At 37.9% G+C, this 256,998-nt stretch overlaps 3 protein-coding genes and 2 long non-coding RNA genes across 8 annotated transcripts; 4 read left to right on the top strand and 1 right to left on the bottom strand.

Moving 5' to 3' along the window:
* Positions 1–328: 328 nt before the first annotated feature.
* Positions 329–54,688, top strand: KLHL2 (kelch like family member 2). 4 transcript variants are annotated; one of them, XM_071432008.1, is made up of 15 exons: positions 329–541; positions 3,492–3,617; positions 7,809–7,915; positions 12,497–12,618; positions 34,641–34,803; positions 41,721–41,830; positions 43,217–43,333; positions 44,338–44,487; positions 45,399–45,516; positions 46,150–46,347; positions 47,093–47,194; positions 48,117–48,245; positions 52,527–52,667; positions 52,815–52,958; positions 53,572–54,688. In XM_071432008.1, exons 1-15 carry the CDS (start codon positions 519–521, stop codon positions 53,598–53,600), a joined length of 1,779 nt encoding a protein of 592 aa, XP_071288109.1. In that variant the 5' UTR covers positions 329–518; the 3' UTR covers positions 53,601–54,688. The 4 variants fall into 4 exon arrangements, with proteins under 4 accessions (XP_071288109.1, XP_071288110.1, XP_071288108.1 ...); XM_071432007.1 differs by lacking the exon at positions 329–541 and adding an exon at positions 1,152–1,269; XM_071432009.1 differs by lacking the exons at positions 329–541; positions 52,527–52,667; positions 52,815–52,958; positions 53,572–54,688 and adding exons at positions 1,147–1,269; positions 49,132–50,269.
* Positions 54,689–55,717: 1,029 nt separating this feature from the next.
* MSMO1 (methylsterol monooxygenase 1) lies at positions 55,718–64,763 on the top strand. Its single transcript, XM_071432019.1, has 6 exons — positions 55,718–55,852; positions 57,873–58,182; positions 59,251–59,399; positions 60,280–60,406; positions 62,128–62,282; positions 63,817–64,763. Exons 2-6 carry the CDS (start codon positions 57,928–57,930, stop codon positions 64,022–64,024), a joined length of 894 nt encoding a protein of 297 aa, XP_071288120.1. The 5' UTR covers positions 55,718–55,852; positions 57,873–57,927; the 3' UTR covers positions 64,025–64,763.
* LOC139592330 (uncharacterized) lies at positions 55,784–63,884 on the bottom strand. The gene is made up of 3 exons (XR_011679963.1): positions 63,784–63,884; positions 56,417–56,588; positions 55,784–56,169 (listed from the first exon to the last, which is right to left on the bottom strand). It is a non-coding gene; the product is annotated as an uncharacterized lncRNA (long non-coding RNA).
* A 1,416-nt stretch (positions 64,764–66,179) lies between the features above and the next one.
* LOC139592619 (uncharacterized) lies at positions 66,180–69,055 on the top strand. The gene is made up of 3 exons (XR_011680062.1): positions 66,180–66,431; positions 67,461–67,486; positions 68,539–69,055. It is a non-coding gene; the product is annotated as an uncharacterized lncRNA (long non-coding RNA).
* A 2,706-nt stretch (positions 69,056–71,761) lies between these two features.
* Positions 71,762–129,387, top strand: CPE (carboxypeptidase E). Its single transcript, XM_071432013.1, is given in 10 exon segments — positions 71,762–71,876; positions 71,879–72,403; positions 110,175–110,371; positions 112,161–112,328; positions 113,233–113,350; positions 114,372–114,554; positions 120,665–120,804; positions 122,837–122,936; positions 125,226–125,344; positions 126,654–129,387. Coding segments are annotated over 10 exon segments (1,764 nt in total). The 3' UTR covers positions 126,753–129,387.
* The last annotated feature ends 127,611 nt before the right edge of the window (positions 129,388–256,998 follow it).

Below are 256,998 nucleotides of genomic sequence, written 5' to 3' on the forward strand. Positions count from 1 at the left end.
GCGGGACGTGTGGCTGCGCAGGGCAGCTCCGGGTGTCGCTCTCCGGCCTGCCCTGAGCCACCGCTTTCCTGGGAAGCGGGAGACGCGCACTTGGGCTCTGAACCCGACTCATCCCACTCGGAGGCCAGGCTTCTTTCAGCAAGGGCAGCGGCGCCTCAGCCTCCTCTTCCTAAAGCCCCTGGGCCGAGGCTTTCCCAGCTCCAGGGCGGAAGACTCCGGCGAGGCGCCCCTGCCCAACCGCGGTACCGGAGCTCCGGCAGGCGGCACCGCACAGGCCTGGCCGGGCCGGGTCCCGCCGCCGCCGCGCCTGCGCAGAGAGGCCCGTCCCCGCCGCGCCCTCCCGCGGGCGGGCACCCGGAAGCCGCAGCGCCGGCGGCTCCCGGCGGCGGCGGGGCTCGGCCGGGCGGGCGCAGCCGCTCCCCGCACCCCGCACCAGCGGCGGGGCAGCGCAGCTGGCATGGTGCTGGCGGCAGCTCGCCGCGCCCGCGTTGCACGGAGGAAGCCCGAGCGGAGCCGCGATGGAGATGCTGCTGCCGCCCGTGTGAGTGCGGCGGCGGCGGCGGCGGCGGGGCGGGCGGGGAGGCAGCCGGGCGCCCGGAGCCCGCCGGGACGGCGGTGCGGAGCGGAGCGCTGAGCGGTCCGTGGGCTGGGGCGGCGGGGCGGGCCCGGCCGCGCTGCAGCGAGCTGAGGTGCCGCGGCTCTCCGCACCCGGCCGGCCCCGCCGGGGCCCTCGGCACCGGGGGAGCGGTGCCTGCGGACGGGGCACGCTCGGAACCGGCCGCGGGGCAGCGCCGGCGGGAGGGTCGTGTCGGCGACCTGGTGGCGGAACGGGTGCCCGCCCGGGCGGCTGGCTCTCCCGCGGCCAGCGCGGCGCTCGGAGATGCCCGGTCGTGCCGCTGCGGGCGCCGGCCGCGGGCACCGTGCGGCGGGGGCAGCGGGCGCGGGGCTCCCGCGGGCGGGCAGCGCTGCCGGCACCCCCGCCCCGCCGCCTTCCCGTGTGCCTTCCAGCCTGTGGGGACAGGCGGGCTTTTTCTCCCTCCTCCCCCTCACTCCTTCTGCTTCCTCCATATGTGGTCCCAAATTACTCCTTGTTTGACTCAGCAGTCGTGCTTATCTCACTCCCGGTTTTCTGGTTATTTAGTTAAGCATCTTTTTTAGTGGCAGTGCCCAGGCGATGCACTCCAGGCAACCATCTCCAGCTGCACCTCAGCTGGCCTCCTCAGTCCTTTCACGGGCTCCGGTTCAGTGCTACTTCATCCTGTGCCTTCGGTAGGTAGATTTCAGGCGTGATGTGCGTGAGGTTCTTGAGAACAAACTGAAAGAAACCAGTTGCAGACAGCTCTGGCCATGCTGGTGAAATGGTAAGAGAGACCTTAGTACTTCAGGCAGACTGGCACTTACCAAAACAGAAAGCGTATGACTGATGGTTTTGTAGGGTTCATTACCTTAAAACAAAGTCCCCCTTTGTGACAAACAAATGAAACTTCAGCAAATTAATTTACGCTTCATGTGAACTCCTCCATCTAACCCAGATTGCTTGGCAGCTCTTTATGGACAGCTCGATCACTTTTGTTTTCCTTGCATAGCTGTATTTGATGTGTATACAGCCTGTATATGTACGCAGATAAATAGACATCAGTATCTGATGCATTGCTTTGGGATGTAGAAAGTTGCAATGAAAGTGTTCTATCTTGGACTTGATAGGTCAGTGGTATAATTAAAAGCTGGGTCTCTTGGTTATAGGTCTTTGGTGTTTTGAATGTTTTCTGCAGTCATTGATTTCTGTCTATTAATTTTTGGAATTCTGATCACAACGTATGTCACATCATGTAGAAAAGTAACCTTCAGTCTAAAGGAGTTTGCTAGATAGAAAGTATTTTTTTTTTACCTCTATGAACTAGCATATTTCTGTGCTGGATAGCATGTAACTTGTTTGGGGTTTTTTTCGATTGATGCAGAATTCCTGTCATTTGTCCTTTTTCAGTAATGAATTGTATAATTTTTAAAATTGAACATGAAACTTTTAATTCGTATCAGTTTTGTGGTACACTGTAGTAAGTTGGTTGTAGTTAGAGTTCTGTGGATGGATGTTACTTGGTTAGTTTTATGGAAACTTTTTACATTCCTTTGTTGCTTGATGCAATTTTGTATTGCTTTGCTCCAAAATTTTGTAGCCAGTGTTGGGATAATGAAAAACAGAGCCAGTTACTTGGCTTTGCACAATTGTAGTGCATAGAACTTAGAGTTCTAGGTTAAAATCTTAATTATTGTTGTTTTTTCTTTTAAATTCATTAGACGTGCCCAATTAAAAAGTTTCAGGTATAGTAGAGGAGAGGTTGCAATTATGTGAGTCACTGAATATGCTCAATTTGACTGTGCTTACCTAATGCTGGTAAGGCTGAATTTTCACTTGCAGTCAGATCGTTGATGTACCAGGGTTTGTGGCCCACCAAATGACTTCTCAGTGCCTTTGCTTACTTCCAGCTTAGAGGTTGAGGAATACAGTTACAACACTGTAGAATAAAGCATCACTGATGCTAAGCATTTTCTAAGTGCTACAGCAACACAGTTTGCTTTGTAAGAACAACATTGTGACTGTAAACAGGAAACTCATTGATTTGGTTTGGCATGAGAAGTCTGCTTGCTGTTTGGACACTCCAAGTGACTGAGGAGTGTATATAATGATTTTTCTACAGAAGTTAGTGTCTGTAGAACTTGGGTATGTCTTACAGAAAGAATTAATTGTAGCTAGAGGTAATGATTTTTCACACTGCCTAGTTCTTCTCTTGTTATTTGGAGTGGGGTTTTGAGAGTAACAAAAATTAAAAGGCTGGTCACTTATGTACATTATGGTTTTCAGAACACTGAGTGAATCTACAAAAGCACACAATTTTTCTGTCCACAATTTTTCTGCCCACTTCTTGTGCTGTGGCTAGGGAAAGCCTGGATAATTGCAGTAGTCATTGTGTGGTCTTCCTGTCAGAGGAGCTGTGTGAAACAGTAACTGAGGTCCTGGTAGAAGGGCAGAGAGGAGCTCTTACCTGACAGGCAGTGAAGGCAGTAAGAGACTGGGGTGATGGTTGCTGCATTCTGCCATTGATCTGTAGGGCACTAGGTGAAAAGTGCCCAAAACTCTGATTCTGCCCTCACTTCAGAGCTTATTGGAAATATTCTAGACTATTTCTCCACTAAATAAAATAATATTCACAAAACCAGAAAACATCTTCATGTTTTCTTTAATATAGATTATTGTTAGCCTCTGACAATGTCACTACTATTAGTCACCAACTTACTACTTCCACTTCCATGGGAATTCTACCTATTCCCCTACACCTTTGGTAATAGGGAAACTAAAATTGCTTGGAGTAAAGAAGAAGTTTCAAGTGCAAATCTTCTTCTTCTCCCCAAGATGAAGGTGGATGAAGTAAGAAGCAACAGCACTGGAGATTAGACGGAAGTTTTAACTTTATTTTTTTCCTCTTTCTTTCCAGATGTACCAAACTTTGCCATCAGAAGCCCTTGGATCTGAAAGATGATAACACCGAAATTCACTGTCCTATTACAGTAAATCCATGGCACATGAAGAAAGCTTTTAAAGTTATGAATGAATTAAGAAGGTATGACTTCACTGTATACACCTGCCTGGAGTCCAAAGTTCATTTTTGCTTTCATTTACATTTGTTAAGTTAATAATAATAGTTAGTTTATTAAGAACATGGAATTTCAGAAGTATAGCTGAGGAGAAGGATTAAATATACAATGAAGTGATAACTGAATGATAGCCATGTGATGATAACTGTAACGTATGCAGTATGTTTTTGCACTTCATAAGTTGGTCAAAACTAGTTTTGTGAGACTTGAAAAATACTTACAGGTTGTACTTAAGGAGTTACAGCTACTGATCCTTTCTTGTATGTATTTGATCTGTGACAAAAAGTGAGTCTGGTTGAGCCTTAGGCTCTTTGTGTGCCTGTTGCTGATTTTTGTGGTAGGCTGTGAACCAGAAAAATATTAAAATTTTCTAGTCTGGAGACATAGGTCACAGTATAAACCAACTGACTGCACATTTTCTTAGTTATCTTTTGCTCGTGCCCTAGGAGAAATTGATGGCCTCCCAAATCAAATATTGAAAGTAACTTTTCTCAATAAAGTTTTGTAAGCTTTTGAGGGATAATACCATCAGTTTCAGTGAAACTGGGAGGCTGGTGCTGATGATGTTCTTAGCATCCATATTGATTTATGTTTTACATGTATATGAGTAGGTGAAGTGATGTTGAAAACTGTGACAGCTGGTAATTAGAGCTCACAACTGAGCTCTGGAAATCAGCACTCACAGCTATCACTGATAGTAATTTAGTGCTACAACTTACAGCAACATTGAGAAATTAAATAAATAAAAATACTTCTCTAGCAGAGACAGTACTGGAGGCTGTGAAAATCCTGTAGTTCTTTGTTATTTCCCATATAAAATTAAAAATTGGAGAGGCTTCACCAGAAAGAAACACAGCTGATACCCTTTTAAAGTACGCCTCTGCCTTTGGCCTTTGCTGTTTCATATAGATAAATCTTTAAGAGTGTGTGCTGGATAGACTGACACTTGTTGCTTCACCTAATTTATGACCTTGGCTTTTTCAAGTGTCCCAGTAACCAGATGCAGTGTCTCAAGGAGTGTAACAGAGCCTGGCTAGAGCCAGTAGCAATGACTTCCTAAGGATGAGCAAGAGTTTACATGGAGGAAGTTTCCCAGAATTAATTTTAACAATAGTTTTGGAAGTTATAAACCTACCTGCATTTTGCTGTGTTTCAAGTAAAAGATTCACAGTCTTCCAGCAGAGTGAATTTTTGAAGCCCATGGATTATTTTCAGAATATACTTTAGTTTCCATGGTTACCTAAATTCAAATTGCTGTAGAAGCAATTTGAGCAATTTTGCCTTGCATGTATAAATACTTAAAGTTTGAACAGGAGCTGTGCCATATAACCTCAACTAGTTGCCATTTAATAAGGTAAAGTAACAATATTTACAATTTAAGCTGAATACAGCTTTTAAGATGGTAAGTAGTAATTAAATAAAATTATAAACTTTTCTAGTTGCATTCATTTGTTTGAAATAATAAACAGAAAATCTTAAAAATGTTTCAGACTTCATTGCTCTAAACAAAGATCTAATATTAATCCATTAAATTATTTTTTTGATTTAGATTCTACTTTAAAAATGTAGTGAATCTCAGTGCTTTTCATTAATGTAGCACAAACAGGTATTTGCCTGAGGTATACTCTCCAGGAAGTGAATAGCTAGTGAAAAAATAATTTGCTTAAGCATCTAAATACATTTGGTTTTGAATGCTTAAGTCTCTGTGCTTATGTTAAATTTTTGGCTGCTGTCAGGTTGTCTGGCTCTAGTAGCTTGTTAATGCGTTTTTATGTGCCTTCAAATTTTGACAAATTTTAGCAATTTTGTCCTTTGTATTTTTTGACATTTCATTGCTCAGCATCACCTCAACACTGAATAGAAAGCTCATTAGGAAAACTAATTAGTTCTTGACATGTGACAAAATTACACTCTGATGCCTATCTTTTCACTTTATTATAATTTGCTTTTATCACAAAGGAATTTGATGTTACCTATATTTATCAAAATTCTCGTTCTTACAAACAAGACTTTACTAAAACCTTTTGAAGATGGGGTAATGAAAACTTTCTCTGTATGAACCAGTGAAGAATAGCCTGCAAGCTGGTAAACAGTTGCTCAGTTATTCTTAAATGCATACTTGCTTAACCCCCTTTTTATCATTTTCCATACCATGATGGTTTATCCCCCACAATTCTGTTCATTCAGTCACTCTATATAAGCAAATTGGTACAATACCACTTCAGAACACAGCCTTTTCTAAAATAAATTGATGTGCCCTCATGAGATGAAGGTGCTGAATTGCTGTGGAAGCCACAAGATGCTTGCAGCAGAGTACATGATTAAGTTTTTAAGCTCATTTCTGCAGTAGTTTCTCTAGCTTGTCAGCTCTGTAGTAGCTCAGAGCATATTCATTCACCTGATGCAGTTCCAGACTAGAGGCATTACTCTGTCTGTGTATGTGCAATGTAATTAGTAACCCTCGTTGTGCATTGATGTAATCTGTTGCTTCTGGCTTCATTGTTATCTTTAGTATTTCTGTGCAACTAAGTATAAATTTTTGTTCCTGTTGTCAGGTTAAGTGCAGGTGTCTGATAAAGCTGGGTATCTGATGCCCTTGTATGTGTAGCTTTCTGTTTGCATTTTTTTATAATAAATGTAATGGTTGTTTCAAGATCCTCTGAATTGTGTGTTTCATCTGGTACAGTCATTACATTGTACATATTGTTTGATAATAACTATATTGCAAGCTAAATTTATGAGATTTACATAGTTGCTGTAGGTATTAAGAGTTGAAAGCAGAAAGATAATTGCCAGGATTGCAATATGGCCCCAAAGATTACTTGTAGCCACCAAAAGTTTTGGTGTGTGACCTCTGCAAAGCCACCTTACTTGAGTCTGGGCTCATAAGTTTGGATAATTGCAGAACTGAGAGATCACAGAGTTTACTTTTAGACTGAGGTGAATATCTGAGCAGTTTGGCTGAGAGCTCTAGTTCTGCCCAAGCAAAATGCAACTGCTCACCTGACTTTGCTACAACTCAGTGTGGTAGTTGCAAACTATCTAAAAATCTTCATTATGTATTCAGGAAGGGTAAAAAATTATCTTTTTGACGGTACTGAGAATAGAAATCACTAGATTGGTGTACAGCTCTAGGAATCCCTAAGGAATTCCACCCCTAAGGAATATGTTCTGTTGAGTTGTACTTTTCCCTCTTTCCTCTGTTGCCATGGGTCTGAGTTTTGTGGATTCCATACTACCTCCACAGAACAGTGCTAGCATGAACAGGAAAGAAGAGGTGACTGTAACCTTTAGTTAGAAGCTGTAAAGTTGCAGGCTTTTTGTGTTGTGGTGTGTTTTGCTTTTTTTTTTCCCTCTCCTTTTTCAGTCTAGAAAATTGGATTATAAGGGTTTAAGCGGAAGAGGTATAGCCAATAGCTGTAAACTGTGTAAGAAACACCTGTGTTTCTTATAAATGAGATGTTACTTTATTGCAACTGAACAGGGAGGAAATATGTTACAGTCACAAAGGACAAGAATACAAATTCATATAATGAAGATACAAAGTCAGTCAAGATACAAAGTTAACCATAATAAATTCTAAACTGTTCAGACTGGAAAAAATAATTGCTATTGTGTGCATGGGCTGAATATGAAAAATGCTTGGAAAACAGTGAATATAGAGAAGATTGAGTAATGGATTTGTACAATTAAGTAGGCATAAGTTTCAAGTGTTATGTAATACAGGCACCTCAGTTGAAATTTGGAGTCTTTGTTGTCTGTAAAGCCTTGTTTCTTACGTAATTTTTTTTTAGTGCTTGTATATATTAAATTCTGTTTTTTCTATCGTAGTTGTTCAAAGGGGCCCAGACTTCCAGAGAGAATGTTTATAAATTGGGCTGATAAAAATTATGGTTATTCAATGCAGAAAACTTCTGTGCAATGAATCACAATTCAGTTGTTTGATTTTTAAACAGTTTTGTGTACCCAAGCCCCATCTGTAATCTGATTGAGTAACAGCCATGTGGTTGTGTAACACATTTAAAAACAATGCTTCATCAACATTGTCTGCCTGCCTCTTTTGATGGCATGGGAAAAGAAATTGTGTGTGATATCATATATACTTTTCTGTTGTAGTTCACTTATGTGAAATTGCCTTCTCTGATATTTCTAAATAGTCAAAACTTGCTGTGTGATGTGACGATAGTAGCTGAAGACATGGAAATTGCAGCGCATAGAGTTGTGTTAGCCGCCTGCAGCCCCTACTTCCATGCCATGTTTACAGGTACCAAATGTTTCAATACTTACTATGTTGTAATCCAGTCTAACTGTATAAAGAATAAATTTTCATGACTTTTGCTTTTTAGGATCTAATTTGATTTTTAGATAAGGCAATAGGAACATTTGGGATTCTTAATGATTTTTTTTTTTTTTGCAATCTAAGGACATACTGTCAACATAGCCTTTGTTAGCATGATGAATGCTTTAAAAAGTCTCCTTAATTAAAAAACAAATTAGATGTTAAGTAAGCCAGCGATAGTCAAGTTGTTATACCCTTTAAGCCTCTAGTAATCTCACTTGCCCAAAAGAAGGTTAAAATAACTTTCATGTGAATTTTGGAGTAAATTATGTCCTTTAAAAACTAGTGCGTCTACATTCTTCAGCCCATGAGCGCTCTAGGCTGTTAGTAGATATGAAAGCTTTCTGTGGCTTTGGCAGCCTATAGCTGGAGTGCATGTTTCAGTATTTTTAGGGTAATTCTCCATGACATATGTACTCTGCATCATTGCCACTACTTTTCTGTACAGGCTTGATTCGACTTCTGCTCACTCCATGCTGGCCAAGTTACTGCTTTACTGAGTTACTGCATACTGCTAGAGCGGGAATGCTGATGGCTTGCAAGGCTAAGATAGATTCAGGTTCATAGGAGCCTCCAGCTGAAATTCCTGTGCTTGGGCTTAATTCCATCACGGTTATAAATCACATTGAAATAATGTGAAATTCAGTGCCAGAGTAAGAATGCTACTAAATGCACGTTAAAATTAACTTCTGAGGTTTGTCTGTTCATCCTGAAATCTTGTGCCAGCTTTGTAGTTAATGTCAACTGTCTGAAATTAAAAGACTTTTCTGTAATCCATTGCTTCTGACCCCAGCTCAGATGGAGGTAGAAATGTGACTCTTGGCCTGCCCAGATGCAAACAGATTGGTGTTCTAATAATTTTAATTGTATGCAACAAGATGGATGAAATTTGAAATAGTGTTGTGTTCTGGCGAAGCAGCTGATCATTCTTGATTTTATAGGCAAATATTTTGACATATTCAAGGCCAGAAGTGGAGTAACTTCTACAAGAATGCTTTAAAATTGCTTGTAAAATTAAATATCTCTTTCTCAAGCAGTTTTTTAAGTTTGCATTTGTGGTTGAGGCAAACATTGTGGGTGACTGATAAATTCTTTCTTCATTTTTACTGCTGTCTATAAAATTAGAATAAAAAAGGCTGCTTCTACAGTTCCTTTTTATCACCTTAGTAGCAGAGAAATGCAAGCCTCTTATGTTAGTTCTGTATTAAAGACTAACTGTTGTTGACTATCACATTGCAAATACTCTTTGCTCAGCATATAGCATTTTATTATGTCTTCTGTGATTAAGACATTTCTGCTTGCCCTGACTGCCCTTTTTGTGAAGAAGTTTATTACCCATTCAGAGTGCCAATGCAGCAGTGTCTGTAGCTACTCTCCAGATGGAATTACTGAAATCTTCCCTTTTAAGTTTTTTTACTTGTTTTATGTTTTTAAATGTAGGTGTTCTTTAGCCTCAGTGGTGCAGGAGGTGGGAACACTCACTTGAGTAATGGGTGTGAAGTGTTTAACTAATATATCTGTGGTGAGGTTTGTGTAGTTAGTGAGCCAAATAGGTGGGAGCTTAAGTAGAATTCAGCTGTGGCTTTAAGAGTTATCAGCAGATTGTTTTACTAGGCTTATCTGTTTCTTACAGCATGGCCCAGCTGTGGTATTGGTGCATTTCAGCCATTCCCCACACAAAAATTCTTGAATTTCATTGTGATTGTTCTCTCCATGAAGCCTGGAATCCACACTTCCTAGGTGGATTTTTATTCTTATTCAGTAATCTGCAAGTTCAAATAAGCAAATTTGATCCCTTAACCAGCCACAACCAAAGGGAGAAGTATCTTCTTCTATCCAGAATAAAACACGGACTGAAAAGACAGTGGAAAAAATTGCACTCTTACGCTTTAGGGTTACTTCTTGATTAGAAATTAGAAGCTTATATTTAAACATGTGTTTGCAGGTTGATTCCATCATTCTCTGAGTCATTAAATATTACTGCAGTGCAGGCTGGGATATGGCATTAACTGGGTTCAAACTCTCTGCCTGTTTGGTTTTTTTGGTTTTTTTTTCCTTTTCCTCATTTGTACCTGTAATGGTAGCCCTAATAATTATCAGGAAAGAAAAATTTACTGTCTTTTAAAGTTACAAAATGTAGTAAGTTAGTAACAATTATCCAATGAGGAGATGGGGAAGAGAGTCCCTGCTATTTAATCTATGTTAATAGGAATACTTCTTTTGTCTTATACAGTGGAATTATTTAGAAATATAATTTAAATCTACTTAAATGTTTAGAGGAATTGATTATAAAGCATCAGAGAAGGGACTCATCAGTGGCTATGGGGGCTGACTTCAGATAAGGGTGACGATGGCAGTTATCCTTAGGGATTTATCTGCTCTCTTCACTTCCATTCTCCGTTTCTAAAATTCTTGGGTAAAAAAAAAATAAAAAAGAAGAAAAAGGCCTTCTTTGCATTACTTTGTGAGGAACCATGTAAGCTTTTTAGATAGCCCCTTTGTATCTTTGTAGCCCTTTAGTATCTTCAACTCAGCTGGTGCTTTGCTGCTGCTGCTTGGGAGGTTGGATCAGCTCAGTGCTTTCTTTCAGTTCATGATATGCTTTCCTGTCACTAAGAACTCTGTGGAGACATGATGGTGCTGCTTCCCAGTCATAAACTGAGTTCTTCAGCAGGTTGAATTCTAGACTGAGCCTGCCTGCTGAGTGCATCTCTGGTTTCCTCTATATGATCTAGCAAACAGATATGGGTTGATCTAGAATTGTAGTAAGGTTGCATGTGTGGTTCACATGAAAGTTGGAAGCAAGTATTTTTGGGATTATTTTGGTTGGGTGTTTTTTTATTGTTGTTGTTTGGGTGTGGGGTGTTTTGTTTTGGTTTGATTTTCTTTTTTTTTTTTTTTTTTTTGTTCAGGGTTTTTTATTTTTATATTCTGGGCTTGGTTTTTAAATAGAGAAGGTGCCTATCCATGACTCTAAAAGCCTTGACACAAAATCTGAAAACAAATCTAATGTGCTTGCAGAATATCAAAATCTGCTCTCCCACACACACAATTTTCCCAGAGGACCACCTCCACAGCAGCTTGCATAATAAATAAGTTGCAGCTTACATGCTCTGAAGATCAATAGGTTTAATCTGTGTCAAACTAGAAGCAGGAACTTGGAATACAGGGCCCTGCAGGGTTCTGCAGTCATCCTTCAAAGATGTAGGGGAATGTTTCAGAAGTGCGGGTGAAAGGAGAAAGTTCTGTGGGAGCTGGATTTTGCTGGTTTTTATGTCTTTTGAACTTCCTGCCACTTAAAGGGTTGATTTGTAATGCCATTCTTTACCGTTCAGCTCAAAAAAAGGTATGGTACCATGAATAGTGGTGACAGATTTGTCAGTGACGATCTCTTTGCTGAAAGCCCTGGGTAAAATGCATTGTTTGACACTAACCCTGGAGACCAGAGGGTAACAAGCAATGAAAATGTGTATGACTTCATAAAAAATATCAGCAATGGTTAGCATGTTTTTGTTCACTTCTCCATCCTATCTGCTTTTCTTGTTGTATACATTAAATTTATTATATCACCAATACCCTTATCTCTAGATGTCTACGCCCAAGGGAAAGAAATTATATCCTATATAGAAGAATAAAAAACTCATATATTCAGAGATTGGGATATACTCTTCCAAAGTGAAATTTTATATATCTTCCAACATCACTTTTGTAGTTCATGTTTTGTTTCTCAGTGAAAGTCATTGCAAGAGGGTTTAAAGGTCTGAGATTACCTGATCTGGAAGTCATATAGAAGATTATAGTCATTACTTCAAAATATATATTTGGATAATTATTTCAGCCATAAAGAAAATATTGCACTTTGAGAAACATCGTATTTTAGAAGGTGGAAGATATTTTGCAGGCCTTTCTATGAAGATGGGTTGTGGCATATGGCCAACATGTCAGCCTCCACAAAATGAGATCCAACAAATTTTCCCTTGCTTACCGTTTTATCTTAGCTTGAGCTGTTAGATTGGAGCTGCAAAAGAGGTGAAATCACCAAGGGAATAATAGGTAGGCAAGCAAAGAAATATGTATGTTAATTCTTCTGTGGGGATATAACTTTTCTTATTTAAATAAATTTACTCTGGACCTTGTTTGGTATGCTCCTTCAGTTAAGACGTTAATAATGCTAGAGTATTTTAATATCTTGCTTTCCCAGCAAAATGTTTTTGTATGCATTTGAAGTGTCATATTTAGGTCTGATAACAATATTTTCCTGATACTTTACACTGGAAAAAATAGGTCACCTGCACTAAAAGTACTAACCCAGGTAGCATTTGCATGATGACAACAAAACCTTCCTTCCTCATTGGAGGAAGGAAGGAAAGGAAGAAATTATATTATTAGTGTTGAAGTTTTGCTACTATCATAACTGTTCATACACAAAATTTCTGCTGCTGTTAAACTTCTACATTCATGCTGTATTTCTATCTTATTTACTTGATTAATAAACTGTGTTTGTAGGTGAGATGAGTGAAAGCCGAGCAAAAAAAGTTCGAATAAAGGAAGTTGATGGCTGGACTCTAAGGATGCTTATTGATTATATTTACACTGCTGAAATTCAAGTTACAGAAGAAAATGTACAGGTAAGAGTGAGAATATTTTCTGCAACAAATGAGATGCAATGTGCAGAGTCATTTATTTTGTCATTGTGGTTCGACTCCAACATGGGAAATCTCATCTGTAAACTGGAATATTTTCAGACCTTGTGCTTACATAGTAAGTAGTGATGCTGTTTAAATTCTGGGTCAAATTCAAAGACAATTCAAGTAAATGAAGAGTTAGTTGACTTTAGTGGTCTTTGCAACCAAACCTTATGTCATGCAATAAAATAGATGGTCTACTCTGCCTAAAATAAATGCTGTCAGCCACCTCTGTACCACCTCTTCTCTAATATTTAAGTGAAATTTACATAAGCAAAGTAGATTTATTCCTTAATGTGAAACCATGTTGTCCAATTAAGCTGTCCTGTTTATTTTTTTCACTGTTAGCCTGCACAATAAAGTACTTTTCCCTGCTCAATCTCTGTAACTTGCCAGTGACCAGCTGTGCAGAAATGTTTAGCTACTGATATTTTAAAATTAAATCAACTAATATCTATCATGAAGGTTTTGTCCATCCCACACAGAACTAATAAGTTTTTCCAATTGGCTGTACTTGAACATGAATCTTCAATTAGAATAAAACAAATACCAGTTTAGAAAACATAGCCTCCTGCATTTAATATTTTCTAAGTGGAGGTGGACTTAAGATGGACAGAGTAGATTTTCCTTCCTGTATCTTTTGAGATTTTTTCTAGACGTTTGATAAGTTTAAAACTAGTTGCATAAGGGGTGATATATTTAATTCTCATGTTTTCCTTGTACTGCTGGACTGCTACTCCTTCTTTCTATTCTTGCCCAATGCCAAATGGTTATTAGCAGTTATTTTGCTGCTTTAGCAGGGTGAAAAACTATGTTGCTGTGTTTGTCATTGAAAATTTCTGTTGCAATTATGTATTCTGAAATTAATTGCTTTTACTGGACATTAGGCTGAAATTAATAGCATTTTATTGGCTGCTGAATCCAGTGGGGACACTGCTTGTTTTAGCCATGCTTGACTGAATACTTCCTGAAATGAGAAATGCTGCCAACAAAATATCTTGCTACTAAGACTTCCATATCTTAGGTCATATCATAAGTCATTTAATTCTGCAAGACTAATTTCTTGTCTTTCTTAATGACTTGTTTCTTAAAAATCTTCCTTTTTAAGGAATTGTTCTGGTCTGATGATGAATGTACATAGAGAAAAAAAAAGGGGTGAAATTCTGTTGTATTTTACCAATGTGGTGGTTGCCCAAATCTCTGCTGTGGAAGACCTTGAGCGAATCCAGAGCTGTCAGAGATTCCCTAACAAACCTTTTGCTGCTTGATCATTCTGGCTTTTCATCCTTAAAGCAGAATATTCTGTCTTGCTGACAGAGCTTGATGGCCCTAATCTTGTACATTCGATCCATAATATTGGAGGGGACTTAACAGGTGTGCTACTGTATTTTGGCTGTAGGTGCTGTCTAGGAGGAGGCATTATCACCTGTTCTTGGCAATGCTGACTCTTCCATGTTAATAGGGAGGAAAAGCATTACATTTCTTCCTCATACAGGAGTCTTTGTAGGCCAGAAATCCACGGATTTAACGCTCATGAGTCTGATAGGGCTTTAATTTTCATGGCTTCGGGTTATCTGTCTAAAGATAGATATCTGTTGATGCTGGGGATGTTAGTATAAATAATATGGCTTGGTGAGTGATATTACAAGTTTGTGGTTACTTGAGTACTGAGAAGAGAGTCAGACTTCTAAGTTGGGTTTTGATTTTTTTCCAATATAGTTGCACTTTAATGTTGATGGTGAATATACTTGTAATATGACTGTATTGTATGTAAACTTACTCTTACTTTGTCACTTTCATCCTTTTTACATTCTTATTAGTACATATGTAGCGTTTATTTGCATTACAGCAGAAATAAACGCTGTGGATAAAAATAAATATGCTGATGCAAATTCTTTTCTTTATGCCTGAAAGCCAAGATGGGAAAATTGTTGCTGTGACTTTCTGGAAACCTAGAAACCTAGTGCAGATTGTCAGCCTTAGTTAAAAATGTGTTCTCTCCATAAGCGTGTTGCATGCTATTGAGATTAGTTCTAGCTCTCAATTTCTTGTCTATATGACCTAGAATATATCATGAAATTTTGGTAGTTGTTAGGAATTTATTTTGTAGGAATACAGAAGTTATTAAGTGAAAACCTAAGATGCAATTTTATGTTTGGATTAATGTGTTGAACTGGAGCGTCAGCTTCTAGTTAGCTCCTTATGATTCTTATTCTGATACCCTTGATGGGATTTCAAGTGTATTATTCCATCTCTCCAGTTATACATAGTAAGAATAGGTATTGAATTAATTTCTAATATGTGATACAATGTTTGAAGAGGGTGTGCAAGCTTCATGTTTAAGTAATGTAGAATTGCTAAGTAGTTCTTGGTACTAAAATAGCTGCATTGTATATTTATGAAAACTAATTATAAAGGAATACATAATCATAGCCCAGCTCATTGGTCTTTCTCAAGGGGCAGGTTAACTCTGAGCTTCTTTCCTTAGAATCTTACTTGATCTAGATGTGGACAGGAGAGTGCTTCCTGACTGTGCCTTTGCAGCTTGTCGGTGAGAGCTGTCCATTTTTTTCTCCCCACTGTCCTGTTCTAACTTATGTATGTTTTTGAGCAGGTGTGGAGTAGACAAATTAGGTGTAAGTCTGTGATTGAGGAGAAAACCGCATTCGTTTAGCCCATAAACTGTCAGCACGGGAGGCCCTCATCACTGGATGTTATCGCTACATTAGTTAAACACAAAAGAACATTTGTTCTTTTCTTCAGTTCTTGGTTCAATAGGTTCCCCCCAGCGTGCAACAATAAGACAGCTGGTATATGAATGTGTACATTCTTTTAGTGTTTGTCCTTCATTTAGAACAAGTTATTTTATAATTCATCTCTAGTGGCACTAACTTTGCATAATGCCATACCAGTGCTTCTGCTGTATTTACATATCAAGTCACATTTTTCTGCATTTTTAACTCTTTGCTTTTCCCTTTTTTTGTTTAAGGAATGAAATTAAATGTCAGACTTAGTGCAATATCTCATTCTTCATATTTTTAAGAAAGGGAATATCCGAGTTAATGTTTTCAGAAGGCAAATCAACTTTCTTCCATATCAAATTTTTTTGATATCCATATAGGTATTAACTACGTGCAGTGCACAATGTGGGAGAGTTGGTTACTATAAGGAGCTCATGCGTGAGTAACTCTCCCACACTATGCGAATGCACTGCAGCCCCTTTTTAGTCAGCTGTACACCTCGGGCCTCTCCTGAGCACAAATATATTGGAGGAGAAATTCCTGCAGTTGTTGGTGGGCTGTGGATTTGTTATGGGCTTTAGAGGCCAGCCTGATACAGGCTGAGTAGAATGTGATTTGAATAAACACAAGTTACATGATTGGGTTCCTTTTGATTCCCTCCTGCAGGTCTCTGTTCCTTTAATTGTGCTTATACAACTATTTGCTGGACTGTTTTATAAAGCAGGTCACTGAACTCTAAAAAAACATCTGACAGCATAACACTCTGTATCTCCACTTCCACCCCACATGGGTTTTTGGGGGACTTTTGAGTTATCCTTAACTTGGATCACAGCCCTGTCAGTTGTTTTCACCCAACTGATGAAAACAGGAATCCCAATTGGGATTACTGCATTAAAGTGTAGGAACATACACCAGTGTTGGAAGTAGATGTTTCTCTGCAGCCTGGGGCAAGCAGGTAATTTCACTTTGCTGCTACTGCTGTCTTGCTTTTGGATAAGGTGAGTGCATGAGAGATAGAAGAGAAAATCACAAAAGAATTGTATTTTTACAATTGTATAACTCTGTCCTGGCATATTTTTTCCTTTTAAAATTTTGTTAGGTACCACAAACATGAAGTCCAGAATCTTCAATAGGGTCATACCAGAAGTATCATTTTTTCTGCTGATTTTCTGAAATTATTCAAGAACAATGTTTGCATAGTAATAAGCATATTATGAACAGTAATACGTATGCATTTTTTCTTTGTAACTCTTACTGTTCACGCAGATTGCCATAAAAAGTACAACAGAGATGCTTCTATTTGTATGGTGTCATTGGGTGTGGGCATAAGACTTGACAGCAGATTTGATTTAAGGTGCTGTCAAAACAAGGTCCAAAAAAGCAGCTGATTTCCCCAAGAAATCCTCAAAAAAGAAGATCCTAATGTTGTCCCAGCTATTTACTAAGGTAGACGTTCTACAGTACCATGTTTGGTAGTATAAGATTTGACTATTCTTGCTAGATATAATCACCTCTAGCTGATCAGTGTTGCAGGGTTGTTGAAACCCTGAAAAATTCCTAAGGTTGAAAATGAGCCTGTGCCTCCCACCCAAACCCAGAGAAGTTTAAGAAAACAGATGTGTTCTTTTTAAGATGGTCAGCTTCTGAATTATATTTGTGGTATGACCCACAGGATTGGGTCATGCCATAAGTTGGACTGAGGGCATGTTAAAGGAGCACAAAGAAGGAATGTGGTGTTACAGGGAATAGCATAAAAGATAATTGCTGCTGAGCTCAGTGAAGTGAAACAGTGACTGAATGTATCTAGACTTGGCAGAACATATTCAATCTAACAATGGAAACTGGATAATAATCCTTAGGTGGTTTATTCCAGTTGATTTAATAGTTTTCCTAGTTCAAAAGGTAGGTAGTACCTGACTTAAATGTTCCTGGTCTATATTATATTAATAGTACTTCCTTCTGTCGTCTTGTAAAGCAACTTGTTGCTGTTTTGCTGCAATGATCTCATGTACTGAATGACTGTTCTTATTCATATACTTTAATTTTTTTCTTTAGGCTAAACATCATAGACTGTTCTTTGGAGACAGTAGTTTCTAAATCTTTTACCATTCTTCTTGCTCTTCTAGACTCTTTCCATTTTACCTATATCTACATATTTAACATGCATTGGGAAAATTGGTCCATTAAGGCCTTGTTACTACAGACAAGAGTGAAACTTTTATCTTGTGAATAAAAAATATAGTGTTTGATTCTTTATGTCATTGATTTTCTGATAACAAGGCATTGATTTTAGTAGTCACTATATGTTTGTGATGGTAGAGAGAGTAAGAATGAGAACATGAAAGTAGTCATACAGTGGGAGAAAGAAATTGTGGCCATTTTGAGGGATTTGTTGTTTTAAGCATTTATGTTTATTAGCATAATACTTCTAATGAACCAAAACTGCAACCAGTGGAAGTCATTATCTGATTTAATAGTAGTAGCATATCTTTCGGTAAGTTTAGTGGGCAAGACTTCAGGTTCACACCAGGAACCTGTTAGGAAGAGATGCTAATTTGCAAGTCTGTTTCCAGAGTACAACCACATGTTAAAATTGCTTTTAATAAAAAAAAAGTAAAAAAATTAACTATTTTCATTTTGGTAAATGTTTAATTATATTTTAAAATTTGCCAATAACAGAAAAAAATATGACTGAAAATCTTGTAAAATTATATCTGGTTTCGGGGTGGAAGGGCAGGAGAGAAGCAAGACATGTACAAGTTGTTTTAAAACTGAAAGAAAAATGTAGAAGAGAGCATTGCACAAAATAGAATGCAAAATAATGAACAGTACAGACTTGTATTTGTTGAGGAGGACAAAAACCCCCAACAAATCAGCAAGGAGTAGGTATTAATTTCAATAAAATGTAGTAGAACTATGTATGATCAATAAGATGAAGTCCATGCAAACATAAGGTCTGCGTTTACTGTGCCTGATCTTCACTGGATACTAATTTAAAGACAAAAATAAAATTCTGTGCAGCATGAAACATTCCTTATTTGCTTTTCTGCTAAGCATTAGAATAAAATCAGATAAAAATATTCAGAATAAACTGTTGTATTGTACTTTGAATTGGTGTGCTTATGATGAACCCCATGCAGTTTTATGTGGGTAGGATGTGAAATAATCTGTTTAGGGGCTACGAGTCTGTTGTGAAACTTGTATTACCAGAATGTCAGATTTAGTAATGGAGTTGTTCTTTTTCCCCACATCTGTGTCTCATGATAGTCTCAGATTCTTTCCTTCAGTACCCTTTCTACTAAGGGTCAGGTACACCAGTTCACAGGAGTTTAATTTAAAAGAGAGTTCACATCAGCTGAACAACAGCAGCTAGTTGTGTGTGCTTTTAGCTTGAAGAAAATGCAGAATGACTTTATAAAAGCCAGTTTATAAGACTGATCTCTTTACTTAATATTTGCCACAGTCTTTGAACGCATACATGATCAAATTAATAGAGTTTATATTCTGGTAATCTTAAGAGCCATAGTAATCTCAGCTGAGAGTCAAAATGCTAGTAATATTGTGATACTTTTCAAGCTTTATCCTTGAAAACAAGTGTTTTGTGTATATAAACAGGTGACTAAACTGTCTTTATATGAGTTAACTCATATACTGTGATGTGTGAAGAGCATAAAGCACGTGTTTTGGAACTAGTTGCACTTTAGATATCTAACTTGGAATGTTTTTCAGGAGTTTGTGAGCCTGCCAATAAAGTATACCTTCAAACACTACAGAACTTCTCTTTTCCCTTATTGGATCAAGAAGATGTCCCTCCCTTTCAAAGGGATCTATCCAAAGGGGTATATTTTCTTTATGAATATTGGAAGTTTTCTGTGTTAATTGGGGTAGATTTTTCCTTTTTAGAATCCAAGGCTGACTTTGCAAAGGTTCTTTACAAATGTGTGATTAGGCATTGTAAGAGGAGGGAGTTGAATTCAGTGCTTGAACAGAGACATGCATTCTGTGTCCTGGAAGTGTGCCTGCTGCTGTGTTAGTGGGTGGAAGAGATAAAAGAAATATTTATTCAACTGAACTGAATCCTGTGAAGCTTTCACTGAATCTTATAATGCAGTAGGTTCTGTTTCAAATGTAAAATACATATTTTATGTAAGAAACTGGTTTGAGAGAAGGTAATGCTGAAATTGCTTCTATGGGAATTGGCTATTTTCCTTCAGAGAAGCTAAGAAATAGATGTGTGGAAAAAAATGCCACACTTAGAAACCTAAAAGGGGCAGGAAGGGAATGTCTGATCTTGATGCATTGACAGATGTGCTTCTAGTCACCTCTTGCTTAAAAAGCTTTTGGTAATCAGGGAAAGTGAAACAGCTTAAACAGAAGTATATCTTGAGAAGAGTAGGTGCTGGCAGGCTGGATCTAGGCAATTACATCCCTACTGGTCATGATTAACACCTTGCATGTCACCAAGAGACCACTTGCTACAGGTCCAGTACATCCCCAGTTGTGCACTCTACTGAAATGCAGGGCTCCTAAAGAAGAGTTTATTCTAAATTAGCAGCAATTTCAAATAGATGATGATGTTCTAGACAGTGCAGTTTGGTGATGACAGCATGGGTTGTGATAGCAGTTTTTCTAGCTAGAAGCAGACACAGCACTCTAGCAGATGCAAGTAACTTAATAAAACTGTTGCTGCAGTACCACAGGCTAATCAGGTTGGCATCTCTGAAGTTTGCTGCCTGGTTTCATAAAGGCCTTTAATTTGCTTGCATTTGCCTCTATTTACTAACCACACTTTCCTGATAAAGCATTTAAAAAAATCATCCCTATAGTATTTATTAATTGAATAGAATTTTGAGGCATGTTTTAAGCTAGTTGGTTGTCATTGTGGCTGTCCCTGTCCTGTCCCCACTGGTTCTTTGTACAGATTTCCTCTTGCATCTCCACAGTGCCGAGACAGTCACTCCATCTTGGTTTAACTTCCAAAGTCTTTCCTGCAGTACATGCCTGCTTACATCTTAGGGGCTGGAGCAGGGTATTGGACCATGTGAGTATTCCTCTGAGCTGATTTATTGCTAAAGTCTGCATGCTTCTAAAGAAGAATGCAGTTAGGTCAGATAGTACCAATCCTGTTGAAGTTAACAGCGATATTTATTTTGTTGTGTTTTGTTTTGTTTTTTTTTTTTCCTTTCTAGAGATTTTTTTTTTTAAATAAATCAGTATAAGTTGTTTCTTTTACTGCTCCTAAAAAAGTGTATGGTGTCATTGGAAATCATTGCACTGATTTCCCTGTCAATAGCCATGATAGATTCTTTCAAAAAATGAAAATAGCTTTGACTTTACATTAAAGTTTGTTGATAGCATCTTTAAAGGTGAAATCTGTAAATTTGTTTCCTGTGACTTAAATTTAACTTGCCAGCAACTCTCAGCAAAATATCCCAGTGTTCTTTTAGACAGACTAGTAGGCCAAATCTTCATTAAAACTGTACAGCTGTCTTTTAAGCTGTTCATATAGTTTTATTTTTCTGAGCTGATACCAAATTCTGATTCCCAAATAATCTCCTATAAAATTTTGGACAGATTTGGCTTCCTGCCTTCAATATATCGCTAATTATTGAGCCCTGAGTTGACAGGTTACAATCCTGCTTGTTTCTGAGATAATTAAAATATTTGTCATGGGCTTTGGTTCCCTTGTCTTCCATATCCTGGCTTTTTCCAGAATCAGATTAATCTTGAAAACACCATATTTCCACCATCATATTTCATTTTACCATCACTTTTTGCTTTGCCTTCATGAAAACCTAAAATGTTCTGTCCATAAACTCACTTCTTTCTTTCTTAAGAGGTTTCAGGCAACTGCACAAGTTCTTGAAAGTATTTTCTTTTTCAAAATATGTTTTATGAAATCGAGCTATTAGTGTGTCAAAAACTATTTGATGGTTGGTGGTCTTATTTCCCTGACACAGATATTATTAAAGCTTTAGGAGGAGATGGAGTTCTTTATTGGATCATCTTATAGAGCCTTAAAAATAAACAAGCCTTTGGCCTTTCTGCTCATCTCCACTTTGGCTGCTGTGGTATAGATACTAAATTATGAAAGCTTTGGCAAAGTCTGAAGTTGTATTCAGAGTTATTCAGGTTAAAATACTTTATGAAACTGGCTCATCCTAATGAGTTTATGATTAAAACAGGATTAACTGATTTTTTAAATTCTGATGTGTGTTGAAACTACATGGTAATCCAAACTTTCACTTTTATTCTTTTATGACAGTACAGTTCTAATAATATTAGGGGCTTGCTGACACTGCAGAGAGGTACTTAAATCCCAGCTGACATGAGTTTCATTGCAAACCCTATTCACAGAAACATGTGAATGAACATTAGGTCTTACTGGGCAAGAATTTAATGCTGGACTAAACAGCCTTATAGTGTGCTCTTTGGTTGTGTGCTGAAAGACTACCACTGTGTTTTGCTATTGTATGTATTTTATACTTAAGGCTTCAAGCAACCATCTGGTTGCCTCCTTTTGACCTATTTTTGTATTTATGACAACAGCTTTGAGGATTTTAATAATATGAGGGCATAACTAATATGTGGCATAGCTGGAGGAGAGACAGTGGCACACTCCTTGAATTTATATGCATTGTAAGACATGTCAGGCAACAGTAAATGATCTCATTTTTTCCACTGAAATAATCCTAGTAGGCATTCTTCATTTGCTTATATGTGCCTGCTTGTCAGGAGAATGAGTGTAGGAGGGAAGGCAAAAGAGGAGCATGATGTCTTTACAGGCCTATTTTATTACAAATATAAGCTTCATTAATTTGCACTTTAAATGAATAAGCTTCACCTAAGAGCTGCTGACCAAAATACTAAGCAAACAGCTTTGCTGGAAAATTTAATATTTTGTTCTCTGACAATTTTTAAATGCATTTAAATTGTATTTTTTTTTAAACTCTATTTTTTATAGCATATCTTTTGTGATTTTAGCTATTATATATGTGCAAAGTAGAACTGCCTGTTTTTGGGGGCACATTATTATTCTGTGCACTGCAGAATCACTGCAGTTGCTATATTGTCACTCCCCTATGTTTGTTTTTAACTGAGGAACTGGGTTTTTGATGTGGCTGAAGATGTGTTCCAAAGCCTCACTCTTATTTGATAGATGTTTGATGCTCTCTTAAAGGATTTCCGCTTCTGATCTGGCTTGCTTGGTGGTATGTGACAGGAGGAAATCACACTGTGTGCTCAGTGTGAGGAAAGCATTAAGGGTTGCTGAAGCTGGTAGCCTGATAACAACTAGGTGGCTGCAGCTCTGTATCTGCAAGCTCCAGCCTGGCAGTGAGGCTGAGCATGCCTTTGCAGTAGGTGCGTGCACAATCACATGTGTGCAGTGCACTCTGCCAGCCCCACGGATCAGTGCAGGCAGAAACACTCATCTGCTGTCTCTGTTCTCTCTTGAGCTCAGCTGTCTTCCTAAAGAGTCTCTTGGACTTGTCTCTTCAATATCTTTTGTATTGTTAAGACAAACTGAATAAATACAATTCATACTACTTCATTTAGGGATAAATTCTTTCCTGTGTCCTCCCCCGGATTATACAAGTTAGTGAAGTTAATGAGGTAAGTAGCAAAAGGGGTCTGCAGAGAAAGCAATTGCTGTGTCTGTACAGCTGTAGCTGTGGTCAAGGCAGAGGGAAAAATGGTGGCAGGACCACCAGAACCAGATGTTGCACAGATATGGCAAATACTCTCTCCTGAGGTATTCACTTTTTTATTTTCCTGCCTTTTTTTTCTTTCCTTTCTGCAGATATCTTACTGCTATTTCTCTCTGTCCTCCAAATGATGCTTTTTTTTTTTTTTTTTTTTGGCCATCTGAATGGGGATCCAAGAACTTTTTTCATAAAGCAAATTGAGTAGGCAGAAGGATATGAGCCTTGTAAGAATGAAAAGATGAACCTGAATTGGCATTTGAGCTGTTGTACACTGGCTTTAGTTGCCAAAGAGAAATAGACAAGGGAGAAACAGAACTGAGAATGAGCACCAGAGAGAAAATTAATCTAAAATGTGGATCAAAAGGTATGAGGAGTGAATTAAAATTGTCCCAAGACTGTAAAAGACTGTCTTGGACTATCAAGTGCCAGTGTGTAGGAGGCAGAGAGAGTCATACTTTTTCCAGAGAGAGATTGTTGTCTTGTGGACTGAATCACAGATTTCCCCTGTCTCAAAATCTCTGTACCTTCAGAAGATGTTTGGGTGTTCTGTTTTTTTGTGTTTTGGTTTTGTTTTTTGGGTTTCTTTTTTTTTTTTTTTTTTTTTTGTGGGAGGGAGAATGTGGGTTGAGGTTTATGAAACCACTTGTTTCTGCTTATTTGGAAGAGACTTGTGGGCAAAGGCAGTGAAGAGGCTTGCAGCTTGGCTATGTCAGCATGGTCTAAGCAGGAGCCAAGGAATGAATCAGAAACTCTTGGAGGAGGTGATGGGGTGAGAGAGAAGTGGGGTTGAGGCAGGAGTGTGTTACAGAAGAGATACTGATCTGTAATCCTGCACTTCAGAAGCATGTGATTCTGATTACTGTGGGAGGTGAATGGGAAGTCACCGAGGGATTTAAACAGGCATGTTTAATTTAAATGATAAAAAGAATAAAACACTTTTACTCAGCACTTCAGCTCTAAATATAACATCTATTCATTTCCTGCATATTGTTTCTTAAATGAGTGATTTAGGAGAGCATGTGGGCTTTCAGAGCCATGCACGAGAAAGGTGCCAAAAACTAATTAAGGTAGAAAGTCCCAGTTACGCCAACAGACTGTGCAAGGTGCGTCCTCTTACACATCAAGGATAGGCTTAGAGAGAGGGTCAAAAGGTGAAGTGCAAAACCAAATGAATAAAAACATCCAATCACTAGAGCAAATAGGATTTTATAGACATATTTGTAAAAATAATCCTTGCGTACCCACAGAAAAGAAACTTTTGAAGCGAGGTGGCTGAGACTGTATGAAAATGTTATGGTCTGTAACTGGCTATTCTTTGGAATTTCAGCTCATGTTTTAGTAAATCACAATGTCATTAGTGATCCTGAGCCTTATAGAGATTATCAAGGATTTGTTTTTTCGTTAGTGGCAGGTGAGATAAGGAAAGTTCAAACTTTTCATATGTTTCAGAATTCTATTCATGAGTTGTGCATAGCTAAAAACCTTCTGTAATTCTTAGAGTGGTCCAGAAATAACCATATCAAAGGCTTTTGAAAGTCAAGTTAGTTATAGTCCCTCCTAAATTGTCACATGATGAGCAATAAATAGATCAAAAATCCCTAGGGAGGAAAGGATTCAAATAGGAATAAATAGTCGGGTTTTGCTATCAAAGTGATTGTAATGTGTCACAGGCTTCCAAAGGACCTATTTCCTTTAGTCTTGGAAAGCAGGTAGCAAAACATGTAGGTAATGAACTGGTTTAAGTATTTTTTCAAGATCAGACAAAAATAGAAAATCTCACTGCTTTCTAGCTAAGCTAGATGTCAGGCTATCATGATCACAGACCAAAATTAATGTTGGAAAGTGTAAAGTAATGCATGGAGAGAAAAAAATTGAATTACTCCTACATATTGCTATGTTTTACATTAACAGCTTTTCCTAGTATAGAATAACATACTGAAGTCACCTTAGAAAAACTTCTGCTATTGTAAAATAGTATCTTTAAATCTGAGCATAAAAAATGGCACAGCACTATCTGTATGTCACTGTAGAAATCTGCATTATCACCTGGAACACTGTTGGATGGTCTAAAATATGACAGGAATAGCATGCTTTGGGGAAAGGCTTAAAGCCATTAAAGACATGGAAAAGCTGTCATTTGAGAGAGGAAGGGAATCCAGGCCTTTTCTAGGTTGACTGTGAGTTGACTAAAATAGGACTCTTATTTTTCTTCCAGTGTCTATTTGTTTCAAAGACTCTACATACACTTGTAAAGGGTAAAAGGGTGAGTTACTAATTTATGCTGAAAGATAACAAGCTTTTCTTTAGAATACCTAAAGAGAAGTGCACAAAACCATATATGTACATCGATGGAGTTGTTGGTATGTTTAAGGTGAGTGAGTGCAATTCTAAATGAATAGAACATTGCTGCAAAATGCGTAAGTGCAGCTGCTTAGGGTACCAAGGTGAGCAGTGCTGCTTTCTATCTGTGCTGGTTGGTTTGAAAATAATTACCTGTGAACCCTGGAAATGATACCTGTGTTACCATTAGATAGACAGTGTTTCAATCAAAGCAAAGATTAGATAGTGTTTCAAAGCAGGTATTTTCACCTCTTAAGGTTTACCTCCCTAGTTAGGTGAGACTATATGAGGTCCAGATCTGGGTTGAGTTGACCTGTTCTAATCTTCTCCATCCTAGGTTTCCTTTTCCCCTTTTCCTCAGAAGAGGGGAAGACAGGGGAAGGGATGGTGCTGGTGGAAGCAGAGCAGTGCTGTGAAGCTTCATTTCAGTAAATACTGGGTTTAACCACATACTGGGGAAGGATGGAGGACATAACAGATTCTGTCTCAAACCAGATGCCAAAATTGCTTCCAGTGTGACCCAGAGTGGAGGAGATCCTTAGCTGGTTGTTGCAGAGCTAGACAAAGGCAAAAATGTTGCCATTTCCTTCTGTAGAAGGAAACTGAGATTTCTCTTTTTTCTCGTGCAGTTGATTAGGGAGAAGTGTTGTTTTTTCTTTTTAGAAGGTCTGGATTTTACCTATTACATAAATATTCTTCTGGAAAACTGTGAAGTTTTAGACTAGCCTAGAAGATATTTTTAACTCTTTGTTTTATGGTCCACCTGGGATTGGGATTCCATTGAGCAGAATTACAGCAACAAGCTCTAAGTATGGTGTGGCCTAAAAGAGTTTACAGACTTGAATAGACTCTTTGTCCAGAGAATTTGTGGCTGCCCTATCCCTGGAAGTGTTTAAGGCTGGGTTGGATGGGGCTCTGTGCAACAGGGTCTAATAGAAGGTGTCCCTGTCTGTAGCAGGGGATTGGAACTAGGTGATCTTAAAGGTCCCTTTCAACCCAGGCCATTCTATAATTTTTAAAAAAAGGAAGAAAAAAAGAGTATCAGATATGATGACCATTGGGTAAATCAGAAGTCATTTAGTATTGACATCACAAGTTTTGTGATCCCAAAACCTGATGCCTTCATCTTTCTTTGCTAGGATGTGGTTGCCCTTTAGCTAAACATTAATAATGGAGGAGTATAAACTGCCTTCTCAGACTGACAGTTTGTACGACTTTTCTGAGTCTTGAAAATCATCCCACTGCTAGGCAATGCTAGAGGTGCTTCTAGTCAAGTTGGATGAAAGCAGCTACTTTTGTCTCAGCCACAACTTTTGCTGTAGGCATCCATGTCTCTATTTCTTTGTATGACCATAAAGCTACCTGTGGCAAAATCTGAAAAGTAGCCCTTGCCAACTTAAAGTGCAGAGGTCATTTGCTGAAATGAATGCATGTGTGCTTGTCCACCTCCCTGTAAAATTCAAGGTGCTTATTATGAGTAAATGAAGTCACTTAAAGAGACTGCACAGTTGACCTCTCTTACCTGCAGGTAGGTTCAGGACGTGCTGCAACATGTAAGGTGGAAGATGCATAAAGGCTTCCTTGAAAATGTTTCTGTTTTCTTGATATTGGTTGTGCTTTAAATCGTGAAATGTATGTACTAAACGTGCATCTGCAAAGAAAAATCAAATGGGAAGCTGTAGATGCTATTTACTTTGGGAATTTTGGCTCTACGTACCTGAATTTTTAAAGTACAACATCTAGATTAAAGCATTTATGAAATTTGTCACTAAGCCTAATGCTTTTTTTCGAGGAAATCCTCCGTGACATTTCTAGAATGTAATTATGGTCTGTTGTAGGAAACTGAGTGATAAGTAAAAGATTATCTTAATAAATTACAAAAACATAATTATGGTAAAAGCTTGAAGTAATCAAATGTGTTTTGAGTCCACTGAAGGACCATTTACTGCATATTAGATGTTAATCTTGACATAATTTTTGTATTGAAGATAAGCACCATGCACAGAAATAATTTCTACTTCATGCTATTTCTGTTGTCCTTAGTTCTTGGTTTTGTATTACTTTAAGACTTGGTAGTATATATCTTCTGTACCAGAGAATGAAATAATAGAGCAAGCAAAATTCACAATCTACTATCCCAGTTATGCTGCTGTTTGCTTCCTGCCCAGGTTTTTGCAAATGGCCTTTCAAGCCCTCTCTTTTAAATTGCCAGAAAATGCTTATACTAGAACAAACCTTGTTTGTCACAAGTCATCCTGTAGCATACAAAAACCCCCAGCAAACCAACAATTCCTTCCTTCCCCTCTCCCCAGCTCATCAAAGATTTTTTGTATACTTCAGGAAACAGCAAATGAACAGTTTTAGTTTTTTGTCAACCCTTTGCATCTTCAGTTTTCGGCAATCCTTTGACGACGTTTCTATTGTAGCAATCTTTGGCATAGCTGAAGTGATTGTGTGTGTCAGTGGGGTGTGGGCTGAGGCTGGTGTGGTGCTGGAGGCTGAGTTGCTGCAGCTCAGTGCCATGGCAGAAGCTCCCTGAAAGCTCCGAGCGCCAGCTGATGCAGCGATTCTGTATGTGGGTCAGCCTTTACAGGAAGAAAGCAAACCATGCAGTGTGAGTTATGTTATCCTGCCTACTTAATCTTTTCAGCTTCTCCTAATCCTTCTGCAGGGTAGCTATGTATATGATTTGACTGCATAGCACTTCTGGTGCTGTAATTAAAGAAGAAATTGTCCAGTTCCTGAATGACACAATATCAGAAGTAGCTTTGTTCAGACTCGACTTAGTCTTGTTTAAATTATGCTGTCCCTAAGAAAATATGATGGTGTTTTTATGCAGCTGTGTAATCTTCTAAACACTGAGTTAATTAAAGTATGATGAAGGATTCTGAGCTTTCATTTTAGATTACTTACTATACACATACTTAAATTCAGTGGCCAAACTTCAAATCAAGAACTTTGCTCCTATAAAATCAAAATGTCTGCAATTTTTTTCACTGAAAGAAAAATGTAAAACTTTAAAATTTTTTTAGGTTCATTATGTTTTACTCCAAGTGAGAGAATGTTTAATTTCTATTACCAGTATGTGTTAAGAGAAGAAGGTGAAGCTTCTGCTTATTAACAAAAATATCCATCAGACTAGGAAATCAATCTGTCTCTCTTGTGTGAAAGCTTATGCCAAAATGTACTTTCATGTGGTGATTAAGGCACTGTTCTGGTAGAGAAGAAGTAGGAGAACCCTGAAGCCAAGCAAGACTGCATGGTTCTCCCTTGTAGACTAGATGGATATCCCTCATTATAGTGTATTACTTAAATAAGTGACTCTTCTATAATTTCTTTTGCTTCATAAATCTTGTTTCTGCACTTCAGCAACCACTAACTGCATCCCAAATCACTCCCAAAACTTCCACAACTACCCCTTTCAAAAAAACCCCAAGAAAACAACAGAAAACCCACCTCTGTACCTAATGTTTTTATTAATAACTAGTAGTTCGTTCAGACTAATCTTTTAAGGTGCTCTCTCTTCAAAAGCTGCTTTTTGAGCAAATTACTTCCTATCAATTGCATGTCATTAACTGAAGTGGACTCTTAAGTGCAGATTATGATGCAAGTTAAAAAGCAGATATGTAAAACACTTACTTCTTCCTTATCCTTCATTTGAATCTGTCACAGTGATTTCCAAGCTGGGAGCTGCTTAGTATTTTTTAGATCATGTCAATAATTTAAAATACTATATTTTCATGATTATTCAATCATTTTCTACTGAAGTGGTGCTCTACCAATTTGTGTCTAGTACAAGGGGAATGTGAGGGAATGGGACTATTTTGTGATCTGATTCCCTCCTGTGATGCTATGAAACTGCCACCTGCACCTGATTTTTATTTGCATAGGGCTCATTAAGCTAAAGGAAAAATTAATACATCCATGTCTTCATTGTGCAATAGCCTTGAGGATGTTAAGATATCCAGAAGGTATACTTCATAGGCTTCATGACATCATGTTCTAAACTTGCAGCTCATGCATGTCTTTAATTCCAGTGCAACCTCTTATTTTTGTATTTTAACACTGGAACACCGTGCTTAACATGCACATGTTGTTCAGACAGAAATTCAAGCAGGGCTGAATTTTCCAAAATTGAAACTTCCACATTTTGTCCCACTGATGCCTTAAAATATTTGTGTCTATTTTAGTGTTTTTGTATGCATACTCCCAAATAGCATAATTTCAATGCTGTGCTGAATGATTTCACTAGAATTTAGATTACACTTCAGTTACAAACCACAGTTTTAATTACGGCACAGATGCATGTAGATGAGAATAAAAAAAATAAGATCATTTGGGTTATATTTAACCACTATGTTAATTTCCTTCTTCCCCGTGCTATGATAATGTAAACAGCAAATGAAGGAGCTTGGTTTGCTGAAATGGTTATTTAAAACTTAAAAATAAATGTTAAACCTTAATCTACTTCCTGAAGATTTCTTTATTACAGGCATTAACATAACTGCTGTTCTCTGAAATTTATCTCATTTTAATATTGTAACTGAAAATACACAATATGTGTGATTAGAGAGGAGCTAACTTGCTCTTCTGTGAGCTTCTATGTTGTATTGTAGTGTGTTTGGATTCTCATGCATCTGCTTTCCTCGATTAGTATCTTTCCTAATGTCTCAGATCTGTTTTCTTTCCTCTCCATGCAATAAAGTATGGAATTTCTGTTTTAGACAGCACATTATTCATTTCTCTTGGCATACACTGCTCTGATTTTTATTGGCTTATTTGCTTGAAAAATGCTTCAGTGTTCTGAGAAATTTTGGGTTTGTTTATATTGTGGGATCTTGTTTTCAAAACCTGCAATGTGATCTGTCACTATTTTCCTATTGACATTATATTGATCTTAATGTGGTTTTGGTGGGTATCAATTTGAATTTCAGCAAATATTCCTGGCAGAAATTTTAAGATGATTACAAGAAATTTGAAAGCAGTATTGAAGAAAATATTGTCTTCAGCATCTTCATATGTCAGGTATCACAACATGGTCTGTCTTGGAGAACCTCACAGTACAAAAAGGAATGCAAAGAGGACAGCTTGGATGGATATAAAATTACTGGACCAAATTGATTTAAATTAACCAGCAGAAAGCTTTAATCAATTTAAATTTTACTTTTTATTGAGCTTTTTAAAAGCATGTTGAGAGGCCTGTTCCCTGAATTTTTAATATCTCCCAGGAATGGAGATTCTGCCGCTGGTTGGGACAACCTGTTCTGGGGCTTAATCAGCCTCACTTAAAAAATACCCAGCAAAACACAACACAAAACAGAAAAAGCAACCTAACTCCTTTTTTTTTTCCAGTCAGATTTTCCTATGTTCATACTTTTCCTTGTTCTGTGGCTATGCATCTTCAGGAACACTCTGGCTCACTCTTCTATACCCTCACAATAAGTAGCTGTGGACTGTAATAAGGTCTCCCTTTTTTTCTTTTATGGCTGCACAAACTCAATTTTCTTAGCTTTTCCTTGTAATATCACATGCTCCAGCCCTCTGATCATCCTGGTGGCTCCTTCCACTGGACTTGTTCCCCCATTCTCAACCAGCAGGGCAGCCACTGAAACCTTGTGTGTTGAAGAAGTGGTACCAATCAAGGGGCTGTGCCTGTCAGGTCATCTAGCAGCCCTCAGGTGGGATGAATACCCTTGTCTGGTATGGAGGCACTCCAGGGCAGCTGCTCTGACCAGCTTCTTCTGGATAGTCCTTGGGGGACATTTAATGATTGCCATGAAATTTACTGTTTTGAAGATACTTGGTACTACATAGCGTTATGTTTTGATTTAGTAGAGACATACTGCAATGTGCTGAAATCACAACACAAGCATGACACAGCACTTGAAATATACATTTGGATCACTATGCAAAAGTGATTCCCATTACTGATCTACACATGCCCACTGCCAGGATGGAGGGCATCTCCAGTTCACCAGGAAGGAATGTGTGGGCTAAAGCCCTCTCAAGCCTATGGCTCTCTTGAGAGCTCCTTCTGTTGCTTTTTTGGTTTTACACTTTTTGTGAGACTGAGCTGTGTCACATACGAACTTCTCCCCGTGCTGGCCTGACTAGCAGGGGGACACCTTACCTGCTAGTAATTATTTTAGAAAAGACTGTTTGCATAACCTGATGACTTACTGGTACAGCCATATACCTAAAGGAAAAGTCACCCTCCAGTCCCTTTTATATGGACATAAATTTGCCTTTATGCCACTAGATGCTCATTCTTGTATTTCTTCCTCGAGTTCACCACCCATGCCCATCTCCTCTGAGCCTTCTTTCCTTGTGGAGGTTTGTTCATCACTCAGGCAGGCTGTATCTCTTTGGGACTGTTGTAAGTGTGTTCCTGCTGAGCTGGTGGGCTTGTGAGCACCTGGAGAGGTGCCTGCCTGTTCCAGCTGCTCCTCACTTTCAAGCTCAACACAGGTTTCAGCCACATGAGGTGAATGTCTCCAGCTGCACAAAGATGAACAGAGTCATAATGCTGTTAGGAAAAAACAGGAGGGAGAAAAGCTGCAAGCATCATTAGTACCCTTAGCCCTTGACATACTCCTGGCAGGTACCTGAAGGACCACAAGAAAGGGCAGCAGCCTCATTTACAGGTTGATGATTTAATTGAGTTGTGAAGGGCTTGAATTTACTCCAGTGAAAACGTGGACCCACATTCCAGGCTTAAGTAGATCCCTCCTGACTGTGCAGGTGACATTGCAGGTGGATTTTAAAACAAATACTTGCACCTGGTCACAGTCCTTTTTTTCTCAGTGGGGTTGGAAAGATGTATTTGGCATGATGGGTGCACAGAGCTTTGGGAATAGGCATGTCACTGCAGGAAGGAGAAGCAAAAGAAAATAACCAGGGAAGAGTCTTCACAGGCTCATAAGGGTTAAATAATTTGCTCTAGGAAATCTAGCAGTCATTCTGAGATTCATCACCACGATTTTGACACAAAGAAAGAGAATACCTAATTTCTTATTTGCCATCAGTAGTAATAATGTGTTCAGTTTTCTTTGATTATAAAAAAATTAGCCATGTTGAGAATATATTTTCATAGAACATATTTTCAAGAAATCGGAGATTTTTTTCCACCTCTGCATTTCTTGCAGTACAAAGCAGTATGCGCATTACAGTATTTTTGATCTTTAAAGGAAAGTTATGATACCCTCTGCTGGCTATTTTTGGAACAGATCTGAGCTATAACTGACCGGTTTAGAGTCAGCAGCAATTAAACTTAATCTGTACCGCAGTTTTAATATAGTATTTTTTTTTCTGTTCTTTTTTTCTGAAGGATTTGTGAGGAGTTTGGGTTGCTTTGGTGTTTCGTCCCTCTTTAGTTCTGTCCCTGGCTTCAGCAGAGTAAATCTGACTATGATGGAACTGTATTTTTGAATGCAGGTTGTTATGGCTTTCAGACCAACACTTCTATAGGTACAAATGAAAATAGCTAGATGTTATCACAGCTCTTGTTGCCTAGTAACCAAAGCCCAATGTGTAATTCAACGAGATAAATTTGATGCACTTTGCTTCTCTTTTCCTTTTTAGCAGCAGAATGTAAAATACATTTAGACTTGAATGTTTTGTTTTCTGATAATTAAAATGTATTGAAATCTCTAACTTTGCAAGCTCAGTTACAGTGATCTCAGAACTGAAGTAAATTCCCATAATGAAGAGTAATCTGGTTCTTGTAACATTCCTTTACTGTTCATATAGGTATGCCAGGGTAACTGTGAATACAAATTATTTTCTCCATGCCATTCTCAAATTTCATGTTTCCATTTTGTATTCTGATTTGATGATGGTTTTACAAATTTTTCTACTGGATCCATTTATGCAGTCAAGGATTGTTCTCAGAATTATTTGCTCAACTATACTGATAATGTGCCTAAAATTATCTAAGACTGTCCTTGAATTAGTTACCAAATTTGTGATCAGGTATGAAATGTTTGCTTCATTGGGGCAAGCTGTGTAAATAAATACTTGTAGTAGATTTCTGGAATTGATTTTTTCTATGTAAGTTAATGATTATATCTTATCATAGAATTAACTAGCAAATGAATTTATCTATTCACTGTTATAACTAATCATACTGTGTTCTGATAATATAAATTGTATTAGTGATATTATCTTAACATTATATATATATAATAACATTATATATATATCTTAACATTATATATATATAACATTATATATATATAATGTTAAGAGATATATATATCTTAACATTAGTGATATTATCTTAACATTTATATAAACATATGCTAAAATAAAACTATTTCATTGTACTCTTTCAACCTTGTAATTAATAACCTTTAAGCTTACTAGAGTTGTTTGGAATTGCATGACACTGACTTTTATCATTATTACATCTTTTCCACTTACTTTGTTAGACTTACTAAATATTTTCAAGAATTATCTAAGATTTAAACTAATTTTTAAGTATTTTCCTTAGTAATAGTCTGTGTATCTGAGTGCAATCACGTTTGTGTCTTTTTTTTTCATTTCTCCTTCATTAACAGTTGATATTCAAAGCAAACTCTTCTTAAATGTATGATCCTTTATTTTTCCTGTCTATATTGATTGCCAGACAGTCTCGAATTATTATTCTTCCGAGATGGTCACAGACTTCTGGGGAAGTCTGAATTCTGTCCTTACTGGAATCTCTTGCATAAATATGCTTATATTTGATGGTGACAAAAAAATGGTACAGTGTCCACTGCTTGCATGCAAATAAGATTACATATTCTGTCATGGTCTAGAAAACTTTCTTTTAAAAATATCCAACACTGAAGGCTTGGAAATGAGATGTAATTATGAAATGCTGGGAAATGCAAGAAGGGAACTTGTGAATGAATATTGGGAAGAGTTTAAATAAAACGTGAGTTACAGTTTGTGGAACGAGTTCCCCAGTGAACACAATGGTAGAGATGTTGCTTGTTATTCTAAATGGTATCTGTAGGGAGGTAAAATCATGCTCCTGCTGGGTTTTAACTTCCTCAGTTACAGAATGCTGAAATCTTCCTCTTTATTTTGGTCTTGGTTTTTTAATGGTTTATTTTGTTTTCTTAATATTCTCAATACTCTTGTATAACATCAGAATTGAATTGGGACGTTAACCAGCTCTTGCTTCTCCTTTCAGGTACTGCTCCCAGCAGCTGGTCTCTTGCAACTGCAGGATGTGAAGAGGACTTGCTGTGAATTTTTGGAATCTCAGCTTCATCCTATCAACTGCCTGGGGATTCGTGCTTTTGCTGACATGCATGCATGCACAGATCTCCTGAGCAAGGCCAACACATATGCAGGCAAGTTCTCATTGCTGGAGCACACATTGATGTGTGTCAGTGTGGGTGGGATTCAGAGGAACCCGAGTTTTATCCAGGGTATTGCAGACATGTATCTCCTGATGAAAACTGCATTTTATCTGAATGCCTTCAAGAGAAAGAAAATGTGCTGGCTGGCCCACAGTTATATTTAAGCTGAATGGGGCAGCATCTTCACAAACTATTCTAACTCTGCAGGGTCCAAGCCATTTCCAATGCAGAAAGAAGCTAGCTTTCTGTTTAAAATCTTGCAGCGTCACTTAGGGGAGGAAATCGGGAAAGAAGAATTAAAATCCTGACAACTACCATAAGTCAATGTAGGAATTACATGGGGGAAGAAAAAAGAAAAAGGCATTGAAAAGAGGGGGAGACCCTGCACTGCACCAGTGAAGAAGCAAGAAATGTAATGTTGGGTATTATGTAATCAACTTATCTTCTGAAAATCTTGCTCATCTAGCCAAAGACCTGAAATTTCTTACTCTAAAGGGTACCTATAGTCTCATCCACTTGAATCTTTCTCTCCAGCTCTCCTATTTTCATGCTTGGTACTAACCTTATATTTCCTGTAACCAAACCACCTTCCATTTCCGTCAAATTCCCCCCAAAAGCTTCCCTTATTGTCATCATATTCTTGGAGTACTGCTGGCCTGTATGACAAGCTGCCAGCTTAACTCCTACTGTGTATTTGCTGTGTCTGTGGGGTGGATTTTAAAGCAATGCACAGTCTGTTCTCACTCTTGAGATAAATATGCTGTGTGTAGTCAGAATGCATAGTCAGGTCCATTCTTTGCTCTGCCTTCTTCCTCCTAGCACTGTCAGGCTTAGATCAAGAGAAATAAAAAAAAGAGAATTAAAAATTAAATGTCCTGATAAGGCTGTAGAAAAAAACACGTACGACTGCATTGCTTTTCATAACTTTCCTTAAATGTACAGTGACCAATTAGCATAATTAACAATTAGTACAGAGTTAAAATTGAATATTTTCCTGAAATAGAGCACTAAGTGCTTCAAATCAGGTTGAAATAATAGGCTTTTTATTGCCTTGAATAAATTTAGAGCTCAGAAAGGCAAGGACTTTGATGAATGCTTTCAATTGTCTTCATTCCTAGAAATGCTGATTTGTGGTATAGATTTTTTTAACTCACAGGAGATTATAGTATTTCCATCAAGAATGATTGATATATCAATTAAAAAATTCAAAAGCTTTTCAGGTTGTTTTTGAAAGTACAAGCTTTTGTAATGCCTACCTTACTCATGAAGTTGTGGTGTGCACATGACTGAATGACTTTGTGGTATTTCTATTTAGACATCTATGCAAAAGGTTTTAATTAAATCCTTTTGTCTTTGAGTAATACACTATTAAATCCAAAAAGCTATTACAGTTTTTGAAATAGAAAGCAAGACATACACTTATTAACTAGAGTTAATGTTCAGATATTTAATGTTTTTGGGAACACATTTTGATACAGCTGTTGCTTGAGTTTTAAATTATTTTTTCCAGCTTCTGTTCTGACTGGGCCTTAGTTATTTCTAAACTGAACCTCTAAACTCCTTAAGTTACTTCTGAACAATCTTTGTTCTGTTTAGTAGTTGAAGCTAATATTTGTATAGATTACTTTCTAGAAATAAAGATTCTAAGACCCTGGCAAGACCTTGAGTGCAGTATTGGTTAAATGTGTTTTGAGAGCACAGGAATTATGTCTACCTGTTAGCTCTCTCCTTCCCTGGGTCACTTTGTTCAGGCATCCTTTGCTGTGCACAGCGAGTGTCTGCAAGCAGAGCACAGACAAGTGAAAAGAGGAGGGAAGCTATTTGTTGGTCCTAGTTGGGACATGCAAGATACTACACTGAGCACCAGAATGCTCAGTACTCCTGATAAAAGGATCCAAGAAGGAAGCATTGGCCTTCATTTCTCCTTGGAATTGGCTCATCATCAGTCTTGCTGAATTTCTGTCTGCTGACTCCCTGATTTCATTTCATACAGTTCTATACCTTTTCAGGTCAATGTTTTTGCTCTTGAATTTTCAGGCTACTTACTGCCTTTATCTCAGCCATCATAGCTTCTTTTTTCCCCTGTTCTTATCTCAAATGGCTCTTTGTACTTTGTCACAGCTTTCTTACATATGAAAAAAAATTCTCAAAGTCTAAGCCAAAAATACATGGCTGTGCCATTTCAGAGTTAAGCTTTGTATCACAGGCAGCTTAATTCCCAGAGCACACATTTTGGGATTAAGGCTCCAGAAATTAGAATGAGTACAGAAAAGGACTATTAGATTGAAAAAGGTAGTGAAAATATTTTCCTGCCAGAGAAAATGAAAAGTATTTTGTTTTGTAACTTCTCCCAGTCTTTATTTTGTTACATTTGCTACTTTGGGTTTAGAAAAAAGAGGCAGTGAGATAGTTCTGCTAATACACAATGATAATAAAAAAACAAATGGGTGCCAATGGATCAGAAGTTATTAGAAAAGTGAAACTCTAGAACTTCCTTCCAGTGGGAATGAAAATACAACTTCCATCAAATTTGGAGCTTCATATTCCTGTGGTGGGTTGGTCCTTTGCAGCAGAGAGCAAGATCTCTAGGAGAGTCATTTATATGCACCTGTGATCTGAAAATAGTGGACAATTGATACAGGTTACTTGGAATGAGCTTCTGTTGCAATTTAACTTGGAGATGCCACATGTCCTCATGATGTTCCAGCAAGCAGTCCTGCTCTGGGTCTTGTTACACTTGCACAGTCACAGACTGTGTACAGCTGAGGCCTCTTCTCCTTTTGTGAGGATTCCTAGGAAGAGCATGTGGCATCAGCACTGCTAGTCTGTCCTCAGTTTTGGTCTGGGATATGTCTTACGTAGTGTTAAAGGATGTTCACAAAATAACAACTTTTCCTGAGAAGGAGGTGCATTATATAGGTGTTGTAATGTTGTGTACAACCTGAAGATAAATTGGTAAAACCTTTTAATGAGAAGGGGTGCACCACCTTGGACTAGAGAGACCCCAGGTCTTATGTCTTGACACATTTCTTAGTTTTAACCAAAGAATTATAAGGTATTTCACCCACTGCATACAGGCATTGGGAGACCTGTGGCAGTGGCACAGTGAACTTTTTTGACTTTTAGCGCTGTGCTGAGATGTTAAAGATTCTTTTGTTAGGGAACTCTAGCGTGTTTTGTGATGCAGGGATTTGCTGCATTGTATTTGGGATAACAGCATTCTTGATTCTGGTGCTCTTAGTCTGAAACTTGAGCCCTGGCAAGCCTTGGAAGTGCATGTCTTCTGTGGACTGTTCTTGTGTACATCTATATGCCTGGCATGCAAAGGATGGAGTTGTCAGAATCATTCCTATGATTCTATTCTGAGTAGCAATGTCTGTTGCTATGCTGCTGTTGCCTTGGCTGTTGTGAATTTCATGATGTTCTTAAAAACAGTTATTTAAGTATAAAATTTGCAAATAAATCAGCTTTTTTGGAAAAAAATGTGATTCTGCAGTTTTAGCTTCTGCTGGTTCTCCAATTGGCAGAACTTGTGTCTATACCTCTGCAGCAAAGCTGGGGTTCCTGTTTGACCAGTGCCTTAAAATAGGCCAATAGCAAAGGCCTTTTGTCCCAAGCCAAAAAAATCTCAGTGTGACTTTGTGAATTAATCCATAAATGTTTAAAGCATAAAATATCCTGGGAAGGTTTCAGACGTAGCTTTCCTTCCTATGTAATTGAAAAATATAAAGTTAATGCCGCTATCTGTATAGCCAGACTTGTGTGCCTTTTGGATAGGAGAGGTGTCAAGTGCTTTTTGCTGAATGTGCATGTATAGCTCCAGACTCAACAACAAATACCAAAAAGTGGTAAATTTGCAGCTCCTATTTTCTTTCTATGCTTTCCATGCTGGCATTGTTTATTGTACTTCCAGACATTTTTGTTACTAGCCCTTTTCCTGTTGTTAATGACTTCTTTTCATTTGTCCCACCCTACTGGCACAGGGCAGACAAGGACAGATCTTTAGCTATTCAGACAGAAACTGACTCAGTTGCAAAAATGTGAAAATCTGTTTTTCATATGCAATTGGAACAGATATTTTAGAATCGTCCTAAAATTGATTTTTTTTTTTGTAAGTCAGAGATTAGTCTTGATAATAAAGAAGTAGGACTCTATTTGCTTAAGAAGTGGGAATTTAGAAGCCAAGCCTCTGCAGGTCCTAAGCCAGCTTGTTTTCAGGCTGCCAGACTCTAGAGCCAGCTGGCTTCAATTTCTGGGTAAAGAGGCAAGAAATGGGGCAGGATTCCAGTACAAATTTGTCAAAGTTGCATACTGTGTGGAAAATTCTGATTTGGGAAAAAAAAATTATTTTGTTCTCTCATGGAAACTTCCATATGGGTAGTTCTCTCTTTGCTTCTCTAAGAGATGTTCATAAAGAAAAAAGTATGTTCTGTAATGCACTAAATAAAAACCAAGATAATGTGAGATTTTACAGGGTACAGTTACATGAAATATTTAATCATTTAAGCATAACTTTCATCATATTTGATGTTAATATCTTCAGATTATCAAAGCTCTCAGGATGGGAACTGTAATATGAGATAATAAAAATCCTAACCCCGAAGGCAAAAAAATCCACACACCTCCAGTACTATTTTTCATCGTTATTGGGAAAAGAGGATACAAGTGTGATTTCTGGAAATTTTAGTACTGAGTCATGTTATTTCGAAGATGCTGATATCCTTCTCGCTAAAAGGATGCAAAAAGTTTGAATTTCATAAGTGTGTTTTTTATATATAATGAAGCCTTCTGTCTTCAACACTTGAACCAGCATTACATAAATTGCCATTGGTGGATTTAATTGATTATTACATTTCCTTATTATTTTTCCATTTTTAATTACATTAAATAATCCATGTAGGTATAATTGCAACTGGCTTCTGCCAAATGTTATCTATCAATCAGTTATGATGGTCTGCTAGACAACAAGGGATCTGATTCTTACAAGACAAGTTATTTCACCTTACCTCTTTTTTTGATGACTAAAATTTATGTAGAAATCCCCTCTATTTCTCTTTTGTCCATAATTCATTCACCTGAGGATCTATAGCTGTTGATTGAGTAGTTTGGTTTAGTGTTTCTCCTTTTTTCACTCCTTCCCTTGACCATGTGCCATGTTTTATGTTTTAAGAGGCTGACATCCAGTAAAACAGTTTTTGTTCAAGCACTGGAGTTTTTTTTATTCTCTTCCATAGTTCTTATGTCTAGCATGAAAACTGGAGACAGCCTCACTCACATTCATTGTATTACTTTGAAAATTCTCAACTTTCGCTTCTCCTGGTTTAGAGGGTGGATCTTCCTACTTAATGCTTAATCCTACTTAATTTAGACATAAATTGAAATAAACTTTTAAAAAGCAAGGCTTTTGTATGTGAGTCTATAAAATCAACCAGGTATTTCTGATTTATGAAATATATCCTGCTGGATGTGTTCCACTGTTGCATTGTATTTCTCAAGAAAAGATGAACAGTGCTTCAGAGCCTCAGATTTGTTTGAGATTTGGATGCATGTTGCTTCCCCTTTCTGCTTGCCTCCAAACTCAGCTTCTCAGTACAGCCAGGCATACTGGTTTGTGACACTGTCACCTAAAATTTGGAGTTTATTGTAAAGGTAATCTATACAAATTATCTTTCTCAATTTCTATTTGCAAACAATAAAACTCATCAGATACTTAGCTTGAGAAACTGCATATTTTTCTGAAAAGCAAACAGATACTAGAAGATTTGTAGAGTGGAAAAGTAATGGGGATGTTATAAAAATCAATAGTACTTATTTTCATCCTTTCTTTCCCATTGCCTGAAGTACTGCAGAAAATACTACCTGTCCATCATGAGAGAATGCTGCAGAATTAGAGGGTCTTGTACTGATGATCATTGCATTTAAAACAGCTGTTTTCTTGTACCCTGCAATGTTGAACTGAAGAATTAGACTTCTTGAGCTTAAGCATTTAGCATTCTTTAACTTTTTTAAACAACTTAGGCAACTTTCTCAAGTGTGGAGTCTTAGTTACAGTAATACTAATACAGGAATTGAAAAGACTATAAAATGTTCTTTGGTTTGAGTATGTTTGCTGGCCTCTTTTTATTTATTCTAATTTTGAGACAGTTCTTAAGTTCTTAGTAACAGTTGTCCCTTCTGACTTCTGTTAAGAATAGCAGAAGAAGGGGAGAAATAATTTTACTGAATGGAATGACTTTTTAAGCAAAATAATGCCATAAAAAGCAATTTTAAGGAAGGGAGGGGACAACTGAATAACTGAATGACAACTTGGAAACTCTAATTTTTTTCAGTTTTATTCAAGTTTTAAAGGTTTAAAAAAATAAGGTTTAAAAAAATTAGGAAAATCTACAGACCTTCTGCACTTTGTAGAGATTGCAATTTGCAATATTTTATGACCTTGGACAAGCTCTGAGAGATGCACCAGGACTTGTTGTATGACATTGCTGGTTGGTTCTAAAGAATCAACCATTGTTCATGTCAAACTTCAAATTTAAAATGTTTGTCAACAACATACAGAGTCTAAAGACTCTGGAGTCTTTTTTCTGTATTTTTGTGTACAAATTTAGTAAAATGAGACTTAGGTAATTCTCAAAGACAAGTACTGAGATGAAGCAAGCATCTGAAAATTGCTACAATACTTTTAGTATAATGTGCTTTAATATTTCAGTTAAGGAATATTTAAATATAAAAGCTATTTGTGAGACCAAGCTTTAACTTATAGAAGAGGTTTTAAGTCAATATATTACTTCTAGATAGAATAAAATAGCTTGCATATTCATTTTCCTCTGTTTTCCCCTGCTGTGTTGATGCTTGTTAAACATGTGGAGACCTGTTGCTGTATGTTAGTGTATTTCTTTTCCCCCAAACAGAACAGCACTTTTCTGATGTTGTGCTTAGTGAAGAATACCTCAATCTTGGTGTAGAGCAGGTGTGCAGTCTGATATCCAGTGACAAACTCACAATTGCCTCAGAGGAGAAGGTAAGACAATCTGTATCTCAGTATTCTTTTTATCCTTTCATGTGAAAGAGTGAGCTTGCTCCTTCTGATCTTGTGCCCTTTTTCAGATGTGTTCTGTGTTTCATTAGCGAAATTAGGCAGGTATTGTGCTCAAGTTTAAAGGATGCTTCCCAAAAGTGTTGTCAGTCTGATGTTGACAACTAGTCTCAACTCTTAAAAATTCTACAACTATATTAAATCACATTACCTTCTTTGGGAAAAAAAAACCCAAAAGCAAAACTACATTAAATGGAAATTCCTTCTCATCTTCAAGCAGAACAACCAGAACACATGCTGAGTCATATCCACAGGAGTTTGGTTTACCAAGGAATAAATAATTTCAAATTTGAAGAGCTATTATATGCCATTTACTAACTTTAACATCAGCAGTCCCACAAAGGTATTAAAGCTCTGTGTGTATATGTGAGCTGTTTAACCTAACTGAACATATGTGGGTTGCACAAGAGATGACATGGCAGCTTGTTATTACCAAACCAGAGTTTAATGTGTGTTGGCTCACCTTTAGCCTAGATCTCAATCTTTTAAAGCCATTTTTGAAACACTGTGCTCTTCAGTGAGCCCAAGCTGTCTCTGTAAACCTCTAATGATTTTCAGGTTGTGGATGTATTAATTTTGAGATTTTTAAATTCAGTTATGATCTATTTGGATTTCTTTTTTCCGAGAAGTTTATAGTTGTACTCAAATGAGGCTAAATTGTGTACAAAAGCGTGTTTGAATACTCATTTGTAGAGTTAGACAGTGTTTCACGTTTGAAACTTTGAATCTAAGAGCTATCTGCTTAAACAGCAACTAGCAAAGCTATGTTGTTGTTCCTGTAATAGCCCAAAGGTCTGGATCTATCACCTAAATACATGTGATGCTGCTTTTGTAGAGTATAATTAAGGTTTTAATGCTCTAGTGAATGATGAGCTACTGTGCAATGCAGGCAAAACGAGGCTTGGGATCACTTGTCCTGCTAAGATTCAGTGATGATAGGTCATTTGAACGGGGATGTGGCCGGTCAGTTCTCCAAGAAAGGAAGAAAAGCATGAGGACTGTAATATTCCTGCTGCTGTGTTGTTTGTTTGCCTAGTTTTCAGTATCAGTGAAGTCACTGTGTGCATTTTGTCAATGTAGCACAGCTATCCTTGAAACACCAGTAGAGGAGTAGATATAAAAAGAGACCAGATAATGCACCTTCATAATTTTATAGTTGATAAATATGGAAATAATGGGACCTGTAACCACTGTCATCTGTTCTTACATTAGGAGTTTTAGAATAAGCAAAACTATTTTTGGAGGCACACTAATGTTTTCATGCTTATGAACCTGTAAGTCAAAGAACTAGATTTGTTTGTTTTCTGGAAGGTATTTGAAGCAGTGATAGCCTGGGTAAACCATGACAAAGATGTAAGGCAGGAGTTAATGGCACGTCTGATGGAACATGTTCGGCTGCCTTTGCTTTCCCGGGAGTATTTAGTCCAGGTAAGCAAAAAGGAATACTAATTATTCTGCATGTGAATATTTCTGTTCATTATTTTAATGCCAGATCAATAACTTTAAATTTCAACAACAGTGTCAATAGTATGTTAGTGATAGAAAAAGTAAACAAACAGCCACTACCACATACTCATGTGCACATCCACCCACTGAGGTGAGGGATTGCCACGTAGAGAATGACTTATGTAAGTAATTTATCTGTTTGGCTGAGTGCATGTCATACCACACCAGGAATCTGAACAATGTAATTTGCTGAGATCAGGTTGGGTTTCGTTTGTAATGCCATCTTTTGATAAAGGATTTGTTCTCATAAGTGAATTTTCCGCTTCAGAATTATATCTGTTGTTTAAGCTGATTAGGAATTAATGACAAAGGAAGCTTTCTATTACCTGGTTCAGATAAAATAATTTCTTTCAAATTTTATAAGCTCATTTGGATATTTTGGTGTCAGGTCAAATATTTAAGATTGACAATACGAGTTCAGTATTAACACTGGTTAGTAGGTATAAGTAGGTTGGTATGTATTTATTTTAAAAATTCTGGTTTTGTGATATAAATCTCCAATTTGTGTGGGTTGTTTTGGGTGGGATTTGGGGTTTTTTGTTGTTGTGTTCTGTTGTGGTTTTTCTTGTTGTGGGGTGGTGTACTAATTTGTTAAATTATTCTCTGCTACTTCCGCCTCAAAATATTCTGTACTGTCTGTATTTAAAAAATCAAGAAATGTGCCCAATTGTAAGAAAAGTGATTTACCTTGCCTATCACTGATTCTTCCACTTGCTAATTAACAATCAGCATATTTTAACTTTTTTTTTTTAGTGACTACATATTTCCAACACAAATTTGTGTCCTACTGGTTAAATTACAGTCTTAACAAGTAGGTTAATCTGCATTTGTTTGATAGATCATCGGCTTTAATACACTTTGGACTCTGATTTCTGCTTTACTTCCTTAACATGCTCAGACCTTGTTAAACTTCTATTAATAAACAGAGAGTTGAAGAGGAAATACTGGTTAAGAACAGCAGTGCTTGCAAAGATTACCTCATTGAAGCTATGAAGTATCACTTGCTACCAACTGAGCAACGGGCATTGATGAAAAGCACACGGACAAAACTGAGAACACCTGCCAGCCTTCCAAAGGTAAGGCCCCTGTTTTTCCAATGTATCTACTATTTCAAACTGCATTTTAAAAACTTTCATGAGAGCATGACTGTGTTTTGGGGTATTTGTGTAAAAAAATTGTATCAGAATTACTTATCATAAAAATGTAACAAGTGATTACCTTTACACTCCATGCTACTTATGATATAGATGTTTTAGCCTCCCACCTACACAGAGAATCACCACTACTTGCCCTCCCAGAAAACATTTTTTAGTAAGTGCTTCAGCTATTTTGAGAAATATACAATTATGGAGAAGTAAGCCTGTTTAAAGAAACAAAAATAAACAAAACAAACAAAAAAATCAAAAAACCCCAAACCAAAACAAAGAATGTGTATGACTGAAGTTTCTGTGTTGAGATTTTTTATTTTATCTTTAGTTCATCTTAGCAAAAAACAAACATTAGATACTTTCTTCTTTACAATGAAGTAAAGTTTTCTCGTAGTACTGTTGTGAAAATGGTAATAATGGAATAGGAGATTCAATTCATTTTTCTTAGAAGAACAAGGTAAGGCTGTTACGTGATGGATGGTCACAGCTTCATTACACATCACAGATGGTGAATATACCTGAGATCATAGTAGGATGTGAAGATAAAGCAGGGTCTCCCTCTGTTGTTGGAGCTTTACCAAGATTCTGATTGCTTGCTGCTTTTCTACCCTTGGTATTTCCTCCAGACAAAATAACTACAAATTACATTTGTTTAAAAAAAACACCTAGCAATTAATTTGGCCTGGTTCACAAGACTCAAATTTCTATAGGAGAGCCATCCTTTAATTATTTCTTGTACAGAAGCTTGCTTTATTTTTAAACATTCTTTTCATCTTTCAGGTGCTCTCATATATGCAGATAACTAACAGTTATTATTATTTTTATTATCTCCCTGTTAGTTGATGATGGTAGTTGGGGGCCAGGCTCCAAAGGCAATTCGCAGTGTTGAATGCTATGATTTTAAAGAAGAACGCTGGCATCAGGTTGCTGAATTGCCTTCCAGAAGATGTAGAGCAGGTAAGGAAGCCTAATTTTTTGTTGTGGTTGGTAATGCTTCAGGATTTAGGCATTGTAAGTTCTCTGGAACAGTACTTGAGATATTTATCTAAGAAGGGCTAAACCTTGACTTCACTGATCATTTAATTACTTGCTAATCTGGAACGATACAACTTTGATCAATTGTGCTTAATTTGAGCTTCAGTTTGCAATCTGTAGGATGAAATGCTTTATTACCTCCTACAGAAACAAGGGATAAATAAATTTAAATATTAATGCATTGTAATAAGGATTAATTTTGCTATTAAATACCCTAATCTCATTAAATTATATAAAGAATTTAAAACAGTGATAATCCACTACTGAAAACATGAACATGTGATCTTAAAGCAGCTGAGCAATTTAAGCAAGAAGAAATTCAGCAAGCATGGTATTCAGGAATGTGCACTATTAGGAAAAAGTGTTAGAAATTCTAGGGCTTAATCTGAATGAAGTGTGGTTCTAGGGGACTGTCAAAAGCACGACAAATGTAGTGAATACTGTAGTTTGTGTCAAGTATCTGCATACTAGAACAGTACAGAACACAGTTACAGAATACAGTTAATTGGCAGAGAGACTGAAACACTCATCTTTCCTCCCATGTCCCTGCTCTAGGAATGGTGTACATGGGAGGCATGGTTTATGCTGTTGGTGGTTTCAATGGCTCTTTGAGAGTTCGTACAGTAGATTCCTATGATCCAGTGAAGGACCAGTGGACAAGTGTTGCTAACATGCAAGACAGGAGAAGCACACTGGGAGCAGCTGTATTAAATGGCCTTCTTTATGCTGTGGGAGGATTTGATGGGAGTACAGGTATGTTTGCCTGAGACACTTATGAATAGCTTTGACTACTCTTAACATTATTGTTTCAAATTTTAATGCCTCTTTTTGCTGGTACTTGTGGTGAAACCAAGCATGAGGGTAGCCTGGCATCTTGTGGTGTGGAATGTGCTTAAGCGGTCACATCCCCCTACCTGAGAAGTGGACTGTTTGCTCCTAAGTGTTCAGGCTTAAAGACTAGTGAACTTTTGGCAGGTTCCTTTCCAGTATTCCTTCTATAGTCAGAGTCCTTAACTTGTGGAAGATACGAGAGAAAAATTAGTCCTGTTTGCAAAGGAAATTGATTTCTGCATTTTCATGTAGTGTAAATAAGATTATAAACAGCTTTTTCTGACCTGTGAGAAGGCTTTAGACATTCACTGTTCATTCTCTACTTAGATGCATTAAACAATTAGTGCAGAAGTGATCTTTTTGCTTAATAACTATTATAGAAGCATATGTAGGAGAAAGCATGTGTCTTAATTAAAAAGAAAGGAAATTAACCCGGGAAGAAGTTTTCACAGCTCCACAGAAGTTTTCAGTAATTTGCCCATTTTCAGACATAAAGTTGGGTTGACAGTAATTGCCTTCTAAAGGACAAAAAGGTTGTGCTTTTTGTTCAGTATTTAACAATCCTTAGAATGAAATAATTTGAGTTTTCAGATATGAAGAGTTTCCTGAAAACTAGACAGTATGTTGCACCTAGATTTATAGAGAAAATGTTATATTGTCTTCATAGGTTTGTCATCAGTTGAAGTTTACAACTTAAAGACTAACGAGTGGTTTCATGTAGCTCCAATGAACACAAGAAGAAGTAGTGTTGGTGTAGGTGTTGTTGGAGGTAAGTTGACAAATAATATAAAAAAGAACAGAGGGAAAGGCAATCATTTACCCTACTAGTTTTTCTTACTTCTGAAAACATACTTCGGATTTATGTTTTTGCTCAACCTTGTAATTGAAATGGTGTGAAGAATATGTAATCATTCTGCTTGGGTTTGACTAGTTTTTAGCATAGTAGTTTTAAATTTTTTTTTCAGAGCTTCAGCTGTGGCTGAGGCTAACTGAGGAAAACCTTGCTAAGCTCTAGGTTATGTATGTCAGCAAAGTCGGAGAGCTGACGTGATGACCTTATCATTTGGTCTTTAGTGATGCAGCACTGCTGTATTGTCAGCTCTGTTATCTGTGGCTGACCTTGCTGGCTGCACGTTGGGGACAATCCCAAGGGCAGTGTCGGGAAAACTGCTGACTTTTCAGTCAGCTTGGTAGTGAATAGCCCAGATGTCACTTGCATAATGGAGGCCTGGCCTGGCTCTTGGATCTTAAAACAGTTTTAGGGGTGGGTGTGTGCTTTAACTGCATAGGAACAACTGCTGTTTCTAATCTGAAAATGCAGACTGTATGAGTGATTTTCATTCTAAATTTCTGATATTCCTAGAAAGCCTATTTGTGAGCTTCCAGTATTAAAAATACTTGAAATAGCTTGCTTTTGAGCAATGCCTAATAAACACCTTACCTTTGTATTTCAGCTAGGCAATTTAAAATCTTTTGACTTGCATTATTGTTGTTAGATACTGCGTGCCTTTTACATCCTAAAAACGACAAGATCTGTGGCATGCTAACCTCAAGTGTTTACAGTGTAGAATCTCAGTAAGTGATTGACAGGTGCTGATTAGTAGCTAATTGGAGAGCAATGCCTTCCTCTTTGTGGTGTGGCAGTCCCGGCATGTCCATTAGCAGCTGGCAGACTCCTTTGGTCCCCCCAGGGAAGCTGTATGCTGTTGGTGGCTATGATGGAGCGTCACGGCAGTGCCTTAGTTCAGTGGAATGCTACGATGCCAATTCCAACGAGTGGAGCTACGTCGCAGAAATGAGCACCAGGCGGAGCGGAGCAGGTTAGTGGACAAGGATCAGCTGTCCTTGCAAAGATGAAAATTCGTGGGTTTAAAATGTATCTAAAACCATGAAAGGTAAGCTAAAGTCTGAATCTAATGGAATGTGCTAGTTCTAGATGCACAGCACAACTGTTCCACTGAGTAAGATTCAGTCTGTTAAGAGTAAATATCCCTCTTTTTTTTTTCATACTTTCATATTCCTCTTCTTCCCACAACTTCTGATGGTTTTTAACATACAGACTAATATTCATGGATTGTAATAATCACTGTCACCTCAATTCTTAAGTATCAAAATCTATACAGCAAGAATGAAAAAATGTCTTTTCTACAGGGATCTCTTTGCCAGTTAGGGCTGATTATTCTAACAGCGTTTTCAGGTTGACTTTACGAGTGAACTATGACTAGGTTTCCACCTCTTTGGAGGACTTGTTCTGCATTCTGATTCACTGCAGGAAATTTTGTCCTTGTTCATTCCTAAGTTTGTATTAATGGTTTCATCCTATTACTTCCACTTATGTACCCTTTATTTCACCTTCAGTAATTCTTCTCATCACCTGGTGTTTGCATCCCCTGTACATGTACAGCCTACTACATGTTATCCTTCCTTATCATTTAGCCAAGGTATATCCATTTATTTCTCTATAATCTTAAAAATCCCTTCTCTTTTTTTTTTTTTTGTGGATTTCTTTTTTCCTTCTTGCAATTCTGAGTGTGTATATTCTCTTTAAAGACATCTTTAAAAGTGCCTATGGTATTCCACTTTTGTTTAGTGAAATGGTGCTTCCACAGCTCCAAATTGACTTTAGCATTTTCAGTATCTATTAATATTATGGACTTGAATCTCATTTACTGTTCACTGTCCTCTATTTGTCTTTTGGTATTTCAGGTTTTTTCAACTCGCAGAAGTTGTTTTATTTCTCTAGATGCGTTCCCATGGACTTTTTCAAGTCAAATTCCATGATATTATTTTCTACATTTATTTTTTAGTAGTTAAGTCACTTTTTTTGCCAAGTACTTAATGGTGGTTTTTAGCAACACCCTTCAAGTATCTACTGGTGATTGCAATAATGTGCTTCATAACGGGAAGAGATATTGCTACAAATAAATCTGAATGGACTTCTAGTATGCTCAGTATATGATTAATAATTACCCCAACTTTTAATCTTACCTTCCATTATTCTTTGTTAACTCTGAACAGTTTTTACCTATGTAATAATGTAATAATGTTTAACTTAAATTCAAATAATTTCAAAAGAAATCTATCAAAGTACTAAATTCGTTACTAAAATTAAGATAGTCTGTGATACTTCCATCATATCCTTACAAGATCAGCAACCTGATAACTCTTATTACTAGAAGTCACATTTCAATTGTATTTCTAAACTAAAACTTTGATGATAATGAAGGAAACATGATACACTATACCTCAAGAAAACACAGTTGCCTTGTGAAACTTCTAGTAACTCAGTCTGTGCTTCTTGGAAGTAAATTCTGGATTAAAAACTGGACAGAGTTGCAGTAAGGGTACTGGAAAATATTTCTGTCTAATATTGGCAAGTTTTGAGGAATATATTTATATAAAATGGGCAACTGACAAGAATAGTTTTAAAGACAAATAGTGTTGGTGGGTTGTGACAAAGTTTCATTTTGCAGTCTGCCTGCGCACACATTTTGTTTCAGCATTTGGGGTTTATTTTTTGATACTCTGTTTTTGCAAACTGTTGTTGTGCATGTAGCCTATTTATATAGCAGATGTTTTCAGATTTTTTTTTAATGTTGAATTTCTTCTACAACTCTGAAATTTAGTTCCTTAAATATACTAACTACTGGGATCTTCCTACCCCTCTCCTCTCTTCCCTTGTCCCTGTGTTGCTGATTCAACTCTCTTCTGCCTTTTACCTGGTCCACAGATAAAAAAAATGGAGAGGAAAACTAAATGTAGACCCTTATTCCAGTTTCATATAATTGAGTAAAATTATCAACATTCTTCTGTGCCACTCTGTTAAATACATGAAAAAATTATATTTTTGCATGGCAGAGGAGTGGGTGGTAATGTGAAAATCGTGACTGTTGATTGAGCTTGGCTGTAGAGGCCAAATAGCCAAACCCATCAGAACTGTTTCAACTGGAAATCAGTCCTGGTGGTGTTATGGGGGCTAACTAAAGAAAATTTTGTTCCTGCATTCAACTTTTGGATGTCTGGTCATCTCAAAGAACTTAAGCTCATCTCTTCTGTTCCTACTGCTTCAGCTTCACTCAAAAGCAACTTTTCAGAGGTTAACCCTCAGTTACTCTTCTTTAGTACCCACTGCTTCTCAGTTGATCAATACGGGGACAGATCTGTTTCCAGCAACATATTGGGAGGAGGAACTTCAGATCCAGATATAGGCCATTTGGGAGGGCTGAGAGATATAAGACAGGGTCCTGAAAAATGGGCAGGAAAGAAAAATAACAAAGAAAGGAGAACTCAGAAGACGGCAACAAGAGGATACAGACGGAAGGAGCAAGAAATAAGGTAGGACCTGGAAACTGGGTGTGGGATTAAGGGAAAATGAAGCACCATGGAGGAAGGGAGGACATTATTAAAAATAAGGAGCTATGAAAGAAAAAAGTGGCAATGTGGCAGAGGGAAAGCTCTACACACTGAATAGGAAGGCCACTAACTCTTTTGAAGGCATGGGGGGGGGGATTTATGTCACATCCCATATTTAAACTGAAAATATTAGCTCTCCTTCTGTAATGTTTAATTCTACAAAAGATGAATGTTGTACTTTCCTTTCTAATAAAGTGTGATCAGAGTGGGAGAAAGAAAAGCTGTCATACTATACTGTGGCATGATAGCTAGAAATAATAGCAATAAAAGAGGAATTAAATTAACTGGGAAGGATATGGGGAAATGCTAGTGGTGAATATCATTGGTAAAGCCCTAAATAGCATGATTTAAAAGTGTCCTATCAATAAGCTATTTTTCAGATTTACAGTACCAATTAGCTTCCATGTTTCCTTCCTCTCTTCTTTTAGTTATTAAAATCAGTCTCTTTAATAAGAAAATTTAGTCATTTCAGCAGGAGTAGTTTCTCTTCACATATAGAAATGGCTCTTAAAAACAAAATTAGTGATATGTTTTTAAAGATATTTCAGCTCATTATTAAGGTCTTGGGGTTCTCTTCTTTTTTTCCTTTTATTCTCCTTTTTTTTTCTACTTCCAATATTTTTTTTTCTTTGAGGGACTTACCTGATTTTTTGCATTCATATTCGTTGTTTCCTTTCAAAAAGATTTTAAGTGGTTCCATGGAATACTTTATGAGCTATATTTGCAAATCTGTATCTCTGCTTTGAGTTTCATAGTCTTAAATGTGGCATTTATTAAATTTCCCAGTATACTTTCATAGAAGTGCTTTTTTAGTTGTCTTTATGGTCCATCACTCAGAAATTTTAATACAAAAAAACCCCTACGTTTCTGGAATTTATTATGTTTTGGTTCTAATAATACATTATAAAGGGAGTAATAAATAAACAGGCCTTTCTTTCTGCTTCTCCCATTTCCATTTTTTCAATATGTGCAGCCCAAATAGCAAGTAGATAGATCTAGCTTTACTCACGCCTTCATTCCAAGCTCACAGATTGATAAACTTTTGTTGTAAAGTAAAGGAGACCTTAGGATTAAAGGACACCCTTTAATATCCTTTTGGATATTTTGATAACTGAAGCTTGGTTGAAAGAAGCTTGGTGTTCTTCAAATCCCAGAGAAGGTACTCACTGCTAACTGTTTAATTCTGTTCCATCTGTTTACAAGGTATTCCAACACTTCAGTGGAAACACCCCTATTGTATAATGTCTATCCATTCAGCTTTTATCCTCTGTACTGCGCAGCTTTTACTTTCTAAAAGTTCACTTACACTTTATCATCCTGTCAGATTTCTGTTATCCTGGCTGAGCACATTGTCTCATTTACTGTCACTTCTAATTAGTCCTAAATTTCAACAAGCCTCATTTTCCTGCACGTCATTTTTCATCCAAAATTTTCTAAATCTTCTGTTGCAGAACAGCTCTGGTCTTTGTATGCTGCAATATGGTAGATGGGCATGCAAGGCATTTTATCAGTGTCTTGCTGTAGTTACTGTCTCTCTGCTTTAATGCATCCTGACCCAAATGTTTTCTGAAATAGTTTTCAACATTGACTTAACGAAGGATTTATGTTAGCTGACATATTTGTTGTTTCTCCTTTGTATCGTTCAAATAATTCTCTGGTTAATTCTGCGTATTTTCATATGTTTGCAGGTGTTGGTGTGTTAAACAATTTATTGTATGCAGTAGGTGGTCATGATGGTCCTTTGGTAAGAAAAAGTGTGGAAGTGTTTGACCCCATTGCCAGTACCTGGAAGCAGGTTGCAGACATGAACATGTGCAGAAGGAATGCAGGTATGTGCAACAATGACTAAAATTGTTCCAATGTCAATTGTGAATGGCATGTAACTGGATTTCTGCTGCTTTCATTAAAAAACATGCTTTTGAGGGGGTGTAGAAGTCAATTATTAATTTTCATTCTGGTTTCCTGCCCTTTTTCAGGTGTTTGTGCTGTAAATGGTCTCTTGTATGTAGTTGGAGGAGATGACGGTTCCTGTAATTTATCAACAGTGGAGTATTATAATCCAACAACTGATAAATGGACAGTTGTGTCATCTTGTATGAGTACAGGAAGGAGCTATGCAGGTAAGGCATATAGATATTGTTAATGCACTTTTTAAAGTATAACATTTGATAAAGCATCCAAACAAAGTCTTGTCTAAGGTAAAATCTAAGATAACAAAATGGACAGGAAGAATCTGATGGTACATTTTGAATGATGACTTCAAATAATTACTCACTACAAGGAAGAAAAAAGGATTAAAGTGTAATCAAGAAGGATTTGGCTCATACTTGATGAGTCAGAAAGATGATTCTGGTATGACTAGTTTTTTTAACAAGAAATGTGTGTCTCAATCTAAGGGGTCCAATTCCAAAGTTCTTTGGGATTTGATATTTAGAAAATGAGCTGTTTCAGGAATCTTTTCCTTCAATAACTACAGTTTTTTAAATGAGTTATTTAAGTGAATGTTAAGGATGTATTTCACTGATAGCAAAATTAAATTTGATTAGTCACAGAAACTTTCATAACCTGGCACTGAATCAGAGAGCTTTGTGTCAAAGAGAAATTAGGGAAAAATATGTGCATTGTTGCTGCTGCACAGTTAAATGCTATTTGCAATGTATTATATTAATTTTTTCTTGATTTTAAAAACAATACTGCCTAAAGATTTATCCCTTTTTCTCTCCCTCCCTCGAGGTGTTACAGTTATTGACAAACCATTATGATCAGTAAAAGGATTTTCAACTTGATTATGCACTAGAAGCAGTCTTCAACAAGTGTATTTGAAGTGACTGAGTATCTAAGCACTTCTCTACTTGTAGCTGCACCTTGAGTCACAGTGGAAGATGTGACTGTCTACAATTACAGATGACAGATGATGAAGATTACTCTAGGTAGAAGCAATTTGTAGGATTATTCTGCAGTTGAGCAGAAGCTGATTGAACTTTTGAAGTCTGGTAGACCAATTTTTTTATTGCAAGGTCTTCAGAAAAAACCCAACACTTTCAAAAGGACCGGCTTCTGTCAGTCATGACTGAGAAACGGATTGTGAGTGAAGAATGGTGTGTATTCTGGTGAAAGTAAATTTTTGTCTTATTTTTTCCAGAGACTAATAAATATATTTAAGGAAATGAACTGTCAGTCTTCATTGTAGGTACTGAATCCCACCTCAGTAATTCAAACTGGCATGGGGTACATTTGTTTCCTTTTATAAAACTTTTGTTACGTAACGATACTACGTGCATATGTTTGTGTGAGCCTAAGTTGCTCTCTATTGAAACTCTTCAAAACCTGATTTTACTATTTATAATTTGGCACAGTACTTTGAATATGTCAGTACTATGTTGTAAAACAGAGATGTATTTTTTGATATGTAACAATGCTTAACACTAATTCCCGCTGAAGGAGATCAGAGATGGTTTGACACTTCTTGAGCAGGTGTAATTTCAGTATCTTTTTAATAAAAATGTTGTCTGTACTTACAAGGTTTTTTTTTTCCTGTTCAATTTTGGTCACGTTTAGATGTTACTTCTTTTTTACCTTTTTATCCAAAAGGTGATTTGGCATGAAAATAACTGAAAATTTATAGTGAATGTATGCAATTGCGTTGAACTTGCATGGTACAAAGGCCTCTTTATGCGTGTAATCTCAGCTTCTATTAGCCAATATCTGAATACCCTGTATATGGCCATGCTTATACAGCAGCACATTTTTATTTGTTCTTGGATGGCCTCCTTTTAACATGACCAAAGCTACTGTCATATTTGAGACATTTTCTTCAAATAAAAGTTTGTACATTGTTTCCTAATGCCAACAGGTCGCTTAAAACTTGTGTTTCTCAATACAAGTCTCAAACCAAATAATCAGTGAAATAAACTGGGGTAGTGGGTCGGGGGGCGGGGAATGGGGAGAAGCTGGGGCTCTAAAGGTCTGAATGCCACTGAATTGTGAATTATTAAGGTTTAGAAGCCAGTCATGCGAACATTGCTGTTTTGCCGCAGGTCAGTTTCTGGAAGCTGTGGTTGTTCATGAGTGCAGGAATGAGTGCAGGCTTCCATGAAAGCGTCCGAGCTGGGACACTGCAGGTGGCAGGGCTGGGAGTCACGTAGTGCCCAAATTCCATGAGCGGTGTGACGCACGCTGGGGCGAGGCGGGGGCTGTGAGCGGGCACCTTGTATCGGAATTGTACACTTTCACCCGGGGAACCTTGTATCGGAATTGTACACTTCCACCCGGGGAACCTTGTATAGGAATTGTACACTTTCACCCGGGGTACCTTGTATCGGAATTGTACACTTTCACCCGGGGAACCTTGTATAGGAATTGTACACTTTCACCCGGGGAACCTTGTATCGGAATTGTACACTTTCACCCGCATGACACCACCCGGGAATGTTGTATCGGAATTGTACACTTTCACCCGCATGACACCAACCCGGGAACGCGGCTAGGGCCGCTGCTGCCATGACGACACGGCCGCCTGGGCACTTCCATCTTTTCATTAACGCAGGAGCAGGCAACGGGCACCAGCAGGGGTGGCACCGCGTCCGTCTGCAGCTGCGGTGCTCCTGCAGGAGAACGCGGCGGGAGGCGGCGGGTCCCGGTGCCGGTCCCGGTCATGGTCCCGGCCGCTGCACGGAGCCGCTCTCGGGGCCGATCCCGCAGCCGCTGCCGCGCCCGGGAGGGCCCCGCCCCATGGCGTCGTGCGCGTCACCTGCTGTCCTCCCTCCCCATTGGCCGCGCCCCGGGGTCTCACTATCCTCACTCCACCCCTCCAGCCAATGGCCGCGCGGGAGCCGCCGCGGCGGCCCCGCCCTCCGCCCGCCTGACCCTGCGCCGCTGCCGCCAGCCGGCCAATGGGGTAGCGGGGGGCGGGGCCGCGGCGGCGGCCAATGGGCGGCGCGCGGTGGCGCGGGCGGCCCGGCGGGTGTTGTTGCGCATACGGAGCCGTCGCCGCCGCCGCCGCTGCCGCCGACAGGTGAGGGGCCAGGGGGGCGCGGCCCGGCTCGGGGTGCGGGGCTGCGGGTGCCGGGGTGCGGGCTCCCCCAGGGTCCCCATCTCTCCTCGGCGTTCCCCGCGCGTGGGTGGCGTGTGCCGGTACGTGTCCGGACGGAGGAGCCCCGGTGCCGCCCGGCCGCTGGCTCCTCGGCTTCCCGGCGGCGTGCTCGGGGGTGGCGGCCGTGGTTAAGTTACCTTGCGTGTCCGTCCGCCCGGGAGCTCGGGCTGTGCGCTGCCTCGGCGCCTGCTGCGATGCTTTTGCTGTCAATAAGAAGCGGCAGCATCGCGATGCTGTTGCTAAGGAAGGAAAACGATAACTGATGTTGTTGGGTACTGGCCTGGTATGCTGGTTAGTATGTGCGAGTTAATGATGCGTTGGAATGGGCTGCCCAGGGAGGTGAGGGAGTCACCCTCCCCGGAGGTGCTAAAGGAAGGACAGGATATATCCTTCCTTGGTGCCGTGGTCTAGTTGATAGAGTGGTGGTGGGCCAGGGGTTACAGGTGGGTCATGGGATCTCAGAGCTCTTTTCCATCCTGCAGTTACCTGATTTGTGTCAGATTGAGGAACGGCTGAGGGAGCTGGGGTTGTTTTCTCCAGGCTAAACCAGAGGCGACATTATCACTCTCCACAACTTCCTGAAGGGTAGTTCTAGTCAGGTGGGGTTGATCTCTTTCTCCAGGCAGCAACTGACAGAATGAGAGATCACAGTCTCAAGCTACATTAAGGGAAAGATAGGTTAGATATAATGAAAAAGTTTTCCACGGAAAGGGCAATAAAATACTGGAATGGTCTGCCTGGGGAGGTGGTGGAGTCACCATCCCTGAGTGTGTTTAAAAAAAGACTGGATGTAGCACTCGGTGCCATGGTTTAGTTGAGGGGAACGGGTTGGACTCAAAGATCTTGAAGGTCTCTTCCAACCTTGTGATTCTGTGGGTTTAGCCTAGGTGTACCAGCTCGGGGTGGACCTGTGTCCTCTGGCCTGTGAGTTGCATACCTGTGTGAGAGTGGAAGATGGACCTGTTAAAGGGGTCCAGAGGAGGGCACTGGAAGTGATCAGAGGACACATCATCAGTGGGGAGAGGCTGGAAGAGTTGGGGTTGTGCAGCCTGGAGAAGAGACAGTTCAAGGGACACCATACTGTGGTACATAAAGGGGGCTTTCTGCTGAGGCTTGCAGTGACAAAGCACAGGGCAGTGTTGTTAAACTAAAAATGGATAGGTTTAGATTTGGCATAAGAATGATATTTTTTACAATGAGAGTGCTAAGACACTGGAACAGGCTGAGCAGAAAAGTTCTGTATGCCCTATCCCTGGAAGTGTTTGAAGGCCAGGTGTTATGGTGCTTTGAGCCATTTGATGTCCTGAAAAATGTCCCTGCCCATCCCAAGAGGGTTTGACTGTAAATGATGTTTAAAGGTCCCTACCATGCCAAACCAGAAAGGAGTCTAGTCTGTGGAAATAGCATGAGTTCAGGGCACCTGCAGAAATGCAGCCTTTGTGGTTTTGGGAGCTTTGAGGAAAAGTCCATTACTGAGGGAAAGGTGGATTGCCTCAAGCCAGCTGGAGTGTTGATGTAATTTGCAGGGATTTTTTCTCATGGTTCACAGCCATGAGAAAAATGGGACTAGATAATCAAGAGATCACAGCTAATTACAAATTAAAACTAAATATTTTTCGAACCTTCCCATTGCTCTTTTAGTACAGAATACAATTATCCTGCAAAAGCATTGAAATAAAAATTTGGCTAGTAATTAGTATTTCTTTATCCTTTTGCTCCCTTGATATAATCTCAAAACCTAGGAGCTGATTGCCTTTCAAATTGGCTTGCCTCTCAAACCATCTAAAGCTTTGCTCTTTTAGGCTATTCTGTATGAAGAGAATCTGTCTTTCCTGTCCTCTCTCAGCTTTTACTTTAAGACTAGGTAATGACTCTATCATGTAATTTTTTTTTTTCTCTGAAGATTAACTTCTGTTTATTGTATTTTTCTCAAAATTTGCAGGTTACTTACAGAAAACTACAGAAGAACTGTAATTGTGATGTTTTAAGATTGAACCATGGCCATGAATGACAGCGTTAATATCTTGAACTCTGCTTATCTGGCAGTGGAATATATAGACTCCTTCTTACCTGACAATCCCCTGCAGCAACCATTTAAAAATGCCTGGAATTACATGCTGGATAACTACACAAAGTTCCAGATTGCAACCTGGGGATCACTTATAGTTCATGAAGTTTCATACTTTTTGCTCTGTGTACCAGGATTTGTCTTTCAGTTTATACCATACATGCAAAAGTATAAAATTCAACAGGTAAGAAAAAGTTGTGAAGCATACACTGACTTGTCTTTGAACCTCTCAGGCAGAGCATGCAGTCACAGTATAATGTGATATCATCATGATATTATATTATCACCTATAATGTGATAATCATCACATTATCATCAGTGTATATGGTTCCATTTCATATGTCACTTGGACATCCTGAAAACAACAAAATAGAATTACTCTGTGTATGAGGAGAGAAAGAGAAGTGGATTTTAGGGAGGAAAAGGAGGTTTTTTTTCTCCTGAGGAAGGGTTATGGTTTCCCCCATGGTGTTGTTAGAGAGGAAAGGGTATGTCAGTCTTACTGTTACTAAAGTTTCATATATGTAGTTCTTATATCAGCAAGGGAAGGTGAATATAATTCTGGCATCTGGTGTTACGCATGAAATAATTACATGATGTGATTTTTTTAATGACAGTGCTCTTCTTCAAAGTACCTCTATGCACATGCTCTTGAAAGGATTTTGAAATATTTTTACAATGAAGAAAGCCTTGGATGGATTACACACTCCTAATTGGAGGCAAAGGCATATCCAGTATATAAAGATAATTGGTTTCCCCATGTTCATTAGAATTTGAATTAGAAATTAATAACACCAGCTTGTGAAGTTATTGCAGTAATTGATAGAATGTCTCCCTGCAAAAACTGAATGTTTTCAAGACAATTATTTCTTCAAAAGCTTGTCTCTTCAGCCTTTGTATTATTTTAGCAATGGAAATGCATTCTGTGGTGTGAAGAAGGAAAGAAAACTTGGATTGTGTTAAACTGTTGAGTATGAAATGTTCCTGCTAACTATAAACACTGAAAAAACAAAAATAGTTTGGAGGTGTCTGACAAGACAGTTTATCTTAAAACACTAGCCTAGAAAAATGAGGTTTTGATAAAACTGAATGCAATCCCATGTTATTTGTGTTGCCTGAGTTAATATGTATTACTGGAAGGCATCTGTCTTCCAAGGTGAAATTAAACTGACTCCAAATGAATTTTTGGAGCGCTTCACTTGTGTACAACAGAAACATGTAACACAATCAATTCTTTTTTGCTTCATTTTAGGATAAACCAGAAACATGGGAAAAACAATGGAAATGTTTCAAAACCCTCCTCTTCAATCACTTCTTCATTCAGCTGCCCCTGATTTGTGGTACCTATTACTTCACAGAGTTTTTTAACATCCCATATGGGTGGGAAGAGATGCCAAGATGGTATGTAGATTTTTCTGGTATGGTGATGCTGAGTTGCCTACAGCTGGAGGCAGAATTTTTAACAATTAGTGTTGTCACTCTAATAGGAAATAATTTTTTTGGCAATGTAAACTGTGTTTGTTAATCGTCCTTCATTTGCTGCTTAGCTGCTGTAAGAGCTAATTAGAATTTTCTAAATTTTTTTAAATGGCCCCAAGCTGTTCTAATCTTTGGGAGAGAAGGGGGATTAGGAAGGAGTTTATGGAAGCAAAGCAAGATTCCTGGCAGGGTGGGTTAAATGTTAGACTTTCTGGGGGTAAGTATCTTTACCATCCACCTTGTTCTATGTCATAGCAGAAGGGTGTTCCTCAAAGGAGAATGTACCACCTTCACAGTGTTCTTTTCTTGCACTGAACTGGTGGGCTTTTGAACAAAGCTGGATTAGCTATAAGTGCCCCCTTCTCTCCCACCCCACCCCAGCAACAGTAGTTTTTCATCACAGAAGGTCATTTTTCTTGGAGAGCTGTTTGCTCTCTGGTGTAGATGGCTGATGCCGCTCTAAGTTTTTTATCAAGGTCTCAGGGAGTCTGTTGGTTGTTCTCTGTAGACTGTGTTTGTAATATTGAAATGACAGCTTGTTACACTAACTGTGAGTTAACACTAGCTGAAGTGAGTTAATGTGTGCTAAGTCATTTCAGCTATCACCTGATGAGCTGATAAGCACCACGGCCTTTTTACCAAGTAATTAGTATTTTTTATGTTAAAAAAGTAGTGCAATGCTATTCAATCAGTAATAGGTATAAACATTCCTGACCATTATTAGCATATAAACTATATTCTTTTTCAGGAATAGATGTCTGCTAGTATTTCCTATAACTAATAGATCTTCTCCTTTTTAAAGGTATGTTCTGGTTGGCCAGTGTTTTGGATGTGCAGTGATTGAGGATGCCTGGCACTATTTTCTGCATAGATTGCTGCATCACAAGAGAATATACAAGTATATCCATAAGGTTCACCATGAGTTTGTTGTACGTATTACTTGATTTTTTTCTTTAATAATAGCTTTTAGTACATGTTTCATAGAAGTTACTTAAGCATCTTATGTGAAAGACCTGAGAATTTTGCATTCCTTTGACAGTGTGGTTAGATGCCTTTTCTTGGGCACTTTGTCAAGAGCAGGCATCCATTTTGTTTCTGAAAACACCTCCTGTAATTTGATTTCATTGCAGTGAAATGAAAGATCACACTCTTGCTAAAGTTTGAAGGTGAAATGGACTTTTAAAAATACACATATAGGTCCCATTGCTAGGGGAAGGGAAGCAGCAGATGTCTGGATTTGGTTGTTCATCAGTTCCCTACCGCACGGGCTGTTGCCCAGAGCATATGAATGCCCAGAATGTGATCAGACAGGCAGCTCTTGCACAACCCCGGTGTGTGCATCATGTACTTGGTTCAAGGAAGGGATTACAGCTCTGGATGAGGGCCTCTGGAATTAGTATAGCTCATTGTGCAATTCAAAAACACAGATATATCAAGAGCATGCATTTTTTGGGTGGTTCTGTATTCAGTGAGTGGCGTTGGAGCTGGCATTGAGCGCCAGGCAATGAACCACACTTGGCTGGAGCCAGGTGGGATGCAGCAGTGCTTGCACTTTGTAAATGATGCTGCTGTGTTTAGGAGGCATTGCCTGTGGAGCCCAGGAGTCAGTGCTGTGTGTGTCTGTGCTGCTGTGTATAACCTAGGCTGTGCCAAAAGGAAACTGCAAGCTGCTGGGTCATGGGTGCTTTATGCATGCTGCCAGCAATAGAGGAGCCTGGTATGGATTGATGCATGCATATGTACAGACATCTGCAGCAGCAGCTGCTCTCTTCCTCTTGCACTTGGCAGCCCCTCAGGTCTCTAGCTGGAGCAGCTTTTGGCCATTATTCTTGAGAGTGGTTAGCAGTTCTTACAGAGGTGATCTGTAGCCTAATGGCTGTTTAACTAAAAACTTTTCCTGACAGTAAAAAGAGATGTTTTTAAAGTATCCCTTAAGACAAAGTGGATTTAATTTTTTTTCTGATGATCTTATTTATGACCTTCTGCCTTAGGTTAAAAATTTTTAAACTGTTTTCTGTGTATGGTGTTCTGTGATTGAAAACTCTTTAGAATGTCTTTTTTTGCTAAACCAAGTAGATATGACTGGTGTGTGTGTGTGTGTATATATATATATATATATATATATCTTTTATATCAATCTCAAAATCACATTTGAGGGGTACAAATTTATTTTAAAAAGTAGTCAAAGATGAGGGATTTTTCATTTTTATTTTGATAATAAATTTCTGAGTGAGTCCTGCTTCTGAGAATATTTTGGCTTCCTTCTTTCTTCTGCTTCCAAGATTGGATGTATAGCAAAGCTGATAGGAGTTTGCCATACACTTTTAATATTCCTGAAATAATGCTTTGACCTGGGGTAAGCCTAAACAAAAGTTTTCAGTTTTTCAACTAGTAGTGAAGTGTTTTGAATCACTAATAGAGTGATAATCCTTATGACCTTGGAATACTGTTTTTCCAAAGAGGAGCTAAATATGTGTGTTATGGCCCCGCTCAATCATACCATTCCCTTTGCCCACAACACTGTTCTGTTTGTCCTGCTGTAGTCTTGTGGGGTAATGGGAAAGGGAGGGCCTTACAAAATGGTGCTTCTGATTTGGGAGTACATAAAACTGAAAATGGTGACTGTTCCCTGTCTGTTATCTCTTTCTAGTCTCCATTTGGAATGCAAGCAGAATATGCACATCCTCTGGAAACACTCATCCTTGGAGCTGGCTTTTTTATTGGAATTGTTGTTTTCTGTAACCATGTGGTTCTTCTGTGGGCATGGGTGATCTGTCGCTTGATGGAAACCATTGATGTACACAGGTGAGATGCTCATTGCTTCTTAAGAATTGTTTTTGCTCTTGTCCCTACATCAAACTCACCTGTATCTGTCACTGAGATGTACTTTTGATTTTGCACTAAAATATGTTTCTGTGTCATACAAAGAATGAGCCTACCTGGGGAGTTAGCACTCTTTTCTGTTCTGAGGTAGTGTTAGCAGCAGATCTTGCTGATTAGAGGAGTGTCGACTATCAGCTAGAGCATCTCAGAGGGTTAGAGAAGCTAGGCACCTGATTATGATGTCTGGCTACAGCTGTTTGGTGTGCAAGTGATCTTATGCATATTGGAACACCAAAAATCAATCACCAAAGGTCATATTCCAGCCAAGAGTTCTTTCTGCTTAATATTTTGTTAGGCTGTTTTATTGCTCAAGAGAAACTTCATGCTCTGTGACCAGTGACTCTCTTTAAAACAAATGCATCCATTTCTTTTGTTTATTTAAAACAAATGCATGCATTTATTTTGTTTATTTGTTTGTTTATTTATTGTAAATAAAAAGGACAAGACTTCTTGTCGCTGTAGTAGAACTGACAAATTTGGTTCCAAAATCTTAGGGCAAATCCCAGTAGGCTTAGTTTAGTTCATCTACACATGAATGAGATTTTCTTTCCTGTTTTCAAGAGGCAGGGGACACTAATAGTTTATTTTTTAAATGATAGTATTAACACTTGACCTTGTATTTGTAAATATATTATGAAGCACATAGTGTCTTATTGCAAGTTGAGTATCAGGTGTTTCAATGGAACATAAGCTGCCAGTAAATTCATGGTATAAAGCATTCCAGGTTTAGTCATGTTTTGCTTGTAGAGTTCCCAATGTATATGTTGTGATATACCATAAACTCATTGAGAAAAAATATTAATTTCCTATTACAATTATAATTTTAGCTTGTTCTTCACATGAGGGGTTTATAATGAATTGCCTTGCACTCTGCCCACTAGGTGGTGGTAAGAGGCTTTCCAGCCCTACCAAGCAAAGGAGTTGGAATCCCTCTAGAGCACACTGTTCTGCTTTTAATCTTACTTTAATCATGTATCTGGATTTTAAATATTTGAAGAACTTGCAGTAAGCTGAAAATAAGAGTAGGCATACAATGATTGTTGATTAGAGATGCTCTCTGGTGAGCTGCTGTGCTGATGGCCATAGCTTGCACTTAATGTTACTTCTTGTTCCTCCTTCCTAAAGTCACTCTAAGTTAAAACTGCTAAGCCAGCAGGAAAGCAGCCACTGTGATTTTTTTTAAGTTACCTGCTTAATTTTTTTTTGTATTGCCTAGTAAACTGAGCTAAAAAGCAAGTGCCAAAGCCATTGTGGGATAATTTACAGAGTCATTTGGCTAGGAGTGGAGGTAACTCATTTTCATGTTAAGCCACTATCACAGTGATTACCTTAGGACTTAAGAATACTATAAAATATATTTCTTTCATAAAAATGACAAGTTAATGTCTATATTTTGTAGTTTATGTCTCAGAAAAATCCTTACCCTAGTTGCTTTTCTTTTTTTCCTGCCCTGCAGTGGCTACGACGTGCCGCTGAACCCTCTCCATTTGGTGCCTTTCTACGCCGGGGCCCGATTCCATGATTTCCACCACATGAACTTCATCGGCAACTACGCCTCGACCTTCACGTGGTGGGACAGACTCTTTGGCACAGACTCTCAGTTCATTGCCTATCAAGAAAAAGAGAAGAAGAAACAATGCTTAACAAAGAAGAAGGCTAACTAAATTTCCAGTGTAAAAGTCAACTTTTGCTTTTCTGTAAAGCAAAATAGTGATTGGGTGTTTAGCATAAATCTTGTTCCCTGGCTACTATGAGGTAGGGGAAAACAGCTAATTGAACTGCAGTATCTTTCTAATGGGAATGTTTTCTATTTTATACATAAGTACTGCATATATTTTAACTACAGATTTAAAGATGATGGAAAAAACCAGAGACGATTTGTGTCTATCTTTTTTTTTTGACAAGAAAAAAATCAGTTTTATCTATAATGTTGCCCATTTTTGGATCTGGGTAGAATTATGTACGTACACTGAAGTTGGTCTTAGTTTTTTTAAATATATATTCTTGAATTTATAATATCAAATAGCAGAAGTTATTAACTAGCATCAGCACTGTATTATTTAAATATTGGGTAAAAATTGCTTAAAACCAAAACGTCTGTTACTAGGAAGCTTGGACAGGTCTTTTGCACACTGGATAATGTGAACTGCTAATAACAGAATACCTGGCTAAACATGAGTTATCAGAGACATTCCTGATCTAGATTTATTATGTTAATTTAGATTACAGGTAAAAAGAATAGAAATTTTTATTTGAAGACACTGTTTTTTGCTGCTCTCTTGAAGTTGGTCTGTCAGTGTACTTAGCATTTACATTACATTCTTCTCTGTGTTGTAATTTGCTGATCTGACTTGTTGCTATATTTGCACTTGTGACTGATGAAATAAACGTGGTTTGGTTTGATGTGTGTATTATACTTTTCATATGCTTTTAAAAACAAGTTGAGATAAAAGCATGAAGGATACAGAGTCTTACTCTTCATCTCTTTAATGAAGACGCATTATTTGTTATGATGGTTTGCAGCAATGCCATCTGTTAAACTACTTACAGAAGCAGCAGTGAGAAATGGAAACAACATGTAAATTCTGCTGGTTTTTGATTGAAGGACTTGGATACATATCTGATCAACGTAGCAGCATCTTTTGGGATGAGTGAATTCTCAGGCTGCAGCTTGATCACAAGCTAGAATCTCAAAATCTGCTGCTTGAGTTGCACTAGCCACAGAAGCAGTAGTCTAATATTTTGGAATCTACTCTGTTTATCTGTTGCACAGGAAATAACAGTGAAGTATTTCAGAAGGGCTTAAACCCTTAAAAGATCTACTTTATACTGTGATATCAGCTGCTCTTCAGACTTCAACTACCACTTCATCTACTCAACATGTTCCTTACACGACTTTTACAGTGTTTTGCTTACTCAAGAACACACCTGAATTTTAGTGCTGCTTCACATGCAATCTGGTATAACTGTCAAAACAGACAATCCAGTGAAAGTGCAGATGAGATCAGGCTTCTAACAAAAAGTAGGGTGTTAATGACACGCAGAATGACTCAAATATTTCTTGAGATGTGGAAGTAGTTCAGATTCTTTTACAGTATGTATTTTGTAGGAGCCTTTACTTCTTTATCTGTATCCCTGTTGAAATTCAGTATTTCTCCTCTTCCCTCTAAAAAGAGGTAAAAGAAAATATATTTGACTATGGGAGGTGAACAGAATTGTAAATCCCTGTACTGTTCAGTTTTTAGTAGGGACTGGTACTTAAGCCTTGCTGAATCCATCTGCACTGCCTGCCTGAACTCTCCATGGTGGAAGCAGCCTCTTTAATCAGATTTCAAAGATGGCCATTATCCTCTGCTTTGTCAACTTCCACTCCCATCCTGCAGCTGCAGCTATACTTTGCTTCATTTGACTGAAGCATTAGCCTAAAAACAGAAGGAGCTTTCAGAGCTTTTCCCTGTGAACATCATTCTACTCATTTGTTCTCAGCTTGCTGGCTTATGCCTCCGCTCACACTGCTGCAAATTATGCACAACTGGGAGCCACTTGCTTAAGTATTCCAGTAAAGGTATTTGTTAAAGCTTGGTGTCTGCTCAGCTATTGGAAAGCTGAAGCAGAGTGCTAAAAACACGATGGGATTGACTTACAAAGTTATAATGTATATTCTATTCTTCAAGAGGTATAGAAATAAAGAATGCAGTTTAAACACGCATCTAGGGAAGCGTGCATGGGGTTTTTTGGACTTTTTAAAATTAGTTGAATCCATGTTTTTCTGACACCCACTGCTATTTTAGTTTTTTGGGTTATTTTATGTACATCCTTAGCGTACAGTGTGATCACATCATTGCTTTTGATCTTCTTTCTTTAACAAATCCCTAGAGAATTATGCAAGCTGTGCTTTATAAATTTATTTTTTGTGGAAAAAAATGTGCCTGCTGGACCTCTCAACACAGGAACTTGCATTTGAAAACCACAGGCTTGTTTTCTTCAGGACTCAGTTGGACCTGCATTTTACCACCACCCCACTGCTTTTTCAAATGTAGGAGCCTGTATTTATTGCTGAATGTGATGCTGGTGAGTAAATGACCTACCTCATTACTTTGTATCTTTTATGCAAATGAAGAATTGTGTGAGGAAATTTCATTTTTTAGATTTTAGGCCCTTATTAAATGAGACGTTACTGATTCCCCCCCCCCCCCCCCAAATTTTGTGAGAGAGTCTACAGAGTATGTGCAGATCTGCAAACAAAGATGTTTTTGTGCAATAGTAAGAAAAGATAAACATATGGGTTAACAGTTTTGGGTCTTCACAATGCATAACAAAACCTTACACAATCAGTTGTCCTTTATCTTCTTCAACAAGGAGGCAGATTTAAATAAGGTAGGACAGGGGAATCAGTGGGGGAGGAACACTCTCCACTACTTTATCTTTTCCTGAAAGTCTGGTTTAGTTTAATTAAAGCTCATCTGTGGGAAATAACAGTTTGTGCTGTGCCTTAGGATATGACAATAATTAAGTCCTATATAAACCACGAATTAATTTCTTGGAGTCAATGTCAAAAAAACCCCATGGAAACTGGGAAAGTATTATAAACTATAATGATTAGGATTGCAAAATAATAACTCCTTTTGGCAGTTGATATATGAAACACAAAATAAGGTGCTTTATTTTACACTACAGCACAGTGTGCCAGAAAATATTATTATTGATTGATATTATGATTATAAGATTATATTACTTCATTTATTTTCCTCACAGTGTTATGTCGCATGTTTTATGATAATTTTTTAAACTGTGATATGTTTCTAGATTTTTAATGTTCATTTTTGTTGAAAAATTACCTTATGGAAACTTTCATTATGGCTACTGATGGTTATTGTTAACCACAGTGTCTGGTTAATTGCCTCCAAATTTCTGCCCCAGTTATGGCTGCCTCTCTTGCTCTGGCAGCTACACCCCTCTGGCACATCTTGTTCATTGGAACTTGTAACTGGCAGGTCCAGGTACAAGGCAACCTTGTGTCATTAGTTCTTGCTATAATTTTCTGTCTGTGAAGGTAGTAAACACAGTAGTCAAATCACGTTTCAATTTATTTTTCACCAGCTCACCAGATGGTATCCTCCTGCAGGGTAAGGCATTGCCTCTGTTTCTCAAATCACTGCTGTGGCTTGTCTCTGAATTTGCAGTCTTGTTTCAGCTGTAGATATCAGAACTGTGTGTCCACGTTGTTCTCTCTAAGACCACCTCGTGATATAATCACATACTCCTGCTTAACCATTATCTTTCTGTCTAAGCATTGCACTGGAACACACAGTCATTGCCCAGCTTTAGTGATCTCTCAGTGCTTCTGGCAATTCTGCTTGCCAGACTGTCATCTGTGTTTTACATTTCTTGCTCTTAAGTGTAATTCACAATTTGCTGCTCTGAGATATTTAAATGTGCTTGACTTACCAAGTAAATCACATTCCAGAGCTGCTATATTCTTATTATTCACCATTCTTTGTCATCCACACATTTTAATCAGTTATGATTCACATTTATGTAATCACTGAATAAATTAACCCTTGGACTTGAAATACCAGTCCCTGGGGAAGACCAGAAGAATGCTCCTCTAAGATCATGATTCACCACTTTTAAAAAGCCCTATCAGGCAGTTTTTCAAACCCTCACACTGATCCTGCATGGCAGTTTCTCTGTGTGAGTACTTGGCACCATAGCCAGGCTGTAGCATCTCTCAGAAGCAGCATTCCAATCCAATATCCAGGACCTAGCATCATCCCAGGAGCAGTTAGTACTCCTGCAAGCTTGAACAAGAAGCAGGAATAAGTCACTGCTATTTGTATAGGTGCAAATGTCAAATACATTTTGTATGAAATTGAAGTTGAAGCCTATAGAGTATCCATGCAGAATTGTTACATGTACAGCATGGTCACCCCACAGCAAGGGAACAGTTCTAAATACCTGTTAGGGCTGGGTTTCAGTAACATGGGTGAGTAATCTACCAGCTGGAGGCAATAAAAGATTTGGTCTTGCAGTAAAAAATTTGGAAGGTGGATGGGTTTTTTTCCCCTCTCCTTTTCTGTAACCTCCTGCATAAGTGACTTGTCTGTATTTTTATTATTAATTTTTTGTTGGTGGTGGTATTTCTTTTGCCCTGCCTTACATTAATCACCTTCTCAAGGTACTGGAAAAGCCTCAACTTCCTATATCTCAACCCTGTTTTGCAAGTCTCTCCAAGACACAGAGCCACTGGGACATTTTGGCATTTTGAAGGTTGGAAATAGATGCTTCTGTCTTGAAGACACAGCTTCAAGTGACCACAGCTGTCAGGTGCAGTACATGGGAATATAATCAGCACTCTGGTAAGTTTTGTAAAATCTTCTTACACTTATAGGTATCTCCATCTCCTTGCCTGGTTTGTCAACATTGAGATCAACTGTTCTCTCTTTTAAATTGATGGGGTAATTTTATTCCTAGCATTAAAACTTCTTTCCCAATACAAACCAGAGAAGTTTACTGTTTCCATACTGTATGTATTAGCAGTAGTTTGTTGTTAATAATGTAAATATCTGCTATCAATCATAGAGTGCTTTTAGGATTTCTAATGTTCCATATGTTTTAGGAGTTTTAGGAGTTCTGATGTTCTTCAGTTGTTTGTAATGGACATAGATTTAGGTTTATCTTTCTGAATAATAAAAGAAAATAGTTGCATTAGCCTTTTTGTCTTGTCACAAAAATAAAAAAATGTTCAAAGGCTTGTAAGTCCTGTTAACAAAATTCTGTGAGTGAGTTTATTTTGGAAAATATATGCTTTCTGGTGAATAATGATTTGCTGAAAAAGACAGATTCAGGCAAGTCAAAAGTATTGGAAAATTTGATTCAGCAAATTCTATTTGGCCAAAGGAATGAAGTAATCTGTAAATTGTTCTATGTATGTTTTGTGTTCCATGCATGTTTTTTGTTCTACGTATGAGTGTTATATGTATGAGTGTTATATGTATGTTTTGTGTTATATGTATGAGTGTTATGTTTTGTGTACATGTAGATTTGTCTATAAGTACTTTTGGAAATGCTAATTAGTTTGGTTTTGTAATTACCAAATTTAGGCTGTTGGCAAAATATAACATACTATTTGCTGCACTGAATTCAGATATAATGGACAGGTAAAGCAGATTTAAAACCTGTTGATCAGTAGGTTTCCTGGAGCACTTGTGCTTACTCACTGCTCTTGTTACTATCAGCTTACAAGGCCATGCCCAGGTGCCTGGTTATGCTTACAGGCTGGGAATGCCCTTGGGGTTGGAGCATTCCTCTGAGACTGAGGCAAGTGCCAAAACTTTTTACATATTACAAAGAAATTTGGCCTTTGAAGATAATCATCCCTGAAAATAATAGGGAAAATAGGAGGAAGGATTAGATACAAAGGAAGCCATCAATTTATTCCTCCTACTCAATTCTGCATATGCTCCTATGCTGTCCGAGAATTTAAACATTGCTTTTTAATCCCTTATTAAAAATAAATTAGTATCTGTGAGCTCAAATATTTGATAGTATATAAACCACCCTGCTTTACACAAGATACTCATGTGTTTTTATACATACACATTGTCTTAAGTTTTTTAAGAGTGGGGGGTGAATAAATATGAAAACAGAAGTAAATCCATTCAGATCTAGGTGTGAGACTATTATGTAGTGGAACAATAATTCACTGCTTGAGGAGATGAAAATAAATAGATTATTTCCCAGCCTACTTGTATCTTTTAGTGATGTATTTTGGTAAATTAAATTAGAAGAGAAGCCAATGACAGTTGCTACAAAGAACAAAAGGGAGGCTTTTGGATCAGAAAGTTCTCCCAGAAAATGATAATGTAACCAGCATCAGCAGATTTATTTACTTTGTATATTGAGAGCAAGGAAAAGTGATGAAGAAAACAAGGAATATTTAGCCTGTGATGTGTGTAGCCAGTACTGCTAAAGAAGGTGAATCTTTTGAATGTTAGGTCAGCTGCCATTACTTGCAGTTCCTGTTTGGAGCACTGAAAGGCTGCACATGTTGTTGCACATTGTTTAAAGCAGTGTGATGTCATAAACAATTTTTTTTTAATGTAGTCCAATTAATGCTGTTAGGAAGGGGAGAAGTCAGAGAGAGAGCCCTTTTGTGATCCTAAATTCAGTGATCTTGGTCAGACAAAACACCATATCAAGGAGTCTCTCCACGTCCAAGTCTTGCAAAAGAGTGCAAATTAGTGTTGTAATAATCTCAGAGCTAATGGAACATACTATGACAGGCATCTCCAAAATTTTCTAGCAGTAAGGATGAAGAGTTGAAGGCTACAAAGAGTGCTCTGAAGGTGCCTTTGTACATGGTTGCCTGGAATTAAAGTGGGCAGGGCAGCTTCTGAACCCAGTTGGCTTTGAAAGATGGTGAGAAGTGGAAGGGCTGAACTTTGGTTCTTGCTATGAAGAAACACATCAAATAATTCAGGACTGACATTCAGGGCCCTGGAAGGTAACAAGTATAGGCAATGAGTATAGGTAAATAGAGACAGATATTCAAGTATTTATGTATAGTAGTTGTACATTTAGGTCTGTGTTTCAGATGTGGGATCACTTTCTGAGCTAGTACATCACCAAAGGTCAGTGCAAACATTCTCTTAGAAGAGATTGTGTCCATTATCACCTTATTTGAAGTAGACACCCACAATTTAGGAAAATATCCATAATATCACCAAAGATTATTAAAAAAAAATCTTCTTGAAAATTGATTCAGTATTAATTGGTGATAGAATGAGATGTTATACAGGCTCACCCTTATAAATTAGGAGATCAGAATAAACATACATTATAATATTGTGGACAAAATTCTGTTTGTAGAAGGATGAATCGGATGTGCACTTTTCAAAATTTTGAACCTCAAAATATTCCAGCAAGTCCTTGTGTCCTTAAAAAAAAAAGAAAAAAAATCAATCAAGCAAAAAAAAAACAAAACCCCAAAGCCCAAATCATCAACCAGATATGGAAGTTGCTCTTTAGCATTTAGCCTTTTGCTTTCAGAACTTGTCCTTTGCAGGCTGTTTTAACACAATCTAAACAGCTGTGCCTATGAAGACAAGTTGAAAAGAACAAGGCTTCAGAAGTCCTGTAGTATCTGTGGTCTAGAAGAAACGGATTTATTAATATTTGGTGAATGGTTCTTCACGTGAGCATTTGCTTTGAACAGACTGGAGTGTGCTTTCTAAGTACTGTCAGTATCAGAAAATAAGTCTTGCTTTATCCTCTCCTTTCTGTAATGCAGCAAAGACGCTTTATACAGGGGGAGCAAAGCGACCCTGCAGATGACAGTTTATAGTTTTCCTTGTCAATCAAATGCATTTGTGTTGCCCTGCGATAGCACTGAATCATTCATGGAGCACGCTGTTACTTTACCTTCGTGGCAGCGCGTTAACCCGCTGGGACCGCATACACTGATGAGGCGGTGCGGAAAGCGCCCACCCGGATTCTCGCAGCGCTTTTATCGTAGCAGCTCGATGGCAGCAGCTTGAGCGGCTTTCCCCCGCACCGTGCGGCCGCGGGGCTCGCCCGCCCGTCCGCCCTCCGCGGGAGCGCTCGGGCCGCGGATCGGGGCGGAGCGGCCGCTCCGGTCCCGCCCCGCCCCGCCCATCTCCCTCCCGCTCCCTCCCGTTCCCTCCCGTTCCCTGCTTCCCTCCCTCGCTCCCTCGCTCGCTGGGTGCCGCCGGCGCTGGCGGAGCGGCAGGCGGGCGGGATGGCGGCGCGGGTGCTGCTGCTGGCGCTGTGCTGTGCGGTGCTCGCTGCCTGCCGGGCCGCGGCAGAGCCGGCGGCGGGGGCCGCCAGCCGGCGGCGGCGGCTGAGCGCCGAGGAGGGCATCTCCTTCGAGTACCACCGCTACGCCGAGCTGCGGGAGGCGCTGGTGGCCGTGTGGCTGCAGTGCCCCGCCATCAGCAGGATCTACACGGTGGGGCGCAGCGCCGAGGGCCGGGAGCTCCTGGTCATCGAGATCTCGGACCGCCCCGGCGAGCACGAGCCCGGTAAGGGGGGCGCGGCCGGTGCCGCCCGCACCTGTGCGCCGGTAACGGCGGCGGGCGCTGTCCCCGGAGCGCTCGCTGCGGCACCGGCACCGGCCGTCAGCCGCCGTCCGCAGGCGGCGCGGAGCGGCTTTGTGCCGCTGCCTTTAGCGCCCGTTGCGGCGAGAAACGCCCGCATTGCCCAAAATGCCCGGCGCGGGTTAGCTGGCAGGGCAGGCGCTGGCCGCCCTTCCCCGCACGAACCGCAGCGCCCGTGGGAGCGGCGGTGGCGGCCAGGCTGTGCCCGGGGATGTGTCACCCACCGCGGCACGCTGCGGGAGCCGGCACGGGTGCCTCGGGATACGTGGGTGCGCGTACTTAGAGTTTGGGACACCTTGATCAAAGGGAATGGGATTGATGCCGTGCGCTTGTGTTCCACCTAAGATTGTGTCAGTTCCATTGTTTCCGCTTTTAGAATCGGCAGTGTCGCTGATGTCAGTCTGTGAAGGGCTTATCCGTGAGGGCTGCTCGGTACCTTTGGCTCAGCCACCAGCCTTCTGCAGTCATGTCCTCACATTTCCCTCTCTGGGTTACAGCACAGGTCTGGAAGTCCGTGACTTTTAGGCGGAGGTGTGGCTTCTCTGGGGATTTAGCCAATACAATTAGTGCTTAATATTCTGCTTTATGGCCTGAATATAACCTTGCTTTGTGTCCTCAAGAGACTTAATGTTAGGGTTACAGTTAGAGGTTATAGGATATTGGACGTAAGGGGGTTGAAAGAGGAAGGCGGAATAGGAAAGCATTGTCTTGGAATGAGAAATGTAGGGAACGCAGTGAAATTTGAAAAATTTCTTTGTGGTGTGTTGCCATCTTGATAAGAGGGGGTGAGGATCCCAAAGCTAAGAATGAATCTATTGCTGCTGTGTAATTTGTACACTAGAATGATAACAGTAATTCTGGGATTTTGCATTGCTGCCAGGGAACAGCAGCTCTAGCTCATTTATGTGACTGTTGTGCAAACCAGCTGAAAGGGACAAAAAGAACGGCACACCGTGCAGCTGAGATGGGGCTATGCCTCTTCCTGGAGACACACTTCTCTTGGTGTCAGTGATGTGAGAAAGGGCTTGTCATTGGGCCCAAGCTAAAGGGAATCCAGCAGTATATGAACAACAAACTGCAAAAAAGAAAAATTCCTATGGATTGCATACAAGCAGTGTCAAACATTTCCTGGAACATGCTCGGCACCTTACTAAGAGAGCCCTATAGAAAAAAATGCCACATGTTGCAACGTCCAAATCACATGTCAGGGAATGTGATGAGGCCTGGCAATCTTTAGTGGTGGATGCTGAAAATGCTGGTTATTTAAGGGGATTAACTAGGGTTTGAACAACAGCAAATTCATTGTTTTATGTCAAGCCTCACTTTTATTCTGTGAGGTTCTGAACATTTCTCAAAAAGTGGAGTGCTACTCCTCTCTGCAGTGGTGCATGGGAGAAACTTGGGATCTTTTTGGGAAGGGCAGCAGGACAGAACTCATGCATAGTTACCCTTGCACTCCTTAGAAAGAATTGTAAAAGCATTGATACCACCCCTGCTTCTTTATTACAGAACCTAAGCACCTATATGTTGTGCCAATGGTTACATTAGAGGTGTTTTCTTCTTAAAAATGTGCCCTTTCTTCTACTGTGTAGTAAAAGGCAGCTCTGTTTATTTTTCTATGGGAGCTTTTTTAAGCTATGCAGTAAAAGAAGTGGAGCCTTGTACCAGCCTTGGCAGGAAATGTGAGACTGATTCTGCTCATACCTGAAGGGGGGACCCTGCTCACTCTCAGCATCCATGCCTGATACCCAGGACAACAACCAGAGTAAGGATATTTTGTGTGGCAAAGCTTGCAGGATCAGAATCTGATTTATCATCATCTATTATTATTAAAAAATGATGGAATCAAAGACACACATATACATACATATAGTTACTTTTCATTTTTCCCAGACAGCCAAAAAGTTGTAAGTTCTGAACATAATCTATTCCTGCAGGGCATCCTGAGTGCCACAGGATTTATTTTTTAAATATAGGGAAGTATGAACAAAATATATGCTGTGGTTCATAGATTTATAGTCTATAGAGAGCTCATGCTTCTAGAAGGCTGATGAGTACACAGGGATGATACCTGAATCACCTAGTGAACAGCTGTGAAACAAAAAATGTTTGTGTTCACTTAGTGAGCAAGTTGATGACAAAATAGATCAGGAAAGTGTCAGCAGAGCATCAGTAAAGACTCTTTGTACTGAGTAAAGAGGCTTTGTACTGAGTAAATCAAATACTGCCTATACATGCAACCATTGCATAATCACATGTATTGCATGGCTGTGTAGCCTTGTGTGAATGCATTTGGTCCTATGCAAGCGTATAAATCAACTTCCATTTTTGAGTATCAGCTATTTTTGAAAATTAATTTGTAATATGTGTGCAATGTTTGAAAAAAATTGCTGGAGAGAAATAGGAAAACTTCAGAAATGTGCTTTAGACCTCCAAGGCAACTGGAAAAAAACCTCAGTGAATGAAGAAACTGCAACAAATCATAAAGGCCTCATTTTTTTCCTGGGGTAAATATTCATTAGAAGGTTTTTTTTTAAACTCCTGATACTGCACTGGAAGTCAGAATGACTCCATGTGAGCCAGTCTGGTTTCTTGCACAGTCATACCACTTGTCTTTGCAAATTCTGGAAACCTGAATTAGTCACTTGCACACCATGAGCTGAGCCTTCACTGAGCTCTTCCCAGGGATACGATAAATGCCAGAAGCGTGAGACTGCCTGAAGGTTCTGATGCTACATGAAACCCTGAGAGAATGTGCTGTGTCTTTCTGCAAACTTGAGCACCACACTACCTGTGCTTTGTGCCAAACAGTATTTGGACTAATATTTGTAATTTTGTGCATTTTGTGGGTGGTTTTTTTTTTTTTTAATTGTTGTTGTTGTTGGGGTTTTTTTTTTTTGTTGTTGTTTTTTGGGTTTTGTTGTTGTTTTGTTTTGGTTTTTTTCTGTTTTTATAAAATGTTTTTTTGGGCGTTTATTGTGGCAACGATTTCTTTAGGGTGATACTGCATTTGTATGGGAGATTAGAGCCTGCAGTCACTGATGGAAAAGAAGCCCTTGAATAAGGAAAAGCACAACCCAGAGATGAAGGTGTTTGAACTTTATCAAGTTTTATACCAAGGCAGAAAACATCACTTTAAGTCACTGAGGACAAGGCATGAAGGCAGAGAAGACTTGAATGAGTCTGTGTCAGTGGTTATGTGTAGAAGGTGTTTCATGAATGTAGACTGGAAGGAATCAAAATATTTTGGAGTAGCTTTGATTGCATGAGAAAATACAGTTTCATCCCTGTGCCCACCAAAAGTTGGCAAAGTTGACAGAAGCCTGTGGACAGCAAGGTCAGATAAAATGAGGAGAAAGAAATTGTGAGAAGTTGATGGTGGATCAGGGGAAAACAGGACATTTGATGGTAAAGCACAGATTTATTTTTGTTTTTTCTGGGACAATACTTTGTCTTAGTTCACATGCAGGAGAATACCGACTACTCCTGAGGAAATAGGCTCTTGCTGTGGATGTCTGATGTTCTGTTGAACAGAATGTTAATGATTTTATTGTTCATCCTTTTCCCCACAAGCATCTTTAAAAATACTTCAAATGGAAGGAAACTACTACTAATTTGTAGTAGAGTGAGGCAACTGGTTTTCTAGAAAATGACATAGTTTGCAGTTTCAAACAATGCATTATGAAGTGGTGAGGCAGGAGCACACCATGTGTGAATTGAGCAGCGCAGCTGTGACTTGGAACATTCACAGGGCCCTGTGGGTGTGACTTCAGTCAATTTTATGAGGTGTAACTCAGCTACAATAATTCTTGGACCCATCACTTTATCAAAGACTCCACTTGGCAGGGTGAGGAAATGAGCTGGGTTGGTCACTGCTGGCACTGAGCCTAAATAAGCTTCTAGGCTTCCCAAATTGCAGCTCCTGTACTAGCCCCTCCAGAGCCCCCAGATGAGAGGCGCTCGCTTTTCTCACACCCCAGCCATGCAGTGCTAGAACCATTTCCTCTGGCAAAAAAATAATTAGAGGGTGACTAAGAGAGAAGTGAAAATCATGGCTCTATATTGATGAATGGAGAAATCCGGGATCTGTCTGCTAATACAAACAGGTTTTCATTCTGTCACTGAAGTGCTCCTGTATTCAGCTGTGGCACCAGCCATGCAAACTGGTGCTTTCAGTGGTAAGAAGTTACAAAAAGTAAAGCTGATGAATTTACAGGGAGAAAATTTGTTTCTCATAATGCCTTTGTCACTGTTGCACAAAACCTATTTTAAAATATTTCTTGATTTATTGTAATCGAAATGACTCTGCAGCCATTTAAGAGAACCATAAGCAAGTGCTGCTCTTTTTCAAAAGAGAGAGCAGGAAGAACGAGCACACGTGTAGGAGGCTGCTGAAGTTTCAGGCCAGCATGGGCAGGAACCAGCTGTGCCACTGTAGGTGGCAGCCAGAGTGGGGAGGCCACTGGATGTCACCTGTGGGTATTATGGGCTGTCCTGCTTCAGAGTGGGTGCAGTGCTGGGGTTGGTGGCAGGGTGTTGCATCCCTGGTGATGTCAGAAAGCACACAGCCTGTCTCTTGGTTATGGAGGTGTCACCAGACACAGCTGTCCTAACCTCATTATCTACATTAATTGCACTTGATTTTCTAAATCTTTCTTTTCCTTGTGCCCCAAATCTGCACATAAAAATCTTATGAGCTCTTTGATTGGACCTGTTGATCTTTCCCGTATTTGAAAAGCATTAATACAAATTGCACATGGCAAGAGCTTGCTATTAAATCTAGATATTAGAGAGCAAGCTCAATTTGTGTGCCCGAGGTTTAAGCAAACATCAGTTTTTATCAAGGGCCACTCATGTAGTGTTCCCTTTTTGAAGGGAGATGTTGAAGGCTACAGGGTGGTTGCTGGTAGATGTGTGTGCACTTTGCTCATACTCACCCAGCTGCACTGCATAAAGGTCGGGGCTGTAAATAGGTCGGTGTCAGCAGAGCACTTTGTATCAGGAACACGGGAGATGCTGTGCTGACCGTGTTGTGCTTTCACCCTTTCTGTCAGCTGTGGTTTAGCTGCTCTCCTGGCTTAGGTTTGCAATCCTCTTAAAGGTGAGCTGCTGCCTGGGCACCTGCAGCACCAGGCAAGCGGGAGCGGGGCAGCTGCTGGTGTCTCTATAGGGATGGATAGAAAATGCAGAGTAAAACATGGTTGAACTTATTCCTCGTGTAGCCTTCTGCATTTGGAATTTTTCTTTCCTTTGAGCCTCAGGGAACAGATTTTCTTTCAGAGCTTGTGAGGATGTTCTGGCTTTCTCATCAAAACCTGTCAGGGATATGCTACTGACTCGTCTGCTGGGAGTGCAGATCTGGGGCGGGCTGTACCTCCTGCATTCTACAGAAGGCTGGGAAGCTGTAATTACCTTTCCAGCAAAATCCCTTATGGGTTTTTGTGCCGGTTAGGGTATCCCTCTGAAGTCACCCAGCCAGGATTTGGCCTGGGGTAATTCCTCGCAGGACGATTTTAATGCTGCCTGCATTCAGAGTGGGATGTTCCATGTCCTTCACAGACTGTAGGTTGTGCAGGTCTTGGGAGGGCTGTAGAGCAGCATGAAGAAGAACATGGCTGCATTTGCGTGCTGAGTGAATTCTTTAGACTTTTAGATTCTTCTTCCTTAATTTTATCTTTCTTAAATAATATTTCCTTAATAGTTCTGATTTCATCCTATCTCAGTACTCGTGTTCAGCCAAAAATAGAGGTGTAGAATACAAAGCGAAAAACGTCTCACAGAACTGGTGCAAATCAAGGAGAGGCAGACACATTTACAGATCTCATTCGCAGCTCGTTGTTAATGCCATTCACGTTCCCATTGAAGTCAATGGAAATTCCCAGTGAGTGTGGTTAGGCGGTTGTGCTAGGCAGCCTGCAGTGTTCCCGACAGATACAATGCCCTCACTCCAAATCGCTTCACTGACAGGTATTTAAAGGCTTCCCTTTTTTGTTAGAACATTTAAGAAAGGGTTAATAGAGGCTGTGTGCTACCTGCGGAAACACAGTGCATCCCAGCTACTGCATCTCAGCGGTTCATCTTTTATTTACTGGGATAGCACAAATGGCAAACAAGCCGGGGTAAAAAGGTCTGTAATCATTAAGAATAAACATGGCTCTACAGAAGGCAGTTGTTTTACTTCTCAGACTTGAAATGAGTGTGAGTGTGCAGACTATTCACGGCTTGTTGATCTGACCCTGACTGCTTTTGACAGTCCCACTCCTTTTGAAAGAGTTAATTACTTTAATTTCTTTCAAAGAGAAGAGTTGTCATCACCTCCCACACCTTCAGATTGCCTTATCAGTTCCCAAAGAAAACAGAAGGGGGGCCTGTTTTGTTATTGTCTCGGCTTAAAGTGATGTTTTATTAGGGTGGCAATAATGTAAACTCCAGGGAATTCGTGAGAAGTCTATAAAGCATAGGTATTTCCCAAGATTTTGTGACGTGTATTGTCAAAGCCAGTAAGTTGGAGTTGTGTGATTTATCAAAAGTGATCTCGTTATTAAAATATGTTAAATTTTTTTTCAGGAAAAACTGTTTATTATTCTGTAGTTTAGTAATCAATATCTCAAGCCTTTAAATAAATTGGAGGGTGAAAAACAGAGGACAGGTGTTCTGATTTCAGAATAAACATAAATTTTTGGTTGTAACAGTGGAATTGCTGCTAGACACAGCTGATAATTTAGTATTCAAACTTGTTTGGAATTAGTTCTGTGCTCATTACATCTAATTTCTGTTTTCAAAGATGGCATGTGATTTAGAAGCCTACATCCTGGCATGCATATTCATGCTGTAATCTCCCTTTTCCTGGTCGGCAGGAACACCTCTTGGCTAGACTGCAGTCCCTCTGAAAGCATCTGTTTTCTCTACTGACTCTAAGGGGAGCTAACTTTGGGTAGGATTCTGACTTAGGAATGTGTGCAAGAGCTTATGGTTAAGTTCTGGTGAATCCCAGCCTTCATGTATCATCATCTAATGTACCTTGTTGTGCTTCATGTGCTATTTTTGCAAAACATGCATAATAGTGTATGAACCCTGTCTGAGCTTTTTTCAGCAGATCAGTTTATTTTTTTAAGTCCTCATATCTATTTTAATTCGTGTTCCCCCTAAGAGGAAAAAAACCCAAAACATCATGTCACATAATTTTTTGGTCTACACTTACACTTCAAACTAAAGTCTCATGCATGTATTACCATAGAGTCTTGCTGTTTTGTTTTCTTGTTTTTTTTTTTTTTCCCCTCCAATTGGATAGGGAATTAAACTGTGAGGACTAGTAACTCAATCCTCTTAAAATTTTGTGGAACTAAAAAAAGTGAAAATCATAGCACGTACTTTAAGGCTTCTGGGCAAGGTAATAGAAATGATTGCTAGGGTTACAGGGAGCAGAGTAAAGGGTGTAAACATCATTTTGGAGTAAGGTCCACATCAAAAGCCAGCATTCAGTGAATTCAGTGGGAATGGGGTGTTATATATTATTATTTTCTAGTGTGCTGGAGCTAAATGAAGACATCAAGGGTCTCTGTAGTAAAAAGGTTGGGAAAAAAATCCTTATCAGCAAAACAGAGTACGCAGGTTCGATCTGCTGTGGGACAGAAAATGGAGCTCTTTTGTCTGCCATACATCAGCTTGTATCACCTCAGGATAAGGGTGAAAGCTGGTGGTGTTCTGGGAGTTCTGCAGAACAACAGTGCTGAAACTGAGCTAGTCCCAATTTCACATGCTGGGGTTTTGGAACAGAAGTTCTGCCATACTGTGAAGAAATGACTGTATGTGTCAAGGTGCAGTAGCTGCCCTGGCAATGAAGTTGTTGGCTCTCTTACTGCTTTCAGGGGCACTGCTGGGGAAAAGGACACTGGACTAAAAGTGAGGTGTTGGTCCATGGTGCCCTTCCCTTTGCAATGGAGGTTTCCTGCAGGGTGACAGCTCTGTGCTAGCTGAATTGGCATTGGTCACATCTTCCTGTCACAGCAGCAGGTATTGTCAAAGAGCTGTGAGGTTTGGGTCAATATGAGGCCATATGTTAGAGATGTGTCTATGTACCCTGTACAATGGCCAGGTAAGAGAGGATCTTGAATCGTAAACCTGTGGCTGGCAGTTCAAAGGCAGTAAACATTTGTTTTTAATTAATGTCCAAAGAGAGACAATCATAACTGCATAAGGTAGTAGCTGCTTCCTGGTAGTTGTTCATACTGAATTGTGAGGAGAACCTCACATCCTTGTTTGCGTGCAAGTGAAATCCCATGGAGACAGGTGTTCTTTGCATGGAGCTGCATGTGGCCTTTGAGTGTGAGCTGCCTGATTTATGATCAAAGATACTGTTCTGGCTGTAGAGTCTGCCCAAAGCAAGAACAACCTGATATAAAATTTTGGTAGCCAAACTGAATTTCATTTTTATATCTTTTATTTTAAAGCAAGCAGTGCTGGGTGGCTGGGGAATCACTGCTCTACTCACGGCACACACCACTACAAGTTCACCAGAGCATATATACTGTTTTTAAGCCTACAAAGCATTTTCCAGTGTGCTTGTGTTAGTCCGAATCAGCAAGTATCAACAAGCTGGGATCAGCAATTTCATAATCTTTCCAGGTGGTCATTGGTTTCCTGTCCCTCTTGTGGTCATCTGGAGGGAGGCCTTTCACCAGTGTCTGCTACATCTTGTACAAGTTCATCAAGCTCTTTATTACACATAAGCATTTTATTACACATTAGTTGCTTTGTTGCAATATCCCTTAGCTTTACCTCAACTTCCTCTATTTTATTCTAAGCATCAGTTGTTTTTGCCACCTCATCTCTTTTACTTTACTATACTTCTATTTTTTTTTGTTCAATGCTTTATTTGGCAATTTGGTCAAAAAGTTTCAGAACTGTTATTTGTAGTTATCCGATGGAACGGATCCACTTTCGACACAGCAGATGCAAGCATTTGCTGATGCCATTGCTGATTGACTCGAATCACAAAAGCATTTTTCACACAATCTGAATGCCTTTTGAGTACTTATGCTTAGGGATGCACTTGCCTTAAAGCCAAATGAAAAGAGTTGTTTGATCAGGGGAGACTGTCAGACTGGCCAAAGTTTATTGAACTGTTCTCTTGGCATCCTTGCTGGGCTAATGATCTGGTAGGTGTCTAGAAAGTATGGCACAGACATTTGCCTTATTAGCTCTCCAAACAAAAGCAAAGTCATATAGTACATTGCTATGAGAAATACAACTAAGAGTTCAAAGATACAGAGAAAGTGGAAGGAGAGTGAGACATTTCAAAGGTTAAAACTTTCTGCATAGTTGTGTTTCCCGTACCATCACATTAGAGGTATCTGGATAATACATGTGTGAATTACCACGTGCTCGTCTCCTGACATTTTTGGCTGCAAAACATTCATTTGAATTTTATTTTTGGGTCCTTCAAACTCAGCATCACTGTCCTTCAGTTACACATTGTTTTCCTTCAGTGTTATGAGCGGTGCATTCCTTGCACATTGATCATTCAAAATAAAACTTTTTTTCCCGTGCTAAACCAAATATTTTGTGGTTTTGGCAGCATTTTGGCTTATTGCACAAAACCACAGTTCTAGAACTATAAGCAAAATTGGGGTGAGTCTAAGACATAAATAGACAGTTTTTACCCACCTGAAAAATAAAAATGGTGCTTCAAAGGAAGCCTTGTGACTATGGTAAGCTGACTCTCCATGTCAGATCTGCCCCTGGTAAGACTAGGCCATGCTTAAATTTTTCCTCCCACCCAGCTGCTGACCATCCTCAAATCAATCTGAAGTCAGTGGGAGCTATTCATCTGAATTTAAGCAGGAGGCTTATAAATCTGGTAATAGTGAATCCTAAATGTTTAAGCCAACTTGCATGTGTATTCTACAAAAAGAAAGCTAAATGTGACTCTAATTCTGTAATAGCCTGCACTTAAGGAATGAGTGGCCCAAGTTTATGCTGCTCTTGATGAAATGTCTTCCTTCTCTTTGGTGACATCAGTACATAGAGGGATGGAGAGGAAAAAAAGCTGTGTAGTTGGGAGCTGGGCTTTCACATGCTTAAATTTTAAACATTGCCATTGTAGGATGTTGTTTGACAGAGAGGAAAATCTGTTTTGAGGTAAAGGATGGCTGGCTGCTTTCCTGGCTCTGCTGGGAATTTTTTGTGGTTTTGGGTAAGAGCACCCTCTCCCTGTGACTCAGGTTCTCCTCTCCATGCCTAGGTTCTCAGCCTCCATGCTGTGTTTAGGTGTGGCTGTGCAATGTCCCAGGTGTAGAGGTACTTGAGAGGCAGCATGTGGTTCAGCGTTTGATCTGCCTTTAACAGGCAGTTCCTACCTGCTTCCTGTCAGATTTTTCCTAGGTAGCAAGTAGCCCCAATATTTGTGTTGACTCAGCTATGCTAATGGACATATGGTGAGGAGTCTCTCCAAGAGCTTCTCTCCCTATTTGCCTGCTGCAGATCCACAGTTTTTTGTTTTGTTTAAAAATCTGCCTTCATAGCAGATAAATATAAAGAAGGAACCAAATCCTTTTCTTCTGGTGATGGTAGGGAGAGTCACAACAGAGACATCAATATTTGCAGGGTTTCCACGTGTTGCAGATATGGGAAAAAATCCATAGTCAAAATAAATATTGCTACCCTTCAGTGAAAATCTTTCAGTACAAATCTTTAGTGGAAAAGCCTATAAATAAACAGAAACAGAGGAACATCTGTTCCTGATACTCTATGAAGCAGCTGATAAAAATAAAATCTGTATTATAACAGTAGCCAAAACAAGATGAAAAAGTACCTGACAATGGCACACCTCCTGAATAGAGAAGTTTTGGAGCCAAGAAGCTCATCTGACTTGAAAATTGAAGAATTGTCTGAAATAGATGTTGCCATGGAGACAGATAGGATTAGCAGCCTGAGACTGATTTCATTGGTCTGCTGCTAGCACAAGTTGCTTGTTTGAGTAGCATTAATATGTTGTCTCATGCTGCTTTATATGCTGAGACCATCTGGCATTAGTGGTATTTAAAGGTGCAGCCCTATTACAGAAGGAGTTGGCCAACATAGTTTGATTTATGTTTGTAAGACAAGCTAAAAGAGTTACAGGGTCTTTGGAAAGCTGTCTTGTGCACAAAAATATTCTGAAAAGTCACAGCTTGTGCAGAGATGAAGTGGGGCTTTGGGAAGCAGCATGAGGAATTTCAGAAGTTTCTTTATACTCAGTCAGCACATATTTGAAATATTCTCTGCACAAATACACACTTCTGCATGTTTCTTCAGGTGTGAATGTGAAGGCAGCCATATGTTTTCAAAAATAAGCCTTTTCACTGCAAAGCTGCTCAGGAACTACAGCTCCACCACCTTGAACCAACACAAGATCATATTGTGTATTGAGGAAAAGTATGTTGTAATGTTGCAGTGTTAAATGAAGAAATTAAGGTCTAACCAGAGTCCCTTTAGCTTCCTTCAGATTCCATGATTTCAAGAAAAGCATATCTTCTTTTAGTTTGACTGTATACCTCAAAAATGTATTTTTTAGCAAAGGATTTGATAAGAAAGGCAGTTTGTAGAGACTAAGATAAACCTTATCTTTGATCTATTTATATCAATGAGTCTTCATCTGCTTTCCTTAATACCACTCTGGAGTGGGAGTTATCTTCCAAAGGAGCTTATATGTCAGTGCTGACATGCCTCAGATGCTTATAAATTTTCACTATTTTTTCTTTGATAATAATTATCTTGGTACTTAATTATTCTCAGGGCTTTTCACCCAGACAGAGATGAATGGTTAGAATGACCAAATAAGAGCCAGAAGATATTGCTGTCTGAGGTCAAGTTCCAGTGTGGAGGTTTTTCTGAAGGCTGGGCATGGTAAGGAAAGTGGCTAGAAGGAAAACCAGCTGGAGGCTTTGTTCTCCTGGGTACACTTAAAACTGGATGGAATTTGAAGTCAAGTCTTGATAATTATCCCGAAGCTTGATAGGCATTTTTACATTTACATGACATTTTTAGAGCTTACTGATGTTCTGAAAGTACTGATGGAAAGCATTTCTAGCAGTGCTGTGCAGCAGGTATGTCAAATGTCAGTATCTGGAGAACTGAAACAAAATAAAATAATGTGAAGGAATGAACATTTGTCCTCAGGTATTGATGTGATTGATATTTCTTGGGTATTAGTGTGAAGTGTGTAGTACAGTAATAAAATGAAACAAGAACATGGGGTCTGTCCCACAAATCTTTAGGTTTTAAGCTTTTATTCTGGAGCTCTGGCTTTGGTGCCAAAACAAATTCTTTTTATAATTTTGCTTCAAGTGCAGGACCCAAGAAATACATAGCTGTGAATGTCCTCACTCCTTCAAATAGCTTTAGAATGATTATGTTTGGTGCCTAATGTTTTTACAGCTTAGTTCTGTTTTAACAAAATGAATATAGGGCACAGGAAGAAAGCCAAATAACTTGTATTCCCAGCCTGCTCCCAACCCCCAATTCCTAGCTTGCAAATCATTTGCTCCCTGTTTTGTTTGCTTGTTTTTAATGCTGCCATTCAGTTCTGTCTGAAACAAAGCTTGGGTGCAGTTTTGGGTGTCAGTGCCCCCAAGACCATGGTGATACAGATGTTACTGCCATAGAGCTGTTTGCTGCTGTTACCCCTGAGCAGTCTTCCAGCATTACCTTGTCATGTCTTGTAGCCTCCCATGCATCTTCCTCCTCTCACAACACATCACACTTCCACAGTGTGCAAAAATATTAAAATCACCCTGAGAGGCTGTGATGCTACCCCTGCATGATTGTGGGCCCTTTGGTTTAGATAAACCCACAAAGTAACTATTTCCTAAAGACCCTGTGGGGCCAGGAGTATCCTCCTCCATCTGTGGGGCAGGATCAGGAGGGATCCTGGCCTGAGGAGCTGGGGTGTAAGCCACCTACACTGCTTGGTCTGCTGGGTGCTTGTTGGTTTTCAGTTTTATTATTCGTACTTAAACACTTAATTTCTGAAGCTGCTGGTTTTGGCCAGATGCTGCTTCATTCCTTCACATTATCTTATTTGTTTGAGTTCTCCAGATACTGACATTTGACATACCAGTATTTATAGTCTAGGAATGAACTTTTGTTTTTTCTCCATTCCATTCATTTCCAGGGATAGAATGCTGCATCAATTCTTGCTGCATTTCCATAGCATTTAGATGAGCTGACTGCAGCTGATTAAGCTATTCACTGAATATTTCAGTGTGAGAAAAGGTGATAGAATTGAGAAACAATAGCATCTGAAATAGCACCAGTTGTGCTACATAACATTCTGCTGAGTTGCAAAGTCTGGTGACTTGACTGTCTGAAATTGAAATAGTTGCAGTCAGGCTTTCTTGTCTGGAGCATCCAACACAATTCTTTAAATTTACTATTAATGTGAAGTGGAATGAATACAGATTAATGTTTCTAAAGTTTTGTGATATATTTTACACAGTAAAATATATCCAGTAGCCTGAAAACAAATGGCCTGAAAACAAATCCAGTGGCCTGATACCAGTAGCCCTGAAAACAAATGATATGGCAATGTACTTTTGAAATAACCAGCCACAGATGGCTAATGACACATTGTTCTCAAAATATCACTGCAATAGCACAGATACAGTAGATTTATTTTAACAATAGATTTTCTATATTCAGTGGATTACTAAAATATGATTCCATATGATGGGGGCAATTTCAGAAACTTGTAGTTAAAAGCAGCTGAATCATCAGAAGGTGGAATGTGTCTTGTATGAAAAATCAACAAAAGGCTCCAAAAATGCTTTGTTTGACAGAGCTGTTATTAGATTTATGCTTCTTAAGGTTTTTCCCAGGAAAATTGCTCCTTTGGATATCATTCCAGTGCTGCTCCAGTAATCCCAGTGAAATCACAATATAAGGTCAATCTGGAGTGCTCAGTTATTTGATGTGAAGGCTAGAAGAAGATTTAGTGCCCATGTATACCTCTGACTTCCCCCACAGAGCTGCAGACTATTTGTTGTGCCTGTGCTGCAGCTCACCCTCTGGGACCCTGGGGCAGCAGGGCTTGCACAGCTTGTGGCAACCTGTGGTAGGGAATAGTTTGGTATCTGAGATGGCCAGACACCACAGAAACTGAAGGTACTGTCTGGTGCAGTCCAGTCCATTCTCCATTTTCTCTTCCCTAGGAGCTGAAAGGATTAGGATGATCTAAACAAGAAAAAAAGGTTCTTTAGTGTCCTCTCTAATGACTTAGTGGCATTGTCTTTTGCTCATACTCATCCACTCTGTACAGACTTGCTAGCACTGCATATGGTGTCTCTAGGAGTTCCTTATTCACTTGGTATCAAAATTTACTTTATGTAGCTTTAAATATAAATTACAGATCTCATGTTTGCTTTATTTTTTTTTTCCTCCAGTATAAAACACGTTGGTGTGAGGCAGGACATTGAGCATCATGCTACTAACTAAAGTCAGGAAGAGTGCTGCATGTTGCAAGGGAAAAATCATCCACAGCTGAACAGATTAGAATTTACTTATTGTTAGTGCCTGCATCTGGGAGCACTTCCCAGATTATTTGTATTAAATATATGGACATTGAGCTAGATAGATTGTACCCTATTGCTGGTATAAAAAATGGAGGTCAAAGCCTCTGCAAGCTTCCAGTCATGATTTAGACTCATTGCACCCTAGAAAGTGAGGAATGGCATGCATATTTTTCTATACAAAGATTCATTTAAAACGTTTTTTCTTTCTTTCTTTTTGCTGATATTTCTATCCTTTTTACCGTTTGTTTTTTTTTTTTTTTTTTTTTTAGTCACTGCCGTTGTCTTTTAAAAGCAGGCTCTCAAAATACAGCAAGGGTGAAATAGAGGTGAGGAAGCAGAGAAGACTACAAAAATGTGGCTTTGCTGCCGATTCTGTAGACTTTCTGTTTTCTCCACCCTTAAAGGCTTCATTATAGGGTGTATCAAGATTGTACTGTCTAGAAGGAAGCTGTAGTTGTAATGTACAATAAGAGCATGGCACATTAGTCAGCAATCCGTTTCTAGCATTGTGGTTTAGAGCAGAAACCCTTTCTGCAGGAGATTCTCCAGCAGAATCTCAGGAAAATTGAAGCAGCTGCAGCTGTAAAAGGAAATGTACATTAAAAAGGCCAGGGAGAAACCACAGATAGAGATCCTCCTCTGTTATTTATAGCTGTTTCATTAAACGTCCCTTTCAAAGCTTTGAACAGAGATAGAAATCACATTTACATTTAGATACATAAAAGGAATACACAAATGATGACATCAGTGGCTCAGCAGATGGCGAGATGATTGCTGCAGTCCCTTATGAGCTGGGATCTGTCATTGTAGTTATTGTCCCAATGGAAACCTCTGAGCAAAAGAGCATGGGGTTACTAGAGATAGTAAGTGTACAGGGTCTAACCTAGTGTCTAGGAATAGAAGCAAGCAAAAAGAATATTGTAATAATTTCACCATTCAGAAAACAGGACTGTGGGTCAAAACTCTTCCCTGTGATTGCTTTAAACTAAGATATAAGTCAAATTCAGTTCAGACATCCTGCTTTTCTGTTATTTTCCCTTTGGTAACCATTATTACTCTTTGTTGTTTAAAAATACATTGAAATTATTGCAGAACAATTTCTCATTGTGTTTACTTGGCAAATTGGGTAGGCCTTGTTTAATTTTTGAAGCAGTTTACAAGGCATGCATAAGTGCATTTCAAGAAATGTACGTCAGGAGTTGCTTCTTCCAGCTTTCCCATTAACTGGTTCACACTGTATCTTCCAGGAAAGCAGTCAAAATTATAAAGTATGAAAATCTGTACGGCATTCAGTTCTGCATGCAATGAAGTCAGTTGAAGCTTTGCCAGTGACATTAAGGGATCCAGAGTTCGATATATTGCTTAAACTATTAAGTACTATAAAAGCAAGACTCAAGAGTGAGCTATATGTGTCTTCATAAGCCATTATTAATAATATGAAATAACACACCATAAATTAGAATAATGTGATTGTGAGTACATATTCATGTGTATGTGCACAGTTTGTATCAGAAATCTTCCAAAAGGTCCTCATAGAAAGGGAAAATCCAATCCCTCAGCTATTGGCTGTAGAGAATCTGGTTTTTGGGCTCTGTAACAGAAATTTATCAATCTGGACGTGAAGATCCACCAATCTGTGGGCTAATTGCTCAGCTGATCTTTAAAGCTCCTGGAATACTCAGTAAGAAAAAGTGAAATTTAAAGACTGGAAATACTTAACTCTAGTCCTTAGATAGGAGGCTACATATAAACAGGTACCTGGTAAACTTTCCAGCCCTTCATATTCATGCTGCAAATACCTTTTCATAAAGCAGTGGTATGAAAATCTGAAAAGAAGCACAACACCAATGGCTGTGAGATTTTGTCAATTCTTCTGTTTGATAAGCAAATGAATCCCAGATCACCTGAATATTATATGGAGATACAAATTAGCACATCATTATACCCGATCTCGTTTTGAAAGCTGCTTTGTATTAAGTGTGCACAGTGAAAGCTTTAATGGCAGATACAGTATGTGAAGCCCATGCTTTCCCCATTTCTAGTCATCCAGAGACAATTGTGACCATTGTGACATACGCAATAAGTTGGGACATTTTGCTTTTACTGATGTTATTAGCAAAGCTTTCATGATCTTCAGCATGTGCAAAATCGATCCTTTGGTTGTTTTTCTCTCCTATTTGCTTGGCTATCACTAGCAGCAATTAAAATTTCAGACTACTTCAAAGACCAGGCTTTTTTGCTAAGCTCTTGGGGAAATCAAAAAAAACCCAACAACTGAAAACCAAGCACCAAAATCAAATGAGAAACTCTTTCAAAACTGCTTTTGATTTTTTAATGCTTTGAAAAGCAGAAATGTGTTTTTACAATTTATTTGGATATTGTTCTGTGTAAAATTACCAAAACGGAAAAGAGGAAAAATATCCATCTGAAAAACATTACAGTCCTAGTGGTTTAAAAAAAAATAATTTTTTTGACTTTTGAATTGTCAAAAATCAAAAGTCTGCTGCTTTGTATTTGTATTCCTTGTCTTCCTGGTTCAGTCAAGATGCTGTGGAGTGATCTTTCCTGCAATGGTCAGAATTCTCCAGTGGCAATGTTTCACTTGAACAAAGATTTTTATTTTTTCCCCAAATACAATTTGATTAAATAAGTTTTAATAAAAATGAATGAACTCATAAAATTACCCAATTATGAATCAGTTTGAAACGTGAAGCTATAGTTGAAATTCAAGTTTCAATTTGCCATTCTTACGTGGTGCATCGAAATTCACCAATTTTTTTACCAAGTCTTTTCAGGTGATTTCCTGGCATATATTGACCCATTTTTCCAAACTTGAAACACTATTACATATTATAGAAAAAGATCTTTTGAAATTTTTATCAGCTGTAAGAAGGTTACAGTGCACTCAGGGAAGGTTTCTCAGGCCAGCCTGTTTGCTTGACTTGCAAGAGTGAGGTCAGTATCTGTAACACTGTGGACACAGTGATCCTGTCTCACCAGAGGATCAAGGCAAACCAGAATGCCATTGGTAGGCAGCCAAATGAAAGATACCCCAGAAAACAGTGTTTCAAATGTTCACATTAGGCTCAAAGGCTTCAAAGGTCTGCTACGCTTAAACTATGTTCAAGTCAAGAGCTTGCTTTGTCTGCAATTCAGTAATTTCAAAGGGGAAAAACATAAATAACTTTAAAAAGGAAGTGGTCTTAGAGAATGGGAACAAAAATACCAAAGGTAACTTTCTAAAACTTTCTCATGTATTGAAGGGGTAAGAGCAGATAGGTTAGAGGGATATGGTGCATCTTGAATAACTGTTTCATTTAGTTCTCTGCAAATACAGAAAAGACATGAAAGAATCTAGCTAATGTTAAAGTCTGTGAAAGTTCTTTAGATAAAAAGAAACAGAATTCTCCCAAGAGTGCTGATGTGTTGCTATGTGAACAATTATAGTGTGGTAGCAGAAAATGTTTACTGAGTGCCCACTATTCTAGGAAGGATTTTCTGTAGGCTATATCAAAAGAGAAAGAAGTGTTTTGATGCCAGTTAAAAAGATCTGTCTGTTTTGAGATCTTTTCAGTTGTATTTACTCTGAAGAATCATGGCAAGCCTATTTACCAAGACTCAAAGGGACTCTGAAACTGCACAAGAGTTAACAAGATGTTCAAGGAAAGTTTCATTCTTTTAAGTGACTGATATGTGGATAATTGTATCTGTGGAGGACAAAGTTATTCAGAAGAGAGAGGCACAAACCCATCCCTTCATAGGGTCTCCACTAAATAACTAAAACTGCAGTTGTACCAGAAAGTAGAAATGAAAATATGTTACCAGAGGTCTGCCTCTCTGTTAAAAGAGCCTGAGGGTGTTGTAGCTGGAATTTTTTGGTGTTTATTTGTAATGCTAGCCTGTGCTTAAACCTGCATCTTCATCACTGTTGTCACCCACTTAAGTAGTTGTACCCACTTGTCCATGCTGCTTTCACACTTCCATCAACAAGATTTTCTTGTGCAGTGGGGCTCTTCAAATCAAAAGTTAAAGGAAGGACCAGAATAAACAACCCACTCATTAAAGGAAACATGATAGAATTTTTCATGAGGATAGATACGAATTTATTATATTTCCTAATAATCTGGAGGTTGGCACCCTCAGGAAGAAATGATTTTCAGCAGTGTGAGACATTAATTCCCAATGGGATTTGAGGTATTGTAATATCAGGTATTCTGTGAAAAGAGGCAAGAAAAGAAATATATGTTGAAATGATTATGACATTATTATTATTAGTTTTTCCTTGATATTTTTGTGTGAAATAGTGTCTCCAGCTGATGTCACAAAGATGAAGTTGATTGTTCTCATTCTTTTTGATACCACTGTGTTAATAAACTTCTTAAAATGGATTCTTTTTCTTCACATTTCCCTAGCAAAATAAATATAATTTTTTTAAAGTAGTCAAATTGAATAAAGCTATTATGATTTCTTTAAAAAAAATTCTCTCTTTGAGGAACACTTTGGAAATTATAAAACTTAATTATGATTTTAAAATTCTTTTTCTGTTCTTTACTTATTTACATTGTTTTTATGTTGGTTTTTGTTTTGTTTATTTTTTAATCACAACTCTGGAGGGAAATTCCTGACCTTTTTGATTTTTCCCATGGAAATGCTGGACTGTGTTTGACACGTCTACTCATAAAGTTGTCATAATGTCATAATTATAGTTTCAGACCTGTGTCTCTGTGAAATTTCCTCAGGAACCATGAATCATAAGCAATGTTTGTAGAAAGACTCTGGAATTACATTTCACTGATAAGTAGAATGCAAACAATGAATTAAGAAGTGTCCTTAGTTAATTATCAAGTGTTAACCATTTTTAGAATGATCAGAAGAGAAAGAACTGGGCAAAACTCTTCATAATTCTAGTAAAAGTAAAATCACAGTATATATACTTTTTGTATTAATTTGACTTTTGAGAATAATCTGTAGTTGAAATGTAATTTTGGTCCGTATCATGGACCAAAACATCACTGTTAAGGATACTTTTTACTTAATTCAAGTTTATTTCACTTACAAGATGAATGTTTTCTTCCTGGATAGCAAAGTCAACGCAGCAGTGGAAGCAATGAGCTGGCTTTTCTATGAACAGTTACGCAGTGCACTGCTTTTCACTGATCTAAGTGAGGGTAGAAATTGGTTACAAGATGTTTTCCAGAGGTAAGAATACTGTGATGATGGATATAATGGAAAAAAGTAAGAGAGGAAGGCTGAAAAATAGCTCAGAGAGAGCACCAAGTTTTGAAGCACTGAGCCTGTAGAGGCAGCAGCTAAAATAATGTCACCTTTTGACACAAAAACTGGGACAGTGCGTGTCCCAGCACTGCTCCAATGCATGTGATGTTCCATCAGTTCCAGTCACTTGAATAAACTACCCCAGTGTTATGGTGGGGGCTCTAGGAGGCCAAGCACTGGTTTTACTTGAGTGCTTGTCAAGGCTATAAAGAATATAAATGCAAATACATTAATTTGTCAGTAGCCCAGGACACATAGCTGCTGCTGCTGCTGCTTTGGGTGTCCAACAGGTCTCCAGTGAATTGGTGCTATTACTGTGCCAAATGGAATATTTTTCAGGATGGATGGACAGAAAGCAAAGGATAAGGATTAAGCAGTGGTGAGGTCACATATGGAAACACTATTCAGTGTGGAATACTTGATCAGAGAGAAAGTAATTAATTGTTTAAACTTAGTAGTGAGGAGATGGTTTAAAAGAAAAAGGTGAGTGAAGACATGAAGTAAGAAAACTGTCATATTAAAAAAAAAAAACAAAACCCACAGGAAAAAATCTAATAGGATTGAAACAAGAAAGTTAAATTAAGAAAAAAGTATGAGCAGATACCCAGAAGTGTTCATTCTCTGCTTGTTCTTAGTCCAGTGCTAGGTGGTGTTGTCAGTGGCATGAGAAGTCAATGAAGATGTCCCACCTCCTCTCCTTTTTGTCCTTCTTATTGCCAGCGTGGCAACTCTTTGCAGTTTTGGATGGTGTGAAAAGAGCAGGATGCTGTGGCTGATTGGTCCGTGCTCTTGGTCTCACAGGATGGATGATGATGAAAAGCTGGTTGTTACCTTTTGGCAAGGCCATGGAAACATGAAGGTGGTGTCCCAGTGCTGCCTGTCTCTGTGTGGGCGTGAGCCCAGCAGCTGGGGGGAGCTGGTCTGTGTTCCATCTCTAGGACCACGCAGCACTGAGGCACTGCCTGGCTGAGGGCTGTGGGCTGGGTGGCTCCACATCTGGCACCTCTGTTTCTCAGGCTTCAGGGAATAGCACTGATTGAGCTCAGGCTGCCAGTTTGCACCTTTTTCCTGTTGTCCCCTTTCTTTCTGGGTCCCTTGTAATGAAAATTTCTTCTCCCTCACCCTTTACTATAGAGGACCTTCAATTTCTTCAAAGTATTTCTCTGCTGCTCTCAAAAACATTACCTTGAATCATGGAATAGCCTTCTGGGCAAGTGACTGAATTTCCAAGTGCTGTTTTCCAGTCACTGCAATGCTGTGAGGCTGCTGCCTTTGTTCACTTACAAGCCTTGCAGCAGAGCTGAACTTGTTCCTTTCAGAGGCTGACATGGTATGTTATTTCATATTTCATCTTATTGTCCGCATAGAGTAGCTTACACTGGTCTTGTATTCTTCTCTATAATTGCCTTTATTGTTTGACCTCTTACGGCAGCTTAGCTCTTAACTCACCCTAAAATCCACAATAACTTTGGAAATATTTTGATTTGGTGGAAAAACTCAACAGTGATTATCTTCTGTATTGAATTTTAACCTCAGGAAATCCTGGCCTCCTGTTCCCCAGAATGAAGGATATGTAAGTGCTACAGGAGCACAGCATCATTTGTATTTCCACAGTGATTTGCAGAGGAAATCTTAGCACATACTAAGTATTTTCTTCATTTTTAAAAATAAACTTCTCTTCTGAGTAAGTAGTTTTAATAAGCCTCTCTGTCTTTCATTTCTAACGTTCTGTAAAAGGTAAGGTAAATTAAAAATGCATAAGTGTTTCTGAATGAAGATAAGTTCTTGGAAAAAAGACACTTTGTCTTAATGCTATACCTTATGAAAATAATTACAATGCCATAGCCTTAAAATTTTTAAAGGAGATAAAGTGTAGTTTTTTATCCCCTCTTCAAGCTTGTATGATGAGAAATGAAGTTTTTGTGCATTGTGATGTAAAGTAGGATTTATAGCTCTGCTATGTAAACATTGATTGGATGCTTTTGGCTTGCTTCATTGCTTTTTTGGATAATTTTTGCAATGTGCCGATCTAGTGGAGAGACTTGAACTTAGAAAGATGTGGGGTTTAACTTGGTCTGCTACCCAGGATTCTGCTTCCAGAATAATTCTTTGAAATTACCTACATCAGAGTTTCTGTGAGAAAAAAGTAACACTAGGAATTTGTGCCAGTGAAATGTGTCAAGTTCAGTATTCAGTATCTCTGGGCAGAGAGTATTGATGCCAAAGTAAAATCTCAATTTCCTATATTTGGCAGAAAAAATACATCTAATGGAAAATATGCTCTGAGGGGGATCTGCCATGTCTTTCCAGACCTCTGAAATGCACAGTGTCACTGAAAGCAGTGTATCTTCAGAGTGCATTATTCATGGAATGCACATGTGTTTTACCTGGTGCTCATTAGAGCAGGCAGTGGGCTGCTTCTGTGGTTTGCTGCCACCCAAACTTGGCTGTGCCCATCTCTTTACATCTGTTATTCCTTTAGAACTAATCACAGTCAAATCTAGGAGAGAGAGAGCAATCCCATACCACAGAACTGAATGAGGAAACCCACCAAACTAAACAATAACAATAAGTCCAACACAGAATAATTTTAAAGATCAAAACTCTTTCTGTATGAAATAATATATATAGCTATGATCATGTGTAATGGAAAATAATAAACAGAAAATATTACTTATCCAAATCTTAACACTTGTTTCTTTGAGATGTCCTTATGCATTTGAAGTATGGAAATTTTGTACTTTCAAACATCTGGGTTTTAACCTTTTATTAAAATGTGGGTACTGAAGTTAGAATAAATGGACAAATAAATAAATCATGTTATGAATGGGTATGGTGATCTGTCACAGACATCTTTTCACTAAAAATCCTTTCTTTAGGATTTTTCCTTCTGAGAAGCTAAGAGAGCTCAGAGACAGAATGTAAACAATGGTTACCTGCTGCTGTGGAATACAACAGATCCACCTGTGATTGGCCCATCTTGGATGTGTATAATTAATGGCCAATCAAGGACCAAGCTGTCTCGGACAGAGTCCGAGAGAGCTGCCTTTGTTATCATTCTTTTCTTTTCTATTCTTAGCTAGCCTGCTGAGGAAGCCTGTCCTTTTTCTTTTTAGTATAGTGATAATGTAATATATACATATATAAAATAAAATAATAAATCAAGCCTTCTGAACATGGAGTCAACATCCTCGTCTCTTCCCTCATCCAAGAACCCCTGTGAACACGGTCACAGTGATCTTTATGCCAGCTCTTCAAACTTACTTCAGGCTACTTTTCTGCTCACCAGTGACCTGTTTAAATGCAGTATTGTAGTCTGATCACTTCAGACATTAATCCTTCTTCAACTGGTAGGCAATTTGGCACAGGATTTGGAGCAATGTGGTTTGACATTGTTTTATCAAAAGTGCTACAATATTTCTGTGTTCTGTAGAGCTTTAGATTTTTATGAATGAATGTTTCCAGCCCTTCACAAAAGCCAGAAGTGCTTTTTGAGTTGGCATGCTCACAGAGGAACCGTAATACTCTGATCTCTGTGTCAATAAAGGTGAGAATCCGAACTGCCACAATACATTTGAATATCAACATTTACTCCCTTACTGATGAATTTAACAGCTAGGTTCACTTTAAAAATAAAATTATGGTGTCATGGACCATTGCCTTTGACAGGTGCTTGGATGCTGGTTCTCCAGGATGCTTGCAGTCTCTGGCATCATTCACTTGGGGGGGAAAAAAAAAAATTGTCTAGTTCTACTTCAGAGCAAAATCTTCTGGCAGAAGGAGGAGACAAAATTTCCATGCAGACATTGTCAGCTTCTTTGACTTTCTCATTTAACTGGTTAAAAAATAGCTGTCTTTCACTCTTGTAAATTGATTTAGAACATTCATGGGATTTAAATGGGCCTACACAGGAAGGGCACAATAAAAATGCTTCTCTAGTTTTGTGTAATTTACCTGAAAAATGTTACATTCACCAGTTGTGACATCATTTTCACAAACTTTGTGTTCTTCTTTGTAGGTGTGTTTGTGTGACTGTAATCCCAATTCAGCAAGCCTAAAATAAAGCCATAAGATAGGACATTTCCTTCCTTCATGTAAATAGAAACATGTAGCTATAAAGCCAAATGATAAGCAAATAGCAGCTGAACATCTCGTGTCATCCTGCTTTCCCTTGTGTGCATCGATGTGATACCAAAATTGCAGCTGTTAGGATATTTCTGTAGTGAAAATCCATGAAGAAAAAGCTCTGCTGTACTGCTGCCTAGACCTTCAAAAATATCATAAGGCTCTTATTTTGGTGGGGTTTTTTTTAGTGGAACCGTATTAACAATATATTCAAGAAAAATTTCAGTGTAATGAGAAGCGAGTGCTGTGTATTTTTTCTCTGCCATTATTCACTTGCTTTTACACTAACTGTTCAGTGAAGCAATTTCATTTTGCTCACTCTTGCTTTTCTTACACCATCCTGTCTGCTTCTTCATTTTGAGCTGTTCCTATAAAAAAATTGCACTCATATTCAGTTGTCTGAATTTGAGATAATATTGCTTCTTCTGCCTGTTTTGGGAGTTTCTCTGAGTCCAAAGGCTTGGAGTGTAATTTAGGATTGGTACTTGATTTTGTTGCTGTTGAAACATTAACAAAGTATTAATAGATGTTAAAACCTCAGTGTAAGGTAATACAATTAGTAGATGTTAAAACCTCAGTGTTAAAATATTAATGTGTACTTCTGATCTGTTAATGATCACTTCTGTTGTCCACTGAGCAAATTTTCAAACCACCTTTCTTGCACTCACTCTTGTGACAGGTAGCAAACAAATTCCCCCCAGCAGGGTCAGAGGCCATGCTTGATATCCTTCCTCAGATCTCTCCTTAATGCTTACTTTTGTCACTGCAGTTCTTAAAGGTAAGGGAGGAAAAGGGGTTAATGGGGTCTGTGGTAAGATCATGACCTGCCCTGTGCTGGCCATATGGTTCTATTCTCTTTTTTTTTTCTTTTTTTTTTTTTTTGCCCAGATGCTCCCAGAGCAGGTACATTCATTGTTCAGTGGTGGCACAGAGGTGCCTGTCCTTTCCTGAGAGTGGTACAGGCTTTGTGACAATGGCATTAATGCTTGTTTGGGAAGTGTTGCTCTGCTGCAGTGGCAGCTTAGAGTACACCATGGTTAAAATCCCAGAATGGCTTTCTGCACTGTGACCATCCCTTATAATTATGCTTGTGTGCATGTTGGGAAGGAGGGACTATCAGCTCTGATTGATGTGTTGGTTGTTTTGGTGTGTGTTTTTGGGAGGTTTTTTTTTTAATGTCTATTGTTTAGTGATCAGTATAGTAAAGTGATTTTTTTGTATTTCTTTATCAGACTCAAGCCACTTTCCATTAACAAGCAATCTTAAATAGGAACCTTTCTTTTTCTGGGGAAAAACATCATTTTTGCCTCTTTGAAAAAGCTGAAAGCTAAAGCATGAGATTCCCATAGAAGGTGTGTGCAATGCATAGGTCAGAACCCCTGATAAAGTCTGGCTTCCTATGTTACAGTGTTATCTTTTAGCTTGGTAGTTTGTAAGTTATGAAGCCGTGGAAGAACAGCATTTCCTAGTCAGGAAACTCACAGTTCCTGAAATTATCTCTTGGACTCTTTTTTTTTTTTTCTTTCTTAGATTTGCCCTCATATCCTGCTTCCTTTGACATGTTGAGTTGATTATTTAGATCTAATGGGGCCTTCTGAGTAGTGTAAGATGTGAAAACAGCATTGTTCCCAGTGTGAAATCTTTTATGAGCACACCTTGGTTTTGAGTTTGTCATTTTCATGGGGTTGCAGTACTGGACTTCCAGGTCCAGTGGGGGACAAAAAGCTTATCCTGGGATCAATCCTGGAATGTATTTGGTCCCAGCATAGCCTGCTATGTGCTGCTTTGGTTTCCCTCTGTGAAAAAAAGGGTAATTCTCTAACAGGGGAGAGTTTGTAGTAGTTGTCTTAGCATAGCAATAGTGGAACAGGGATGTGATTTTACCTTCTGTCTTCCTGTTTAAGCAAAATCAGGTAGTTAGGCATTGACACCCTAGTACACCTGTGTGCCCTTCTGTGCACTTTTTCTCTAGCAGCTTTTCAAATAGTGTCAAGATTCTAAATCTCATCTTCAACATGGTGTAGTCAAGCTTAGTATGATCTTTTGGTTCATACCTGGTTTGAAGAGAAGGTTTCAGTAAAAACAAGCCACCTGGAGAATCCTAGTGTAAAAAATTAATTTTTCTACGTACATAACTGGAAAGAAATCATCTTTGAAAATAAAAGAGTTGTTGAATTTGGCCTATATTTTTCTACCCTCAGAGGACTTATAAATAGGTGAAAAGCTTTTGTTTAAAAAAAATTAAATGTGGATAGAAGCCAAATGTGGATAGAAAAATTGCATCTAGAGAGGAACTTTTCAGAAATAAAAACTTGATTGAGAATTTACAGGAGTCAGTGGAAAATCTTTTCTCAAAGTTGCTTTTGCTTGAGTCTAATACCTTGTTCTGTCAAAAGTATTATACTCCTGAGTATATGCTTGACTTGACATTCCAGATGAACTCTTCCTGCGCTAATATGCTGAAGGTACGTATATGCTTAATGGTTCAAGTCCTACATAAAGGAAAAAAATACAAAACTGAGCTCTCAGTGCAATTTCAGTGGTAGTTTTGGCTACAGGTAAAAGGGAAAAGGTCCTTGTTGTATACATAGAAGAAGAATGATTCTATGGTTAGAATCAGGTCAAATATCACTGCGCTGTTTGGGGGGAAAAGCACAGTCCCTTCATGTAGGGTTAGTAGTTGTCTTAGTAAGTTATGGGTTGGCTGCTCTTTGCCAAATTTGTTGCCTTTTATTAGGTTCAGTTTTTAGTGTTCAGTGCCATAATCTTCAGTCCCTTTGCCTTCCTGTGTTCCTAAAATCCGAACACATTTTTTAGATTACTTACATTTTGTAACAATTTCTTTTTTCTTTATGGTTTAGCAAACTGCTGGGAAAAAATATCCTGAAGAATGCTTTTGGCAGTCATCACAGTGTGATCATGAAAGTTAAGACCAGGTTGAAAGAAAATGTGACATACATATAAAAAAAAGTAGAAAATGTGTCAAATCCTGGAACGCTAATATTTTATGAAACAATCCAAGCAACTTTGTCTTTTAGCACAAAAATATAATAATTTCATTTAAAATATTTTCTTTCAGATCATTTAGTTAAATAAGAATGATCTACTGAATTGTAAGGTGTAACAGGGTTAATAAAAACAGGGAATACTGGATCACTTCCCAAAAGGTTTTTTCTCTGTCTTGTAATCATGTGGTTTTGATTTTGTTTGTGAACTGTGCCAAATATGTCTTTTCATATGATTTTGAGTACCTGCAAATGCAATTTCTTTAGTTAAAATTAGAAATGTGCTTTGGATCAAAGACGATGTTAGCAAAAAGAAACACAAAAATAATTTTCATGACCTGGGGATGACCTCCTTGTTGCTGGAGTCTCTCAGTGAGGGACGTTCCTGCTTCTTTATGAGATGCATGTATCCACAGACAAACACAAAGGTAGAGAAATGCTTGTATAGTTAGAAAAGATTTTGCAGCCACACTACTCAGTACTGTTCCTCTGTTTGTTGTATTACTGTTCTTGAATTAAGAGCTTGATAGATGTGTTTTGGATCAGGCATCACATCATCTTCCTATTTGATTGGCATTATTATTTCCTAGGTTCCCTTTTTTCTTCATTTAGAGAAGTCTTCCTTCTCAAAGTAGCCCAAATGCCTCAAGTGAGAATGTTGCTCTAGGGCTTCTCAGGAGATGCTTTTTGGTTCTATTATGCTGTCTTCTGTGGGCTGGCTAACCATATTTCAAACACTTTTCATGGCTAACTTGATGCCATGAATAATGGCAGTATGTGTGAGAAAAGTAATTTCACAAATCTCAGAATATTTTGAATAAAAGTACAAAATGTATGAATCCAGCTTTTAAACATGCCAGATTTAATTATGCCTCTTTGCTATACTTTGCCAGCTTTCTACACCTGCATAAAATGGAAATAAAATGCAATAAATCTGAAAGGTAGGTCGTTGTTTTCCTCTTGGTTTCAGTGCTTTAATATTGTTCTGAATTTCAGAAGCGTGGCAAAATCTCAGCTCCCAGTATTTTATTACACTTACTAAAAAATGTAAGTGACAACACAGGAATTGTGGTGAAAATGCTCAGACTGATGTCAGATACCACTGGCAAAAGTAACAAAAGCCCTTGGACTTTTACTAGTGAACAAAATTGTCCTTGGATAAGATGTACTTTTTCACTAACATGATGTTTCCTCTGCATTGTCAAAAAGGAGCTTGTCTGATCTATTGCTAGTAACATAAAAGAGAAAGGAAGTTTCAAGTGAGATGAAAGGGACCACAAAAGATGGATTTTCTGTAGCTGCTTTGTATTGCTCAGAGGAAACAGTAATTGGACAGTGCTAGGAATTACTCCTTGGTTACTGACCTGCTGGTCATTGCCCTTTAATGTCCTTGGCATATTGGAGGCATATTGGGCATAATGGTAGAACATGGCTATTCTTTGCCCTTTTGAGAGGAATGTGCCTTGTTACTTTGAAGTAGCCTTTCTATGTGTAATTAGAATAAACCCTATTTTCATTTTATACCAAATCTCGCAGAGCTCCATTGCCATACACAGAGTTCATTATGAAGTAGGTGGGTGCTCAGCTGCTGGTTGACTTTCTGCACTTACAGAGTGCTCTTCAAGGTCAGGATTGCAATTTCTGTTGTTCTTGACTAAGACCATGTGCACAATGCATATTGTAAATGTAAATGCAGAAATATCTTACTGCTCTTTGGAGGGAAAACCCAGTGGAAGATCTGATGAAAACTGAGAAAACAGAAAGCATTACGTTTGTTCCCTGTATGAGGAAAAACACCTGGTTTTAGGACGCTGCAGTGTGTGCTCTGAGCAGACCTAAAAGCCATTACAGGTTTTTTTTGTTAACCATTTCTATCTTATGAAGACTGTTCTGTGTCTCAGCTATACAGCTGTACTGTGCTTTGCAGTGTCAGGGTCCATGTCCATATGCGATTTTTTTGTCTGGAGCTCCCTTATTTAAAGGCAAAACATCTCCTGAAAGCCTTCTGGATCCACTCACATCTGCTGTGGAGACATAGGATTTGTCTGGTTCAGTTATCTCCATCATTACTATTGAGTCATGAATCTGTTGTATGATTCACTTCTTCCTCTTACGCACAAAGGTTGATTTTATTAGCCGCTGCACCAGTTTAGCTTCCTCTCCTTAAACTATTATACTGTCTTGCTAGGAGTAATAATAGCTTGTTTGCTTTGCTTTTTATTGTGGAAGATGATGTGAGGGGCATTTTTTAAAGAGTATCCATATTTCAAAAATATGTGAGTGTGAACAGACAGACCTTCTCCAAGCATACAGGTCTGCATTTCTACTGACTGACTATAAATAAATTATTAAAGTACAATACCAATTTTTCTTTAAAATTTTCACATAACATTGAAAATTTCTGGAGCCAATATTGCTATGTTTGGATATGTAGTGTTGCTCTACCAGTGTTGATCACTCTCTACCCATTTAACCTTCATTTTCTTCTGCTTTATACTAACATGATTTAAACACTCCTGTCTGAAGCACAAGTACAATTGTGATTTACTGCTGGTTATCACATAGGCTTCATACCTTAAATGCAGAAACTTGAGAGAGCATTAGCTGCTAAAATCAGGCACTTTCCCATCAGGGTTTCACAGAATTTGCCAGGTTTTTAAGGCTACAATGCAGATGTATTTTTTCTGGAATCCACTCCCCCCCCTACCCTTCCCAGCATTTGAAATGACAGAACTCTGTTAGAAATTATTTCTATCAAAAGCATAATAATAAAATAATTTTTACAACTAAAAGAAGCTACCTGGGTATCTGTTGGTTTCTGAGAATATTGACATAAATCAGGTTGGCTGCGTTCTGGTGTAAATGGTGTCCCTGTTAGTCAAAGACTTCTCACAAGTCAATTTTTCATATTTTTTTTCCCACAAAGGAGCACATTAACACCATAATTAACTTCTGCACTTTGCCTCTGTCCTTCTGTCATTTTTATAAAAGGTCGCTTTATAACACTTTCTGTAACTTCCATGGCCAATAATCAAAGAAGGTAAGATCAGTAAATATTCAGGCTCATCTGAAAAAGGGAAGCTGAATAAATATGCCAGTGCAAAAGGAACTATTATTCTGTAACATGGTGTCTACACAAGAGACTTGTTGCCGGGGTACATTTTTGGGGAAATTTTATCCCTTTCCCTCTGTTAGCAATGACCAATGCACTTCAGCATCATCAGCCTGAATCACAGCTCTGCAGCCCACAGGTTTTTTCACACAGTGTCAGATTGTGACAAAATAGCAGTGAAATAAAAGAATGTTCCAGTTAGCAATCAAGAAGGAACGTCCAGTACCAGGAGCCTTGGTGGACTAACAAGTGCCACTGTGATGCCTCAGGAAGGCTTCTGGAAATCCAGGAAACAAGTCTGGAGGCTTACCACTAGTTATTTCTTATTCCTCTCAAGCAGAGAAAATATATTTCCCAAGGACCCAGAACATCCTTGTGACAGAAATTGTGGTACTTTTCAGTCAGAAATAGCTCTCGTCTATGGAGAGAGCAATGCAAGGAGTTTTGCTGGGTGAAAATGAACTCTGTGCTTCCCTCTCACATGCTGGTGCAGCCCAGGGCCCAAGGCAGTGCAGCCCTGAATGCTGCCCAAGCTTGCTTTCCTCCTGGAAAATGGCCTTGCAGTGAGTTCTGGGGAATGATGCTACAGAGGAGGAGCCCTGGCCTGACTTTACTCCCTCAGTTCTTTCAGATTTGCTGTATGCTCTGGGCACTGCTGGGAAAATCACAATGTGCATCATTTCCAGCTTGGAAGTTGCTGCTGCACAAGCTCTTGGCTGCCCTTCTGTGTTTTTGGGCACCTGTATGGCAGGAGAATCACAGGATGGTTTGGGTTTCAAGGAGGCTTAAAGATTATCTAGTTCCAGCTCCCCTGATGTGGGCATAGATCCTTGCACTGGACAGGTTGCTCAGAGCTCCATCCAACCTGTCCTTGAGCACTTCCAGGGATTGGGCATCCACAGCATCTCTGGGCGACCTGTGCCAGTGCCTCACCACCCTCATAGTAAATAATTTCTTCTAATCTAAACCTACATAACAATGTTTAATTTGGCCTGTATAATTTACTGAAAAAGAATTATCGACATGTTTTCATTGACTTTTCCCTTGATGGTTTCCAGTAATAAGGGAGACTTTACTTTCGTTTTTTTGATTATTTGTCCAGCATTCTTGCCCAGCTCTTTAACTTTAGAGTCTGGAATCTAGGTATAAATGTTGTGGGTTTTTTCTGATTTTTATTTCTTCTCTTTATTTCTCATGAAATGAGGATGAGGAAAAACAGAGCCCAAATGTGTCTCCTGCTGGCAGCAGGCGTTTGAACTAGTTTAGCTTTGAAATTCCCCACATAGTTGTTACATGCAAAAGGAATGAGATAGTTGAGCTTGGTCCTTTTGAAGTGCTGTGATAACTGGCAAGTACCTTTGTAGCTGAAGTGAAAAAGCTGATTCTAGAGTTTGCTGAAGAGAGAAAGCTTGTTAAAGTGAACTTGATGAGGAACCATCCTGAATACATGTCTAAATTATGCGTCAACTTGCTCATAACTGGGTTTATTTCAATGATAAAATGATAGATTGAAAATAAGAAAAATCTTTGCCCTATCTTGAGGAATATAGTGAGTGCTTTTGAAATGAAAATTCACTTGTTATAAATGGATCCTCCTCTCCTACTGAGCACAGTGGAAGAGATGAATCTATTGCATCCCAGAGACAGCATCACTGCGGACAGTTACTCATGACATCTTTGTAGCGCAAGTGTCCTTTGCAAAGAATGCCAGGGTATGTTTTGGTCTGTGTTTTTTTCCTAGCAGTGAGAGCTAGGAAAACTGGTAGGCAAAACCCCCTGTTTTGTGCTGTGCCACAGACTGGTAAGGGTGGTTCACAGATTGGTAAAGGTGAAAACCAATTTCATGTTTGGTTTCTTAGGAACTTCGTCGTCAGAGCTGAGCTAACAATACTTGCTGCTGTAACGCTAAGGAATTCTGTAAATGCAAACTCCTATTTAGTTTTCTTAGGGCAGAAGAAATGCCATCTGTTATAAAACAAACTTGGTTAATCCAGATGTATATGTAGAAGGTTATTTATTGCTTCTAAAGTTCTGATGATTTTTAAAATCTGCTTTGAACTTGAGAGGCCTTTTTAACACATTTACACAAAATGAGGGGGTTTTGCATATCACATTTCAGTGTTGCTTACTAAGTTAAAAGTGTTTGATTAAATAAACAAACTTGTTTTCCTTTACAAGCAGTTTGTTATGATTTAAAGAATCATTGCCACCTGTATTGGATGGAACCATCAGTTTGTAAGCAGTAACACCAACCTAGTTGGCAAAAATTGTTGTATTCTGTGGTAAAACAGGTGGGCTTTTCCCACAAGGCTGGATGCAGTGCTACATTGTGCAACACTTCAGTGCAAGTGCAGCATATTGTGGAAAGATCACAGGGATGTGCCAGCAAAGAGCTGTAGGTGGGGACTGCAGGAGCTGAGCAGATGCTTTGCCCACTTTTTTGTGGGAGGCTGTGCCAAGTCCTGTAGCTGCCGGGGTGAGAGTGGGATGTTGGAAACCTGGAGAAAGCACTGAGTCATCCAGAACTTTTGTGGTGGAAATAGCTGTCTTTGGCATGAGGTAATCTGTCTGGAGAATTTAATTTCCAATGCAAGGACACGTAGGATCCTAGTTTGAAGCCCTGCTCACAAGCTTTGTACTCAGTAGAATGGAGATCGCATCTTAATTTTTGTGTCAAGGCCAGCAGAAACAGCTGCTGCTTGTGAGCTTTCACTCCAAGTTTAATCTGTTGTACAGAATTTATTGTTAGCTTTGATTTTAAGCAGTAGTGTTCAAGTAATTATGAAAATTTCCAGAAAGAGCTTGAAACTGATTTTAAATCATAGCTGTTAAAAGTACATGTGGTTTTTTTAAAACAAGAGGTTGCCAAAAGATCCTTCTTTTCATCTTGTTTTCTTCCAGTGTGTTTTCCAGCAGCTAGTGGCAAGAAAGGGAAATACTATTTTTTTCAAAACTCTTTGGTGTTGACTGTTGACCTGTTTCTGCTTTCATGTAAGCCACCCGTGAAACTTCCAGTAGTTTCTTGGTCAGCAAGGTTAGGCTGATGCTACCATCTTAATAAATGTTGTCCTAAATTTATGTAAGGCCTATCCAGTGATTTAGAAACTAATACTGCGTTGTGGCTCTGTCTTTCAATGCCATTTTCTCCACAAACTGAGGAGACCAACATTTACATTTAAATGCTGTTACGAGGCAAATTCAAGACATTTGTTTTACAGGGTATTAGAAATCTAAATTTTCTAATTTGTTCACTTTTCTATCTTGCATCTTCATTTATTTGCTCACTTTTTTCATATTTGAAGGAGAAACTCATTTTATAATCTTTGGTTTTCCATGTAGTTGATCTCCAGATAATTTCTTTCTCTATGAAATGCTAATAAAAAATTGGAGTGTAAAAAAGTCTTCAATAACATTTAATGAATAAATTTCTTGCCGATGAGGTTCTGAGATTTCTTCTGCCAGTTATCTACAAGAGAAGTTTGCTGGTTTCCATATTAAAAATGACAAGCAACTGTAAGTAATCAGAAACACTAAATTTGTTATTTCAGGAATGTTTTTGGCTTTTCCATAAGAAATACAGGACAGCAGAAGGACTCAGATTTTTAAGGATATTTGAGGCTGGTTTGCAAAAGAATTCCTTAAGCACTTAAACTTCCTGGGACTTAATTGTTTTTCTCCCATATGGCTTTCAGTTCCACAAGTGAAATACTGTACATTTTAAAGGCTAACTGCTTGACATTAGACCATGGCTGGTAGCATGATATTGCCTTCACTCATAGGGTATATAATTAGTAGGTGGTAAACTTTTTGTCCCTATGTTTTAGAAAATTACTGTCTTTACTGTACAAATACAGCCTGACCTGAAAATGGCAGTGGTTAGTCACCGTTAATTGGATGGGATGACCTGTCTAGCATTAATGATGTACAAGCTGTTCCTAGGAAACTGTGGAAGACCTTTGCTGACAGTAACTGCAGAAGGGAATGGTGACATTCCCAATGTTTGCCAGGCGCCAGAAAAGCATGATATTTTAAAATACTTTTTTCCTCAATTGTTCATCAGGTTGTAATGAGTATACCACATATAGTCTAAGAAGGATGTAAAAGCCTTCTAAGAGCCATAATGGTGTGATGGCTTAGGTTTCACCAGAATTACTAAGATATTTACAAACCTGATTGCTGCATTTCATTTCTTATGTTAGAATTCACTCGTTATCACAAATCTCCGTATCTGAAATTATCTCTGAGCTGAAATTAGGTGTAAGCATTTATAAATGCCATACATTGTTTGCAAGACATACTTTTTCTGCTGGGAATTACAGGCTATCATTTGTGAAGATATATCATCAGAAAATTAATAAAATTCATTAAAGAATAATTTTAAATATTTGGACAATGTAAATGTTCCTTTGGGTTTATTTTATCTTAGACCCTGGGAATCCATGAAAACATTCTCTTTTCTGTGGGGGTCAAAGAAATGAGAAAAGGCAGTTATTATTTCTTCAAGCTTCTTCTTTAAAGCCACTTCCAGTTCTGCAGTGGCAGAGAAGTTTTTCTACTGGTTGAAGACACCGTTGAAAAGTTCTTCGTCAAATTGGCACTTACAGAATCTTTTAATTAAAAAAAAAAAATCTTTGAGGCAATTGCAGTTATGGAACCTTACAAGGGGTGATTAAGGTCTGCATTAAATGGCTCACGAAGGATTAATGGGAAGAGCAGCTCTTCCTCTGGCTAAGCAGCGTGGTGGCAACAGGTGACCCAGAGGCTGTTTTCTTCATGGGCTGGGCTGTTTTCCAGAGAAGACTGAACCTTGTGGAAATGGTGTGGCAGGACATATTCTATGACTGGACCAGGGAAACCATGAAGTGCTAAGGTTCAATGAGCTGATTGCTGGCACCCTTGGCTTTTGAGGTGTCTGTAAACACATGCAGTGGAGGAGCAGCAGCAGCAGCAGCTGGTTCTTTCTGGTGCAGTAGTGGGTGTGGAATGCTGGCTGCATTGCACTGATCAAACGAATGAGTTTTCCTAAGATTTTTGGATACAATATGACATTCAGTACTTATATTGAGAAGAAACACAATGTTTATTTGGTTGCTGTGCCTAGAATTAAGAAAGTGCTTGGGCTGGGAGCTGACAGAGGTGTGGACAGGTATGGACCAGGCATCCTTGTCTTCTGCAGCCAGAGGATGGATGGGAGATGGGTTTCTTGGCTTCAGAGACAGGGATAAGAAAATGCCTAAGGGAGATAAAATATAAATACAGAATTTACATTTTGAAGCAGGGCTGTTATTCAGTTTTCTGTTATCTTTCCCTTTCCTTCTTTTTACATTTGCTTTTTGGTACTTTAACCTTTAACTCTTGATTTGCCAGCAAAACTTATGAATTGTGCTGACACCTCATTGCTTAGAGGATTCTTTAAATACTGGTTTCACATTTTGCGTTATGAGTTGTGTAATTTTTCTTTATCACCCCAGAAACTGTCATTGCTTCCTTTCACTGAAAATCAGTCCCTTGTTTGTGGTGTTGGGAAGTACTGTTCTCCTGACCGAGCCCTCTGTGACATGATGTTTGGTATATTTGACCTAAGGAAAATGGGGCTGATCTCTTCAATCACTTTTCATAGGAAACACTTTCTCTATTTCCAGTGACTCAGTATCTCTTCCTGGCTTATTTGGGATGGGTCATTACTACTGAAGATCCAAAGCTGTACTCTTGGCTCACTGTGGACCCCGTGTGACTGTTTCCATGAACCCTTACAAACACTGTTAATGATTGTTTTGGGGGAAGGCCAAGTAATACCCTATGGGAAACATATGTTTCTCTTTACTCATTTGAACCAGGCCTGTAAAATTCAAGGGGGTGAGAAAGTGGGAGATTAATGCACAGGTCTGGGAATCAGAAGAAAAAGTTTCTCCTTCAGGCTTCCTTAGGTATGTCCTAGGGAAAAGCACAGGTGTAAAATGCAGTTTTGTTGGTATTTATGGGAGTAACAATTTTGCCTGTTAGCTTGTGAAGCATTTTCCCCATAAGTAACATGCCAGTGTACATGTGTGTGAGTATTCTGAGTACATGTGATGTGCAGTGCATATTTCATTATACAGTATCCGTCTGTTTTATGGGATCAGGTTGATTGCATGGTCTGATTACTCTTGTTGATTAAACCTCTTGCATTCCCTGGTATTAGCAGATAGAAAGAAACAGTAAATAGGATCTCAATGCCAAAAGAGGAAATGGAGGGGTTTAGTCACAATAATGGCATTCTGTCGGATAAAGTGAAACTGTTTCACACAAATTAGGAAACTTTTAAACCTGTCTAGCAAAGCATTTCAGAGATGAATCCATATTCATAAAACCAACTTAGCTGGAAGGAAAGCCATGGTATTAATAGCACTGTATGTGCTAGCATCTCATCACTGGATTAAGGTTAACAAGCACAGACTGAAAGGTTGTAAGTAGATATGGCTGCATGCTTGATTAGCAATTACTTAGGTGTTGTTTGTGTAACATTTTTCCTGGCTTGAATTTGCCCCTTTAATAGTGCTAAAGGCTATCACAAAGTGTGGTTGAAGACTATCCAGAGTCTACAATTAACTGAATATTTGATTAAAGCAGTTACAACAGAACTACATTTCCAAATGAAAAGCATAAGGGAAAAGGAGCTTCAGTCTAGAAAATAGCATATTCCTCATTTTAGTTCCTCTTGATCTTGTTTAGTTATTTATACATACACTAAAACCTCTCTGGAATGAGAGCCCAAAATGTAGTCTTTTAATAGGCAAATTCCTCACTGCTCCAAAGACATATGTTTTGTGGTTTTCATGTCCATGGTCATGAGAATGAGACTGTTTAGCAGTTGGGAATATTGGATGGCTTTTTAATACAGAGAATATCTATTTGTTACACATTCTATATGTTCTACAACATATATATATATATATATTACACATTTAATATGTGCATTGCATGGTTATGTAATATGTATAAAATTTACATTAAATATACACATAAGCATTAAATATAGATTATTTGTATGGAATATTTAAGCATGGTATTTAATTCTGTTTATTAGAATGTTAAATGGAAGTTGTTGATTTTATGAGTTAGGTTTTGCACTTGGCCCATAAAGTCTGAGTGAATATCCAAAACACCTGCTGAGTAAGATTTTTTCAATCACTGTGATCAACAGCTGGTTGTGGCCTTGCTTTCATGAAAGAATTGCAGTTTAATGCATGTGTAGTAGAATAAGCTTTACCTAATCTTGGAGAGAACAGTTCAGATAAGAAGCCCTGTTACTGTCAGTTTATATATTTTAAAACTAAGTAATCAAGACACGCTTTTGTAGTATTGATGCATCAACTGCATTAGATCTTCACAGTAGTAGTATTAATGTTGGTGCTTAGCATTTATTTTGGCACACTCTGTTGTCCTCTGTTCCTCTCACTCTGTCTTTGGCAAACAGCTGAATATTAATTAGCATTTGTTAAGCCAGAGTTTAGAAGGAGTTTTGAAGCTTCCTGGGGATGCCATGCCCAGTTGTAGTAATAGTCATACCCACATCTCAGGGATGCTGCGTGATCCGGTCCATGGGTGATTTTTATATGTTGCTCTAAGACATGTTCTTCTTTTTCTTGCAGGAGAGCCGGAATTTAAATATGTTGGGAATATGCATGGGAATGAAGCTGTTGGAAGGGAGTTGCTCATCTTCTTGGCACAATACCTGTGTAATGAATACCAGAAAGGAAATGATACTATTATCAACTTGATCCATAGCACACGTATCCATATCATGCCATCTTTGAACCCAGATGGCTTTGAGAAGGCAGCATCCCAGGTTTGTAAGGCTCTGTGTGTAAGAATATCTATCAGTGTCTGTCAGCTTTATCATAATGGCTCTTGGACTAACAGTTTTACACATACATGGACTCCTGGTGGCAATTGTTGGATGGCACAACAAAACTGAAGTATTTCTGAATAGTACAGTAGGCTTCTTATGTTTAACAAGGAGGATTTTATGCTTGACTTTTCAACAACTAGCCTTCTCTCCTGTGATTTAAAAATATAATTATGCTTATGTTTCATGCATATTCTTTCACTAAGTTCACTGATTGAACTGCTTCTTAAAGACATAACTTCCTAAATAACAAATATATGATTCCTAGTAATAAATGATGTTTCAAAAGTCCTAGAAAAGTGAAAGTTTGTTTTCTTTTAGGATACTCTCATGCAAATACACCTAAAAAAATTATTCACGTTCACCAGAGCTTGGTCCCAAAACAACAAGCCTTATGAGCCATCTTATTAACATTAATTACTTTTGATTCTTAATTTCATGCATGAAATACTTTAATTAAGGTATTAGTCAAGAAAATTTAGTATGCATTTTAGGGCGATGACTCAGTCAAGAAACATATAATGTATTAATGCATAATTAGCAAATGAAAGTCAAATACTAACCCTGTTATACAGATTCTGGTCAAAATACAGATTCTGTGTTTTGTTATAAACAAAAATAAGAATTTCCTTGCTTACAAGGTATATTTATTTTTTAAATTAATATTGAAATGTTGAAAGTTCTCAAGTTCTCTGTTTATGATTAAATAAGTCAAACCTTATTGAGATCTTTATTAAACTGATTCTCATGAAGTCTTTAAAAATATACACAGACTCTATATTCGGTCGTACATCTCCCTCTCGTGGCAGTGAAGCAGAAGCTGTCCTCAGATTGATGTGGCATTTTACTACTTTGAAATATCTCTCTCTCTAGAGGTTCACAATATTTTTTGAAACTTTTTCTCCTTAGCCAAAGTACACCTGCTTTATATGGTTGTCTAAAATTTAAATATGATAAGACTCGATTTAGAACTGCTGTTCTAATTTAGAATATCTTGATCCTGTACACAGAGTGTGACAGTATATTCAGTATACCCCAAATTAAAATCAGTAACCAAACTTAATCTACATTAAAGAGTACTGACAGCTTACCGAGAGAAGCTAGGGAAAACTATGCATTCTGAAGGCATCTCCTTAATGAAATCCAAAACTTATTTTAGAGAATCAGTTTAAAGAAATAATTTTGCAAAAATTCTCATGGCTGCCATTTCAGTGAACAAGGCTGCCAGACACAATAAAAGATTCAGGTAAAGATTAAGGTCCTTCTTTACCCTGTAAGTTATTTAGAGGAGTTTGAAACAAATGCAAACATTCCTGTGGCTTCCAGATAAGCCTACAGGTGTTGTGACTCTTGCTACAATGAGATCTGTAATTCACAGTCAGGGCATGAGGCAATGGGGAAAACCCAAGTCTTGGGGGGAGACACCCCTGGCACGGAAAAATCTGATACTGCTGGTAATTTTATTCATCCTTAGTCCATGAGTGCCATATGAGAATAAGCCTGTCCTACAAGACCCTCATTGAAATAGGGGTTGGTTTTGTCCCCGCAGAGTTCTAGGAAGGAATAGGGGTGGTTAACTCAGCTCTTGGTGCCTCAGGAGTTTTTTTCTCCCACATGATCCCTTCTTATTCTCAAGCACATGGGAAGAAACATACCCATATAAAGCTTGATATGTAATCTCCTGAATCTACTCATCTCCCTTCTCTTTGTGTTCCCTTTCCTCATTTAGCCTGGTGAGCTTAAAGACTGGTTTGTTGGTCGAAGCAATGCCCAGGGGATAGATCTGAACCGAAATTTCCCCGATCTTGATAGAATAGTTTACATTAATGAGAAAGAAGGTGGCCCAAACAACCATCTTCTGAAGAACATGAAAAAAGCTGTGGACCAGAATCCCAAGGTAAGTAGGGGCTGAATGTTGGATCACTGACATGCCCATCTCTTCCCTTTTATGTAAGAGCTCTGTGTATGGTCTTTATTGTTCATGTTGTTCTGAATATTTTGTTCATTTTGTTAAATTTATCCATCTGATGCTTCTTGATTTGTTTCCTCAAATGGATTGCTGTAGTAAACTCTTGATCCATCTTAATCCTTAGACAATTCCTCAGTCAAAAGGTAGCTCATAATTTTTTTTGCATAGCCTTCTCTCTTGATTTTAAGCAGATTTTCCAAGTACTCTGCATTTTCACCATTGCCAGAAATTCACTTGTGTATTGTGCTTAATTATATTGCTAGCCAGATAGCTATTCTCACATATAACATATGAATTTTTGTTAAGTTTAAGCCTTTAATATGCAGCTGCATATCTGGAGGGATTTTTATCTCTTGTGTTTACCCCCAGAGGAAGTTCTAGAAAATCAAATGTTGTGACTGCAGTCCCATAGGACTGTGGCCTTAATAGCTGTGTTCTGGCTTCAAATTCAAAATATTAATAAAGTCATTTTACCTTCCATGCAGAGAAAAGACTGCACCAACATTTTAAAAAAATTATTTTATATTCCTTTGTTTAAAATTGGGTAGGCTTTTTTATCCATAATGGGAAGAAGTAAAAGATTGAGATTGCTTTTTTTGTAGTCTTATTCTGAGATAGCTGACACCAGTTTTGGACTTACATTAAGCCACTTAATAAAATTATAAATCTAATGTGAGGACTGATTTAATTTTCTCTGAAGCCAGAATAAAATTGCTGTTCACTTAACTGTTTTGCACAGTTTATGTGGTAATAATTAAGCTCACTGTATTTAATTGAATGTTTCTAATTGGATTATCGATTTGTAACTGCTGGTAATGCTATTCTGTTGTAGCTTGCTCCTGAAACGAAGGGTGTCATTCACTGGATTATGGATATTCCCTTTGTGCTCTCTGCCAATCTTCATGGAGGAGACCTTGTTGCAAACTATCCTTATGACGAGACTCGGAGTGGTATGTAAATAGAAGTTAACATGAAATAGTAGGAGATAGAAATTTCATTCTGTACTTATTTCACTGGTAGCTAAGATCCTCTTTATAAACCGTGCAAGCAAAACCATAAAACACTGCAAAACCTATAAAAATTGAAAAAAAAAAAAGTTATTTGTAGTCATTGCATTATGATGACTTATTTTATCATGCTAATCATGTGATTAAAGCTAGTCACCGTATGACCATATTTTCTAGTTTTGAAGATGATAGTTTGTTTCAGTACAAAAGTGATGTAATGCCTGAGGGAATAATAGTCCCTCAGATATATTAATCAAGGCAACTTAGCTCTTAAATTAGCTGGGGCTGTTTGTACCCTGTTTAAATGAAGTGAGAAAGATGTATCTAGGTTAAGGTTTCTTGCACCTGTAAAAAATGAATTTCTGAAACAGTAGTGTGCTGACAGAAACAGTTATCACTGTTGCTGTTTTCAGTATTGGTCCCTTATAAAAAGGATCACATTGTGGCATAGATGTAATCATAAAGTATACAGCAATATTAGTTTGTTTTTTTATGCTGCTATGGGATGAACACATGACCGAAGTTTCATGAAATTATATTGTTTGTGATTCTCTTCTTTCAGTTGACTTTATCGCGTTTTAATTGCAAATTCTTCTAATATCCAACTATAAAACTCTTCAGGGAGAAATCTGTGGTTTTGAACTATGTGTTCTTCTAAAAAAAATCTAAAGCCTAGAATAGCTTAGGTTTTGCAGTGCATTTTTAAAGTAATATTTTCATAAATATTGAGACTCTTGTGATGAGCCATTTTAACGATAGGGCAACAATTGCTGAAGTAATGGGGAAATGTTAGCGTTAAATAGATAATGCAGTATTGACTTGTGATGCTGTAGGACACTTACCTGTGTACGTAGTATTTTCAGGCACAATCCTGCTGTGCAGTGCTGATGATCTAAATTGTGAGCCTAGTCACTATGATTGCCCTTTTAATAATTCTTGTTCCTGGGATTTTTTTCCTCCCTAGGCAGTGCTCATGAGTACAGCTCCTGCCCTGATGATGCTATTTTTCAAAGCCTGGCTCGCAGTTATTCTTCTTTTAACCCTGCTATGTCTGACCCAAACAGACCACCGTGCCGTAAAAATGATGATGACAGCAGCTTCGTGGATGGAACAACTAATGGTGGTGCGTGGTACAGTGTCCCAGGAGGTGAGCCCACCCCACAGGAGTCTGTGTCACTGCTTCTTCTGGCCTTGAGTTATGTTATCCACAACTTTTGGTCTGGTTGAGGCTAAATCAAAGGCTGATCGCTCACCACAGTACATCTCTAAAATCTGATAAAGCTCACTGTGATAACTATTAAAATACTCCTTTTTATGGCTTTTTCTACAGCATTTCTTCAGGCTCCAGGTCATTGCAAATTTAATAGTTCTACAGTGGGCAAGTGATAGCTCTGCTACCATGAAGTATTAAGAGAGTTTTTTTGGCAGGGAGGGGTTAAGAAAAGAGTGAAAAATCCCCTGACAGACCCTCAATAGAGCAGCCTATTGGCTCATTTGAACCTCAATAATGAAGGCATCCAAGCTGAAGGAAGCAGGGGAGCCTGGTTGCCTGATTCTGCAGTGTTATAGGAAATGGGAGTTTGGCCTTGGATTTTAATGGGAACAAAACCAGCCAGGAAGATACTTATTTGTGTTTGTATCTCCATGCTTTGTGGCTTGGTTAGTGCCTGATTCCTGCCCAGGTACTGTTTCCCAAGACTTTGGTAGAGCCTTCTGTGCTCAGAGGAGCAGCAGAGCTACTGCAGGCATGTCCAGACTAATTTTCCAGAAGTCCAGAAGAGGAGCATGAAATGAGACATTTCATTCAAATGAGACATTTCATTCGTTTCTATTAAGAATTTTGATATCTTTGTAAACTGAGCCAAATAGGTCTTGGGATATCTCAATCTTGGAGTGCTCTGCCTCTGCTCAACTTGGAATGAAAACTGAGCTGAAGATTTCTGAGCCAGCTTGTGTTGGAGTGATTTGCCTGTGCTTTGGCTTTGTTGATTTATGCTGAATAACTTTGAACACACATAGCTGTTTTATTCTTTGCTTTTCTCTTGATATTCAATTACAGTCTCTGAATGAATTTTAAATTTTTACCTGAAATGAATAGGAATCTCTCAAACCATTAGACAGCCTAAGTGGTAGCCTAACTCTGCTTCTCTTACAGTAAGGTGGTACTAAAAGAAGAAAATATTTAAGCTCCTGTGAAGAAATTAGAAACAGAACAACTGCTAGTGCTCACACAGCCAGTGATCACCAGGGGCTGAGTATGAAATAAAATATTGACATTTCTGAATGTAACTAAAACCCCAAAATATCTCTTCGCGTGAGGCTTTTCAGACTTTGAATTGGAACCATTAAAATTCTTGAAAAAATTCTTGGAACCATTAAAACTGGAGTTTGCAAAAGCTGAAAAATATTAATATAAACAGTTAAATATAAAGTATAAAAATAGTTAAAATTTGTTTAAATTCAGTTAAAATTTAGCTTAATGAAATATTACATATTAGCTATAAAAATGTAGATATCTTTAACTTCAGCTTATTTTTCCTTACGAAAATGCTATGAAAAGCAGTTTTTCCATTGTTTTGATGAAATGCTTTGATTCTGATTAAACAGCACATGGCAAAGACACATTTTTCCATTGGAAAAGTCTTTGGAAAGCTTGATTTCCTCTTTTTGGATCTTATTTTAAGTTAGACTGCTAATTCCCTGAGTGAGGCCTTTTTCTCATATTTGTATAGACAGGCATTTGTTAATAGGCAGGAATCCTAGTGCTAAGCAGGATCTCTTATCCTAATATGGTGCAGCTTATAAAAAAATAGAGAGACAACAATATACTTTGGACCATTCAGATTGAATCTGTTATTGGTTTGGGTTTTTTTTAAAGTGCAGAAATCAGCTGGCAAGCTGTGACTTTTGAGCACAACCTCTGTGGTGGTGTTTGGTGACTTAAAAAAACAAACATAATTCAGTGAGAGCAGTTCTGCTCTTTCTATGTCTAGTGCTAAGAAAAATAACTAAATACTGCTCAGTTCAAGTGAAAATTTTCTGGGAAGTTTTAATATGAAAAGTTCCATCCAAAAACCAAAATGTGGCAATTCAGTTATTGATGGTATCAGTGATCTTTTGCTGTCCATATGGCAATGAACTCCAAGTTCAGCAGCAGCATAAACTGTTGAAAAGCCATTTATGTGGCTTTAGGGAAAGTATTCCACTGTACATCCTTACCAGAGTTAGGAATATATCAAAAGAAACACTGAAGGCCTTGTCTCCATTGCATCTGCTCCTGTTGGAGCTAAGGTGGTACATCTCTACCTTTGCACCTTTGGGCTTTTGTACCCCACTTTCCCCTTTTCCCTTCCTTTCTCAGTCTTCTACTAAAGATTCCTTTCTGCACTGAACACAGCTCCAGTATCCACTCCAGTATCCACTGCCCATTTTCTATCTCTGTCCCTGGCCATCTCCTAGGTTCCACCTTTGACAGCAGGAAAGGATGATTTTTCATTCTAATGGATTACTATAGAATTACTATAGGTGCTGTTGCCCTACAGAGCTTATTATGGTGCCCCAGTTGTGCAACATCACTTCTTTGCCCATATAATTGGTCCTCCAGGGCCCTGTACCTTCTGTAAAAGACAGGTGGGCCAGCAGCCATCTTCACTAGTTCTTCAGTCTGCAGGGGTGGTGTATGGATGGCTCTCATGTCACTGTGGGTTGCTTTTCATGGCTTCCTGAATACCTGGATTCTTTTAGTAGGAAGGCTGAACATCTATGGCAGGGACATCTGGTGATAGTCCTTTGCTCTAACTGGAAGTAAGGAGGAACCCTCCATTGCATTCATCCTCTGTCCTTCCCTTTTGTCTGACCTCAGGATTTCCTCACAAACCTCATGCAAGGTGACAATTCCCCTTTCTGGCTTTCTGGGTGGAGAGAGTGGATGACGTAGAGGAATATTCGACTTTTTCTTCTCTCTCTTAATTACACTTTTTGTTAGGCTTTTCTCAACATAACTGTTTGGCAGTTACTTCCTTCTGCAGAGCAGGAGTACAGAGAAAAATTTTCCCCAAGAGCACCTTTGTGCCAGGTCTGAGGCCATGATGCTGTTACACTTGTAGTAGTTGTCATCTGTAATCAGCTGACCCCTGTAGGTTTTTCAGAGACAGCAGGCCAAGGCAAAGAGGTCATTCTTCTGTGTTCAGGAATGGCTCCTTTAGCCATCAGACTCTGGGGAGAAACAAGTTTGTACATAAATCCATGATGTTTTTAATGGAGGCCTTCTCTCTATCAGCATGTAATTCACTCATGCATAAGGAAGCCAAACTAAATTTGCACAAACAGCTTTAATTTTTGGCATTTCCTTAGCTGCTGACTGTATGACTTTTCAACATCCTTAATGACTTTTTAACGTACCTTTTGTGTGGAGTACCTATCTGGAAGCAAAAATGAGAAGAACAGATAGTAATCAATTACTGCCTAGCCACATGCCTGCTCTGCTTTTTCTGTCATTACAGAGTCACCTGAGTCTAATCAGATTCATGTCATTACAAAAATAGCTTTTCAAAGCAGCTTACTTTGCTGTACCATTAGGCTATTGTTTAAGTGTCTTTTTTTAATTTTCAGATACTCTCAAATCACCCTTGGCACTCAACTAATTCCTAACTTGGATTACCAGTTTTGCCAGCAGTGTTAGGGTTTTTTAGGATTTTGCTAAATACTAATGTAGGAAGCATTCATGTTCTCCTCATTCAAGTGCATCCTGCTAAAGGTTACTGTCTTTTCTATGTGAAGAAGCTGAGCTAACTTAGTGCTCTAGCTTGCAGCTCAAAGTCTTAAGTAATTCTGATGCCTGGATGCCAGGGGCACAGCCTGCATTCCACTTTATTTACGAAGCTTGGTGTTCCTTTATTAAAACCTGAAGAAATTATTTTTTTCCCCATATTCTAAGCTTACTTTTGTAAGCAGTAACATAAAGACACTATAGTCCCTCAGCCACTGGAGCAGTGCAACAGAGAAGTTTTTGTGTTCTCAGTTTCAAAGTCCAACTCATGGTCAGCAATAAAGGGCATTCATTGCTGCATCTCAGTTATATCTGAGGTATCTGAGCCTTTCTGATCTTCAGAGGGCAGTTCCTGTTAAAGTGTGAGAAAGTCAGTGCTGCACTTTGTCACAGTGAGAGGCTTTGGGAGCGTGAAGATGTGCATGCATGTGATACATGCCACAAATAGGGCACTTCAAGGATTTGACCAGGGGCAGTGAAGTTGTTGCAATATTTGATAAATCTTTAGAAATGTTTTGGTTTCTTGTGTATTGCACCTAATCACCATTGTGAACCAGGAGGTAAAGAGTGAACAGCCCAATGCACTCCAGATTGCACATGTGGCAGGCTGTAGTTTAGGTCTTGGCCAGCTTCATCCCATTCTCTGTCCCAGAGATACAAAAGATGAATTTTTTCAGGAACAGCACATAAACCTTGGACAAGGCCAGGCCCTGGGAAACAAACTATAGGATATGGACATTGTGCACAGAAGGGGAAAATATATTGCTTCTTTTTTCTGTTCTTGAGAAACTAGGGCATCTCTGAGTAATACTTTGGGAGGAAAGAGAAATTTTCTGAGAATTGGAACAGTAATGGTCTAGAATTACTGTCGCTACCGTAAAATTACATTGTGTCCTTCGGCTCCCTGTTTTCCTCTTCATGCATTCTTTCCTTCTTTTAGAAGACGTACAAAAATCAACAAAAGCAGCATTATCTAGTGTCCAGAACAGATGTATGATAGTCAGCACTGCTATCAGGATTTTACTCATGACTCCACTGGTCCCTTGCTGTGTTTTGCTGAATGGTCCATCTAAGAGTTCTGCCTGATGGAACATCAGAGCCATCCCTCCTAGGAGCCTTTGCCTCCTGTGTCCTCATTCTTCTAAAAAAAAAAAAAAAAAAAAGAGTCTCTTCACCTTAGTGTGTTGGTAATATCCCACCTGACTCAGTCTGTTTGCCATCCTTGGGGTTCTCTTTGGGATGTGACACCAGCTCTCTGGGCAGTTATGGGCCCATGAATAATACTGGTGCTCAGTAAAATGCCTCAGGTCTCATATGCAGCTGGCATGGGGGAGCACAGATCTGCATGAACTAGCTGTCCTAGAAACACTTCTGAATCCCTCAGTGACCTCCATGGGGCTGCTCAAAAGGCATGATTGCTGCTTTGTTTTCAGGCCTCCATTTGAGAACCCACTGACTCTGTTAGCTAGACAGAATGGGGAAGGGAGGGATGGTCCTTCATCAGCTTCTGCACAACATATATTTATAACCCTCCTGGGGACAGCCACTGTCCCTCTCCAGTTGGTTGATCCAGTTACAAAACTGGAAACCTCCTTCAATTTTGGTTGAGCAATTTAAGCAAATAGCCAATATACCCATGTAGTTAGGGGGGGGGCTCAGAAATGTAAAAGAATGAATATTCTCCATCAAGTTTTTATTCTTAGTGATGATGCCACTATGCTATTTATGTTTTAAAATTTCAGTTATTAAAGTTGAATTTATGTGATGCTTCTCCTCTCTTTCAAAGGCTATCTAATATTGATTTTGCAGAGGCATTGAGTTGGAGAAGCCCTATTCATAGAAAAATTTTCATATAAATAAATTTTATAGGAAGTTTTATTTTGTATTTTTTTGGTGGAGAATATTTGAAATCTATGCAGAAAATCTTGACAAGGAAATGTTTTCCATGTAAAATGTTACTAATGTGAAACATTTTCAGAAAAAAACCACACTTTTCATCCATCTTTATAAATCTCTTTTTCAATGTCACTTTATTAGGTTTAATTTGCTTTATAATTAATTGTCATTCTTCTTGGCTTACAAGGTGAGTGTCTTTTTTGGTTGGTTTTTTCATATGGATATATTTTAGCCAGAATCTAAAATAATTTTATTTCTCAAAAAGAAAATATGTAATTTATATGTCAGCTATCCAAAAAATGTGTGAACTAAAAGTATACAGGTCTCATGCAGTATCAAGTAAAACTATACAGCCTATTTATCAAGGCTTTTCTAAACTTTCCCTGGGAAGAAAATGTATTTTGGAATTATTTGTCCTATTGGTTTCTCTGATTTAAAGCTTCTGGATTCAAAATTAAGCAAATGGAGTGGAGCTGCATCAATTGTATTTATAACTGTTCTTTTCTTAATAGTCTCAGCATTTCATGAGTCCCTCCTTATTTACTTGAGAGTAGCACAAAATGCATCACTGCCTCTCCTTTCTGGCATTACAGGAATGCAGGATTTCAATTACCTCAGCAGCAACTGCTTTGAAATCACAGTGGAGCTTAGCTGTGAAAAATTCCCACCTGAAGAAACTCTGAAGGGCTACTGGGAGGACAACAAGAACTCTCTTATAAATTACATTGAGCAGGTAACAGAGAAGAGGATGGCAAAACCAACTATTGTGCATAAAGCTTCTAAACTTTGTGCTTTGTGAACATCTAATTCAAAATATCATATTAATCCAGATGTTGCTTTAATTCTTACTTGTCTCTGTGGTGGTAAATCCTGTGATATTTTTAAATAAGTGGAAGAAGAGTGGAAAAGAAGGATGAATTTACAGTATAGAATCCTCTCAGCCTACTTAAGCTGTTGCTGACATTTAATTTAAATTATTTGTTTTGTGTTCCTCAATGAGCAAAAATACAAATCTCCATAGTCTATGACTGACTCCCCCAGTGCTGGTGTGTGTGCTCAGAGAGATGGATTGCCCTCTGCAGATATTCCAGTGTGTTTGCAGATGTGGGAAGGATCATTCTGTGGATGCACAGGAACCTGGGCAGCTGGATTAGACCATAGAGAATTTCTGAAACCTGAATATTGTAGTTAAAAATTACAAATAAATATAATATCATTATTGGTTGCACACCCAAAATTGTGAAATGAGAAACACACTTTGTTAGCAGAGCCCATCAATTAATACATTCATTTCTTTAAGGACTTAATTATGCAGAAATGCTTCAGTTAGGCAGAAATCTGAAATATTTGAATATTTGAAGTGTTATACTGTTCTGTTAAAACATTATCTGTAGGCTGAGGAAAAAGCTGTACTTGTCCTGCAGGTTTTTACCCATTCTTTATGGAATCCATCTCAAATTGTTCAGCTTCCCTGCACAGGAGTTAATTTTCTTTGACTCATGGAAAGCTGTGTTGTCACTGCATTTTCAAAATTGCTCATGTATAAGATACTATTTTGCCAAATTCCTTTGCTCCTGCAGAGCTACCAGCTTTATCCTTGAAGTTCAGATGGTCTGTTTGGCATTGGTTTTTATCTTCTTGCAGGATAAGATGACCAGGTCTATGCTCCAGCTCCCCCGGGAGTGCTGGGGACAGTGCAAATATGTAATTGCTGCTTTTCCAAGGCTTCTCCCAGAGTGTATGTTACAGGAATCTGAACTAAATCTGCCAGCTGAACTAAGATGCAGCTGAATTCACCATATAGCTTCATAAAGGGGAACATCAGTATCTCAAAATAAAACTTGGAATCCACAAGCCTTTTCACAGGACATGGAATCTGAGAGAAGCCTGAACTTGACAGTACTTTGCTGCTTTGTTTCCAGGCTCACAGTGAGCTGCATCTCCACAGAGGTTCCCAACATCCCCTCATGCCCAGCACCAAGAGTTCCCTATTTCTGGAGATGAAAAGGCAGCTGATCCTCACTCTCTTGCTTCTGAGGAGTTTGCTTTCAGGCTGTGCTCAAGATACACTGGCAGGACTGAGTACATTGAGATCATATCAGTGTTTTAATTTCATTTGTAGTAGGAGCAGACAGATTAGCTACTGCTGGGGCTGTTACCTGGAGCATGAAGGAGCAAGGACATGACACACCAGTGCCCTTCTCCCACCGTCCAGGAGGGAATGTTGTCACTCTCTGTGCTCCCAGCTCACAGAACTGGATGTTTGGGGTGTGCAGTAGAAAGCTCAAGCATCTCACAGAGGGATTGCCCACTGAAATCCAAGTGACTTCAAAGTGCATTTACTTTGCTAATGCTTCACCTTTAAGAAATTATGTCATTAGCTCTACATTCTTACAGTTGATGAAACTTTCAAAAAAATGTTTCTGTAGGCTGTTCTTTCAGAGCTTTACTGTGCATTCATAAATCCCCAGTATGACAAAGATTTGCAAGTCAATGTTTACATGTATTATTATTTGCTGTGTATTTCTGAGAATTACTTGCATTGAACGGATATATTATTATAACTACCTGCTGAATTATTTTCCTCTTCATTCCCTGTTCCATTATGATATTTAGTATTTATCATTGATAGTGGTCAGCCTGTAAACTGTGGGATTCATAGCATGCTTTGTTAGATATATCAATAGATATTCCATTGCCAAAAAACACCATCTTTTCTTAAGAATTTTTTATTTACCATTTGTTGGTGACCTTATTTATTTTAGATTCACCGAGGAGTGAAGGGGTTTGTTAAAGATCTTCAGGGCAATCCAATAGCAAATGCTACAATTTCTGTGGAGGGGATAAGCCATGATGTTACATCAGGTGAGTGTGGTACCTCAGCAGTGCTTCTCTTTGGCTTAGCAACCTGGAGCCATTTCACATCTTTTTAACTGCAGCTTTAAGGGAGCAAAAGTTTGAAACCAGAACGGTACGTTGTACCTCAAGAAGTTTGTTGCCCAGAGGATTTTACCAATCTTTCACTTGTATTTTGCTCTCAGAGTAGCTGAGACTGGTGTTTTTTACTTCATGGGTGTCTGGTGTAAATTGGTTTGGGTGGCTCTTGGTTATTAATGCTCTAATCTGTCTTCTAATTTGTGAAGCAAATAGTGTTTCACAGCTCTGACGGGATTTAAAGCTCTGTCAATAGTGCTGCCTTTAGTTTGAAGGCTAAATTTTAGTCCAAAAGTGTTATATTTTTCACAATGCAGTCATACCTTTTGGTATGTAAATTCTTGACAGATTTCCAATTTACATAACCTCCTTCAGCAAAGATAAATTCTCTCTGCTGTTTACAATTACGTGATGTTTTTTCAGAAGGGTGATTCTAAAAGATGAAAGCATTGTGTTGCTTGGTGTTGACAGAAAATGACATGTCACCTCTTCAGTGATGATGTGCTTTGTTCTAGGAGTGAGTTCAGAAGTAGCTTGCACAGTGTGCCAACTTTCAGCCTTCCCTTTACACCTGTGCTTTCCTATCCTGAACGACATGTTTTGATTTGCAAAAGATACCAATTAGAGAAACAATAAGTAAATGTCACTGCTTTATGCATGAGCTTATTTTATGTTCATTTTCTCAATGATATGTCTCACTATACTGTCAAAGAAATGCAGAATATTATGGAACAGCACTGGTAGAATATTCAGTCACCTCTCATTTGTATTTGTACATCACCTGCAAAGAGACCAGCAGCACTTCTGCCCAGCAGGAGGACAGTCTGTGAAAACATGAGTTACCTTCTGTCACTGTAAACAAGGAGGCAAAATGTATAGAGACTGGAAATAAATTGTCAGGCATAATAAAAAGGGGATAAACTGTGCAAAGAGGTATTTGAGAGAGAGGAGCTCATGCTTATATGACACAAAAATTGCATCTAATTATAAATCTTTTCACATCATTGTGTGTGTATAAGATTAAAGTCATGTATTGTCAAAACAGGGATGAAAACAAGTACTTGAGTATTAGCACAGTCAAAATGAGGGAGAAATATTCTTTGGCTTTTCTCCTGCTTCTTTATTCATGAGTTGAAATTGTGCTTTGTTCCAGTGACAAAAATTAGAATAGATCATTGCTGTAGTTCTACAGCAATTTTTTTTTCCATTCTGTTTTATGAAGAGAAAAGTCTGGGAACAACTGGACTGACTACTGACATTTTTTTTTTTTTTGACCATGCAAATAGCAGATATTTAATGTGGTGAAAAAGCATTTAAGGGACTAGTACAAAGAGCATGGCCAAATCTTCTAAATGGCACTGCTAGCTGAATTTTAAAATAGCTCTGCAATCTTTTCTGGAGGTCAAGAAATTCAAATTATTAGCCTGTGACAAATTAGATAATTGCCTACTGCTGGTGCAGGGAAGATCTGAGTCTTTGTGAAAATGCAATTGGGTCATTTCTAGAGAAGATGATGATGAGTTTTGATTCTGTGACTGGAAAACATAAACTGTAGTAAGAGTGTGGGAGGAGCCTTTCTTTGACCTGAGTGGATCAAGCTTCCATTTCTGTTTCTCTGAACCAAACAAAAAACCCTTGACAATGCCTGGACACTGAAACATGTAGGTAGTGATGCTTCAAGGGTGATGCACATGTAATATTCTAGGAAATTATGAATTGTAGCTTTTTCTGAAAGATGAGAAAGGTAGTCCCGCTTATTTAAATTTGATGGGAATGAAATTTATTTACATTTGGATTATCAGAATACTGAGGAACATTAAAAATCCGTATCACATTGCAAACAGAATCTCATCCCTCAGCAGGGACTTTACATTGGCTGGGCAGTGCTTCTAAAGTGGAGTAATGTCCCATAATGTCCTTTTCTTCAGTGTGATGGAGAGCCTTCAGCCTCAGCAGGCATAATCTTTCATGGGGTTTCCAGCACAACTTCAAAATTAAAATTTTTTTTGATTACCTGAAAGGAAGCAAAAAAGATACATACATATATATATATATATATATGTACAGCTTTTACTGAAGGAAGAAAGAAGGAACTGCCTTTCAGGCAGTCAAAAAGAAAGCACTGACAGGAATAAAAAAGATTGACATATGAGCCTTTCTTCTTAGCTATGTAATTAGTCTTATACATATTTATTTGGGTTCTTTTTTTCTTCTTTACAGCCAAGGATGGTGATTACTGGAGATTGCTTGTGCCTGGAAATTACAAAGTTACGGCCTCTGCACCAGGCTATCTAGCAATAACTAAAAAAGTGGCTGTGCCCTTCAGCCCTGCTGTTGTGGTAAGTGTTCACGTGTGTTCATTTATCCTCTATTATACATTTAAAAGGTCCCATTTTTCCTTCATGGTATGCATGTAAGGAGGAGGTGATTTTTCAGAATATTCCAGAACATGTGAATTTAGAAAGTCTGGAAATTACTCTTCCAGCACTTGATACACCAGCCACTGACAGCAATCTCACTATAAATGCATTTCATCTCTTAGCATTCTTATTTGTAATAAAAAGACACAGAGAAGGGTAATATTGAGATAACATGTTATTGGTACATGTCTGAATAGAATATTATGGAATATCTTTTAATAGCACAACATAAAAAGTTGAGGTTTTGATGTAGACATTTTTTAAATTTAAATTGTCAAATGAGTAGCTGCTTAGGTTAAAACCAGTGGCCAGCTCCATGCAGAAAGGTAGCAATGGGCCACTGCGTTTCAGAAGCATTTTTAATTCACTCTCTGAACAGATGTGGAGGTATTTAAAATAAATGCTATTTCACTAGTGTGAATCACATGTTAAGATATACTAAAGGAAGAAGTTTTTTATGGAAAGGGTGATAAAGTTCTGGAATGGTCTGCCTGGGGAGTGGAGTCACCCTCCCTGGATGTGTTTAAGAAAAGACTGGATGTGGCACTTGGTGCCATGGTTTAGTTGAGGTGTTAGGGCTGGGTTGGATTTGATGATCTTTAAGATCTCTTCCAACCTAGCCATTCTGTGAATTCTGTGAAACTAGCACATTGTATCTACATTAATGAGCCACGTGTTAGGAAAAGCTCCCTGGGTTTTTTTGATGGCATAAAATTGAATGCATGTTTTGATATGCTGGGGGTCTGCAGTGCTAGGTGTTAGCTGAGATTAGCCCTGCTGGTTAGGGAATGGAGCTCATAAGAGTTGGACTTGATGATCCTTGTGTGTCCCTTCCAACTCAGAATATTCTGTGATCTGTGTTGGCAATATGCTGATGATACTTTTTATAATACGCCACATGATTTATGTGGCTGGCTATTATTCAGTTTTAATTTCATTGGCTCATACTTTCTGAAATTTTTTGTCAAGTCAAAGACATATGTCTGGTTCTTTAGGAAATTTTGCTCACCTGTGTGTATTTTTTGATGAGTCACTGTACTGCTATACTAGTATTGCATGTATTTATCAGCTTTGGGACACTTTGGAATAAACCCAGCCTGAACCAGAAGGTACCTCTCTAAGCCCTATGTTTGTGTTAAGCATCTTCTGTCAATAAAGGACTCTTAAAAGCCTAACTATTCTCTATCTGTAAGTCTTACTGATGTTTTTGATTGTTTCTCTTAATCAGGTTGATTTTGAGCTGGAGTCATTGTCTGAAAGAAAAGAAGAGGAAAAAGAAGAGTTGATGGAGTGGTGGAAGATGATGTCAGAAACACTAAATTTTTAAATGATGATTTTGGCTTTACAGCTTTTAATCTATTATGTTGACTTAGTATAATGTACTGTGGAAAATCCCTATATTCTAGATTTTGTGCACTTCACAATAATTAACTTTGAATTTTTCAGTCATCCTTTGATTAATATGATTACAAATAACTACTAGCCTCCTAGGTAGATAAATAAGTTATTAATTTTCTTTCATATTGTTATAGAAAATTTACTCTTCTATAAAAATCAGAAAAAATGAATGAATATGCAGCCTATATGACAGTAAAATCTGTTGTGTATTATTTGCAATTTCAGAATATGTAGGTTAACACTTGATTTAAAAAGATAAATATGCTGTAGTCGATTACCGATACTGCCAGAAATATTTGACAGTGCATAGTAGTAGACAGTGCTCTTTACTGAGTTCTATAATGGATGTTATTGAAAAGATTTATAATAACAGTGTGTGGTGAAATAATGTTTTACAAGAATTAAAATTCAGTATAACACTTTGTATGTCATTGGTGTTGGAGCTATTTAAATATGTAAGAAACACAAGCTGATTTCATTTTAGTAAGCAGAAAGAATCTGCGTAAACTCTTTAATAAAAGATGGCATAGAATGAATTTGGGAAAAAGCAGAGCTTTATTCTTTAAACAGTTGATAATGTTTGAAGATCAGGTTTTAATTATTTCTCATTATTTGTTAAACAAATTAGAAATTCTGAGTGGAAGAAGAAGATCTAGTGCATCTCATTTATAGGCTACTTGTGTTTGTTCAACGGCAAGAAAAAAATCATTTCAGGTGAAGTCTGTTTTAATTAAATAATTACCTTTTGTACCAGTGATGTCTAGATAATCAGCTAAGAGTTCATCTTTTCACTGAAGACTATCAAATATTACAGTTTAGACAATGAACTGGAAATCTACTGAGATTGTATTTTCAGTGATGCAAGTCGAGAATGGATTTGTTTCAAGCTCTGTTTCTTCTGCTGGCTAGTCTTATCTAAAACTAGAAACAAGATAGATGAGTGAAATTTTTTTCAGTGTGGGGAAATTTAAAAAAAATTGTTGAAAATTTCTGAAATTTTTCTGAAAAATTCAGAAAAATGTTGAAGGTGATACAAAAACAACTTTGATTTAAAACAATTCTTTTTGGTCCCTTTTTGATTTTTTTAACTTTAATTAACATGCTATAGTATTTTGGCCAAGATGAGTGAAATTTGCAAAGCCAGAGAATACACGTGGACCACAGCAGGTGCAAGTTTGGTGTAATTCTTCGGAAGTGACTCCTGGTATGTTACTTGAGATAAGCTAAGCATCTCGTCTGTTTGAAAGCTTACATATATTGCTAGTCTATTTTAATTCAAGATCAGATATTTGATATAGATTTCCTTCCTCTGTTTCTTTAATACCACTCTCTGTGTTTTGATTATCATATTATTTTAGCTGGTGCTTGTTTGGAACCAATCAAGAGTGGACTATCACACTCCTGCTGTAAGTGAAAAATCATATATTCAGGTGCAGGATCCAAATTTACCTCCTTTGGGTATTAAAAAATTTACTGCAAATACTGTTTTCTGAGAATTTTAAACTCTTTAATAAAAATAGCACCTGATCCTTTTAAGGAACAGGCTTAAAGTTTGACACGCAATGGTAAACTGAACAGCAATAAAAAAAGCATAAACTTTCTCTCTCTGATGAAGAGTTTGTGACCTGCAGCTCATTGGGGTTGTAGATATCTAACTCCAAATTTCAGAGGAAATTTATTTACTCTAAGTCATTATATAGTGATGAGCTTTGATTCTCCATTGCAATGAAAAACCCCAGTGGCAAATAAAGAATCTTATCTGAATGTGTCTTAATAACACCTTGTAGCTAGCTGTGCACAAGAGCAAGCATAAAGGATGCCTGGTTACACCAACTTGGATGTCTATGACAATTTGAAAGGCCAAGATGTGGCACAGAACACATTCTGTGTCTGTAAGTAATGAACTTGTTTTTAATTGAACCAGGTAAAGTTGAAGTAAATGGTATAAAAATGAATTATAACAAGATGTTGCTGTCACATGGGCAAATGGCTACAGGAGTGTAAAGTAGTGTAATAAGGCAAGTGTATATTTGTATAGAACACCCTGGTCTGCCTCTTCCAAACCTAAGAATTTCAACCCAAATGACACTTCATGGTGCGATGCCTGTCATGCATCCGGTTTTCCTGTGGCATAGTTAGTGCAGTCATTACATCAAAGTGATCTCATAACAGGTTTCTAAGCCACACCTGTGTGATGTGTGTGAGATCCCCTGGTCTACTGTTTCATACATTTGCAATTAAATGTGGTGTCCCTTAAGTGATCTGTTTGTTGTGCTCTAGATGACTGCTTGCTATTACTGTGTTGAGAAAAGGTAAAAGTGATTAAATGTTACAGCACCAGAACCACTGCCACTGTTCTTGCTCTAGGTAAACATCCTTAAGAACAGCATAGCCAGGACTCTCAATAAATTAATTCATTATGTGGCTTGCTGAGCTGAGCTTTGTTGTAGGACTGTGTATGCTTAATGGAAGATTAAAGTGTTATGTGATGCTGAGCTTTTAGTTAAAAAGGCACATGCTGTACTATTGTACAATAAATCTACAGTTTTATTTAAAATGTAAAATGTGTGAGTAATTTGCAGGTTCAAAATGTGACCTCTTTGGCCGTGCATGTCTGCAGAGTATGCCATAAACATCCTCAGTGGGTGTGTGTGCCAGTCAATTTGCTGCTTGAACAGAGAAAGGAGACCAGGATTAGTGCTGATATCTCACTGAGAGCCATCCACAGCCCCTTAACTTTGTGCCAGAACACCCTCCTTTTGGAATATACATCTTTCTGAGCACTTCTTCCATGGAGACTTTCGAGTCAAGATAGGGACATGAATGAGATGCTCTGCCTCCATGCAGGGTTGGTGGGGACAGGGCATACACTTCTCTGTGTCTGTCTTACAGTATTTGCAAATCATTTTCCACATTGATCCTTAGGATTAGAAAGCACATTGTGCAGTGTGTTTGCAAATCTGTGGTACTGCACATTCCTTATAACTGCAGGGGTCAGGATTATAGAAAAACGGAAGTCAGTCAAATGAAATCGCTGCATCTGAATTGTGTTTGCCAGCTAGGGTTTGGTGTTTGCATCCATATGTGTGAATTCACGTACACCTTGGCTAGTCCTGAGCTGCTAATGACATAATTAAAGTGTAAATTAAAACTGAGATGGTAGGTTAGAAAGAATTGCTGCCAGATTTTTCTGAGGTTTTTTTTAACAGCTATAACAGGTGTCTTAGGAACACTTGATAACTAGGCCATGAAAGGAAGAGCTTTCAGAGAAGATAGGTTAGGAGAAGCTGGAATTTAAAATTAAAATGTGCTGTTCCAACGAGCTGATTTTCTCCCGTATCTGTGTTTAGTTTGGCTCATGTTTGTAGAGGCTGTAGAATAGCAGCAGTTTAATGATGGTCTCTCTGAATAGAGCAGCTCTCTAGAGCTTCCCAGTAAACCTGCTCCACTGGAGGAGTGCCTTGTTTCCTGCTTGTGGTTTGCTCTGGAGATGCAGGTCTGAGAAATGCCACTGCAGTGCTTGCTTTCTACCTTCCTGAATCTTGCAAAATACTTGTTCTGATCACCTCCTTGCAAGTATTTTATTCCCTGTGTATGTTTCTGTTTGTGTAGAGCTATGTCTGTTATGAATAATTTACTGCTTGTTAAACTGGCTCATAAACTGGCCATTGACACAGCCTCTCTTCCATTTTTTCTGACTTAGATAATTAAACCCAGAAAACAAAAACACTCAAGAGATTTTCTGAAATCCATGGCATTAAAAACCCCAAAATGGTGGGTTTGTTTGCCTCTTAGCTTTGAGGGTTCCAAGTGAACTTGCTTCAAGTTTTTGTTCCTAAAGCCTGCTTTAGGGACAGAAGTGGATGACAACAGAGAAGTTGATGTAATCCTACACATCCAGAGACCAAGGCTTTCAGCAGTATAGCAAGTACTGGAATCAGCAGTATAAAAATGAGATATTTAGAAACAACAGCTGTTTACTTTTATTAACAGTGATAATGGGACTATATTGATTGAGTTAAATGGCCTCACAATACTGATCTTTCTTCATCCCTCCTTATTTTACCTCTCTGCTGCAGGCACTCTGTTTCAGCAATGACTTAAACAAATCCATGATTAGGTATCATTTATCACAGTGCTATATTTTCCCTGAATTAATGGTTAATAATCCATGTTATTTTATCCTGGTTCTCCTTTCATATTCAGTTAAGCCACTACACATTTTTGTAATCACACATCCCTGTGCACAGTGGAAATTGTCAAAGAGAGAAGCTGAAGAATTTGGCTCCTGCATTGGGAATGTAGAGGGAATTCGACATCTGGAAATGCATTGGAAGCAGTCTGGTGTTGAGAAATAAGTGGCTTTTACAGACCTTTTCTAATTATTCTTTAGTAAAGGCTGGATAGGGTTATGGGGCTGTTGGATTCTAGGAGTGCAGTATGTCCATGTCTTCAGTGTTAAGGTAAAGCTACTCTGGAAAGGTTCCTGTTATTACAAGACCTTTAAGCCTGGAATCGGAGTAGTCAGAACTATCTGCTGTCAGGGCTGCTCATTCTGCATGAGCAGTAGTTGTTTTCATCTTTTCTGGGAGAAAGATGCAAAATAATAAACAAGAAATGAAATCTACTTTCACAATGTGCAGAATTGGTTATGGAACTTAAGTTTCATTGCAGGACACAAAGTAGAAATCATGGAGGTGAGCTGGACCAGTTGCAACCCACAGCTCACTTAAGCCTTTGAAACGCTGCTCAGTGAAAGGTAAGGTAAATCAGGGTGCCATTTTTGTTACATTCACCCACCGAGAATGTGATCAGGGCCCTAATTTAGAGACAAAATACAGAGCTTGATGAACATCTCACCTGCCAGTAGCATGGCAGCAAAAGAGGGGTCCAGAGTGTTGCAAGACCACGCTGCAATGGGAGATTGCAGTTCATGAGCTTAGCAGAGCATCAGCTCTGCAGTGCACTGTGGTGCATGTGCTGGTATCCAGGGGTGTAGAAACAACATCCTTCCCCCGTATTCCAGCACCCCTTGCACAAAAGGTAAATTAAACACATTTCAGAAACTATGGACAACACTCAAGAGAGGACTTGGCTGCCAAGAACAGTACAAAATTACAGCCTGACTTCTCTCCCATCAGCTCACTAAATATCTGCTCATGTGGCTTTTTTGGCTGCTTCCAGTTCTCTTGCAGGGTGTGTCAAAAACTAGCCCAGCCTGAGAAGCTCAAGGATCACTTGTTCCAAGACCCATCAGGAGTGGATTACAGGGCTTTCTGGGGTCTACAAAGAGCCCAAGTTTGCACTTAGAATTACAGAATCACAGTTGTGTTGGTTTGTGTTGGAAGGACCTCAAAGATCGTGTAATTCCAACCCCTCTGCAATGGGCAGGGAACCTTCCACTAGACCAGGTTGCTCAAAGCCACATCCAGCCTGGCTTTGAATGCTTCCAGGGGTGAGGCTGTCATTGCTTCCTGTCTATTGTCCACACCATAATTGGCACATCTGTGAATTTGTTGGGGTGCTGCAGTGTCCTGTTCAGTCAGGTGCCTTGGCATGGCCTGGCATGATGAATCTTCAGGTCTCCAGAACAGGGACCCCACCAGGAGCTTGCTTTTGGCCTGTGTGCTTGGGTTTATTTCAGCAGAACACAGCTGCTGCAATTTCCTGATGGTATAGAAGGGATGAGCTGGCCTGTGCCTGTGACTCCACACCAGAGTGTGGGAGGCACACATTAGGACTTGGAAGCTGGGAGTTGTTCCTGGATTCCATAGGTTAGACATGATCAAGACATGGTTTCTGAGAAGTGACTGAAGAAACTCAAGTCTGTAAAGGAATATCAGCAAATGTGATACCACCTACTTTCCCCTCCAGATTCAGGTAATATATTTGAAGGTTTATCATATTACTCGTATTTATCCCTGTATGTGCATATATCAGCATATCTGCTTTGTTTCCTGTATGGGAGGGAATGCTTTTCAGTTTAAAGAAGTTTTGGATGAAATACAGAAGCAGCTTTGGGAGCAGAAGTACACTGAAAAACAACTGACTGTTTGTTGTCAGCTTGTGCTGCTCAGCATTTATTATTAATGTGTGGGAAAGGAGGGCATTCACTCCAGTCCCAGTGCTAGGTTTCAATAGATATAAATAAAAGTTTTGGAGGTCTGTTTTTGCACACATTTAATGCATAAAAACTTAGGACCCAGAAAGGTCTTACTGCAAATAAAAGCAGTACTGCAAAGTTTATCTTTTGGATTCACTGTGTGCATACATACATAAGCGTGTGTGGGAGAAAGGGAGCAGGGCAAGAATGTACGTCCTCTTCCCTAGGCTATTTTAGTCATTTAACTGCCCAGAAATCCTTAAAGGCACCTACTCTGTTTGCCATAAAGGAAATGCAGGCTCCTTGTTTTATGAATGGTGTCTAAATTAGACTCCTATGGCAGGCAAGTGAACGCCAGGCTGACCCTTGTGTTAGGGGGCCGGGTGCCCCCAAGGGGCAAAGAAGGTGCCCCTGATTGGGGAGAGCCAGGCAGACACCTCCAAAAGGGGCTGTGCAAGCCTGGGATCCAGCTAGTGCTTACAGGAATGTTCTCAAATACAGATCATGTATTTTAGACATGATAGGTCTCTGCTGTAGCTGTGACCGTGTCAAACTGTGTGGCTGCCCTGCATTGCCTCTGAGGCACCAGGTGCCCATCATGCACTGCACTGAAGCCTTTGTAGATGTAGAGCTGAATCTTTTACTGCATTTCGACCTAAAAATCTTACCAGCTGTTTTAGCAGGGCTTTTTGCAAAAGAAACCTCTAAAGGGACTACTTTCTTATGCCTTCTTCTGGAAACTGAAAGATTAAACGAAGAGAAACTTCTTGTTATACCAGGACATGATAAATGCCCTTCCAAATAAATACAGATTCTGTCTTCAGCTTTCCATTTCCACGTATGTCTGACAGGACTCAACATCAGATACTTGTTAACATATGTGGTAACATGCAAGATGTTAAACATCTGCAAAATCTTCTGATCATTTTTGTAATGTCTGAAAAGTTAGACATAGCTTGCAGGGAATTTCCACTGAAAAGAAACAAAATTTGGAGGACATCCCAAGTTAAGTCATTCAATATTTGTTTGCCAATGCGTTGGATGGTATTATAAGATGCCAAGATAAATTCAAATTAACATGAAAAATATGCAGTCATATTGGTTGTGGGTTTACATAAGTTGCTGGCACATTATGTCAAGAATTCTCAGATAAATAGTTGCCAGGAAAACAAAGTTCAAATGAAAAAAATAATAATTATATATAATAGATTTGAACAAGTGGCACAGAAGAATGAAATTTTTATTCAGTGAGATTTTTCTTCAACAAAGCACTTAAATATGGAGATGTATTCACAGACTGTTTCCAAATTAATTTATCTCAAACCCTTTATTTAAAATTTAAGGAAATTGGAGCCAAGATAAAAATAGAAAACCCTCTGAATTTCAAAACAAAAATACAAATTTTTAAAAAGTAGAAAAATATTGCAATGAATATTTCTGTACCAAAATAATTCATTTATGATAAAGCTTCCTAGATGCCTTAGATGCCTTTGGAATCTGTGGGTTGAAAAATAATTTTTAAAAATGGCTATTGAAAGGTAAAGAGTAAAATTTTGAAAAAACAAACTATTTTGCTTCAACTTGATTCTTTCATCTATAAAAATGAAAATTCAGATTTTTGATATTTTATAGTATAATGTTTACACTTAAAAGCATTTTTGCTAGTTTTGTAGTTTTTATTAATGTAGCCACATAATTGAAACCACAGTCTAGCAAAGAAAGACTGAACAAGATCAAATAGTTGGCAGCTGGAACTAGGCAAATTTAGAAGCAGAACTAATGTTCAGTATTTTCTCAGTGAGGCTAAGCTACCTTTGAGATAGTTCATGTAGCTGTGCAGTGGATTTTTCATCACAATAATTTTTTTTGAAGTAAGGCTGTTGTCCTTTTTAAAAGCTGTTTAAATCTTTTGTGTTCCTTGGCTGAGCTACTTTATTCTCCATGGGGTACGCCCTTTCAGTTGATTGTCCCACCTGGTTTAATTGTTTCCTGAGATTTTAGATAATCACACATCCCTTTGAGCTTCTGCTTCATTAATCTAAGAGCATTTTTGGATTCACTAATTACAGGGTTCTGAAAATTCAGGCTTGGATTCCGTGGGCAGTATTTGTATGCTGTTAAAAATATCTGGGTATTGATTTTCCGTGCTTGCTTTGGAGTTACTTCCCTTACTGTCTGTGATCTGAATGAAGCTGAGTGAGATTTTTTTAGCTTTGATTCTGAGCTGAATTTTCAAACACAACAGAACCTGCTGAAGTGTTACAGAAATGTGTTTGATATTCAGATCAATTAAAATGCTCTGAAGGGCTTTCTCTCCTCTTCAGTCTTATATGTTTCTTGGTTTTCTTGGAATCATACTATTCCTAGAATTTACTAATTAAAGACTGGCTTGTTTGCATGATATTTTTAATGTTAGCAGCTTCACTTCTATAATATCTAAGAAAATATTTTGTACTTGCATATTTTGTATGCAAGTCTGTATTCCTCAGAAGTACATCTACTTCCATGGGGAGAGATGAGATGTCAAAGCCATACATTTTTTCTTCCTCATTTCAGTATTTTCTAATTTTTCTTTCTCCATACCTTCATTTTTTCACTCTAAGACCCCTCAAGATGTATGCTTAAGTACTGATAAGACCTGTGCACTGCAACAGGTGCTAGTTTCAAGTCAGTAAATGTGAAAGAGGTTGCAATATGACGATATCTATTACCTAAAAGGTGAAACTAAGCTGCTGGTAGTAATAAAAAAGTCATAGAGTCACAGAGCATGCACAGCTTTATCATTTCTGTTCAACAACATCATTATTCTGGGCTTTTAGATAGAAATTGTTGAAGGCAATGAGTTCATGTTCTATCAGATTTTCACTCAGGTATTATCCTTCTTGAAGATGGGGCTAAAAAGTTGTGATCACAGAACGTAGTTCAGTTCCTCACATTGTTAAGTCTCCTATATTAGACCAAACTATTCCACAACAACTTACTTACAATTTCTTTTAGACAAATGGCTGCTTAGGTGGATACTGTGGAAACCACGAAAAAGCACTCACAAAAGGAAAACAAAGACTTCTAAAAGGGTGCAAGGCCCAGCACTTTTCTTGGCATATTACAGTCAATTGTAGTTGATTCTCATGGTTTTATTCAATTTCTCATTTTGCCTTGCAAGGCATATTTTTCCTCCAAGAGAGGATGACCCATGAAATGGTTTTGCTTGACCTATCCTAATCCTCACCACAACAATTTCAATACTTAATAAAGTTACTCCTCTAAATAGTTGGAACTGCTTCTTTATTGTTTTATAGTCTTGGATTACGACCTGGATAGTCTTAATCTTAGAATCAAAACCATGCTTGGTAATGAGAGGAAATATCAGGATAAGCTTAATTAACTGTAGGCGAGCAGCTAAGAACACAAACATCCAGGAGCACGTCCAGTGAAAAAACTCTGTCTTGCCTACAGCTGGAGCTGAGAACTGGAAGGCTGTGTGTTTTTGGAGACACTGAATGTACAGTGAAGGAAAATAACAAAGTCACACTACACTTTATATTTTAAGCCACATAATTTTGTGTCCCTTCTCTGGGCACAACTGTACTATGGATTTTCGCACCTGACTAGTTAATCAGTGGGGAGGAGGGGAAGTTTAAAAAGGGGATTCTGTTTGATTTACTCTTCTTTACACCTCTCTGTCATCAAGTAAGTAACTACAACTCTTTAGCAATATTTCCTCTAATATCACAGTCACAACTTATGTTACTTAGATTCTGCTGATCCCAAGCATATATTTTCATTCCAAGTTTTCCCAATATTTCTTCTAGAAATGATGTTGAAACCTTAAAACTTGATTATGCATTGAAACTTTGGGATACTGAGATTAGGCTGAAGATCCACCATGGCCACCAGTGGCACTGCTGTGGGGATGGTAGCAGAGATGTTCCAATGTGTACCAGCTGTGAATCTGTGCTCTGTGCAGCCAGGCAGGAACTCGCTGGAATATTTTAAAGCAATACTTCACATTCATTTTGCTTGTACCAACAGTATAATTTCTACCTCTGTGGAATGTATATGCCCATAATGATTTGTTTACAATGAGGGTACGAAGAGGCAACGTGAAGAGACACAATGGGAAATAACAGCTGTGTGGAGATGACAGGCCCTATCCATACAATCTTTCAGCTCTCATCTGTGTTCAAGTTCAAGGAATGTATCTCAATTATTTTCACATCATACTTTTCCAAAGAATGTTTTCCCTTTAGAAAGCTGCTGATCAAAATAACCAAAAGATAAAAATCAAGTTGTGCAATCATTTCCAGTTACAGCTTCTTTTTTTCCCTCAAAGTCTTTCATGTTTGAAAACCTTGCTTTAAAAAACTAAAAAGCAAACTAACAAAAGCTACAAAACCCCTTGGAACTTGGATTATGTGTATGTGGAATATCTAGTCATAAAATAAAGAAATGTGCAAATCCCTAAATATCTTTTAATTATTACTTGATGAACAAAATTAAAGAGGATCTGGATATCTATGCCATTATGTTTCCACCTTGAAATTCTGTGAAGGGAGAAATATGTTATGTCTCAAACCAGTCTTGCTGCTCTGCAGCATCCTGTGCTAGAGAGATAACAATATAACTGGATGAGATGATTACCCCCTGTATCACCCTAATCTAATGTTTTACAAGTCGTCAAATTCAGGTATTTAAGCACCTGTTTGGCCCTTATTCTAGTTCTCCTTAGAGAGGAGGAGAGACTAAATATGTGCTGAACTGACTGCCCACCTCCCATTGCGATTAAAAAGACCTAACTGCCAGAGTCCATTTTCCACTCTGGTTTCAAAACACATGAATTCAGTGGAATCACTCTGGATTATAAATGTCATCCTTGGGAGTAGAAAATGACCTTGTGTCCCTTTTCTTTTCACCACAAAGATTCTCTTTCCAGCTTTCCCATGTTGAGCAAGGACAGATTGGCACATGCTACCACTGCACATTTCCCTCCCAATTACCCATTTCCTCTCCTCTGTGCATTTTTGGAACAATGTGTCATGTTCTGAAACCTCACATACCTGAAACATTTGGAAACACTGAGTTCTGGACACATCTGGTTATTAAATTTGAGATGGCTGCCTCTTCTGTAAGTAAAACCCTCACAACTGCCATAGGAAATTCCATTAATTTTTCTCCTCTATGTTAAAATTTTGCATCAAATATTTTACTGCTTTATTTATCAATAAATAAGTTTTATAGTAGCCATGAAAACACTGCAAAATTTAAATGAAAAAAAATGTTATTTTTAGGACAAGGATGTAAAATTGTCTTCCAGGTGAGAACATATACCCCCCACAACTAAATTCAGTGGTAGAGTTTGCCATTCACTGTGGTGAATGCTCAGTGGCAGGTTATGGCCTTTGGGAAACAGAACTGTAGATGGATAGAAATAATGTTTTTCTGAATACTTTTACTGTGAAAATTTGTGTGTGGCCATATGATCAGCAAACAGTTTCCTGTAAAGTTGTAGTGTGAACAGCTTGATAAACCTGTTGGTTGACTTCAGCCTACTGATGTTTGACATCAAACTGACATACAGAAGGGCTCTTAGTACAAGCTTCATCCTCTTTTCTTAGGAATTAGTCGAACATTGTCTTTAGAAATGTTTTGACTCTCCTCTACTTGCTTGGAATAGCATTTTTCCTGCGCCAGCAGAGTGTAAATGAGAGGCTGGCTGCTAACTTAAAGGCTGAGTAGCCTTGCTAGAGCAAGCAAAAAAAAAATGAGGCTCATCAATTGTATGCCATTGAATTCTCTGTATTATTCTCTGTGTCTTCTATCAAGAGGTGTTCTTTCTCCTCTGAATTTTAAGCATCACACTATTTCCACTTCGGATAAAAAGCCCCACCCAACCCATTAAAAGTTATTAGAAAATTATCAAGCATCCACTTATATATAATCTCTTCCATTTATAATTTTTTTTCCTTCAGTTAACAAAAATATATTTCTCTTTTTGAAAAATAAGGCAGATATTACAACTTGGTATAAATAGAATTACCTTCTTTTTACATCTTGCTCTCTGAAAAAAATCCCTGTTTATTTTATTAATTCATTAGGTAGTAAGCTGGTGATCAGGTAAATGATAATTAAGGTAATAATTTGTAAGTGCTTTTATTTCTGGTAAATGAGTGGGGAATTAATCTCCAGTGGCAGCAATGGCAGCTTTTACTAACTACAAGCCAAAAGGCCAAGGAAATGTCTGAACTAACTTGGGTGGTGCTGTGCCTGCCTCTGACAAGTTGTGAATTTAGGGCTGAAATAAGTTTAAGGATGGTGGCAGAATGAGGAAAACGGTCCACAGGAGGGGGTGGAAGAGGTGTACTAGAATCTTTCACTACTTCTGTATCTATAGATTATTACAAATTTTAATATTAAAGACTTAGCTGAGTTGCTGTTCTATTGAAGAGAATGGAAATATTTACACAGTTAGTGATTGTACTGTATCAGTATCTTGCTGAATTAGTGTTCAACATATTTAGGAAAAAAGAAGAATTATTATCACCGTGGAAGTCTATTTACACTTGCTACCTTTTCTCATGGCCTAATGCCCAACAGCTGCACTAACAAGAGACATTATCAGCCCTAATTGTCCTTCACCTCCCTCCCTGCTGGAAGGGACCAATCTGCTGACAGAGCCAGTGTAGTGTTTCATTTTAAAGGGCATTGGTTAGCTTAAACAGTGGGATTTTGCTAACTTGACTCTTTTAGACTGAAATTAATTAGGGTCCTTGCCAACCTTCACCCCTTAGGCCAGCTGCTTATGGGCTCCATGTGTGTTCATATCCTGAAGCACAGTGTAAGTAATATCCATGGCTCAATAGCAAACAAAAACTGAATTTGATAAAGGAAATATTTTGAATATTAATTATAGTAATAAGAAATATAAGTGGGTAGCACAGTGGCCAAATAACAGGCTGCAGTCTATTAAATGCATTTTTTGCTGCTACACATGGTGCAAAGTATCATGATAAGACCAGTAAAGCAAGCAAATGTGTTAACAAGGAGAAACAGTAATTTAAGCCCAAGCAGCTAGCAAAAAAGAAGCCAAAATCTAATTTATTAATGGATAAATTGTTATGCATTAAAAGATCTTTATTTATGTATAAAATGAGGCCCTTGCTATGTTGTTAAAATGGCAAGACACAGAAAAAAAACCAGCTGCAGCCAGTTCTTGTACAACTTGGTATTTGTAACTGGTATTGGGGCTTAAAGGAGCTTCCTCAGTTCTATAATGTGGAAGCTGGATTTTGAAAGCAGAGGACACTTCCTTTTCTGGTAATAGTAAGGACTTTTCCCCTGTTTTGTCTTTCCAGTGAAGAGCCTGTTTCTCTCTCATGTGCACTGGCAGATGGGGTAAGTGTGGAAACATTTATTTTTTTCTTTTGCACTCAGCATTCAATGCAGCATATGGTAGCCAAGGGAGGAATGAGTGGAAGGTGAGAGTGCTCAGTGACAGAGTGGCCTCCTGGAGAACCTGGTGGCCAGGGCCTCTCATGCACTGTGCCAGAGCAATGTGCTCCTTTGTAGCTTTCTCTGTCTTTTAAGTTAACCTTTGCATTGTGGACCTGGGTCAGTTTGTGTCTAGAAAGAACTCTTCCAGAAAAGAGAAATCTTATCATAAACACTGGGGAAATGTGCTTCAGAGGTCTAGGTCTGGGTGTAAAAGCTCAGATTCTTAAACTGGAGTGAGGCTGGAGTGTTCAAAGTGGTGGGGCACTGCTCAGCACTCAGCTGTTGCAAGACTTCGAGATGGCCAACCTCCACTTACACAAGCACCTAAATGTCTCCTGTTCTTAATTTGGGTGTGCTGTGCCTCCAGCAGTGGTCACAGCTGGGGAATTCAGCAACCATTACCAAGTAATGCAGAAGGATAGTGCTCAAAGTGGGGAGATGTAGCTGTTAACAGCTCACACAGAGTAGTGAGCCCTGGGAAACACCAGTGTCCCAAACTTTCACTCTTAGAACAGGATTGGGAATCTGCCATGTGCCTGCCTGGGACAGTGGCTCATGGCTTGGGCTGCATGGCAGGAACACCCTGCAGCTGTGGTGTGGAGCAGCCCTTGGCCTGCACAAAGTGGACTCTGCCTCCCTGCCATCCCAGGACTTGACAGCGCAGCTTAGCTGCTCTCCTTGTCTTGATAACAGTTTAATTAATTAGTTACTGAAAGTGGCAGCAGAAAGACTGGGATTGCTCTTCTCTCCTCCACCCAGTATAGCTCCAGAGCGGGGTAGTTGTGTTGCTGTCAGGGATGAGAGTTCACATCCCCTTCAGGGGAGGACCATTGAATCCAAATCACCTGTAGCTGCATGAGAACAGTTCGAAATCCTAAAACTTTCAGCAGATGTACCTGCCCAAGACACTGAGTTTCAGCAAGTGGCTGCTTCTGGAATAGTGCTTTTTTAATGGTGCTGAATCTCTCATTGGCACCAGTCGCAGGTTTCTTGGGATTGAGTAGCCTGGAGGAAATCTGTTCTGCTTCAAGAAAAAAATGCATTGAGGGAAGCCAACTAAGGGGAAAATTCAGGTTCTTTAGATGGTGTAAACCCCGAGAAACAGAATTACAATATATACGGCATACACTAGATGGCAATGTAATACCTGCCTAAAGAGGTTACCCCCACATTCAATAAAAAGTGTTGTCAGGTAGGTTTTAGGAGCTCTTTCAAAGTAATAGCTTTACCTTAACTCTTTTACAGTGAGCAAATATTCTGACAAGGGGTAAAACACAGGACCAATTTGGATCAGTAAAGGACCACTGAATTAGTGTCATGCTTGTTCTCATTCGTTTAATAATTTTCAGAGAAGTGTATTTATTTGTCACAGAGCTTAATAATAATTTCAGAATGTAAACTCTGTTAGTATGTAGTTTGACCTTTGTTAGGTTTTGCATCTCCTATCCCGGTTTGACCCTAGCTCAAATAGCTTTGAAACATCCTTCCCGTATATTCCCATTAGAATACTTTAGACACTGCAGATGTTCCCTTTTCATTTCCTCTTTTTTTGTCCGATGAGCAAAAGCCTGGGTAATAGCTTAGTAATGTTTCTGGGACATAAGGAAGCTCTGTTACATGTATATATCAGGTTCACCTCCATCTCAGACTTTGCTGTGCCTCTCTGGATTTAGCCCAGGTGTGGATAAACCTGTGATAGTATTTGGTCTAACATATACTGTACTGTACTTTAGCTTTTTGTATATTTAGGTGATTTAAGGGACACCTGCTCTCCTGAGCTCATAGCAGAAAATCTAATTGATTCTTTTGTACTGCTGCTATCATAAATATTCAAACAGGGAAATTGTGTTGCAATTTTGAATGCCAACAGAAAAAGTTAATATTGCAATTCTAACATGTTGACCTTTAAGTTTAGGTTCAATTCATCCCCTTTGCAGCTAGTTTTGTTGTGCAATCATAATTAAATGCTTCTTAGTGAAATTCTTGATGTTGTTTTCAGTCAATGAAAGATTGGTGGGACACTCCAGGTGGTTTTCTTCAGTATTTGTGGTGTCTGTGTGTGAAGAGCTGCAGGAGCAGAAGGCAACCATCAGTAATCCCACATGACCCTCAAGAATCCATGTCAAATATCAGTCTACATTCCCAATAGCTGCTCAACCTTGTTTTTCAGGTTTTCACTTTCTATCTCCCAATTAATTCTTCTAGTATTTTCCCCCCTAGAACAGTCCCTCTCTCTCTCTGCTTATTATTTCCATTCTATCCACCCATCTGCTTTTTTTGGTTACCTTTTCCTTCCTCACTGTATAGAACATACAGGGAACAGGAACTTAATATATTGGCTTAAAGGGACTTAACAGAAATATTTAGATTTTTTTTTCCATCCTTGGATGGCTTTGTTTGGTATTACTATTTCTTTATACCTATGCTTTGGTCCTGTCACATGTTCAATTGATTGTTTGTTTTCTCAATAGGGCAGATGAATGTAAACATACACATTAAAATACAGAAACGTGCAGCGCTGCATTTCATGCAGGACTAATTGTTGTCTTGTATTTATCCTGACTGTAAAGGGCTTGGGTTGAAAAGGGCCTTAAAGATTATCTAGTTCCAACCCCCCTGCCATGGACAGGGACACCTTCCTCTGCACCAGGTTGCTTAAAGCCATATACAACCTGGCCTTGAACACTTCCAGGGATGGGGCATCTTCCTTCTTGTGGTCTAATGTGATAGAAGCTCCTGTGCCATGCTTCCTTTTTTAGCCACTTTTGCAGCAAGGACCTGATCTTGCAGTCAGGGTTGACAATGTACCAGTCCTTGAACAGGGGCCTCTATTCCAAACCACCACATGTTTGCGTTGTGCTGCAGTATTTCTTGCCTCAGGGCTTTCTTTTAAGGTGAAGCAGAAAGTGAAAACTGAATTAATTCATTAATTTATGGAAAATGCCTTCCCTAGCTTGGTAGTATGGCTTTAGATAAAAGTCAGCTGAAAATTCTCTGTGAAATCCTTTTGGTGTTTTTGATTGCTGAAGGGACCACAGAATAAATTCCTCCCTTCCTAATGCTGTACATACCACTGGGAATCTTTCATTGGAGACATTTTATTACTGTCATATTTTTAGCAAGTTAAAAATACAATTTTTTAAAGCCTATTATGTATACATTAAAAATATCTCTTCTTTGACCACAGCTGGTTAGAGAATGTATTTTAGCAATCTGTTATTTGATTTACCTTTTGATTTGACTCTTTGACAGAAAGTTGTTTGTCCTTTTGGTTTCTGAGTGAGAGATTATGTTAACAGCCTTGGGTAAAAGATGTCTTCATACCTGCATACAGAGCAGAAGATGACTACATTAAAGAGATTAATTTTACACAATTAAAAACAAGAAAAGCAAGGCAACCTATGCAAACTGATTGTTTCACTCTATAATTTTAGAGCTATAATCTCATCAGAATATTCTATATCAGAAAAATGTCCTTGCTTTATAAGCTACTGCACAGTTCCAGGTGTTGGAAAAGAGCAGCAGCCATTCTATATGTTATTATATTTAAACATATAAAGAATGTGTATTAGGTAAGGAGGGAAAGGTCAGTGTAATTGGTTTAGCCTCCAGACATAAGTCTTCTATATAACTAATTTTCACAGTTCCTACTAGAAAATTCTGCAAAGTGGTTTTCTTAAGGAAGAGGGGAAAAATTTGCTTCACTGGTAAACTGATTTCATTCCAGAATTACTGACTTATTGAGATAAAAATGGAAACTTGTGTCTGTCCCTCTTTGATCAAAAATTCCCAAGATAAATCAAAAGTAAGAACCATCTAATAAGCCATGGATGAATGAAATGCTAAAATAATTGTTTTGCAGTGGAATGTCAGCCCATCTCTGTGGCACTTCGAGAATCTCAGCCCATTTAGCACTTTACAATTTCCAGCTGAAATTCCGTTTTCATTCTGTTGTTATTTACAGTTCTTTATGTGAAACATAACAAATCTGATGTGAATTGTCTCTTTCTTTGTTGTAAGTTAGGTAGCCAGACTGTGTTGATGATTGCAGTAGCATGTATTTGTTTTCTGTTTAGGTTGGATTTACACTGGCCCATCAAGTGTTAGGGTTGGTTGTATTTTCCTTTCTTTAAATTCAAATTCTTCCCCAAGAAGGTTTTTATTTAATTATGAGGTTCTACTTCCTAAAATGAAAATAGTTGTAGAGATAGTTCCCACTGCAAATCTTCTGCATATTTTGTCTAGTTACCATGTTCAGACTGGACAGCTTTCCTATCTGACTTTCTGTTTTCTAGATTAAAATGCATTAACTGTGAAGTGAGTTAAAAAACGAATCTTGGCCAATTTAGCAAAAAATGCCCACAGTATTTACTGTGCTTTGCAGAGCTCTTAAGCTGAGTAGATGCAGCAGCTGACTGAGATTTCTGGAGAGAAAAGCCATATGACTATTACCTTGAAAGCAAGTCATGCCCGAAAAATCTAAGTGGTGGTAATTTTCATCTTCACATTTCCAATTATTTGACCTGTGTGTTTTGGAAAAAACTCTTGCAACCCTTTGTTGAGCAATTGTTTCTTTAAGCATTTGCGTTTGCCTTCACGTCTTGGCTTATTCGTAGAGCCTGCTTTGTGAATGAGCTCATCAAAAGACATGGTTTCTGGAAGCCAGACTTCCATTAAATGTGCCTGAGGACACCACGTGGGCTGTGAAGAAGTATGGGGTGTTTTGAACCTTTTTCCAAAACGATTCTTAAAAACCCCACCTTGTTGAGCTGGTGGTGATAATGGTTATGCTCTCAAAGTGAAAAAGGCATTCAGGATTATCTTAAAAATCTCATTGGCAATCTTTGATCTTTATGCCTTAAACACAAGAGAAAAAAGGATGAAACAAATAAAAAAAAAAAAACCCTCCTGCCCACCAACACAGACAAAATGTTTCTTTTCCTTCGGCATGCAAATATATGGCTGTTTCCTAAAGTGTAAAAATTCTTTAATGTTTTTGTATGTCTAGTCCAGTGACATATAGAAACAAAAGTTTATTGAAAGTATGTCATGCCTATGTTGCAAGCTGAATTCCCTCTCCCTTATCCTAAGCAGTGGTTGTGTTTATGCTGCACAGAAAGCTAAACTGGCCTTGTTCTGAAGAGGCACAGCCAGCATGCTTGCTAATTCTGTCAGTGGAAGGAAATCAAAATGCAAAGAAAAAGAATTAGAGGTGGTAAAAGTAAACAATCAAATATTAAATTTTGCTCAAGTTGTGATGTAATATGGATGGATTAGGTGAAAAGAGCAAACTTTTCTTCCTTGCCATTTTTTCCTCTCTAAGAAACCACATTTTGTTTCTGCTGGTAGCTGAAACACCAGGATTATGAAAAATTTGAGAAGAAGAAGAGATAATTTGAGTATTTGTAAAGCTCTAGGTAATTAAACTACTTTGAATCTGGTGAAAAAGGAGTAGTGAGTAAACAAACATTTCAGAACTATCTCCTGCTATCTTGTACAGATTCATTGCAATAATTAGATGAGAAAGAAGCAGTTGCTATTGGAGCCAGCTACGGTTGAGAAATGAAACAAAAATCTGGGGAAGATGAAATAATGGAGGGCACCTGGGAAGGGAGCTTGGGGTTTAGGAAGAAGTTTCTAGTGGGTGATAAGGCAATGATATTGCAAATTCAAGAAGGGAAAAAAAAGAGTGGGTTTAAACTGGCAATAGATTATTATATGAGAAGGATAAAGGTTAGGAGATATTTGAGAAGGGAACAGCAGAGGTAGTGAGTTTAGGGGTGGAGGAGGTATTAGCTAAGGAGGGAAAATGGAGAGCATCTTTTCAAGGCAGAGAGAGAACTTGGGAACTTAGACCGACAACAAATTCAAGATGAGAGGCAGCAGTGTAAGCACAGCTCTGACAAGATGATGAAGGGAAGAAGGGGCAGCCTGTGCTCATTCTGGCATGTGCTGAGCTCTTTTGGCAGAACTGCCATGCTGGTTTGTGAAACAAACCATGGTAGAGCAACGAGGGTTTGGGGATGGGGAAGTGTCAGCTCCTGAGACCCTGATTCCCAAAGAATGCAGTCACAATTTTAGCCAATAACTTCTGTGAAGGACTGTGTGCAGCAAACAAAGCCGGGAGGAAGTCAGGGTAGGAAGCCCTCAGGTAGCAGAGTGCAGAGCTGCCTAACTCAAGCAAACACCTCTTCAGACAGATCTTGTTTGCACTTCAACTGGTTTCTGATGTTGCTCGAGGCTGTATCCTACTGAACTTGAATGGTGTAAGGCAAAGAAAAAAAAAAAGTGGAAAATCTCCAATTCAGAGTGCTGAGAGAGCGTTTACAGGAAGTGGTTAATGGGAGTGCAAGGTCTGGTGATTAAAAAGCTTGCTGCAGCCTCCTGTCTTTGATCTTAGCACGGTGCTTGTCCCATCGATCATTCCAATTTATTGCCCTATCTATGCACATTTGCTCTTTGTGGGACTATTTACACAGTCCATCCTCATCAGATTATCAGGTGATTTACGCCCTGTCTACACAAAACCAATTCACAATGGGTGATCCCATTGATGTGCAAGTGGGTTTTATACAATTCAGTTGACGCTGAAGTAAATTGCACTGCCATAAACTCACAGGTTTATAGTGTGTGTGCACAAATGTGGATTAAGGGGTTGGCAGAATATCAATTAGACTGATGTGGATTGCTGTACAGAACAAACTTTCAAAATTGAAAGAAACTTAGATAAGAAATATTCCAAGAACTATTTTGCAGCATGGTGACCCGGATTAAAACCCACTCTGAAGCAGATCATGTCATGGTTTAAAAACATCTAAATCTGAATATTTTTGAATTGTTAAAAAAAAAGGGAAAAAAAGCTAAGAAAGTTTAACATTTGGAGTACTGACTTTCCTCCCCCTCCCCCCAACTTATAAATAGGGGGAAAATACCTGAAAATGTATTATTTTTCAATAAAGGAATAATTTAGATGAAACACTACAGTAAAAGCATGGTTCCTACTCTCTGCACCCATAAAATAACTTGAATACTAGTCACATACTTCTAAATTTCCCAAGAGCCTAAACTACTACTCAATTTTAAGCATATTGGTTAGTGAAAAGAATCAAGGCCTAAGAGAGGACTCAAAAGAAGAATTACTAATAGAAGTAAGATAAGGAAATTAAAAAAAAACCCCACAGAATAATACATGTAGTCACATCAGGGCGTCTGCAATGAACCTTGCTCTTATCTGGATATTGGGGGATGAAGAGCAGTTCTGCAAGCCAGTGAGTGGTGATGGTTAGTGTGGAAGCAGTACTATCTCCTTTCTGTCTCTGGTGTGCTTGTGCTGCTCAGGAGAAAATTTTCTTTTCTGCATTTGAGGGAAGTGCTTCCATACTTGGTTTTTACATCTACCTGAAAATTGAAAAGACTCCTCCGTACCCGATTTTCTGTTTACATGGATACTGCTGTTTAAACCTTGGGCTCTGGTTTAAGTGTTTTAAAGCTGCTTTGATTATTTTGAGTCTTATCTTCAAAAGAATGAGCAATAATGATTAAAAATTAAGTATGGTATGCTGAAAGCAACAAGGTTGAAGTGCAATTTCTTTGACATCACATCTGTTCAGGTTACTTTACCAAACAACCCAGCAGCCTGTTGCTGATGTTGGATTGGATTAAGCTGATTGATTCTGTATTTGGGAATTAATGATAAAGATGTAAACATCAGCTCCAGTGGTACTATTATGAAATATTCTATGTCATTGTCTCCCTTAGGCAGGGTTCTAACTTCTTATAAAAGCAGGGAGTGAGCTATAGGCATTTAGCTGTTGCACACTGAACTGTGTGTGTTTAGCTCAATTTTGAATGAATGTGCAATATTTTGCTCTTTACTTAGTACTCTAGCTGCTCATTTTTTCCCAATAAAAATATGGGAGGGCAATAAACCTGCATCTTATAAACTACCAGGAGCAGAAGCCTGGCTTTCACAGAGCAGTCCCCAGTAGGAGAAAATAAATTTTCTGGTAATGGCATTGCACTTTGTCTCTGTAGACAGCAAATTCAAAGAACACTTAGAGTAAATATCGAGCCATACAATAAGTCTCTTGAGACAGACATTTATTTGAATCCTGAATGATGTATCACTCTAATAAAGTCAAAGTCAGAACTGAATAAAGGATATCCTTCACCTGCTGCTTGGCCTGTCGCACATTTTGGAGATGAAGTAGTGGGTTACATTCACACAGCCAGTGAAAGGTCTTAACAAATGAGAGAATATGCTAAAGAGACAGGGCAGTAGGTCTTGTTTCAATAAGAAACCAACTGTTCCCAAAGTGCTCTTTTCCTTTTGGTCCCTTCCCCCACCATCCCCCGTGATTAATCCGTATTTGAGGCTGTTGACCCAAGTGATCGTTCCCAAATGATCGTCTTTGCTTCCGCTCTGCTTAGTCACTATTATTCCAAAGCTGAGGCTCTGTGCTTTCCTCAGACAGTTCCACTTGTTCTGCTTGTCTCAATAGATGTTTTTAGAAGATGTGTCTTTAATTAAGCTCAAGAGGAGTTAAACTAAAAATTCCAGGAAGGGTTTTAACACAAAGAATGAAGAACTGCTAAAGTTTAAATGTTGAAACATTTTGGCAGAGATAATAAAGTATGTTCATTACATTTGCTAGGAAGGGGAGACTGGAATGCTACACTTGAACAATTGCAAAGATTTAACACTTGGGTATAAGAACATTTTAGAAATAAATGTATAGGGTGGTGATTTTCCAAGTGGGACTGAAAGTTAAATTAAAATCAGATCAAGATGCATGAAAAGGTATTGCATACCATTTTAGACTGGTGTTCTGTGATATGCTGACATTATTTTGGCAATATGAAAAGTAGCACTTTTATAAGTGAGTTCACACTGCCCTAGTAATTTCAGCCACAGAGCTACAACCACATAACTGGTGAAGAAAGATGAATGTGATTGATTGGATAGAGTGCATGGATTAATAAGTGTCAGAGTAGAGAAAAAATGTGCAATGAAGAGAAATGGGGCATGGGAGGAGAAGGAAAACAGGTGTTGTGGCTTACTAGAAGGTTTATGGAATTTGGCACAGAGTATTATCCCATATTTAGTGAAGCTGATGGCAAAGCTCCCATTAACTTTAATCATCCAGAATCCAGACATTTCCCAGGGTATCAAAAAAAAGAAAAAAGATTATAGAGGGGCAAAATAATAATGAAAATATGGGAACTTGGACAACAGCAACACTGAACAATACAAGCTTGTCAGGAGCCAGCCAACAGAGAACAGTGATTTATTAATAATAGTCTTATTCTATCTTATTGACCAACTGAATGCAACTACAAACAAAGGTAGAACTTTGTTTGTTGCATTCAGTTGGTCAATAAGATAGATTCACTTCAAAGAAATGCCTTCTGCATCTACCTAAATAAATGTCCAAATGTTAACTGTTGTGAATTACCATGGCTCAGAACAATGTCTGTTATTTGTTGGTTGACTGTGATGATTAATAAAAACCCTCAGTTATTCCGTTATATCTAAATAGGGTTGGTGGGGTTCACTGCAAGATATCTATTTTGAATGCTACCCATTTCAGTAGGACAATAACTTCAGTTTTCATGCTCAAACCACAGTTCTCTCAGGCGGTTCAGATAGTGTGTCTTAAGCTGTTCAATTTGCCACATATTGGTGAATATGTCTTTGAGATATTTTTAGCCTCTATATCTGGGAGTACCTGGCTGTAAATAAGCTATGTACATTATGCAGAAGGGAGGAAATCCCAAAAACAGGTTCAAAAGAAGCTAACCTGATCTGTACTTAAATTATCACTCTAATTTTTTTCTTTTCAGTAGAAAAATCTGGATCACAGAAAAAATGGAAATTAAAAGCGTTCCAATTAAGATATTATTAAACAGGTTGCTTGATGTATCTTGAGATATGGGACTATTTAAAGAAAGGATTTATGAATAGCAGAGATAGTGGTGTGGTCTTTATTGTTATTATGTGATATAGTCACATTCACTGGTGTATATACCATTTTCTTTATTGGATTCCATGATTCTGGGTTCAGTGATCCATGACCAGAAAAGGTCTTGGATTAATTTACTTCTAAAATTCAATTGCCTGCAGTCACAGCACAATGAACTGTCTATAATTATGTTTGAGAAGTGCTTGGACATAGGAACAAGATGTTTTTAATGAATGGATTTTTAATTCTGAGCAGCAGTCCCCAGAGTTGTTTTCATGGGCTATACCTAATAGTTTGGACTTAGAATAAGGGCCTTATAATAAAAATAATCTGTGCCATAGTAACTTTTTGTTCCAAGTCAGTTACAGGATGTTTGTATGCAAGGGAGGATCCAGCACCTTTACTGAATGAATCATTGAGAGGGACTAATGCAGCTGAATTTTCTAACAGTTATTTCAGGCAATATAACTTTCTGTCTCTGGCACCTGGCTTTGCTCTCCATCAGAGAGCAGCTGGTGGATGCCAGGCCTACTCCATAAATCCTGTTTCAGAATATACGTGGGAAGAACTTTCCTATGCAGCTCAGTTGCTGTTACAGCCAAACACTGCTGTCTGGGATGGTATCAGCAGCCCTGGCCTCCCCCAGCCTTATCAGAGAGATGGCCACTAGGCTTTCTTGACTGGCTGCTCTTGGTTTGCAGGTCGTGCATCAGGCAGAATCTGTTATCTCTGTTAGCAGCTCTGGGAAGGACTTGGTGGCTGCAGCAGCTGTGGTGATCACAGGTTCTGCTGAGATCCATCACAACTGAAAGGCTCATGTATAAACACCATAATAAGATTTTGAAGGTTGCACTTTTGGCAACCTTGGCATTTCAGTAGAGATTATTAGGTGTTAATTATGACTTAACTTTTTTCTGTCTTAGAACTTGCAGTGTAGTAAAATCACTTGAGCCAGCTTGAGGAACAAGAAAACTGCGGTATTAATCATTACAAATGTGCATATATTTTGCATTAATATGTGTTCAGGATCAATGATTATATATGCTTGTCTAATTGTAGTAGTTACTATCCAGTTATTTCTCTGCATCTGAAAAATTGGTACCTCTTGACTTAGGTATTAAAAGCCAAAATTCTCCAGTTATCATCACCTTTAAAACATGTTAATTACATATACTTCTGTCTTGTTCTGCCCCTGGCTTTTACATGCCCATTCACATAAATTCTTTATGTTGTCAAAATGCCCAATATTAGGCATAGATTTTATAGGTGGTTTTCATATAGGGACATCCTGTATTTATGTAACCAAAGCAGAATGAAAAGCAAAGGGCATAAGCAGTGCCCACATGAAGCTTGTTGAAGTTGTATTTGCAAAGATAAAGAGCCCCGGGCATGAGAGGATCTGCTGGTAGCTGAGCATAGCACTGAGTTTGTGAGAAAGTGGGCACTGGTGTAGAGTAATATCTTGAAGGACAAACCTGTTAACAGAGATTATTATTTTTACATTAATGAAAACCTTATTTGGTGTTTGCTTATTCTGTTAATTTCTCAGAATTTTCCTCTTTTTCCGATTCAATATGAAATATATAGATCTATAATTTAGATACATCCATCTTTAGATCTCCTTAAATACTACTTTTCTATCTGTTACTTTTGTTAAGAACTTGACCTCAGTAATGCTGACAGAGACTTCAGCTAGTGAGTGTATACCAGTACTGACAAGAGACTGACTATGGACTTTTCTGGGATTTGAATGAGACCTAAATCGTGGATCATAAAGGCATGGATCATATTGTCAATGTCTGAGATTGTGTCTGGATGTTTGATTACAAAGCTGACTGTCCCCAGCATATTCTATGGTCTATCACTGGAAAGCTCAGCATGATGAATAAGACAGTTGCAAAATTCTGCAAAATCCAATCAAGTATGGATTATGAGTTTAATATCATGTTTCATTTTAACTGTGTTGGATTTAAATCTGTGGGTCTGTAGAACTTAACTTATCAAAGTTCCTGTGATGAAATATCATTAATCTGCAGCACTCAGAATAAGTGTGTGAATATAGGTTTTAATTTAGTGTTGGGAGAAAAAGTGTTTTGAATGTGGTGAAGCAGTTACTTTCATGGGATTTTGACTAACACTTTATTTCTGAATAACTTCTCAACAAAACTGACAAGAACGCTTCAGAAAGTTTGTCTCATTTGAAATTTGTAAAATGTCACTTGGACATTGATGTCCACGTGTATGGAACCAAAGTAGTTTCCTCTCTCTCTAGTAAATAAAAAGATTAAACATTAACGTGCCACTCATTTAAAAATGGCTTAATTAAGGTGCTTCTGACATAAAGTGTGTAAGTAATTTGGGACAATGTACTGTCTTCCCCTGCTCAGGAGCACATTGGAAAATGTGCTGATGGCAGGTGTAACAGTCTGCTATTTAGAAAGTGCTGCTCCAACACTTTGTCTTATCCCTACTTCTCCATTTGGAAGTAAACGTGCTGCTCCTTCTCTGTCTGCCTCAGACCTTATTTTGCTGATCACAGTTGAAAAATGGCATCCAATACCCTAAAATGGCATTAAAGGGTGATACCTGTGCTTGGCAGTAATTGTACCTTGTATTCAAGATTTATGTCAGGGAAACCTGGATTTCAGGCAACTATTTAAATCTTTGGTATGAATGTGTATGATCCAAAACCATTTTTGCTTTCTATTACCTCCATTGCCTCATTCCATCCTGCTGTAAGGATCAACATGTAACATCTACATTCAGGGAATTATTTAATGCTATTGCAGATAGTTCTGTATGGAATTAGCAGTGTTCGTATAAAAATGTTAAATATGAGTCCCTGTATGTTGTAATTGTGCTCAACAGTGAGCAATTTTCCTTTTGCTGTACAATTAATCTACTAGCAAATGATAGATTTACAAACATGCCTCTTGTTAGAATTATGATTCTTAAAGTCTTCAGTTTAGAAGTAGGATCTTTTATTCTAGGAGAAGCCAGTATAGCAGAAAATGTAGTCTTAAAGGGAGGGAAATATACAAGTCACAAAAAAAGCAGAAGGGAGAAAGAGGTATTATTCTAATCTCAGTATTAAGTACATAAAGAACCAATCTACTGAAACTGAATGACTTGCCTCAATGTAATCCAATTTTTTTTGTAGTAAAGCCAAGAAGATGATTTTGATTTCCCTAATGCTTAACCCCACCCTTCCTTCACAATATTCATTATTTTAAAGCAATCCCTAAATCCTGCTCACATCAAGTGAGAGTAAAAGAAATCTTTGCATCTTGACAGAGGCATGCCATTGATTTGCAAAGAATGCCCAAAGGTTTGACAGTATAAATCCTGCAGTACCTGATAGCATATTGATGGGTTCCTTGTCCTCAGGGTTTTTGATACAGGGATAAAGGGTTTTTAAAAAATTCTTCTGTTACCTATATGTAGAATGCTATCTATATGTTAAAATCTTCGATCTGCTTACTCATTATTGGCAAGAGAAACAAATTTTGAAACTTCTTTGGCACATCTCCATCCCTAAATCTGCTGCATGTAGCTGTTCTAACGTTTCCTTTTTTCCTCCAGAGTAGGCACAGTCACTCTTTGTCCTCTACAGAGCAGATCAGTGCACAGGGAAATCTCATCTCAGCCCCAGCACTACTTGACTCCTGTGGTGTTTCAGTACTTTATTCTGGCCATCTGTGTCTAACTGCTTCTGCAAGTTTCCTCTTAGTATTGTCATTAAGCATTTTCTGCACGCAGACTTTGCACTTGGAAATGAGCAATGTTGTGTTAATCTAATTCTAGTGAATCAGCTAGACTGTGTAAATTTGCAGGGACATGTTGTTTGGACCAGAATACATATTTCCTCTCCCCCCCACCTCACCTCATATTTCCTATTTTCCTTTCTTATTTTTCTTCTTGCTACTAGTCTTCTAGCCACTTTCTATTCAGATATCTGTCCTATTGCCCATTACTAGTTACTTTACTCTGAAAAGAAACCTGACTTCTTCAGGAACATAGTGCTTCTTTATAACTGAAAATTATTCCGTTATAAAGGCCAGTTATCAGGCCTTGATCCTAAGACATGATGCAAAGACATTTAGGCAAGAGGAAGGGTTCACAAAGCAGTTCAATTTTAGGTGTTGATCTTGGTTTCTTGTCACCTGCTGAATATTATATACATAATATCCAGTGGTGTAAGAATATAAATGTGCTTTTGGAGAAGGTAAAGAAGCTTCTTTTCTAGAGACTTTGCTACTGCCATTCTGCAAAGGTGTGATGTTTTTCTCATCAGAAATCTTTAAAATAAAACACAAAAGCAACACAAACCAAAAAAAAAGTCAGCAACACATTTTCTATTAAAAATATATATAAAAGAAAAGCAAAGTTTCATCTTTCTAATTAATAGTGAGTAACAATCAGATGTCTGTTAATGATGGGATGCCTGTTTCATTAGCTATTCGTCACAGCAAACAGGTGCTTCCTACCATAAAACATTTAACATCTAAATAGATGATGAAAAATGAGCAGATATGGTAGTCAGGAAATACAAAGAAACTTGTAGAGCTGCAGTAAAAGCAGGGAAAGATGGAAGTGGGTTGTTCAGTAAAGAAAGCTGACAGCTTCTGCAGAGACCAAAGTATCAACTGGATCAGGTTGACAAGTGCAACAGAGAACAGAGAGTTTTGGGCATAGTACCTTTACATTTGCAGTGCTACAGGAGCTGGAAAGAGCTGGAAATAGCTCCAAGTGCAAGATGCATCTAATTCTGGAAAGCCAATGTTCCATCTTTGTATTATACAACACATTTTCCTTTGTTTGTTGGCTTTGAGTTCAACAGAGGGAGCCTTAATAATTCAGGAACCATAAATCCATCTCTTTTTGAGCTTGTGAAGCCTGGTACAAGGAAAAACACCATCATGAACGTGTTCACACATTTTTTTCCCCTTGGCTCTGGAGCACACTGTATTTTGTAGGATGACTACAGAAATGCAGAACAAGTGGCCCACTGCCACTGCTGCAAGGACAAGTGGAGTCATCCCAGACAGAGACTCCTGTATATTAGGGAGCAAACAGTTCTTAGCCTCATTTAATATCTCCAATGTGCAATAAGCTACATAGCCTTACTAAGATGAAATAATTTCCTTAACAAAAATAAAGGGAAAGAAATGGCATCATGAGGAGGATGTTCATAATGACCTGCATGAGATTTGCACAGCAGTGATTTAATCTGAACAAGACTGTCCCTATTAAAAAAAAATCCTCTTGGATGAGTGGAAGAATCCTCCCTGATCCCACTACATGTTGGATGAGGACATTTGTAGATGAAACTCCTTTATAAAGTTGTACCTTGAGTGTTCTGTGAATCTCCCAGAATAGGAATTGAATTTAATTATGTTTAATTATCTTTCATGTCATATGAATTTGCATATATTTTTTACTCTGAGAATGAATGTAAGTGTCAGAAAACTAAATTTGTGGTAATGGGTGCTCCACAGCAGCTGAAAGTCCTTGGGTGAAGGACTCCAACTGCTGGCTTGTGCTGTGGTCTGGCACCTGTGAGCCAAGTGTGGTGAGAGCCTTGGATAATGAGGGAGGTTGATGAATGTGGGATACTTTGACATCTTTTTTTTTTTTTTTTCATAACAGCACAGCAGTTCTGAAAATATACAAATGCATTCTAAATGTTTGGCTCAGGTTGTCAGATTTATTATTCTTTTAGGGTATTGCAGATGGTAAATTCTTTTTAATCTTACTTTTTAGTGTTCTGTACATTTGTTTGTAAATTCCTTTACTTAGGAACATCTGTATTTTGTTTTCCCTAGTATTATTAAAGTTGCATCAGATTTGCACTCAGAATATCATTATGTGCAGCAGTGCCACCAGATTAGAGATTATTATGATTATGAGCTCCCCATACATTTAGTTCTGAGTTCTGTGCCAGTCTGTGAGCTGCCTGAGTGGATCTGATTTGCAGCATGGCTGTTTTCTACAATATGCAGATGATTAAGGCCTATAATTAACTAACGATTTATACAGCAATTTGACAAAACCTTTTTGCTCTCGTTGTCTTCTCCCAACAGAAACCTTTCTGTACCTTCAGAGACATTTCCGCTCCTGTCTCCTCTAAACCTCCGCTGTGAAGCATCCTTTAATTTATAAAGCAACTTAGCATTCCTTTCTGTAGTGGTAGAGATGGCTGTGCAAACCTCACAGCTTAGCATGGAGCACGAGGGGAAATACAAACTTTAAAAGCCACTAGGTCAAAGAAGAGCTTTTTGCAGCTATCCTCCAAGAGCAGCCAGCAGCAGTGGCAGCCGGCCATCCTCTGTGGAGGGTAAAGCTATAAACATGGCTTTTGAGGGCAGAACAACCCATCATTTCTGAAGTAACTGTACATGTAACATCTCCTTTAAGTGACAACCTGAAACAATAATAGTGTTTAGGAACAATGCCTTGTTAAGAGTAAGTGATGCTGGAACAAGGGGACTGTAGCTGCCCTTGACTTTCTGACAGCCTGGGAGCCAGTGAGGAAGTACAGATGGAGCCAGTCTGCATCAGCCTCTTCACACTCACTTCTTTTTCATTTCAAACAGCAGGAAAATATTGAGCAGTGCCAAAGTCCAAATGAGCCACTCTGCATACAACAGGAAAAATCATAGAGCACTGAAGACCACCTTAGATGTGAGTTCAAAAGAAAAATGTGTATACACATCTTGCATGTATTGCTGATCCTCTTCCTTTAAATCCCCACTATGAATTTCCAGGAAAAGGTGGAACAAACAACAAAGAGCAAGTTCTCTGATTTATGTTCTCTTCTAGAATGGAAGAAGAGAATGTTGGAAAATATTCAGAGTGTTGTTTAGAAAATGAGGGCACATCTCAGAAAAGGGAATTTAGAGCCCTATCAGTCTCCTATTTAAATCAGTGGCAAACTTCCAGGAGGCTTCAGAGGAAGATTCAGCATTGAGAAAACAGACTATGAACATATTTTTTAGCTTATTCTGTCCACCCTCCCTTTTAAATGACTGAAAACATAAACCATGTTTAATGCAAATGGTTCTCACTGGTAATATGAAATGGATTCAGTCGTGTTGTAACTACTTTGACAATACCAGAAGCTACAATACCACCCCATCCCCCCAAAAAATTACAATAACTATGAGGAACCATTAGAAGTTTCAACCATTAGAAATAAAAAAGAAAGCTTGTATCTTCAGTTACAGGAAAGGCTTGGAAGAAAAACTGATTATGGCAAAACAATACAAAGGGTAAGAAGACCGAGGTTAAAACTAAAGACCATCTGTGGAATGGAAAATACTTGAAGATCAAATTTCTTGGGACAAATAAAATCTTTTAAATCAAAGGAGATGTGCTCATTGTTTTCAGTGGCTTTGAATTCAGGCTTTAAATTGGATTGAAATTATTATGTCAGAACGCCTATAGCAGTAAAGATCTAAAACTAGGTTTTTGCAAGCTGGTGGCCTGCTATGTGTAAGGAAGTCATGGGGCAAGTCAGCAAATCAGGAGAAGGTTGTATTTATCCTGACTATTGAATTATATTTTATATTTTGGTCTTCAGACTGTTTTGTCACACCTTTGTACTCCCTCAGCATTAACTGAAAAGATATTCATCATTCTTAACAGTTGGGGAAAAACTGAATTCCATCTGTTTCTTCCATAGTAAGTAACAGGAATGAAGGTCTTAACAAAGAACTCCCCCTTGCTAAACACCACATCAATGCTATTTGTGGTGAAATTTTAGCTTAATGTATTTAGGCCCAGAAAAACTGCTTTCTTATGCAGAAGTCCATATGATCAGACAGCAGTGACAGCTGATCATCCAATCTGGTTGAAAACGCACAGGCATTTCTGCTGTGTAACAGCTTTTGGATTTTTACTGGTATATCAAGGCAATCTTAGTAGGGTAAGTTTTATATGAAAAGTTGTCTCAATGAGAATTCCAGGTCTTTCTAATGAGCATTTTAATTGTGGCACAGTCATCCATCTCTACAGGTTTATTAAAATGTTTCTCATTCTTTCATAGATTAGACTCTTTCAGGCTTTTTTATCAGAACTTTTTTTATTGTTTTACGTTGTGCTTACTGCTGATCTGCAAGACAAGTAAAAAATGTTTTATGCAAGGACCTAAATGTTAGAATTTGGATGTTGAAGCCTATCTGTCATAACAAACTCTATCTAATACAACATTCAGTTCTATCACTTGGATATAGATAGCAGGGTAATAAAGAAAATAAATCCAGAGAAACAGTAGTCATAGGCATTGAATATCCACAGCTCTAGTGACCCCTGGGGCAGGGAAGAAGTAGATCTGGGGTGCATCAAAATGAAGACAAAGGAATGGCTAGTGACTATTGTACTAAAATATTTTTGCATGTCTGATATAGCTGGGGAGAATGTGAGGTGCATCTTAAATGGTATTCCATTTCAGCCACCTTACATCTGCTTACTCTCCTAAATTATTGAAGATTATTCCCTAACTTAAGAAGAAATTGGCACAAATTCCTTGACAGTTTGTTCTGAGTGGTCCTAGAAATGGATGCAGAGTCTGTAGGTATCTGAAAGCAAATGTTGGCTGCCCCTTTGGACACAGAACCCACCAGTGCAGCTCTTGTGTCCCAGTCATTCCCCAGTCATTGCCAGAGATATACAGCTATCTCTAGGAGCAAATAACTCTGCTGCTAGAAGAGATACTTGTCATTACCACAGATAAAACAGAAACTTGAGGTGACTATAGTTGTTCCTGACCAAAGGAACTAAAAGGTGGAGTCCAGGAGCTCTGCACTATGCTGTTTTATGCTTTTCCTGAGAAAATAATGGGTTGGAAACTATCATGTATTAATAGTTTTCATTATATTTCCTTTCCATGTCCCTCTTATATGTCCTTTTTGCCTAGTTTATGACTTCACATGCAATTACAGTCTCAAAGTGCAGGTCACCATGTTCAAAACGTTACACCCGTTTCTGGCAACATCCTCTTAAATAGCCTGGAGCGTATGCTTCCTGTGTCATCCCCCTCTCTTAGGGACAGAGGCTGTTACTGCTGATAACAAATCAGCTCCTTGGTGATTCATGGGAATTAAAGGCCAATACAACCTGAAACATTTCTATGTCCCTCAGCCTTACCACTTGACACTGTGTCCTTACTCAGGCCTTCCTAGAATGGTGTGGTCACCACCTCCTGATGCTCTTTGGCATGAGCCAAGTCTTCCATGCCCTTGGGTAAAATGACTTTACTTTTTGGAACAGGATTTTATTTTCTACATCAGTAGTTTTCACTGATTCCATGGAAACTACTTGCAGGACCTTGTCTATTTTTCACTTGTATTTATGGGCAATTTGCCATTCAGCATTGGGATTATTTTTGCATTCAAATGTTTTTTCCCTGTGACTGTGTATTAGAAAAAAAATCATTAACAAACTGACTTCTAAAAGACAGAGAGATGATTAAAAAATAGATTCTTCTTGAGACTTAGATCCTCTGCTGCAGTCTGCTCCTTAGATGAATTGTTCTGCACATCAAGAGTAGTGAAGGAAAATGCTGAATTTAGAACATTTGAAGCTCATGGAACATGAAGGGCTCATTGGCTAAGCTAGCAAATGCTTCTCTCAGACAGATTTCATCTATGTCAGTCCTGCACAGTGTGTCTTGTGGAGCCTTCAAAGCTGGGTATTACAGCAAAAATTTCTTTTAATTTTGTCCGAATCTCTCATATTCAGGGCAAGCAACCCTTTAAAGCCATTTTTTGTTACAACTAGAACTTAAAAATGCAAAACAGACCAAATTTCAGCCTAAAGCATATTGCAGGTCTGTTTTTCACCTATAAAGCTGTATTGTTTAAAACTATGCCCTACATGCAAAAAAAAAAAAAAAACTGAGCAAGTATGAGTTTGATCTTGAAAATATACAAAAGAAAAAAACCTTAATTAACAAAACTATAATCAGAAAATTATTCTAATACTGTGCTTGAAAACATCCTATAAGTCCCTCCCCCTTTAGAGTCAGCCTAGATATCCAGTTTGAGAATCTAATCTATCATTGATTATGGTTTTCAAGTAGAACTGGTACAATATCCCTGCACTTCTCAGTCAATTTAACTGAATGATCAGCCTCACCTTCTGGAATCTAAAGATCATTTCACAGCATGTTGCCAGGATGGTTTCTATTTACAACTCTCTCACTCTCTCTCTCTCTCTCTCTGTAAATATATATATATAATATATATATATATATGTGTGTGTGTGTATGTATTTTAAAGCAAAGTAGACTGAAAAGTAAAACTTCAGTGAAGGCAGTGTTTGAAGGGTCTGTGACTAGCTGTTCTGGAATTGCTTGAGGTCCACACGTTTTGTATCTGATTTGTCTGGGGTTTTCTCCCATTCTCACAAGTACATCTGTGTAGTTGTCTGCCTACTCTGGACTTGAAATAGTATGTGTTGCAAACTCCAAAAGAAAAGGGTGGAAGTTGTGTAGCTTTTAAACAAAAATGTCAGGTCATCAGTAAATTTGTTGTATCTAAGAAAATATCTGTGCATGAGGCACAAAGTAACTCCTTGCCATATCTTTCCGCGTCTTATGGATTTGATTTTATTTAAAGAAGTTTGTGGAATGAAAAAAAAAAATCAAAACCAAAACAGCCCAGGAAACTCAGCACTAAAGTCATTAAGGTTGTTGATAATTACTGTCACATTCTCAGTGTTTTGCTGATTAAAAGACCTCAGAGTATCCAATGACACAATGAATTTAGCAGATCTAGGAATGACTTTCTGAGCAGGTATGCTAATGTCAGGGTTATTTTCCACCTTTCTCTAATAGTGATCCTACATGCTGCATTATTTTTAGAATGTGGTCTGTTGATAAAAAGCTCAGTAAAGATGGCCTTTAAAGAGGCCAGGATGATTCTTTTCCCTTCACACAACAGACTCTGCCTTCCCTTCGAAATCCCGGTTCAAAGCAGGCATTCCTGGCCCTTGATGTTAAAGGATGTTACTTCACAAAGAGAGAAGTCACTATCTGACTCACAATATTGTCATTTTTGGTTTCCTAAGGATTATAGGAAACACCACATATATTTCTTTGTAGTGTATTTTTCCAGTGTCTTCTTTGTCCTACAGGTTTTTCGTTCTTTTCTGACAAGAAAGCTGATTTCCCCACACTGGTGCTTCTGGGGCAGGGAATAATAAAGCCTGGAGTGCTCTCCCAACACTTAATTTAAAAGTAAGCTTTAAAGAAACAAAAATAACCAGCAGGCTTTCTGCAGTGCATTAGTGAGACTATTTGCTTGTTTTTTCTGTCTATTTAAATACCTTTTCTGATAAACTGCAGTGGGAGGGATTTGAAGCCCTCCCTCAACATCTATTGAGGTACCTAATGGGACAAAGCAACGTTTTTCCTCCCTCTGTACAGAGAGGAAGAGCAGTGGAGGTGTCTGGCTGTTGAGAAGGGCTTCTAATCCATGGTCTGCCAGACCAGCAGGGTGTAGCAGGCAGGAGGCACCGGCACAGCCCAAGGCTGCACTGTAAGTCACGGTAGGAGGAATCTGGTGTGTGGCTGCTGGGGTGAAATGGGCTCTGTGGAGCAGCCCTGCAGCCTCATAGGAACCAAGGAGAGCAAGATAGGAAGATTACTTGGCAATTGCCATTCAGTCTGATCCTGAAAGAATCTAATTATGCAAGTTCAAGCATTCCGCAAGATGTATGAGCATTCAGCACCTCAACATGTCAGGACCAGAAATGGGGAGAAAAGGGAAATTACTGCTTTTCATGACTGCCAAATCTCTGTATTTGTAAAAATCTAGCACTCAATAAATAGCAAGCTATGTCCTCGTAACAGTTAATAAGCTATAAACATTCATTTCAATGTTTTTTAATCTAAATGTGATGATTAGCTATTGGTTTGTGGTTTTTGTTTTTCTTTTGAAAAATGTAACACACATTCATTAGTTAAAATCTTAATGGAAGTAGAGAACTATTTCTGCTCATGTCCTTAGGGAAATTGGCCCATCAATTTTCAGCTCCTATAAAAGGGGATGGAAGAGATTTCCCAAGGACCAGACTTGAGCAGATTGTGAAGGTCCATCCCATCCTACTTAATGCAGTTCAGATGTAGGAGTTTCCACCTACTCCAAAAGATGATTAGCTTCTAGTGATTTTCCATCACTAGCATAATTTTTAATGCTGTGCAATATCTGTCTGCAGTCCAATGATTCTGGTGAAAGCACTGACACAGATCGTATATATCAGTGTATGTGTGCACCAGAAATTTGTTTCTATCTCTGTCTTGACCTCCCTCCTCCAGAACTGAGATTCCAGACACACCCAAATGTATACTGATCCTTAAAAAACCCAAGTAATTATATTTAAAGGAATACAGAAAAGTTGTTCTATTTTTATCTGACTCTTTGTCACAGACTGTGGGGGTATTGTAGACTTTGAGGAACTGTGGTGTGTCATTCCAGTAGAAAATTTGTAGTCACAGGCTATCTTGTTAGTTAATTTGGAGTACAGGAACAAAGTTTCATCAAAATTTTGTAGCAGCCAAGTGATTTGTCTCCCTTAGGCACCAGCTCAGGAGAATCTGAAATTGGGGAGAGTATAAAGTGCATCTGACAGCATTAAAAGCATCTGTTTGCCTCACTATGCTTACTATTTAAAGTCACCACAGTTTTTGTTACCTTAAATTGATTGTAAAATGTTGCTATCACAGAGTTTTGGGATTTGTTTTCAGTGTTTCTAATATGCTAGTTCATATGACTTTAATGCAATTTAATCTCTAACTTCTTTGCATCTAATGATATGCCTATTTTTTGTTTGGATCAAACATATCCTCTCAAAGGGAATTCTCTGGTCTTCCTCTCCTTTCACTGCATTTTGGTTTGTATTTGGGAGTATGTGAGTTAGGATGTGTTGACTGGCCACTGTCAGCACCCCAAAGCCCAGCTCCTCTGCCCAGGGTGTAGATCTCCTGTGCTGAATCAGATGTTCACAACACTGGGCAATGCTGGGGCAGTGCTCTGTTCTCTGTAACCACTGAGGGCTCAGTCTGGCTGGCTGTGCACAGCTCCCAGTTCACTTAGAGCATCTCCCTTTGTGCAAGGATGGAAGAATGAGGAGTCAAGCTGTGAGCAAGCCGCACTGTGCAGCACACAGCGCGCTCTTCCCAGCTGGCTGCCTCTGTGCACCGGTGGCATGGTGACTGCTGCCGTGGAAACTGCTGCCATGATGACCAGAGTCCTAGCTCCCCTACCTCTGCAGCAGGCTATTCCACTTGCAGAACACCCAGTCACAAATTTGCCTTAATGAGTAGGACAATGTGAGAAAAGTGAATTTGCTAAGTGAAGTTCTGTTGGTAAATGTGAATGCTTTTTCTTTCAGTGTATGTTAGATTAATTTCACCATTTCTATCTTTTTATAATCTCCATAACATTCAGTTTTGCAAGTAGTCTCCCAAGTACTGTGTTAACATCTATCTGAAAAGCTGCTGGCAATTCCCCCAAAGATTTCTCTCCTATCTCCTATGTGAGTATTGAATCTGAACATTGAAGGTGGTACAGATGGAAAATAGAGAAGGGAGAATGTGAATATGTAAGAATTGATAAAATGAGCATTGCCAAAGTCCTCTGCAGAATGATAAACTGAAGAAGCTTGGTAGAAATGGAGACTGAGAAGTTCCTTTTAGTTTTTCTCCTTTGTCATACTCTTGTTGGTGTCAGTCTGAGATATTTTGGGGAAGCTTCTGTGTAATTCAGGACCAGGGAACTGACTGAGTGACCAGCCACTTTAGTGGCTTGCTGTGTGATCTTTTATTGTTTTACTTCTGTGTCACAATATTCTTCCCTCCCTAGAGTTTGTTTAAAAATAAAATTTTAGTAAAGGATTCCTGAACTGTGGCTAACATTTGCAAAGGATTTTGCTTCACACAAAAAGCAGTCTAACGGCACCGTGACATGACACTTATTACTTGGCTTTATGCATTTTTTATTTTTCCACAAATAGCTTTTTGGCTCAACCAAAAGGAGTGCTGGATGAAAAAAATCAGTGTCAGCAACTTCATATCCTCTCTATTGCTTTATTTACTTCTTTCTTGAAAAATCTCACTTGTGTTCTTAATTTTACTGGGCACTTGCTGATCAGTTTTCTCATCACAGCAAGACAAATTGCTCTCTGCAGACATTGTTTTCACATTTGTTGGTGGCAGGGGAGGAACCATGTGGGTTTATCAGATTGGCAGACATGATCTAGGAGAACTTCAGTTTAACTTCATAATCTCTATTTTCCAATTACTCTTTTATGTTTTCTTAGCTGGCCTTTTAAAGAGCTGGATTCTGTCTTGTCTTGTTTGTTTATAGAATAAGTAAAACTAAGAGAAAAATAATCTGGCATGAGAATCTGCTCTGCTTGTATAGAGCAGTGAGGGTGGTACAGTACTGCTAGAACACCTCACAGAGAGGATACTGTATCCCATTGCCTCCGGGATGCAGAGACACTCTGAGAAAGTCATCGGATGATCTTCAAAGTATCAACAGCAAGGTCATTAAAGACCTGCCAAGTGCAATGTCTGTTGGACTCTAGAAAACAAAACACTATTTCAGGACTAATGGAAATTTCCATGGAACAGGAGGGATGTGACAAAAAGCCCTGCACACACCCAACCCTTAAAAACATTGCAGATTATAAGGTAAATTTATTAATAATGCTTTGTGGACCTATAGGAAGCTTTCCACAAAAGGAGTATAAGATGATATCACACTATGTGATGCCTGATATATAGAAAAGAGTTGGGGTTTTTATGCATAATTATATTTACATATGTATGTCGAGTTTTTATTGCATATCATATATCAAGTGAATTCCCTTTATTTAAAATATTGCTGCAGCAAAGAAAAAAGTAAGAACAAACACAGGGCTTGTTTCTCCAGTAGAAAAAAGTTTTGTAAACCAATAGTTGTCCTTTGCTTAATGAGAAGCTAAGCAGAATATTTCTGTCAGCTCTGCTGGGGTAAGGGATTCAGAAGCAGTGTGTGGCCAAGGAACATAAGGAAGAGTGACCTTGGTATCTTTAAATATTTCTTTGTTTTTCTTCTCTGTTTTGGTGAAGCCATGCTAATTTGGGGAATTTGTCTTACTGTGATCCAAATGATAAATAATGTACTAGCAAAAGCTGCAAAACAGAAATTAAATACTTTTGAAGTTGTTCAAATTATTTTTAATACAGTTTGGAACATTTTTCTTAGTAGTTTTACCCTAAAGAATAAATCTTGAATATGATTAAGTCGAAGAGACACTTTAAATCCAGATTCAATAACAATTTGTTTGTTCTACTTACTCTCATCTGTCTTTGTCTTTGGTTGGTTTTTTTTGATTTTGTTTGCTTTGGGTTGTTGGGGGATTTTTTTGCCGTTTTTTAATGCTGATTTTTTTTTCCCCTGTTTTCTTCTTTTATTTTACAAATTTATTCCTCTTTTTGCAACATGCTTTCTTTTCTTAATTTCATTTTACCTGGGAACTCCTAAAACATAACTATTATAATTGTTTTACATTTTAAACTCTCTTTAAAAATAAGTATCTGTGTAGAATATGTAGAATTATTCCCATATATCTAATTCTGATTAAAGTGAAAAATTAAAAATTTCCTTTTTGACATCATCTAACAGAACAGGAAGAATTAATTGACATTCTATAAGAGATTCACGCAGAGGATTTGTAAATACTTTCAATTTGCCTAGCAGGAAAAACTGTGGATTTTTTTTTTTTTAATATCTGGAACATTGGATATTACTCCAGCAGCATCTCTCCTCTCTTGTGACCAGTGGCAGGAGTCTAGGAAATGGTGTGATGCTGAGCCAGGGGAGGTTTAGGTTAGATATCAGGAGAAGCTTTTCATGCAGAAGATGATTGGGCACTGGAACAGAATCCCCAGGGAAGTGGTCACAGTGCCAAGCCTGCCTGATTTCAAGAGTGTTTGGCCAGCGCTCTCAGGCACATGGTGTGACTCCTGGGGATGGTCCTGTGCAGTTGGACTCAATGATCCTGATGTATCCCTTCCAACTCAGCACATTCTATAAAAATGATAAAGCTAGTGTCTCCCTTTTAATGGACTGAAAAAGTTATTATTGATGAGTCAGCTTTGCTTCAATCCATGGAAAAATACTGGAACTAAAAATTAAGCTAAGTATTTGTTGGTACTTTGAAAAAGGAGAGTAACAAAAGGAAGTAAGTTATAGTCAATACAGACCTGTCAAAAATACATTAAATCTAATTAATTTTCACTCAGGACAGGCTAATATCCCCTGTCCATAGAGAAAAGGTATTACATATTGTTACATTAGGGCTGTAGATATTTTCATAAGCAAAGGAGATACAGTCTAGACACAAGATGAATCATTAGAGGATGAATTCAGACTCAAAGACTATAGTCAGCAGTTTTGTGCAGTCCACTGTCAACTCTTTTAATTATCTATCTGGATAGTAGGTTAGGGAGTGTTCTTATTATCTCTGTAAGCAGCATCCTCCTGGGAGAGTCAGCAAGCACTTTCAGGCAGGGTTGGACTTTGAGATAAGCACTCTCATGGGGGGATGATCGTGGTCCTGCCCCTCAAGCACAGGACAGAACCCCTGTCTTTGCCAAGAGGTCAGTTTGGCCTGCAGTGGCCACAGATGAGCCTGGTTCGCACTAATGCCACGCTGAGATGTGTCAGTGAGGAGTGCTGGAGGTGTGATAGGGCATGCAACAGCTTCCACTCAGGGCTGGGAGAGCCTTGGAGCTGCTTTGTGGGGTCAGCCTTGGGACACTCCTCTTTCTGCAGGGATTGGCTCTTGGAGATGGTCAGTGGCTGGTTCTGAAATTATCAGAACCTGTGAAACTGGGAAAAACGTTGAATCTAGGGGAGACAAGAAGGAAGCATGTTAAGTCTTCAAATAAGTAAAATGTTTCCACTAAATCTGGGTAACACAAGAAGAAATTAATTAATTAATTAATTGTGCCATGAAAGATTTCTGTTAGATTTTAGCAAAATGTGATGGCTACTCATAAGGTTAAGTAAGTACTGGGGTAGATTCTTGGAGAAGTCTTTCATTACTATGGACCTGAATAACCAAGTTAGAGAAGAGTCTATTTGCCATGAACATCTGACATGCACTTTGATCCTGCTTGGTGGAGGTAGAGAGTGTAATGAATGACCTTTTAGCTTCCCTTCCAGCTTTATGTTTTAAGATTTTATGATAAGAATATAGATTCCAGAGCAAAAAGATAGCTTTATATTTCAGTCAGTGGAGAATGTTCTGAAGAGCCAAAATTCACATTTTGAAAGTAGGCACATATGAAGTTTATTTGACAAGATCCAAGAAAATTGAAAGATGGGCCCATGCAACCTTTAGAAGATCTCTATCTCCTTTTCTCTAATATGCTAGCAATTAGGCTGACTCTTCTTCTCCGTAATACCATAGCATTGGCTGATTTATGGAGTGGATGATGTTTTCCAAAGATCTTTCCCCCCCCCTTAATCTATAAAAATGGCTCCCCTGGAGGTTTTTGATTAACAGGGAACAAAGAAATATTATTTCACTTGTGAGGATATTTTTGTGGTACTAGAAATTTTCTCAAGACTGTGAACTTTATGGGGAGTGTTTAACAACATAGATTCCACCTATTTTCCCACATTTGCTTTATAATATCAAGCCTGAGTTTAAAAAAAGCTTAAGCATTTCCACTGAACATTTTCTCTAGTAAAACCCTATTAAAACCATATTTCTGACACAGAAATTACAGTATGACCAAAACAGTTGGAATGTTCCCACTAAGGTGTATCTGCAGTACTTGATAGTTATTGGCATTTTAGATTTATGAAGGGCCAGCTGCGAGACATTCACAAAACAGAACTTTTGATTTATTTATTATTAATAACAAGCAGAAGTCTGCATTGAAAAACAAATTGCACAATGTGACAAGCTAAGGAAATGAGTAAATTCCTTGTGCCAAACATGTGATTGTGTATTTGCATAATGAATTCATTTTCTCATAAATGGTCAGAAAAAGGCCCATCCCCCACATAAAAAAATATTCCATGCTTTGATTTTTTTTAAAGTTTGTATGATGAATAAACATAGTGAAATTGCATTTAAACATATATCAGAAATTAGTTTTGTTGGTTGCTAGTAATCTGCTGTCAGAAAGCCATCAGCTTGTCTATGTGATCTTTAGCTTTGAAAAATACATTATTTTTCTCTTTTCAGATATGCATGGCTAATTATTGTATAATTGTTCACAGAACTAGCAGGGGAACTACTGAAATTCATTCTGCTTTTCAAGACAGCTTGCCAGCTCATATACAGATATTGACACCCATCCAGTTTCCCACTCATAGGGAATTTCCTTTGTATTTATCAGTGGTATTTGCTTCTACCAAATATCTACCTATCCTCCTTCAGATTTATCCAGAAATTTAGCAATACTATTTTGATAAATCATAATTTCACTTTCTTTTTTAAATACATCTTTGGTTAGGTTGAAAGGTTGTAGCATTTGATAATGTACTTGTAATAGTCTATTTCTGTGCAAGGGAAGATGTTATTGCTGGCAGTGTGATAAAACAAATAGTTTATTAAATACGTGTAAGTCCAGTTCATTTAGGAAGGAGCCATTTGGAAGACCAAAGTACTCACAGGTTTCTGGTTTCAGATTTATCTAAGTGTTCTTTTTTTATTCAAGGAGAAGCTATATCTGATCTAGTGCAATTCTACCAAATTGCCAGGGGCCCAAACCATATATTATGGCCCAAACCTAAAAAATAGATTCCATTGTTTGACTGTAGTTTAAATTCTGAGGCAATATGTAAAAAAATCATCAGCATGTTTACATACCACAAGCTATAAGAATAATAGAACTGGATATTCAATACTCAAATTTGCTTTGTTTATTAGAACATGGTGTTTAAAATTGTGTTATTACAGAATAATACTATCAATTTATGATTGCAAATTTGGTAATAAATAAAAAATTTTTTTGTAGATATGCACTAGGATTTAAAATGGTACTATTGTCTGCCGGAATTTACTCCAAACTGTAGTAAGTCTGCTTCCTTACCATTGCTCTCCAATGACATTTTGTAATTCTTTTGTTACCCTTCTGGTTGAATTTTAGATTAAAAAGTAGGAGCCCTGGTGATATTGCTTATGTTAATGACATGGTTCCCTGTGATGTCAATAAATCCATACCCCATTACACTTACACTTCTCTTTCATTTCCCATAGGTATGTATGATATTGCATAGGTAGTAATCTCACATAGGCCTGTGCTTGTTAATTATGGAAATGTAAATTTAGAGTATAAAATCACTTTAGAGCATAAAAGTTTATTAAATAAAAAAATACCTGTTTGAAAAAGTAAATTAGAACTATAATCTATAGGACCCTCTCTTCAAAATCGGTAATCTAATATAGCTTTCTACATTTGAAACTGCAACATCAGCAAAAGAATGAACCAGTGCTCATTCTGACTCATGTCCAAAACCATTCAGTGAATCAAATGCACCTGTTGAGATCAGTGACCTTTGGCTCACACTCTGCCTCATGCCTATAGGGGCTGAGATATATAAAATCGGTGAATCTATACTTGATGGGCCATCAGGTTAGAAAAACATCATCCTACATGGTTATCAACCAGCTATCAATTTCTCACTTATGTGGTCTTTAAGTCTCTAAAACCCTCATGGATGTTGCATGAAGGATGAAGAGCTTTCCTTTCTGAGTGTTTCAGCAAAATGCTTAAATTAGGTAAAGCTGCAAAATAGTATCTGACAGTTTTGAAGCCCATCTAAAAAATCTGTATGAGTTTTTATTTATTTGCATGACAGCAGTCAAGGCTGTTTACTGTAACACGGACAGAAAAATCAAATTTTATTTAAAAATGAAAGCTGACTCTTCAATAAAGCAGGTAAAGAAGTAAATTCATCTCAATAGGAAACTTTTAGTGAGAACTCCTGAAAGTTAAGTAAAGTTTTGCCTGGTTTTCAAAATTCAATATCCCTGTCTTTTTGGAAAAATGTACCCATTTTCATACACCATAAATGTACCCATTTCACCAGAATACTCTGGTGAAATTCATGCTCCTATTTCAGGATTAATTTTTAATGTCTTTCTTACATGCTAAGTCCTTAATGTAAAGTGCTGATCATGCTTTCTTTCATCTACCAAATCTCTGAACTTCTTTAACTATGAACAAATCAAGATGTCATTTCTGATAGGACTGAGAATTTCCTGACAGCTCATTTGTCTGTCAATAATAAAATCTGATCTTTCTAATACAGGCCAGATTCTACACTGTGGATCAAATAAAAATGAAAAGCATGTGATGATGCTGGCTTTTCAAAGATGAAATAAGGATTGAAATCCTGACAGATATTTATTATAATAAGCTTTCTTTTCTGGAGCAATATTAATAGTTGCATGAATCAGAGTTATTTCTCTAAAGAAGGTTCTGGTCTACTTCCACCTCCCTTGAGATTTTGAGAAGTTAAACATGCCTCTCTCTTGCTGTTTTTCTTCATCCCCTGTCTTGGAAGAAAGTGCTTTCCAACATGTCTGTATTCTTTCTATGCCAGAAGAAAAAGAATATACTGGGGAGCAGGGAACATCTTGAGGTATTTGGAAAACTACTTTTGTGGACTCACTTCACTCTGGGTGAAAATAGTTTGATGCAAACTACTTGTTTGTATATTATGGTTACCTACCATAAGATAAAATACAATAAAAATACAGTTCAAAAATTTTGTTCAGATAGGTAACAAATTGAAAGGAAATCCCACTGTTATGATCCACTTAGTGACAGATCAAACCACAAAGATGTCTCAGGAGGTCTGGTTCTCTGCTAGCAGCTTTCTGGCTGTTTAGGGTTGTAATTCTCTCATATTCTCTGTGACTGATTTCCACAGAAGTAACCCATTCCCTGGGAAATGTGAAATGTGCTTCCTTTTATAGCCAGATTCTTTCTTGGAGCCTTCCAGGGATTCCATTCAGATCCAGATTTTCTTTCATGTTTAAATTTTTGGTGGAAGGTTTTGAAATATTTCCCATTAAATGACTAGGAGTCTGTCCTTCCTTTGTATGTAAGTGTCATGTTTGCATCCTAAGTATCTGTCTGGCTTGCAGGTGACTGTGGTTGGAAGGCAGGCCTGATGATCTTGTCAGTGTCCAAGGTATCCTCTTCTTCAAGGAAACACTGATGCGAGAGGCTTTGCTTGGTTACTGGAATCATTCAGACAGGATTTTCACTTTGCTATCATCTCAGATGTGGTTACAGCTTTTTGTGTGGATGTGTCATAAGACAGGTCCACAACGTAGTTCAGGTTAAGAGTAAACTCCTCCAGGTGTGATTATTCAACAATATAATTTCTTTATAAAGTATGTTCAGTACAAAGAATGCATCCTCTGAAACTTGTAGTTGAAAACCTATATATTGTAAAAAAGTCACATAGACATCTAGGTGAGGTTAATGTATACAACCACAATATGCTCTTAACTGAGCCCACACATATCAGTAATTAAACATTGCAGTATTATAACATGTATGAGGCAACCACAGTTAAAACCTATATTGGAAAAAAAAATTGGAAAATATTCTTTTCAAGTAAATTCTAACAGTGATTATCTCTGTACTGTCAATCTAAGACCTCTGAGTACACAGGAGACCACATATCAAATAAATATGCATAAAATAGAAATAATATTAGGTTTTTATTTGTTTGTTTCTTTCTGTTTCTTTTTGAGCATCAATGGACCTTTCATCTGGATATATAAATAAGAGGAAGAATGAAACCAATATGCTGATAAGAAATCCCCTATCAAATTGCTTGCAGAGTCTGGATAAGCTTTCTGCAGTGCTTTGGTGTGGATGAGTAGTTTTTCAGGTTTTTTTTTTCCTGGTACACCCACATATCTATTTCTGTCCAGCTTCCAAATCTTGTGCAGTCTCAGAATAGCATCAAATCAATGCACATCCAATACTCTTGCTTTTGCCTCAACAGTAAAGAGCTAATGGTGCTGACAGTCTTTGAAAAGCTTTCCAGTTGGCCCAATATGGAATAAATTATCCTGAAAAAGTAGAAGTCTTTTCCAGCTATGCTATTATTGTAGTATATTCTATCAACAGTACCTATAAGTGTTTAATAATACATTACAGCATTACAGGCTAATGGGGGATACTACCTTTTAGTACAGAAAAACTGGTACATTATATCTTTTTTTCTTAAGAAAATTACTCCTCAGAGCAGGAACTGTGAACTTTCTATTGCACCTTCAAACGCTGAGTCTTTAAGAAATAAACAATTTTAATGTAAAATGAGTGTGTAATTTCCTTAGGGAGCGATTTAGGGAAAAAAAGGAGTGTAACATTTTGTTCCATTTTCTTAACACAGGTGCTAGCTGTGACTTTTTTCAGGAGGGTTCTTAAGCATGTGTCTCGATTTAATTCTGTAAATCTACAGATGCTTATATGACTTCTCCTGTATGAGCACGACACACACATGTGCTAAGGGATGCTCTTTTGCCACAAAAGGAGGAAAAAAACCTCTCATCGTGCGTCTTGTTTCTGCTTCCTTGTTCTATTTCTTCTTTGCAAATGTCCTTGCCTTTTTATCCTCCTCCCCACAGATTTGATTTCTTATCCTCTGCCCTTCTGGTACTTACCTATCCATTTACTTCTCCAGACAGATCATCAGACACATTTTGGTGATCAGAGACATCAGATGCAATAGGAGCTTGCCCAATATCTATTACCTCATTAATGTCCACAACCCTCCTGTTCTGCTGCCTCTTTAGCAGTGCTGACACAGTTGTTTGTAGAGTTGTGTAGTGAAACACCTCAGGGTGAAAAAGATTTAATAGGTGTTATTAACAAATTCTGTTCTGAGGTTCCTCATCTGGTTCACCATGCAGTCTCAGCTGTGGCTGGTGTGCAGTTAACTGCAGTTAAACACTACAGAGCAGTGGAAACAGAAGGGCAGTCATGGCAAGGCTCAGGGCTATCACAGGGCAGTGCCTAAGATGGTGTTTCTGACAGTGCTTCCTATCTCAAATAAGGCCTGAGGACAACGCTGCTTTGAGAAATGAACACAGCCTGATTTCCAGATGAGAAGTTGAAAAGTCTGTGGGATAACTAGTGATGTAACTGGGGACAGCTTGACCTCTTCTATTTAGGAGGAAAGTGTCTGTACAGCAGTCAAAATTCAAAAGGTCGTGTCTACTGATGATCATAAATAGTTTAAAAATATTATTAAATTCATAGGATGCAATCTATAAACAATTGGAGTTTCCTTGTTTATAATGTCTTTAAACTTTTGCCTATAAAAAAGTTGAGATGCATACTGTACTAATAAAATACTTTTTGAGATTCCATGTGAAGTCAAACCTTGATACTGTGATTCCAAGCTATGGAATTGCATTGAAAAATCTGGAGGGCTGTCAGAGATATTGTAGATCTCACACAAGGGGGGCACTATCATGTTGTGAATCTTTAAACATGCAGATTTTGTTCCTACTCTTTTTGTACTTTCTTTTCTGATGATATAGTGAGGCCATCTGTGTGTGCCTAAAGAAATTCACCTGAAGCTTTTACTAGTACTACTGTCTGCACTGGAGCAAGATGGAAATTTCCTAAGTCTAAGGTTTTAGAGTGAAACTCCCCAGATAGTTATCTTAAAAAATATGAAAAAGGATTGTTACAGTTAAGAATCAGAAACTTTTCCCACCAAATGTATGATAATTTTTTTTTAACAGAAGAGGAATTTTATTATTTGTATGTTATCAACAAAACAATTATTTTCAAACTTGTATTTAGTTTGGATGTTTAGAAAGGAAAACAAACAGTCACTGGATCAAGTATTTATTCTGGCCAATTTTCAGCTAACTTTATTCCGTATAATTTTTTAAATAAGAAAAAGATTTTTGCAGATATTGTGTTTTGTGGTTTTAAGTGCTCTTGGCAGGAAGGATAGGTATAGAAAGGACATTCTGTATGGAGCTGTTTGCTCTCAGATTTTACCATTTATTCTCAAGAGCTAGGTATACAGATTGGGAGTGCAAAAAGAATAGAAGGAAATCAACCAAAACCCCCAACAGACACACAACAGAAATGCCCTAACAAGATTGTTTGTGGGGATTGTAAATCACATGACTGACTGCAATTAGCGCAGGGCTATTGTTCTTTATCAGTTAGTGGATGGCAAACATCTAATTTCCACTTACCTAACATCGCTTTACTTTCGGTTTGCAACCAGACCATGGCTATACTTGACAAGATTAAAACACACCTGAGTAATTACAGCCTATTAGCAAGGCTAAAAGGGCAATGAGAAGGAGAGTCAGAAATAAAAAGCTTTAATGGTGCTTTAGTACCAAGAAGGGATGGGAAACTGCAATAAATTTACAGTGGCACTGGAGTATAGCCAGGAAGATGAGGGCAGTGTTCTTTCTCTTTTCCCTTATCTAGGATGAAAAAATTCTTTTTCCCATGAAGCTTTTTTCTTCATTTTAGGAAATTCTTGTTTGTTGCACAAACCTCCACAGAGATATAGCATACCTTATACCAGCTAATCTAATTTCAAAGATATCACCCTGTATGATATTATACACTAGTATATGCCATACTCCTACATTGCAAGTAACTGGAACAACTAAGACCTCAGAGCAAGAGAAGTCAATAATGTTCCTAATCTCAAATATGAAAACCTTGCTTCTTTCGTATTTTGGTAAAAGGGACTTCCTAGACCCTTGAGAGTTTTTGATTGATTTGGCCCTTCTTGCCTATGAAACCCAGCCCTGGGAGTAACATTGAATTAGTAATGAGTAATTGTGATGGCTGACATTAGTAGAAGAAAACAGAAATGGGTAAGGTGGAGGTATTTTTAAGGTTCCCATTGCTATGGTTATATATTATTATTACATAAATATAATCATAACATTAATGCTGAGCTTGCTTTGGTTCTGTGTTTCTGTTTCAGTTGGAGTCTATTGTTTGTATATAAGTGACCCTAATAACTGTGAACACAGAGCAGATGCCCCAAGGTGCCCAGTCCTTTTGGCAAGCAGAAAAGATGTCTCCTCTAATCAGTGAGCTCTAATTATATCCAAGTGTTAGGGGAAAAAGACTGCTAGCTGAGATGCATAGAGGTCCAAAGAATAGAAGATTTTAACTCTGTAATGAATCAATTTTAAAATTACCATATTTGAGATTTTCAAGTTGGGAACTAAATTTTTGTCCTGTCTTTGGACTTATGAAGGGTTCTGTTTCTACCAAGTGTATCTGCATACTTTCTCCTGAAGAACATAAGTTTAGTTCAATAAGCTAGCTATTTCTGAATAGCCAAATGCATCCGTTTCCCCACACCATTTCTAATTTTTTCAATTATTCTAAAATTGCTGCAAATCAGCATCATCTTATAGGTGATGATATTAAGGACATAAAGTATTTCTGTAGTGCTGTGTTTTACTTATCCTTCCAACAGTTTCCATAGTTCAGGATTATACCACTTATTCTTCCTGATGGCAAGTGTTTTCATTTATGGTTTACTAGCGATGGTGGTTTACAGCAGGGATGCATGAAATTGAAAAGATTGACATCTGAGGGAAGACTAGCTGTACCTATTTGACTATTAGCCTGGAAATGACTGGAGCTGTTTATAATTTGTTGAAATACTTGGAAATATTTCTGTTCAAGTTTTTTATTATTATTTTGTTGAGAAAAAGCATTGAACCAAACAAAACAAACTACTTTTGACTAGCAACAAAAAAAATGGTGATGAATAAAAAATAGGAAAAGGAAAGAAAATACAACTGGAGAGCTGGAAGCAAAGAGCTGGAAAAGCAGGAACAGAAGCAGTTTCAGAATGTTCTTGTGAAATTCTCTCAGTTCCAGGTTTCCACCCAGATACTTAGCAGAAATGTGATCACATTGTATTTGCTAAGACATATGCTTGCTATTTTCCCTCATCTTTTTTATCTGCCTAACTGTTGATAGGAAGTACAACCTCTGTACTTGGTGCTAAAGTGAAGTTGCAGATCTAGCTGATGTTTGGTTTGGTGCTGATGGCTGCCTTCCATTTCCCCCAATGAGAGTTCTCACTGTTCTGATAAATTATAGTTCTTGCCAATGGACCTTTTCCTTCCCTTTCTTCAGCACTGCAATCCAGCTGTCTACTGAGTACAGGGAAAATAGCTGACTGCCCAAGGTTAAAGCAAGGACACTTTTCTCCTGCTGGAAAGCTGACAGTGAGCAGAGTTACTCTGCCTGAAGAAAAGGACTTACCCAAAACACTCCTTATTAAAAGATCTTTTCATTCCACTTGACATTCATGCGTCTACTGGTGGTGGTTATTGAATAACTAAATCCAAGGCAACCATTTTAAATCAAATTAACTCTAGCGGAAACTCAAAATTTCCCGGATATTTTTGTCATTGCTCTAAGGCATGTGCATGCCTTTACTAGCAGCCTGTTAGACACCATTTTGTTTCAGGAAAGAAAGTTTCTGTTTAAGATGTGAATAATCAAATATCTTCTATATAATTTGTATGTCACCTTAAAGAAAAATCTGAGTTTGATGCTGTTGAAATCATTCCAAAATTTGATTCCTAGCCTATCATCTAATCTGCACTCAGCTGGAAGATCTTGTCATGAAAGGTCAAACCTCAGTGCACCAGAAATTCAGTTTAACAATGACTAGCATCACTATTAGATATGGAATTCTAAAACTTCAGTACTTCAAGACACTGACAAGTATATTGTGGTTGTAAGAAATAGTGTAAAAATAATTATTTAAGTAGGAAAGAAAATTAAAGGGTGATTTTACACTTGTCCAGTGTTATTTCTGTCAGTGAATTTTTCTGGATCCTAAGCACTTGCTATAGGTACTGTCAATCTTAGGGTTTTGTCAAGAAAGTGGTAAATATCCTTTAAATGTCAGAGCCATCAAGAGTCAAAGGAAAGACTCCAGCTGATTCCTCACAGAGCTGAAAGTAAGAATAGCCTCTCTTTGTGCTACTGGTTCACCTATACCCTGCTGCTGGTCAGCTTAATGTAAGATTGAGCTTCACTGATCTGCAGTCAGAACTTTCTGCTGAAGATCAAGAGAGCCAAGAAAGATTAACTTTCCAACATTGTCATAAAGTTTTCCTGCACCAGACATATGGAAGCAAATTGCTTTAAAATTTTTAGTTCTGTTAACGACCTTCCAATGAGTTTTTTGGTCTGAGTTCTAAAAACATCTGCCAGAGCCCAACCACAAGTGTTCACAATCTCATACGACATTTTCAGTTCTCTTAATAAAAATGCCAAAATGAAATAACATTTTAGCTTCACGAACATTTTAACGTTTTAACTTCACTACTGTAATATGCAGAAAGCAGGTGAAAAGTTAATTCAAAAAGGGAAAAGTATAAATCTAAAGAAAAGACTTAGTATGGGATTCAAGAGTATGTCATTAGTGAAAAAAGGTATTAATATAGAAATAGGACAGAACAATTTGTATTTTTTTGCAGTGGCTTAGCATGAGGTCGATTTAAAGATTAGCATCCACATCAGATTGAAATTTGACCCTAAACTTATTCTTGAACTGATGTCTGTGGTATTTACTTGCTAGTGCTAGACCTGAATTCAATTCCAAGTGACACAGCAGTTGTAAAGGTGGTCCTGCAAATACAGCATTTGAAAGGTATTTCACAAATTTAGAAAGTAAATCAAAATAGCAGACCAGTATAATTTTCTGTGTGATTGAATTTTTCTCAGACTGTACCTTACTGAAATTGAAGGACAATGAAGGTAATGATGTAAGACTGCTGCTGTTACCTTTACATTGAACAATAAATGTTTCTTTTACAGATTGAATTTCTAGTTCTATAGGACTTCAAATTCTTGCCAGAGGGTAAAACACTAACCCATGTGTCTCATGCAGAATTGACATTTATTCACATTTTTAAATCAAAGCTGATTGTTCAAAAATCTCTAAACAATGCTCTGTACACAGGGATCATGTTATGAGCAAGCTTTCTGCCAGAAAAGTATTGTTTTTTCTCATGCTCTTGACATTATTTGGGACTGACTCTCCATTGGGGATATATTTCCCTAATCTCAGTTCAATTTCTATTAAGAATTATAAAATTGTGAACTATCTTTATCCTCCAGTTTCAGTGAACGGTGGGCTAAGCACTTACATCTGTTACGCTTGTGTAGATGCTGCTGGATCATACTCAGGTTTCTTTCTGATTTTAAGTAGTAAATCCAAAAAATGTAACCCAGTAGAACTCTTACAATTAAAAAGGAGTTCCTGTTGTATCTCATTATCATATTTCTTGGGTGAGTTTTTAAAAGATAAGCCAGTTTAAGTCAGATGAGGTTAAAGACTGAACTCCTACATCAGAGGAGCTGTATGTGACTCCACAGTAGGATGCTCTCCTTTGCCCCATAGCTATCTGTCTCCACTCAAATTATCTGCCAGCAAATACATGCAGTTCACATTTGTTACCATGAAAATGTGAATAAATATTAAGTATTGCTTTATTTCCATCCCTTGCTTGAGGCTCAGCAAGCATATCACATTGCCACATGCCACTTTTCCTGACCTTGTATCCTGGAGAACTTTGAACATCTTAATGGCTAAGCATGAATGATGCACAGCAAGAAGAAGTTGGTCAGTCAAGAATCAAATGCTTCTGAAAATGAAACTGTTATGGACAGTGAATTATTTTCATTTAGTACCATTGCTATTGGTGTTCTGTAAACCAGCTGTTGGCAGTCAAACATTTCTGAGGAATAAGCACGCTAATGGAGTTGAGCACATAGCAAAATTACTAGGTATACCATATTTTAGAAATTCAATTATTACAAAATAATTATGATGAACCCTTATGTCATGACAGAGGCATAAAATACTAGTGAGACTGGCTGCTGGCAGTGAGTTGTGACCCATGTACAGATAGATCTGGCCTTGAATTTGGGTAACTAACTTAAACCTTGAATTTCAGTTTAAGAATTTAAAAGCTCAGCAGGTCATTTCTGTCTCCTAGAGAAATAGGACAAAACAGGACATAAAGGAAAAAATTTCTCATTGGTTTTCTACCTGTAAGAGATGAACTCTTTCCTCAAAAGGGAAAAGTCCAGTGGAAAGAACATGTTCAAGTCATTATGGTTTTAGCCATTTCTCCCTGCAGCCTTCTAAAAAATTGAAGTGCTCAGTATGAGCACTATGAAGTATTGTTGTTGTTATATATATCTTCACAATAGGATTAATTAGCATAGGATCATAGCATCATTTAGATTGGAAAAGACCACTAACATGGTCAAGTCCAACAGTTAATTGATGTGAAGTGTAAATTTTTTACATTAAATTCTTTGTGGTAGAAACCGTAAACATGTTAGGGTTATGTAATTACAGAAATTCATTGTAGAAACAGCAAGTACATTCAAGAAACATTTATTTCTTTGTGCACTGAATGCAAGTTAATATACTTTAGTAGCAAAAGGCTACTAAAAGCCAGTATGATTTGTTCATCTAATTCATTCAGTATTTTATTAGAAAGATAAAATTCTGGACAAAGATATACTTTTGGTACCTTTTTATACCTTTATACTTTCATGTGAATTTAAGTGTATAAAGTTCCTTAAGAAACCCAAGAATGTAAAAAAGGACCAGTTACTCAGTGGTGCATTTTTTCTATTTCTTCTCTTTATTCAGTACAAGACAATAAAAGGGCTTATGAAATGTCCTTCTTGTTTTTAAGTCTCAGACACTGTATAAAAAGTAGAACAATTGAACGTGTTGGAAGTTAGATTTTGACTTGTCAAAATCTAAGTTTGATTTTTACTTGAAAAAAAATGCATTTCAATATGATCATATGTGCTGGTTTACTTAAAAATCCAAGCATTATTTATATACTTCATCACATAAAGAAATCTAGTATTTATTAAACAGTAATAAATTAGCAATTTTATTAAGACTGTTCACAGAAAGCTCAAGTCAAAAATGTTAAATGAGTTCATGCTTCCTCTTCAAATACCTTTTCCAAAGCTTTTTGTGGTGTTCATTCAGCTTTACTCTGGACGTTAAGGCTGCTGCTCATGCTTTAGCTTTATTTAGCCTCTTCAAAGAAGTGAGGAGAGAAGGATCAGACTTTTCTGCTGAGAGTATAGGCTCTTTTCATCTTGCTGTACCTTTGACAGAACTCACAGGAAGAGTCCAAGCTGGTGAGGGAAAAAGTGCTTTTGAAATTTCTGGGTAACATCTCCTGTGCTGTCTATCTTGTTCTTTCATCCCAGGCACTTTTATTTTCCACATGAATAACTGTCACAATAAATAATCTTCACAAGTTTCAGAGAGCATTATTTGCTCTCTGTTGAATCTTCTCAATGATCTTGACTCAAATATCAAAAACTCTTTACAGAGGTGGGAAAACCTTTTCATTCCCAAACCAGGGAAACGATTTTGCTGGTATAGCGATCGAGCCAGCTCCGCTATAGAGAAGAATGCAGTTCTTCCATCGCTATGCTGGGGAAAAAAAAAAAAAAAATCCCAAGTAATTGTTGTCGTTCTTGCGGCTGTGGTTTCTCTTCCATGGTTCTGTTCCAATCTCTGTGACCTTGCAGCTGCTGCAGCCATGTTGCTTTGTCTCAGCAATGAGGCCTTAGCATTTTTTTCTTTTATGCTGTGAAGACCGTGACCTGTTGACTTGTTATGATTTTTTTAAAAGCTCTCCATAGAATTTAATCCAGTTGTTCACATCTGGAAAGTAGAAACATAACTGCCTGATTTTTTTTTTCCAGTGGGGGGAATGAGGAGGGGGGGAGAGGTAAAGGAAAGGATCAGGATTTGGTTTTTAATTGCTTCTACTTCTTGCTGAACTAGTTTTATTGATTTGTAGAAATTGAATCTACACAGTTTTTTTCTTCAGACAGTCCAAGTCTAACTTTTCTGTACAAAAATCTTAATAGAAACATGTAATTTTGTGGCCGCCAGCTGAAGAAAATACTTCCACATTACAACATGCCTTCATCTGGTTTAAATGCAGCTTTTTCTGGTTACTAGGGGTTTCTGTTGGTTGGAATAGGCTTTACAGGTTGTTGCATTCCAATCAGTCAGATTCTTCTATTTTATTCAGAATGGATTTGGACAGGTAGCATTAAAAAAAAAGCCTTTTTTTTGTGCAGGTTCTAGTTTTAAATTTTTTAAAAATATCATTCATTCATCTAGCACTTTCCAACCTGTTCTCCAAGCCCAGCACACATTTCTTGTGAGAGAATTAGCTGCAGTGGGAGCTAGTGACCTGAACAGCAAGCTCATATATTTTTACAATCTGGATGTTTTCATTGTGCTAATTTGAATATAAGACTTGTGAATGCATGATTGTTTATCTGTGTGTAGCAATACATGACACCACCACATACTTCTCCAAGTATTACAAAAAGCAGAAATAAGAGAGAAAAATTATTAACAAAGGAGTAATCTGTGTTGAGTAATGGGATCTATAAGCTGAAGCAACCAATAAATCTACAATGTTGACAAAAGTTTATTTATTACTGGGCAGTCAGTGTAACTAGTAATGATCTGGGCAGTAGTTTTCTTACTGAGGCAATAAGAAAATTAGGTGCTTTTACTGGCAAAAAAGCTGGATCACTAGGGAATTATACAATGAGATCTGGGAAATTTAACATTTTCTTGGTAGTGTAGGGGTGTGGTGTTAGTCTGGGAAAACACAAGTCAACAAACTTTTCTAGTGAAAGAAAAATTTGTGATACAACATAGAGATTAGTGCTCATGTATGGCTTGAACTTAAACCTATGATGAGAAGGGACAGGATTTATTTAGCTGCAAAGATGGTATTCACTTCTGTAACATTAAATGTGATAATAGCTACATGAATCCATTTGGTTCTGAGCAGTAGGAAAGCAGAAGAATGCTGAAGAAATTCCTTAAGAAGTAAAGAGAATGGTCAAATCTAAGGGTTATTTGTAGACACGGCTAGGTATCAGATACAGTAAAATCAGTACAGCTGCATGAAGAATGCCACAGCAAAAGAAAGAATAGTCTCTTCGATTATACTATTGAAATTTTTGTCATCAGGTTGATTATGAGTTTTCCTCATCCACCTAGTTCTCTGAAAGTGAATGAGTTGTGATATTTCTTAGCAATAATAAAGTGGCATAACTTAAAGAAGTGAAAATAAACTGAAGGAAAAAGACAATATTTTCAAAGGTTTTGGTAAATGAATAAATGCAGCCATTATAAGCATCTTTGAACAACTGGATGTGCATTAAGCAAATCAGCCTTTTATATTTTGTATTTTGACAATTTATTAATTGTCATAATTTCACAAGTCAATCTTCTTGACTTTTTACACTTTTGAGGTAAGATTCCTCAACATATTTTCCATTTGATGGTCTATACAAGTTATGACCGTGAAATCTTCTACTTATTTTACATTTTACATTGTAGCCATACTAAAATGAATCATAATGAAATATAATGATTAAAAGCTGATTAATTTGTCATAATGACTGATTCTAACTCTTTCTAGGAAACCAGTTCTACACGTATTTCATTAATTCTTAATATTTTATCTTCTGATTATTTCCAAGACCTGTCTCTTATTAATTAATTCGTTTTAAGCGTAAGAAAACTTATGGATAATTTGGAGTTGGTCTTAGGGAAAAAGTACTATATAAAAACTATTTTCCAGTAGTTTTTATCAAAAAAAGCTATCGGGGCCTGACACCTTGATCTTATGCTGATTGTGCCTGAGCTATGAATAAGGAAATATGTAGGTTCACTGTTTATTCAGGAAATCCAAATATTATTATTATTATAAGGGGGGAATAGAAACAATTTTTGAAAAGACACATAAAGTAAATGGAAGGAAATTAAAAGCCGAAGGGTTTTTTTGTGGTTTTTTTCATCTTTTATCCTTTTTTTTTTTAGATAAATATATTTTTTTGTTCTCTTGCTTGTGAAAAAAGTGCATAAGTTTCATATGAAGCAATGTGTTGTACATGTTAACATTGCTAGGTAGTAATGTACAATCTATTTGGACAAGAAAAGCTCAGAAATTATATTTCTAACCTGGCATTTCAAAATTGTTTAAGATTTTTAAAGATATTTTTGTTCTGGCACTGTTCACCTTTTCCAGTAAGCTGGACATCAAAAGTACTGTAGCTGCATAAACATGAGAAGTATAAGGAAAATATTTTAATTTCCTTTAAAAGGAATCAATAAAAAGTGGGTTATGGATATGCTTGAATATATCTTAGTGAGTTTCACTTACATTTGAGTATACCTTACCGGGAATATGGAATATAATTTGAGAGCACAGCATTTCTCAAGTGTATAATCTGTTATTTTTAGATTGTGCCTTTATTAATGGGAAATTTGCTGAGTGAAGATTTTTAACAGAGCTTATATAAAACAGTCAAAGGGGATCCCTTTTCATTTACCAGTGGTGTAAATAGCAGGTTTCGTTTTTTGGGGTTGATTTGTTTTTGTTTTTTTTTTTTTTTTTCCTTGATGGCTGGATCGGCTCGTATTTGTGGTCTGTAGAGTAATGGTATAAAACTACAGGTGGGGTCAGAGGTGTCTCTGAAATGTCAGATGGTTTCATTCAGATAGGAATAAATTTCTAAGTATTAAAGGTAGAAGCATTTCTCCTGGAGCCAAGTTTGTGAATAGCCATTGTATCTTTAGTGGTTTGAATACTTTAAATTTTGAAGGAAATGAAAAATGTTATCAGAATTTGAAGTCCTGGTTTATCAGTACTTTTTCATAACAGCAAATTTGGATTTAGTAAACTGATCATGCTTAATAATAGCATGGAAATCACCTACATAATTTCTGAGTCAGGAGGATAAGACTGAACTGTGCTGCTCATTGCAAAAGCTGTGAATTTGCTTTCGGTGCATTTGGAGCACAAGCAACAAAAGTTTAGCATCATATCTGTGATATGATCCAGAGCAATTTTGCTTATTTCAGGTAGTTCTAGGTTGTTCCTCTCTAATTAGAAAAGGGCATTGTAATTTCATTGGTATGGAGCTAGGGAAATTCAGTTGCCCGGGAAAGCATTTTGTGCTGCTTTTGGTTTTGTGTAAAAATAGGAGTGGCCAATTCTAAAGGGAGAGGGTGTGTATTCTTTTATCCAGGATGGTAATTTTTTAAACATGTTTTATAAAAGAGTAAGTTAATAAGTGTTTTATTCAATACACAATTGTAAAGTTAAAAATTAAATTCTAATCTAAAGTCTATAAAAGCAAGCACACATCAGAGATTCAGTCCTACAGATGAAAACTCTTATCACTGAAATGAACAAAACTGAAATAATTGTCACTAGTATTATGGCAGCTTTTTTTCCCTTTTGAGGTTTTTAAAATAAAGAAAATACTTGTGCAAGAATTTTTGTATAAAAGTCTAACCACAATTTAAAAGAGGTTCATGACTCACACCGACCTTTTCATCTCACATTTGTTATGACTGTGACTTAGATGAACAAACTCAGATGTAGTATCTGAGTGAATAACAGTGGAAGTGGCCAGAAAGACAGGGGCTTGGACCATCAGTGGGAATTGTATCTTCCTGTCACTTCCCAAGGAAGATGGATTTTGATTTTAAGCATATCACAGCCCCTTCAGAATGATCCAGCTTGCTTTAAAAACCAAAGGACTTTACTGCAAAAGTATTATATTGTGTTTACTGTTTCCTGATTTTTATCAGTTTTGTGCCTTTTAAATTTTTAACTATGAGGTTTAGGATTGGCAAGGGTTGGGGAGCAGTCAGTTTTACTTTGTTTGTTTTCAAATAAAATCTTCTGGTTCGAATACCCACTTCCTGAAGATTGCAAAATACTGATCACTACTGCAGCGTGGCACCTCATAGAGGAAACACTCTGCTGTGAGGACCCTGCAGCCAGAGAAGGTGCTGAGCACTACCTAGAGCTCTTCTCTGGCTGGAAATGCAAGTGCTCCTGCAGCACAGAAACAGGGGGAATATGCCTTTTAATAAATGGAAGAACTTGCAGGAAACAAAATGACATCTGCGTCTTTTCAGTACTGCTGTTGCATATACAACAGTTGACAGTCCTCCAAAAAGTGAAGCAAATGTTTCGGAAGTCTCACTGTAAATTTTATCTGCTCATTTATGGATGGAACATGAATTAAATGAAGCAAGTCCTTCCAGTCTTCAGTTCTCCCATGACTAGATAAATAACAATAAAAGAATTAAAAACAGTGTTGCCCTGGGGACAGTAAGTCTCTCAAGATTACTAGTTTGTATTTTTACTGTGTCAGCAAGGATGTAGATTTGTAAATATCCCAGACTACCCAAAAGGGCAATAAGTTATTCCCCTTTTGTTGTTTTCTTACGTAATATACTTCCTTATTTTCATAGAGGAGGAAATATAATGCTGAGAACCAGTGCTAGAAGTTGCCTACTCAGAGTCTTTCTCATAAATATGAGTGAGTCAGAAGTTGCCAATTTGTTCAGGAAAAGCTATGTAAGACCAGCACACAGAGATGAAAGAAATGTATTTTCTTAAGGATGCCTTGTACTACCAGAGTTTTAAAGGCTGAATAATTATAAAGGTCAGAAGTTAATCTTTGTTTTCAGGATAAAAACTCTGCTTTGGGAAAAAACTTGAGTCATTTACTGTCAGTAGTGACAGCTTGGATTACATTCATTTCATAGCTTTATTCTGCCATACATTGTTGTGCTATTGTATTGAAATGACAGTGTCATAGGAAAGCGTGTGTAACAAAGTCTGTGTAAAGGACGAAGGTATCATTGAGGAGTCATTAAAGTCAAAAAGATTTCTATTGTTAATCTCAGTGAAGGTATCATTTCCACCCAGCCCACCTCTAGACCACTGCCAGTCTTAAAATGATGGATTGGGCTGGGGTTTCCAGCAAAACCTTTCTCAATTTTAACTAAATTCCTTCTTTGTGTGTCTTGTTTCTGCCATCATCTTAGCTGCTAGTATCCAGGAAGCTTTTCAATTGACTGGCTGCTGAAATGCTTCTCTAGTGCCTCTGGGACTCTGTGGACTCAGGAAGTTTAGGCAACCAAACTATTTGGTGCCATATGGACTGCCATGATGTATGTGAAGCACTTGTGCAAGAAATATAGAAGGAAGATGAAAGAATTTATGAGAATTTAGTTCAGTGAGCCCTTGGTTACACTATGGTTAGTTTATAAGGATATGAAAACACCATCCCACAATAAAAAAAATGCAGTTTCAGAAAAGCTTTTGTATTTTATTCTTTTTCTGATTTGGTGTCTTTCAAGTATTTGTTTTGAAAGCACAATTTGCTTTTAAAATGAACACTAATTATTGCAGTATAGCAATAATGTATACGTATGTATAGCTTAAATTCTATACATAATATTGAAGTTATGGAAGACAAATTCTTTTTTTTTTTAATGAACTTTAAAAAATATTTACTTTGTTTCAGTCTGACCACATCTCCTGCATTGTGTTCATTAGTTCAAGGCCTGAATTAATATAAATTCACTCTTTTTTTCAGCTTTTGACTTTCCCACAAAAATACTATTGCAGGATTTCTTTCAGAGTAGTTCTCTTACAACTTCTTCCAGTCTGAAGGACTGGTGGGATTTAAAACACCCTGTTTTCCTTTGCATCTTGTCAAGTTTGGAGGCCATAGTTTGAGCCAGAGCAGTGCCCCATGGTGTTGTCAGACCTCTTAATCCTACCCAGTCTTGTATTACTGCTCTGGGCTCTGGCAAGGACGTGTGAATTCCAGGGCCTGCCAGGCAGTTGAGTATTAAAACCAAATCCTCAAGAGGTATTGAAGCTCTTATCTTCAACGTTAGCTCCTGCTCAGCTCTGAGTGCTTGGGCTTTAACTGGATGGGATGAGTCCTCTTGTCAGGAAGTGAATGGCATGCCAGAATAGGTCTGCTCTGGATTATGGCATTTTCTCACATTTATGGCCTTGGTGTGAAGTTCTGATGCCATTTAGTAATAATTTGCCTGCAACTGAGTTGGCTCTAGATTTGGTCTTATTTTTTTTCTTGGGACTGGAGCTATGTCAGGTTTTCTATATTTTTCATATAGAAACTTTTGTCAGCGCTTTGCCAAGATAAATAATTCTCTTAGGGAACATAAATTGAAATGTTTTCATCTCCTCTGACTCTAAACGATCTACTGATCTGTTTATCTAATCAGCCTGTTTTCTTTCTTATCTATTATGTTGACATCTGAATTTTCATTTGTTATGCAATAGATTAAACTTAAACTACTGCCCTCTAGCACTTCAGTATTCTCTCAAACTTCCATCTCTGTTTCTAACCTACAAGAGATGTTTCAACAGTGGACTTTGAAATGATCCCAGACTGACTTATTTTATTTTTTGATTCAAATTTCAGTTTTCAAAACTAATGCCCATTTAGAGGGAATTATCTTTCTAGTAAATATCTCTAAAAATCAAGTTACATTTAGGTCAGTGCTTTCAACCGGTGATACTATTCCATAAAAGTGCCAGTGTTATTAAATATTGTATTCAGATTTTTGTATTTAAAATCAGTCTTCTTATCAATTTTATTAGCAAAAATCAGAAATAAAGCACTCAATTTGGTCTTGTGGGATGACACAAAGTTATAAATTCACACCAAAAAAACCCCAAAAACCAAAAGAAAAGCAAAAAAGCAGAAAAGTTTGCAGTGAAAATATTGTTTTCTCAGTGTAGTTTTACTACACATTAGTCATACTTTGTCATCTTAATTAATGGGCATTAACTGAAGGGACCTGGATTACTGTCCAATAGGTACAATTGCTTCTATTGTCCATTTCTTACAGTGTGGGGTGTTTTGTTTATTATGTTAGAACTGTAAGGTTCCTGCTTTCTGACTATTTTACTGTGCCCTATTTGAGTAACCTGTAGGATTGTCCCCCTACAGGTTACTCATATAGGTAAGCACAGTTTGATCCTTCTGGAATGCTAGAATCCCACTGTATTCAAAAGTTTTTTGACTTTGTGGGCTTTTTTCCGATTTTATTTTTCCAAGGAAGTAAAATATCTTCATGAGATAAGGATAGTTCTGTGATTGAGGTAGTGTACTGCAAACCACAGTGATTGGTCTTACCTCTGTAATATTATCCTCAGCCAAATTTGTTTGGGTTATTTGAGGGTTTGTTTTTTTTTTTTGTTTTTTAATTAAGAAGTAGGTCTTCTGATTAGATAGAGAACAGGTAAGGGCTTTACATCCTTTTTTTCCACAGTTTTCTATGACAGCTCTGTATGACTCTGTATATCCTGCCTCCTAATGCCTCAGAAAAGGGGGAATCAATTCACTGAGGCAGTGGTAGAAACTTCAAAGAATGAGTCTCCAGCACAATTGAACTGAGAAAACTTGATTCATGCTTAAAATAGTTCAGTCATGGCCTGGATACTGGCATCTGTATTTACTATTCTTAGTGTGCCTGTATATATTTTTTCTATATAAAAGGGAATAAGTATTATGTGCAGGATTAATGTTAGTAAGAAATAATGAGAGGAAAGATTCCATGGAGCTAAAAATTGTTTTGAGTATATTTAAGTCCTGATTTTTATTTTTTTTTCCCTTTGGATATGACTGAATTTCCCTACTAGACTGAAACTAGGTCAATGAGCAGATAATTTATTCGCATAAGTAAAAGTATTTTGGGTTGTTGGTTTCACTGTTTTTCTTGTTTGTCATGATATATATTAATGAGATTTTGATATGTTCAGCCAATTTCCATTGGCTACTAGATTTGCACAGTTACCTATTATGTGCATAGTAAAGAAGGAGCAGGTCTTGCAAGGTACTGTATGGTGTAAAATTTCCTTGACACCAGTAAAGGTCAGCATTTTCATTGCCTCCCAGGATTGTAATGCAATATATGAAAATATTTTATTGCTCCATTTTAATATTTATGGTTTTGCCTTTCATGCGTGGGATTTGAAACCACACTACGAAGTGACGATGAAATGTGAAACTTTCAGGAGGTTGATTTTTGTGTTGAAGGCATTGTAGTGTTCCTGTTGAAAAAAGTGGTAATGGACTCCAATTAGTATCTGGGCTGCAAAGAAACAGAATTATTCTTCTGAATCCAGATGGCTCATAAAAAATATACAGTCCAAACAGTTTTTATTGGTTGGTGGCCACAGAACCTAATTTTTCCCTGGATCAGATCTATGCTGGCTTTTTGATACTTTTTCTTAATACTCTTTAACAGTTCAGCTTAATCTAATTTTGATGTTTAATATTCCTTTGTTTAAACAGTATCTCATTTTAAGAAAAATATTTTAAAGGGCATAATTGCACTCTCAGGTTTACATTAACATTTTGTGAAATAAGATACATGTTAAATTAGTACTGGTCAGAAATTAACTATTACCACGAGGCCTCTGTGTTTCCTTATGTTTAAGCCCTAAAATGGTGAAACTTGAGAAAATATCTAACTTCCACCTCTTCTAACAACACAGAAGTGTTGGCTGCGCTTTCAGCCAACCTTATGCCATTTAAAAAAACTAAAGAGAAATACTATGTTTACTGCAATTAGTAGCAGATTGAAATAATTTCCTGTAGAAAAGCTACTCATGAAAGCAGACTCCATCTTCAAAAGCACTGAATCAAATCCCCTCCTGTCCAGCTCATAGGATTTCTTCCTGGAATCTCACCGCACCCTATGATAAAAATCCAAAGACAGAGATATTATGTGAAGTTTTTTGCCTGGCCACTTTACTCTGAGCCACTAAGTTATCCATTAGCTTATTTGTTACCGGCTACAAATTTACCTTCAGAGCATATAACAAAATCATAGAATAGTTTGCATTGGAAGGGACCTTTAAAGGTCCAAAACCTCTGCAGTGACAGGGCCATCTTCAACCACATCAGGTTGCTCAGAGCACTGTCCAGACTGACCTTGAATGTTTCCAGGGATGGGCAACTACCACCTCTTTGGGCAACCTATTCCAGTGTTTCATCGTGCTCATTGTAGAAAAATGTATTCCTTATACCTATTCTAAAGCAACCCATCTTCATTTTAAAATTATCCCTTGTCCTATTTCAGCAGACCTTGCTAAAAGTTTTGTCCCCTTAGTAATTTTATAGTATTTTATCCAGCAGCTGACCAAACCTTACTTGCCAAACCTGCTTTCTCTCCTTCCCCTTCCTCCCATCCCCTAAACTAGAGTAATGCTTTTCCAGGACGTTAGAAAATATTTCTATTATTGGAGGAAAGTTTTGGAGTACAATCAAAACCAAATAGAAAATATTGAATCTAGTTTAGCTTTTCCCAACAGATGTTTCAATTTTTTGCCTGAAATCACAAAGGAACTTAAGTACTGTTAACAAGGTGAGGCATAAGCATAAGATGTGTTTATATCCATTAAATTATTGGGCAGTATACAGACCACAGTAGATATCTAAATACAAGTGTGAGGAAGGTGTTCCAATTTCCAGAATTTAGAGTAACAAGACATTTTTAAGACAATATGTAATAAGACAGTTTCTTCTATTAGTAGTAGTCCTCTACTATTCAGTGATTTAGAATTTGAATTTAATTTCTGAGAATATTATCCTTCAATATGCTAACTGCTTCAATTCAAACCAGAGTAAATGATGAATGCTGAACCCTTTCCACAGGCTATGTTGCTAGAGAAAGATATTATCCTGCCCTCTGTCCTCACTTGATTTTTTTGTGGAAGTGAATCATGCTAACGTTTCTTTGTATGTTTGCAGCAAAATAGAAAGAGCATGCAATCTGGGATCTCTTTTGTATGTATACTAAATACACTCAATATTTTCATTATATATTGTGGGCAAAGTAGGTGACTTACAAGGAAAATTTTTCCAATTTTCTATGAAATAAGTACTTTCAAATAAAGTTGTGTTATTTTTTATCTCATGTACGTGATATTATGTTTTAAATTGGAGAAAGGTAACAGCAAATTCACTGTGTTATGCAAACCAGACCTGTTAAACATGCAGAATGATAGTAGAAGGATCCTGTGCTTTTTATTTGAGCTTATTGAAGAGGTCAATATTTATAAAGTGGACTAAATGTTCCTCTGGCAAGGACAATTTTCCCTTTATTTTTGGCATCTCTTGTTTTGTTGACTGGTATCAATTCTTCAAGGTGCATCTTTAATAACTCTTCTCCACTAGTGCTCAGTGCAGTTCACAAGCAATTTAGCACTGCAATATATCAATGAGGGCTGCAATTGATGCTCAAAAAGGCCTGGCATAATCCCCAAAGAACTGTGTGTCATATATTCTGGTATGAGATGCAGGCCTCTCAAACCCAGCCCTGCTCCTTTGCCACAGATCAAGAAACAGACAAGAAGAGATTCAGGGTTAGGGTCTGTAGAACATAGAAGGTTATGTGTCAGAGTAAAGTGTATTTTTTGTAGTTTTATAGTCTTCAACACTTTGACTTATGGTATTAGCAGAGTAGAATTATTCAGTGTGACTAATATTTGTATTTTAGTCTGCATTCTAATTTATGACGTCCTACCAGTTTCCTGACAAAGGCATGTTTCAAACTTAATTCTTTAGGTGAGAAGCATAAACAGGTACTTAAGTCTTGTACTGACACAGAAATATGGAAGGGTATTAGTATTAATGTTTAAGAGATAAAAATCACTGAATTCTTTCATCCCTATCTGATTTGCTCAATAGAACCCGTCACACAGAACAAAATACTAATTTTCCGTGTTATTTTTGCAAAGTAATTTTTCACTTTAAAAAAAACCCCAAACCCCACTGCTCTTGTTTTAAGTATTACTGACTCAAACAAATGTATGAAAATGAAATTGTCATGAATACTCTCTTGCTAAACAGACTGTGCTCTTTGTGAGTTCAAAGGCTAAACTATTGCCAGAATGAAATTTAAACTTGTCTCTGCTAAACATCTGTGCTCTCAGAGTTACCAGTGACGTGTCCCTTTGACCTGTTTCATTTGAACTTTGTTGGAAATGAATTTTCAAACTACTAAATCTAACTTCAGGGTGTGAATCACTACTGGGTGATGATAGGTAATTGGATGGTGAACTCACAAGGGGCATGAGAGTACTGGAGCTCATATGTTCTCAAATGAAAGAACAAAAAAAGTTAGGGTTGCAAGTTAGGGATGGGTGAGGGTGGAGTTTCTCTTTATTATAAAGAAAGCAGATTTTTGCAGTGTGTTTGTTTTATGACAGCTAATTTTTATATTAATACATGATGCATAAAAAAACTTCACCTGTTGATAAAAGTGATGATAACACAGAAACATGCTGGGTGGATGAAACATTCTTATTTATAGCAGGCAAATACACCTCTCTAAGCAGATTTTTTGAGTGGAACAAGCATGAACCTATTCTGCTATTGCACGACTTGTAACACTCAAGAATCCTTAGGAGCTCTGGATGGCCTGACCTGAGAGAGGGTAATCCTTGCCCACAGGCTACCAGGCAGCTCATCGGGTACTGTGTGGTACTTAGTGGAGAAAATAGCAGAGTGTGGGATAGACTATGTGATTTACACATACTCATCTTGAAAACATGAGCTCAACTCTAGTTCTGCTGCTTTTATTTCTATGTGAAAGAGGCAGGATTTGCCTCTGTGCTGATGAAATCTGCTTGTAAAATCATTCTTACTAGAACCATCCAGTCCTGCTAATGAAATAGGTTTTCCCTGTATTTTCTGAAACTCAGGAAAACTCATCGGCCTTGGGTTTCCCCAAGGTTTTTGTAGTTGTGTCAAGTTTTCCTTTTGGTAGCAGTCCTACCTACACCACGGGTTTGCTGGTGTTTTGAAAGAGATAATCTATCTGCTATATGTGTTTGCAATCTTGTTTCCATCTGAAATTACTTGTGTTAATGATTTTTTTTGCCTGATGCTATTGCCAGTCTTCTGCTGGGAATGCATGATCAGTGTGTTTCTGTGTAGATGTAGGTTCTTAAGCAAAGTGTGTATTGCTCCACAGGGAGCCAGACGGGTGAGAAGCGGGTGAGGTTTATTGTTGCAGTGAACTATACTAATGGGGATTCAAAACAGAGCGGAAAAGGACACTTTGGGATTCATTCAACAACATGCATAACCTTGGCACAGATCCCAGTGTATCGGTGTTGAACTGAATAAAACAAATATTGGATTGCTGAACAGAGCTTTCTGAAGTGTCTTGCATGTGTTTCTGCTTTACATGGTAAATATTTGTAGATCTGTTTTTAGTTAATATTATTGACACAGATTAGGTGAGGAAAAGAGACCCAAACTCAAAAAACATTCAGAAGCTTGCTTAAACTATTAGTTTATCCCTTCTAATGCTCTGTGATACTACGTCCGTATGTATTTATTTCTGTGGAAATACCAGAGTGTCTGATATGTGTTTCCTAACCATACCATGTTTAATAGCACTTCTGAGAGAAAAGCTTACTGTATGATTGATATCATATTTTTACTGAAGACACAATGAAAAACAAGAAAGGAAAAGTATGAAAACCCTTAGTGCAACTTTGAAACATTTCTTTTATGTTGTATTGCATGATTGGAAGAAAAGGAGGATGAGAAACTATGTCCTGTCTTCTAATTTAAAAGAAAAAAAAATCTAAATATTCCACTGAAACTCCTTTTTAGAGCTCTTCTTCTTTCTCCCTGCCCCCCTGAAGAAGTTCACTGCACTCTGGTCCCTAAATATTAAGGTCAGTGCAGGTTTTCCTATTATGGAAGCCCATCTGTACAGATTTTTAATCAGTAACTGCTCTTTGCTAACTGAGGCAAAATGGCTTCAGCAGCACCTCCCTCTCTGTTACCTTCTCCCACACAAGCAGGCTGGGCTGCAATAGCATTTGGCACTTTTTTCAGATGTTTTTCTGTAATTACTTGTGCCTGTTTTCTTTCTCATGTTAGCCTGTGTGAGAATGGCTTACAACTATGTTCATAGAAACAATGCTTTGTAGAAAAGACCCAAAAATAATGCAGATGTTATGTTACTAATTTATGAGCTGCTATTGTGAATTTGGAGGTAGAGTTTTATTAAGAGCACTTGTGCAAATAGCCATGGTTGATACCATGAGGGCTGAAGCCCCTAAATACAAATGGCACTGCTCAGCCTGTCGCTGCAGACTGACCTTGGTAGGTTTGGCAGCACGTGGCTTTTAAAATTTCCTTATCATGGACATTAAGCTGGATAATTGAAACACTCCAGCTCTTCTGCAAGGGCAGAATAAAATTACCTCAAGCACTAAGCAGAGACCAACACTTAGTGTGTCCTGCCTGACTTTCCTCAGCAGCCTCTGTGCCGCTGTGGAAATAGCCCTGTTGGAGTGGTAGTCCTACCTGGACAGCAGTGCCAGTGAATAGTTTGCAGGGAGTTTTTCAGAACACAGAAGTAGACACCCCTTCTCTGTCTCTGGGATTGCTCTGCAGCAGCTGTTGTTGATAAGAAGCTCCTGTGTTCTTGGAGGTGGAGCAAGCATTACAGGTGGTGGATGGATCTCTCTGCAGGGATGTACACAAGAGTGCAGTTGAAACATGACCTGTCCATTGCAATGCCTCCTGTCTGAGAGTCTGAAAGTTATTCCTTTCCAATCTTATTTTCAAACATGCAGTCAATGCATGAGCTGGCAGCTGATGTTTCTTTTCAACTGCATCCTTACATCTAAGGAAAAAAAAAAATTAAACCCCATCTGATTTGATGAGAAATCAAAACTATCTTTGAACACACTTCTTTCTCTACTGAGATTATTAGGACAAATATAAGGTAGATGGAAGCTATGTTAGGAAGTAAATATAAGGGTAAATATTAAACATAAATCATAGTTTCCTTTCCCTTTTTCTAAAGCTGCTAATGAGAAATACCAGCTAAGCTGCCCTGATGTTACATTCAGAATTCTTTGTTTTATATCCATATCTGATAAATGTTGTGCTCTGAAGTTTACAATCTAGAGACCTAGTGTCCAGGAGAAGTGCAGGTTTCTGGAACACAATAGGAAGCAATAAATCACAGGAAAGTGTGGCTGTGGAGTAGAAGAAGATAGAGCTCATGAGGAGAAACAAACAAGGCAGGCATATGTGGCAATCTATACACATTCACGACACCTGACCTTGTCAAACTGATCTCCTTAGTGAAAAACTTGCTGAAATGAAAATTAATTTTAAACTTCAGTTAGATATGTGTGATATTGCACCTTAAAAGATGAATATTTACTGTTTTGTAAGTTGATTAGTCTTTTAATGTGCATTCAGCACATCAGACAGGGCATAGTAATGGTTTCTAGCCCTACTCAGGCTGTTATTATTGGCATTTTCTTTCACCAATACGTAATCATTTTGGCAAACAGAGTGTGGCCAATCGTGTTTCTGGCTGATGGGTGTAGAAAAAGTTCATTGGCTAGCTAAATCCTGTCAAAATTTCCTTTACACATAATTTGGCTGGTAGGGTTTTAAAAATTGCTCTGTAATAGATCCTTTTGCACCAAGCCATGCATGACTCTGTGTTATTTACAATTAAAACCAAGTCATTTGGGATCTGAAATACCATGTTTCCTGATTCAACTTGTATTTGTACCTACGCAGGTCTGATTATTATTGTTATTATTTTAACTTTATACATAGAAGTTTCCATTTTGATTGAAATTTTATTGTCTAAAACCCACTCCCAGGAAAAGAGAGTAATACTGATTTTCCTATTCTTTGTTTTTTCTTTTCTTTAAAGCAAAACTCAAAGTAGTTAAGATCAAATGTGAAACGTTAATAAATTTAGTTTCCAATTCAATGAGGAGGCCATTCACAGAAAAGTGTTAGGAAAATGGAAGTTATGAGAGGAACAGTTTTCTCATTGTAGTACCTTCCCTCAAAAGGGACAGCAGTACACAGTGAAAAGCAGTATCCTTTTGTATGACAAGCAAGAAATGACAAGCAATTTCCTGTGGTCCCAGTGCAGCAGTGGAGATCCTTCTCTGCACCTCAGCTGGGCCAGGACTGAGCAGTGCTTGCCTTCAGTGGGCTGCCCAGGACAGTGCGGGCTCAAGGATGTGTTTGAGGTGTGTGTTTTTAGCTCCTGCTCCCTGCAGAGACTGACAAGGCTGTGGGAGAGCCCAGGGAGTCTCTGAAAGCCTCATTTTATAAGCATGGGATCCAGCTTCATTGGCTCTGGTGCTTTTGGCCATCAGCTTTCTCACGAATCATTTCAGAGGAGTGGAATGACAGGAAGGTGGCTTTCTACCAATTGAAAAATGTATTTTCTGATTCAGTGGTGAAATACACAGTTGACATGTGGACCTCTAGCCTCAACACAAATGCTCATAGATTATGACAAGCTACATCTCTACCACAGGAATTGGAAATTTTGAGTTGTACCCCACTGCTGACTGATACCCCTTGGCCTGCATGTGGCTTTCAGCTTCAAACTCGCACTGGTGTTGTTGAAGTCGTCTGTGTGTGCCAGCTCTGCTGATGTCTTCTCATTTTGCCACTTGAAAATGCTCCTAGAAGGAAACCTCTAGATGCAGGTAGGGCCTGTTGTGCAGATCTCTGATCTCTGTCAGCCATGATGCAGGTAGGGCCTATTGTGCAGATCTCTGGTCTCTGTCAGCCATGATGCAGGTAGGCCCTGTTGTGCAGATCTCTGGTCTCTGTCAGCCATGATGCAGGTAGGGCCTATTGTGCAGATCTCTGGTCTCTGTCAGCCATGATGCAGGTAGGCCCTGTTGTGCAGATCTCTGGTCTCTGTCAGCCATGATGCAGGTAGGCCCTGTTGTGCAGATCTCTGGTCTCTGTCAGCAGTATGTGTGAGGAGAAGGAGCCTTGTGGATGGCTCTTATGGTTGTGTTCTGTTGCACTGGGACATGAAGGACACAGCATGTTTTAAGACACACTGACATATTAATTTTGGACAGGCTGGGAAAAAAGAAATTGCAGCAGGTTGTGTTGACACCTTCTGTATGTTTAGGACACCAGCATGTCTTGTTAGCACCTGGTTTTCCTTAACATGCTACCTCTGTATTTCCCCTTAGAGTGGATTCCAGACAAAAAGGAATAGAAACATATTGGGTGGCTGTGGAGATGGGCAAGTGATACTCTACCATGGCAGTGTAAATGCAGCTCAAAGCTACTGCAGCAGTTCAACAAATGCAGGCACAGGCAGCAGCTGGACAGTGGTTTAGGTCAGAACTTGGAGGATTTTGCCTAGTTCTTTTTATTTTGCATCAGATGCTTAGGAAAATTACATAGCTATTAGCTTACTGAACTGATTTTCACCTGCCATTTTGTCTTAAGTTGCAACAAATATCATGTAAAATCAGCCTGACAGTAAGCATTTGGTCCCCTAGCACAGCAGTTTAACAATGCCTCTGGACAGTCAGACAGAGGTAGTTGGCTGTTTTATGTGCCATGCAGGAGCACCAGAATACACTCCTGGTACCAAAATGGCTCAGAGAATCTCCCATCATACAGCATTGTGCGGTGCACATATACCCAAAGTATCTAGGCCAGGGCAGGCAGTCCCACTTCCAACGTTTAGTAAATCTGTCCCTCTGTGTTTTGACCAGTGCAGAAGTGCTTAAAATGCTGTGAGTCTTTCAGGGTTTATTGAAGTATTTCATTTTATAAAGTGTGCTTATTGAAGGCAGGTTTTGCTGTCATCACTACACATGCAGATCTCATCACTGCATCACTGAAAGTTGCTCTTGGGACTCGTATCAGAACACTTTGTCCTTGCATTCCTAAGTAGAGAGGCAGGAGGTTTCAAAACTCCTCATCCACATCTTAATGTATTTAGACTCCTTGCTACCATACTTTTAGTGATACCACATATGAAATGAATACTCTGTGACACTTTCTGTATTTGTGTATTCCCAAGCTTTGAACACACTTGGAGCTAGCCTTGTACTTCAGCATTCAATCCATTTAAAATATATTTCACGGTCTTATTTTTCTTCATCAGAAGCATCTAGCTACTGCTTGAGGCATTTATAAATTATTCGTAGAAGCACATGCGAAAATTATATTGGATCAATATTCACAAACCAGCAAGGTTTCAAATAACATGTAGGCATTTTGCTCTAAGCCATTAAAGTCTGTTCCAGTTTTGAGAGAACTATTACTTTTAAATCCTTATAAATCTGTGGGAAATGATAATATTGATCCTTTTATTTTTGTCTTGCTGCACATTCAATTTGTATCCTACAGAGTGCACTATATAACTTTTCCTAAAGTAAACAGGACAGGAGCATCTATACAGAAAAGAGCTGTGATATATTGCACGTATAAAATAGCTTTATAGTTGAACAATGATTAAAAATAAAATGTGCATTGAACCAATCTCATATTTCTGTGTTCCTACACATTGTCAAGAATCCCTAAGAAATGCGCTTATCAAGAATTGACGGAGTATTATGCAAACATTGACTTTTTATTGCAAGTTCAATCTGGATTTATGCCTGAAAACCTCTGCTATATTGTTATTTTGAGTAATGAGAGGCATTTATAATGCACTGAAGCATGAACAAATTTTGAAGGCAACTGTTATATCTCTCTGAGGTCCTTAGCATGCTGAGAGCCTGCAGTTGAAGTCTTCCAGGTCCAAGGATTTCTACAACAGCTACATTTCAGATTTTTTAACATATGAATTAGGGATTTATTTTTTTACTCTATCGGGACAAATTTTAAGCACTCCCAGTCATTCTGAACATGGCCTGGGATTCGAGGTTAGTTCAGATCCAGATTCACAGTTTCCTGAATTATACACATATGCAGAAAAAAGTGAGGGGGTAATCTAGAAGTAAACCAGGTACATTTATGATCAGACCTCTTTTTCCCAGGAATTTTGTTGGGAAGACATATTCCTGGGAGGTAGTTAATTTTCAAGTAAGTAGCATTTTTGTTTAGGGCAACGTTCTGTCAGAAAATGTAGAGCTGTCATCACCAGGTTTTGCTGCCGTGCTTAGAAATGGCTGGTGAAGGTCTCAACATTTCTGTGTAGAGAATGGCACTGTTTTCCTTTGCAGTTAAGTACTGCCACAGACAAAGCTTCAGTCTCCTTTACAGCAGCCTGCTGGGACAGCTGAGTCTCCTCTCTAGCTCACACTCATGCATTTGGAAAACACAATTTCCCCCACATCTGCTGCAGAGAAGACAAGCATGTTGTTAGGCATTTAGCTCATCATGTGATAAATGTTTGAGCAGAAGAGGTGGATAATGGCTTACTCTTCCTCTTCCAATCTGTATAAACAGTTCCAGAAGTGCTGATGGCTCTGTGACCTCTATCAATAACTGTTTTTTAAATTTAAATCTGAGGGCAAGTACGTCCTCTTTTAATACAGTTCTCATTTTTACTGACAGAATTCAGGAGAGAAGGAAAAAGTAGTGTTGCATTAATTTGGGCCTAGACTGGAAAGACAGAACAGTCTTTTGCTTTTCTTGGTAATTCTATTATCAGCCCATATGATGACTCTAAATTCTTTTTTCCTCAACAGCTTTACTAATGCCCTGACAAATTGAAATGATTTACACCAAAAATTATCTATGTTACTAGGCCTTTAGGGTAGGACATATATAATTTTTTGTTTATACACACTTGGGTACTTGTGATGTTCAAACAAAAAATAATGCATCTGTAATGGTATGCAGTGACACATCTGTAAGAAGTGTCACAGCAGATGAAGTGTCAAAATTCCCTGAGCTCTCTTTTGAACAAATCCCAGTATAAACCTTTCATTGCAGAGTAGACTGATCACAAACTCAAGTTTTATATTGGATTCCTGTAAAAAAGGCATGATGGCTTTCTGCACTAGAAATTCAAATGCCTGGCAGATGGACTGTGCTCAATTTCCAAGCCAAAGAATGGGGACTTTCTTAATTGCCAGTAGTCCAACTGAGGCAAGTGCCTATAATTCAGGAAGAGTCATAAAGGTACTGACCTTAGAATTAAAATAGAGAATATTTAATGTACAGCTAGAAGGAAAAAATTTTTCTGTTGGAATTAAGGAAACATTATTTGATCTTCTTTCATCTTATCATTAGTTAAGCAAGTGAGAACTAAAATTCAAAGTGTGAAGGGGTCAAGCACTGTTTAATGAACTACCTGACCAGTATCTTCACAGATTAGAGCTGCATTTTCACACTGATACAGATATAATTTTCAATTTTGTTGGTGTACGTGGTTGAATTTCATAGCAGCTCAGAAGTATTTTGCTGATGAGAATAGATAAAGAATAATTTAGATGTAGTTGAAAAGGTAACTGGATTTTTTTCATGGAACAGTACAGGCTTCTTTTTTGGAAATATCTTGATAAATGCGACTTGTAATTCTGTTTTTTTAATGGGAAACTACAATAGAATGTACATAATTTTTTTAAAGCTCTGTGTTTTCAGTTTTAACTTTTATTTTCCTTTTCTTCCCTCATTAAAAGAAGAAGGAATTATGTCATCTGGGACTGTTGTGTATATATTGCCTTTTATTTTGACTTTTCAAATCTTTGCCAAGCTTAGAAAAATAATTATGGGAAAAAGTGGACAAAAACCCACTTTTGAAACTTTGCCATTGTGTAAGTAGCGGGTGTACTGAAAGTATGGAGAGATTTTGAAAAGACAAAGGGAAGGCGAAAACAGGAACATTATTCATTTTCTTGTAGCTAGTATCAAAGCAATGGGAGTACAACACAAATGTTAAAGTACAAAACATTTGTATTTCCAATGTTTTGTAGTTTCGTGCAAACCGTTGTTTGAAAAACAGTACTCAGCTTTAAAATTTGCAAGTATTTTCTAAATAGTTTTGTAATAACTTAATGAGTTCTAGATGAACCATTTTAAGGTCATAAGGTATGAGATTAACTTGGTCACCTTGTTGTTGCCAGGTTCAATTCTTGAAAGACCAGAAAGTACTCAGCAATGACCACTCAGTAAAGTAGCTCCGTTTTTATCAGTTAAGCTATAGAAATCTATCCCTGCTGCTGATCTGACCTACATTTAGTGTCTGTCACTAGCAGCTATGAACAGGTTTTATTCTCATTACTACTGAAGAACCTCACAGTAAAATTAAATCCATTGTAGCTTAGAGCACCCAAGAAATTAAATTACTCATGTGATGGAAAACTTAGGTGAGTAATAGCTTATGAACTGTGAAATAAATTATATTTGATTTCATAGCAGGACACAACAAAGTGATAAATAATTGAAATTTATTTCTGCCAGACAGTCTCAAAAATTTTGAAGACACTTTTTTTTTTTTTCTGACAAGAGAAGACCACAAGGAACTGTGTAACTTGTCCATGTCTCTTTTTAAGCAGCCTATTTATGTGGTGTACTGACAATTGATACAGCTTTTGAAGTGGTGTTAGCTGCTTAGTTGAGAAAAGCTTTTTCAGTTTCTTATTTTGTTTCACAAAATGCAAAATATTTTCTCTGAGGAATCAAGGACTTCTCTGTTTTATTTATCATGGAGTTATTTTGCTCATTTAGCCTGATGATTTTTTAAATTTCATTTCTAAAGCTACCTCAAACCTAGTCTTAGCAAAATTCTGTCCACAGTTAGGTGTTGAAATGTAGAGTATTAGAAATGTAGCATATTGTTAGGAACTTAAATAGAAAATGAATGTGCAGTGATCAATATTGACCACTTACGTTGTGCTTAGTTTTGACTAGAAAAAAGTCTCCCTTAAGAGATTCAGAAATGGAAATGTTACTGACATTTTTGGCCTTTCCATTGGATTTTTAAGACATATGGATCAAAAGTTGAAGGCAGCCATAAAACTCATGCAAAGTGGCAACATCTTTCACAGAATTTCAATACAAGTAAGCCTTATTTGTTCCTGCAAAATTCACCAGGGCCATCTTCCCATGCTGAGCTAGCTCCAGCAAAGAGCAAAAGCTCTATTTTGTATACTTTAACTCCACCCCACACCAAAGTCCCTGAGTACAGTATTCTTTGGCTGTCATTCAGTATCCAGAAGCCAAATCATCTGTGTTTGTGTAACTTGGTAAAAGAGAATTTTTAAAGTCTATTGAGTTTAAGGGAGCTTCTGCTTCTAGGTCAGACAGACAATAACTCTTCTCTTTACTGTAAAGCCTTACATGCTGAATCAGTAATTCTAGGCCATCTGAACAATAATATCTGAACATTATGGTATCATTTATGTATTCCCAAGAAACTAAAATGATTGCTTGAAGAATGTTTTTCAGGCAGTTTTTCCTTGAATAATTCTCCCTTGAAAATTTGAGGCCACATAAATGAATTGCACATGTAAAGTCTCAGATTCACATGTCAGCTTATCTGAGCAAGCACTTAAATCTCAGTTCACTCTCCAACAATCCATACACAAATGTAAGAACTCATTTGTCAGTGCAGGTTTCTCAGGAAAAAGTGTGCCTACCTCTTTGAAGTACTACACGACTATTTTTTGCACTAACTTTCTGTTAGTAATAAGCATGTATATGACTATTTCAACAACAAATTGCTGGCAATTTACATTAAATATTCATGCTTAATGCAACTCAAGTGTTTCTATCTTGCATGAAATAGATAGTAATTTCTCCCAATCAGAAATGTCTGGGTTACTCTTGATCTATACAGGAGAGGAGTTTTAAACTCCTTATGAATTCCAGTTTTTTATCAGTTATTCCCCATCATGACAATCTGACATGTGATCAGGTTGTGAAGTATAAAACCAAGACTTCAAAGGTGATAAGAAGATAAATCTATCCATGTTATTGAAAAATATTTTCCATGGATTATATTTCACTTAGGCTTTAAATCTGCCTCTCTGAAAAATGAACAGCAGAGCTTCTGGATTTTAAGGCTACAAGCAACCCTGATAACTTGGAGCCATGTTTTTCAGTAAAATGGAAATCCATCAGCTGTTGGTATTTAAAGCACGTCTCAAGTTTGGCTGCTTAAGAGTGGGCACCCAAAACATCACTAGAAAATAAGAAAAATTGATTCTGAAAGTTCTACCATCAATGTCTAGGGGGAAACAAAGCGACATACAAGCATCTTGGATCTTGCAGTCTTGTTGAGCGATGCAAAGTGTATTTTCTAATCTTCTAATTTTCATTAAGATTTTGCTGGGATAGTTTTAGATTGAACTGCATGGATGCCATGATTCTTCTACTTTCTGCTAGAAATTAGCCAAAAGTTCCAAGAAAATTTGGTTTTGAAAACATCTAGCATGCATGGTCTTCCCTAAAGGAAAGTTGTTATGCACTCTGGCTATACAATTATCTGCAGTAATAATTCTATTAAACTGGAATTCTTGTGTGGTTTATCTCTGTGAGCTTTTTCAATGGCCAGTAGCAAGTCCTGAAGTGTTTCACTTCAAGTCTCATTCAAGGAGAATTTGCAGCAAATCCATTGTCAAGCAGCAATTCTTGCCCACCAGAGGTACAGAGCTCCAGGCTCTGGATTTTTCAGATTCTATATCCTATCTTTGCAATAGATAGCCTCAAGTAAAATAACCTGTAAAAAAAAAAAAAAAAAAAAAAAGCAAAGAAAACAAACAGGAAAGAAGGAATGCCTGGGCTGCTCAAGAGTCAGAGCCCAAGAGTAGCCTGAGCCATGGTTTTCTTGTGGCCTGCTCTGAATCCAGTGTCCCTTAATTTTTCAGAGTAAAACACCTTAATCTTGGAAAGGTCTTGGGGTTTTTAGGATTGTTTGGTGGTTTTTTTTTTTGGTTAATTGGTTGGTTTTTAAAATTGGTCCTCAATTTTTCCTCTGAGAAATTTCCAGCTGTCCCCTCTGAGCAGTAAATTAAATTTAGGTGATGTATTAGGTCCAGTATTGACTAGAAGCCGATTTTCTTTTGATATTCTCTAAATGTTGATATTCTGTAAATTGGTGTCCACAAGGGTGTTACCAAATGCTTGACCCCACTCAGAAAGATGGAAAAGAGCTAATCACTGACTTAGAAGTAGCAGTCAGCCAGGTACCTGTGATCATATTTCATGCAGATCAGTTTATATATTTGCAATTTTAAAAGTAGCGGTTTCCCAGAATTTTATGCCTTGTTGCTGTAAGTGACAAGGACTACGATTTCAAAAGAGAAAATATTCATGGAAACTTGTGTCCAGTTGGACAACTCATAAGAAGCCCAAAAAGACATGAAGAAATTGTACTGGGCAGAAAATAGTCTGGTTGTAAGAAAATGTTAGAACAGTACTGCAAAATAGAACACAAAACTAAACAAGTGTTCCGATGAATTTAAATAATTAGTGTCAATTACTATAACTTGGAAGTTTGAAAATGTGTCTGGCTAACAAGAAATTTAAACCCAGATTCATAGCAAGACTTATCAGAAAATATTTAAATGAGAAAGGAAAAAAAAGCCAGGAATTAAATTTCTAGGTGCAAGTGTTAAAATCAAGGATCATCAATGCAAAAACATAGTCAATAGTTATTCCTATTCTGTATTTGGAACCAAGTTTCAGATATAAAAAATTTACAGAATAGAATAGAGTAGAATTACATTTTAAAACAATTTTAAAGCTTACTTCCTGGGGGAAAGGGAAGAATAAAACAGTATCTGTTCACCACCCTTCCCACCCCCCCAATCAATAGCTAAGTAATTAACTCTCAAAAACATTAAAAGAGCTTTACAGTCATATGAGAAACCAGTATAATGTTTGCTCGGGGCCTTTTTTTGCAAACCTTATAAATTAGTATACTATTATATGATTATCCTTTAGTCTAGTGCCAGATTCCATGTATCTATTTCTTTTTTAGGAGAAGTTATTTTAAGGAAATTTTTTTGAGAAACACAAAACAGTTTTTGGTTATAGCTATCCCATCCATTGAGGGATATTGCTCCACGTGGTTGAGGGACTGATGAGTTGGATAGGTTAGTTTCATGAGTTTCTCTGTACTTGAAAATCTTTCAATAATTTTCATTTTAAGTTATTATTCTGTCTAGGAATATTTTAGGGGTGGGGAGTAGAGAAGTTTAATTTATTTGGTCTGAAGCCGGAGAATTTCCTACATTGTTTCAGAACTGAGACATTGATTTCCATTGGGCAGTGGCCTGTAACCAGTTAGCAGATGTCAGATCACAAACCCCTAATAAAAGACGTGGAAGTGCTAAATTGGCTGAGATTGAGATGAAGTCACTGTATTTAAATGAAGCTTTGCCATAACATCCTTACAGTCCGTGATCAAACATATCCCAGTGCATTATACAGCTGCTCAAATATATCACTGCTTAGACAGCAGTATGTTTTTATTGGATTCAGACCATGTGAATACCCTTTCTAGGGGTAGCATTTTACACAAATTATGTTAATTTCTTCCATGAGTTGTTAGGCTGGAAGTGAAGTCTCCTGTAGGAGAAATAAATATGATCTGAGATCACCGGTTCTATTTATTGCATCTCAGTCAGAAAAAAAAAATAAAATATGTTTATTACATTACTGAATAAAACGAAACAACTTTAGTAATATCCATGTCACAGGAGTCTCCTCTCCATTTTCTGGACATTTCAGACAGAAATATCCCTGCTATTTTGTGCTTAGGTCCTGACCTTCCTATTTTGTACAATAAAAGTACGTTCTTGCCATTGAACCTCTATTCAGCATGAAGAACTACCGCTAAACCTTATTTCTACTGTAAAAGGTTTCTTTTCATGCCTGCCTGCCATGTCTTTTTGAGCCACTGATGTGTACTCTGTAATCCCTCATGGCTCATGCTTTATCACCAGGAAAAAAACTGAAATAGCTCTTCACCTAATTTTGTCTGATGAATTTTTCTGTATTCTGCTGAGGTAAAGAAATGGCAAGTTTTAGGTGAAGACACTATATTGAGAAGCATAAGCTGGTAAACCCATTTATATCCAGTTATTAAAAGATTATGAAGAGTTCTTTTCATGGTGACTATAAGAATGAAATTGGACGGTGGGAGTGTTGTGAACTGGTAGGCAAAAGACCTCAAAGTTGTTGTCATGGAAGAGAAGCAACCTAAAGAGAATATGCTACCTTGCTTGTAAATGTTCACTGGAGACAGTAATGCAGTGCAGGCAGCTGTGAGCCATCCAGCTTTGGCTGGCTGTGTGGAGCCTGGGAGTGTGATGGGTCCATGGCCGTTTTGTGGGTGGCTTGAAAACTGCTGCTTGCCCAGGTAGGATTTGTGATTGGCTATGATTTTGGAATGCTCCCAAGGCATTTTGCAGCTGCACTCCTAGGTAATCATCATTTCTATATTGTGCCAGTCACGTTTTATACAGTGTGGTGTTATGTGCCACTGCTTCATCATAGGTGAGCTGTAAAAAGTTGTAGGGTAGAAGAAAATGAATATCTGAAGGAGTATTATTGGGTTTAACTTGGGAAATGCTTACAGGAATTCTGTTGCTGGAGATATCATATTGAGGAATATAAAATACTAAAATATAGGTGCAGGAGACTTGCCTTAGCATGGCCAGATTCCTAGGTCAGAAATTTACCTGTAAACAGGAACATTGCCAGCATGAATGTGCCCATGATCTGCACGTAGGGGTGGACTATGGGAAACTGAAGGCAGTAATGCCTCTTCCAACTGTAGGAGATATGTGTTCTTCCACAAAAAACTATTGTAAAGCATTTTGCTGCAGATAGGAATCTTATCAAATGCTTACATAGGACTTCAGACATAACTCGCTTTCATAAAGTAAGTGTTCTCAAACAAATAAATATGATTTTTTTTTTAAAGGCTGGAAGTACATTGACAAAAGAAAAAGTTTGGTTGATTATTTAAGAAAAAAGTTATTTTTTATCTTAACTACCACTGTAGAACGTAGCAAGTGGTATGATTTAGCTGGTTTAATATTCCACTTTAAGAACTTTCCAACAGAGTCCCTTCCTGTCCAATGCACTCAGCTGTGGTTCCCCTGGGTTGTTTGATTCATAGCTACAATTGCTTCTCTGACGTGCCTCACGTCCCTGGCCATAGGAAGCTTTGGCACTAACAGGTACAATTCCTTTTGAAGCCCATGAGATATCCACTCAAGCTGAGAGCTGGGTTTCACTCCTGAACTGTAACAGAACAAAAAGTTCCCGCTACAGTGCGGCTGAGAACATATCACATCTTGAATCTTTGTTTGCCTTAAAACTAGAAATTGTCTTTACAGCTTGCTGTGAATATGTTAATATGTCACAGGCATATTATGGACTTGCAAAGACTTTGTGTGCTGTCTTCACTGCTGCTTAGCTTTGATGGTTTTGCACACATGATTACTTTAACAATTTTATCTTGTGTATTTGCCCTTGAATTTGACACTAATGTATACAACATTTGTTGTGGCTTTTTGTCCCAGATGAGGAAAATTTTTGTTACAGAACAAGAAAAAGCACCACAATTTCTTAAAGAAATATAACTTGGCTTTGATCCAGTAAAAAAAAACCAACAACAAAAAGCTGCTGTCTTTATTAGCAAACCCAAGGGGACCATTAAATTGTCACTGATGCCCAGATGAAAACATTTGCTTTGCACTCAAGTTGTTATTTTAAATCAGTATAAAACTTAAATTTAAATAAGATGTGTCTGGAAAAAACTTGTTGAAATGATGTTTTATTTAGATATTGCTTATCTCTTACTGAATAGAGATACTCCATATTAATGACACTTGTGGGAAATAGTTTATTTTGTCTCTAAGCTCTTTTGCATTTAGGACATAGAATAAAATCAGTAGCAGTTCTGCAAAATACCTGTTGCAACAGGACTGTGGTTTATTTTCTACCAGGCTACCAATCAGTACTTTCAGGATTTAAAAACATATTTCTAACTTTAAAAGGAGGTTTAAGCCATTATAAATAATTTAATGAAGTCATTAGGCTTTCCATTTAGCATTTAGAACTCAACATTGTGCTTCTGAGAAAGCGACCTCAATATAAATTGGACAAGAAACAGCTAGGAGAAATTCTCTGGGAACAAAAGGCATAAAGTAGGGTACTTCTTTCTGGCAGAGCCAATTGCAACAAAGCTCCTAAAGCAGGCTAATGAAGTTCACCAGATGAAAAAAATCCCAAACCAGAAAATACCCCCAACCACTAAAATAACTAACCATTAAGCATAGAATATCTCTAATGTTTTCAATACTAATTACTTGCCTCCTACCTGCAGAATATGTTGCTTGTCCCTTTCTCCATTCTCTATCTAAAGCATCTCAGTTTTTGCCTTTTTTCTATAAACTCTTCGGGCTGTTATTTGCACGTAATATTTTTTAGAACATGTTTGCTTCATGGGGCCGTTTCTCTCAATTGTGCTCTCCTGTCATTCTGACGGTCTCAAGGACTCTGTACACGTGCTCCTATCCAATGGAATTTTTTCCCTCAGAAATTTCTTTCAGCCTGTTATCATGATAAACTTAACTAGAAGGATGGGCAGGCAAAGGATTTTATCACTTTTTCAATGTCAATCAAACATCCAGTCCAGGCTATGGAAGATAGTACTATTTTTTTTCTTTCTCTATTTTCCTCTTGAAATTTGTAGGAAGGACTCTGCACTAGAATCTCAACATTAATCACAGATGTATTCAATAGCAGTCATGGGCAAGGCTGGTGAGTGGATGCCCATTACAAAACTATTAGTGGGGATTTTCACCTTTTTGTGTTTCAGTACAGAAGCTGTCTCTGTGCTGTAACCAAAGATCAGCTAGGTAGAAGAGAGAGATTTTAAAACTGGCTGCAGAGAGATTGTGTCTAAAAGGTCTCAATGTTTTAGATGTTCAGCTCTTGTTTGATCTAATATCATATAAACAGGTAATTCCTGTAAGAGATGACAAATTTTAATTAAATTACAGCATATTCCTGAGTGCAAACCCATGATTTCAAGTTATTGTCCAAGTAAAACTGTGGTCCTTAGAATGTAAGTCAGAAAATACTAAATTTTTCTCCTCTGATAGATTGATATGGAAGGGCAATTGGAACAGGAAGGTCTTGTCTTGCTCCCACCTCAGGGACTTATTCTTGTCACCTTGCCTTGGAGATGGATATGGTTAGGAATGTCCTATTTTCTAAACTTAGACCTTCTCTCAGTTTCAAGATACAGTTAGTTATTATGAAAACTGGTAAATAATGCACATTGTTTTTCAACGTGTAGAGCTCTACTGGAAAATAACTAGCTATCATAGTTTATTATTTTACATGATGACACATTTCCAGGGATAATTCCATGATACTGGTTACATCTTCTTAAGTGCTTGTGCTTGTAAGTGGTGAAGATATTTTACAGAGTACACATTATATATGGTATTTCTTGGATAGCAAAATTAAGTCATGGTTGAATCACCTCTCCCTAATTTCTAATAAGAGTTTTTGAGGAAAAATCTCATTTGTAATTATCACTTAATGAATTAATTAGTCTTGAGACAACATAGATAAATCCTGCCTTTTATTTTAAAAAAACTTATATCTAGTGTGATTTTCCAGAGGAAACTGAACCCAGATGTAGAACATCCAGGTCCTGCATGATTGTTTTTCATTATGGCCTTTGATGGCTAAATGGGACTTTTCTTCTGGTGATTACTACAGCCAACATTTGAAATTAATATTTTCAAATAAACAAGTGGCTATTGTTATGTTCAAATTCTTGTGTGGTCAAAGCCTTCTCCTGAATAAACTTTGTTTAAATTTCTGTCACTTTTTTATGAGCATTGGATCTCTGTAGGGCCATCTTTGATGAAAAACTAAAAACAACCCTTGGGTCTTATTTTTAATGATGGAACCACTTCACACATGAATTAGATCTCTTTTTCCAAACAGAATGCTTGTTATAACAACTCTTGTGATTATAAATGTGTTTTGAATAATTATACTTTAATTTGGGTAGAGTTAAACCACATTCTGTAAGTGAAAGAAAATTCTCCAGTAGCAAAGGCACAACATTCAGTTAGCAGAACAGGGCCTGAATAAGGCCAGTTGTGTCTTAACGTTTTTAAAAGACACCTGCTAAGTTAAGATACATTTCTCCTGTTGCCTCTGACCAATCCAGATGTGTGAGTAAAAATTTGTAGCTTAAATATTGGCTTTCATTAGTTCACACTGCATTGTTTTCCTACTGTGAAAAATTAATTATTTTGCAACACCTGACAGTTTCTTTACTTAGTCTAATCACATTTGTCAGAAGGTAGAGGTCTATCAGCAGTTTTCAAGACATACCTCTCAGCTGCTTTATGACAAAGATGATGATGAGCACTAAAGCTGACAAGCTCTTCATTCAAGAAATTTTTTTTTACTGTTATCCAGTTATTTGGTTAAAACATAAAGACCTGGCTTATAAATCGTTTCTAAGAGAATTTACAATTCTGTAACTCTTAGGCTTTTACATGTTTGTTTTGTTTTTTTTTAAAAAACCAATGGATTAAATTAATATTGATGTGAACACTAGCACTTTCATGGAAGGGTCCTTATACTGCAAAGTCTTTCAGAAGTTATCCAGCTTGCAAGAGGGAGTTTACAGGGCACTTAGAAGAGAAGTTACCAGGGTTGTTTGATGTTGTGTCAGAACATCTGGGTTTTGCACCAACATAACACATATGGAAGCAGTACATTTCCTTAAACGGGCCTTTGGCTTTGTTTTACGGAATGCTTGTTACAGTATTTATAGAGGTCAGTAAACATAAAAGATCTTTAAAGCTTAGTATAAAAACTTCTGTATGGTTTATTTCACTGTGTAAATTTATTTTATTCTCAAGTGCTTTTAAAGCAACAACATTGTGAATCTCTGCATTCAGACATTAATTAGAATTTTTAAAAATACCATTTACTATCAAGGTAGATTGATCAAAGTTGTAGATACTCCTCTGAGTTTTTCTGTTTGTAATTAGAGGGTCATAGGAGTGAGTTTTTTTTCAGAAGTCATGCAAAATAGTCATCAGAGCATGGTCAGAAGATAAGTTTTCTCATTGACCTGGACTTGCTGTCACAGTAGGAGGAAACATTATATTGTAATCCAAGGCACATTGCCCAAGTCCAAATCTAAAGCCAGGCTACAAGGAACAAGTGAACAAAGAAATAATGAAGAAAACCTTAGTGCAAGTTTGCTGGCAGATTTTTTTTCTGAAATGTTAGAACTAAATGGCACTTTTTTACTTTGTCTCTTTTTTCATCTTTCTTCCTGCTGTATAACTATAATGACCTTGAACATAAATTAAAAAAGTAATGATTCAGGTATGCTGGCCCCTATGTAGTGTCATGTTTTTGAGGGCTTTCCCTGAAAGTAGGAAAGGTTGCTCTACTTACTTTTCTCTAGCTCACAAAAAAGAATGAAATAAAATGTTTACTGTTCTTAATAAGCAACATAATATTTGGATAATCCATATTTTAGAGGCAATCTGTATCAGTCTTGCAGTATTGCTTGTGTATACAGGAAAGTGGACACTTAAAAGGCATTTGAGGCTGAAAATCAGAGTGCAGTACAACCAACCAGTGAAGGTGGCAAAACATGACTTTCATTTAGACTAGGGAGAGGTTGTCCAGCTTCTTGATTTGGTTTATAGGCATCTGGTTTTCATCTTTCAATTTCTTCTTTTATTTTTAAAAGCAAGTTTTTATTGCTACCTTTGTTGTGTGTAGGTGGAAGGTTCTGGATTGCCCTTGTTAGGATCTTACACTATTTTTTGCCCGTCTGGGGAAAAAAGAGGATTTTTCTGTTTGTTTGTTAGTTTCAGGCTGACCCAGGATGTTTTCAGTTTTCTGTCCAAACACTAGAACAGAAGTTCTTTCCAGACCTGCCACACAGCCCGAGTCCTTTTGTGTAACCTTATACCAGAACAGAAGCGTGAGCCAGTTTGCTTGGACCATATTCCCACGGACAGCCTGCTATTTTTCAAGTATCTTCACATCAAACAAAACCAGTAACAAAAGAAAGATATTTTTTCTCTTTTAATTCCAACAAAGACAGAAGAAGGGCAAATGAAATTCATGTGTGTTGAAGAGCAAAAACTGATGGGAGAGGTAAATAGTCCTCCAAGTTGGCATAGATTAGAAAACAAGGTATTTTAACAAAATTATATATTTAACCATATAGTTTCTTTAAGCTTCTTGCAGACTTGAATTGCAGCTTCAGCAAGGCTCAAGAAATCTTGCTGAATAAATGTTTTTTTTGTGTTGTCTGTGACAACAGAAAACAGCCGTATTAATGAAAAGGAATTATTATAAAGATAGCTCATCATTTTAAATGTAAGAGAGGAAGTAAATCATGGTCATATGTATCGTTTGTCTTGCTTGGAATTATCTCTATCATGTTGGAAGTTTTTATTCGGAAGTCTGTGTTGACTCTCATGATTAGGGACAGGAATCCTACAGCTGACAGGAAAGTGACCTATAAATAATGGCCCATGATGGACTTGTTATATAGTCACTAAATGAAATATTCTAGTACCTGCTTCCTTTGTCTTGTTTCTCAGTTTCTGTCTTGTTTAAGGTTATTTCTCTTGACATATCCCACTAGCTAGGATAGGTAGGAGTGGGCTTGGGCTTTCTTTGTGTTGTAAATGTATTCCACTTTCATCAGAAAAGTATCACTGAAAATATTATTTGAATTATTTTTTGTGAACAAGAACTTCACTTGAATACTATTAAATATACAGTTGATAACAGATTTCCAAGTCAAAAATAAATATTTTTTAAAGTAAAGGTTTATAATTACACAGATACCAGTATTTTATAAAATAGGATTAGAAGGATTGCCTTACAAAGTAGTATGAATTTGAGATTTTTAAGCAAATTAAGATGTTACAGTTTAGTAACAATATAAATTTACAGCACATCAGATACACTATAGTAATAATCTGCATGCATTCTCTTACCACCACACAGTACTAATAGCTGTAGAGAATCATGATACCAGCCCATTTACACTCTCTGAGTTAATAAAAAATACCAGATTTCCAGCAAGGAATAAATTATTTTATTTCATTTACTAATGGTGTAAAGTGTGCATATGGGATGATAACATCATGTAGCAGATGTGCTGTGACTTTGCATCATAATTTGCGTAGTCATGTCTCTAATGATAAGAACCCGATGCTTCTAATTGATAGTTGCAAAAAGGATCTGTGCTAAATCTGTCCTCAAAAAGGGGACATTGCTGTTATTGAGGTGAAGAAAGATGTTAGGAGAGAGGAATCCTGCCTCCACTCTAGCCCATGGGAATTTTACCTTTCAATACATTGAGTCCAGGGTTTCACTTGTAGTTCAGATGTCCTTCATTTACTCATGAGTAAAGAGGCGAGCAGAACCAGCCATGCCAAATGTGCTTGGTTGGCTTTCAGCAAGCTTGCCAGGAGTGAGCTCCCCTTGCAACACAGCTCAGTCAGTGTTGCACACATCACGCTGGCAGCTGACACTGCTTAGAAGTCTACAATAGAACACTGCATGAAAGAATAACTATAAATCTGGGGTTTGGGCCACTTATATTTCTGCAGAACTTGCAGAAAATTTATGTTGGCAAAGAAATTAGGCTGTGCTTAATAAAAAGTAGTAGCTCAGTTGTTTTGACCTTTGTTTTGGTTTATAAGATTATGACATCTACAAAAAAAATGATATGACAGCAAGACCCTCATTGTTGTGTCTGCCAGTCTCACCTTCCCTCCCTTTTGAAGTCAAGGTGATTTACTACAGGAACAGGAATAATAAATATGTCTAAGTGGCTTAGTGGACCAGATACTTCCGCTTGAGATTATGCTTGGTTGATGGAATAAATTACAGTACTTGGGGTTTTTTCCAGTTGAACCTAGAGGATAAATTTTATCTCATTTCTAATTGAGATCACTGTGTTTGAGTAACTCAATACATTGCTTAGTCATACTGAATTCAAGCTTTTGAGTCTACATCATTTTCTAGAGTAGAAAACATGCTGTGGTCTGTGCCATGACCATTACTCGTAATGTCTGTGAGACAACTGCAGTGACTAACACAGTTCTTTGGAGACTACTTGTATATGCAAGATGTACTCATGATTTAATTTGCTTTATCAAGCTTGCACATCTGCTCATTAAAATGTCACTTCTTGTCCAAGCTGGAAATTGTTTTTCCACTGCAGAGGTGCAGTTCTTCTACTCATCTGTCTAGTCACACACTAACCACAAAAAAGAAGAATCACAGTTCATAACTGGAGATGGAGCTATTCCACTCCTATTTCCCTCTTGTTTAGTAAACTTCAACAATTGAGGAGATACAGCAATAGATGGTGAAAGGCATGCCTGCAACAGTGCTAACAGTAAAAGGTCTACAAATAGCAAAAACCAACTTGCTGTTTCTTTTCTTCTCTAATCAGCTCTACAAAACAGTCTTGGAGAAAGAGAAACAAAATACAATAGTTGAAATAAAGTTGATAGAAACACAAAGTAGCTGATACAAACAGAGTGGCCTTAAATATGTAAAATAAGGAAAACAATGGTTTCATAATTGCACTGCAAGAGTTTGCTTTAATGGCCATAATTGTATTAGATAGAGTCAGGTACATTTCAGTCAAACTCTTCATTGTGAGCCCTATTTACATACTCATTTTCAGTAAAAAGAGTGTAGATTCCACATTATGATCTGAATGGGCTGGATAACATATTAGTATTGAAAAAAAATACTAATATTGAAATAAGTTATGATTGCTCTGTGATGGCAAAAGATTGAAAGCACATCAATATTCCCAATGCACCAAGTGTGTCCTTTCAGATTGTTCAGGTATCAGCTGGGCAACTAAAGAGCCCACTGCATTCATTGCCTGTTTTTTGTCTCCTTATCCTTGTGTAAAACAAACCTCTTCACAACATGACAACCAGCTTGCTATAGTAAAAGCATCCTAAATCTGTAGCTTCTTATCCAGACAGCTAGGTAATACTGACAGTATATAATAAATATATAATTATGAGAGCCTAAAATGAAATAAATCATTGCATGCATAATTCCATCTGTAAAAATATTTTTACCTAAACAAAAATAGGTGGAAATAAGGCCTTTGGATTTATCACTGTTTGCCTAGTTGAGAAGATTTAAATGTCTTGAAGCTTGGGCTCTTTAGCTTTCAGGATAAGATCAAGCAATTAATTTTAATTTAGGATATTTCTATAAGCTCAGGATCTCTAATATAGGCATTGTATAGGCTTGTTGTCCATCTATTAGTAAATAGCACATTATGTTTTCTTTTCCAAGTTATGGCTGGATATTTATTTCCTCACTTGCTCATCTGCATTTTTAACTTTTTATGGAAGGATTCAAAAAATCCATTTTGTATGCTTAGTTAGGAAATCTGAGATCCTGAACCATTTCTCAGACTCCTTGAAATGCATTTAAAAATACATATGGTAAACTGTTCGATGTGAGTAGCACACCAGGAACGTGTACATTTTGAATGATGCCAGAAATAGAGTTTTGATTTCTTGGTCTTAGCATTTCACAGTTTGTTTATATCAGCAGCAAACATTTGTTTGCAAAGAACCCTCTCTTTTCCAGATGTGAGTTTCAAGGTGGCACCAGTACAAAAGATTTTAAATGCTATGCCTTTTTAGCGAGACAATTTTAACGGATGATTTTCTGATTAACTTCCAGCACTTGCTTTTGCATAATTCTTCAGTTCTAATATACTTGAATGAGTAGTAGCCTGTGGAGTAATGTCAAATAAACACATATTTCAAACAAGAGCAGGGGGAAGTGTAATTTTCTACGCAGTAACAGGCTGACCACATATTCAGAAGAGGTATTTGACAGCAGTGGGATTCAATAAGTTATGAATAGCCACTACCTGCTGTTTTACTACACCCCCTACACAGAGCTGCATCAAGGACCTGCAAAGTCTACAATTACAAATGGGACCTAAATTCCAGGGTGGTAGGAGTCCAATATATCACCTCAGCAGGAGAACTACAAAGCTAGCAATGGCCAAGGAAGAAACAGAACTCTAATCAAGACTGAATTAATGTTGTTGTGATGATTTGAAACCCAACATGAAAAATAAAACAATAGCAGATCTGGCCCTATATGGTCTGATATTGCCACCCAGCCTGAATTGCTGTTGAGAGCTCATAATTTATTGTATCAGCATGCCTGATTGCTGTCATTGTGCCAGAGGTTTGATACTCCTGAAATCTGAATGGGGAAGGAGAGTAGATCATATCTGAAAATAAACCATCAAACAAAAATTTCTGTGGCAGAGGCTTGTTTACCATATCTTCAGATAAGCAGCTGGAGGTCGCTGAGTATGAATTTCATAAGGATCATATGGTGCTAATAATACTCAGAATTTTTTTCTGTAAATCTATACAATGAAACTGAGCATTTTTTCTCTACCTTAAGGCCTTAGAAACCAAACTGTACAAGTCTAGGGAGAGATTTTGCATGAAAAAGGAGCTTGAATTCCAATTCCCTCTTGTGGCAGAAACCCAAGTCTGCACAGGACTTGATCTAGAGAAAAACCAAAACAAAATAAAACCACTGGAAAATCTTCAATGGATTACAATTGGATTTGAAACAGACCACAAGTCCTCTGCATCAGAGAGGCATAAGAGAGCCCTTTCTATGTCCTCTAGCTAATGGCCTAAGCAAAACAGTGCAGCAGTAACAGCTTCAGACAGCTATGATTTAAGTCAAAGGACTGATCTTCCATTGATTTTTGTCCTTTGCACACTTGCTGAATTAAAGACTCACTGAATCAGAATGGGTATGGTTGGAAGGGACCACAGTGGCTCATGTGGTCCAGCATTGCAGAGAATAAAGCAACAGTAGTACATTACTGTGGGCCTGTAGGCTGATTGCAGTGAAACAAACATCTCGTTAAAATTTGTATTACCAGTTGTTCTCCTTGTATGTCTCAATTTTAAGACAGCAGCCAATGAGTCTGTCATTTTGGCTCTCATCACTTGGCTCTCTAGCTCTCAGTGTAAGGCCATCTCCAATCCTCAGGCACTGTTAGAAGTACTTTCCTTTAAAACAAACTTCCACAAAATCACTTCTGTGTCTACAGGTTCAAGAACCTCGACGCTGTGTTGCTGACATTTTAGGCTTTGGCAATACAGTAAAACAATTACATTAGGTGGGGTTTCCCTTCTACTTTAGAGATCTTGAGCACAACTTCTTCCATCCTGACAGCAGCTCCTTGACATTCAAAGCATACTAGGAGCAGATAATGTACTAAGAACAATGACAAATTAATCCAAAAACATTTTGGAAAAGCAATGAACAACAGGCTTTAATTTCTTCAACCATGTTGGTAAAAAAATTCCCTAAATCTACTAAATCTAGATTCAGGCACACCCTAGCCAGTTGTTTCAAGATTGCAGGACCAAGCCCATTAGCACTGAGTCCTCTATTTATATTTTTTATGGTAGTACATCATTCAATTCACCTATTAGTTTATTTATGTCCAAATATGTAATAGAATTCCAACTGACATGGCACACAGTCTGTTTAGATTTGAGTAAGCTATATTGAAATCAGGGAAGCATTTGAGGTGCAACATGCTATTTGGATAAGATAGAAGAGAAAGTCCAGCTAAAAAAATACAATGAAAAATGTTTCTCTCGCATTTATTTTCAAACTCTAATGGTTGGATGGCTTTGTCTCCCTTCACGGCTCATGAGTGACATCTGTTCTTACTGATAACCTGCAAACTGCACATCTGCTATCAGAATTTCATATCAGATACCTTCTGTCTTCATTGTGGCTTGCTTGTTTATATACTTTAGGTGCTATGTTTGGTACTGAATATATAAGCTCTTTGAAGCAGATATTTTTATAACATCTTAAAGTGACCTGGCTCTGGACTTCAGGTCTCCTACTCTCTCTCTGTCTAATTATATCTCTATTATTATGTGTGTGTGTTTGTAAATATATATAATAAATTTATAAGCAAGTTGCTGCAGCTGAGTTGTAAGAAAGAATAAGTGAAATTAATCTAAGTAAGTTTTGCATCCTTAAGTTGGTCTGACTTTGAGCAAACATGGGGCTTAAAGCCTGTGTCCTGTTGAAATCTGACTGTTCTTCATCTACAGCAGGTGGTTCAAAGAAAAACAATCCTTAGTGTACTTTAGCTTTGGGCTGTCTATTTCCAGAGAGATCCATAAACTTTGCAAAACAGATGGCTATATTGACAGCTTGCCAGAAGCCTAGGGACCACACTTAGTCTAAATAGAAACATGAACAAAATCACTATTTATTTCTACTCATGACACGTCTAGTAAGTGAATTAAATTGAACTGCTGCTGTTTAAACTTAATCAGTGATGAATTTTATTGTAAAAAGCTGGGGGTCAGTGCTAATTACAGTCCTAGTTTAAGACCTTTTCAGGTAGTATCTTAGATAACTCTTTCTTGATAAATAAATAAAAAGGGACCTTAGTAGAAGCCATTTAATCAAGCATGCTGGCAATGCATGCTTCAGTTCTCTGAAGGGAGGAAATGGGATTTCCTGGCGTGGTGTGCCAATGTGAAATGCATTACATGCTACTGAGGGAGCTCCTGTCCCACCCAGTGCCAGGAGGCTCATTTAACAGTTTGCTAACATGGTTTTCGGTGCAAGATACCCTGCTTCTCTAGCTCATTAACCTCTGCTGTGTTCTGAATACACGAGGTGCAGGCAAAAATAAGCTGCAAGCAGTGGTGTATACCAGTTATGTGTAAGATCAACAGCTTTTCCTTTATTCAGTGAGAGTCAAGCAAAAACCAGAGGATGCAGTCAGCAACCCTTGCTTTCTATAGCTTTCTGCTGACATTCAAATGTAGAAAGTTTTTTTTAATTTCATCTTCAAACTTTGAGCTCTCCATCCGACCTTGAATATCACCAGGAAGAAATGCCACCTAAGTCTGAGAGGAACACACAGCAGAACAGAACATATTGTAGCAGGTTTTTGAGCAGCTGCTGAAACTGAAGAAATCAAATGTCTATCAAACAAATGCATCAACACAGACCAAAAAGTTTTGTGCTAGTAGGAGGCTGAGTACACTTTGTATCATACATTTTACTCCTTCTGCTTTCCCTCTTGTTCAAACAGCAGGACTTCAGGGCAAACAGCCAAGATGGATTCAGCCCTTTGCCGAGGCTGATTCCTCAAGCCTGACATCCTTCCACAGGCACAAGAATACAGAATACAGCTTGGTTGACACTTCAGTGTGATGACTCATAAAGTCATATTTGGATGCTATGTTTACCGGTCGCACTAAAAAATGAAGATTCCCTACTAGTGTCTTCAGAGCTGCATGAAGCCTCAAGTGCAGCTTGACCCAGAGCTGACCTTAGGAGCTGGCACCAGAGGTTTCTGGTTAGTTTATTAGGCAGCAAAGGGATCTGTCTGTAGGGTGAGGTTTGGGGGTCCTGTGCAAAGGACTGTTGGAAGAAGGGGTCTACACTGAGCTCTTTCTTTCACTTTAAAATCCATGTGTAGGGATTTATCTTTTAATGACTGATGGGATTTGCAAGGAATCCCATTGCTATCATCCTGGACATATATGCAGTCCTGGCAGGATAAAGTACTCTTGGCTGCAGGGATGGAGTTCATGATAAGCACCTGCTTTTCCAGTATACCACACAGCTTAGAGAGCTGGTTTTTCCCTCAGTCTCAGTATTATGAAGGGTCCTCCTGAAGATGAGATAAAGTATCTCTGAGCAGTCCTCTTATTAGGTGGGTGCCTGGGCCTGCATCAGAGGAGCCTTATTACTGTGTTGCCAAGAACTGATTGGGCTGGGAGTTATCTACCAGATTTTACAACTGCTATCTAGTAGATAATAATTCCTGTCACAAGTGCTGTGACCCCTTAGCTCCCACTGCCCTCTAAGCTTTATAAGTTTTATTGTTAAGGGATTTCCAGCCCATCCCTATTCATTACCCTGGAAACATAAACAGAAGCATTACTGAAAATGTCTAATAATGAATTTAGCCTAAGCACCCTGCTGGGAGGTAGAGGAACATTATTATCCCCATTTTACAGTTGAAGAATAAGTTGCAGAGTTCAAAGCTGTCCACCAGCTCTCCTTCTGCCAAGTCTGTTCTGCCTATATGACTAGGCTATTAACTTGAATTCCTCTTCTGACCACTAATACAACAGAATCAATTGCAAGATAGGTGGTCTCTCATGTAATCAGATTTGAAACCTTTGAGGCTTACTCCAAATTAAAAACAACAGTTTAAATCCTGCCCATAAACTTGCCAGCATTCACTACAGGTTTCTGCAGCATCACTTTAATAGACTCTCTCTGTAAAACACTGATTATTAGAAGGCAGAATGCAGCTGCTGGTGCTTAGTAAGTATATCATCTCTATGTGCAGCTTCCTTGCAAATCCCAGAGCAACAGTTTAACGTGACTGAGAGCCATGTTCTTCTCACTCTTTCACAACAGAGATGGAAAAGTCATGGGTTATTTCAGTTTTCCATGTAGCTACAGCTATGCTTATTTTAGGCATTGAGAAATCAAGGCATTGGCTTTAAAATAATGAGATTTTAAACAGATACAGTTCACTGAACTTCTCCCTGTTTTGTGTGAGGGGGATTCATGTTTTTAAGTATTTCTTCATGAGCAAAACAACTTCAGGTTGGGTGGGGCTCTTCAATATAGGAGAAAATATTTGTATAATCTTTTGAATCCTATTGCGTGGATTTCAGCAAACCAGCACAATTCTGGTAAAGTTGAAAGATATGGAAAAATCTCTCTTGCTAGTGTCTTAAACTCTGAGGTGGTTGTCACAGAAAAGCAGATGTTGCCAGTGGCATAGAAATTAAGAAAATATCTCATATGGGAGAATGGAACAAATAAAATCCCATTTTAGCTGAAACTTTTTGGTAAATTATAAGTCAAGTAAGGCAAGTTCAAAGAAATCTTGATTCTATGTGCTCAAGCAATGAATGCTACTCAGAAGGAAAAGACTGAAGGAAATGTTATTTTTTACAGTTTTAGTCTATGTAATACTTGTCTGTTAACTCAGGCAGATAAACTGAAGTTATAATATTGTAATCTGGGTAAGGAAGCAATGTGGAATGCAGAAGAGACATTTTGAGAGGATTGAAAGGAAAAATTCTATTTGGAGCCTGTGCCCATGTGAAAAGAACTAGCAAAGGCACTCAAAGCTGATCTATGTGGAGCCAGATTTCAGCATGGCAACCAACACCAGTTGTGCAAGTCAAAGATCTGCAAAAAGAAACGCACTGGATACAGTTTGTAAGTTTGGGTAATGTTCATCATGAACAAAAAGGACAATTATACCACTCAGACGAATGTTTTTTAGCTCTAAGTAGGTGCAGTTTCAGTGCAAGATGAGTAGGCTTTCCTATAAAATAGAGGCTTTAGTGTGACAGTGAAATGCAAGAAAACCCTCAGAAGATACACAGGTAGATTAAAATTCAGGACACAAGTAGGAACACTGCCACTAGAAGAGTACATGAACCACTTATGCATAGTTATTAGCTTAGAAGACACACAGGAAGGTGCTACTGATGAGCATATCCAAGGTTGGATTAGAAGTCCATAAAACCTTTGATCTCATGGAAGGGGTGTGTGTATTAGAGTGGAAGACAAATGTGGTGAGTGAAGAGCCTTTGATAGTGTTTTATTGGAAAGAGTAATAATCAAGAAGAGAACAGAAGTATTCAAGCTTTCAATGCATTAAGTTACTGGGGGAAAATGAATTATGAAAACATTCATAAAAAAAGAGGAACATTTCTGAGAAGGAAGGGTGCTGAGGATAAGGCAAATGCCACTTAACTGTGTATGCTTGATAAACCTGCAGAATTCTGGTAGGTATTATTTGAAGAAACAAGATCCATCCTTGTGCATGCATCATTTACTAGTTTTTTTTGGGTTTTCACTGTTGCTTGAACAACAAGGTGTTTCAAAAGGATTCGCAGAAAAAAATAAAATTCAAGGCACTAGGAAAACAGTTCCTCAGTGACAGGAAAACAAAGTAAAGTGGTATGAAGATGGATTATTTTGGAAGGAATTTGAGCTGCTGCATAAACAACAAATCCAGGGTGCACTTATAAGAAAAATTAAGACTCTGGGTTTTATGGTTAAGACTGGCAAAAGGCAGGGATTCTGTGGCTATCTAAAAAGGTTCTGTGACAAGCTATGCAAAAAACCCCTGAAAAAAAGTGCTTACTATGCTTGCTCAAAAAAGTAACCTGAACGTGCTATTTGGAATAGATATTCAGAGTACATGAGAAACCATTCTTAAAAAACAGTTTGAGAGATGGCAGTTAATTAAGCTGCAGCCAGGAAGGATGTGGAATAACGGCATAATGAACCTTATTCTATTACACTTGTGCTGTCAGCTAGGTCCAGGAAGAAGGCTTAAAATGGGAGGCACTGGAAAGCCTTAGGAAACATGAAACTTGTCCCAAACTATTCCTTGTTGAATCAATGGGTCTTGGTGTTTGTATGCAAGTGTTAGGATAGCCCATTGCAGTTGTGGGTTTGACTGTGAAAAACCACTAACCACTGGTTAGGCCAAGTATTTATTTGAACTGCACTTTAAAAATCTTGAGAGATTTGAACTCCTGGTTAGGAGCAAGAGCATAGATGGAGTGGATGGGGGCAAGACTGAAACTTTGGAACAACGAGACAGCCTTTTTTTTTTCTTTAGAGTAATTTACCAAATTCGTATACAAGTGGGGCTGTATTTTTCTGCAGCTTTCTGGTGACATAGCAGAAATGTGCAGGATTGTTCTAGGTCTTGAATGGACCTAGGAGCAGCTGGTCAATATTTGTTACCCTGGTCCATGGGCAAACCCTGCTCAGGGGTAAAGGACTCCTAGACAGGCACATCCCACCTAAAATATAAGCTTCTGCTGTTTCAACATTTTGGGGGCATAACTATTTCTAGTGTTACAGTCCTAAAGAGATATCCAGGAGAACTAAGGTGCTGAGCTAGAGATGTGGTGCTAGTTAGAAAAGTCAAGGAACTGTTGTAGTTTCCTGTGTTTACAGAGCAGTACATCTTATGTATAAATTCTACATTCATGGCATGAAATGTGAGGAAGTTGATGGCACTGGCTGGGAGCCAGAAGTGCTGTTCTTGCTCCTCCATGGCAACAATTGCAACAGCCTAGTGAATAAATGTTCATTAAAATATTAGAAACTTACCACAAGAACTCAGTGTCTCCAACACTTTATGCCAAATTCAGGGTAATAGTTGGTAGCAATGCCTTCCCCTAACTACCCTGCTGTCAGGCTCTCTAGTGGGAGCTTTTCTCAGGCCCTGCAGCATGAGCTCTTTAAATCTGCTTTAAAGCTATAAATACTAAGATATACATGTGGCCAGGTTGGATAGGGCACCTGTTTAAGTGCCTCACTAGATGGCCAGTGACTTGGGCAAACAAGACTGTTATCTTCTGTAAAGAACAAGGACAGCTGTAACCCTACAGTCACCAGCACAGAGCAAAGCAAGATCCCTTCCTCCAAAGGTGAATGTTGAACCCCGATAATCACTCAGATTCAGAGTATTTATTTTGGCTTCTCTTATCCAATAGCTTATCCAATTTACTCCTTTCTGTTCCATAAATCTAGTTTCTGTAAAACTAAAGCTTTTCTGGCTGAAAATTTTCAGTATTTTAGATCCAAACTGACTAGTCATTTGGGATGAGCAAAACCAGACCTTCTTGGTAAATGAGTAGTTTTTCAAAGTTACCTGCCTAGATCTAGCTGCCAAGAACATCTTACTCATATTTTTATTGACAAAGGCAATAATTGTAACCTCCACCACATTGCTCCTCATGAGGCAAAGGCCCTTACTCATGTTGTGTGGCAATCACAGCATGGCTTTCAAAGCTATTTCCTTGAAAGCTGGGTCTAGCAAATCAGCTCCTTCAAGCATTTGCAATCTAAAAGGACAGACCAACCCCAAAAGTGGAGGGTGAAAGTCTTTACTCTCTTTGCACTCTACTGCAGAAGCTATAAGCCTCTGATGATAGCTATAAGCTGTTCATCTGTAAGCCTGCTGATAGCAGGGAGCTTGGTGCACTGTGGAAGCTGAACTAGCAGAAATGACGCTGCACACTGGCAGATGATACACAGCAAAAGGAATGGAAAGCTCACGGGGGGAAATCATCACATATGGAGTCAAGAGCTGAGCTGAGAATCTGGCACTTGAGGAAAAGCCTAAATGAATTGTGAAAGTCTCCTACAGTAGAGGATGCAGCTGTCTTATGTTATCCACCTAATCTTCCATCTCCTGGAGCAAAAGATCCTAAATGAATGATGCCAAATTTGTTCTCCTTGCATGTAGAACACAATATGTAGATTAGCTCTCATAAAATGCCATCTATCCAATATTTCTTTTTCTGAATGTCCTATGTTAGTCTTCCTCAGACTTCCTTTGGTCTTCCTCTGGAGAAAGTTGTCCATTTGCCAATGTCACCCTCACCAACAAAGTTATACACACAGGTTAGATCCACCAGTATCTCTTACAGTTTTTAGATGGGAATTTTAAAAATTCAAACTATTGATAATGCATATTCTGTCCTTCCTAATAGCTTCAAGATCTGTTTCCAAAACAGCAATACCAGCTAAAACTGGATTTTGGATAAGTCATTAACAGGACTACAGTTGGGGCACATAAAAAATTCACCTCATTCATTTGATAGAGTGATTAAAGGAGAGTGATTTAAGATCATTTTCATGCAGGTGGAGATACTCTTCACAATATTGATTCAACTGCTTTATATGCTGGTAACTCTGGGTATTCCTGCTGTGGTCAAGACAGACATTTGCAGCAATGCATATGGTATTCTAAAAATTAGCAGGTTATTAAACAGAGATAAATTACTGTCTGAAACTTATAAGAGAAATGTACCCCGTGTTTATGTTAGTAAATATTATTCTGAATTACATCTAAATTATTGGTTAGTGCTTGGCTCAAAATGGGGGGAGGATGATCTTAAATGTAAATGCAGATAGAGTTGCCTACAGTAAGTGGCTTTCTCTGAGCTTTGAAAATGCACCCCTTTCTTTAAAAAAAATTAAATAGGGAAGAAGAACTCTTGACTGGGTTTGTATTTATTGAATGACTTATTCAGTGATGACATAACATATATTATTAATATAGATTTTAACTTTATGCATTTAATTTATTGTTGCTCAGTCTCCTCTGTCTTGACCATCCCCACACAGTTTAGATATATTGAGGTAAAAATGCTGTGTATCAGAGGCTGTCATCTCCTATTTGTTTCTTATGCAGATAGGTAGGTAGCAAATTTTGAAAGTAAATAGCACATCAATTTATCATCTTTGGTACTTGGAAATTCCCACATAATACAGATATTTGGCATTAGTGCCACTTTTCATAAAGACTCCCAGGGTCACGAAAGGCTGTGGAAACTCTGAACACTCCTGATAGAACATTTAAATGAACAGCAGAAAGAAAAACTCTGTATACTTTCAATTCTTTTTACAAGTCTGCTTGTTTTAAGAGAAGGGTTGGCCAGAAAACAAGAATTCTATTTGCAAAACTATTTGAGGTTTAAAATATACAACAATTTTGCTGTGGAACATTCACATGACCTTTTAGAATTTCTTATAAGTATTGATTCATTCTGGCATAACTAATTTCTTGGGCAGATTACTTTTCTTAGACTGTGGGGGATTTTATACTCAAGGTTTCTTTCCTCTAGTCCATAGTGTTTTTTCTGTCTGTCTTAATATTGGTATTTAATAGAAAATTACATAAAATGGATAAGATAGTACAGCTCTTACGGACCAGAAAGCATTGAGCTGGGTAGAAGATGGAGTCTGAAGCCTGAGTCTTCCAGAATCCCTTCAAGTGGTCAGGCTCTTAATTACTTTGGTTTTGGCCAGACAGGTTATTCTGGACTGGAAAAAAAAAAAATAGCTAATAGTGCTGACATAGAAACCTGAATGATGATTTGATAAATTGTCAATACCGTAAGAATTTTTGATGCTCTTGCACAGCCTGGAAATGGTTGTCTTCTGAAATCACAGTTAAGAAAAATTTAAGAAATTGTTAGGGCTTGAATGATTTTTTTTTTTAAAGTCAGTATGTTTTCTTTCCTGTTTAATATGCCTTGAAAAATATAGAGGACAGAATTCTTGTCCAAGCACAAGACTTGTAACTACCACAATTCAAAATCAGAAATTAGATTAAACTATGCTTCTAAAGTCAGCAAGAAAGCACATCACCCAAGGCTTACAAAATCTTTCCCTTTCTTGCTACACTCAATAAGGATTTCTTTCTAATTATTGGCTGGTGTAAGTTAATTGCTGAGTGTGTGAGGAAAGAAAAGAACTACTTAGAAATTACAAACTGCATTAAGTTTATGGTTTATTAATCCTTTTAAACACACTGTAATCATTCAGTATCCAAAGTGCTGATGTCCTCTGGAAAATTCTCTCCCTCAAAGAAAAATAAAAAATAATACTATTAGTCCTTAATTGTGGGTGTGGAATACTTTGCAGTTCTGGCTCTGACCTGAACTCCATTACACCTAGTGATATTCATGCACTGACATATGGATACACCCTCACATCAGCATCCTATTTCTATTTGGCCCAGTTAACTCTTAGAAAAACAAATATTTCTAAACCAGCATAATTTTCTTTGGTTCTGGCATGAAATAACCGAGGCACAGCATCTGATGATGTGAAAGTGCTCTGCTTTCCCTGCCTTGCCCATGTCAAACGTCAGTCTCCCACATGTTTTCGTGACACAGTCTTGTAGGAGTCAGCAGAGTGCTGTATAGACTTTGGCCCAAACAGCTGGATGACTGACTGGATCTGCTCACTGACTTCAAATCACATGTTATCAGTGAAACCTTTGCTGCTGTGTTTCCTTTCATTGTGTCCTTAAGCTGACCATTTCCTGTTCATGTCCTTTAAGCAGAGAATATGCAGAAGATCAGGGTCAGCCCCGACGCTGCAAACGCTTCACTTATGGTTTGGGAGATAAAAGTGTTATTTTAATAGGGTTTGAACAAACATAAAAGTTGCCTACACTTCTTTTTTTCCTAATCAGTCACAAAGAACTGATCATAAAAATTGCCTAACTCATCAATTTTTAGCCAATATTGAACTGATTTTTTAAAGTCTGGTGTGTAGCTGCAGCTGGATACATGCAAGCTATTGCAATCTGGTGGAGAAACCAGAGTGTTTTTAAATGACCCTACACTGTAACCTAAGCCAAGTAAATATAATGATTCACCCCGGGAAGATAAATTATTGCCTGGCAAAATGCCAAAGCATTTTAATTTGTAACTCCAACATGTCTCTCTTGGAACTCATTGTAGGGTGTCTGGGATACAAATTTATTTTCCAAATTGTTATATAACTTCATAATTCATTGTGAGGTTTTTTCCCTTTCTCATCCAGCACACACAGACATATGCTTAATTTAGACAAAAAATTTGCTTTAAATAGCCACCTGAAAATCTTCTGCTACAACACCATGGGGGTAAAATTACCTTAGTTGTGATTATCAGTAACATTCAAGATTTCAAATTAGAGCTGCAGCAGGTGTCAGGGGGCTACTTGTCACCACAGCTTGGAAATGTGACAAATTGTCAGAGCTGGTTGGATGTCCTAGGCTGTTATTAGCCATCTGTTTGCAGCTCTGGGAGGGTCAGCTGCCTGGACTTGACCAATGCCACCCCTCAATTACAGAATTTACAGTTTCAGCCAATTTAGAGCTGATTTTGTTTACTGTTTATAAAAGAAAGATGCATCACATGGTGCTGGGCAGGCTTGTTTCTGGGATTTTGTGGGAGTTGTGGTATACAATTTAGGATTCAGCTGCCTAACTCTCCCCTGGGCACAAAGTGGGTGTGAGTCCGTGCCTCTGTGCCCTGCTCTGAGCACCTTCTCTTCTGACATGTCAGGACTTCCAGCTGGGAAGGAGAAGTTACTGTTTGCCTGTTTATGTTCATTGTGTGCCATCCTTACAGTAACCCGACTCAGGGTTACTCTTACAAAGTCCCTTCTCAGCTCCCAGTGCTTTCAAGAGCTCATTTGTTCCTGCAATAGTTCCCAGAGAAGTCAGTCACTCCTCTGAAATTTAAAAGTTCAGTGGCTAAAAAAGGTTAAAATACTGTTGTGTCCTGTTCCTTTAGCAGAATACTAAAGTTTCATCATGGTCCCACCATTTCCAAGACCAAATAAATACTTGAAAACAGAATAGTAAGAACTGTATTTTGAAAGCTCTAGCAGGCTTTCCTTTTTTTTCTCCAAAACATGTTTGAAAACACTTTATAGCTAATTGGAGTTACTCTGCAAGCCAAAGAAAGTTGTGATGAGATTAACCAAAAATAAATTCTTTTATTGCATTGTATACTTTGTTAACTATCTAAAATATTTAATGATATTCATCAGAATAGAAGGATAGTAATGATTCCACTTATGTTTTTAAAAATTTCTTAGTGTACTAACATGTCTGAAGAAATTAATGGCACACTTAAAATCCTGAATAATTCTATAAATTATATTTTACTGTGCTGGAAAAGAAAAAACATTCAGTAAATTTGGTTCTTGCTTTCTGTGCTATTAGTTTTTTACTTGGGAAGAAATATGGGCAATGAAAATGGTCTAATAAATTTTACCTTCTTCTATTGTTTATAACATAATTTGCTTAATAAATAATAAAAATGGACAGGAACATGTACTGTGTCTTGGAATGTTAGTGTCTGACACCTCTTTGCCATAACTGGCCTGCACCACAGTTTAAAGTAGCTGTCATGAACTGAGTCTTTAGTATCACCTCCTCCTTCTGTGATCATAGCCTTTAGAGTTCTGTCAGAGTGAATATGAATTGATATGAGCCCCATAGTTTTGTTGGAAGATCAGGCAAGAGAAAGCTGTTCTGTTCAGGAATTGTATAGGACACATTTCTAGAACAAGCCTGGATCTCCCCTTCTACTTGTACTATGGTGCACTCTGGACATCAGAGCCATGAAAGCCTTAGAAATCAATAAAATAACAGTTTATATGTTTTGAATATGATGTGTCTCAAAATATAACATGGGCAATTCTGACTACAGAGAGTATAGTTCCACCGAGAGTTTCTGCTAAGATCGTGCTGTAAATCCAGAATGGCCTGCACGGTTTAAAGACTATTAAGCTAGCATTCAAGATCCTTAACTGAAGTTACCAAGGTTTTACTTCAGCAGTGAATGGATTAGACCTATATTGTGTGTACATGTGTGCCTCTGCACATGTCCTACCTATCTCTCAGTGCAATTCTTGGGTTTGTGAAACTATAAGCAAGATCTGGTGATCCTTTCTTTAGGGCTTGAAACAAAGATTTCTTTGAAGTGGCATTCTTTTCCTCACTGAGGTTAATAATTTCCCATCTTTCCACCTTCTTTAGCATTTCACAGAAATAGGTGTTGGGAAATTTCCATTAGTCTGTACTGTTTGTCTGTGGTAACAGAATATAACTACTATGTTATCACATACCAAGCCAGCCAGGTTTTCCTTGGATGGTAAGGAGAACAAATGCAGCTCAATGAAACTTTAGGAAAAATCAGTTGCCAAAGTTTAGGAACAGGATGAGGGGTAATAGTTTTAGACTGAAAGAGGGTAGATTTAAATTAGATGTTAGGAAGAAATTCTTCTCTGTAAGAGTGGGGAGGCATCAGGACAGGCTGCCCAGAGAAGCTGTGGATGGCCCGTCCCTGGCAGTGTTTAAGGCAAGGCTGGATGGGGCTCTGAGAAACCCATCTGCTGGGACATGCCCCTGCCTACGGCTGGGGGATTTGGAGCTATCTTCCAACTCAAACCATTCTGAGATTTTATGATTCTAGGATAAGGTTCTCAACAAAGTTCTATAATTTTGTAGTAATATGTTCTACAGCTTTTTACTAATATATGGAAGTGAATTACAGCTAATGCCTCAAATATATTGTCTTATCTAGGTCACCTCTATCTATTCTAAATAGCAATGGAGAAGCATATAAAGCACATAGTATTCAGAGTTTGTCCCTATATATCTTGGCTTTTCACAGGGAAAACAAGGAGGGAAGAATTTTATAGTAAGTGTCAAAGTATCAAAAGAAATAACAAATGAATTTTCACTTGTATGCCACTTGCTAAGAAATTGACATTGAATCAGTATACATAATCTGCCTGTGTAACTCTCATATACATTTAAAAAAATTCCTTAAATTTTAGAAAATTTTCTTTCAGTGGAAAGGGCACAAGTAATGAGTGTGTCACACAAAACAAGTAACTGTCTTGCCTCACTGGGTATTGTGGTATATGTATTTGCTGATTCACAGAGATTCGTGCACATGCACTCATTTAAAATCACTATGACTAATCAGAACTGTAATTGGATGGATTTTTTCCTTGATTTCTAAACTAAGAAAACACTCCCAGGGAAAGAGAAAATTAATATGTAAGAATAAAAGTGGGAGAGAAGTTGATCTTACGTGTGTGTGTCTATGTCTGTTAAACTCAGTCTTTCATTTAAAACTGAAAACTAAATAAGTGGGGTTTTTTTTGCTGTTGTTGTTATATAGTAAATAGAAGTTTTTCTGGCTTTAAGGATCTCGTTAGTAAAAGATTTTGACTTAATTGGAACAAGGAGTGTCCAAAGTCGTCTTTTGTCTGTACAAGGATAACTAATTTGTAATACACTCTCTCCTCAAAGGGAGCAGATTTATATTTCCTAGCAATAGTGGAATGTCTGGACCACAGAATGAGTCTTAAAAACCATGTTTTGAAGAAATCTCTGCCAATACTGGATTGTCACAGTAATGTTTCTTTTTCCTTCTGTTTTTCATGCATTATTTGGGAGGACCACACAGCATAGGGAGCAGTGGTGTACCATAACTGTCACTGAAATAACTGCAGTCTGAGAAACTGTGAGCACAAGGAAATAGAAGATATTTGGAGGATAAACGGAGGATTTATGCCCCAAAGGCTGCAGAAATGTTTATGTTTGTTTACATTTTAATAACAGTGGGTTTCCAGTTTCTGCTGTGATCAAGTATTTTAAATGGATGGATACTCATAGGATGCTACCAGTCACTGGCTCTGCTTAAATGTTATCCAAACACAGCCAATTAAGTACCTGTTACTGCTTGTTCCTTTTTTTTTTTTTTTGCAAAAAACATAGGTTGGTCTGCTAGAAGTCCATAAATATAAACACCAGTCTTTTACTCTGAGTTTGGAGTTTTTAGAGAGTAGAACAAATTTTGTTTTAAAACTTGGTAATACTGTTTCAAATCTAAGTGTGGGATATTTTTCTGGAGTACAGCTATGTTTCATTACTATCAACAATAAAGACCCCATCAATCAAATTCAGCATACTAGAAATCAATGAAGAACAAACCTATAACAGCATCAGACCGTGCCAACATGGCACTAATTGGCCTAATTTCTATGTTATGACATTAATTACAACTTGGCTGTGTCTGTCAGGTTGGACTGAACAAATACTAAACATGGCATGACTGAAATATCTGCTACAAACTTATTTGGCTTTTTATTATTTTTAACTGTTAAGTTTACAGGAATATAAAAGTCAAGAGTAGAAGCTCACATTTCATAGTTGCATTCTCTGTTTCAATAAGATCCACATTGAATGTTTCAAAGTTTATTAACATCTGTCAGTAATTTGTACTCCAAATTTTGACTATAGTATAATAAATCAGTGAACAAAGTAAAGAAATATAGATGTCTCTATGTAGTGACTATGCTTAGAAGGATATTTACATATGAATAGGTCAATCTTTATGCAAAAACGTACCTTGAAGTGCACAAATTATTCACAAGTGCATTTTATGAATTGAACCTCATTACTCTAAATGATACTGACCCAAAGACACTTCACATTGAATTTTGCTCTCATACACTTATATATACATATATTAAAATATATATATATATTTAGCAATTTCATATGGCAATTAAGACTTTAAACATTGGCAGCACTTCAGGTCAATGTATATTTCAGAGCTATGTGTGTTGTGCTACTCTTACATGATGGGGAAGCAATTTCAGTGCTGGATGTCTGTCTCTTCATGAATTTGAACTGACACATTCTCTTTATGCAAACGCACACTCTTTTATTCTCCTTTTGTAGCCTAATTACATACTGCAGTCTTCTCCCCAAATATCTAATTTCACTGAAATTGTTAGTAATTCTATCATGACATATGCAGATATATTGGGGAAAATACACTGAATGTTTGGAATGTCCTTGTTAGTGAACTGGAAAACTGATGTCAAATTTATCTTTTGAAAAGTGTGAATTGTGAGTTTAAAGTGTAAAAAGGATGGTTTAAACAATCTAGTTAATTCAAGTCCCTTGAACCAGTTCCAGTCATCTTGTCATTTTTTAAATCTTTGCTAAGATTAAAAGGTTTTCATTAAGAAATGCACTGGGCAAATTTTGCTTAAACTGTCAATAGCAGCAGCTGCTTTTCCTTTATGAATTATCTGTAAAGACAGACACATTTGGGAGCTTTCAACAGAGGAGAAAACATATTACTTGCTATAGTGGCAAGTTTTCCATTTCACTATGTAGCACCACTTAAGGGTCATCCTGTCCCCTTCCAGAGCCGTGTTTGCACAAGAATTGTTTAATGCAAAATAATAGGACAGGGAATTCTGTATTCCTGCTTTGTCTGAGTGCAGTGTAGCAGATGAAGTAGGAGTGTACTGGGTGACTAGATGACTCTCCCTGAAGACAGAAAGTAATCTCCAGACCAGTTATGGAATATAGGCCACAAACTACTGAACAAAGGATGTATTTGAGCTGTTCATTTCAGCCAAGATTTAAGATTTCTGTCTGTCTCAGCTAACTCATGGCTGCTTAATATTTGTGGTCAGTGACCAGATGACTGAAGAAGGAAAATCAGAGGTTTGAGAAAGGCCTAATGAACATTCCTAGGCGTGAGCCTTTGTACAAGTACTCATGAGACTTCTTGTTTTCCTCAAGCATTTTGGCTAAAAAAATACTCACATGTTTTCTGAAAATAAATACAAAAGGTCAAAAATACCACTGAGGTGAATTCATGGTTTTACTGTAATACATATCTCTGTGTACTTTGCAGTATTCACCCATGTCTGAGTAGTAACAAGGGAACTCTTGGAATGCAAATGTTCTTTATCAGGGGGGAAACAAGGAAAAAAAAAATCTACGTTATACACAGCATCATGCTTCTAGATCTGAATCTGCCACACATGCAAAAACACAGAATAAAAGTAAAATTGTGGAAGTAAAATTTCATTGTGCCTGGGAAAGGCTGAAGTAAAACACCATTAAAAGTAAATCACATTTAAACTGTGCAAAAAATCTGCTGTATAGACTGCTAAATGCTACTGAGGGACTCGATGTGTTACAGCTGCAGATGTTGATTTGCAATAATAGGCCATGCAAATGTTCTTCTAGGGACAAATACACTGTAGAAAAAAATGTGCCTAAGTTTAAAAAAAAAGGTATTATATAGTACCGTTATTTGTTTATGGTAAAAGTCTCAAATCTGCAAGGAAAATCATTAGAGGGTTATTCTTAACCTAACATTGCTGATGTATGCAATCCTAGAAAATGATCTTCAGAAGTGTTAATTTTAATAGAACTACTGTTATTCACTAGTTCCTATGTATATTTTAAATGATTCATCACAGTCCTGTAAGCAGAGCAGGCAAATAGGAGCTCTGGGGACTCACTGGACCTCATTGACTGAACAGTGAACACCCAGTTTTTCCTCATTCTGTCAGATGTTTTGTACAGAATGCTGAGCTGCTTCTAAAAATTAAATTAAATGGAAATTTCAGAAAGCCTGGGTTTACAAAATCAACTTACATTTCATAAGAGGCTGTTAATAAATGTATGTATTATTCTTTAAATAATTTTATTTATAAATGAGTATTCTTTTACTCCTCTTTCAAAAGAGAAATGAAAATGTAGCATTTGCTTAAAAGAACTGACTTGGTTTACAGAGATCCAGAATGACAGCTGTTCTCGTATCCTTAATAAAAGAGAAGTTCATAAGATTCTTTTAAAGTAATTTTTATGAAAAGAGAGTAAATGAATATCTGTAGAAAATATTTGACATGATGTACAAAATGGGCAATTCCATAGCATGACATTAGAGAAAGGTTGCTATGCACAGAAATTCTTATTCTCAGAAAAAATCTGCTGTTGAATTTTTCAAAAACTGACACGTTGTGGCATTCTTTCAGCTGTAGTAATATGCTGGTCATGGATGCATTTTCTGAATCTTGCCTTAAAATTTCTATTGAGTTGGAAAAACTGAAAGTTAAAATCATCAGGGTGACAGGGAGAAAATGATTTACACCTTGTATTCAGATAAGAACAAAATAACCATTTCCCTTTGACATTCTTGCCATTTTTTGTTACTTCACTTATAGCAAGGGGCAGTCTTATTTGAACACCCTTTTAACACTACTTAGTATGTCCTTCAACGCATGCACTATTGATATCAAAAGTTCATTGTTTTAGAAACTTTTTATTAGGATTCATAGCCTTTGAACTTTGTATTGTTATCTGCCAAAACAAAATGACAATCAAATAATTCTGCCACCCCCTTTTTTTTTTCTGTCCTTCCACTTTTTTTCAACTTCCTTGCTTTTCGTTATTACTGTTACTCTGAAACTATATTATCACAGTGGAACATAAACAAAAGATTAGGTATCTCATCTGGATTAGCTTCACGGCCTCTCTCCTTTTCACCCCCAAAAGCTTGATGGCCTGCTAAAATATGATATCAGCTGCGTTTTCTTTGGCCAGCTTGGTTCACTTGACTTGACACTAGCAAGATCAAACTACTGCAGACTGTCAGCATAAGGGATATCCTTTGAAAAACAGAAGTTTTTCTTCTGTAGGGTCAGACTTTTTTCCTAACTCCTTTCTCCTTTGTATTTTGGATTCCCCTTCCCATCTTCACAGAATGAAAATAAGTCATTGTATAGTGACAGTTGCCCTTGCAGTGTTGCTCTATAAAACAGCAATTATATATTGAACATTCCAGCTGAAATTAAAAACCTATTACAAAGATAAAAAGCAAGTAATGTTTTTCCTCTATCTTAGAATGCAGATCTAAAAATTAAGAAAATTTTGCTTTTCAGTTTGCAGATGTTTAAGTGAAAGATAACTGAAGATAACTGAAAGATAATTCCTGAAAATTATGCTGGTTTCAGATTCTGATATTACTTTCTTCTAAACTCCATTATAGAAAAGAAAGAACTAAGTAGTTTTGAAATATTACCCTACTAATAAAGCTAAAAATACAAGCATGGAAAAGCTCTTCTCAGTGGAAGACAAGACTGTTCTTTAGTAGGTGAAAATGTGTAATTGCATGATACTGTCTGTCTTTACATGCACATTCAGAAAAAAATTGTTTGCATGGTTAATGATTACACTTGTTGTGATAATGACCAGTACAGTAAAGTTCTGTCCTTCCATCAAGGATACCATCTCCCCCCCTTACAGACATGGATCTGAATATTCCATTTGGTCCCGAGGGCATCATGAATTCTGAACAGGGTATGGTTTTCCATTTGGTTCATTCGTTCTGCTGCTGCAATTGCTCTGATATCAAAGGATTTTAGGGAACAGCTTAGCTTATGAAAGCTGACTATGATGAATGTTTTCAAACCTCTTCCACAAGTCTTGTGGAAGGAGAGGAATTATGACCTAGTAATTTCTTTTTCTTAATTAATCTGGAAATGCAACTGTGTGTCTGAAGAGCTTGGAACTCTATAATGGTAAAATATGAGACTTGATGAAATGAAGATAGCACTATATTTCACAAATTCAAGGTTGAAAGAATCCAAATTAAAAATGGAGGTTGAATAGGAGGTTGAAGCAGCTTTTGCTGCTTCAGGCAATTCACACAGATTTCAAGCAGCTGCATAGATTGTAGGAACCCAATGGCATTACTGAAAATTGAATATTTCTGGTTGAGCTTTCCTAGGTGAATGCAGAAACCCATTTCTATACAGTGCAATCTCCATTGTTGTTTTGAAAGGTACACCAGCTTTGTCTGTCGGCTTTGCTACTGTATGGGAGACTGAGCTGGATATAAAAGGAAGACCTATATATAAACACATAGCCTGAGAAGCTCAGCAGGGTGTCAAAGAATAAGTTGACCCACTAATAAGTAAGGGGTATGAATTTTATAGCTGTGATGTCTATCAAATCTCTTCAGTGAACTGTGTGTGTATGGCACTATTGTGTAATGGTTATGAAATATTCAAGTCCTAGCCTTTGGAAATATTATAGTTTACTGAAAAATAACTCCAAAATAGCAGTTATTTTAGATTAGTAGATAGCAAGACAAATGAAAATAATGTTGCTATAAAAGAAATTTCAATCACAGAAATAGAATACAAAGAACAGCAATATATACATATAAGAATATATGTACATACTATCTGTGTGTCTACATCCTGTGCAACTCCAGAGGCAATATTATATGATCCCAGTGTTTGCTTATAGGAGACTTTTTAAATTTATAATGACATTTCTCAAAGATATTATCTGTACTTAGGTATGAGGCTTGGTGATTGTACGTGTAAGTTTTATATTTTAAGTATGTGAAATTACAGTGAATTGCAGTCAGTGAGAAGCTCCAACTTCTGACTGCTTTTCTGCCACACTGTTCTTGCAGCATCACTTTATGACAAGTCTCTATGCACATGAGGGAGGAAAAAACTGGGCAAAAGCTAATAGCTACTGGGGCTGCCAAAGCCCCCAGTTAACAAAGGCTTCTGCCCCAAAGCCACAGCACTGACAGGCAGACACCTGTGGTCATCTGGCAAATGTCTTGGCCTGTGCCCCTTGTTCTGTAGCCCCATCTGTAGGGTCCATTTCTATCCAGCTCCTGCTGTGGCCCACTAGGCTGGCTTTGCTTCATGCTCATGTACACTCCCTTAGCAATTCCCAGTGTTGTGCCTATTTTCCCCCTTGTCTGTGCAGATGAGTCTGACCCTTCAGTTCCCTGTCAGCAGCCCATGCTCAGCCACCAGGCCTACCTGGTCATGTACTGCTGCAAAAAGCTCTGTCCTCTCCCTGAATGCCAAAACTAAACTTGAGCTCATGCCTCAGTGGCTCACTCTCACAATAAAAGAAGATTTTACACAGGTAACTGTGCAAAATCCCATGTGATGGGAGCCCCAAAGAACAACTTTACATTTATTTTTGTCAAATAAAACAAAACAAAACAAATTTGGTGTGTTTCATCAAAGTTGGTGCACAACAGCCTGGCTGCAGAAAGCCTGAGCTGGAGTCAGACCTTCCACTCTGCTCAGCATGGAGAGTCCTCACGTTGCCCAGGCAGATGGAATATGTGCTTCTCTGCACAATATGTCATTGTGAGCAGGAATTTCCATCATTATAAATGCAATTTAAAATGCATTTCCATATTAAATTCATTGCCAAAAGTTGTATTAGAGATGTTTGTTTGCCCTCATGCAGGCTTTCCAGACACAGCTTTCTCGTTCTGAGATAACAATGCTGGCTGTGAACTGCTAGTGTAGAATGGACTTGCACTTTGCTAGTCATATCATTATAGCTAATACAATAAACATTGAAGTGGCTTGGATTGATTACAGTATGCTGCATGCACAAAACCCAACATTTTCAGGGAATAATATATTTTTAAGAGATTCTGTCTATTCAGTGTATCCACTGAAGAGCCCACTGAGCCAACAACAGCTAACATAATGTACTTCTCAGTTTTTATGATGTATTTTATTTTATTTTATGACCTAGTGAGCAGCATCCCTCTCCACAGGTGTGGAGGGTTGGAACTAGGTGATCTCTAAGGTCCCATCCAACTCAGGCCATTCTGTGATTCTATATGTTTGTATGATTTTTTATTTTTATTCTCTATAAAGTTACAGCAAAGTGCAGAGAAGCAGAGTGACTGGTAATAGGGATAGCAAATCTCCCTGTTGTAGGCTACTGCTTCTTAATCTGGTCCTGGAAATGAACTTCAAGAGGAGAAAATCCCTGCTGTGAGCCAGCAGCTGTGGTGTGAGTCACATATACCTTTCCAGGACAGTTGGACTTGTACCACAGTTGTAGAGGACCTAAAGAATGTAATATTTTAATTATTAACATGCTCATCTTGAAAACTTTGGAAGTCAACCAAAAAGAGAATCACACATTCGTTTCTGTTGCCCATATGAAATGATGGCCTGGCATAATTTGGTCAGCAGTTGCATTGTAGAGCAACTCAGTCAAAATATTATTTTGGAGTCTTTATGAAGACTATTATGAAGTAGTTGAGATTTGGGGAAAATTTTTCCACTAAATTGCTTTTGGATAGTAAAAGCTAGAGCTCTCACAATAAACAATCACAAAAACTGAGGTACATTTCACTTTGTTCTTTGATAAACTATTAGAGTTGAGATCTTAGCTTCAAGAAATTTTTGATTACAGATGATGCAGACAGGTGATCAGATACTCAACATATTTTTCAATGTGAGGAGGATGCCCATAATCTACATAACTTTTGAGATAACAGCATCTGCAGGAGAGTGATCCTCTGCAGACTAAAAATAATAAAACCTTTCTCACTTATGGGGAGAATTGCAAACAGTGAAAGAAGTTGACAGAGGCATATACATAGTTGGGGGTTTGATCTTTGGGGAGTTCTCTAATACATGGAGCAGAGGCTATTCATAATTGGAAAAAAATATCTGTTGTGGACACATGATATTCTGTTCTCCATTAAAATTTGATTGGAGCTGAGTTTTCACTTTCACTTGACTGGAAAAGATACTTTGATCAGAAAAAAAAATTGCTATTCCTTTTATCCTTGGCATTCTCAGATACTTGGAGAATGAGCACAGTGGTCCACAGGAAAAAAAGTAAGACAGAAATAGGAAATCAAGTTTTTGTTTTGTCTTTGATTTCTGTGGGACTGGGTCCTTAAAATAAGCCTCCTCACAGCCATTCTCAGAAGAGGAGGAACAGAAGAAAAAGTAGTAACCACGCCACATAGTTACTGATGTCCTTCTAATTAAAAAATATAGCAAGGGCCCCCAGTGGTTTGTGATTTGCCTGGCTGCTGATCACCCTAGAGGTGATCAACCCATATCCTTCTCCCCTTTTCAGCCAAGTCTGTTATGGCCTCAGAAAACAATGCTGAAGACACAACTTCTAAAAATATAATTCTGTCACAAAGGCAGATGTTTCATTTGTTCCATTCAGCAACTGTTAGCTTGATACATTTTATTTATTCTCTATTAAAAGAATGGAACATACAAAAGGAGGAGCTTCCTGGATGATAGTTATGCCAGGCTCTGATGAAGCCTCTTATTTTCCAAAAATATCTTACAGCTGAGCAGATTCTGAAGCTTTAAGATTAGTAAGACATATATATATTAAAGGTCAACTTCATTGAATTCATGGCATTTGGATAATGTAAGGAGATAAAGGGAAGGAAGAGAATCCCATTTGAAGTAAAAGTATTTTTAATAAACACAATAGGGTCTAGAAACATTGTACTTACTAAGCATGCAATAATTAATATGACAGATATTTGGCACGTTAGTGATTTAATGCAGTTTCTCTTTTAAGTTCTCAAATTTCATATGCAAAACTGATATATCTGTAAAATTTGTGGATAAGGAAGAGAAATGTTTCTGATGCAAAGTGCTTTCAAGAATGACAATAAAAATTTTACTCAGGCAGTCATAAGAATAGTATCACAATTTATGCAGTAATTAGCACAAGTTTTAATAATATTACAAGTTTAACTGTATTCCAGATGCTTTTACTCACAGAGTGTTAGTATTGTCCAGTTACACAGACTTGTAAAATGACTTTTTTAAAGTATAAAATGAAACAAGCCTTCTCATTTCTTGCTGTCCTTTACTATGCCCATAGGTGAAAGAGAACATGTATTTGTCATTATAATAATTTTCATTTCTTAGCCATATGGATGCTCCAGAGCCTTTATTGCAGACAGATCTGTCCTGTTGCTGCATGCTGGAGAGCCTCCTGTCTAAGCCATTTTCCCCTTGAGCATACTGTTGTGTCAGCTGTGCAACTGTTCAAGACTGGTGCTTGGCCTCAATGTGCTTCCTTTTTCTTCCTTGTCATTTTGAACATATTCCTGAGGAAAACCCAGTTACCAGCAGTACAATTTTACTCGCACCATGCTACCAGATCTAATCCTGAATAGCTCACTTGCTAGTTTTGCCTGGAAGAAGCTGGTGGGGAGATGCCAATGGGTTGTAAAAAGCCAATTTCCTGCTCTTGATGCTCTTGACTGTCTGACTCTGGTGTCCTGTGTCAGGCTGTACCCCTGCAGGCCCCAGTGCACCCTTCACCAGGCAGTGCAGTGAAGGTGTTCATGTTACAGGGCTGTAAGAGTATTTATAGTTGTATTTACTGAACAGGTTTTCTGGTAAACCTTTTGCTGCATTTAGAAAAGATGAAAAGAGAAGGCAAGTTTAATTTAGCTACAAGGAGCATATATTACCTGAGGATGCTCTCGTGTGCTGGTTTCTGATCATGAGGGAAAAGCCAAGGAGGAAAAATACATAGTTTTGAAAGAGCTGAAGAGTCATTCTGGCCTTCAATTCTGCACCATTTTCTAATGGTGCTTTTTTCTTTTTTATCTGTATTACAGATAAAAAGATAATTAATTAATTACAGAGTCTTTATAATTAGAGGCAATTTCTATGTTTAAATGTTTAAAATGCTTAAAAGAAGTGGGAAAATAATGTTCAGAGGAAGAAGCAAGTATGTATTAAGGCTCTCCTCTGGTGAAGGTAGGAAAATACAGGATCAGGATTTGTAAGTGTCAAACAAAATCTGTGCATGCAGGGCAAAAAATTAAGGAGTATTATAAAATATTGGTTAGAGATTTTAAAGATTCCACTGTTAAGGTACTGAACATGCATGCATGCTTTGAAAGTAGGGATTAGTTACTTGTGAAATATTTTCTTTTCTTTTTCATCAATATCACTCCCTCTAATAGGTCTAGAAGAGATATCTTCAAGAACTTCCATTTTGAAATTACACAAGGGGAAATAATCCTGCCAAGAAGTTTTCCATCCCTAAGTGTTAGTGTCTCAGCTGAAAGCATGGCCAGTCTCATTGTGGTCAGCCTTGTGGCCAGCCTTCTTTCTCTTTCTTCCCCCATTTCCTTTCTATTGTGGAAGAACACAATAGAAACTTCACAAAGAGGAAAATACTTGTAGTATTTAGGGTGGACCAAACACTAATACAAAGACCAAAGAGGACATTCATCCAAATAGCAAGATATAAAAATTATGTCTTAACTAAAAATAACTATGCTTCTCCTAGATGTACTACGTAGGTAGTCTATGCTAATTCTTTTTCCAAAGTTAAGTTATTAATTATAAATCATCACAGATACTCTAAAAATATTTGAAAAACTAGCAACGTGGCAGGCTGCTGTTTATGGTACTGTTTGAACTTCTACCTTTCTTTCCCCTTTTTTTCCACTTTTCCTTTCCCTTTTTTATTACTTTCATCACAGATTGCACCCAGGCACCAAACACTGGAAAAATATTCCCCCAGAAAGAGTAATGTAAGACATGGGCTGAAAGCCTCCTTTTCTCAGCAGCTCTGCTAACTGTTTTCCAGATGCCTTTGCTCAGTCTAATCAAGGTGTTTGGGTAATGTGGAAACACTTCAGTTTCCTAGAGGTAGATGACTGCAACAACTGGCTAGAGGTATTTTGCTAAACTGCTTAGTATTTTCAAGGTACTTAGTTTTTAAAACTAAAAACCATATTAATGAGGACAAAACCATGTTAATAAACTCTGGAACTAATTTGCTGATTCTAAAGAATGTGTGAGCATTGAACACTTTGATAAAGGGCACTTACAGAGACCTCTTTTGGGACATGCTTTAGATTTTGGTACTGCAATGCTTTGCTCAGTCTTTACTCCTTATGTAAGTGTGTGTGTTAGCCTCTAATGGAGTGTGAAATCCCACTGACTGTACAAGGAAGTAGTGAGGATTCCATCACCTGTAACAAAGGCCGGGCTCCTTCCAGCAGGGATATGTCAGTACAACAGCAGTATAGGAAGAAGACATGGATATTGTTTGGTACAGAGTCAGGGTAGCTGCAGGCAATTCTGACATATCTAGGTCATAAGAAGAACAATAGTATTTCAATAGGTAACCAAGACCTTCATCTCTTTCCAGCTAATGACAGAATTATTTTGTTGCACTGACAATGTTTCTATGGGGAGATTATAACCACAGTCATTCTCACCTATTCATGTACACTCCTATAAATTTTGTTCATTTGCTGGTAAACAGCTGGATAGTCCCATTGTAGTTACCATTCTGTGAAAGAATATGTCTGAGTTAATTAAAACAAGCTTTGTAACCTCAGCTTCTATTGCTGTAATCCAAACAGCAAAAATACTGGATTTAGAAATAATAGTGAGCCAACATTTCAATAGTTTGTCTTTCTTTTTCTTTTCCCTGTAAAGAAGGTGTATGCCTTTCTGGTTCCCTGTGCCTTCCAACAAGGATCCTAGGAAAAAAAAACAACTGTGTAAATAAATATCTTTTTAGAAGAAACCATAGGGACTCCATCAACATATCCTTCACCACCCCAATGGCCATCAGATCTGCTTCCATCAGGCATTGATTTTCACTCCCTACTTCAAAACATTTTCACCAATTTTTTCCCTTGTTTACAGATCATGCTAAACTCAATTTTGTTTCCTTTGCAAACCACTAAAAATTGAAAATAATTTTTAATATACCCTTGACTAACACAATAATATGCAAAACAGTGTCAAATTTTAAGACTGTTGCATTCAAATAAAAGCTGAAACTTTCAGGAACGGAGTATTAACTAGGTATAGATTGTTTAGTGAAAAAGAAAAGGACTTCAGGAGAGCAGCTGGTTTTGGTCTGATGTCTACATATTTTTCATAGTTTGCAGGAAATATTTTCTTTTTTTTGCTATAAGAATTTTGTAGGTGGGCAGCTGACAAATGGATAGAGCAAAAGGACTCATGCAGTGTCAGAACTGAGCTTACTCGTCTGCTAAACCACTATGAGCTCATTATATAGCACAGGCCAAAGCAGTGTCAAAGCTATGGCATAATTTAAGGACAATTGTGGAAGGAATATGTGAAATACATAGAAAATTGAACACTGAAGTTATTAAAATAAATGATGAAAATTAGCTGTCTTTTAATTCAAGACAGAGAATAAAATGTGCCAGAGATTTGACAAATGTACAGCTGGAATAGCACTAAAATGAAAACAGTTTCTTTAGATACTAAAGTTTAATACTTGGCATAGGTTTTGCAGATTAATTTGACTTGCAAAAGTCAAAACTTCTAGATTAAATTAAAAAAAGCATTTGTTTGGTGGGTGTAAATATATTAAGAGGGGTCAATAAACCTTTTTCTCATTGTGAGTGCATTATCAGGCAAACCTATATTGCCTCATGCTGTGATAGGACAGCAGATAAGGCCTTTGCCATCTGTTCTGAAGGTCCTGAGTTTAATTCTCCATGGGAGTTAGTACATTATGCTGGTAGGGGGGGAAGGTATTCATTTGGGAAACTGTTTATCTTTCCCTTGGAGAAAAAACATTTAAAAAATAATATTATTTTAATCAGAAGAGATTTCAACTAATTTCTCTGCTTTTTTGAGGTTTACAGTGAACTTTAAGTAAACAATTCTTGTAGGAAATATATGACTATAGGAGACAGGGATATTTATCAAAAGTGCACTTTTATTTTATGGTTTAAAAGCAATATATAAATATCCTGTTTGTATTATATCCATCTTCACAAATTTTGCATGTGTACTGCTTTCTTGACCTTAGCATTGTCATGATGATTAAACTCCATTCACACAAAATTAATAATATTCTGATGCCTGAAAGAGAAAAAGCAAATTTGTGATATACAGCAACTAGTTTCTTTCCTTTTATTTTCTTGTTTTACTTTTTTCCCAAGTAGCAAACAAGTTTTCAGCCTATTGGTCAGAAGATGTGTTCTTTACTTCTTGTACTTCCAAATAACAAACAAATGCAGGACACTCTACTCATTGAGTGTTTTCTTTTTTATCCTTCCCTACCAAAGACATTTTAAACAGATGATCATAGATGTCACTCACATAGAGCTACCACCTGCTGACTTCTTCAAGTCATATGAAGGTTCACTTAAATCTATGCCAAAGACCCTGCTTTCTAATTGTATTTCCACCTTTATCATTGTGTGCACAGATGTATTTCTGTATTTCACAGATGAAATAAATGCATGTGATAAAGACTTTGCACACTGGTGCAAGGCATTGGCTCTGGCTGGATCTTTCAGAGGCTTTTTTACAACAATGTCCTTTTGCAGCCAAAGTTAACAAAGCCAGAAAGCCTCATTAATATAAAGTGAAGCTGAGTTTGTAACAACTGTTTCTCTCCACTCTGCTGTTTCAGAGTTTCATGACTTCTGCTTCTGGGATTGATTATGGGGGCAAGTGGTAATGATATATGAGCTTATAAGTGATTCTGTCTCACATATTGATCTTCTCTGACTAGACATGTTCACAAGAGAGACAGGAAAATGATGTGGATGTGCTCTTGGAGGAACAGGAGATGCAGTTGCAGAGTTACACAGCTGTTTTGTTCAAGCTGGGAATACAGAGATCAAAGGAGCTCTGCACTATTAAATGGCCTCTCTGGAGAGAGGGAGAGAGACAGTGAGGATAGAGGGATGCAAATAGGAATTATGGGTCTGCTGTTCTTGCTGATGAGGCAGATGTGAGATATGGATGTAGAGTCCAGGGGATACAACATAAAGCAATTGCAGTGTTTCCCCAGCTTCTGGGGAATAGTAAGGCATAGGGGATGATAGAAAAAGGTGCTGGGCTGTTTCAAAATTCTTTTTTCTTGGAGACACTTCTAATTATGCTTTGATCCAAGGAGGCTGCCAGGTACCAATGGCATAGCTCCTACAGGGAGCAGAAGCCATAAGCCACCACCACTGTTCCAGCTGGCAGAGGTGGGAGCTGTCTGCAGGTAAAGCTTTGCTTTAGGGTGGATTGACTCCACAATTACACCCCGAGGGAAGTGACAACTCTGCTCATGAGGCAGGGAAAGTGAAGATATTTGGCATTGTTCTCTAGTGGCACTAGAGAGCTTTTCTTTCAGGAGGCAGTGAGACAATATTGCTGAAGAGAGACCTAAAATGGGAGATTAAAAATCTCACATTGTATGTACACAGGTAGCAATCTGCTTTCCTTACACTACATTTTTCATTAAGAAATTCTGTCTATTTTCTATGTTTCACGTGTACGGAGTGGCTGAAAATTATTACTTTAACAAGACAATAAAAAAGCTCTTAGAATTACTTTTCCAGGTGTGTTTTGAATAAAGCAACTTTTTATTATGATTTCTACTGGTTCTGATCATAAATAAGGTATAGCAGTTTGGTGATAGTAATAGTATTCAGGTTCACAAATTTACACAAATGTTTTGCTTCCACCTTTGAAAAGGTCCAGATCCTTACAGTTATAAGGCATAAATTGAAATAAAGGACCAGTGACCTTATAGTCCAACAGCAGGATCTGTTCTTGTAATCAGAAATTACTTTGAATAGAAAGACCTTTCAGAAGCCAAAAAACCATAAATGTTTTGGTTCCCATGTGGGTTTAAAGTCATGGGATTTATAATTCTAACTTATTTAAGTGCTTATAAAAATGTTGCCCTTGTGTATTAAAAAATGCAATGAAGGTCCAAATACACTCAAAGTTTAGATATGCCCCTAAGTTTCTTTGATTTCAAGGCAAATTGAGAGCCTAGAGGCTTATGAAAATTCATTTAAACACCTAGTTTAGCTCAAAAGCTGAAGCCCGAGTTTCAGTCTTGTGACATAACTCCATATAGAATTAATGCAAACATTGTGGATCTGGACCTCTAGACAGTTTCAACCTCTATAACATTGATTACTGGTCAATGTTAAATGTAGTTTATTTTGAGATGACACAACTATTAGTGCTACTGGGACTTTTTTTTCTAGAACATTTGCCTTTTACTTTTTCTCAGGGTAATTAGGTGATTCTTTAAAGTTAACTGGATAAGCAACATGACAGAATTACTTAAAATTACTTAAAAATATTTAAGTAATTTACAAATTTCCAAACATCTTCCATAATTGGGTTTTGAGCCTGGATCCTTTCTGCTATGTGCTCTGCCAGTATGGAACTTCCTGAATTAAATAAATGGCAGTAATTTAATTTGCAATATATTTCAATATAGTATTACTGTAACATGAGATTGAAAAGCTGCAATGTAATTTGTGTAATTCAAGAAAAAACAATTACTTAAATTAGATTGCCAATCACCTGTACTTACATTGCTTGTCTTTGCACAGCTAAGGAATGCAAAGAATAAGGTAGCAGGAGGAAGCTGTGCAGGTGTGTGCAGTGTACCTGTGTGTGCACACATTTGCAGACATGCTAATAAATGGATTTATTTATACTTTCTTCCATGGCTGGTGAGTGTGGAAGCAGGATGTACTGTAATTAAACAATACTACAGCTGCCTAAAGGTGAGATGAGCAGACCAACTGTGCAGTTTGGATGTGGAAGGACTCAGAAAATTTCATATTAAAATTTTCTTAGAAATTGCTTTGAATAAGAAAAGACATAGTAATCGCAAGAACCTTTGCTGATCAATTTTAGGGCAAGATTTTCTGAAAGAGGTATTACCAGTTATTATTCTTATATTCAAAGTCAAAAATTGGATAATATTAATATATAATAAATATGGAAAATATTTTCAGTTATAATGAAATTTTCTGACACATCCAAATTGTTTTTACTGCACATATAGGAAAGCTGGCTTGAGATACTCAAGTAAGGAGTGGTTTTCCTGTATGTCTGAGTGTCAGCATGCCTACTTGGGGTACATGAAAAGCGCCCAGATTCCTCTCTCAACCTGGTAAGAAGAAAGTTTTCCCACCTTCCAAGCAACTGCCTTAAGCCTGGGGCTGCCAGGCATTTTGAAATGGAGATCTCCTGGGAAGATATCAGGCTGATGGAAGGAATGATCCTGATCCTATAGCTGTGTTACAGTATGAATAATACCTTATAAAAATGAAGCATCTTATCTGTTTCAGTTCTGTGTGTTTGGATTGACGTCAGACCGTTTGTCCTTCTGTTCCCTAGCTCATCTTGCGTGACCTTTTGAATAACAGCAAAAGAATATTGGTACTGCTCCAGTTTTCTGACGTTGACTCAGTTATTAAAAAGTCTCAGAAAATAAAAACAATCAGTTGAAATCCTCTCAGATTCTCTTCTGGGAGTCCTACGTGGAATTTCAAAATATTTAACTCTAGATAGCATAAGGTTTTTCTACATATTCTGTAGTAACTAGCCCACTCTGAAAAAGTTCATTCTTCCTTAAAGATGGAGTATCTCATCCTTCTTTCCAGATAGAAAACAGCACTGCACAGAATAAATCTTTCTACCTGCACTAGTAAACATTTTATTTTGGCTTTAGTCATTGCCAAGTACATATACTTTCTTGATCTTCCCAGTTTTCTTTATCAACTTTGCCTAGGTCATTAATTTTATGTAGTATATTTCTCTTGTAAACGTGGGAGTTTCTAAACCACAGTGGAGTAGCTGTGTGCAGAGGAATGGAAACTGCCTGATAACCTGATGGCTGCAATGTCCTACTGGGAGAGAGGGGCCTTTTTCCAAGTCAGTGTGAGCAAGCACAAGAGCCACAAGTAACCTTTGGCTCTCAGACAGAGCCAGAGCCATTTCCGGATGCTCTGCTGGGCCTTCTCCCCGGCTAACCTCTGCGCAAGTCCCAGCATGCAGAGCAGAAGGCCCAGCAGAGGGGTTTTGGCTGGCAAATCACTGTGATTTTTGAACTAGAAACCTACCTAGAAGCTGAACGCTCCTTCCTTCTGATGGTCATTTGCAAGATGTTGCCTGACACGAATACTGGTGGAGTTGGGCTTTGGCCTTACCAGATTCCCTCCCTCAGCCTGCCCTCCCCCTCAATCCTGTGCCCTTCTCATGCAAAGGCACCAATATGCTTATAGTTAACTTCCTCTGTGCTTCTCTGTTGTATACAATAGGTCAGTGAGGAGTTTTGGATTTACTGGAAATACTGCACACATTTCAGCATGCCATTAGCTGGAGAGGATGGTCAGCACATTCAGGTCTTCACCAATGCTCAAATCAAAGAGAGGAAGAAATCTCAGTCCATGTTTTCCTTGTGAGCTCTGGCTGCTATTGATTACTGTGCAGATGAAATGCATCCTGGTGTCAGCTTCTTTATCCAAATCACTTTATTTTTCTCACTCTTATGGCAACAGAATAAAACCAAGGCAGGAAGTACCTGAAATAAGAGTGGAATGAGTGCATATCATACAAGACCCCAAAAAAGTATTGTAGTGTTCGCAGAGCTAACAGCAATTTTGATGGTCTTCTAGAAGCAGGCATCAATAGTATATGATAAAGCTAGAGACAGGGTTTCATTTGATTAGATCAGTAAGTGCTTTGAAAGCATGGAAGAGACATTAAATGAATGTAGTTCTATTATACAGCTGGCTTTATAAAATGGCATTGTAGTTTATTGGTTTGTGACATGTGGCCCACTTCTGGCACTTTCTTTAGATGTTCCAGGGATCTGTACTCCCTGATACTTATCAAGTATCCTCATGCATTAACGACAGTTTGTGCTGTTTTGGGATGGAGCAGACTGAGGAGAGGACCACAACACAGCTTGTGTTAAATAGGAGGAACGAATCCAGAAAAAGATAGTTGCTGGTTATGAAATAAAAGTAATCAAAAGAAACCTTATACAATAAGGTTTTAGAGATCCACAGTTAGAGACCTAAATGGACAAGAATGCAAAACTCTCTGGCCTTATCAAACAAAGAACTGTATTATGGAAGTTGTCTCAGCACATACTTCTGCCAGAAAAAAAATGAACCTAAATCTACTATGTATTGTTGAGCTGTTTTATTTTCTGGTTTGATGTCAGGATTCATTGCAAGTTTGGAATTTCATTATTCTCTTTTTATTGCTTGGTACAGTGAAGGGTCGAGGTGTTTGCACTGAAAAGTTCTGATGTCTAGTTGCTAGGATACTGCTTTTTTCAAGTCTTTTATCAAGTAAAAGAGAATATAATGCTGTTTATTTTTTTTTCTAACATAGATTTTGCATCAAAACACAGCCATGAAAACTGGTGAAGATTTGTTTAAATCCTGCTTTTTTATTGTCTTGCTAAAGCTCTCTTAGCCGTTCAACCTCAGCACCTGAACACAAAGCAATTGCTACATTTAAGTCAAAAGTCAGTGGTTTGTTGCTATTCATATTTGGCAGACTACATTTCAGTATCTGAGACACAATTTCATCTATTCTGTTTGTAGGTACTAGAATTTTTTATAACTCAAATGTGCACTGTATATGCCCCAGAGTTACATTTCAAAATTTGCTAAATATTCACTGATCTCAGAAGAAGGAGCTTATAATTTGTGTACATTTAAAATATATTTATAACGTTAAAGAAAATTGCTTAATTAATTTAAATGCACAAGATGAGTTGAAGTGGTGAATTAAATGTTTTTGTAATTATCAAAGTATTTATAAACAAGCATGGCCACAATATAAAATCTCATATTCTTAAAGATAAGTCAAGAGAGTAGAATCTGAAAATCACAGAATGGTTGGGGTAGGAAGGGCCCTTAAAGATTATTTCAATTCAATGCCCCCTGCCATGGACTGGAACACCTTCCACTATCCCAGGTTACTCAAAACCCCACCCAACCTGGCCTTGGACACTTCTGGGAGTGGGGCATCCAGAACTTCTTTGGGCAACCTGTTCCAGCTCTTCACCATCTCCACTGTAAAAAATGTCAGGCTTATAACTGATCTAAATATATCTTCCTTCAGCTTAAAACTCTTGCCCCTTGTGTTGTCACTGCAGGCCCTGGTAAAAGTCACCATCTGTCACAAAATCTCCATGAACCTGTTCTTCTCCAGGATAAGCAACTCTATCCCTCTCAGCTTTTCTTCACAGGAGAGGTATGTGCTGCAGTCCTCTGGTCGTATTCATGGCCCTCCTCTGGAATTGCCACTAACAAGGGAATTTTACTTTCTTCCAAGCCCTCCACCCCATTTTATTCTGATTTATACATCACTAAAATATGTTCTCTGCTTTATGCATAATTAACTGTTTGAACAGTTTCAATGTTGTATTTAATTTGAGTTTGTGTGAGTGTTTTCTAACTAGAATTATAGTTCGGTTACATCAAAATTCTCCCAAGAACAGCCTCTGCACCAGAAAGAGGACCAGAAAAACAGCAGTTCTTCAGGCATTTTAGTCCTACTTTGTATCATCAGTAGAATCTTTTAGCAAAACCAGCAGTGATGAAGCTCATCATTCTTGCTCTAGGCCAAATCTTCGCTGCTCCACATCTGGTACACCACATTAATGAACTCACCTCACATGCTGAATGTTTTTGAGAAGTCTGTATAAAGAGTTCAGTTTAGCACTGGCCAAATGAATTACTAAATGCATATTTATGAATTTTGATCATCTTCTCACTTAGAAAGCCCAGAGTGCTTTGCTCTGTATCTTGGGCTTCAGTGAAAATATATGTCACTAGATTGGAAACAGTCCACTGGGATAACGAAGATATGTAAAAACGCTATGATAAGCATACTTATCTAACCAGCATAATTTATTTTATGTAAGCAGTCAAATCCTACATCTCTAACAGCTTGCTTTAACATCTGAATTAAGGTTGGATTTTCTTGCACTTGGATAGCTGTCCAAGTACAAGCACATAAGTCATGACACCACTTTGTTCACTCCGTGGTCTGTGAAGCATTCAGACCATGTTAGCAGGGAACCGTGTCTAAGCTTGTAAATCCTGCTTGGATGTGCTTCATAGAGAGGTTGAGAGGGTCAGCTTCTGAATCTCTGAAGAATTTTGGGACAATAAAATCTTGCGCAGTGCTTGGTCAGAGAGTGAGGAGTGAACTAGCTCAGGACAGTCTGCATCCGACTGCACAGGGACAGATCAGTGAGTAACAGCAGGGGTGAAGTCAGCAGAGTACCCCAGTGCTACACCCATTACTCTGAGATGATGTGTGTCAGCTGTGTTGCTGGGTGAAATTTCTTGTTGTCACAGGAAAACATAGATTTTTTTGGTGTAACAGATTCTCACAATGTATCTGTACTGCTCTGAATGCTCGGTGCATCTGAAGTCCAGTGTTGCATGGCATCAATAAGCCCACTGAAGTTCTTCCACACTGAGAGTTTCCTGTCTGCTCTGCCAACAGTTTTTGGTTCCTAAACAGGGGAAAGGAAACAGAACACAACTGAAACTATGACCTGCTACCTCATGTGTCAGAAATTATCCAGTATAGGATGGTGCTTTCTGGTGTGAAATGTTAAAAAAAAAAAATCTTAAAAAAGTTTTGCTCTGGCAAAACTCATGAAACAGCTCCCTAATATGCCCTAAGGTTCAAGTGATTATTGAACATTTTTTTACCATCAGTGCCACGCTGCTTTATTGTGTTGCTGTGCTACTCACCACTTGTTCTTCATCCTAGAAAACTTCGAAATAGTTCTTGGAAGTGGAGCTCCAAGCATATGTGATGGAAAAAAACTCCAGGAGTGAGGAACAAAAGGTTTTAGAGACTTTTTGCTCCATTGGCTCTTGTTCCCAACATTAATGAGTTCAACCAGAATTGAGGAACTTGTTCAGTACTGCAGTCCCCAGAAGTTTACATTTCAACAAACATACAATACGAACAAAGAAGACAAAAAGAACAGAGAAAGGAAGGATATGGCTTCAAACAAATGAAGCCAATATAAGTCAAAATATAACTAAAGAAAGAGAGGAAGAATAAATCCTTTAAACAAGTGATATTAGCCACAAAGCCCCAAATGAATATGGGGGAAAAAAAAGAACAAATGGGAATTATTCACAGAAGCTCACACCCTCCTCTGGAGCCTGCAAACTACTGAACATGCTGAGGCTCTGAAGGCCCTTCTTTTCCTAGTTTAAACCCCAGCACAGACCATAACATTCCTCGTGCCCTGAGTGCACTAATAGGCATTAGGGTCCCCGAGCACGCTCACCTGGGACCCCCACCCACACCCTCTCTGCCTACAGACTATGGGGCTCCATAAAGCTCAGACCTGAGACTCCAGCCCCTTCCAGAGCTGTGCTGGGTCTATGTGTCTGTCTGTCCACCTCTGCTTGCCTGACTGGACCTTGACCTTGCATTGCAGGTAGCTTGTTGCTTAGCTCTATCCCCTCTGTTTCCTGCTGCAGCCTTAACTCAAGCCTTGCTTCCATCTGCTCCCTGCTGGAGTGCCTGCATGGGCTCTGTGTCCAGTGCCTCTTCTGCCCATGGTGTTGGTGTGCTGTGGGGCTTTGCCAGGCCTGGGCTGGGCTTGCCCTGGGCCCCTGCTCCTGCAGAGCAGCCCTGCCTGTGCTGCTGCCTGGCACACCAAGCACTGCTGTGCTCAGACAGAAAACGTGAGGCGTGAGTGTCTGAAATCTGCTTCTCTGCAGCTTCAAAACAAAGTGCTTTCCAGATCTGGAATTTCAGGGAGGAGGGATGTTTTTTCAAAATAATCTTTTGCTGTGGGATGGCTGTCAGGTCTTGCAGAAGATCCAGCTCTCAGGAATGGTCAAAAAATAATGAATGGCTGAGTTTCAGGCTTCTAGCTTCCAGATGAGCTATACATGTAGGAGACTTGCGCTGAGAGGAGAGAATGACATCCATTTTAGGAGAGATTCAGAAACTTAATGCCTTTAAATTAGAATTTCTACAAAAAGTTAGATTTCCTTCAGAATGGAATGACCATTCTGTGTCCAACTTGACAGAGCACACAGAAGAGAAATGACAGAGAACAAGGTCTGTAGGACCTCTGTGTTTGTCACGTAGGCCTGGGGAATATGAAGAGATTCATCAGCATCCCTCTGGAGTGAGCAAGCCTGTGACCTGGTGGGAATCAGCATTTGAAAATAATTTAATCTGCCAGAATTACATTAAAATTGGAACATCTCTGTTCATATAACATAACATTTATGTTGTATGAAAACGTATTAACATTAATGGATAGGCAAATTGAGAATAGAATGTTCAACAAAAGGAGCAGTGTTGTTGTTTTCCACTCCAGTTGGATCCACTGATAATTCTCCTTGCATACCATAAAGCAGTAGTTGGTATGGTTCCATGTGGCTATTTTTTTTATTTGGAAGTTTTGGTTATTTTAAAATGTCTTCACTCATAACTATTGATTTAGAAAACAAAAACCTCTTAATCACTCAAGAGTTAAGAAATAGAATTAAGACTGTTGAGGCCATTATAGTTCAATCCCTGTGTACATTATGAGATAGTCTTTAATTACATGATCTCATCCTTTGTTTTCCCACAGGAATGCCTCATTCAGTGTGCAGGATGAACAGTGCTTGGAATGAATCAGCACAACACAGTGAAAGAGTCTGTTGTTTGCAAGACTCATCTCAGTTTTGTTGAGGAAGTTGGGATATGTGTTTCGAATGAGTTGGGATGTCAAGAAAAGAAAGGACAGTCTTGTAGCTGAGGAAACTGTGTGTTGCCCTGGAGAATGAGTTTCTGTCACTGTCTTTGCTAAAAAGATCCTGTGAGGTACTGTTTTGGGAGAGGAAAAGCAAAACACCTAATTTCCTGAGAAATCTGAGGGCATGGGTCCACATTCTGTACTACCAATATGAAAAAAAGTGTTGAATCCTGCGATTACTATTATTCTTGCACTTCGGGGAAAATGTAATGTGCTATCACATTACAAGTTGTTTTGCAAGGGAGTCGTATAAATGTATCTTGTGCCTTCATTACACCATATCCTACACTCATTATAGCTATTTGAAGTATTAATAATAGTTATCTGTATATATATATCTAACATTTAGTCAACTGTTAAATAGAAAACTAGAAAAAGTAACTAGGAGTAAGTCAGTCTTTGGTATATGTGGATATGAAATAGTAGTGCAAACTACCAAACATATTAATTACAGGTTTCCTAATTTATTATGACAATGTGCATTTATCTTTGATACTCAGATCTATATCCTACTAGAGTAGCTTCAAACTCACTGTGAGGGATTTTCTTTCTTTTACAATGTTTTGAAATAATCTAGTTTCTTTTCATTGTAAGGGATTCTTTTAAAATCACAACCAAAATGAAACTGGTGTATCAGCTTTCAAGAATTCAATTTGCATCTGGTCTGTTCTCCATGTACCTCACTGTGATTACCCTTTCAATTTCAACACCAACTTTTAGACATCAATTTAGCCAATGCTACAATGATGCAGTCAGAATTAATTTTTCCTCATTCTAGAACAAAGTAGAAGTAATCCAGTTGGCCTCCGTTCCTGTGTAACTAGGTTTTACTTAGGAAGGGTTTAATCAATGAAGAGTAGGATCCACACTGCACTTAAAAGCTGCACTGCAGGCTCCAGTCTGCTCAGATGAATTATTACTAAAATGTGAATAGGATTTTTCTTCAAATCATAGTATCATAAGATTAAAAAATTTTTTTGCCTCCTTATCTCTGACATCTTCAAACTCTGTCCCTTTCAACAATACAAACAGGATCTCTTTGTCATAGCTCATAAGGGGATTCCCACCTTTCTAAGATATTGGTTTCCAGTCCTCATGCTTTGAAGTCACTCCACTGAAAATCACTTTATTGTTTTAGAGTGGAAAATCAATGGGAGATTGCCAAAATTTTTATTCTTATTTTCTAAGTGATTAAATACTTAGCAAATATTCCCACTATCTCTTCACCTATTGCATGACAAAATGTAATGTAAATGGCAATACATTAGGAATCTAAAAATATTTCCTTGCATTGAGCATCTATCCAATTTTTTATAACTCTGCATTTTTAGCAGTTTGTTTTAAGGATTTGAATATTTAAATTCTTTAAAAAAATTTTTAGTAAGAATTTGGATTTTGGATTGACAGCAAACAATAAAGGAAAAGGTAACAAAAAATGAGACCAATCTGATGGCTCTCCTGGATTCTAATATATTTGAAAGTCATAAAAGGTTATCTTGCTTCTAAAGTAGTTATTCATCATAGAAGCTAGGCAAAATCATAAACTTGCATCGGATGTTTTTACTTAGGTTTTTAATTACAGCAATCAGCCTTGGCTGGGGATAATGAAGACTGAGCTTTATGAGAATATCCCAGGGCTGAGGAGGATGTGGCTGTGATAGTGAGCATGGCAGTGTGTGTACTCAGCACAGAGGGACAGAGCAATATTTCTGACACTGCAGCACAAGCAGCCTGAGCCACAGAGGACTCAATCCAGCTGAGTAAGTGAGGCTTCCAGCCAAGGGTATTCTCAACAAAGCAAAGCTCTGCTGGGTGCCACATTGTAAGATGTAGCTTAAATCAAACTTCTCCAAAACAAGCATATTGGATTTAGAGGGTAGAGAATGACTTAGAGAACGCCAGTTAAGTCATCGAGCTTATTCTGTTGATTTCCTGATTATGTACAAAAAGCTGTGCATCTTCCAATAGTCTTCTGAATCTTTTGTTAGAATCAAATTACAGCCTGGAAAAAAAAATGGGGGGGGGGGGGGGGGGGGCATTTCTGCCACATCTCTAGATTCTCTTATAAAGAGTAATAGCTGCGGGCCATTTCCAAATGGTCACAGCCATCTGTTTCCTTAAAACTTTCTTTGGATGAACTCTGAGAAGTGTTACTTTGATTTTTCCTATATCCTGTATCAACTATAGCAATCTGATGTAATTCAGGTGGAGGCCAGTATTTCTAAATCTGTCATGACAATGGGACTGTGTTGAAATAAATTAATTCAAAAATAATAATTAACCTTTTTGTCCCATTGTTATCCAGAGATGTACAAATGCAGATACTGTGACAGATCAGGTGACATCAGCTTTTCCTTAACACTAATATTAGTACTTAGCCTGGGGATATAGAAAGTTCTGTGCAATTCACTGCCTTCTTTCTGAATGATCAAATCTCTTTGTATGAGAAGGGCTATAAATACTCTCTTTGTTTATTCTGCAGCCCAAGGGCAAATCTGTGATAGAGACAAGATTCTGCAGCCAGAGTTATAGAGAACTCAGCATTCTACTGTGCCATTAATAGGAGCTTCTAAGTATTTTTGAGATGACCTAAAAATAAGTCAGTGTAGCTCTACAGTTTTATGGACAAATTTATTAGAGACACGGTGGGAGGGGGCCAGAGAAGACAAAAAATTTGTATGTAAACAAATCTTTAGAAGCAATGTTTTCTAAAGGATGTGTGTTATGGAAACATATAGGTAAAACTTGCACTTAAGTAAATGCCCAATGTGAAATCCTCATGTAAATTAAATTCCCTAACTCAAAAATATTGGTTGTGAGCCAGCCAGTGCTGAGAATCAAGCAGCATCTAATCAAGGTGCTTTTCACTTGTCGTGAAGAAGGATAAATCCAGTCTAAATAGATTCTGAGATTACCACTGCAAAAAACCCCACAAACTCTCATCTGTTCCACTTCACTTAGACCAGCTGAGACTGCCCACAGTCAACGGCTGCAAGTAATACTTGACTTTATCAATAGATAAAGGTACAGCAGCAGGTTCAAACCTGTAATGCAAATGAAATATTGGGCTACTCAGGCTTCCCTGGGACATAGATTCCATCACATTCTTAGACCAAGCAGACAGATCATATGTTCTCTTTTGAACTCTCTTTGAAGAGTAGAAGATGG

The sequence above is a fragment of the Agelaius tricolor genome, unplaced genomic scaffold, assembly GCF_023055355.1.
Source record: "Agelaius tricolor isolate 1412-34295 unplaced genomic scaffold, bAgeTri1.0.p SCAF_8, whole genome shotgun sequence".
Lineage (NCBI taxonomy): Eukaryota > Metazoa > Chordata > Aves > Passeriformes > Icteridae > Agelaius > Agelaius tricolor.

Bases quoted from the DNA above. Each gene is read 5' to 3' on its own strand.
- MSMO1 (XM_071432019.1), top strand. From the start codon at position 57,928: ATGGCCATGAATGACAGCGTTAATATCTTGAACTCTGCTTATCTGGCA. The intron at 60,407-62,127 runs GTACGTATTACT...ATCTCTTTCTAG, and splicing joins AGGTTCACCATGAGTTTGTT to TCTCCATTTGGAATGCAAGC. The intron at 62,283-63,816 runs GTGAGATGCTCA...CCTGCCCTGCAG, and splicing joins GAAACCATTGATGTACACAG to TGGCTACGACGTGCCGCTGA.
- KLHL2 (XM_071432007.1), top strand. From the start codon at position 1,175: ATGCACTCCAGGCAACCATCTCCAGCTGCACCTCAGCTGGCCTCCTCA. The intron at 47,195-48,116 runs GTAAGTTGACAA...TGGTCCCCCCAG, and splicing joins TGGTGTAGGTGTTGTTGGAG to GGAAGCTGTATGCTGTTGGT. The intron at 48,246-52,526 runs GTTAGTGGACAA...ATATGTTTGCAG, and splicing joins CACCAGGCGGAGCGGAGCAG to GTGTTGGTGTGTTAAACAAT.